The 243,930-nt window shown below is 44.8% G+C and overlaps 2 protein-coding genes across 6 annotated transcripts; one reads left to right on the forward strand and one right to left on the reverse strand.

The window, feature by feature from the left end:
• Positions 1-1,109: 1,109 nt before the first annotated feature.
• On the reverse strand, positions 1,110-23,599 carry RABL3 (RAB, member of RAS oncogene family like 3). Of its 4 annotated transcripts, XM_074983572.1 has the most exons (8): positions 23,536-23,599; positions 20,882-20,973; positions 18,238-18,367; positions 15,431-15,545; positions 13,809-13,959; positions 11,099-11,170; positions 5,526-5,564; positions 1,111-1,486 (listed from the first exon to the last, which is right to left on the reverse strand). In XM_074983572.1, the coding sequence occupies exons 1-8, from the start codon at positions 23,579-23,581 to the stop codon at positions 1,421-1,423; spliced, it is 711 nt and encodes a 236-aa protein (XP_074839673.1). In that variant the 5' UTR covers positions 23,582-23,599; the 3' UTR covers positions 1,111-1,420. The 4 variants fall into 4 exon arrangements, with proteins under 4 accessions (XP_074839675.1, XP_074839677.1, XP_074839673.1 ...); XM_074983574.1 differs by lacking the exon at positions 11,099-11,170 and having other exon boundaries at positions 1,110-1,486; XM_074983575.1 differs by lacking the exon at positions 23,536-23,599 and having other exon boundaries at positions 20,832-20,937.
• A 285-nt stretch (positions 23,600-23,884) lies between these two features.
• On the forward strand, positions 23,885-151,878 carry GTF2E1 (general transcription factor IIE subunit 1). Of its 2 annotated transcripts, XM_074983577.1 has the most exons (6): positions 23,955-23,993; positions 25,873-25,960; positions 48,485-48,962; positions 138,823-139,024; positions 144,755-144,996; positions 149,718-151,878. In XM_074983577.1, the coding sequence occupies exons 3-6, from the start codon at positions 48,515-48,517 to the stop codon at positions 150,146-150,148; spliced, it is 1,323 nt and encodes a 440-aa protein (XP_074839678.1). In that variant the 5' UTR covers positions 23,955-23,993; positions 25,873-25,960; positions 48,485-48,514; the 3' UTR covers positions 150,149-151,878. The 2 variants fall into 2 exon arrangements, with proteins under 2 accessions (XP_074839679.1, XP_074839678.1); XM_074983578.1 differs by lacking the exon at positions 25,873-25,960 and having other exon boundaries at positions 23,885-23,993.
• The last annotated feature ends 92,052 nt before the right edge of the window (positions 151,879-243,930 follow it).

Genomic DNA, 243,930 nt, shown 5'->3' on the forward strand with positions numbered 1-243,930 from the left:
TGTCATTCCTGCCTTGCTAAGAGCAAAAGGCAGCACTCAGTTACTCCTAATCAAGAGCCAGAGAAGAGCTGCTGGCAGATGCAATGTGGAATTTGCAGAACACAGCCTACTGTTTATTTTACACCAAGGTTTTACTTTCTTCTACCCTCCTTTTATTATTAATTGGTATTTATATTTAACACAAGCTCTTAGCCTCTGACCCAGGCTATGCCATTGTAAGAGTACAGTGAGGAAGAAGAAAGGAAAGCAGTTACTACTTGAGCTTTGGGATGCCCACTTAATTACCTCAAACACTTTTTCATTTCCTTGATACAAAATATATAGGACTATAGAACTTGGTGGTCGGACCAATGCTTTATTTTGTCTAGTGTTTTATCTCCAGTAATGACTAGAACGAGATACGTCATTCACAGGAATTATTTTTCCATAAGAAAATTTTCTTTCTAACCCCCAGAACTTCATGGTTAGATATCAACCCTGAAGCATATGGGTTTCTATCACTTACAAAATTTCTACCCACTCTATTCTAATTGTAGATATTTTTATGATCTATTTTTTGATCTTATCCATCAAGATGATGGTCTGAAACATAGCCTGTCACACTGACTTCCACATGCATACTGTGTAAAAATATACTTCTCTTCATGAATTTTAAGCTTCTTGCCTTTGAATGTAATTCAATGTCCCCTTCTTTTGCTATTATGAGAAAAAATAAATAGGAGTACCTGACCTACTTTCTCTGTCCTCTCTAAACTGAAATCGCCAACCTAAATAGTAATATAAACACCACTCTCTCTTTTCACAGGGAATTTTTTTTTTCAGACTTCTAATTATTTTCAGTACCTGTCTTGGAACAATCTCTATTTCTGTTAAGCACATTTTGAGATGAAGAGATGTAGAACTGTGTGTTCCAGCTGTCCTAGTGATTTATATGATGGCTTTCTAATGTTTTCCATTCTATTTCTTAAACAGTCTCATAGTTTGCTTGCTTGTTTTGCTTTATCTTAGTGTAAATGAGAAACTTATTCAGTGTTCCCTTTCTGCTAGAGGTACAATTAGTATAATTCATTGAAAAGTGTTCATGAATATTCCCAACCGGAGAAAAAAAGATACACATACATGTTGTGCATAATGTTTCCCACAGCAGTGTGGGAAACACTGAATTTATTGCACCAATTCAAAGAGATCCCATATTTCCATTAGGTTCCTAAGCTTAGGAGAGAGTGTGGACCCCAAAACAGATTTGGGGGCCTTCATCAGCACTGGTAGCTTCCACAGTCCTGTTGGCCAAAATTATTATTAAACTTTATTTTTCCTGGCCTGAGGATTGTTGCCCTTACGAGTCCAACACAGGAAGGAAAACGTTACTGCAAATGGAGAAAATTCATCTTCCATTAAGTCTCTGGACAGTGAGCAGTGTTCAGTCATAATGAAGGCTCTTCAGTGCACTTCCTCCATATCTTTTTCTATCAGAAAAGCCAGGAATCTGTGATATGAAAGATAAGTCACAATGTCAGACCACCAACAATTCCTCCTAGGCCACATTAATATCCATATTACTAAGCTGACAACACGACTTCTTTTCCCTCCTGAGTCAGGACAGACCAAGTGTTTCAGTATGCTCCTTAGTAGTGCCACCTTTTGAATGAAATGTAAAAGTGCAGTTCTATTCACTTGCCTGTAGTACAGTTCTTCTGGGTTTTTATGTTGAGTTCAGTGCGAGGACTATTGTCCTTGCTAAATTCCAAGTTGGCTTACTACGTTATTCTTTACTGAATCCCTCTGCAAATTCAAGTGTATTCAGGAGTCTTTATGTCCTTTACAAAACTGTTATATACTGTTATTGTGATCTTCTCAACAGCTGCGGTGTTCTGTGCCAGATATGGCTGCAGTTTTACAGCAATTAAGGAAACAGCCTTTATCAAGTTGCGAAGCTCTGTGAACTTCATCAGAATGAAAAAGCTGCATTTAGGCATTGGCACTCATTTTCTGCTGCACATGTGCAGATGCTGTTTATACTGCAAGGATCAGTGCTTACAAAGAAAGTCTATTCAAAACCACCAGACACTTCTTTGCTTAATGGGATTTCAAATAGATGTACATTGCTGAGTGCCTGCAAACACACAATCTCACAACTGAAAGAGGGTCCGTGGTTCCTTCATCCTGCCCTTGTGGCAGTATCTCTTGTAGCTGTCCATGAGATTATGGTTTAAGAGTCACCTCATCCCTCTGTCTACACATAGACAGAGCTGAGGTGCTCACCCAAGGAGACATATAACCTTTCTCACCTCTGTGACAGCAATCCTGGCCAGATAATTTGCTGTATAAAAGCAACACAGGAATATATAGTGGTGTCTAAGAAAAACAACAGAACTGGAAAAAGCAGTACAGTGCTAAACATGGTGGGAAGAGGAGAAGTAATTTAGACTTCACAATGAAATAGCCTGCAGAAGTAATCCTACAATGGTTGACTGAAGCCTGGCCTACACTAGAAAATTCGGTCAGTATTATTATGTTGCTCAGAGATATGAGAAATCCATACCCCCTGAGGGAGGCCATTAAAGTGACCTACCCCTAATGTAAACAGTGCTAAGCTGACTGGAGAACTGTCTCATTGACATAGCTAGTGCTTCTTGAGAAGATGGATTAGTTATCCCAATGAGTGAACCCCTCCTGTTGGCATAGGCAGCATATTCACTTAACTGCTACTGCCAAACAGCAATAACAGTGTAGCTATGCCACTGAAGCGTTCAAGTGGAGACAAGCTCAGAAATCTTCATAAAAATGTCAGTTCCCTGAAGAAATGCAAGACACAGGGTCTTCCAACACTAAAATGCTTCACAAACTTACAGTGATAGACAAAGTGGTTGTACAAGGATCATTTTGCCCATGACTAAAATGCAGCCAGCTCTGAAGTGAAACTAGGGAACTCTATACAACAGCTAAGAATAGCACAGCGAATTAAAATTGCAATGGGAAGCCAAAGAAGAGTTCAAATGTAACAGCACACCTGTGCTATCAATCTAACTTTTCCCAAAAGCACTAAAGAATCCTCAAAACTGAGGTCCACCTCACCTATGGTTATTATATCCTCATCAAAACACAGAAGAGCACCCCACCACTCCAGTGTTAGTTCACTATCAACCTGGGAGGCAGAATGCAAGGACCAGACTCAACAGCACATTTCCCAGAGTGTCCTCTTATGTTCTCTGGAAGCTTCCCACAAATACCAGGTAGGACATGACCACATTCAGAGATATGCCTGATGCTATGGCTGAAAGCTAAAGCAAGATGCCTCTGCTGAGGCACGATTTAAAAATAAAACAAAAACAAAAAACAATGTTTGCTTAGGGTTTGTTCTTCCATCCATGCCTTAGGAGAGTTTTACTGTGCACATTCCTTAAACCATGAGTGGGAAGAACGGATCCCACTACAAAATACCATGAACCATTTACTATATATGCAAGGAGCAGATAATTCCAAACATTAGAACTATGAGGTATACCAAAGCTCCTTGGTCCCTGTTTCATTTGTAGGTCTACAGCAGTGACACTGAAATATCAGTCATTCAAGAGCCAAATTAGCAAATCAGCAGTACCCAAAAGAGCCACAATAGTGTGAATTTAATTTTTTGTTTACTATTTATACACACACACTTGGTTATGCTGACCAAATACTACTGTATCAGTTTCACAGAGCATCCTGATTGGTTAATAATTAAATCACAGTGTTTTATATTATGTTCTGCAAAGAGCCATTTGTGACTCCTGAGCTTCAGTTTGAGTTTCCCTAGTCTATAGCTGGGTCCACACTCACCACCAGCTTCGAAGGGGAAATGTTAATGAGGGTGACGGGAGACTACGCAGCACTTCATTAGGCTAATTCTGCTGCATGGCAACTTTGAAGCTTCAAACTTCTAAGTGCCAGCATGTGTGCAGCCATGGGCACTTTGATATGCCCATGCTACTATGAAGTGCCTTGAAGAGAAAAGGCACTTTGAAGTGCCTGCGGCTACAGGCATGCTGACACTTCGAAGTTTGACACTTTGAAGTTGCTGCACAGGAGAATTAGCCTAATGCAGTGCTGAGTATTCACCACAGCACTTCATTAGTAATCTCCCATCACCCTGACTAACATGCCCCGTTCGAAGTTGGGGGCAAGTGTACACAAGCCCTATAAGATGTGTGTTGACATGTTTTAAGACTTCCTATTTACCTTCTGTGCCGTCATCATGGGAGCAGATCAGATAGTTGGCAGTACACTGAAAACTCTGTCTTTTGGCCATAAAGTAGTAGTTAATTCCTTGGTTAGCCACTAAAACTATCATATACAATAATGTAATACGGCATCAGGACTTCAAAACAAAACAAATAAAAACATGGTTCAGCACTAAGCTTTTATCTTCATGGAACACAGATTCTCTTTTACCAGAGGGGAAAAAACTTTCCAGGACTGAAATAGGAGAAAACCAACTTGATTTAAAAAAAAAAAAAAAAAATCAAATAAAAAAATTCTTGTTAAAAATTGAAATAATACAGTTTTGGCTTTCATTTTCACCCTTCCACTCTCTCTCAGAAAGGGAGAAAGCACAGCAACTGATTTTAATGTGCAAGTTTTATCTCTTACATTTGTCACTATAATGTGCAACCATTTTGCTAACGTGAGTGAATTAAGCCTCACTACACTTCCCTGACACAGGCCAGTCCTGGATTGTATTCCCAGCTCAACCCCTAGCCTACTAGGCAACAAGTCAGTCCACTAGGTGCTTTTGTTTCCCGAGCTGTAAAATGGGGATAATGATACTGCCCTGCCTTGTAAAGTGCTCTGAGATCTTTTGATAGAAAGTGCTATATAAAAACCAAGGTATTCTTAATGCCTCTCATTTTACAGATGGGAACACTGCAACACAGAGGTGAAATGACTTGTCCTAGGTGGGAGAGCCTAGGTCCCTGTTTCTATTTAGTGCTTTCAAAAATTCAATTAAATTTAGTGAGTTAAGCACTCAGGGTTCAATTGAGCTGGCATTATGCTGACACTTCTCTGTTAATTCCACCAACTTCAGCAGAAAGTATCATTTAAAAATGTACATCACTAGCCCTGGTTGTCAAGAAACATTTTTGATTTTGATTCAGAATGGTGCCACGTGATTCTGAAGACACCAGCCTGACACAACTGCTCAGCGATACTAACTGACCTCCTTTCATCTCAATTTCATCTGATTTCCAATAGAACCAATTTAAATGTCAATATTGGTAGTTATTTCATTGCTTATCATTTTATAGCCAAAACCACCAGGCTGTGGGTAAAGTTTGTAAAAACTGGCACCATCTCTTTTCCCCACGCATCCAACAGCTGTGCTGCAGTAAAATTAGTAATTCTACTACCAATAATCACTAGCATTTCAACCATAATCTCCAATGTCAGGGCAATCACGCACGTCTATTTTAAAGATCAAGGCCTTGTCAGTGAAGAAAATCCATAGGAAGCATTGCACAAAAAAGCACCACAGGGAAATAACTACTGACCTGATTACCGTCTCGTAACAAGTATCTCTTCTCTATAACCTGGGGGGTGCAATCAGAGAAAGAACTTAGCAGGTGCGGCATGTATATATCATCGTAACATGCTTAATGCTTTAAACAAGACTGAAGGGCATCAACAATTGGGATACTCCATTCTCAAATGACAAATCCTGACTCAAGATGGCCTGGGTTAGAGGCTGCTGTGGAACCAGTTCCCTCTCTGCACAGGCCAAGGAGTAGCTCATATTGCTTTATTGCAAATTCTTATTTCCAACCATCCTGCAAAGCGTTGGCCAAATTCTAATGTTCGCACAAGAAAGGGGATCTCCAGGATCTCGTTGCCTTCTCCATTCCCTCCACAGGGAGCACTACACGGCTTGACCAAAGTATTCCCACTTCCAATATGACTATTTTCAAATTCACCCAGGTGCTTTTTCTCTGGGGAAGATGGGTAAGAAATAAAGCATTTTGTTTTATAACACCAGAGCTGCGTCTACACGTGCACGCTACTTCGAAGTAGCGGCACTAACTTCGAAATAGCGCCCGTCACGTCTACACGCGTCGGGCGCTATTTCGAAGTTGAAATCGACGTTAGGCGGCGAGACGTCGAAGTCGCTAACCCCCTGAGGGGATGGGAATAGCGCCCTATTTCGACGTTCAACATCGAGGTAGGGACGTGTAGACGATCCGCGTCCCGCAACATCGAAATAGCGGGGTCCTCCATGGCGGCCATCAGCTGGGGGGTTGAGAGATACTCTCTCTCCAGCCCTTGCGGGGCTCTGTGGTCACCGTGGGCAGCAGCCCTTAGCCCAAGGCTTCTGGCTGCTGCTGCTGCAGCTGGGGGTCCGTGCTGCATATACAGGGTCTGCAACTAGTTGTTGGCTCTGTGTATCTTGCACTGTTTAATGAAAGTGTGTCTGGGAGGGGCCCTTTAAGGGAGCGACTTGCTGTTGAGTCCGCCCCGTGACCCTGTCTGCAGCTGTGCCTGGCTCCCTTATTTCGATGTGTGCTACTTTGGCGTGTAGATGTTCCCTCGCTGTGCCTATTTCGATGTTGGGCTGAGCAACGTCGAAGTTGAACATCGACGTTGCCAGCCCTGGAGGACGTGTAGACGTTATTCATCGAAATAGCCTATTTCGAAGTTGGGTGCACGTGTAGACGTAGCCCAGATTTGTTTTAACCAGGAATAGCAGTGTTGGGCTTCTACATTTGGTACTCATTAAAGTGCTGGCAAAGTGTGTTTCAAACCCATCAGCCTGTAAAGGGGTCGACAATGGCCATTTGCTAGTGAGTTATGACACTTTAAATTTTATTCCAGTTTCCACATTCTAAATGGATACCGGTACTTTTTTTGTGACGATACATACCAGTATGGCGTACCATCACCTTTTTACAGAGCTGGCTAGGAGCCAGAGCCCCCGAGCCCCACAGCAGTGTGGGGCTGGGTACCAGGGCCCCCTGCAGGGCTCAGAGCTGGAGCCCCTGCTGCCCTACTGCAGCCCCAGCCATGGGAATCCAGCAAGGGGGACAAAGGGAGAGGGGTGGCCAGGAGCTGTACCAGCTCCTTTTTTTTTTTTTTTAAATACAAAGGAGGATACTATGATCACCATTTCACAAAGAGTAACGGTTCTTAGAAAATTTCCCAGATTAAAGAATTACTAACTAATCTCCATATAGAGATTACATAATTATGACCACAGAAAAATGATCAAATTTCAAGACATGAATTGGATAGTAAATGAATGTGGGGGGAAAAACAGAAATGAACATTAAGGCTGGGAAAAAGTCACAGGCGGCTGAAGAGGAAGCTGTGAAAACCAAAAGATCATGAGTTTGCATGCTGGGGCAAAATCTCACCAAGAAGTGGAAGGAGTTTCAGCGACAGTGAACTGCTCGTACACATGGTCTATGATGCTAGCTTTTTCCCCAGTCTGACTGGTTAAAAAGTTATTGCATTTATTCATCGTTCTGTTTTCTAAGCACAAAGAGTATTTCTATATCTTTGCTGGAGGACTCCTGTGCTGCCCCAATATATATCATCTGCGCATCCAGCATTAAAGCCTCCATGCTTCCAGCTGAGAGCTGGACAAATTCCTTTCACAGCAAGCAACTACCATATCTTAATCAGTTGTAGAGTGACTTCAGAGCAATATCAGTTGCTCCCTTTTTCCACTTTAAAGACTACATATAGATTTATAGATTGTAAGGCCACAAGGAACCAATATCATCACCTCATCTGACTTACTGTACAGCATATGCCGTAGACCCTCCCCACCCCCAAAATATTTCGTAGATCAGATCTTTCAGGAAAACATCCAATCTTGATTTAAAATTTGTCAGCAGTGGAGAATCTACTGTGACCCTGTAAGTCATTCTAATGGTTAATTACCTTTAGTGTCACAGTTCGTTTCTGATCTGAAGGTGCCAACCTGCAACCTTAAGCCAGTGGATTGTTACACCTTTCTGTGCTACACTGAGCAGACAATTATCAAATATTCACTCCTCACATAAATACTTACAGACTCTCATCAAGTCACCCCTTAACCTTCTCTTTGTTAAGATAACTAACTCAAGTAAGACACGTTTTTTAATCCTTTAATCATTCTCACACCTCTTCTCTGAATTCTCTCTAACTTACCCACATCCTTCTGATGTTGTGGGTACCAAAGCTGAACACAGCACTCCAACTGCAACTGCGCCACAGTGAATTTCAGAGGAAAAATACTCTACCTACTCAGTCTTGAGATTTCTCCTTATTCAACCAAGGATTTGGCCACAGAATTGCACTGGGAGCTTATGTTAAGATCATTACCCACCATTACCATTTCAGAGTCTCCACATGTCAGAAAAGTGTCCTCCTCCTGTAATTGTGGCCAGTATTCTTTATTTCTAAATATATACATTTAAATTTAGCCACATTAAAATGCATACTGTTTGCTTACACTCAACTTACCAAGTCATATAGATCACTACGTACCAGTAACCTGCCTTCTTTGTTATTTACCTCTCCCCCAATATTTCCTGCTTCTACAGTAAACCTGGCTCAAGGAGCAAAGGCCAGAATCAGGCATCAAATTCAGAGCTACCACACAGACTCCAGCCCCAACACACTCATTCTGTTCATATGTGTGAATTTATAGAATTGGGGATGATTAGAGGTGCAAAACTACCCACAGTCAGGCATAGGGCAGAAGGAAACAACAGAACTTTTCCTATTTCGTTAACAACAAGAAGTCTTGTGGTACCTTACAGACTAACAGATATTTTGGAGCATAAGCTTTTGTGGGCAAAGACCCGCTTCATCAGATGCATGAGTGGGGGGTGCTTTCAGAGGGGTGTTTAAAGAGTGGGGTCCCAGTAAGAGGGAGTGTCAGAGCTGACAAGGTCTATTCAGCAAGGTGGAAATGGCCCAGTATCAATAGTACTTATAAAAAGAGGAAAAAACAAGTTAGATTGGACAGGGGGATGTGAGCCTTTGTCAGAGTCTAATGGAGAGATATTAATGCCCAGGGCAGAGAAGCTCTTTTTGTAAGCTGCGAGCCACTCCCAGTTTCTGTTTAATCCGTGGTTAATGGAGTCAAATTTCCAAATAAATTGCAGCTCAGAGATTTCTCTCTCCATTTGATTTTTGAAATTTCTTTGTTTCAGGCCTGTCACCCGTAAATCTGCCACTGAGTGTCCAGGGAGACTGAAGTGTTCACCCACAGACTTCTGTACATTACCATTCCTGGTGTCCGACTTATGTCCATTTATTCTTTTATTGAGAGACTGTCCAGTTTGACAAATGTAAATTGCAGTGGGGCATTGCTGGAACATGATGATATATATTATATTAGTAGATGTACAGGTAAAGGAGCCCCTGATGGGATTGATGTTAGGTCCTATGATGATATCACTGGTGTAGATATGTATCGGAGGAGTAGCCGTGTTAGTCTGGATCTGTAAACAGCAACGAAGGGTCCAGTGGCACCTTATAGACTAACAGAAAAGTTTTGAGCATGAGCTTTCATGAGCACAGACTGATGAAGTGAGTCTGTGCTCATGAAAGCTCATGCTCAAAACTTTTCTGTTAGTCTATAAGGTGCCACAGGACCCTTCATTGCTGGTGTAGATATGTGAGCAGAGTTGGCAGCAAGGACTGTTGAAGGGGCTGGTTCCAGGCCTACAGTCACTGGTTTGTGACCTGTAGTGACTGGTGAGGATTTGTTTAAGGTTGGCAGGCTGTCTGTGGGCGAGGACAGGCCTGCCTCCCCAGGTCTGAGAGAGCGAAAGATCGTTGTTCAGGATGGGTTGCAGATCACTGATGATGCATTGGAGAGGCCTTAGGTGGGGGCTGTATGTGATGGTCAGTGGTGTTCTCTTGTTTTCCTTGCAAGGCCTGTCTTGTAGCAGGTGGCTTCTGGGTACCCGTCTGGCTCTATCAATCTGTTTCCCTCACTTCCTTCGGTGGATACTGTAGTTTGAGGAAAGCTTGGTAAGGGTCTTGTAGATGTTTGTCTCTGTCTGATGGATCAGAGCAAATACGGTTGTACCTTAGTGCCTGGCTGTAAACAATGGATCGTGTAGTATGCCCTGGATAGAAGCCGGAGGTGTGTAGATAAGCATAGTGGTCCGTGGGTTTTTGGTATAGGGTGGTATTTATGTGACTGTAGCTTATCTGCACAGTAGTGTCCAGGAAGTGAATTTCTTGTGTGGACTGGTCCAGGCTAAGGTTGATGGTGGGGTGGAAACTGTTGATATCACTGTGGACCTCTTCAAGAGCCTCCTTCCCATGGGTCCAGATGATGAAGATGTCATCAATGTAGTGCAGGCAGAGGAGGGGCGCTAGGGGACAAGAACTGAGAAAGCGTTGTTCCAGGTCAGCCATAAAAATGTTGGCAGACTGTGGGGCCATGCGGGTGCCCATAGCAGTGCCACTGATTGGAAGGTATAATTTATCACCAAATCTGAAATAGTTGTGGGTGAGGACAAAGTCACAAAGCTCTGCCACCATTTGTGCCTCAGTCTCATCAGGGATAATGTTCCTAAACAGCTTGGAGTCCATCTTCATGTGGGATATTGGTGTAAAGGGCCTCTACATGCATCGTGGCTGGAATTATCTTCCTGTTCTGAGCTCTCCATACAACTCAGACAATAAAACTAAATAACGTCTTACACGATTTCTACTGTCAGTCTTCAGACTCATCTAAACCATGACTTAGTTAAGTTAAAGTAACAAACTCTTTGACAAGTCTGTAATGCAGACCAGTATTAAATGCTTTTCAGGGCAGGGACTATATTTGTTATGTGTGTGTATGGCACCTCCCACAACACCCATCCTTGGTCCCTGTTAGGGCTCCAAAGTGCTATTATAATACAAATAGTAAATAATAACAAACAAGAACAACAATAATTTAAAGGAGGTTAAGTCTGAGAACTACTCAAAGTCATTTTTGTTTGCAGTTCCACACAGAATTTGAACCTAGTGCTCAAGAAGTGGGAAGTGAGAGCAGGAGCCCAGCTATGTCATTACCTCTCAGCATACAGACAGGATTAATTACATAAAGCAAAACCAAACATAACTGAATTTGCATCACCTTATCAAAAAACCTGCTCAGCTTGACAGCATTGGATGAGCCTGCAGCCAGATAGCGGGGATTGGTGCAGTCCTAGAACACACAAAAGGCAACTCACATTTAGGAACCATGCTGCGCCACAATCATCAAGGAGCAGGAAAACTACTGAAAATAACTAGGTACTCAGCTCAACTCTTCATCTTAAACAGAATGTGCTAGATTTCTATAGAACGTAAAGATATGCAACAACAGGTGTCACTTTAAGAACTGATTACCTAATAAAACATAAACAGGTGAACATCAAGCCAAAACAGCTGAAATATTTGGTTTTGCTGCAGTTGTTAAACCAGGAGAGGGAGAACAAGGAAATCAGCAAGTCCACTTCCCAGAAACAGGCAGACACAACCAGTGAAACAAACACAGCAAACTCATACTGACTTCTGTTCCAAAGCCATTTGGCAGGACACAGAACGTGGGGGAAAAGCATCGCTGGCTGACTTCCAAATGGAAGAGGACAAAACCAATTGAGGGTAAAAAAAAAAAAAAAGCTTTTAATCTTTTAAACAGGGATCCACACACAAGATATGGCTTCATCCCACTCTCAAAACTGTGTGTTAAAAGGAACTTTAGAAGACCCACTACAAATACAAAATCAAAACTAAGCTACAGTAAACCCTCAGTTTTACAGACCTCAATTTAGCAGACTTCAGAAACAGAGGACATCCCACCATTCCTCCCGAAGTCCACTGGGGTCTAAATCCTCCCCCAGGTCGCCGCCAAAAAAAAAATAAAGGGGGAAGACTTACTGCCGCCACAGACTGCACCATGGTGGGAGAAGTGTGTGGCGGTGGCAGCAGCTCCTGCAGGTCAGGGGGTGGCTCCTCCAGCAGCGGGCAGTGATGCAGCTGCGCGTGGCAAGGTGCCATTAGCCACATGCAGCAGGTCCCTGAAGCGGCAAGGCACCTCCAGCTGCACATGGCAAGGCAGGTGCAGCCACTTGCAGCAGGATCTGAGCCAGGGCGGGGTCCAGGGCTTCCTGCAGTGGTGGATTTGGTGAGTGGCAGGGCTTTTTTATTATTTTATTTTATTTTTTTTGGTTTTGAGGTGTTTTGTGGTGGGCGAGGGAGCGGGACTGGGGCCGGGAGAGCTGGGGGAGCAGTAAACCCTCACACTTAATGGACTTTCAAGAATAATGGACACCCCTCCCTCCATTAGTCCATTAAATTAAAAGTTTACCATATTTAAAAAATGTTAGGTTGCTACTTGTTATAAAGGCACAATACCAGAAACCAGTGATTTCTTAATAGTACAGCAAAAGGAACCTTCAACAGCCATGGTTCCCAACCACTAGCAATGGGGCATCGAGCTCTAAACTGCTGATATTTCAGTCTGTCCTCCCTCCCCTTACGTTGAGTTCTATGCTAGGTCTCAGTGCATTACTGTTACCTCTTCCCATCTGACTGCATGTGCTCTTATGCCAAAACGTGGACTCCTGTGATCTAGGATTTAGGGCAGTTCAAGCTCTTCACAGGTTGAATGACACACAAATGAATGGGTGGTTGTGGACACAGCTGACGTCAGTCTGAAGTGCCCTGAGTAGTTTGTTAACCATTGGTCTACAAGCTGTGTTTTGGATGGATGAGGAACAATTCAGCTAAGAAAGTACCAAAGGTGCCTATAGAATCAGCAGAAACAAAGATGCCTTCATGTTGAGGAAATCTATGGGAAAGACTCTTTCCTGACACTGTCTGCAACTTCCAGAAGAAACAATCTGATGGAAATGAGAACAAATTGTTCTCAGACCAACTCATGATTCTCTCTCTCGTTAAAATGAAGAAATCAATAGGGCTGTTGAGAAAAATTAAAAAATCCAGATTCTCTGCACCAATACAATTGGAGTGCCTCAAGCCATGAAGTTTACTAACAAAGGAAGTCACTCTGGATGTTATCCTCTTCAAAACCCAAGAGGCTCAGGAAAGCAAATACATCAGAGCAGTTTTTATTCTATGTTAGAGAAGTAGGTCCTTCGTGCCAAATACAAGAAAAAATAATTCTTGATACGGATCAGCCCGGTAGGGTTGAAAAAATGAGTCACATCTCCCCAAAAATAAATACATCAGGCAGGAATTTTCTGTAGAGCCCTGAATCATCAGCTTTTAAAACATGTACTAGAATTTGACACTTGCTTGTTAAAAGTGTCAACAATTTTCTTTTAAAGACTATTTTTAAGTGAGCTGGGTGGTAAGGTAAAGCGCTGGCTTTACAGCCCTGAAGACACATTAAGACGTAAGTACAATCTCCCAAGCTGAAAACACAGTCTGAAAATTCCAATATTACATCTGGATTTCCCCAGGCTAAACTTCAGCCAACCATTATACATCTAGCCACCACTTTTTGGCAGCGGTATAGCTATACATTGGCATAATCTGTATTTGCTGAAAAGGAAAGTCAGTGAAAAAAACAAGAACTAGACTCAGGACTCCTGACTCTCAATCCCAAAAGCCCTAAGTCATCCTGCTGACTCCCCACAACCAGCTTCTTTCTTCTAGATCTACTGTTTCTCCACTGTGCATGCAAAGAGTATGGTTAGCCAACACTAAATGACCCCAGTGTAACAGAGCAGGCAGTCACCAGTAGTGTAGTTTCTGTAACTGGGATCTCACAGTTCTCTTTGCCTGAAAATCATCATGCCAGGTCAAAGAAAAACAAAACTTCTGGCAAAAATACTAACCAGATTGATCTCTTCTGCATTGAAATCCTCAGCCAGGAAAGCTGTTCTGGTCAAAACTTCATTGCGCTTAGGCTCTGGGATCTGGTCCAATTTGGTTCCTATCACCAGCAGTGGAATCTGGTTATCAGCAAACTGTTCGCGGTCATAGTCCCTGCACAGTGAAAAACAGAGTAATACAAACCTACATGAGAGTGACAACCCCTCAAGCGAGATAAAGGGTACCATACCTTCCCTTTTCAATCTAGATGGTGGGAGATTCTTGGATATTGTGTTCTGACAGCCAAAAATGGGCTGTTCTGCATTGTGAGGGAGGGTTTCTGCAGTTGAAACACACTGCTGGTTGGAGATTTAGAATGGAAGTATATATGAGACTAGCACCTGAAACATGCATGGGGGCTCCTGTTTGAAGAGGACAAGGTGGGAAGCAGCAGCTAAGAGATAAGCTGGATCACAATGCAAGAGCTGGAGAAGAGCAGGAAGGAAATGGAAACTGACAGGCTGATTGGGAACCACTGCATGTTTGAAATGGGGAGGAGGAGAAGAAAGGAACCAGCAGCTGGGTTGGGTCAGATCTCCAATCGGGAAAAGGAGAAGGCAGAACTAACTAGCAGGCTGACCATGTTAAAAAAAAATAAAAGGAAACAAAGTGAGAATAAGGTGGATGAAGTGTAGAATACTACTGCCCATACCCCAACAGTATCAGAAAAGAGGCTGCAGGGGTAGATGGACCGCTGGTTTTACCCAGTATGGCCACTCTCATATTTATACTATATAACTCACATCCTTAGAGAAACCCTGAGTTCCCATTTATTTCAGAACCAATGCAAAACTTCGCCCCATAGTTTTGAAACTCTCCACTTGTTTCAGCTCGCTTCATAGGCCTTTTCTCTGTTCCACAGTATAAATTGGTGGGAGACAAGCTTCTTTGCAACCACACCGAATATGGATTTTGGACAACACGCCTCCCTGTGTTTTTAAAAGAGCAGCTGTATAGCTGTCTGTGGTGTGCATGTTGTGGGGGGAGGGGAGAAGGAAACAGAACCCCAGCTATAAACACCCCCGACACACATGCTCATTCCATTGCTCCCATTCTCATGTGTGTGATTTTTCTAGGGCAAATACCCAATAAGATGGTGCAGCACTCACAAAAACACACTCAGTGAATACATTTCTTTAGCAAAGCCCCAAAAAATTCTGCTAAAGAAATCTGCAAGACTTACTGCTTCACTACTCCTCCCAGAAAAAAAGCAATCTAGGATACGGGCACATCCACATTTTCATGAAGACTCCTGACAAATTACTCTGAATGAAAGTCTTTGAGATAGAAGGAAATGTATCTGTTCCTACATGAACCTCAACAAACATAGAAGGAGCAATAGAGACATGGCTCCTCTGACCCCAGCGTATTACCAGAAAACCCAAGGATCTGGAAACAGTGGGAACTGCTTTGTAAATGGAACAGCAGTACCATTTCTTTCTCACAGTCCCACAGCTCTTCTCAAACTTCCGAAGTACATCCTAACCTAAGAATGCTGCACTTGGTCAAATTTGTGATAAAGAATGAAGAGAGATACACAACAGCTGGAGTCACGTCTCATGCTGTGTGCACACTGTACACTCACCCATTCGTCACTAGCACTCCAGTTGGAGCCACATCTCGGTTAAGTGTTTCTAATGACCATCGATACAAGTTCTGAGAGGACTTCTTGTTGGTTAAGTCATGAACTAATATTATGCCTAAACAGAGAAGACAGACAGACCATTTCTTAATAACATATCTTCCTAACCTCACAGACCACGAAACTCTGGAACTGACAGAGGCAAGAGCCTCACACGGAGTCAGGCTGAAAACATTAGCAAGTAGAAGTTGTTTCTACTACTTTAAATTGTCTTGTCATTATGGAGACCCAGTTAAATGTGCTATAACTAAATGTGACCCAGGCCCTCTGATTGGGCCGGGAAGGCCAAAGGAGACAGTTGCACAGGGGACCCAGCTCCAGCCACCACTGCTGTTACTTGAGTTCCCAGCTCTCCTCTTCAGCCCCGGACCCAGCCTGTTGTGAAAATTAATTAATTAATGTTTGTGAAGCACTCAGGATATGTGATATCAGCAATGAATGTCAAAAAAAAGGACACAATGAAATAACTGTTTTCAGAACAGAGTTTGACTAGCATGAAGTAAATAAGGCCTAAGGCTACATGAAGAACTGGGAGAAAAATGTAAAATACTGAACAGCTGTTCACTGTATAAGTGCTGTCTGTTCTATATACTGAATCAGCAAAGAGTCCTCTACAAAAAATAGTACTTGATCATGTTAAAAGACTATCATACTGGATTTGCACAAGTGGACTAAGTTAAGGTTGCACAGGCAATCTGAGTTCTGGCACTTCCTAACTTTGCAACCTTAAAACCAGTTTTGAATGTAGTTTTTGTGTATAATAATATACATGATTTCCTACTCCCAAAAATTCTCCATTCCTCCATAGAGTCAAAGAGCAGCCCAGACATGCCCTTCTGCTATTAAAGAGAGATGATTTATATATCACAAAAGGAAAAACCTCAATTTTTCATCATCATCTTCAGCAGCAGCAGTAAGGTCACAATCACATTTACACAATAAGCTTCCTTTTTGCCTCCTAAACTCCTAGAAACTCCTTTCCAATTCCAAACAGGCGTGGACTTTGGGGAGGGGAGGAGAGCGTGGAGGAGAATTTTCTCCAAAACAAAAGGTAAATTGGCTCAGCTGATTCAGAGTTATGGTAATCAGAAAATGATGAACTGGATTTTCCAGGCAGCTATAGTCACTTCATACAGCGAAAAGTGAAACATACCCTGTTGGATATGCTCCCAGGAGAAGAACCCATTCTACAGCAGGAGTCTGTTGTGCAGAAGAGACAGAAGTGGAAAAACCACCTTCTTCACCTGCTCTGCAACCCTCTTGTGCCAGTTTCCAAAATGGCTAGTACACAAATGCATAAATAACATTTCCTGTATTTAAAAAGTAAAATTCCTGGCCCTTTTCCTTGCCAAAATCCTTCAAATTATAAATCCAGTGGTAGGAAAAATTATAGTCCCAACAAATATCAACCTCTCACTCTGGAGTGCCTCATTCATTAGCCTAACAATCCAGACCACACAGTAAATGCACATACAGCTTCCATAATTATTTACAGACCACCAAAGACTGAAGTTTTCATAAAGGAGCCGATAGTTTGTCAACAGTGATGTTAAAAAAACCCCAGTCCTCTGTGGGACTTCAACATCCTTCAGCTGGAAAAGCCCAAAATTTTATTTCTTAATTTGCTTCTCTACAACATCTACAGTCTAACTTACATGGGTTGTCACATCCTGGATTTGATGTTGGAGTGGAAAAGCTGCATCCCTGCATCAACCCAATCTTAACTACAGAACTCTGGCAGGTACATAAGTTATAAATAAATAAGTATCCTCATGCAATTTTCCTCTAGGGAAGAGAAAAATAATGCTAAAAGTCAAACAGGACCGATGCTTATCACACCGCTTAACATGCTACTAACAGAACACAGATACCGTGATAAGAGATATAGAATAAGAACCCAAATAAAATAGCACATTTGAGACAAAATTTCCAAAAGTGGTCATTAATTTTGGTTGCCTCAATTTGCTAGCAAACACTCCTGCTTTGTTTTCAATGTCGTAAGTGAAGGGATACATTACATTAAACACTGTAGTATTGAAATTAGCATATTTCTTTCTTTCTACTTGATTTTAAAGGATGATGTTTTACGAATTAAAAGAATATAAATCAATCTTTCAAAGCTAGGATACCATTTTCGTAATGGTATAAACTATGAATTCCTACCTGCAGCGGGTTGAGAGAGTCACCTGTTAAAAGTTATTTTGCAGATGAAGTGAAAAAAGGCATGATGATAATCAGAGTTTTATGGAAAAATATCTCACTGTCTGCTAGGATTGGAAATACTTGTCAAATCATTTACACTTTTCTTGCCAACTAATAAAATTTTCCTAGCATAGATCCTGAACCAGTGAAGAGAAAGGAAAAATTAAGTTTCTGTGTGTTTATGAGGCCTGGAAGTGCAAAACATATCTTCATTACTGCATGCACAAACTGAGAAAACCCTAGTGAAGTTTCAAAGACTCCCTGTTGTGTTAGTCCTGGAACACTGGAAGGCCAGAACAGAGTGAGATGCTGGACTCTGCTAATTTGCATATTATTATTCAAAATGTTTTTCCAGCTCACAGCTGGCTCCACACAGATATGTTTGACATAAGACATCCATGAGTTTCTCCCTTATTTCTTTATTTTAAGTGTGGATATTATAATAAGATCAGAAAGACCTGGGTGAATTCTGACTCAAAACCAACAGTGATCTCTCACAACAAAAATTAATTGGAAGCAAAAATAAATTTACACTAAACATACTTTACCATTCACAGAGTTGTAAAACACTGCCCGTGTGCTTTTCACACTGCTAGCACTACCCACTGAACCGCCAATATCCCATAATTCGATATAATATGTCTTCTCTTCTGGGGTCCCTTCTTTGTAGTCATGAATCTGGAAAAGAAATCAACTAATAAATAAGCACAGTATGAACTGCAGAAGTATCAGAGGGGTAGCCAAGTTAGTCTGTATCTTCAAAAACAACAAGAAGTCCTGTGGCACACTATAGACTAACAGATATTTTGGAGCATAAGCTTTTGTGGGCAAAGACCCGCTTTGTCACATGCATGAGTGGGGCGGTGGGGGTGGAAGGTTTCAGAGGGGAGTTTAAAGAGGGAGTCTCAGTCAAGGGGAGGGCCAGAATCGACAAGGTCTGTTTAGTCATGGAGGATGTGGCCCACATTCTCCATGACTGAACAGACCTTGTCGATTCTGGCCCTCCCCTTGACTGAGACTCCCTCTTTAAACCCTTCTCTGAAATGCCCCCCACAACTGCAGAAGGTTAATTCACACAATGGTGACCTCAGCTGGAAGGGCAAAACTTCTGGAGTTGGAACCATAACTTTTAAATCAGAGTACTAAAGACATGTCCCAGCATCCTGTGAGGCTATAAGATCACACAAACTGCACGTGTCTGGGTCACATCAGAAGACCTGCAATTGACATTATGAGTGCTTCACAAAGTGGTCTTTCTGAGCTAGAAGAGGGCCTCTGTGCTTCAATGATACTGGTGACCCTAGAGCTTCACTGTGGTTCTTAGGGGCATTCTGCTGCTACAGCAGATGAAAAGATGAAGTTCTGGTCACTTACCATTGAAGGACATATGAGAGTAGTTGCAAGATTAAGATTAGCACTGATGTCCTGGCAAAAATCCAGGTATAGTTATTATGTTCTACCTCTCTAAATTCTCCCTGAAGAGTCAGCTGAATTCAGTAATCATCACTTTTCTTTCTGAAGTTCAATTTGTAGTTATGCTGTGCACTAGTAAACACAAATGCCATATTTCTTTTCCCAAAAAGTTGGAAACGTGCTTTGGGAGTCTTCAGAATGAAAGATGCTGTCCAGCCATAAAGACAGTATCATTACTAGCCAGAAGCAAAGCATGACACCTTGGAAAGGATGAAATGTTCCTTCACATGCCCAGTGTATGCTTCTCCCCATGCCATGTAGGTGGTATCTCATCACTGAAAACTTTGTCTTAATTTCTAGATTCCCCCAGCCATTAGCTTCTGCTCTCATCATCCTGCAAGAAAGGCATTTCACTAATATCCTCCTCATCAATGATCCGAGCAAAACATACTTACATGATATAAACAAATGAAATTAAATCCATTAATATTATGTTTGGCAGGAATTAAAGTGTGGAATTTAGCTCTATGTGGCAACTGATTGCCAGGAAATTCTAGAGTTTAATTTATCAATCCACTGATACTGAGTTCACCATGAAGTGAACAATAATAATAGTACAGCGATATCTACTGATGATGGCGATCGTTCGCTGCCAAATATGATCATTTTCCATGAGAACTGTGGATTCTCAAGTGGCTACTGTGGTTCAAGGATAGACCTTAAGTTCTACTGCAGCGAGGACAGATGATTCCAGGTACAGTAGGCTGTTGGCCATGACTGAAAGCCAGCCTCTCCTTCCTCCTGCATCTCGTCCTCCTTAGCTTGTTGGCAGGCAAGTTCAAAATGCAGGGGACCATCATGTATTACTTCTCTCCATTTTGAGCAACCCTGGATAAGTGTCTCTCAAGTGTCAATATCAATTTCCACTTCTTTAAGTTTTTCTTTCACAAGTCCTTTTTATGCTTCCGTTGGCTACTATGCTTTGGCACCCTTATTTCAGCAGAAAGGCCAAGACCTGTTTTGGGAAGCAATGATTTGGCACCTGGACATGACCAGTCCAGCAGAACTGCTGATGATGATCATTGCCTTGATACCGTTAGTCTTTGCTTCTTCCAGAACACTAATGTGGGTGCACCTGTCTTTCCATTTGATCTTCAAGATCCTGCAGAGGCAGAGTTCGCAATGCCTGTCAAGGACTTTCAAATGATGTCTGCATGTTGTTCACTGTTTCAGATCTATACAACAATGTTGGGAGAATAACGGCTTGATAAACAAGAAGCTTAGTGTCTGTTGATTTTTTTATAACAGACACGTATCTAGGATTCTTTAGATAGTGCCATTATAAAGCCCAACTTTTGGCACCAAACATGCTCAGAGTATACACTGAATATCTTCCTTCTGCGCTTTTTGTCCCAAAAGAATCCCAAAGTGATAAACAATTTATATGCATCATCACTGAAATCCAGTTGCATAGGAGGTAAATGGCAGATAGTTTATAGTAAGTAAGTGACAGAGGAAATTTTAACTAGAGATACCATGTAAACCCATTCCACTAAAAAACAGCCATGAAATCTTTTAGTACTTCAGTATATGTATTTAAGATATAATCTGAAAAACCCGCTCAACAGTAAACAAGTTAGACGCCTTGAAAGTATATTGTGGAGAAGTGAACCTGTAACTCCACAAAAAACTGCCCACGGTGTTAGAGATTAGAAGGTTAATTTCTCACATCTTTTGAAGCAGACACACTATGCATTGTAATTTCAGTGTTTCACCTACTCGGACATCCACTGAACAGCCCACAGTCCAAGATGGGTTTCCCAATACTTGGTTCTGGCACAACAGATGAACAAGTGAAGACTTCCCAACACCTGCAAAACAAACACAAATTGAAACTGCATAGTTGGCAATGCATGATCTCTACATTTGCCAAAGATACCCAAATAGAAGTCAGATTAAGATTCAAGAGCAGGGGCGGACAACTCGCAGTTCTTGAACCATGAAATGTTCCTCTTTGGACAATTAAATGCAGCTCCTCTTCAGAGCCACATTCTGGGAGTGCCACCCACCACTCTGTGAACATGCCCCTCTGCTTGGTGGGGGAAGCACATGGTGGCAGTGACTCTGGTGAACCCTCATCATCGAGCGGTGGCGGGGGGAGAGCTGAGGTTGCCTGTCTGTGGGTGAGGATGTCTGGGGGTGCTTGGTTCACAGGGATGGTATTGAGTCAAAGTGCTGGGGACGGGGGTGTCTGGCTCTGACAGAGAAGGAGGGCATTGAGCCACATATTATCTATTTATTTTTTTCTATCTGTCTTTTTATATATCAACCTATAGATAGAAAAAATAAATATATAATACGTGACTCTTTGCACTATATCCACCGCTATTTTGGCTCTTCCCTCCTAACTAGTTGGCCACCCCTGCTCAACATGGATGATAGCATAATCTGACTAAAATAATATTGGTAAACCCAGTAAAAAGGCTAGGCATTCAAATTCTAACACATCTTAACAACATAAAACAATGCACTTGGGTAGAAATAGTATTCATGCTAAATACAGCTTAAAGGTCAATGAACTAATTAGTAAAGTATAATGGCCTAGCTGTATTGTTAGACACAACATTTAACTCTATGATCCAGCATACAACAGCAGTAAAGAAAATATTGATGATAGGAATAGCATGGGTATCTCTACACTGGAGTGGAAGGTGAAATTTCCATTTCAGGCAGCTGTTTGAGCTTGTGCACTAAAACAGTCTTATAACTGCAGAGACATGGGCTGATGGATCCACTAGTTGCCTCAAGTACAAATGCGTTTGAAGCTCTAAGTATGTATCCAGGGTGGCTACAAAGCTATCCTGCTGCCCATACAGACTGTTTTACTGCTATTTTAAGAGTACAAGCTCCACAAGAGCTCTCACAGGTACCTGAACTAGAACTTACACCGCCAGCTCCATGATAGACACATGCTATAAATACTGAGGTTTGTAAAATGAAGGCTAATAGCATATCAGCTTTTGTAAAGAGGAATATGGAAGTCTGAGACTACTGTGCTACAGTGTTATAAGTAAGTTACATTTGGACCATAGTATCTAGTGAACCTTATTTGAAGAAAGATCTAACTGTATTGGAGACTGCAGCATTAGGCACCTAATATGAGAAAGGATTAGTGGACAATACATAGACAATGATAGTAGTAACACTGGGAGTGAAAATGGGGCAATGAAGAAGGGACCTGATTAAAAATTAAGCTTACTTTTACCTACAAATTTAAACCATGCTTATCATTCTTGATGTCTGACAACTCAACATAGGTCACCACTTAATCTACTTGAAGTTCCTGGACAAATAAGAACAAGTGGACACAAGTATAAGACAAAACAGAATTTTACGAGACAACGTTGAACAGGTGAAATGAATCTTCCATCAAAGGGTAGGAGTCAAAGAGTGAAAAATACAATGAAGCTAAAATTGTATGACTCTACGGACTATATAAAATTAAAAGCATAAACTGCTGCTTTAGCTCTTCATAGTGCTATTGTACTTCCTCATACTCTGGTTGATCCCATTATTTTTAAGTCACTCTCTTTAGCCTCTTGACTACTCTTGTTGCTTTTCTCTGAACTCCCACCAGTGGGTTTGTTGGGGTTTCTATTGCTTGGAAACGTTTCTCCTTCTCCAACTCAAAAAATTGTAAGTTATTCAATTACATTTTTGAGAGCCGTCCAACCAATCCAGAGATGCCAATGGCCAGTCCTGCTCTAAATGCAGTGGTATGTTTTGACACTAGACTAAGGAGGTTTTGCTTCTTAGAGCAGTTCTCATCTGCTACCCCAGGCCGACGGGTTTAGCCGACTGAGGCGGCTTTCGGCGGGAACAAGGGAGCTGTTCTGCAAGGAAGGCCCCATGAGAGCAGCCAGAGACCACGTAGGAAGGCCCACGGAGTCTCCATTGCTCAGCTCAATTCTCACCCGCTTTCATCTATATACGAAGCCCCCCTTGGGGCTGGAACTGCCCCGTGTCCCTGTACGGGCCAGAAGGAAACGCGTCGCGCCGGAGCCCAGCCCTGGCGGACGGCTCTAGCCCCTCTCACGCGCTGCTCTCAGAGAAGAGATCCGCGCAGGGCCACGGCTCGCAAGGAGCGGCGTCGCGCTCTGGGCACGACCCCGGCCCCTGTGCCAGGGCGGTGCCACAGCACCGCGGCGGGGGGGTTGCGTCAGAGCCTAAGCACGTGGCAGATCCGCGCACGAGGGCGGCAGCCGTGACTCGCACCACTGCGCAAGCTCGAGCCGGATGTCGCTAATGGGGGGGGAAGAACGAGTGATAGAACCATTGTGATGGGAAGGGGTCGTTTGGACACTGTCAACCGCTACAGGGCGCCAAGTGGGTGGCCCCTGGGTGGGGGAGAGGATGGAGAGGACATGACTCACCTGAGTCCCCCAGCACCAGCACCTTCACCCTGTCTAACGCAGCCATCTTACCCTGCCTAGCAACAGCTCCATGGCACCGCCCTCTCCCATATCAGCCAATCATAAGCCTTCCACGGACTACTCCCTCAATCCATTGGCTGTCCCTTCCCAGCCGCCCTGCTACCTGATTCGATTTCATTGGCAAACGTGAGTTAAGGCGGGACTCTTGCACCTCTTCCAAGAACGATTGGTAAGCCTCCTGTCAATCAATATCTCAACTGGGGATTGGGGGACCGGCTCCCTTTTCTCTCTTCCGATGATTGATAACGATATCTGCTCGTGTATACGTCACAGAACTGCGCGGACCCAGCGCAGTGGTGCCATAGATGTGCGCCGAGGGTTGTGTATGACGTGTCGTGACGTAGTTGCCGAAAGCACCGCCTGGAGACGGAGCCTAGTCTGGAGGTGCCGGCGGGCAGGTCAGTTCCGTGCCCTGGCGCGGTTGCTGCTGCCGCTGCTCTCCCTGCGCTGTACTCTAGCACCTCGGGCGGTTCGCTCTGAGATGCCGGGTCCTCCTCCTGGCAGTGACGGCTCGTTCTGGGGACCATCGTTCGCCGCGCCCCACTGACTCGCTGGGGGGAGCGGGGCCGGCACGTTTTTCGCCTGTTGAAGTCGGGCCGAGGCGCGTGGGAGCCAGGGCAGTTAAACGGCGGTGGGGCAGTCCCGCGAGATGCGCCACCTGCCTAGCACGAGGCTGTTCGTGTGCTCCGCGGGGCAGCGGGCTTCGGCCCAGTGGTTTCGCACGCCCCCGGCCGCGCCCCTTTGGGCCTGAATGATGTTCAGCCCGCCACGTGTCTGCTGCTGGGGAGCTGTGCTTTGCATCACGCTTCACCCCAGCTCGTGAATGTTTTGTTGAGGGACTGTTCATTTTGTTGACCTGGTTTTCGGCTTCCTATTCTGTGGTTACAACTTGTTCTTCTAGAAACGTTGCTGAGTAGTTTACCCAAAATTTAGGCATTCTGCCTTAATAATAACTCCCCCCCCCCCCCCCCCGATGAATCCTGTCTTGGGGGGGGAACCAGTGGTGGTGGGAAGGAACGCATAATCAGGATAGTGGAATCTTAGAAGGGGATCTAGGCTGGGCCACTGTAATGGTGACTCAAAAAATTCAGCTATTCAGTTTAGGAAAAACACTGCTAATACAGTTGGGCTTTGGCTACACTGTAGCTATAACTCATAATTTATGCAATTTTCTCAATGCAAATTGCTTAATTTTTTTTGAATTTGGTGCTATGCATATGGCACCAAAGTTTGAAATACGGGGCTATTTCAAAGTTTCTGCTACCCCTCAGACAAAGAAGAGTGCCAATACCAGAATACTGTGCTAAAAATAGTGTTGCTATTTTGAGCGTGGTGTTTAGCTGCTGAGTTGCTATTTTGGGATACATAGCCTTGTGGGAAAAATACTCAAACTACACATAATAGAAGGAAGGAATGCCATTGGAGACCAAAAGGCAGCTGTAGCAAATGAGATGTGAGTTTGCAGCATGATATTGCTGCAAAAATGTATATTTCAGATTCCAAATGACAGCACTTAATTTCCCAGCTTCCTTAGGAAACTATTCCTAGCCCACTTGCACTAGATGGTTCTTGTGGTTGATAATTCTCCCTCATGTAAGGAATGGTATTGAATTAAGACTAGTAGCATGTCTCTTTCAATTACTTGAGGTATTTCCCCCTGTTTGTGTTCAGACCTAATGTTCATAAGTTGTTACTAGTTCCCTTAGTTGTTTAGCTGCACTAAATATTAGAGGAGAGATCATTCCTCATAAAGGCTGGGTCTACATGGCACAGCTTTCCCAGCAGGCCCAGGCTAATGAGCAGCCTTGAAATTGCAAATGGCTGCTCATTAGCATGGTCCCACAGCTCATTAGCTAGCTGCGCAAGAGCTGAGCCTCAGTGGAGGGCGGCATATGTGTGCAGTCAAGAGCCGTGTGGACGTGCTCCTGCTGGAAAAAGGCCCCTCTGTTGCCAGACCCTTATTCAGGCATAAGGATCTGGTGACAGAGGGGTGTTTTGCCAGAAGGGGCATGTCTACACAGCCTCATGACTGCCAGCACCCCCTCTGCTGAGACCGAGCTCTCATGCAGCTAACCAAATGAGTCGCGGGACCATGCTAATGAGCAGCCATTTGCAATTTCAAGGCTACTCATTAGCCTGGGTCAACACAGCAGCTTTCCCAGCCCAAATAAATCTCTCTAGCCTATGGATTGCACTTGTTACTTTTCTCTGAACTCCCCTAAGTTGGCCAATTTCTTTCTGATAATGTGGTGCCAAATACCAAATTAATCATTCTAGGTCCAGTTGTATCTGAGATGTGAAGAAAAGGAGTTATCTACCTGTTTGTCAGAAGCTGGAGAAGGCGAAAGTCTTTTGGCCTCTGATGGTAAAATCGCAAGTCTTTAAAAGGATTCTGATATTTGTATAAGATATGTATTATTAAAATGGAAGCACCAGCTTGTTAACTTAATTGGAAGTAATTAATTTATTCCACTATGGTCCAACAAGTTATACTTCTGCTGGAGGAAGATTAGCTTCTGTTGTCATCTAATAGTGTAATTGTAAAAACAAGGAGTCTGGTGGCATCTTAAAGACTAGCAGTTTTATAACGGCATAATTTTGATATTCTTATAAAAAAACTAGGCAAATACAATTTAGATAAGGCTACTATAAGGTGGGTACATAACTGGCTGGATAACTGTACCTAGAGAGTAGTTCTTAATGGTTCTCAATCCTGCTGGAAAAGTATAAAAAGTCGGGTTCTACAGGGGTGTGTGTTAGGACCGGTTCTGTTCAATGTCTTCATCAATGATTTAGATATTGGCATGGAAAGTACGCTGATTAAGTTTGCAGATAATACCAAGTTGGGAGGGTTTGCGACTACTTTGGAGGATAGGGTCATAATTCAAAATGATCTGGATAAATTGGAGAAATGGTCTGAGGTAAACAGGATGAAGTTTAATAAGGACAAATTCAAAGTGCTCCACTTGGGAAGAAACAATCAGTTTCACACATACAGAATGGGGAGAGACTGTCTAGGAATGACTACAGCAGAAAGGGATCTAGGGATTATAGTGGACCACAAGCTAAATAGGAGTCAACAGTGTGATGCTGTTGCAAAAAAAGCAAACATGATTCTGGGATGCATTAACAGGTGTGTTGTGAACAAGACACAAGAAGTCATTCTTCCTCTCTACTCTGTGCTGGTTAGGCCTCAGCTGGAGTATTGTGTCCAGTTCTGGGCACCACACTTCAAAAAAGATGTGGAGAAACTAGAGAGGGTCCAGAAAAGAGCGACAAGAATGATTAAAGGTCTAGAGAATGTGACCTATGAAAAAAGGCTGAAAGAATTGGGCTTGTTTAGTTTGGAAAAGAGAAGATTGAGGGGAGACATGATAGCAGTTTTAGGTATCTAAAAGGGAGTCATAAGGAGGAAGGAGAAAACTTGTTCTTCTTGGCCTCTAAGGATAGAACAAGAGGCAACAGGCTTAAACTGCAGGAAGGGAGGTTTAGGTTGGACATTAGGAAAAAGTTCCTAACTGTCAGGGTGGTCAAACAGTGGAATAAATTGCCAAGGGAGGTTGTGGAATCTCCATGGCTGGAGATATTTAAGAACAGGTTAGATAGATGTTTGTCAGGGATGGTTTAGATAGTACTTGGTCCTGCCATTGGGGCAGGGGGCTGGACTCGATGGCCTCTCAAGGTCCCTTCCACAGTCCTAGTGTTCTATGATTCTATGATTACAGGCTAGCAGTTTTATCATGGCATAAGCTTTTGTGAGTTGCAACTCCCTTAATCAGATACATTAACTGAAATAATAAATTAATTAAGCATTAATTTACTGTTTTTGTGCGAACAGACTAACTCAGCTTCTTCTGAAACCTACGATCCTTTTAAGGCAGTGTAATTGTCAGTACCCCTGGATTCTTATACAGTTGTGCTATTCCTAGAAACATATTCACATACCGTATCAGACCATGTACTATGACAGTCTGTTCTCAGAGGCTCCCAATATCTGCTGCATGGGAAATAGTCAGTCCCAGCCCCAGTAATGCAGTCTAGTCAGTTGTAAAGTGCTGCCTTGACTGGAATACTAAACTAAGAATGAAGCTACCTGGGTCCTGCTCCTTGTTTCTACCACCAGCTCAGTACAGCCTTTAGCAATTCTTTCTCTCTCACTCTGCTTGTATTCATGTGTACTAAGGGGCATAATATTGTTTCTCTGTCTTTGTATTTTGAGTGTTTTGAGATTAGTGAAATGATGTGCTAAGCATCACTCTTACACAGGGTTGAGTTTGCATACATATTACTCTGACCTTGCTATTTTTAGTTTATATCCGGAAATGTGGGGATTTCATTACTTTTGTGTCATTTTACTGCCTCTGGCTCTGAATTTTAATTGCAAAATTGGTCAGATGTGTCTTAATTCTAATCATCATGTTAGGCTCTACCCATCTTTCTCAGCAAGTCCCACAGGCTGTCTACATACTGAAGTCAAAATATTATCTTTTATTTCTTCTAAAAATCATACCATTTAATGTAATTACAGAAATAGACAGGGAGATGGAGATTTGTGTTGTGGGTAATACACTGAGGCAACACATCTTGAGTACACATTTCTATTAATAGAATTTCCCCCCCCCCTGCTGTTCTGTGGAATCAGCATCTTCTTCCTCTTTTTACCCCACCTTGCAAAGGAGGATTTGAAAAATGGTCACATCAGCTCCAACTCTTCATCTATTGGAAGACTTAATGCTAGATTTCTCCAGGTTTGTCAAGCAAGAAGCCAGCAATCAAATCTAGGACTCTTGGATGTCTGCATGAGTACTGGACAACTTGGGTCACGGGGAATCTGCATTGTTATTTATGTAATGCCACAGAGACATCTAAAAGTCATGGTGCCTCACCTCTTGAGTTTTTGATCTGGATATATCAGATGCAGAAGGCAGGTTGTGAAAGATGGAGAGAGAATTAAAATAAACTAATGAGAGTCATACAGTGAGTCAGTCATAAGTTCTTAATATTTATAAGCAGGGACTGAAGTCTAGTGGTTAGGAAATAAAATGAAGTTGGGACTTGGAGTTCTCCCTTTTTTCCAGTGTCTTGCTTTGTGACTGGAAAAGTCACTTAATCTCTTTGCCTCCATTATTCCCCTTTGATCCCTCCTACATAGGAGCAGCATAAGCGTAAATGAATAAGACCACTAAGCTGAAGGTAAGGAATCAGTAGAACTTAAGTATTTTATCAACATCAGTAATGCACATTGAAATAAATGAGAAGTTACAGGTGTAGTCCTTAGACTTGAGTCCACCCTTTGCTTTTCATCATGTTGGGCTTTCTACATCGTCCATGCTTGCTTATCAGCTGCTATGTGACCGAAGGCCTCCCATTTCAAATTACATTTCTCTGTTACTGATAGCCATTCGAGGTCTACCTTCTTTTTTTTGCTGGATTTTCTGGCTTCCAACTGAAAGTCACAATCATTAGTCGACTGCAATCCATTTGTAGCACAGGCCCTAGCCATTGATGTCGTCTCTTACAAATGATATGAGATAGAGCACTCACTTTAGCTATTTTTCTGACCTAATCAGTTTTTGTTTTTTTTTTCTTCCCTCTGAGCTTGCATTCCATCATAAGTGCTCCTAATATTTTCTGCAAGCCTTTAACTTCTGATTATCTGTTCTCTTAAGTTGCCAGGTGCACTACTGCTGGTTGCTGTGGCTACAATGATGGCTGAGTAGACCTCAGTTTTAGATGTAAGAATACAGTATTAAGTTTTCCAAATGTTCCTAAGTTTACGGAAGGCTGTGTTCTCTCTGCCAGTCCTTATTCTTATTTCCTTAGAGCAGGTACCATCTTGGCTTTTTATGCTTCCAAGGTATTTGAACTGATCTACCCCCATTAGTTTTTCATTGTCAATTTTGATGTTTAAATCCATATCTCAAATTATCATGGTTTTATGTTTCTCTACATAGAATTGCAGTCAGTAACCCAATAAAAGTTGATGATTTGCCATTATTAAAATAAATATTTGCTTATCTCATTGAAAGATTGTTTTCCCTAGTGTTTAGCTTTAAAATCCTACTCTCCTCACGTTTGTTTTCACCATGGTAATTAAGGAAAGTTGTTTCACTTCGCTTCTTGAACAATATTATCTCTTAATCTCCTAAGAGTTTTACCAAGCAATGACTTATCTGAAGCTATTGTTTTTCTCCCTTCTTGTTTTTATTGGCAACCCCCCATTACTAAATCAACAGATGCATACAGTAAACTTCACCAGTAAGTAGGCAAGCATACAGTATTCATAAATGAGTACAGAACAGTTCCATGTTGCCATGCTTGTCATGAGAAGTCTTCATATTTCTTCACATGCATAATGAATTCAAACTCAGCTTACTGCTTCCATCGGGGTGGAAGCAGTTCTCAAGTTTACACACCAAGAGTCCTGCTCACTTGATTTTTAGCCTGTGATTGATTGATTTTTATTTATCTGGGGCTTTGGAAGTAAGAGGGATGGATGGACTACCCCTGTGAGTTGGATACATGTCCTTTCAAATAAGTGATAGTCTGCATCAAGTTGTTGAGAGCTATTACTAGGGTCTTTGTGGCATGTGAGCAAGGTGCCAGCTTCTCTTAAAGAAGAAATTCATTAGATGTTTCCTCACTGAAGTCTCTTGATACTCATATATTATCTAACATTACTTTATCTCAAATCACATATATTTAGGGCAACTTTGTGAAGAGAATAACCAGCCATATGTAGATTTCTTCACATTCTTGCCTATAGTCAGTTTGGTTTCAGCTTGTAGTATAATGTGAAAGTTGCATTGGTGGTCGTAGAAGAACCACTGTTTGTAATCATTTTAGATATGTCATTTGCAGCATTGTCAACTAATTTGCAGACCCCAGAGGGGGTTGAAAAGGTCTCCATTGAGTGATATTATATCTTGCTATTTATGTCTTCTCTTAAAGCGATACAGGACAATTGCCTTCTACCACACATGTTTTGTTCTGAAGAATTTTATCTATGTAGTTCTTTTGTTCCCCATTTTATTGAGATGGGGATTAGTGAGGAGAAGTGGTGGGTTACAATGTATTGTTTGTCTGAATTTTGTATTTCTATCTTTTGAAAGTGACCACTGTTGCACTGAAACAGCTCATCTAAGACTGTATTTACACTAAGTACTACAGTGTTGCTTGCCTTAGCAATTGAAGTGGTCCTCCCCACAGGGTGGTAGCTGGTACACAGAAGAATTCTTCCGTTAATCTAGCATGGTGTATATTTGAATGTAGGTTGTCTTAAGTATGTGTCTCAAGGGTGCGGATTTGGGGCATAGAGGAAAGTTAACTGGATGAGATTCAACCTGCACAAAAGTGTCTGCTGGGTAAGGGGTGGTCGTTACAGGAAATAGTGGAAAACGGGGTCCATTATTTTCAGTGCCTATAGTCTAGGGAAACTTGTTGGATCCCTATTGCTATCACCAGTTGAAGTAACAGGGATTGCCGTGTGCACCTAACTATACTAGCAGGAAGGTTGTGTTTATTTGGGCCTCTCTGAGTTGTCGGCTCTAAGTTTAAGATGCTGCATTTTAAATTTAAACGTTACTAGAGGCTGCACCTCAAAAACACTTTGAAATTGTATCTGGTACAGAATTCCACAGTCCACTATTTCAACAGGGTCTATGGAGAAAATGTCTTCTCTCTGTGCTCTTTAATAATCACAGGGCAATGTTTCTCAAACTGGTCATCCTGACCCAGAAAGCAATCGCAAGGCTATTGCAAGTCACATTATTGTGCTCCCTTCAGAGCTAGGCAGCTGGAGAGCCGTGGCTGTTGGCTAGACACCCACCTCTGTAGACAGTACCATTGCCAGTAGCAGTGCAGAAGTAAGGGTGGCAGGCTATTGGGGAAGGAAATTTATTTTTTGGGAGAGGTCATCACAGCCATAACTATTTTCATAGTGAGACCCACAAAAGAATTTTGAGACCTCTCTGTCATATGGTATGTCTACATAGCAATCAAAGACCTGTGGGTGGTCTGTGTTAGCTGATTCTGGCTGTGCTACAGGGATATAAAACAGCTGTATAGACATTTAGGGTCAAGCTGGAGCCTGGGCTCTTGAACAGTCCCCACCTTGAGGGGTGCCAAATAGGGTGAAGAGGCAGGTTCCAGAGCCCAGATTCCAGCACAGGCTCAGGTATCTGTAACGCAGTTTTTTGTGGCTTGGTAGCTTATGCCTGCTCTGGGTATTTAATTGCAGTTGTTGAAGGCTAGAAGTGATCCTAGAGCAGTTTGTCTATTCTGTATACTGTAAATCCTCGAGTTAAATGGGGGTTGCATTTCTGCAATCCCAGTGTAACTCGAATTTTTGTGCAAGTTGTGGGGAGATGGGAACTAGGCTGCAGCCTGGTTCCTGGCTCCTCTGGGCATGTAGGAGCTGGGAAACTGACTAGACCAGCAGGACTGGTCTGTTTCTTGGCTCCCAGAGTGGCGGGGAGCTGGGAACCACAGGGCAGCCTGGTTCCCGTATCCTTGCCACTTGCGGGACCCAGGAACCTGACCAGCTGGTCAGTGTCCTAGCTCCCACAAGTGGCAGGGAGCTGGGAATCAGATGGCAGCAGCCTGGCTTCTAGCTCCACTTGCAGAGAGAGGAAACTGAGCAGGGCAGCAGCCTTGGTCAGTTTCCTGGCTCCAGCCAGTGGAGGGGAGCTGGAACCAGGGACAGCCTAGCTCCCAGCTTTCCCTCTGCTCTTTGGAGTCAGGAAACTAACCAGGGCTGCTGCTCTATACAGTTTTCCACCTTTGCAAGCAGAAGGGAGCTGGGAGCCAGGTTGCACCTGGTTCCCAGCTCCCTGGCACTCGAGACCGGGAAAATGCTCATGTCAGGGATGGCAGCCTGACTTGCAACTGCTGCCCCAGACAGAAGCAGGAAACGGCTCCTGTCAGAGGCGGCAAGAGTCAGGCTCCTGTCCCTGACAGGAGCTGTTTCCCTGCTACCTGACTGGTGCCTGCTGCCCCGACAGGAGCAGTTTCCTGCTCCTGTCAGGGCTTGCAATTGCGTTAACTCCATGTATCTTGGGTTTACTGCATTACAGACCACCAGCGCAATAAACCCAACAATGGAAAAGAGACCCAAGTAAATGAGGCCCACAGGAGACTAGACCATCATGTGGTACAAGCAGAGACTAGGAGGGACTGAAGTACACCTTGAGGCTCCCCAAGGATAATGGACATTATTAGATGTTTATCTCTGTATGACTCCTTTGTCAGGGATGATCCAGGTGGTGTTCGGTCCTGCTGTGAGTGCAGAGGACTGGACTTGATGACCTTTTGAGATCCCTTCCAGTTCTAGAATTCTTTGAAAGCATACTGCAGAGATGTTGATTCAGATGGGAGGGGAGTGGTGGCAGGATATCATAGGTGAGGGGGTTTTTGTCCCTCAAACTCTGTTCTCTGTGTCCCCGAACAACCTATTCTTACTGACTTTTGGACATGTCACTAGACAGCAAAAGCATACCAGAGAGAAGTTGACAGGTGGCTGATTTATGTGAGCAGGCATTTGAAGTCAGAAGGCTTTTTGTTGGGGGTGGGGAGGAGGATTGTTTCTTTTGAAACTATAGACTTTGCTTTTGTTTGGGTGCTCAGCCCTGACATGCTTATTTAAAAGATGGTTTTTATAGCTATGTTATAGGGTGCCTAGAGCTTGAAAAATGCATAGTTAATTAATTTGAATAAATAGGGGCCTACAGCCAGAGTCTGCCTTTACATGAAGCCTTGATTTACAGTGACTTCAGGGTGGCCCCAGACAGGGTGGAGTGATTTAAATCAAACCAATTTCAGTTTAAGATTTAAATCATCATGCAGCAAACAATTCTAATAATATTTTTCATTTGTATTTTTAGTTATTTTCCTAATGAGAATCATTAGTTGGTAACTCATTAAACATTGATTTTTTGCAACTGCATATAGTCTTTACTTTAAATTTAGTGCTCCTTTTTACTAACCAAAAGAAGCATCATATTAGTACATTTTATTTGAGCAGTTAATAGAACTTAACTTACATTTAAGATTCTTAAATTTTACGTTTATTTTGATCCACTTCTTGTTTACTAGTTTTAAATACAAAACAACTTTTTATGCAAACAAACTTTTTTCTTATGTATCCAACTTTTAAGATACCTTTAAGTAAAGAAATAACATTCTTGTGTATTTGACTAAATTTGAATTTCCATCTAAACAGAGCTTGACACAATCACAAGAACAAAAAACGAGCTGATTTTATTAAACAAAGCAAATAGTATCTGTAATTAGGGAGATGAATTGATCTTTTCTGTTCAGTTTCTTTTATGTTTTCAGAGCTAACAAATCTCATTCTCTCATACTTAATTTTTATTTTTAGATTGGAAAAGAAAAATGTTTTCCCTCTTTTTTTCAACTCCTAATCTAGTTTCATAACTCTGAATGAAATAATAACTGAACTGGTTGAATAAACTGAAATGAAGAAATATTCTCTCTGCACCTGCGCAAGAGCGTATTCCTGTTAAAAAGTGGGTTAATACTTCAACAACTCTGGTTGGGGTTGCTTAACCAGTGACTTCCGCCAGTTCGGTTGGTTGGGTGTCTTTAAAACTTAGCATTAAACACATACTGCTTCATATTATTTTTATACATAAGTGATTGACGATATATATTAACACCTGAAACTATAATCTATCACAATTTCAAATTTAATTTTAAATCTGTTTATAAAAAAAAACTTCTATTCAGTTAAAATTTACAATCCAATTTTCACAAAATGAATCTATGCATTGTATATGTGGCAGGTTCCTCCAAAAGTAAAATTTAGCTCCACACAACTGTAAAATTCTCTTCAAAAATTCATTCTTGTTTGATATGTGCAACTTTTTTCCTTCTCTCTAAACAACTGTGGCACAGCCCAGTTTTAGGGATTGTTGAGCATTTTATTGTTACAAAATATTTTGCTTTCAGCCTGTCTACTTAAGGAGATTTGGTACCTGAAACCTTCAAAACTGTCACTCACCCCTGCCAAACGGAAAGTTGAAGGGGACTACCAATGTCACTTTTCACTAGAGAGGTGGTTCTCAGCGTGGTCCGAGAACCATCTTGCAGGTGGGTGGCGGGCTCAAGGCATGTCCACCCCCATCTTTAGAAAGCCTGTGCTGGCACTCCAACACTGCAGACCCTCACCCCATGTATGGAGTGACATTGCCAACTTCCTCCTCTGCATGTGTGTGTTGGGGGGGGGGGGCGGGGGGAGAGGGAAGTGGGTGTAAGGATCTGGCTCATAAGGGGAAGAAGTTGGTCCATGCACCACTGCTCCCTCTCCCTTGCTTGGGGGAATAGCAGCACAGGAAACTGCTTGCTGTAGATTTTCCGTACTGCTCCCATGGGCCAAAATTGTGGCCAACAAGAACATCCAGACCTCACACCTGAATCCTTTCCTGCTTCCCTCCTCCTTCACAGATGCTGCTTCTCCCCCCCCCGTCCCCCCCACACTCTGAACCACTCATTTTTGGCCCCCCCTCCCCAGAACTTAGAGAGTCCACAAAATCTGTTAGTCCTGGGACCCCAGAATAGTTAATATGGCTTGTGGGAAGCCTTGACCCACAGTTCTTCTGTGCCCCTTCCACTGTGGGCTTGTAGTGTGAGGGAAATGATTGTGTCTCAGTCAGAGGTCAAATCAGTAAAAGTTGGGGGAGTGGAGAGTTTTTCTTGCTTTTCACTTCTGTGTGGCCCCAACCCCCAAAAAGTTCCTCATCCCTGTCATAGACAGACAATGTTGAAACCTTTTGTTTTGGACATAAATTAATATTTTACGTTATTTAAAATGAAGTTTGGTAAGCTAGCATGATATATATAATGGGTGTGTCTACACTTGAATTTCTCTTTCAAAAGAGGTATGCAAATGAGGCAAACAAAAATGCAATTGAGGTATAATTTTGCATATTCAGCATCTCATTTGCATATTCTAATTTCAAAAGCTGCTTTCGAAAGAAGAAAGCCAGTGTAGATGCTGCTCTTTCTAAATTAAACCCATCTTCGAAATAATCCTTCTTCCCTTTATTTAATGGGAAGAAGGATTCTTTCGAAGATGGAGTTTACTTTCAAAAGAGCAGCGTCTGCATTGGCTTTCTTTTTTTTGAAAGAAGCTTTTTTGAAATTAGAATATGTAAATGAGGCACTGAATATGTAAATTTACACATTTACATTTTTTGATTTACCCCATTTGCATACCTCTTTCAAAAGAGGAATGCGAGTGTAGACACACCCAATAAGATCTAAACACTCTCCACCCCTACGTTGTAGCTCCATATTTATGGTTCTGTGTGTTTGTAGTCTAATGTGAATAACTTAATATGTAAGGTGTTTAGTGATAAAGTGAGTGCATTTTGTCATCATGGGTAGTTGGCTGTTGATCCAAGAAAAGGTTTATGTTCAGTAGGGTGGGCCAAAAAGTTTGAGAACCACTCCACCAGAGTATTATAATGAAATGTCTGTTGCTTCCACTCATCCTTCAGTAAGGAAAGTGGTAACCTATTTTTTATCTTGTTCAGAGAAGTGGCTTCTCAATGCTTAGAACACACAAGAGTCACAACTGCTAGCCAGGCACCCTGCCAACAGCAGCACAGTAGTAAGGGTGACTGTACCATACCATGCCACCCTTACTTCTGTGCTGCAGCTTTCAGAGCTACATAACTGGAGAGCGGTGACTGCTGGCTGAGGTCCCAGCTCTGAAGACAGAAGCATAGAAGTAAAGGTGGCAATACTGCATCCTCCCTGCAGTAACTGTCTCAACTGTCCCATAGTCCCCTTTAGGGTTAAGACCCCTTCAGTTACACCTTGGTGAAAGTACAGATTTAAGTGGCTGAAATAATGAAATTTGAAATCCTAAAAGCCTATTATCCATCCACCAAGATGTTCAGGTGAAGTACTGAGAGGAGCAGGAGCATAATTTTCAGCTATGGTAGAGAGATGAGGGAGGAACAGATACAATGGAGTTTGGAAGGGGATTGAAGAGAAGCAAAGCTGGAGTTGATTGGAGCAGAAAGTGAGCTGTCACTAAGAATAAAGGGGGGGCTGTGCATGTGTCAGGCTCTAACTCAGGGTTTTCTGGCTTGTCTGGGGCTGCAGAACATGTTATAAATGATTGCTAGCAAAATTCTAAGCAGTCTTCAGCTGATGGTGATTCAGCAGCTGCTGAGTCACAAGCAGGGCTTGGTTATTGCAGTGATGGCTCATTAGTGTGCTTAGATGAAGAATGTTGAAGGTTTTCCTGCTCCTAGGGGTGATCATGCTCCCTGTCAGTTGTGAAGAATGAGTTCTGGATACCATGCTTTGGGAGAGTAGAGGTTTGTCATGGTTATGACAATGCAGTCTTTCTCCTTCTGTTTCCTCCCCCTTCTTTACTTGTGGTCTGTCTGCTTCAGAAGTGGAAGGTGAGAGAGAATACTCACAGAAGTGAATGCCAACACAGGTAAAACTGTCTACAGATGGTGAATTATCCAAATTTAAATTGCTTCGGATTAGGAAAATACACCTGATCAATAGTACCAGGTTTACTAGGATGCAGTTATACTGGGTCCACTCTGAGAATGGGGGGCCCGTGATGACTTCAGGGGTGGTGGTCAGTGCTGCCTGTAAACTGAGTGCTTGTGTGGCCACCCAGGAGAGAGTCGGGGCCACCCTGCTGATTAGCAGAGTGCCCAGAGCTAGCAGCATGTGTTTGGACTGGTGGTGCATATCTGTACGTGCCTTTGTGTACATAAAAAAATTTATTCTGCCCGTGGATGGAAAATATTAGAGTGGTGGTGGGGTAGGGAGTGGACAGCTCCTCTGGCCATGGGGCAGTGATGGGGGTTATGAAGTGATGTATATCCTACTTAAGTCAATGAACATTCATCAGCTGAAAGCATTTTCTGACTGGAAAGAAGAGCCCTTCATGAGCAGGGCCAGATTAACTTCTTGTGGGCCTGGTGCTTGATGTATTTCTGAGTCCAGCTCTGGCTACTATGGTCGGGTGTCAAGGGATCCTCCTATCCTAGGGCTGCTTGAGGATTTAAAGGTCCTCCAGCTTGGGGCTGCAGCAGGTGATGGGAAGAGAGAGTCCAACGTTCAGATGTAGATTTATTTATTTTAAGTTTTTACATAACTTCACTCAGACATAAAGACAGGATACTATTGCAGTCTTTCGCCTTCTGTAAATAAGTTTACCTTACAATGCTGGTTATGAAAGTACCGTGTCTCAATCTCACTTACAGGTGACAGTATGAATAAGAAATGGGCAGCACTGTACTCCATAAATGTAACAACTAGTTTGTCTTAGTGATTTGCTAAGAAGCAGGACTGAATGAACTTGGAGGTTCTATAGCAGTGGTAGGCACCACGTGTGGCTCATTGGGGGTGCTCTTTGTGGCCCACAAGATGTTTTATTTACAGTTGCCCATGCACAAGGTTGCCAGATTCTGCTGGTTTTCATCCGCATCATTTTTTTTACCTACCAGTATTACAAAAGTGGCATACAAGTTTAAAGCGAGGACATGTGAAGTGAGGTATGTGCTGGTTGCATGTAACATTGACCATGGGAGCCATGTGCTCCTCTGCATCTAGTCAAAGTCTGATATGGTTTGGTTGGGACATCCCAGAAATTCTTGCTTATGCAATGCAGTTAGCAAAACCACCCTATCCTGGGAGATGGTCTTTAAGACCATCTTGTGGCCCACTGAAATGAAGGAGGGCCACTCATGCAGCCCACTCGCTAGTCTAGGTTGCCTCTCTCTGCTCTAAAGTTTTACATTGTTTTGTTTTTGAATGTAGTTACCTTACAAAAAAAATCTACATTTGTAAGTTACACTTTTAGGATAAGGAGATTGCTCTATGGTATTTGTATGAGGTCAACTGAAAAAGTGTTTGTTTCTTAAATTGTCCATATTTGTGATATAAATATAAAGTGAGCACTGTGTATTGCATTTAATGTTGTAATTAAAATGACTGTATTTGAAAATGTAGGAAAACATCAAAAATTATAATAAAATAAGTTGAAATTGTTTACCAGTGCAATTAATCACAATTAATTTTTGAAGCAAGCTAATTTGTTTTGAGTTGATTGCAAGTAATTGACAGACCATTTTCTATGAGTGGTGGGGATTATGTTCTCCAAGGTGCATTAATTTGCATTTATCAATGTTGAATTTCATCTTTTTTTTTTTTCTTCAGACACCCAATTTTGTGAGAGCCCTTTGTAACTCTTTAGACTCCCTTCAGAAATTCTGTGTGAATACCATCTGGTTTTGGTGACCTATTGCTATTTAATCTATCAATTAAACTTCATGTATTGACACGTCAATTTGGGACTGTTCCATAGATTTGTTACCTAAAAAGATGGCTGAGATATAGGAATCTCTCTCTCATCCTCTGCAGTGCAGACTGATGCAGTTAATTCATTTAGCTTCTCTGTGCTCGTCTTGTCTTCACTGAGAGCTCCTTCAGCATCTCAGTTGTTCATGGGCCCACTACATGGTTCATGGGCTTTCTGCATCTGATGTATTTTTAAAAAAAAAAAACAACTGCTGTTACCTTTGCTAGTTGCTCTTTAAATTCTTTTTTACTTGTCTGATTGTATTATATTTGACTTGCCAGTTCATGCAACTTTTTTATTTTTCTCAGTAGGATTTGACTTCCAGTTCTTAAAGGATGACTTTTTGTCCCTAGCAACCTCTCTTATTCTGTTTAGCCTTTTTTTATTTGGGCTATACAATTAAGTTGAGACTCTTTTATGGCGTTTCTTAAAAAAATCCTGTAGCTTGTCGGTATTTCACTCTTGTGATCCTTTCACATTCCATTTAACTAGCTTCCTCATTTTTGTGTGGTTCCCCTTCTTGAAGTTAAATGCTAATATGATTGCCATTAGCAAGCTGTACAGCTATTTGTACCTCTTGAACCGGATCCTATGCTTCCTGTTAGAGGCAATACTCAATTTAGTTCTTCCTTCATGGATTCCAGGACTAGCTGCTTCAAGAAGCAGTTATTAATGGTGTACAGAAGTTTTATCTCTGCATCATGTCCTTGGGTGACATATAATAAGTCACTATAGGTATAGATGAAATCCCCATTATTGAGTTTTCAGTCATTATAGCCCTTTTAATCTCAGTGTACTTTATAGTCACTGACACTATTTTGTTGTAGGTTCCTACTGCTGTACATTTATTGTTCAAGCATGGAAAGTATTAATAGAGATTCCATGGTACAGTTAGATGCATTTAAGATTCTTCTTATATTTCACTCTGGTTTCTTTCATGTATAATGCTACTTTCCCACCAGCACAGCCTACTATCATTCCTAAATGTTTTGTATTCTGGTATTAACATCCCATTGATGATTATTGTTTCACCAAGAGTCCATAACTCTTAGGCTATGTCTACACTAGCACAAACCTTTGAAATGGCCAATGGAAATGGCCATTCCGAAGTTTACTAGTGAAGCGCTGAAATACATATTCAGTGCCTCGTTAGAATGCTGGTAGCTGCGGCACTACAAAATTGATGTGGCTCGTCCATACGGGGCTCTCTTTCGAAAGGACCCCAGCAACTTTGAAATCCCCTTATTCCGATCTGCTGTTAGGAATAAGGGGATTTTGAAGTTGCCAGGGTCCTTTTGCAAAGGAGCCCTGTCTGGATGAGCCTTGTGGCGGCGAGCCGCATCAATTTCGAAGTGCCGCTGCTGCCAGCATTCTAATGAGGCACTGAATATGTATTTCAGTGCTTCATTGGTAAACTTTGAAATTGCCATTTGCATGGCCATTTTGAAGATTTGGGCTAGTGTAGACACAGCCTTATTGTAGCCAGTTTAGTATTTAGATTTTTAGCCTTTGTATGCAAGCACTTACAGAATTTTTCAGTTTTTGTCTTCCCTCATATGAGGTAATTGAATTGGAATCCTTTTATTTGACTTTTTTTTCCAATTTCTGTTAGTACTTCATCAGCGTCTACCTCCCTTTGTTGGTAGCATATAGAGTATCCCGGTAAGGAGTTGCTGGCTAAGGCATTTTTCTGTCCAGACTGCATCGTCTGTTGCCCCTGTCATTTTTTTCCCCCAGCCATGAACTGTGACCCTCTTTGTCTGCTAGCAGTCTGGTTCCATTTTGCTCTGGGGGGTGGTTATCTTTCCTGGATAGGCTTCCCTCTTCCCAAAAGATTCTTAATAAATCTGAAACCCTCCTTCATACACTCTTGTCTCATCCATACATTAAAGCTCTGCCCCTCTGCCTGTCTAATTGGTCTTGGTGGTGGAACTAGAAGCATTTCAGGGAATGCTATTGTGGAGCTTCTGGACTTTAATCTCCTACTTAGCAACCTAAGTTTGGCTTTTGGGACCCCTCTCATACTTTTCCCTATGTCTTTGGTACCTTCATGAACCACATCACACTCTCCTCCCCAGTATGGCACATAACCGTGTCCTAGCTATCTTGAGAGATCTGCAACCTTTGCACCTGGTAAGCAATTCGCTGTGTAGGTCTCTTGGTCATCACAAACCCAATTATCTCTTTCTGATTATCAGATCCCCCTTTACTGGTCTCTGTCTAATAACTGAGGTTCCTGTGACAGGTTCGATCAGAGGGGTACCCCAGGACTGTCGTATAGTATGCTGGTCATGCCACTGAGCCCACTTACTTGCCCTCTGGAACAACTTATCAGCCTGTCCTGCTGGACCAGAAGCTGGTCTCTCACAGCCAAGTTGCAGATTTGGGTTAACAGCCCCCCAGCAGAGCAACAGAGATGCCGAACCAGTTAAGCTCTGTGAGGGCTTGGAGTCATCATGGATAGTTCTTTGAAAACATCTGTGCAGCAGCAGTAAAAAATGCAAACAGGATGTTAGGAGCCATTAAAAAAGGGATAGTTTCCATCTTATCCTCTATCTTGTTGCCCTTGTATAAAACCATGATATGCCCACATCTTGAATACTCCATACAGTTGTGGTCAACTCATCTCACAAAAGATATATTGGCATTAGAAAAGGTTCAGAAACGGGCAGCTAAAATGATTAGGGGTTTAGAATGGGTCCCCTGTGAAGAGAGATTAAAGAGACTAGGACTTTCCATTTTAGAAAGAGAAGACTAAGGGGGGTGATATGATAGAGGTATATAAAAATATGACTGGTGTGGAGAAAGTGAACAAGGAAAAATTATTACTAGTTCCTATAGTATAAGAACTAGAGGACACCAAATGAAATTAATGGGCAGCAGGTTTAAAACGAATAAAAGGAAGCTGCTCTTCACACAACGCAGAGTCAACCTGTGGAACTCCTTGCCACAGGAGGCTGTGAAGGCTAGGACTATAGCAGTGTTAAAAAAAGAACTAGATAGATTTATGGAGGTTAGGTCCATTAATGGCTGTGAGTCAGGATGGGTAAGGAATGGTGTTCCTGGTGTCTCTTTGTCAGAAGCTGGAGATGGATGGCAGGAGAGCGATTGCTTGATCGTTACCTGTTCAGTCCACTCCCTCTGGGACACCTGGTATTGGCCACTATCGGCAAACAGGATACTGGGCTGGATGGACCTTTGGTCTGAACCAGTATGGCTGTTGTTTTGTTCTTATGCTGGACTGTGGATGTTGCTGCACCAGGGCTCAGTTTTACAAAGCCATTGACAGCTCCTAGGATAGGGGTCTGCAAACAAAATAGTGAAAAGAGGCATTTTTTCAAATTTGGTTACAAAATCAATACTTCAGGAGCAGTATGTGAATGTGAGACAGTCCTTAATAAATGACATCAAAGTTTTAAACTCCTTTTAGGACATATTCTGTCCCCATATTGCCAAAATAAGATATTTTTGCACGTAGGATCTAGGCCCCATCTACTTCACATGCTTTTAAAAATATTTGTAGAATTAGGGCTCTAAACATAATTGTATCTATAAACATGCTTACTACTCATGTAATAAGTGGTAGCAAATAGTGTTTTCCAAACAGTAGAAGATTCAGTTAGTTAGCAGAACTTGTTTTCTTGGAGCTGGTTGAAATCATTAAGAGCTGTTTGGTGCCAGGGTTATGGCTGTATAACCATATGGCCAGTTCTCCTATCGCAGCCTTTTTGACACCAGGGACTGGCTTGCTTTATTCTTAGTGTGTCAGGGAGACTTCAGTGTTCAATACTGGTCCATCAACTGGTCATTGAGATACTGTCCTATAAAACAAGACAACACAGAGTACATTTCCTTATGTACTGACAGTGAGGCTCTGCTGCATGTCTTGCAGGCATTTCCAGGGTGAGGGTCTCTGCTTCTCATACTCCCTCTTCCAGGCAGCAGCAGGAGGCCCAGTGGGGAGTTGCTGCTTTACAGAGCCAGCACATGCTGTGTCCAGAATGGGGTGTGGACAGGATGCTGCTGCACACCTGGAGAGTCCAGGGCTAAAATGGAGTGGCAGAGATGCTGCTAGCCTGGCTTGCATGGTTGCATGATGGGTCAGCATGCTGCTGCTGGAGACAGGGCAGAGTGACTAAGGGTAGAGGGATTCAGGAGGAGCCCAGCTTTGGGGGCAGGAAAATGAACCAGAGATGGGGGATGAGACACTCCAACTGATCTGTACCTGTCTGAAGCAGGACCCCGCGCCACGCTCTGCTTGAGCCCAGATGGCACAGCAGTAGGGCCAGCACGCTGCTACCACAACCACCCATCATTCTGCCACCCTGCCCAATCAAGCCCTGGCCAGCTCCACCCCCTGCTGACTTCTGACCTGGCCAGATTTGACAGGAGGGAGGAGGAAGAGTTGAGGGATGGCCAGGCTGGTGATAGCTGCTGTTGTTTCAGCAGTGGCAAGGAAGGGTCATTAGTGTCTGGAGCAGCACAGGAATCAGTGTCAGGAGCCACAAATGACTCGTTAAAGAGCCATAGGTTGCTGACCCCTGTCCTAGGAACACCACCCCCAAAAGGGACCAAAATCCCAAATAAATCTGTTTATGCTCATGTAAAAGTTTTTACATAGAAAAAGTTCAAATGTCAGCCTCCTTATTAATGAAAAAGAGAGATGCACAATGTCTGCTTGCCCCTATTCCTCTGGTAACACTGATTTCACTGGGCTTGCTAATAAACCTGAGTGATTTTCTTAAATATAAAGTAGGACTGCAAGTGAAAACAGACAGATCAAAGTAAGTTACTAACACAAAATAAACAAAATACATCAGTTAATCCTAGTACAGTAAAGCTATATCTACACTACAACAAAGTCGATTTTAAGGCACTGAACTCAATTTTACAATGTGACTGTTTTTCTTTGAAAATATCATTAGCTCAATTTTATGGAGTGCTAAGGTCGACTTTCTCTCCCCACCCCTCTGATGTGGCATAACACCAAATTTGAATTTACAAGATCAAATTAATGCTTGGGTAGAAACGGCATTGCTTTAAATAGGTTTTTATTGTCCTCCAGAGGTATCCCACAATGTCTCAAGTGTGTCTATTCTGGATGCTTTCCCCTGCACTGCTCTCCAGGTGTGCAGGAAGTAAGAAACAAAAAGCTCAGCAATCTGAATTCATTTTCTTCCTGGCTGGTATGATGATCACATCCAGCCATGACTTCTCAGGGTCGCAGAAGAGCCCCAGCATGGAGCAATCAGGGGAACCAGGGTCTCATTTCTGTGTGGGTGGATGAATTAGTACTGAGTAAACACCAGGGACACTCAGCAGCGCTGGGTAAAAATCAAGCGTCCCCACGCACCCACATGGCTGCTGGGCTGTGCGGATCATGCCTGCAGACAGTGTCATACCCTGTCCTGTGCGGGGTTTCAGCTCTTGAGGGCTTCTTCCTTGCACAGGATTTAGCAGGAGAGGCTGAGAAACTTGTTTTTTTCAGCTTCACATTTTACAGGGCTGCTCTTCTCCCACACCCTGCCCCTTCCCCCACAAAGCCACAGTGTGGTGGTCACTGCTGGGACTGTGCTTCATTATGTCCATTTTAGAAGAAAAGTGACTTCAAAAAATAACCTTATTACCACATGTTTCATCTGCTTTGGTCAGTTCTGGGAGCACCCTACCATTGCCATACAGCCAGACTCAGGAATCATTCAGATGGCAGCAGAATTGACTGGGGTGGGGGGAGACAACGGATGGATGGATGGACGAACATACTGTTGCCATATAGCCAGCCTGGCTCAAGAATCGTTGGGACGGCAGCAGAATTTGACTGGGAGGACATATGGAGTATGTGTGGCCTCTGGGAAGGCTTTCATTGTCTGCCTCTTTCCATAATGCAGACAATTCAAACAGTTTCTCTCGACTGTTGAAAAATGGCTGTTTAGTTTTCAATGGCAGGGCAGAATAAGGGCAATGCAGTTTGTGAAGATGACATCATGTTCCCACAACCACATATTTTTTTTTCTCCCCATAATGCACCAGCAAAAAACCTCAGAATGCAACAGGGTTGAAGGAACTGTGGGATAGGTGCCCACAATGCACTGTTGCAAGAGTTGAACTTAGATGATTTAGTGGGGATCTAGTGTTACAAAGTCAGCTTTAATAAATTTGACGTTATTTCGTAGGGTAGACGTAGCCTAAGAAACTTATTATGTGCAAATTCTTAGCCTAACAGTTTTTCTAATAATTTCTTTCGTAAGATGAGCAGGCGTTGAGCTTGGGCCCAGTCCGACCCCAGTCAGCCTTAGATGTTTCCAGCAGGTATCTTGGGTAGGAACTGTGGGTCTCCTAGCATCTAGCAACCATCCCTATTGTTTGGTTTCCCCCCTTATGTATCTCTTGCCTAAGCTGAGAATTTTTTGTATTCTGTTCACTTTTCTCACCTTGAGTGGAAAAATACAACCTGCCATGGGTTCCAGAATCAGATTGTCCCTATCTTTGTAGGACCAGTCAGTTTCCACATACAGGAAAAAATAAAATTATTTACATGCAGTTACCTTGAGTACTAAGCCATTACATTTTCCAATGTATCAGTAATGGCCCATATTAGCACATTTAGAATTATAAGCAGATCCACACTTCATATTTCTGTGATGATACATGCACAGAAACAGATTGTATACATTCAGCAGATTGTAATTTTAAAATGTCACATCATGCATTTAGCTAAAAACATCGTTTGAGTTATTCATATTCATAAGCCCACTTTCATAAAGCATGGGGTGGGGCATGATAGTCCCTTGCCTCTGTATCTGAGGATACCATGATATCGACTGAAAGAAGAGTCTCAACTACAGAATCATTTCCGTCTGCTCCACTGTGGTGTTCTCCTTACCTTTGCCTTTCCTCCTCAACTGCACCGAGGGTACATAAGAACGGCCATACTGGGTCAGACCAAAGGTCCATCTAGCCCGGTATCCTGTCTGCCGACAGTAGCCAATGCCAGGTGCCCCAGAGCAGGTGAACCAAAGACAATGATAGAACGATTTGTCTACTCCCATCCATCTCTCGCCTTTGACAGAAGGCTAGGCACCATACTTTACCCCTTGCTAATAGCCATCTATGGACATAACCTCCAAACATTTATTGAGCTCTTTTTTTTTAAACTTTGTTAGAGTCCTGGCCTTCACAGCGTCCTCTGGTAAGGAGTTCCACAGGCTGACTGTGCGCTTTGTGAAGAAAAACTTTCTTTTACTAGTTTTGAACCTGCTACCCATTAATTTCATTTGGTGTCCTCTAGTTCTTATATTATGGGAACAAGTAAATAACTTTTCTGTATTCACTTTCTCCACACCATTCGTGATTTTATATACCTCTACCATATCGCCCCTCAGTCTCCTTTTTTCTAGACTGAAAAGTCCCAGTCTCTCGAGCCTCTCCTCATATGGGACCCGTTCCAAACCCTTAATCATTTTAATTGCCCTTTTCTGAACCTTTTCTAACATCAATATATCTCTTTTGAGGTGAGGAGACCACATCTGCATGCAGTACTCAAGTTGTAGGCGTACCATAGTTTTATATAGGGGAAGTAAGGTATTCTTCGTCTTATTTTCTATCCTTTTTTTTAATTATTCGTAACATCCTATTTGCTTTACTGACTGCCACTGCACACTGCGTGGATGTTTTCAGAGAACTATCCACTATAATTCCAAGATCCCTTTCCTGATCTGTTGTAGCTAAATTTGCCCCCATCATATTGTATGTATAATTGGGGTTATTTTTCCCAATGTGCATTACCTTACACTTACCCACATTAAATTTCATTTGCCATTTTGCTGCCTAATCACTCAGTTTGCTGAGAACCATTCTACTATGTCCTGGAAAGTTTTGTCTTTGTACCTCTGTCTCCCTCAGTATGTGCAGTTCAGTCACTCTCTGGCCTTGAGCCTGTACTGTAACTTGCTTATGTTGACCACATACGTATACCATGTACCCATAAGGCAGCTAATCGTACATGCTGCATTCAGTGCAATAAATTGGGTAGCCCTCATACTGCTGCTAGACTCCTGCAGCTATTGGAGGGAGGGGAGGGAGAGGGTAAGAGCATACGTGTAGTGGCCTAAGTTTAAAGAATTTAGATGTTGGGGTCTCAGGCTCCATCTCTAAACTGCTTTCCTAGTTCCTTTGGTTGCTTATAAACTGGCTTTTTAACACATTCCCCCCACACTCCCCGCCACCCTCTTCTCCCTGCATAGTGCCACCCCTTGGTTTACAGATCCTAAAGAAATTAGTGATCAAAGCCTTGTTAAGAAGCTGTCAGTCTTGCCTCACAGGCCCTAGGTCAGGGCTGGGCAAAATACACTGTGGGGGCTAGATGCAGCCCGCCAAGCCACTGAATCTGACCTGTGAACGTAGCAGGGAGTGCCAGAAAGAATCCCTGCCTTCCCCGTCTCCCACCGACCGCCCTGCACGCTGCTCAGAAAATTGTCTGTGGGGGCCTTTTGTCTTTTGAGCAGTTGCAAGCCTGGGGAAGGAGAGAGAATATTCAGATGTTGCCCCTCCCCCAGCACAATCCAGTTGGCTGATTTCTGGCTGATGGGAGCTCCTGTTTTAAAGCAAAGGCAGCGTGCAAAGTAGCCCTCCCCCGCCCCTTAGCTCATAGCTGTTCATGGAGCAGAAAGTGCCTGCACAGCCATGGCAGGAGCCAGTGAGCCAAAGAAACTTGCTGGGCTGCGGGCCAGGAGTCGCCCAGATAAGCCTCCTAGCCCGAGCCTGCCTTTGGCAGCCTAGACCTGCTCTTCCCCCATACCCCACATAACCCAAACCCTCTGCCATCCCTTCTGTACCAATACACCCCTCCCAAACCCCTGCCTCAAGTCACAGCCACCTCCCTTCCAGCCCCTCCTCCCCGTGTAGCCCAGTCTTCTACCTCATGTGCCCTTCTTCACCCAACCTCCATCCCAGACCATACACCTCCTCCACTAATATGGAATAGTGTGGCTCTTGACAACTTTCCAAATTCTTAGAAGGGCCCCCATCAACAAGACCATAATATAAACTTCAGGTAGGTGCACAGGAAGTACATAAATAGACGATAAACTCACTCAAATATCTTATTTCTGTGTCTGGAAAGCTCCCTCATAAAACTCCCCAGTTGTCAAGCTGTCACTAACTTTTGTGTGATATCTCTCATTGTAGACTTTTGCTGCTTGCTTTGTGATTGTAAGTCTCAGCTGATCATGTAGCTCTGTAAGAGCTCAGAGGCAGCAGATATTAAATGTTTCAGCTTCATCAGAGCAGGTAGAGCTGAAATGTACTAGGTATTATGGTAGAAAAAATTACCCCACATCTTCACCATTTTGGTGTGAAAATGTGTTTTCTAATCGTGTGAAGTTAGTTGCATTTTTAATAGCTACAGTGTGTTGAGAGAAGGGGAAATGAAAAAAAGTTATCTTTAGTTGTCCTTCCTTTTAGGCTTTGATAATCTGGATCAAAGCTGTTTAAATGAGGAAAAATAATTTATAGTCCATTATCTTTTTCCTGCAGTATACATGAAGCTTCAGTGTCATACTTGATATGACTGACCCGGATGTTCTTACTGAGGTCCCAGCGGCTCTGAAGCGCCTTGCCAAGTATGTGGTGCGTGGTTTTTATGGCATTGAACATGCTTTGGCTCTGGACATCCTCATCCGGAATCCCTGTGTGAAGGAGGAGGACATGCTGGAGCTGCTGAAGTTTGATCGGAAGCAACTGCGTGCAGTTCTCAATACCCTCAAGGGCGACAAGTTCATCAAATGTAGGATGAGAGTGGAGACAGCTCCTGATGGCAAAACCACCAGGCACAACTATTACTTCATCAACTATCGCCTGCTGGTCAATGTGGTGAAGTACAAGCTGGACCACATGAGAAGGAGGATAGAGACAGATGAGAGAGACTCCACCAATCGTGCCTCCTTCAAATGCCCTGTTTGTTTCAGCACCTTCACAGACTTGGAGGCCAATCAGCTGTTTGATTCCATGACAGGTATAGTACAAATGTCAAATGCTTTTGTTCTTTCTTTCATCATTTAGGCTTCAGAATTTCAAGAAATTCACTAGTGATTGGTATTTCCTGTAAGATGAGTGTGTGGGCAGCCACCCAGGAGAGGTTCACATGCTGCCCAGCTGATTAGCAGAGTGCCTACAGCCTTGCACTGGGGCAACGTGTTTCAGTTGGTGTTGCACATTTGCACAAGTTTTGATTCACTTAATTTTTTTTCTGCATATATATGGGGAAAAAATACAAGGAACATTGGTACAGATTGCAGGTCCCAAAACCTCTTTGGTCTGACAGGACCATCCAAGGATGTTCTCAGACCATTGAGCTCCAGGGCCAGGAGCTTAGTAGGAGGAGACCTGGAGTCTGGGAACCTGGTGTCTGTTGCACTGCCAGCCTGGGCTCGGGTAGTCCAGGTGAACAGATGGGGAGAAGAGGGGAGAGGGTAGGCAGGGGATTTCCCCTGGTCTGGCAAATTCCTTCGTTCAGGACCAGTCACGTTCTGAGGGTGCGCGACCAGGAAGATCCATCCTGTAGTGAAAAATACTTAGGTGACTGTGTTCTCTTGGGTTATCCTTGAGCTGAGCACACTGTGCTTTAAGAGATGCTAATAGCTGAATGACATACAAACTGCAAGCTCTTATTTGCAATCAAGGATACCATGTTATTTCTTGAAGTAAGCAGAAATGTTAAATCCTCATTACACTGATCAAATTTCAGCTCGAGTAATTACGTAGTCGTCTTCCTTTTCTCTTACAGTTTTAATCGTACAAAACGTTCTTTGCCTCGTGGTCTCAACTGTTCTGTTGTGTTGCAGAACGTTATTAAAGAACGGTCATCTTTTGTCCAAATGGTTGGCTGTGTTTTGGTGAAGGATGGATGGATGAAGTGATAATTATATAGTTGTACAGTCCGACAGCAAAGTTCATAAGCATGTGTAAGGATGTTGGAGTAAAAGGCAGTATAGAAATGAAAACTCAGAATCACAATCAAATTCAAATGAGATTATCATCTTTGCTGGTAGTAAACATCCTTACAGCCCATGCTTCTCTTGCCTGTAAACAGTGTGGTTTACTGTTTGGTTCCATTTTTACCCCCAGTAGATCCTGTTAGGAAAGTTAAAAGAAATGTATTACTGTTTAAAGTCAAATAGTCATTAAAGAAAGATTTGTCCATGATAGAGGATAAGCACGATTTTTGTTTGGAGTTGTCCATGTGGTTCCATTGTTGTTGCACAAGTTAAAGGCTCTTTTAATTTTTCTTGGTTTAAATTTTTTTTGCTGGGGGGGGGGGGCAGTATCTTAGGACCTGTGGTCAAATGGCCCCAAATGTGGCTCATTAACAGACTCCTGTGTGCATGTGATACATGTCAAATTTCAAGGCACTCTGAATAAATGTAGCTTTTTAGAGTACTCAGAAGAGTGGAGCTTTAAATGGAAAGCTGGTCTTAACCTTAACAATAGAGGGGTTGTTGCCCCGCTGTAATATAGCTGGAGGTAGAGATGGAAATGGCAGGTTGTGTTTTATTTTATCTATCTCTCTTATAGAGGCCTCTAGGGAAAAAAATAAATCTTTTGTTCTCTGGGCTTTTAAAACCATATAATCTTCAAAAACATACTTTCTGCAGGCAAAGTGTTGCAAGGTTGTCAAAATCTAAGTAACTCAGCACCATCTCTTCAAGTGGATTTTTAAAATACTTAAGAGAAGCACTAGATATTAAATATCCACAAGTACATGCTTTTGTTCATGTGGGTCAGCCACACGCTCTATTTAAGAGAGTACAAGCTTCAGTGTTTTTTTTTTATTCAGCAGAGGGAGTCCCTCTGTTCTGTCTGGAGAGTGGCTGGAGAAGATGAATTTGTTAACAGTTACCAACATAGAAAGCATCCGATAGCTTTGTCTTTTGTAGCTCAGGTTAATTGAGTCTGGATGAGTGATGCATGTCTCTGATGTTTCTTCCCCCTTCTCATAGCTCAGTAATATTTATTAACCTGACATATTGTAACGTACAGTTGTCAGACTCAAGGTTAGTCTGAATGAACGATTACATGACTAGAAATTACAAGGGAGAGTGTTGTGGTGAAGGAGAGACTGAAGCTAGAGATCCCACAGTGAATTTTTAAACTTGTGTTAGACTCTGTTATTTACAGGACTCAATTGAAACACTGCGTTTTACTGAAAAACTAAACTGTGTCAGAGTATTTACCAGGTTAATATTTAAGCTTTATGTTGAAGGTTGAGAGAAAACAAATCCAGGATTCCAAGTGTTTTATGAAATATCTTTTCCTTTCTTTTTCTCCCCTTGTTAGCCTCCCCAGTCATATTCACGGGTATTTCTATGGTACTACATTGCTTTCTTTTTCTATTAGTGTTAGAAAAATGTGAAACATATTGTATTTATTATTGGCTTGGCTTTATGTTCTAGTAAAGAATGGGACATGCACCTATAGACTGGGCAATGGCTCATTTTAAAAATTACTTTGAACAAGACACTAAAGAAGGTAGTACAGACAGAGGGTAGCCATGCATTGGAAAGGGGCTGGAGTGGATGCACTGATAGGTTTCTCCCCTCACTCACTACGTTCTCCTGCTATATGGAATCAGAAGTAGTTATCCCTTTGCTCGCTGACGCTTTGCTCTAGGATTGGTAGTAGTAGTCTCCGTGCTATTTTGGCATTTGTCAGTTTCCTTCATGGTTGCAGAAACTTATTATTAATGTAATTTCTTTTTTGTCCACTTCACTGATTATGAAATTTAAACTGCATAAAGAAGATGTCTTTTTTTTTTTTTTTTTTTTTTTTAAATTAGTTGTCCTCTGCATGTTCTTGTGCTTAATACAGGTTGAACCTCTCTCGTCCGGCACCTTGGGACTTGACCAGTGCCAAATGAGAGAATTTGCCAGATGATGGGAGGGCAATATTTGCTATCACTTTACTAACACTTCCACTGCTTACTGGATCTTGGAATCATTTAGGGGTAACTTACAGCTAAATAACAGCACAGAACACTGAGTGCCAGGGCTGTGGCTGTAAACAAACGTAGCCACGCCCATGATAAGTGGTCACCCAGCTAGCTAAAATCATGCTGGACTATGGAGTTTGCCGGATGAGAGAGTTCCACATTAGAGAAGTTCAACTGGTAATAGTCCACTGTATAATACAATTAGTTTTTCTCTAACACCTTTCAAATTCCAGTTATTTTAAAGCACCTTGCATTGAGGTATGTCAATGGCTGTTGAACAGAGCTTTCTATGGACTGGAATGTCTTACTGAAGAAATATTTTGACAAAACTTCAGTTGTGCCATTAGTGTTTTGTATTTTAAAAATCCCATAATTTCTCTGGCTGCCCAGCTTCTGGCTCTCCCCCACCCCCCCTCAGAGTATTCTGAACATGTCTGCTGAAGGCCTCTTGTCTTTTTTCACTGATTTAGTCTTCCTACTTTCTCATTCAGACCATACACTAAATATGAATCTTATACACTGAGTAGAAATTACATGCTCTTACTTTCAGGGCTCTATGTAAATTGGCCTATCCTACACATTTCCTTATTTGTTTTATTAAGCCCACCCACCTGTTGCCCATTCTCATCTCTTCTCACTTTTGGTGGTATCTCTTGTTCATGTCTCTTCTTTTTGTTCCTAACCCCCTTCCAAAAAAAAAAAAACCTAAAAACCTTGTTCCATGAAGCCTTCAGGCTGTGAAGCGCCTTTTCCTTTGGTCTTTATAGTATTGCATCATAGCCCTAGACCACAAGATCTGTGGAGGAGGTATTGTGGCTATATTTTACCTACTCTACAGGACCATGTACATACTATATATCAATAATTTTTTAAAAAACTCCACAACCTCCAGCAGGTCTCAAAAAATCCATTTGTTTCCTTATCACTGGCATATAATTTTTTTTCCTAGAAAGGGCTCTAAGGCTTACTGTTCTGAAGAATTTCGGCGTCCGTTTTTAAGTTTTTCATGCAAAGATAGTTTTCTTAGGTGACATTAATGTAAACTAATGAAGTATTTCCTTCTTGAGTCTGCAGCCACAACTCTAGATTCTTTCACTGTTCAGAACTATGTCAGGTAGCAGTAAAATGAAACTGACCAGACTGCTCAGTGCTCTTTCAAGGCTTCTCAGAAATGAAATGGGTAATCGTGTCAATTTCGCTCTGCTTCAGCATGGCACACTCAAAGGCAACTACAGAAACTCAAACAGTAAGGCAGGCTCACACCTTCAACGGCAATGCTTAGAATGATTGATCAAGGGATGTGGTAGAGTGTCCATTACTTGAAGTCTTTAAAGTCAAGAGTGTATGTCTGTCTGAAAAATATACTTCAATTTAACCACAAATTACTGGGCATTCAGGAATTAGTCAGTCAGCACTGTTCAGAATGTCAAACAAGTTTGTCATAATTGTCCTTCTTGGCATTATAACTTATGAATTATTGGAGCTGTTGCCCCTAGAATCCTCACAGCCATCGTTTCATATTTTGATATGACATCTGTGGGATTACCCAGAATATGCTCTGGGCTGATGAACAGATGGGTCTGTTCTTCTTCAAGGGCCCCCATGGGTGCTCCACCCAGGTGCGTCAGCCCCATTAACCCATGGGTCGAAGTTTCTCGTGTAGCGCTGTCCCTCAGCCTCCTGCTCATGCACACAGAACTGAGGCATGAGAGCCTGTCACAGCTACTGCTCATGTGTGGGCAGGCTGTCACCTCGGTTCTCTGATCTCCGCTGGCTCCAGTCACAGATCTCCCTCTCATTCCCTCAGCCACCATAAGAACTGGGGTGGGGGGTAGAAAAGATTTTTGAACGATCAATTGTGCATCATTTAAGAAGAAAAGAGTAGACTATGTGGAAAGCCACTGACACGGCTTTTCTCCATCCGGCTTCAGCCGCTCTGCCGGCTCCATTACAAAGAGCAGCCAGTCTCATCACTCACTCATGCCCAGTTTCCTGGGCTTCAGGAAGTGTGCTGCTTGTGGCCTCTCCATCCCAATATCAGACAGGCACTCATTGTGCATATGGTGCCTGTGTCAGTGGCATAGAATCGAGAGCTGCTCACACTGCAAAAAGCTCTCTAAATGGTCCTGCAGAGGAAGAGAGCAACTGCTCTGTGTCTGGTTAATGGAGCAAGCTCTGACACCTACAGACCATATGAACTTCTCCTCCTGCTGCAGCTGTAGCCCGCGGGGGGGGGATGATAATTCAGAGAGCACTTCGGCTCAGAAGAGTCCTACTCGCTGGAGGCAGGAAAAGGTCTCATGCCTGTTGTGATCTATTTCCCTGAGTGTACTCAGGACCACTTCCAAACACTGCACTGCCATCTTCCCCACATCTGAAGAGGCAGCCTTGGGGTCCTTGCCAAGAAGGTGATGGAAGGAGAAGGCTCACCCCTCCTCACACAAAACAGTGAGGGTTTTTGATAATGCCACCATCGTGGCACAGCAGAAGAGACCAGTAGTTGACAAGCTCATACTGGCTTCTGCTTTTACCACTTCAACACCGGCAGGTGAACGCACTGACACAGTGGCACCAGGGAAGCACACTAAAAAGGTGGCACCGACTGCCCTCCTTTCAGTACTGATGGTTCAGGAGATTCTGGTACTGATGCCCCCCGCACATTTATGCCATACACAACAACTGAGTTATTTGTTGCTTCAGCTCCAGGCACACTCTTGCTGAGTGAGAGCTCTCTGCACAGTCCGAGGCGATCATTTCCACATGCCCAAGCCACAAATTTAATGGGGTCTTCAGATTCAGCGGAAGATATGCCAGCTCAGAAAATATCAAAGTGCTCTGAGCCTTTACAAACACAACAATGGCAGCATCAATGGGCTCCTCCATCGTTGCCACTCTGGTTATCCTAACTGGGACCTGGGGGTGGCATTCCAACATCAGCCTCTTCCACACCCGTTCTCCATACCTAGGGACAGACCACAACCCAACGGTATACGATCATCCATCAAGTCAGACTTCTCTGACATAGAACACTATGGCTCACAGTTTAAAGGGGAAAATCAATCAACCTCTCTTCCTTCTTCGCCATCCTTGATAACCTCAATAATTCAGCCTTCTACCTCAACCAATGACTCCAGAACTTTCCAGGACCCTTTTTAGAAGGGGCTGAGATACTTTCAACTTTGAAAGATATTAAACACAAACTGACATTGTCTATATGTCCGCACAGAATAGACTGACAATACCTATCAATGAAGCGCTGTTAGATACAGCCAGGATCCTCTGGAACACCCTGGCCTCTGTCACCGACGTCAAAGAGGCTGATGCACAAGTACTATGTAGACTCACAAGGCACAGAATTTTTCTTTTTGCATCCACCTTTAACTCTTTAATAGTCAATGCTGTGAACCAAAGGGGTGTACAGCATAATGCCAGAGTCAACCCTAGTGATAAAGACTGGAAAAGGCTGAATGCAATGGGGAAGAAGTTGTACTCCTCGACCAGCCTTCAGTTTCACATTGCCAATTATATAGCATTGCTAGCAAAATATACACATCGCATATTTGACCAGCTTCACACCTTTATTGACTCCATTCCAAACAATAAAACAGATTGATAGAAAGCCCTCGTGGTGGAAGGCTCTTTAATTGCAAAAACATCATTACAATCCACCTTAGACACAGCAGATCCTGCAGCTAGGTCTTCAGCATCTGCAGTAGTAGAGGCGAGTGTCCTGGCTTCAATTTTCCAGGCTTCCTAAGGAGGTCCAGGCCACGGCTGAGTATCTGCCCTTTGAGATGTCTTGTCACTTTGCAGAAAACACCACCGAGATGCTGCACTCTTTCAAAGACTCAGGTGTCACCTTGCATACTCTGGGTATCCAGATGGTCACTGCAAAGCATAACCACAGCAGACAATACAGTTACAAATATAAACCACGTTCATTTAATAAAAGACTATATGACAATAGACTATGTCAAAAACAGCCTAGAAAGAGACAGGCATCAAGCAAGCCCCAACCCAGCAGGCTCCAGCCTGCCAGTCACTTTTGAAGTTTTGGTCAAGAGTCGGCTGTCCCCCTCAAATCACAGGCTCCAGACAGAGCTGCACCCCATCTTCAGCTCAAAGCTAGCAACGTTCTACCCTGCATGCTGAAGCGTCACAACTGGTTTTGGAAATGGTACAAACTGGTTATGTGATTCCATTCATCTCCAATCCCAACCCTATTCCCCATCCCTGTCCCTTTTCAGGGACCTGTCTCATGAAATTGTGCTATTGCAAGAAGCACAATGCCTTCTACAGCTAGGGGGGATAGAAGAGGTACCTGTTGAACACAGGTGAAGGGGATTCCACTCCCAATATTTCCTTGCACAGAAGAAAACAGGGAGACCCATACTAGACCTAAAGAACCTGAACCAGCACGTATTTTGTCAAAGATTCAAGATGGTGACCCTAGTCACGATCATCCCTGTTCTACAAAATGGGGAATTGGCTGTCCACTCTTGGCCTCCAGGATGCATATGTTCATATAGCTATCCACCCATCGCACAGGAGATACCGCAAATTCGTCATAGCAAGTCAACACTATCAGTACAGAGTACTTCCCTTTGACCTATGTATGGCACCAAGGGTGTTTTTCAAAGGTCCTGGCAGTAGTCACCGCATGTTTAAGAGCAAAGGGAGCAACCGTCTTCCCCTTCCTAGATAACTGCCTAAGGGCTAATCCTTAACTCAAAGCAAGCAAGCAACAATGCTCACCAGAAATCTTATCTCTGATCTCAGTCTATGCGTAAACCTACCAAAGTGCACCGTCACGCCAACTCCCAGATTCAAAATTATAGGGGCAGTTTTGGACTGACAGAATGCTACAGCCTCTTCCTCCACACAGGCTGCAGACAATTCAGGATCTCCTAAACCAGCTGCAACTTTCTCCTACTGTCACTGCCAGGCAATGCCTATGCCTGCTGGGCTTCATGGCAGCAGCAATATTGGTCAAGCCACATGCACGCCTCCCGATGAGACCTGTGCAGGCCTGGTTCAGAGCAGTGCTCAGGCCCCACATACATCCACTGAACAAAACATTGAGCATCCCAGCCAAGGTCAGGGGCCTCCCTCACCTGGTGGATGCAACCCCACGATGTATGCTTAGAGATGCCATTCCAGAGGACCCCTTCACCTATCACAATAACAGGCGCCTTCCCTGCTGGGTGGGGGCTCTCATCTCGAAGACCAAGTAGTCTAGGGCACAGTGTCACCGAATGAGCAACTCAAACACGTCAATCTACTAGAACTGAGGGCAGTCCTCAATGCACACACACATTTTTCCTTGCAGATCTCCAACACACCAACACAGTCGGCGTACTGACAGACAACACAACAGCACTACATAAACAAGCAAGGCAGAGTATATTTGAAATAGCTTTGCTGGGAAGCAGTGCAACTTTGGGAAATACACATTGTGGGCGTCTATATTTTGGGCAAGAACAATTTTCTTGCAGACAACCTCAGTCACAATTTCCCTCTAGATCATGAATGGGAAATCAATAAGTCCACTGTCCACCACACCTTTGGCAATGGGGGGTTCCCAGCTGTAGATCTGTTTGCTGCAGCTGCCAACACACTCTGCCCCCACTTTTGCTCCAGACGTGGATTAGACTTCAGTTCACTGCGGGATGCATTCAGCATCACATGGAATGCACCTTTAGCATGTGCCTTACCACGGAGCTGTGTCATCCAGGGGTTTGTGGCCAAAGTAAAGTGGAATGGCGCTCGGGTCATACTCCTAGAAGCCAGCTGGCCCAGACAGACTTGTTTCTCTGAACTACTGCAGCTGTCCAGGCATTGCCTGCACTGTTTTCCTCCTGTACTGCTGCTCCTAACCTAGCAGAATGGGTCCATCTGTCACCCAGCCCTCGACTGCCTTCATCTCCATGCACGGTTCCTAGTTAACTAACAGAATTAGAGCTCTGTTGTCTGCTCGAGTTTCGCTCAGTTCTTGAAAACAGCAGGAGGCCTACAACGAACGAGACTTACTCACAAAAATGGCAGCGTTTCACAGCCTGGTGTTGCTCCCAATCACAACCCTGTGCAAACAGGCACAGGAATACTTACTTCCTATTTCACCTCCAACAGAGAAATATATCAAGAAGTACTATTAAGGTCTTTACCCATCCTTCCGTCAAATGGTTTCTGAAGGATCTTTGTAACACATATCCACCAATCAAGGAACTGACACTGGCAGGGGACCTCATCCTGGTCCTCAGAGCCCAACTTGGGAAACCATTTGAACCCTTGGCCACATGCTATCTACTGTATCTCTCCATGAAAGTAGCCTGCCTTCTGGCATAACCTCAGCACAGAGAGTAGGAGAGATCAGTGCACTCACATCTGAACCACCATATACAACCTTTTATAAAGACAAGGTGACCACAGTCCTACAAACTCACCCCAAATTCCTCTCGAAATTATGTACCTCGTTCCTTTGCAATAAACTGGTGTACTTACACATCTTCTTTCCCAAACCGCACACGAGCGATAGGAATAGACTCGTGCACACCCTCAGCATTTGCAGGTCACTGGCCTTTCACTTACTGAGAACTCAGTTCTTTTGGAAAACAACACAACTGTTTGTTTCCACTGCAGCAAGGTCCTGCGGCATGCCCATGTCTAAACAGAGAATCTCGAAATGGATCTCCAGCTGCATAAGACTTGCCTATATTAATGCACATAAGGAACCCCCAGTAGGCATTTGGGCATATTCCACATGTGTGGTGTCCTCTTCTATGGCCTACTTGTGAGGCGTATCCACTGAGGATATCTGCAGAGCAGCATGTGGCCTCGGCTCACACGTTCACACAACAATACGTCATACAAAAATACTCTTTCTCAGACTACATTTGGCCAATCTTTAGTGTCATCGGCTGATTACATGTGATCTGAAGGACCTGCTTCCTAACAACGACACTGCTGTATAATCACCTAATCGAGCACCCACAGTGACCCTCGAAGAAAGAGGTGAGGTTACTCACCCTATGTAGTAACTAGAGTTCTTAGACATGGTCGTCCTCATGGGTGCTCTGTCACTCACCCTCCTCCCCCTGCTTCAGATTTCTATCTCAACATCCAGATCAGAGAAGAACAGAAGTGGCAGCCTGTCTGCGCATGTGCAGTAGCTGTGATAGGCTCTCGTGCCGGAGCTCTGCATGAGCGAGCAGGTGGCTGAGGGACACTTCTATACAAAAATCTTGGACCTGTTGGAGCAGTGGGGCTGATGCACCTGGGTGGAGCTCCCACGAGGATGACCATCTCAAAGAACTACAGTTATTTCACAGGATGAGTAACCTCTCCTTCAGTTCTCCAAACTGGTGTGTCTTTTACACTGCTTCACTGTGAGAGCAAGCACTCCTGATTTGCTCAGACAGAGCCTCCAGTATGTAAATATTCCTGGTTATAGTATACGAGTGCTTTTGAATTCCTCTGTAGAGCAACACCAGCAAACTCCCAGTCTCAGACTTTCCGCAGAAATGGATGTCTTGTATTGCCCAAGAGAGAGCAGGCCAGTACAGGCTCATATAAAGTTTGTCATTTTTTTACTTAGAACAAGATGTGCATAAGTCCTATTGTCTCAAATAGTTTTACAGACACTTAAGTACAAACATACTGGTTTAGATAAAAACAGGTGTAATAATGGCAAAAGATTGATTTTTTTTTTTTTTTATTTTAAATGAATAAAAATAGTGAAGTAAAGTCAGAACTGATTACAAGAAAAAAAGGGTAGAACACAATTAATGCCTTACTTAACAAGCTAACTGAATTCAAAGCAGAGTCTCTCTCACCGCATGTTTCTGCAGTTTTAATGGTTGCCACCCCTTAAGTTAAGATCCTTTACTGGTTCAGATCTGTTTCCTTTGTTCGTCAGGTATTGTGGATGCCATGGGTAAAGAGAAAGGGGGACGATTTGTGACATTTTCTCTCCTTTCTTATAGTTCTTTCTAGTTTTCAAAATTCATCTCCATCAGAGGAACAGCACCCACGAGTGTATACGGCAGTACGGGGCAACCTGTGGCCCATCAGGGTGAGATGTTTTGTTTGCTGGTGCTCATGCAGGTTGCCAGATTCTGTTTTCTGTCCATGTTGGTTTTTTCCCTACAGGTATTGCTGAAGTGACACACATGTTAAACAAGTGCACGTGATTGCACACAATATTGCCCGTTGAAGCCTTGTGTGCCCTCTTTGTCCAAATTGCTGTTATGGTTCACTCGGCGCACCCCACAAATGCTTCACAAGTGCACTTAGCAAAGCAGCCCTGTTGTGGAGGACTAACTTGGTTAAGACATTCTTGTGGCCCACTGATAGGGAGAGCCACTCATGCAGCCTACTTGCTTGCCTAGGTTGCTTATTGCTGCTGTAGGGACTTGAGCCCCATGTTTTTTCTGGGGTAAGATGTAGATTTTTTCCCCCCCGCACTCCTCTTTTCTGCCAAAGAATGACCACTTAATTGGGTGATGGTTCATTCGATTTTTATTGATGCCTGACTGAAGAGTTGGCTGGCCCTTTGTCTCTGGGGAACTGATCTGTGATTACTCCCCAGCTTTGAAGCATGTTTTTCAGTAATGTGCAGTAAAATCTCATTATAACTTTACAGTCGGTGTTGCCATGCACATTTTGTCAAGCAAATTACAAGTTTTCAAATAAGAGCTCTCATAAGGACAGCCATGCTGGGTCAGATCAAAGGTCCATATAGACCAGTATTCTGTCTTCAGATAGTGACCAATGCCAGGTGCTTCAAAGGGAATGATCAGAGTAAGTAATCATCAAGTGAGCCATCCCCTGTCCACCCACTCATAAGACGTACTTCATAAAAAATATATCATCGCCCTGTAAAAGGGTTGAACATAGAGGTAAGATTGTCACACCATCTGGCTGGTATGTCTAATCTTCCTGGACAATGAAGCATCTGCTAATTTTTTGTGCCATGACCTACAGTGTTCATAGTATGTCTGTCAGGGTAACTCTGGCAATACAAGCACATGAAATACTTAACATGTACACTCCTTTCTTGGCTTCACAAATTGAAATACGCATCAGTGGAAAGACCTGCTTAACCCTTTTGTGAATATTGCTAAGCCACTGCTGCTTCACTTGAAAAGGTTGTTCCTGCAGCTTTCTTGATTTGTTGTTCTGCTGAATCACTGTTCTTTTGAAGGTGCATGCTTGGTAAAACCGTCTTCCAAGTGTGTCATCCTTTTAGAAATGGACATCTGTTCAGCTGTCAGATCAAGAACATGTTGAATTTTGTTACGTATCTTTCAGTATATTGCATTGTTAGATTCATATTTGTAAGATGGGAGGGGGTCTGTATGTATTCATATGTAAAATGTAAAGTGTAAGGTCTTTATTGATAGTTTATAATTTCCCATTGCTCATAACAATTTGAGATGCACAGAGGGGAAATGTTTAAGGAGTGAATGTCACTATACTGAAAATTAGACTTCTATGGTTTTGAACCTAAAGTTAGTTGCTAGAGGACCATGTGTCTCATAATGTAACCCCTCCCTGGGTAGCCATTTACACAACGTCGTGTTTATTTGCCTACCTCTGCCTCATTTCAGAATAGACAAGGGAAACACTGTCAAAAACAACTGCAAACAATCACAATTACTTGACGTTAAAAAGTAGTAGTATAACAGATGGGGATTGTTCTGACAAGGAAAAAGACTTTCAGTTTAACATTGAATTCGGAAAGCACACCTTGGGATCTGTTCACCATGGAGACATCTTCTTTAGCCAAGGTGTTTTTCCTGAAAGCTTTGAGATCCTGGTTTTGGGAAGCTAGCCCTCTCTGTAACAGAATGAGATGGGGGAAGAGATGTACTTTATTAGATAGGAAATGTAACTATTAAAGAGTATAGACTTTTGTTCATGTTACATTATTTTGTTTTCCATTGTAATCAGTTTCCATTGCTCTTTTTTGTTTCTAGTGGAATCTTTGTTCTTACATTAAGAGAAAAGCTGTGCATAAAAAACAATGGCTTAGGGTAAAATTCATGTAAAAACTGCTCCTTTGGGAGCAAAGCATCTGGAATTTTTATAGATCACTAGTGTCAGGGGCTGGGGAATATTTCCAGAGGACTAGGAACTGGAATGCACCTCTTCTTAATCTGTAAGACAAAGACAGGGCTGGCATAGCCCAAAAGATGGTGCTTGAGTAGCTGAAAGGGGATGGTGATAGTGAATTAACTAACACCCATTTAGCACAAGCAAGATTCCCACACTGGAAACAGAGAGGTAACAAGGTGACTTTCAGTCCTGGGTACCTGGAGAACTGTCACAAGTGTATCACTGCTGATGGGAGTGAAATCTTCATCATGTGGACACATGGGAGGGAGGCACTTGAATAATTACTGGAATTTCAACAATTTCCATTTTACCAATTTCAGTCTGGAACATTCTACACATGTGATCCACTTTCTGGAAACTGCAGTGCAAATAAGTGATGGTCACATAAATACACCCGATACCAAAAACTTGCTGACCGCTGTACTTACCTACATGCCTCCAGCTTTCGTCCATAATGCATCACGCAATCAGTTGTCTGCAGTGAAGCCCTAAGATACAATTGCATTTGCTCCTATCCCTCAGACAGGCAATTACCCAATGAAACAGTGGAGGACTGCTTGGGAGGCCTCTCCTGGGCTGGAGCACCTCTGTCCCACCGCAGATGGTTGTTTTTACAGCCAGGCTGGAGTGCCTCTGCTTGCAGTGCACCAGAGACCAGGGCTGTTCTAGCCTTGTTGGCAAGTTCGTGCCTGCAGCCCCACCACAGGCGTGAGGGCCCTCCAGCCTAGCTGTAGCAGCCCCTGTCCCTAGTCTGGGCCCAGTCCAACTCAGCTGGGCTGGAGAGGCCTCCCTAACCACTCCTCCCCCGGTTCCAACTGCCACAGACAGTGCTACTGCAGCACGGCTGGCATGTCCCTACCTGCAGCACTCCTGTGGGGCTGGAGCAATCCTCTGCCTGTGGCAGGTGGGGGCTGCTCTGGCCCATTCTAGTTAATCATAATCAGTAAGCTTCCTACATTTTAGGTGAGGCTTACTGGTTAAAATTTAATAGTCCTATTCAGAAAGCCCCTTGGGATAGTTCCCAGTGTATTGGTCATGCCACTAATGCTCACCTTGCTCTTTGAGACTCCTCACCACCCTTTCCTCATGGCCAGATCCACTGGCCTCCCCTAGACAAGGCACAGAACTGGGGTTACCACACCCCTGCAGAGCAATGCAGATGCTGATCCACTTCAGCTCTGGGAGGACTTGGTTCTCGGGTTAATTACCCTGAAAACCAACCTCCAAATGAGATCAAAAAATGCTGCAAATCCTTATTCTGTGAAAGTTTTACATAGAAAGAACTCGTAGGTTAGCTCTTTTTAATCAATGGCAGAGAGAAATGCACTGTGGTTGCTTCCACACAGGTAGGAATTATTTACACTGAGCTTGGTAATAAACAGATGTATTTGATTAAGTATAAAAGTAGGATTTAAGTGGTTGCAAGGAAAAATAGTCAGATCAAAGTAAATTTAAAATGCATAGTTAGTGCTAATCCACTAAAAAAAATTGTTACATGCAAATTCTTCCCTTAAACAGCTTTTGTTATTTTAGATAAAAGCTTCAAATGAGAGCTGATCTTTTACTCTGATTAGGGTCTACAATTTCTTCAGAGCTCCTTGTTTCCTAGTAGAGTGTGCCACACAGTGCCAAAGGCCAGCTGAAGACAGGGTTGATAAGTTCCTATTGCTTAAATAGACTGTTCCCCAGAATGTGAATCTTTTGTTTGGCATCTCCCCTTCCCATGGAAAAATACCAGGTTCAGAATGGATTCCTGTACCAGGTGGTATCATCACATATCTTCCTAGGACCAAGTGCCATTTGGACTTACAGGATAAAACAAGGCTGTTTACAGGTCGTTGAGCTGATCACTTAGTCATTAAGTCATTGTTGGTCTGAAGAAGTGGGTCTGTCCCATGAAAGCTCACCTAATAAACTATTTTGCTAGTCTTTAAAGTGCTTCTTGACTGCTTTTTGTTTTCTTAGTCATTAAGTTTCTGGAGCACAGATAATGGCTGTCATTAACACATTTAGAACTATAACACATCTGCACTTTATATTTCTGTATTCACATACAAGAATGATACATGGACAAAATAGGATATATAGAGCCAACAGATGGTAACTGTAAAATTGATATAAAAGTAGTCATATAGCACTTTAAAGACTAACAAAATAATTTATTAAGTGATGAACATTTGTGGGACAAACTCACTTCTTCAGATCGTGGCCTTACCAGAACAGACTCAATATATAAAGCACACAGATCCAAAAATTGTAACAGAGAGGAAGCCGTGCTAGTCTGTACACTATCAAAACAAAAAGCAGTCAAGTAGCACTTTAAAGACTAGCAAAATAGTTTATTAGGTGAGCTTTCGTGGGACAGACCCACTTCTTCAGACCATAGCCAAACCAGAAGAGACTCCTGGTCCTGGTCTGAAGAAGTGGGTCTGTCCCACGAGAGCTCACCTAATAAACTATTTTGCTAGTCTTTGAAGTGCTACTTGACTGCTTTTTGTTTTGATAGATCCAAAAATTGGTATCAAGGTTGCCAAATCAGAAGAGCAGAGAGGCTGGGGTGGAGAGTTAAGAGTAGGTCAAACATCTAAGTGTATAAGAGAGTTCTGATGATGGGTCAGGTTATTGCTGTCCCTGTTCAAATCACATGTTAATGTATCAAATTTGAATATGAATGTTAGTTCTGAGCATTTTCTCTGTAGACTGTTGTTAAAGTCTCTTTTTGGTAAAACACAAACTCTCGGGTCTTTAACAGAATGACCCGCTCCATTAAAGTGCTGGCTAACAGGTTTGTGTATTTGGAGATTTTTGATATCTGTCCATTCATTCATTGATGAAGAGTGTTTGCAGTCTGCCCAATATACATGGTGCGTGGGTGTTGCTGGCGCATGATGGCATATATGATGATAGTTGAGGAACAGGAGAATGTGCCTGTGATTCTGTAATTAATGTGGTTAGGTCCAGTGATGGTATCTCCAGAATAGATATGTGAACAAAGTTAGCAACGAGGCTTGTTGCAAGGAAAAGTTCCAGGATTAGTAGCATTGTGGTATAGCCTGTAGTTGCTAGTGAGAATCCTCATAAGGTTGGGAGGTTGTCTAGAGGAGAGAACGGGCCTGTCCCCTAAGACCTTCTTGAGTGTGGCATCGTGATTTAGGATAGGTTGTAGGTCTTTAATCATGCATAGCAGGGGTTTAAGTTGAGGGCTGTAGGTAATGACAAGTGGTGGTATGTTGTTGACTTTTTTTGGCCTGTCTTGGAGTAGTTGGTTTGTGGGTATTCATGTGGTCCTGTCAATTTTTTTTTTTTAAACTTCTCCTGATGGGTAATTCAGGTTTCTGAATGTTTGGTAGAGATCTTGTAGTATTCCGTCTCTGTCCATAAGACCAGAGCAGATGCAATTGTATGTCATGGCTTGACTGTAAACAATGTATCTTGTTATGTGTGCAGAATGGAAGCTAGAAGCATGTAGGTAAGTGTAGCAGTCAGTGGGTTTCCGGTAGAGAGTGGTATTGATGAGGCCACCAGTGATTTGCACTTTGGTGTCCAGGAAATGTATCTCTTGTGTGGAGTGGTCAAGACATAAGTTGATGGTGGGGTGCAGATTAACATCTCTGTGGAATTCTTCTGGAGTCTCTTAACTAAGGGTCCAAATGGTAAAGTGTTATTGATGTATCATAAGTAAAGGAGGGGTAATGGGATGAGACCTGAGGAATCATTGTTCCAAGTCATCCGTAAATATATTACCATATTGTGGGGCCATGTGGGTTCCCACAGCAGTGCCACTAATCTGGAGGTATAGGCTGTCCCCAAATCGGAAATAATTATGAGTGAGAACAAAGTTACAGAGGTCAGACACCAGATTAGCTGTGGTAACATCAGGGATGGTGTTCCTGATTGCTTGTAGTCCATCTTCATGTGGCACATTAGTGTAGAGATCCTCTATGTCCATGATGGCAAGAATGGTGTTGTCAGGAAGTTTTCTGATGTTTTGTAATTTCCTCAGGAAGTCAGTGGCATCTCTGAGACAGCTGGGAGTATTGGTGGCCTAGGGTTTGAAGAGGGCTTCTACATAGTCAGGGTGCCAATACCCAAAATGATAGGGTGTCCGGGACTTCCAGGTTTGTGGATTTTGGCAAGTAAATAAAATAATCCAGGGTGGGGTTCAGATGCTGTGTCCGAGAGAATAAGGTCCTGAGTAGCAGCAGATATTTTCTTTTGGAATTCGAAAGTGGAATCAGAGGAGAGAGGACCACAAAATGTAGTGTTGGAGAGTTTCTGGCTGCCTCGTGTTCATAGTCTAATTTATTCATTATGACAACAGTGCACCCCCTTTGTCAGCTAGTTTGATTATGTCTAGGTTATTTTTGAGGCTCTGGACAGTGTCGCATTCAGCATAGTTGAGATTGTGTCTCATTTGACAGATTGCAAACACTCTTCAACAAAGACTTAAGGGAAGTAGAACAGATATCAGAAATCTTCAAATACACAAACCTGTCAGCCAGCACTTTAAAGGAGTGGGCTATTGTGTTAAAGACCTCAGAGTTTGTTTTCAGAGCGGCTTCTCAGAATTAACATTCATTCAAATTCAACACATTAACGTGGTTTGAACAGGGACAGTAATTACATGACACATTATAAGGACTCTCTTACATACTTAGATGTTTTATCTAACTCTTAACTCCACCCCCGCATCCCTCTACTCTTCTGATTTCCCAACCTTGATAACCATTTTTTTGATTTGTCAACCTTGATAATAATTTTTGGAGCTCTGTGCTCTATATGTTGTCTCTCTTCTGGTATGGCTATGATCTGAAAAAGTGGGTCTATCCCACGAAAGCTCATCACCTAATAAATTATTTTGTTAGTCTTTAAAGTGCTACATAACTTCTGTTTTGTTTTGATAGAATACAGACTAATGCCTATTTCTCTGTCTCTATTAAATCCATATGTTACATGACCTGTTTGCATAAAGCATCTTCGAGTCCATGCATATTTATATTCATAAGCCAATTTTTGTAAGGCATGCGGGGAGGATCCACACTAACCATGTCAGCCATACGATCAAAGGCTTGTTCACCTGGATATTTACTAATGTGATATATGCCATCATGTGCCAGAAGTACCCCTCTGCCATATACATTGGACAAACTGGACTATCTCTGCACAACAGAATAATGGACGCAAATTCAGACATCAAGAATAGCATCTTACAAAAACCAGTGGGAGAGTATTTCAGTCTCCCTAGTCACACAGTTACAGGCTGAAAGCTGCTGTTCTAAAGCAAAAAATTCTTCAAGAATAGACTAGAAAGTAAAACTGCTGAGCTGGAATTCATATGTAAATTTGACATCATCTGAATGGGTCTGAATAGAACTGGGAATGGCTCCCATTACAATAAATAATTTTCCACTTTTAGTATTCTCACCTCTTACCCACATCTTCCTTGATTGAATTAGCTTGGATATAACACTCCCATCTCTGTATCCCTACTTATCTCTTTCTTTTTCTTTCACTGTGTGCATCCGATAAAGAGTGTGTTGTAATTCATGAAAGCTTATGCTATAATAAAATCAGTCATCTTCAAGTTGCCACTGAACTACTTTTTGTTCTCTGTCAGCACAGCCGTCATAATGTATGTTATAGTTCTTAGGCTCGGCTTACTGCATAAATTGTACATCCGATTGCTAGACACAATGTGTATCATGTTTAAAAAAAAAAAAAAAAAAAAGCAGTCATGTAGCACTTTAAAGACTAAAAAAAAATTGGTTTTTTGTTTTGTTAGGATGCAGACTCTCATGGCTACCTCTCTTTTGTATTCTCTGTGTTAATGACCAGGTGATTAGACGTGTTGGTCGTCTCTAGTAGCTGGAGTCAAGAATGGTAAAATACAGTGAGATTACTATGGAAATGTAACAAGCATCTACATTAATTCTTCATGCATACATTAAATATTCATTATAATATTGAGGAATAGGAAATAATTGGGGTTTACAGTAAAATGTTTCATGCTTTAACTATAGTCAGCTTCAGTTTAAGCTGCTTTTAAATCAGAAGAAAAGAGGAAGTCAGAACAAGTAATTATGGTCAGAAACTATTTTTAATGAACTCTGTGCACTGAGTTCTGGAATCCTAGAGTAGTCATGATATCTTACAATAAAACTGAGGCCCCAACTAAGGATGTTAACGGTTAACTAGTTAAACTTGTAAGCCACTGTCTAAAGGGATGGCAAACTGGTAGGGGTTGGAGCAGTCCCTGCCCTGTGCAGGTATGGAATTGCTCCAGCCCTGCAGGTCCATTGCAGGTGGGTGCACGCCAGTGGGGCTGGAGCAGTCCCCCTGCCACAGACAGGGACTGTTTTGCCTGGTCTGGAGTGCCCCCACCTACAGGGCATTTGGAGCTGTGGCTGCTGTGCCTGGTCTGAAGCTCTCAGACTAGGGCTGCTTCAGCTATGCTGGAGTTCCACCCCCACCCATGGCAGTGTTGTCGGCAGAGATGCTCCAACAGGGCCGGAGCAGCCTGGGTCCCCAATGTCCTTCAGGCAGGGGGCATTCCAGCCTGGCTGGAGCAGCCCCAGCCCCTGGCATGCAGTCCCCCCCATTTAATTGGTTAACCAGTATGTTAGCCAACCAATTGACCAGGATTTTACATCCCTATCCCTGATCTTCTTATCATTAAAGTTCCCTAACACTTTTCAGGGTGTTTATTCCTAACATACTGAACAGAATCCATTTTATATAATTATGATTTGCCACCTGCTGTTAGTCTGAATCGAATATGATTTTTGTGCACATCCTGTCCTAAAATGTTATATAATGTCTTTTTCACCCTAGAGGTGACTACAATTTCAGTGGTAAGTGATTATGTAACTTGAAAATGTTGCCAACTCTCATAATTTTTTTGCAAATCTTACAATTTTCTTTAAAGCCCAAGGTATTGCAGTCATGACTATATGAATGTCTTATTCGTTTTTTTTTTTTTAAATGAAAGCTAACTGTATAGCCCTCATGGTTGTGGAGAAAAGTTTGAAAACATTACTCAAGTGTACTTAAACACCAGAAGGCAAATTGGATTCCCACCCATATGCAGCAGATGTGCACATTTAAGAGATATGGGATGACAGGAAAAATGCTCTGTGTGTAATGTTTTCCTCCCCATTGCCTACTAATCACTTTTCTGAAGAATATATTTGGTTGTTAACACACAGTGAACATACTAGTCATTGCTTTTTTTAAAATGTCCTGGTACAATGTTGTCACAGAATAAAGTTGCAAATAAGAGATGTGTATTCTTGGCTAAGGAGTCATTGATGGCTGCGCAGTTGTGAGCATAAAAAGCTCTGTCCAGTTTGTTGCAAATGGCACCAGGTTTCACGAGCCATTAATGTCTCTAAGTTTGCTATAGAGTGAAGCGACACAAATTCTATATTTTCAGTTGCTAGAAATTAAAGAGAGAATGGATCTCTGTAGTTTACCTCCTACTGATATATGGTTGTCCATTAATACACATTTCCTAGAGTCTCATCCAGCTTTGCCCCCATGTTTTGTATGTCAAGACAAGACTGACCTCCACCACTTGGTGAAATTATCCCACAGTCTAATAGATCATACTGTCTGGAAGTCTGGTCTGTTTTACTAAGTGCTTCAGTTGCACTTTTGAAAAGTCTTTTTTGTCATTGTCCCTAACTGAATGATTACAATGAACATCGAGGAAAAAGTGTCCCTAGATATCTGAGTTTTAATAGTAAATGGATTTCAGGGGAGTTCTTTGAGTTCAAAACAACTGGGATGGTTGATGGGGTGCTGATGAGCATACGCTGAGTGGTTTGCAATGTCAGTGTATATTTCAAATATCTGCTGAAGCAAGAAAGAACCTTTTATGGTAGTGAGAAATTCATCTAATTGAGACTAGTTCAAATTAAATTGATTTTTTCCCCCCCCCCGAAGTCTGTTTAGTCCTGTAGTTCTGCAATCATGTGCTATGCCTGACACAATAAAAAGCTGAATGTTCGTTAGGGAGAATGGGGTGTATAGTGAGAAAGTAAAGAGAAAATGGTGGAAATCCCCTTTTGGACATAGGAATGCTTGCCTTGTTCTGCCGCAAGCCATGTGACTGAAGGGTTCCATAAGAGAATTCCTTTCATATGAGAGCTTAGGGGGTAGTGTGTGGTGTGGGACAAGTAGGATTCTTCATTGAAGAATCCAGAGACCAGCCTCCTTCAAAGGGAATAGCAGCTACCAACCAAGTTTAGACTTTGCTGTGTCTCAAGGATCTGGAAAATATGAAATGAATGAAAAATTTTGCTGATACCCCTTTTTTATACTTTTTTTTTAAACTTCCCAATTTTAACTACCAGGTTCAGTGTGCTATACTACAGAAATTTGTAAATAAATGCATCATCCATTCTGTTTGCTTCAGCAGGCCTGTTGTGAGATACCTGCTGTATGTGCAAATATTCCTGTAGTTTGTTTGCCGCAGACACATGCAAATGAATAATTACTTTTCCATACTCACTTCATGTAGGATCACTTCGGCTGTGTCTGCACCGCCCTGCAGTTCAGACTGGGGGGAGTGTGAATGGTACTGCACTCTAAAGTGCTATGCTGTAACTCCCTCTAATGGATCCTGCAGATACAAACTAAAAGGTTCCTACTTCACATTCCGATAGTCCTGAAGGATGCTTTGGTGCATGCGGCTATTTGAATCTCCAGTCTGAATTTTAGAGCACTGTAAATAAACCCTTAGATGACCAACAAAACAAATCAGCAGAAATGTAGCACTTTAAAGACTAACAAAATGATTAATTTGATGATGAGCTTACTTGAAAGTATGCGACCTTGTCCAGGTTCCTTGATTTGTTGAGAGGCGTCTGTTTTCTGCTTTACCTATTTATTTATTCCTTAACATGCTAAATATAGGGAATGAGAGAAGTATTAAAAGACTGCTGCTGATTGCTTCCCTCCAGAGGTTCTTTTCATTCCTAATCCTGGCTAATGAATATTGCTCCACTTTTTCCTAAAACATGTTTGTTTTCCTGATTTGATAATGGAAAGGAGCATTAAGGAAAGGAGGTAGTTCCACTGGTGTGTGGTTTTTTTTTATATACAGTTTCTGGAATCCAGATTTGCCTCTTACTTAAGTGATAGTTTCATCAAATTTGGTATTCCCTTTTCTCCTATTAGGCTACTAGAATATCCACTGCAGTAACTTTCCGTGCAGTAACTCCTTTTTTCTTTTTTTAAAGACTGAATCTAACTTTCTGTTCTTAATTTTTTTAAAAAGTGTTTTTATGAAAAAGGTGGGGGAGGGTTTTCTGTGAGTAATGAGGAAAGAAGTACATCGGTTTAAATGTTGATTCTTTTAAGGTCCCTCCAGTTAAGTGTCTTCCAATGTGTGAAGGAAGAAAATCTGCAGAACCATGCTGGCTGTGCCGATAAGAGAATTAATGACTGTAGTGGGGAAGGATCAGCTTTTTTTTGGCATGAAGTAACAGGCACACGCACACACAGTCTTCCTTAGAAACAAAAGACGGTGGGGGGGAAAAAAGGGAGGGGTCCTGAAGAAGGAAAGTGTCTGATTAGGAATCGCAAATGCAGGCTGATAATTATTTTAGGAGAAGATAAGTAAATAGCTCCCAGTTTCACTTAACTTCTGTTCTTCAGGGGAAGGTGACAATAGCATGAAACCCATTTGGTGAAGATTTACATTTCAAAAGGATTGATGCAGCTGTTAGTTCCTTCCCTGGCTGGTCTGGAAAGGCATTTCATCAGTACATAATATTCTAACTTTTAAATGATTAAAGGAATCTGGGTACAGGAAAAAAGTAGGCAGCTGCTTTGGCAAAACAAGCGAGATCTCAGTAATATGGAATAGTTGAAAGAAAACCATTCTGAATCTGCAAGTGTCTGTGCCTTGTTGCACACTGATACAGATTCTTCTTCCTACCTAGGCTGCTTGACAGTTGTATGTTGTCTCATTTTCTGCTTATTGCTGTGATCTAAGTGCACATAGTAGAATAAGAAAAGTTGAAGCTAGAGTTAAGTCTCACTTTTCCTTATTTCTTTTGCTATCATTGTGAAACTGTGGAAGCTAATGGGCTTAAATACAGGTTAGGAGAAAAGGTTAAATTAATCTGACCCTGCAAACACTCCTGCTAATCACATTTAGTTTCTCATCCAGGGGTCTGCAATCTGCAGTTCCAGAGCTGGAGTTCTTTGTGGCTCCCTACGCTATAATTCAAAGTTTAAAAAAACAAAACAAAACAAAAACAAACAGAAAAAAAAACCCTCCTGATTATTTTCAATAAACTGTGAACCTTTAAAAGCCCCAAAATAACCATCTGATATTTAAATAGCAGATAATATGTGATCTTAGAACATTGGATAACTCTCCTTAGCATCTTCCAGAGAGAGAAAAGGTTTGGGAGTGAAAATCAGGAAGACAGTGGAACAAATACAAACATAAAGTGTGAGGACATAGAATATGTAAAGTTTGTGAACATTGTGCAGTAAACGTGTATCACATTACAAATAATTGTGTATGCACTGTTCTTAAAATAGGGTTGCAAAAAGTATGTTTTTATGTTATTTGTTAAGGACCATCTCTTATTCACTTGCATGTGTCTCTTGAATTATTGACGTTTTTTACCAAATTGGAAAAAATGGCTCTTCTTGCTGTTTTGGTTGCCAGCTCCTGTTCTTTTCAGGAAGTATGTTTCAGGATTCAGGGTGGACGCTAGAGTCTCTCGCTGAGTGGGTTAGTGACATGTAAGATAGCTGCCAACAGGTAGGGCGACCATAACTCCCAGTCCCAAATACAGGACAGGGAGATATGGAGGAGAAGGGCAGCTCCTCCGTGCCCCAGGGAGCCGGGAAGGAGGCGGCAGCCCCTGAGGCTCAGGGAATGGGGGAGGAGTTGGGGACAGCCCAAATACAGGACAGTGAGTCCCTTTTAAAAAAGTCAGGACACATTTTGGCATCCCAAATATGGGACCGTCCTGCCCAATACAGGACAGATGGTTACCCTACCCACAGAGGGCACAGTCTCTCTCTTTTTTCTTTGGAGATGTTTGAACTAGTTTTGTTTTTGCTTCTAAATGTAATTGCAGTGAATTTGGTGCTGCTGAAAGTGTCTGAATTCACAGGCCTGAAAGGCAGAAGATGTAGGATTGTGTAGAGTGAGACCAGCATACAAATGAACATGAAGCACAGTGGTTATATGATATTTGATGCTTCAGGCAGAATTGGAGAGCTGACTGTCTGGTAAAGTGGATCCTTGAACGTTTTCACAAAGATCAGATGAACGCCAAAGAATTCTTTAAATGGGACCATATCAATTCAAAAAATCACATTTTCTGAAAAATAGCTGCTCTGTAATTATACTGATCCCATTTCTGCAAATGGCTCCTTTCAGTTAAGGTAAAATAGTTCTCTCTCTCCAGTTTTTCTTTGTGCATTTGGTACATGGTAGATTGCCATGCAAATTATTTATTTAAATGAAGTTACCAAAAAAGCTAAGGCTGACTATGCTTAAAGTACACTTAATTTTGGAGTAGCCCCATTGAACTCACTGGCACTTTTGGGTTTTTTCCTCTGGAAAACCGAAGTTATGCTGAAGTAAAATAATGACAGAGAGAGAGCCTTATTAGTCTGTATTCTATAAAAACATTATAATCAAGCCAGCCGAAAAAGGGGGTGCTGTTGTCGTCATGAATAAGTCAGACCAAGAGCAGGAGGCAGCCAACAACTGTCCAACACCACATCTTACAGATCTCTCTTGTTTGATTCCACTTTGGAATTCCAAAAGAAACTACACCATTTACTTAAGGAAAAAGCAGACAAGAAGCACTTTAAAGACTAACAAAATAATTTATGAGGTGATGAGCTTTCCCTATCACTAATGTACTAAGGAACTACCTGCTTCTACTCGGGACCGTATTCACTCAGACACACCATTTGAACCCTGCCCTGGATTATTCTATTTACTTCGCAAAATCTACAAACCTGGAAACCCCAGACGACGTATCGTTTCGGGTATTGGCACCCTGACTACCAGACTGTCCAGCTGTGTAGACTCCCTCCTCAAACCCTATGCAACCAACACTCCCAGCTGTCTCCGAGGTACCACTGACTTCCTGAGGAAATTGCAAAACATTGGAAAACTTCCTGACAACACCATCCTTGACACCATGGATATAGAGGCTCTGTACACTAATATGTCACATGAAGATGGACAACAAGTGATGGGGAATACCATCCCTGACATTTCCACAGCTAATCTGGCATCTGACCTCTGTAACTTTGTTCTCACCCACAATTATTTCCAATTTGGGGACAATTTATACCTCCAGATTAGCGACACTTGTGTGGGCACTCGCATGGCCCCACAATATGGTAGTACATTTATGGCTGACCTAGAACAACAATTCCTCAGCTCTTGTCCCCTATTACTCCTCCTTTACTTACGCTACGACGATGACTTTTTTATCATTTGTACCCATGGCAAAGAGACTCTAGAAGAATTCCACGGAGACATTAACAATCGGCACCCCACCATCAACTTATGCCCTGACCACTCAACACAAGAGAGAGATTTCCTAGACACTACAGTGCAAATCACTGGTGGCCTGATCAGCACCACTCTCTACTGGAAACCCACTGACTGCTACACTTACTATCATTTACAGTCAAAATCGCATCTGCTCTGATCCTATGAACAGAGACCAAAAACAACAAGCTCTCTCCCAAACATTCAGAAACCTGAATTACCCATCAGGAGAAGTAAAAAATACAAGTCGACCAGGACCAGGTGAATGCCCACAAATCAGCTACTCCAAGATAGGCCCTAAAAAGCCAGTAACATACCACCACTTGTCATTACCTACAGCCCCCAACTCAAACCCCTGCTATGCATGATTAAAGACCTACAACCTATCCTAAATCATGGTGCCACACTCCAGAAGGTCCTAGGTGACAGGGCCCATTCTCTCCTCTAGACAACCTCCCAACCTTATGAGGATTCTCACTAGCATCCACAGGCTATACCACAATGCTACTAATCCTGGAACTTTTCCTTGCAACAAGCCCTGTTGCCATCTTTGTCCACATATCTATTCTGGAAATACCATCACTGGACCTAATCGCATTAATTACAGAATCACGGGCACATCCTTCTGTTCCTCAGCTAACATCATATATGCCATCATGTGCCAGCAACGCCCACGCACCATGTATATTGGGCAGACTGCAAACACTCTTCAACAATGAATGAATGGACATAAAGCAGACATCAAAAATCTCCAAATACACAAACCTGTCAGCCAGCACTTTAATGGAGCGGGCCATTCTGTTAAAGATCCAAGAGTATGTGTTTTACGAAAAAGAGACTTTAACAACAGTCTACAGAGAGAATGCTCAGAACTAACATTCATATTCAAATTTGATACATTAACATGTGATTTGAACAGCGACAGCAATTACCTGACCCATCATCAGAACTCTCTTATACATTTGGATGTTTGACCTACTCTTAATTCCCCACCCCACTCCCGTCTCTCCACTCTTCTGATTTGTCAACCTTGATATCAATTTTTGGACCTCTGTGCTTTGTATATTGAGTCTGTTCTTGTATGGCTGTGAGCTGAAGAATTGGGTCTGTCCCACGAAAGCTTATCACCTGATAAATTGTTTTGTTGGTCTTTAAAGTGCTACATGACTGCCTCTCTTTCATTTTGTTTTGAAGTAAAATAGAAAATAAACTTACGTCATTGCTGTTATGGTCTGTAACCCTGATGTTCAAAATAAGGAGCACTTATTAAGTAATATAAGGTAAGAGAATGACACTCAGTGGGAAGTTTAGATTTCTCTTACTGTAGCTTTCTGTATTGTATACTTGAGTGATAGATTCTAAACCTAGTTAATTTATCAGAGACATAGCCGTGTTAGTCTGTGTGTTCAAGAACAGCAAGAAGTCCTGTGACACCTGTGCCACAGGACTTCTTGTTGTTCTAGTTAATTTAGCAAGTCATAAGGATTAGCTAAGCTAAACCTTTTTTCTGGCAATATCCAAACAGAAAACTTCTTGGGAATTTACTTCTCAAATCACACTTACACAGACTGAACCTCTGTCGTCCAGGACCCTCAGGAACTGACTGGTGCTGGATGTGAGAATTTGCCGAACTGCAGGTCAGTATTATCTAACAGCATTACCAACACTTCCTCTCCTTACTGGGCTGCTAAAAGACATTTAGGGGTAAATTAGAGCTACATAGTAGCACAAAATACTGAGAACAAGGACTGGTGGCTGTAAACCCTATGAGACCCTGGGAAACTTGGCGGTACCCAGAAGTGAACCTCTGTCTAATTAAAATCATGCCGGCCCACGGATGTTGCTAGATGAGAGAGTGCTAGATTAAAGAGGCTCAACATGTACTAAAAAGCGTAGAGTCTTGAAGAACGATGCATTACAAAATGAATTATTTAAGCTACTAACCAGATGATCCACTCAGCCATATCCACATAATTTTTCTTCCAATAAGCAATTTTTATTATGTTTCATCCTTGCAGCTAGACCCTGCATCTTCTTGCATGGCTTGTATTTGACTTGGTTTCCTTTTTTACCCAGGGAATGAATTTATTCTAAATATTCCCAATTAGGGTCTGTCTTTTGCCCAGAAACCATGATGTTTTTTCTGTGGCAAAAGCGTGGGGGAATATAGAAAGCTGTGGGGGTGTGCTGATAATGTCTTCCCTTTTTCTTTCCAACCTACTCCACCGTTTCTTTTCATGCTGCTTCCATTCTTTCCTATTTATCATTTCTGTCTTTAAGACAACGTCGTCTTAAGTAACTTTTCTGCTATGCTTGGCCAAGGTCCAGCACCACATAAGCACAGAACAAAAACAGTCCGATCCTGCTTGTCTCTTGTTTGCATGTTACTTTTTAGTCCAGCGGTGTCCAATAGGAATTCAAAGATTGCCACACTTGTGATTGGTGCCTTTGCATGTTCACCACATCCTCCTTCCCCTCGGTTCTAAAGTGTCCTCTTCCTTCCCAAGAGCCAGGTTCCCCCAGAGCCAGGCACCCCCAGTCCCCCCACCCAACACCATTATAGTTCAATGCTGGCAACTCACCAGAGACTGTGGGCTTGCCGCCACACGGTTCTCCCACTAAACAGTGAAGCACCTGCCCAGAGAGGTTGGACGGCACTTCCAGCATGCGGCTCTCAGGAGGAACTGTATTTAAAAGCTCCAAGAGCTGCATTTGTCCCAATGCAATGTCCTATACGCCACATGTGGTGAATGGCAAATGTATTGGACACCGCTGTTTTAATCTACCAAGAAACAGAAATTGAAAGCCAAGAACTTTGAGGAAGCAAGAGCTGGTAGTTAGGCTGGACAGCTTAGCGATATTAATTCATTTTATGAGACTGTAAGTATATGTGAAGCATGTCTGTGATGATATTTAGTTGTAACTGTTATTTTTAAATGAGAAATTTAGTGTTTTACTGATTTTTTTTTTTTTAAACTTAAACTCTAATTATTTTTTTCAAATAATAAGTTTTTTAATCTACCCCATTTTGGTAGCACTAAGACCAACATTTTCAAGCCGCAAATTTTTCTAAAGTTGGGGTCAGAAAGCCCTGTTCAGACATCTGAAAAAAATATATCTTGACAAACCTCCTTCCAACATAAACTGAGTCACATAATTCAGCGGGAACTGTGGGCACTCATCTCTGAAATGCAAGCCCTTTAATTTGGCTGCCTAATATATATTTGATAGCCTAACTATAGTCACCAGATTTGAAAATTTGGCTGAGGAATGCCTTCCATCCATCGTTGTTTGGCTTTACCTCCTGTAACAAAGATCTTGTCACTATGATTTGTGCCTTTGATATCTCCAGAGTAGACTACAGCACTTTGCTATAACAGGTGCTGAGAATGGTAAATGGAGTAACTTGCACAATATACTGAATCCTAACAGAGAGTAAGCCGTGCTAGTCTATACACTATCAAAACAAAAAGCACCAGACTATCCAGTTACGTGGACTCCCTCCTCAGATTAGTGGAACTGCTATGGGCACCCGCATGGCCCCACAATATGCTAATATATTTTTGGCTGACCTGGAACAACGATTCCTCAGCTCTCATCCCCTATTACCACTCCTCTACTTAAGATACATTGATGACATCTTTATGATTTGGACCCATGGTACAGAGGCTCTAGAAGAATTCCACAGAGACTTTAACAATCTACACCCCACCATTCACTTATGCCTCGATTACAACATGCAAGCGATACATTTCCTGGACACTACAGTACTAATCAAGGATGGCCTGATCAGTACCACACTGTACCGAAAACCTACTGATCGCTATACTTATCTACACCCTTCTAGTTTCCATCCTGCACACGTGACTAGATCCATTGTTTACAGTCAAGCTCTTAGGTACAATCGCATTTGCTCTGATCCTACTGACAGAGACCAAAAACTACAAGAACTTTACCAAATATTCATAAACCTGAATTACCCACCAGGAGAAGTAAAAAAACAAATTGACAGGGCCAGATGCAGACCCAGAGACCAGCTACTCCAAGATCGGCCCAAAAAAGCCAAGAACAGAACACCACTGGTCATCACCTACAGCCCCCAACTCAGACCACTGCAACGAATTATTAAAGACCTACAAGCTATTCTTAATCAGGATGCTACACTCCAGAAGGCCCTGGGTGACATGCCTGTTCTCTCCTACAGACAACCTCCCAACCTCATGAGGATCCTTACTAACAGCCACAGTCTATACCCCAGGAACACCAGTCCTGGAACCTTTCCCTGCAACAAAGCCCGCTGCCAGCTTTGTCCACATATCTTCTCTGGAAATACCATCACTGGACCTAACCAGGTTACTCCCAGAATCACAGGCACTTTCTCATGCTCCTCTACTAACATCATATGTGCCATCGTGTGCCAACAATGTCCAGATGCTTTGTATATTGGACAGACTTCTAACTCCCTTAAACAAAGGGTCAACGGGCACAAAACAGACATCAAAACACTCCATATCCACAAACCAGTTAGTCAACATTTTAATGGAATGGGGCATTCTGTCAATGACCTCAAGGTATGTGTGTTACTGAAGAGAAATTATCGCTCCGTTTTAGAAAGGGAAGTGGACGAGCTGACATTTATATTCAAATTCAGCACATTAACACATGGTTTAAATCATGATGGGAACTTTCTGAGTCACTATAGGGGCTCGTCTGCATACTTGGCTCAATCTAATTCTTGATCTTCCCCCCCCACCCCTCCACTCTCTGATTTGCTCACCTTGATTCTCTTTTTCTGATTTGTCCTTCTTGCCTTACTGTTTTTGGTTCTCTGTGTCTTAAATATTGAGTCTGTTCTGGTCTGGCTATGGTCTGAAGAAGTGGGTCTGTCCCACGAAAGCTCACCTAATAAACTATTTTGCTAGTCTTTAAAGTGCTACTTGACTGCTTTTTGTTTTTATGCTGAATCCTGATGCTCTTAAAAAGCAGGTCAGTGTGCTCCTTACTGCATCCTTGGCTTTTTTTTCCCCACGGAAGATCAAAGGCTTAGGTTCAATCTTCCAGGGTGCTGTTTCATGCATGCGCAAAACAGTGCGTTCTGGGATCAATGTCAAACCTGGAAGTCCTTGCGAGCTGCCAGGATTAAGGAATGTCGGTGGGTGTAGTGCTTCCATTGGCATTCTGCAGTGAGGACAGGGACCCATGTCGACGGCTGCAAAAATCAACTGTAGGTACACAATTTGCCAGTAAGTGTAGCTGTAGATTCAGTTTTCACTTAAATTTTAACTGAAGACATTGTCATTTTAAAAATATACTATAAAGTAAAGTAACTAAAACCAAAATTGGCACACACTGCTGTGTGCTCCTGAGAGGGAGGGGAAGGAAGTTTACTTGTCTCCTGGGACATATTTAACTTTGCTTGCTCTGAAACAAGCATTTATGGTACGAAACTTAAGTGCATATCATGGGAAGAGGGAGATGAACAGAAGGCACAAAGCACTGCATAAAACTTTTCTTGAAATCTCAGGAATTTGCCACAGATGATTTGGGTTTTTTCCTTCATAGGGTTTTAAAAGAATGTTGAGATTCTGCAGGCTTTGTCCACACAGCACCTGGAAAAATACTTCCCATATTGTGTAGAAAGACATGCACTAGCTCTGCTCTGACTAGCATGCTAAATTGGCATGATGGCTGCAGCAGCACTGGTGGCGGCTCAGGCTAGCTACCTGAGTACAAACTTTCCCAATGTCGTTGGTGTGTACTTGGGTGGTGACCCTTATCCACTGCAGCCACACTACTTGTTTTACTGTAATATCTGTGCTTACACTATAGCACTGGTTCCTAGCCTTTCCAGTAATATGGCGTACTTCAATGAAACACAAACTTCTATGGCACACCCATGTTTTTCAGCTGAATCAATTGGTCATAAACATTAAATTTACTATGAGTACAGTCTTATTAGACAGGTTTGCAACATAGTAGTGCATACAGTGAGCTAAACAAGGATTAAATGCATTAATGTTTCAAATCTACCACAGAATACACCATTTTACACAGCTTAGAACAGACACATTTTCAAAATCTGCTCAATGCCATGCTAGCGATGTTGAGTAAATGAGTAACCACTGAAAGAAGACTCCCCTCCCCATCAGCCTGTTGGAGCCAGGATGCAGCATTTAAACCATGTCCCAGCTCCATCAGTCTCCCACCCTTCATCCCTCCCATTAGCCACAGCAAGGAGTGGGGGCAAGCTCCCTGGCCACTCCTTTAGGCCGGCAAGCAGCACTTCAGCTGCCTCCCAGCATGAATGGGGTCCTGCAGAGTTGGCTCTAACAAAATTTCACAGCGCACTTGGACGGCTCTCATGGCATACTGGTTGAAAACATCTGTTATAGCATGTCTGTCTACTCCAGCTATTACTGAGAAATTCTCAAGCTGGTCTCACCAGAATAATTTTGCTGATCTTTTCTTTTAAGTTATCCATTTGAAATTCTTCTCTGTAACACTCGTATGTGCTATATGTTTAGGCTTGGCAAAATTAATTTTTCTTTTTTTCTGAATTAGATGACTATTATCCATGTTCAAAGCATTTTCCCAGTTTTTAATCAATTAAATTTTTCAGCAGCTCAGAATTGTGGGTTTTAAGCTTTTTTTTTTTTTTAAGTGATTTAAATTTCACAGTTTGTAGAACAGTATGGGGAATCAGATCATAAGGAGGATGAGACAGCATTTGTCATAGAATCATAGGGTTGGAAGAGACCTCAGGAGGTCATCAGGTCCAGCTCCCTTCTGAAAATAAGACCAATCCCAACTCAATCATCCCAGTCAGGGCTGTGTCAAGCTGGGACTTAGACTTGTAGGGAAGGAGATTCCACCACCTCCCTAGGTAACCAATTCCAGAGCTCTGCCACTCTTCTAGTGAAATAGATTTTCCTAATAGCCAACCTAGACCTCCTCCACAGCCACTTGAGATCATTGTTCCACATTCTATCAGTCACCACTCAGAACAGCCTCTCTCTGTCCTCTTTGGAGCCCCTGGTTCAGGTAGTTGAATGTTGCTGCCAAATCCCCCCTCGCTTTCCGGTCGACTAAATAAGCCCAAATCCCTCAGCCTCTCCTCATAAGTCATGTGCTCCAGCTCCCTAATCATTTCTGTTGCCCTCTGCTGGACTCTGTCCAGTGCATCCACATCCTTTCTGTAATAGGGGGCACAGAATTGAAACAGTACTAAAGATGTGGCCTCACCAGCCCAATTAAAGGGAAATAAACACTTCCCTAGATTTGCTGTCAGTACTCCTTTTAATGCATCCCAGTATGCTGTTAGCTTTCTTGGCTACAAGAGCACACTTTTGGCTCCTATCCAGCTTCTCATCCACTGTAATCCTCAGGGTTTTCTCTGCAGAATGCCTGCTTAATCAGTTGGTTCCCAGCCTGTAGCAGTGCTTGGGATTCCTTATTCCAGGTGCAGGACTCTTCACTTGTCCTTGTTGAATCCCATTAGATTTCTGTTGGTCCAGTCCTCCCCGGTCCTATCTTCACCCTTCAGCATATCAACCTCTCCTCCTAGTTTAGCGTCATCCACAAGTTTGCTGAGGGTGCAGTCCATCTTCTCATCCAGGTCATTAATAAAGAAGTTGAATAAAACCAGCCACAGAGCTGACCCTTGAGGTACTCTGTTTGAGACCAGCCACCAGTCAGATATAGATCCATTGATCACTACTCACTGAGCCTGATGATCTAGACAGCTCTCTGTCCATCTTACAGTCCATTTATTCAATCCATATGTCTTTAACTTGCTGGCAAGGATACTGTGGGAGATTTGATAAAGTCAATGCATATTACATCCACCGCCTTTTCCATATCCACAGAGCAAGTGACTTTGTCACAGAAGACAATCAGATTGGTCAGGCATGACTTGCCCTTGTGAATCCATGTTGACTATTACAGATCACTTTTCTTTCTTCCACGTGCTTTAAAATGGATTCCTTGAGGATTCCCTCCATGATTTTTCCAGGGACTGAGGTGAGGTTGTCTGGTCTATTTGCCTTTTTCCAATCATCTGTGAACTTCCCAGGTCACCATGATTTTTCACAGATAAAGGCCAATGGTTCTGCAATCACATCAGCTAACTCCCTCACCATCTTCTGATGCATTTGATCTGGCTCCATGGATTTGTGTATGTCCAGCTTTTCTGAATACTTCTCAACCAGTTCTTTCTCCACTGTGGACTGCCTACCTCCTTCCCATTCTGTGCTGGCTAGTGCAGCACTTTGGGAGCTGACCTGGTCTGTGAAGACCGAGGAAAAAAAAATATGTGGTACTTTGTTTTCTCCATATCATCTGTCAGTAGGTCATCTCCCTCGTTCAGCAAGGGTCCCACATCTTCCCTGACCAGCCTTTTATTGTTTATATGCCTGTACAGGCTGAATTTCTCTAGTCTGGCACCCTTGGGACCTGATTGTTGCTGAACCACAAGAGGTCAATATTGTCTAGTAGCATTAAATCTTTAAGCTATTAAATCATTAAACTAAAGTAAAATCTCTGCAGGCTGCATGGAAACTTTTCAAAGACACCATAATAGGGTCCCAACTTAAATGTATATCCCAAATTAAAAAACACAGTGAGAGACCCAAAAAAGAACCACTGTGGGTTAACAATCATGTAAAAGAAACAGTGAGAGATAAAAAGGCATCTTTCAAAAAGTAGACGTCAAATCCTAGTGAGGAAAATAGAAAGGAGCATAAACACTGCTAAATTAAGTGTAAAAATTGAGTTACAGACAGCCAAAAAGGAGTTTGAAGAGCAGCTAGCAAAAACTCAAAAAGCAATAACAATGTTTTAAAGTACATCAGAAGCAGGAAGCCAGCTAAACAACTAGTGGCCCCCTAGATGATCAAGATAAAAAAGGAGCACTCAAAGATGATAAAGTCATTGTCGAGAAACTAACTAAAATCATGCCAAACGATAGACGTTGCTGGACCAGCGCATCCTCAACTAGAGAGGTTTTTAGGGGCTGAACCTTTCTTCTTCCCTGTCACATTCCTTGCTTGCTGCAACTCCAGTTGTGCTGTGGTCTTCCTGATTAAACCCTTGTATGTTGGAGCAATATATTTCTACTCTTCCCTAGTCATCTTTCCAAGTTTCCACTTCTTGTAAGCTTCCTTTTTGCATTTAAGCTCATCACAGATTTTCTCTGTGAAGTCAGGCTAGTTTAGTGACACTTGATGTTGAGATTTAAAATGATAAAGGTTTATATCTGTTAAAATTCAAATTGTCAACATCTGATTTCAAAATATACAGAGCAAATATCCTCAAATAAAATTGTGTTCTCAAGCAGTGAGTGGGGGACTGCTCCTGTTAGTATGAGGCTTAACGGGTTAAACATCGATATCCCTAGCCCAAGCACTGGGTAGCTAAATGTAATGTAGACAAAGCATAAGGTTCATTGTCTAAGAAGCAGTTGATGTCTCTGATCTAATCTGTCTAGGGATTCTGCTTTCAAACCTCTTTTCCTGTACCAGCAATCTTTGAATTCCTTATTTGCACGGTCTTCTCCCAAAAGCATTGTTTTCTCCATATGTAAGTGAAGCAACAAAGTAACGCTGATACGGGTTAAAAAAAAAAAAGTCTGTCGGGATCAGTGTACAGTGGGAGCTCAGCCCTGCTCCTCCTCCCTCTATGCAGCAGGGGAGCACAGAGCGATGATGGGTGAGCCCTGCCTGCGCACCTGATGGGGAGGCAGGCAAAGTGCCTGTGCCACCACCCTGACTTCCTGCTCCCTGGAGGGGGATTGTGGGGGGGATAGGGATAGCTCAGTGGTTTGCATATTGGCCTTCTCAGCCCAGTGTTGTGAGTTTAATCCTTGAGGGGGGCATTAGGGATCTGGGACAAATAGATTAAAAAAAAAATTGTCAGGTGATTGGTCCTGCTGTGAGTGCAGGGGACTGGATGTGACCTCTTGAGATCCCTTCCAGCTCTGTGAGATAGGTATATGGCTCCCTTATCACGTGGAGCAGGGGGTTAGTCAGTGCCAGGGGATTTTGGCGTGGAGGGGAGCACAGCTGTGGGACTGCTGAGAGGGGTGGGGATTCAATGGGTTGCCTTGGCAGGCTGAGGCTCCCCACCTCCCCAGCTGGCTGGCTAGGGCTCCCTGTTCCCACTGTGGCTATTGACGGGCTGGGTCTCCCTGTCCCAGGCAGATGGGTCAGGCTCCCTGCCCCCCACACGGCTGCTTGCTGTCAGGGGTTCCCTCTCCCTGCTGGCCCCCTGGCAGCTGGGATTCCTTGCCCTCACTGTCCCCAGCCAGCTCCTCACTGGGGCTTGCCAGCTCCTGACCAGATCTTGTCTTGTCTTACTTTCTCCCTTGCACAAACACAGGTGGGTATGTCTTGTGCCCCCTGGCACAGACAGGTGGGGGCAGGGATGTCTCGTGTCCTCCCATTCCCTTATGGACAGATGGGGAGGTGCAGCCTGAGGGGACTGGGGTGTGTCACTTTTCCCTGCTGGAGGAAGGACATTGCTGGACCACAGAATCTGTGATCAGAGACATTCAAACTGCATTAAAGTCTGAGATATTTTTAGGTATTTAAAAAAAAAAAAAAAACTGTTTGGACCGAGAAATTTAAGACAAACTGTAACACTCTGCTTCTTTATTTATTAATGAAGCTGTTGTAAGCAGGACTGTTAATGAATTTAAAAAGTATCACTGGCATTCAGACTGTACATAGAGGTCAAAAGGTCACATTTCAGCAGTCCGCCTTAGAAAGGTTGCTGACCCCGGCCTGCATCCTATTTTCAGGTGACTTAAGCACTTACATACTTTTAAAAATTATACCCATGACCTTAGACAATCTACATGCTTCAGTCAGTAACATTTTTTATGGCTGTGTTACTCAAATTGAATTATGAAATTACTGTTTTAGCCAAGGGACAGATAAAGTGGAGTTACTTTATACTATGGCAATACAGCAAGTAATGAACCTGCCACTAACTTCTTCTCTTAGAACTTCACAATCAGTGGTTTACATGGGGAGCACAAACTGTTAGTTGAAGGTCAACATAGATAATGGATTTGTTTGTGTTTGTTAATTTGAAAGGTAATTTTTAGGCTTGCATAGAAGACATATCAGCTTTAATACTGTAACTTGAACATTTGTGCTGTTGCTTTATCAAAAATCTTTATACGTCATTTTGCCTTCACATCGGTCTGTCTGTTTTTCCTGGACCCTAAATGGAACCTTTATAGGCACTGAACACTTTCTCATGCAAAAGAAGGATATATGTATTCTTCTTGTGATTAGTGTTACCGTCTTATGATTTATTTTTCCGGATGTGGATCATGTAGACAACAGGCAGATACAGTTAGGATTAATAAAGTGCAGTTTAAATTATAGACTCTGTATTTTGAAACAAGTTGAAAGAAAGTCCTTGGACAATGCAAAAGATAGCATTAAATTTCAGTGTTCTTCTCCATTCTGTGGCAAAGATGGATCTCATAATATTTCTGCTTTTGCATTATACTGATGAGTGGCTGGCTTCTTGCCCATTTTCTCTTCAGAGATCTGTGTACAGTTTTGCAGCAAGTGGGGTACCAGTGGAGGTTTTTTGTTGGTCCTCATTAAGTGTGAATCTAAGGAACAATATGTTCCAGATCCACAGGCAGCTCATTTAATTTCAGAGTTAATTTTAATAGCTTTTTTCCCCAGACTGGCCAGTTCACAGTGAGATTAGCCTTCCATTATTTATGGGGAATCAAAAGTCTCTTAAAATGAAAGCTGAAAACACCAACCAAGAGAGGGTTTATAGCAGATCCTTGGGCTGTACAGATAGGGAAAGAATGAAAGGAATTTTGGTAAAATGAAGATTCAGAATAATAACTTCTCAGGAACATCTGGATGCATACATCCCAGTGAGCTTGATATATACATATATAGCCTCTTGTACAACTTGAATTGCACCTGTTAGGCACGTGAAAGGTTAGCTCTGAACCATACTTCATCTGTAGAACATTGTTTAACAAAGTAATAGTGTTCCAGCATATAGGTGTCAGAATTAAATTTACAGCATTAACTCTCTTCAGTGACTCTGTTGCTCTCTTTGGTACTCTTATTAATGTAGCCTTCTGTAACAGGGTCAAGCCAGCAGACCCCGGGGGAAGGGTGGAAGACAGCCCAGGACCCAGCCTGGACTAGGGGAAGAACACAGAGTTAATTAAGCTCCCAGGTGGAGGCAATAGGGTATGGCAGCAGGCGCTCTGGTGACAAGGACCAGCTGGGCTGACTGCGGGCAGATTTAAAAGGAGCCGAGACAAACAGAACTGGGGGAAGAAAGAGAGAGTTGGTGGAGGAGCGAGAAAGGGATGCCCTGAGGGAGATAAGAATCCAGAAGCAGTTTGGGAGGAGAGGGTATACCCACAAGAGAACCAGAGCTCCCCTTCCCCAGCCAGGCCAGCAGCTTTGGGCAGTGAGGGTGGAGGGAAGGAGTCCTGCCACCGCCCAGACCCTGCAGCCCAGAGGGAGGTTGGAAGGCCAAGGCAGGGGGATCCTTAATTGAGACGAAAGGGACACCGTGCCACATGTGGTGCCAGGGTGGGATAGTTTGCTGCCATGACACGCCTGCAGCAGCCCCATACAGAGAGGGTTACGCTACCCATGAAAGGGCATAGACAAGATAGAGGATGTGGTCAAGGCTCTTGCCCAAAACACAGCAGCCCAGCAGGAGGCTGCACATGTCCAGATGGCTGCCCAGCAAGAATCTATTCAGCTGCAACAGGAAACCAGTCAGCTGTTGGTGAGCCAAGTAGCTCAAGGCAAAGCCACCCTGGAGGAGAAGATTGACCATCTGAGGGCTCTGAGTGCTGAGGTGCAAGGCCAAGATGGGACATGACTCCAGTGAGCATGCAGGTATTTGCAAAAGATGATGGGGGAAGACGACGTGGAGGCATACCTCCTGGCGTTTGAGAGGACAGCCCAATAGGAGGATTGGCCCTGGGCCAAGATGCTAGCCCACTGGGCTCCATTTTTGTGTGGGGAGATCCAGAAGGTTTAACTTGACCAGGCTGAGGAGGCAGCCACAGATTATGCCCTGTTAAGGACAGAGATACTCATGAGGTCTGGAGTGACAACCGCAGTCTGAGCCCAGTGGTTCCATGACTGGAAGTACCAGGAAGGCAAGGCCCCACTGTCCCAGCTATTTGAACTCCTCCACTGGCCCTAGAAGTTGCTACGGCCTGTAGTCCCAAGGATATTGTAGAGACCCTTGTCTTAGACGGCTACATGAGGGGACTGCCACCCAACCTGTGAGGCTGGGCCAGCTGGAATGATCCCTCCTCCTATGACAAGATTATGGCCCTTGTGGAGAGGTAGATAATGGCCAAGGTCTTTCCCAGCCCCTTAGGGAAGGAGCCCAACAAAAGGAGAGGCGTTCATAAAGACCCAGGTGTCCAAAACCCCTGGCTGAGTGGAGTATGGGAGGAAGGAAACCAAGGAGCAGCCAGAGGCTATGAAAGGACTTGGGGGCCAAGAGAAGGAAGGGCAGAGGGCAAGGCCAATTAGCCCCCCAGGAAAGCAGGGAGGCGGAGTTGGTTATAGGTGCTATGCACGTGGGGAGCTGGGGCATACTGCAGCCCAGTGCCCTAATTTAGAGAAACCCATGTAGTGCGTTATATTGGAAGACAGCCAATATAATGCCAATATTTAAAAAAGGCTCCAGAGGAGACCCTGGCAATTATAGACCGATAAGTCTAACATCAGTACCAGGCAAATTAGTAGAAACACTAGTAAAGAATAAAATTGCAAGGCACGTAGAAGAGCACGAATTGTTGGGCAAAAGTCAGCATGGTTTCTGCAGAGGGAAGTCGTGTCTAACTAATCTATTAGAATTCTTTGAAGGGGTTAATAAACATGCGGACAAGGGGCACCCAGTGGACATAATATACCTAGATTTCCAGAAAGCCTTTGACACTGTCCCACACCAAAGGCTTTTATGTAAATTAGGCGGTCATGGGATAGGAGGAAAGATCCTTTCATGGATCGGGCATTGGTTAAAAGACAGAAAACAAAGGGTTGGAATAAATGGTAAATTTTCACAATGGAGGGGGGTAACTAGTGGTGTTCCCCAGGGGTCAGTCCTGGGACCGATCCTGTTCAACTTGTTCATCAATGATCTAGAAAATGAGGTAAGCAGTGAGGTGGCAAAGTTTGCAGATGACACCAAGTTGTTCAGGACACTCAAAACCAAAAGGGATTGTGAAGAACTACAAAAAGATCTCAGCAAACTGAGAGATTGGGCAGCAAAATGGCAAATGAAATTTAATGTGGGTAAGAGTAAGGTAATGCACATTGGAAAAAAGAACCCAAATTACACGTACAACATGATGGGGTCAAATTTAGCTATGACAGATCAGGAAAGGGATCTTGGAGTTATAGTGGATAGTTCTCTGAAGACATCCACGCAGTGTGCAGCGGCAGTTAGTAAAGCAAATAGGATGTTAGGAATTATTAAAAAAGGGATAGATAATAAGACAAAAGATATCATACTTCCCCTATATAAAACTATGGTACACCCACATCTTGAGTACTGTGTGCAGATGTGGTCTCCTCACCTCAAAAAAGAGATATTGGCATTAGAAAAGGTTCAGAAAAGGGCGACTAAGATGATTAGGGGTTTGGAACGGGTCCAATATGGGGAGAGGCTAGAGAGACTGGGACTTTGCAGTCTGGAAAAGAGGCGATTGAGGGGCGATATGATAGAGGTATATAAAATCATGAATGGTGTGGAGAAAGTGAATATAGAAAAATTACGTACCTTTTCCCATAATACAAGAACTAGGGGACACCAAATGAAATTGATGGGTAGTAGGTTCAAAACTAATAAAAGGAAATTTTTCTTCACACAGCTCACAGTCAACCTGTGGAACTCCTTGCCGGAGGAGGCTGTGAAGGCCAGGACTCTATTAGGGTTTAGAAAAGAGCTTGATAAATTTTTGCAGGTTAGGTCCATAAATGGCTATTAGCCAGGGGTAAAGTATGGTGCCCTAGCCTTCAGTACAAGGGCAGGAGATGGATGGCAGGAGATAAATCACTTGATCATTGTCTTCTGTTCTCCTTCTCTGGGGCACCTGGCATTGGCCACTGTCGGCAGACGGGATACTGGGCTGGATGGACCTTTGGTTTGACCCAGTATGGCCATTCTTATGTTCTTATGACTTCAGGGATCTCAGAAGCCCCTGCTCCCTCCTCAACCCAGTGGGCATTACAACAGCTCCCCATTGGTACACTCGGCCAGTTAAAACGAATGGCCGAGGGACCACAGCCCTGGGAGACTCAGGCAGCATAGTCATTCTAGTCTTGGGGAGAGTGATCGGGCAGGAGCAGTTGTCTGGGGCTAAGTGCACCGGCATAACCTGCATACATGGAGACCTCAACGGAGACCTGTCATACCCGTACAAATAGAAATCCAAGGGAGGATTAGAGAAGTGATTGCCAGAGTGGTCCCTCGGCTTCCCTCCCCTGTCGTCATAGGGAGGGACATTCCCAGGTTTAGTGACCTGCTCCAAGGGGACAATGCAAAGGGGGAAAGCCCTCTTCCAGTCTTTTTGGAGTTTGATCAAGACCTGTTCTCAGGAACTGGAAAGCCATGAAAAAACTAGATGGGAAAGGAGGGCAACCAAGAGGCTAGGAATGCATATAATGCCCCAGAATCTCAGAAAAACCTAGGCAGGACCCTGGGGCAAGCAGACCAGTAGGGGCATGACACAGGAAGCAAGTGAGCCTGAGGTTAGGCCCAACATATCAAGGCCACAGGGGAAGGGCTCTCTGGACTTCAGCAGATGGGACTCCTGCTTGAGAACTTTTGCCAGGATCAGGCAAATGACCTGTTATACCAGGTGTCAACAGGTTCTCTCTGTTTCAATTGTTGTATGGGCGTAATCCATGGGGAATCCTAGACCTTGCAAAGGAGGCCTGGGAGGAGCAACCAACCCATGGGTACCACATTGGTGGAGTACATGCTCCAAATGAAATACAGAATAATCCAAGTTACCCCCATTGTCCAGGAACACTTGGAGAAAGCTCAAGAAACCCAACAAACCTACTGTAATCATCGGGCGACTGTCCAAAAATTCCAGGTGGGAGATTGAGTAATGATGCTGGTCCTGACAGCTGAGAGCAAGCTCCTCACTCAATGGCAGGGTCCTTACAAAGTAGTTGAGATCTTAGAAGAAGTGGATTATAAAGTGCAGCATCCAGACCGCCATGAGACAGAGCAGATATACCACATGAACCTGTTGAAAGCTTGGCAGGACCAAGAGCTACAGGTTGGTGCGCTGGGGGAGACAGCACCCACAGAAAGCTCACAGAAGTTGGTAGAATGGCAGGAGGAAGTGCTCTGAATGTTCGCTCAACACTCTGATGTGTTTTCATCTGAGACTGGTAGGACCACTGCTGTTGAGCACCACGTGATCACAGAGCCTGGAGTGAGGGTGAACGTGAGGCCCTATCAAATCCTGGAGGCATGGCGCAAGGAAGTATGTAAGGAGGTGAAGAAAATGCTAAAGTTCTGCATTGTGGAAGAATCCCACAGTCAGTGGTCCAGCCCAGTTGTCGTAGTACCTAAGCTGAATGTCAGTATTCAGTTCCGCAAGGACTTTAGGAAACTAAACAAGGTGTCCAAGTTTGATGTATACCACATGCCCAGAGTAGCTGAGCTGATTGACCAACTTGGGAAGGCCCGGTACCTGTCCACCCTTGACTTGACAAAGAGGTACTGTTGGATTCCCCAGGCTAGGGAGGCTAGAGAGAAAATGGCCTATGTGACACCAGAGTACCATTCTTTCTTTTGGGCTACACAGGGCTCCTGCGACTTTCCAGAGGCTCATGGACAAATTGCTGCATCTTCATCACCAATATGTGGCTGCCTACTTAGATTTCGTCATCTATAGCGTGGATCGGGGGACACACCTACATAAGGTGGAGGCAGTGTTGGACATCCTAAAAGAGGTTGGACTCGCTGCAAATCCTACCAATGCTCAAGTTGACTGGCCCAGACCAGGTACTTGGGGTTCACCTGTGGGGAGGCATATGGTGAGACCCCAGCTGAACAAAGTCGAGGCAATGCAAAGTTGGCCCCAACCAGTCTGGAAGAAGCCAGTCCGAGCATTCCTGGGACTGGTAGGATTCTGTCGGCGGGTCATTCCCCATTTTGCCTCCCTGGTCCACCCTGCTGACTGAGCTAACAAAATCCTGTGGCTTGCATATGATGCACTGGGCCCCTGCAGTTGAAGGAGCCATCAACAATTTAAAGACTGGTCTCTGCAGCAGCCCTGTGCTCATAGCCCCTGACTTTGACAGAGGATTTGTGTTACAAGCTGATGCCTCCGAAGGTAGACTGGGCACTGTCCTGTCCCAAATGATTGGGGAAGAAGAGCATCCTGTCCTGTACCTCATCTGGAAACTCCTACTGAGGGAGTGAAATTGCACTATAGTGGAAAAGGAGTGCCTGGCAGTGAAGTGACCCATGGAGAGCCTGGGGTGTACTACCTGTTGGGATGGAAATTCACCCTGGTCACTGACAAAGCACCTCTGCAGTAGATGCACCAAAACAAGGACAGAAATACACGAGTAACCCGCTGGTTCCTATCCCTACAGCCCTTCCACTTCGTAGTGCAGCATAGAGCTGGGGTCTAGCATGGCAATGCAGATGGTCTGTCAAGAATACTCTACTTACTATCCCAAGTAGCCCACTCCCACAGTGTTGAGCAGAAGGAGGGAATGTGTCATAGGGTCAGGCCGACAGACCCCAGACGGAAGGGTGGAAGGCAGCCCAAAACCCAGCCTGGCTATGGGAAGAATTAATTAAGATCCCTGGTAGAGGCAATAGGGTGTTGCAGTAGGCACTCAATTAGCAAGGACCAGTTGAGCTGGCTTTCACAGAGACAAACAGAGCCTGAGGAAGAAAGAGAGGTGGTGGAGGAGACCGAGAGGGACATCCTAAGGGAGATAAGAAGCCAGAAGCAGTTTAGGAGGGCAGAGAGTTTCCCTCCCCAGCCTGGGCCAGCAGTGTTGGCAGTGAGGGTGGAGGGAAGGAGTCCAGCCACCACACAGACCCTGCAGCCTGGAGAAGGGTCGGGGAACTGAGGCAGAGGGATCCTGAAGTGAGACAAAAGGGGCACCTTGGTACATTTCCTTGACGTTGATTTTACAGTTCACAAAGTAACTACACCTCTGTTCACTTTCTGACCTCAGGAAGGCATCCCCTTTCAGATGTCAAGACATTTGTCATCGCCGTTCTTGGGGCAGGAACATCTGTTCTTATCCTTCTAGACTGCAGATTTAGACAGTAATTCATTATGATCACCTTGGAAAATCTGAATTTAGTTTAGCAAATGCCATCATTGTCTCTTCCAGTGGCAGATTTAATCAGCAGCCAGTCAACCTCTGTAAAGCAAAACACGCACTCAGAACGAGAGCGCTACAGAGGGAATACATTGAAATCAATATGCAGCTTGCCTACCAGGTATCCACCATCTTCTGATATTCTCAGTTCTTTGTTTAATGGCCACCTTCTGCCAGTTCAAATGAGTTTATGTAGTTTCCCCCAGCTGGGCTGGTGCCTATCAAGACTTGTTTACTTAGCTAAGGATTTGCATTAATTACACACCCCTTATGATTTTAATTCCTCCATGAAATTCCTGTAGCTCCCTTCTTGCTTTTAACCCTAACAGATGTATATGACACTTACCAGAGTGATGCAATGATCTTTGAATAGTCTGATGGTAAAGCTTAATTCACAGGTTGACCATTCTTGATAGTTTGCAGTGTTGTTCATTTCATGTTAAAAGGTCTTCTATGTGGAGACCCTATATGTTCTACCTTATGTTTAGCTTAGACACGCTGGAAACCTTCGTTTTAGAGCTCTAGAAGAGCTCCCCTAAAGCTCAAATATTTGTTCCTTCCACCAAAAGAAGTTGATCCTTTGTCCTTCAAGGCTCATGCATGGTTATGTGACTTGCCCTCAATCACTGCCTTGTTTGTCGTGTTTCATAAAAGAAATTGAAATCTTTACACCTGACAGCTAACAATATATAGAGGGATGGGGAAACCAAGCAAAAAAAGAAAAATCAAGTTTTCCAGTCCTCCAGAATTGCCTTGTTTACTGGGGTTCAGTGCTGCCATGTAAGCTTTTCAGTAGTAGTCAGCAATGTTATTGTCCCTTTTTCTGAGTTCCATCTGCTCAAGTCACTTCAGTTCTTAACAGTAAAGTTACTTTACTGGAAAGGTCTTTCTCCAGTGATAGATCAAATATAGAGTGTATTGGAGAGGGCTAATTTTATCTTGTAAATGTTATGTCAAACATTTACTTCCTAGCTTTTCTGTTCAAATAAAGAAGCCACTTATCTCTCTCTCTAGTTGTCTTTCCTACAGCCCGCCAGGGGAGGTGGGCCAATAGTCTCATCCCCTTTGAATAACAGAGGCACAGAAAAGTTAAGTGACTTGCTCATGGTAATACAAGAAGTTAATGACAGAACCAGGAATAGAACCCATGGTTCCCAGCTCCCAGTGAGCTGCTTTTGGGGAAAACCCAAAATGTTTTTTGAAATGGTTTCAGTGTATTGTTTCAGGCTATAAAACACCTAAACTGACTATGGTGTGAAATTATAAACATAGAGTGACATTTTCCAGCAGTTAATGCTGTTAATTTGAGAGTGAAAGTCAATCTGGGACACTAAGGCTGCATCTATACTACAGTCCCCTTTCAAAAGGATGGCTTTCGAAACAGAACATCGAAAACCGTTATTTCGAAAGGGGGCGGCCACACAGAAAAACAGACTGAAGGTGCAATCTGCTCTTTCGAAAGTTCCGGAGTGCAATTTTGAAAATGAGCGTCCACACTATGCAGGGCACTCTTTCGAAAGTACAGGTGCAGGAAGTCCCGTGGGCAGGGTCGCATGGTGGATGAGCCCTTCCGGGACTGTGGCCGGCCATCCCCTTAAAGGCCCCCCCCCATCCCATACATCAGCCTGCACACATCGAGGGCCAGCCACCTGTCCCCAGGCTCGCACACTGAGGATCAGAGGAGGCACGCCGGGCCCCCATGGAACCCAAGCAGCACCCCCATCCCCATCGAGGCCATGGCCAGTTCACTGGCTGTGGTCCTGGCTGCTGCACAGCAGTGACTACAGACAGGCAGCCAGCCTACTAGACACCCTCCCGGCAGTCATCCAGAGGGCGCAACATCCCCAGCCGGTCCCCCAGGGTATCCACCACCTGTGGAGCTTCCCCACAAGCAGTGACTGGTGGGATCGGCTGGTGCTGGACGACTGGGGCAACAACTGGTGGCTACAGAACTTCTGGATGACCAAGGGGACGTTCCTAGAGCTGTGCCACTGGCTCGCCCCAGCCCTCCAGCACCAGGACACACACATGAGGCCAGCGCTCCCGCTCCAGAAAAGGGTGGCCATTGCCCTCTGGAAACTGGCCACTCCAGACAGTCACTGATCCGTCAGCCATCAGTTCGGGGTTGGCAGGGCCACCGTTGGGCCGTCCTCAATGAGGTGGGCCAGGGGGTGGGGGGCACTCCAGCATGGGGCACCATCAAGGACCACAGGGCAGCCCCCACCAGGGATGGGACAGGGCCCCCAGGGAGGCCTGCCCTGCAGGGGACAGGGACGGTTGGGCATGCAGTGAAGACAGTCACATTGTAAATTGATCTAAGTGCCGTAAAATTGACTTTATGCTCCACCCCACCCCATGCTCATGAGTGCATCCTCCTCCCACTCCCTGCAGGTCATCTGGGCCATCAACAGGGTCCTCCTGCGGCAGCTGGTGCATGTGAGGGACCTGGATGATGCTTTGGGGCCCTGGACAGCACGCATATCACCATCCGGGCCTCAGAGCGCAGCGATGGGGCTTTCATAAACTGGAAGGGCTACCACTCCGTGGTCCTGCAGGCACTCGTCGACGCCAGCGGTCAGTTCCAGGACATCTGTGTAGGCTGGTCCGGCTGTGCCCATGGTGCCAGGGTGTTCCGGAACTCTGGGCTGGGCTGCCGCATGGCTGAGGGGACCTTCATCCCCCAGCAGGAGCTCCCCATTGGGGACACCACAATGCCACCCTGCATGGTGGTGGACGCAGCCTACCCCCTACAGGCCTGGCTCATGAGGCCATACACGGGACACACACAGCCCAGCCGGACGTTTTTAATGAGCGGCTGAACCGGGCCCGCAACACGGTGGAGCGGGCATTTGGCCGCTTGAAAGGGCTCTTCAGATGCCTCCTCATGAGGCTTGAAGTTGGCCTCCCCAAGTGTTCCGGCAGTGGTTGGGGCCTGCTGTGCCCTGCACAACCTTGTGGAGGCAAAGCATGAGCCATTCGTGCATGGGTGGGCTGTTGAGGCAGGGCGCGGGTATGAGCAGGCCCAGCAGGATGGGGTGCGGGTACAGGAGGCCCTGCGTCAGGCCTTTCAGTGGGAACCACAGTAACCACCCCACCCCCATTCACACCCCACCACCCCCATGCACACCCCAACACCCGCACACATGCACAGGGGACCCAGATGGAACCACAAAATAAACACTTTACTTAACTGATACTATGGCTTTGCTGCCTATGTACAGGGAGGGGTATCACAGAAAGTGGGGGGACTGGGGGAAACTATATACAGGGGTGTTGCGGCCCCAGGTGGTCACTCTCTGGGCCCTGGGAGGGCCGAAGGTCAGGGTGGAAGGCCCTATTTGTTTATGGGGGTTGAGGGACGGGATCCCCTTTGCCCACTTCCACCTCTTCCCCCCCGGGGTCTGGGTGGTCCATCGTGGCTGGGCTGGGGCAGGTGGCATGGAGAGGTAGGGGCGCTGCTGGGGAGGGGCCCCTGCGGGCTCCCTGGGGTCGGCATGGGAGGTGTGGGGGTTGGGGGGAATGGCCTCACCTTGGCCAGCCCTGTCCATCAACATATGGGCCAGCTGCATCAGGGCAGATGGGGCAGGTGGGTTGGGACAAGGGCAGAGAGGTTGGGCTCATGGGAAGAGGTTCGCTGCAGGGGGTGGGGTGGGCAGGAGATGTCCAGGGTGTGGAGGCTGACCGGGGAACTGGGGAGGTGGTTGAGGTCGGGGGTGGGGAGGCAGACCGTGGGACTCGGGAGGCAGGGGGGTGGCTGGGTGACAGGGGAATGAGGGATGGTGGGGTGGGGTGGGGGAGTGCCTTGCAATGGGGTGGCAGCTGGGTCTAAGTGGCCCACCACAGCCCGGGTCAGGGCATCCATGTTTGCCGCAACCCAGTCCCAGGCCTGCTGCTCCATGACAAGCCACTCCCACAGCACGCCAGTAAGGTCCTGCAAAGCTGCGGCATGGGTGATGTTCCCCGCCTCCTCGTCACCTCTCTGGTGGCGCCAGCAGATGGCCCAGCGGTGACTCCTCACGGTCCCTGCTCGGGATGACGGCGGCTGCTCCCCCTTGCCCTCCATGTTGGGGCTAGTCTGGCCACTGGCTGCAGGAGCTGTGGAGACAGAAGGGATGGGGGGAATGGGCCATTAGTTCCAGGTGCAGGTCCCCGTGTCCTGCCCCCCCGCCCCCCGGGTGCATGTCTCTGGGTGCCCCACAGGGGTACTGGGAATGCTTCTCCCCGCCACGCTGTTCCCCGCTCCCTCCAAGTCTGGGCAGCCCCTGATGCTGTCCCATTTCTGTGGTGCTGAGTGCTGCGCATCATCCCCCTGAGAGGCCAGGGAACATAGCTGTCCAGGGTCCACATGCACCTGGACTGATGGCCGTGTGGGATGCCTGTGGCCACGCCGGGTGGGACCTGACACTCCCTCCTTGGGCACTAGGGCTGGTGTGCACGCCACCTACCTAGGGGTCCCTCCAGGAAGGCAGGCGAGGCATGGTCAGACAGGGCCTGGTTGGACGGCCCAGATGGGAGGTTGATGATGAGGGCCCCGTTGCTTGAGCCCTCGTCATTTCTGGTGGGGTTCAGTGGCCGTGCTGTCCGCAGTCGCCTGGTTCTGGCGAACGACCCCAGGTGCTCCTCGCCCTCAGTCGCCGTCTCTGGCTCAGTGTCCCCGACGGACGTGTCAAGGAAGATGGGGGCGGGGGTCTGGCCTCCTTCAGCCTCAGCAGGTGGTGGAGCTCTTTGTAGTAGGGGCAGCTTGTGGGGGCTGCCCCCGACCACCCGGCTGCTTCCTGGGCACTGCATTACCCCTGCCACAGTTCTTTGACTTTTGACTGGACCTGGTCTGGTGTGCGGGTGGGGTGGTCACGGCCGAGCAGACCCTTTGCCAGCCGCTGGAAGGCGACTGCATTGCAGTGACGGACCCCTGTTTGTTGGAGGTCCTGGATCTTGGCCTCTGTCCAGGAGGGGGCTCAGCGCTTCGGGGCCTGGCCCGCCTACTGGGACGACTCCCCAGTGTCTTTGGAGGTGTCGGGGTGGTGTGGTGGCCCGGCTGGCTGTCACGGGGGCTCGTGAGCTGTAGAGCAGAGTGGCCTCACTCCTGGCTGCACGCTCTCAGCTTCCTGCCTGAGGGTTTCTGGGAGCCTGCGTCCTCTTAAGCGTGGCCAGACGCTAGAACCGTAGAGCTCCATCTGTGCTGTGTGTGGCACTGCCGCCTGCCAGCTGATCGCCGCCATGGAGGACTCCCTCTTTCTAGTGAGTGGGCTGCGGAGCATCTACACTTGCTCTCTTTCGAAATTAGCTTTCGAAGGAGGGCGCTCTTCCCATCCCAGGAACAGAGGACTGACTTCAAAAGAACGCGGGAGTTCTTTCAAAGTTACTTTCGAAAGGGTGCGGGGTGTGTGTGGATGCTGCGCGGGCTCTTTCAAAAGAGCTCGGTCTTCCGATCCTAATTTCAAATGTACTTGCTAGTGTAGACGCGGCCTAAGTTAACTATTATGAGTCTTTTGTTCCCACAGCCTTAGAGGGAAGTGAGAATTAGTGTGCATAGTACTTCTGTTTTTAAAATATGTTTTGGGACACTGACCCTGCCTGCTCACATACTTCATCTGGGCACTCATTTTAAGCACATAAAGTCTGATTTCAACATGGAGGTTTAGAGAACCTGTTAAGTGGTCGCGGTTAGAAAATTTAGAAAATTGGGCTCATAACATTTAGATCTATTTTGAATTTCAGATACTCGCAAGGCACAATCAATTCTGGTGTTTTTATTTTCATTTTAAAACACTCTTGGTTATTGTAGTGTAGTTTTATGAACTTTCACCCACTTTCCAAGACTTTGTATTCACAATCTGGGAAGCTATTAACCTAACATCTGAGCTTTACACACTAAGACTTTATCTACACAAGAGCATAAAGTCAATTTTAAGGCACTTAGATCAATTTTACAATGTGACTGTCTTCACTGCAAATACCGTTCGGTCAATTTTAAGGGGCAGTGAACTCAACTTTCTTGCACTGCCCCTCCCAGGCAGAGTAATGCCAAGTTCTAATTTAAAAGGTTGAATTAATGCTAGAGTGGAAACAGCATTACTTTAAATCAGTTTTGTTGCATTCCAGAGGAAGCCCAAAGACATCCCGCAATGCCCCAGAGATATCTGTTCTGGTTGCTTTCACCTCTGGTGCTCTCTAGGTGCACAGGAAGTAGGTAATAGGGAACCCATGTTCCTTCTGACCAGCGTAGACAGCATATCTCTGGAGTGGCTGTGTCTAGCCTTCATGAATGCTCAGGGTTCTAGTTCTGATCAGAGTTCTTAGGGTTGCAAAAGTGCCCCAGTATAGAACCATCAGGCGAGCCAGGATCTCATTTCTGTGTGGGGTGATGAATCAATGCTGAGCAAACTGTGAGCCAGCAAAAGAAATGCGGACATTTATGGGAATATTTCCCAGGGCGTGATGGAGAAAGTGTACACCAGGGACACTCAGTGGTGCTGGGTCAAAATCAAGGAGCTCAGGCAGAATTATCAGAATGTGACAGAAGCCAACAGGCCATCTGGGACATTTCCCAAAACATACTGTCAAGGATTCTTCCCCACTCTGGCACTCGCAGTGCAGAAAATGAGGTCCTGAAAAAATCTTTAAAACACCTTGCCTATACATGGGTTTTACTTTAAAACTTCCCCCAGGTAACAGATCCCCTGGACCCTGGAGTATATCTCTGTCACCACCTGAGTGGGAAAAGACCCCCGCAACCCAGGAAGACACACTCAGCAGTCTTCTTGTTGGGTACCCCAAGCTCTTAACCCCTCTTCAGGAGAGAGCTTAGACACAAGAACTGTAATTTAGTAGCTGACCTTTCAGTTTAAGGCATGCATGTCACAGACCTTTCTTATGACACAGGATCAGAGCAATTGCTTAAAAACAGTGATTTATTCAAAAAACAAGAGAAAAAGTAAACCATGGGCTGCACACAGAGAAGAATATTTCCCTGGGATTCAGCTTAAAATTTATAGAGGAAAAAATCTTGAATAACAACACAAAAAGGAAAAACAGAGCAGCCAGTCCAACAAATTCAAAGTAATCATAATCTGATTGTGTCTAACTATACATTTCCCTTTTACTTACACCTTGATAGCTGTTTTTGCAATGGTCAGGATATTTCTAATTTTGATTCCAAATTGCCTGGAAGACATCATCTTCCTCACCCCCCAGACTTTTCTGCTGTTATGGAAACAAAAAGTCCCCAAAAGCTGCAATTGTTCTCAGTTTAAACAAAGCTACTTCACTCCCATTGGCTCACCTGTAGTCAGGTTACATCAGGAGAGATTAACCCTTTCACTGCACTCATTTTTGACACATGATGCTTTTACGATCCGCTCAGTGCGATTCTTGGGAATGGTCACCAAGAATTGCATGGACTCATCAGGAGACCATACTTGGCTCTTCAGTGAGAGCAGCAAGGGTGAGCAGGAGACGGAGGCCAATGAGGAGGAAGATATCACCAGTCAGAAGCCGCCCAAGGAAGCTGATCGTGGCAGCCAGGAGCTCTTCCTCACCCTGAAGCCAGTCCCCTCATCAATGCCAGATGCTCCGGAGTCCATCCATGCTGGACAGCGCTCTTCAGTTTTTTTTTTAAACTGCTACAAGTAGGTTTCAGGAGGGATGAGGTGGATCTATACCCCTAGAACAGCTTGTTAATATTTATGGAGGGGGAAGGCTTATCCTTTTTGGAGATCTCCATAGAGGTCTCAGCCAGGTACTCTCATTTTTTTCACAAGGTTTTTGAGGAGGCCTCATTTATTCCATATTTCATGAGAGCACACCTTGCCACACCACGCCACCAGTAAGTAATCTGTCGTCATGGTACCACACATCATTCTGGCAAATTTTCCAGCCCTGTGCTCACACGCTGTGAGCATATTTTCTTTTTCATTGTGTTATTGTTAGGGGGCTGATGTTTCTTTTTGCACCCTGGAAGAAGCATGGGAAGTTTCATTTAAAATTTGTCTCTAACATTATCACACTGGTCCCTGGCCATTTAAATTTTCCAGGACTGCCCTACTGCATTCTGTGACTGGCGTGCTCTCTGTCTCCCTCATCCGTGTGCTCATCCGTGTGGTTGGTGGCCTCTCCTGGCCCTCTCTCCTCCCACCAAGCTGCTGGCGGGTTCCCTGGCTCCACCCACAACCACATGTATGTGAAGGATTTATGAGGAGCCACTGAGGAAGTTTTTTTCCGTGCTTTACATTTTACAGGGCTGCCCTGCCAGCCCACCATGCACCCAGCAGGCTCAACCCCTTCCACCCCCCACCCCATGTGGCTGCCAGTCTGTGCTTCCACACACCGGCATGTCCAGCTGTGTTTTCTTTGCTTTAAATGTCTCTTTCCCTGCACAGGAAAAAGTTGCCAAGAAAGCTTTTTTTCTGTGGTTTACATTTTACAGGCCTTTGTTTGAAACCACACCCCCACCCACCTCTAGCTGCCAGGATCTTACCATGTTCACAATAAAATAGTCTGAACAAGTTATAGCTTCTGTTCTGCAGAGGCTGATTTGTTGTCATCCTTAAGAACTAAAAATGGCCTTAGAAAACAAAAGTTGCAATGATTGTCAAACAGACATCCGTTCAGTGTATGGTCAGTGTGTTGTCACATTTAAATATTGTATTTAAATTTTGACCTTGACTGTCTTCAACATGTAGTGGGAGTGACAATTTCACTGTGATGCATCACAGGAAAAGAACAAAGCAAGACCTTATCCTGCAGCAGGTGCAAGAGGCCCAGAAGGAGCGAGCCCAAGTGCTTCTGATTGAAAATGAATTCAGTAGTGGTGGCAAAGCATGCCCCAATACAGGAAGCAGAACTCAGCAGAGCCGATGATGTCTGTCAAAGAACAGACTGACATCCTCTGGTCCATGCTGGAACTGAAGAGGGCCACCCCCCACACAACTCACAATTATGTGGCCTCCTCACCTCATTGCCCTACCTCCCCTCATTGGGGTCCCCAAACAGCAGATGGAGGACAAGGACAGTCTCGGGGTCCATCCCCAGCACCTCTGTACACTGCAAAAGGTTCGCATTCCCCCACACATGATGGCAGGATTACCTTTCTTTTTCCCACCCCTTAACCGTCACCCCCTTAAATTAAAAAAAAAAATGCTGTTGTGAGAACAGCAGTGTCAGTTATTGGTTCATGTGGGCTGGGGTACAATTGGAGGTGCTTTCGTAAAGGTCAGGCACACATTATTGTGGGGGGGGTGGTATCAAAGTAGTTAAATGCAGCAGATTCGTGTTGCTGTCTGCTCATTCATAAAGCTATTTTTCAAAGCCTCTCTGATTTTCATTGCTTCTATCTGTGGATTGATTATTGCCTTTGTGTCTGGCTGTTCATAAACACTGCCCAGGGCATCTGCCTCTGCCATCCAGGTTGGAATGAAATTTTTCCCCTTTGATTTGCAAATGTTATGGAAAATACAGGATGCTGAAACCACGTTAGGGATGTTGGCTTCACAAAGGTCCAAAGCAGTCAAAAGGCACCTGAATCTGGCTTTTAAACAGCCAAAGGCACGTTCCTCCACCATTCTGCATTTGCTCAGCATGTAGTTGAAGTGCTCTTTGCTGCAGTCCAGGGTAGCTTTGTATGGCTTCATGAGCTAAGGAAGCAGAGGGTAATCAGGGTCATCCACTATGACCCTGGGCATCTTCACATTGCCAATCTTGGTTTTTTCTGGTCTGGGAAGAAAGTCCCATCCTGGAGCTTTTTGTACAGAACAGAATTTCTAAAGATGCATATGTCATGCACCATTCCCAAGCATTCTGTGTACATGTTTGTGAAACAACCGTTATTCACCAACACCTGCAACACCATGGAGAAGTACCCCTTACAGTTTATATACTCTGAGGCCACGTGGTCCAGGACCAGGAAGCAGATGTGCATTCCATCTATCACCCCACCACAGCTAAGAAACCCCCTAGCAGCAAAGCAGTTTACTATGTCCTGCACATTTCCCATTGTCATGGTCTTTTGCAGCAGACAGGAATTGATTGTAGATCTGCCTACCCTGAATTGATTTCCCACTCTCTGGGCTGTTGGGTGTTGCATACTTCCACAGAGCAATTGCCACTTGCTAGTGCGTTGTCAAAGCAGGTCTCATTCTTGTATCGCAGCGCTTCAGGGCAGGGGGCAGCAAATCACAGACTTCCATGAGAGTGGCCTTGTGCATACAAAAGTTCTGCAGCTGATCATCCCAGACATCCAAAACAATAAGGTACCCCCCAGTGCGTGCTGGTTTCCTGTCTCCAGAACCAGTGCTCCACTGCATGCAATGCATCCAGGGTAGCCACCAGTTACTGTTCTCCAGTTCTTCAGTGTCATCCAAATTAAAGTCCACATCCACCTCATCCTCCCAGTGGCTTTATCTAATAAAATGCTGCATGTCACATTGTAGCCGTAACACACTGTACGGTGGTTGTAACCTGTTCAGGATCCATGCTAGCACTGTGCAGCAGCATGAGCTGGGACAGGCTTTGGGAAAATGGCCCTCAAAATGGGGCGAAATTCCTCGGTACATTTGTTTTCCAGTGGCAAGGGGAGGGTGAGGACATTGCACTCTGCGATAATATCAGACACTCACAAGCACTTGTAGCACATTTTTTCCCATAACACACCGGCACAAAAAAAAAAAGCCCCAGAATGCAATGGCACTGAAGGTACTGTGGAATAGGTACCCACAATGCACTCCTGACACAGTCGAACCTAGTTAAGGCAATGGAGACACGGTATGTAGACTTTCTGGACATGCGTGGACGCTTATCTTCAATTTTATGAAATCTACTGGTAAACAGTCAATGTCAATAAATTCAACTTTATTTCATAGTGTTAGATGTAGCCTGATTCACTGGCAGGCAGATATATTCATCTGAAAGAAATTTCCAAGTAGAGTAACTCCAAGCAGAACATTTAGAAGTAATCTAATCTTTTGGTGACAGAGGCCAGAGGTCACTCTGAGGCCCACATCACCAAGCACAAACGAAAAAGATAATTTTGTCTTCTGCTGTTACATAAATGTTAGAGAGCAAGTGAGATTCCAGCATGACTACTAGTTGGAAGTCTGAGAAACAAGCCGTGATAAATGCATTCTGTCTCAGTCAAAAGGCCTGATATAATCTCAGTTGCATCTCGCTGTCCACAATCCTCATTCTTCTCCAGGCAAATTACTAATATAAATATATATAAGTAGAGATTAAAGTGTTCCTCTGTTAGAGGTTTGTACCCTTTTAAAAAAGATTGATTTTTAAATTGATGTACTTAAGGACCAGAGAACCACTGGAGGGTTACTCAGTCAGGACATGATAATGCTCACAGTTAGATTAGTATCATTTAATGGTCATCATTATCAAATGCAGAACATACATGTCAAAACAGTACAGTATAGTTCTTTGGTCTTTGTCAAGGAATATACTGTTCTGGTTATCTTTTTCAGTACCCAGACTTTCAACTAGATTAATTGAAGGCTTAAAATTTAAAAAAAAAAAAAAAAAAGACACAAAAACAAACAAAAATTGCCCCCAACTTGTCAAATCTCCCAAAGGAGATTCAAAGCAGGGCAGTAATTGGTGAAACTGTCACTATTCCTTTTAGGGAGGGCAGTCTCATCCAGTAGTGATTAGCTAATGTTATGTCACTGCATCCTTCTAAAATCATTTGTTGTCCCTTGTGGAGAGAGTAACCTGATATAACATTTTGGATTGAAAGTCAAATAATCCTATATATCTATAAGGTATGGAAATGCATGAAACATAGATGTGACTCAAACCATATAAAAATGAGTTAATTTTTTTGAGTTGGTGGGAAGTTGTCAGAATTGAAGGGAATATCTTCATTTCCTAACAAAGTACTGTAAGTGTCATTTGTATTTCAAGCTCATAAGTACTGTTATATCACAGAACAAGTCATGCCAATGCTTTGTGATCTGCACTGGCTGCCTGTTAAACATGCTTTAAACCTGGAAAATTCTAAATGGTTTGGGAGCTGGTTACTTGAGAGGGTGAGTGATACTGCTTCATTTGATATCAGTAGAGAAACTTACACTGCACATATTGTGATTTTAGAGGCAAGGAGTTGTTGGAGGATATTCTCAATGTGGAAGACCTTTATTTTAGAATTTTTCCATCCTTATTTGGTGTTCCTAGTTACCCCATCCCAGTACAATAGTGAAATTACATGTGGTGAAACATAATAGGTATCTCATTTAAAATAAATTTTAAACTTATTTTTTTCTTCATAATCGCGACTTCTAAACTTTGTATCACTGCTGTCCTTTGCCCTCTCCAGTTTGTTCACATCTTTCCTAAAGTGCAGCACCCAAAAGTGGACACACTACTCCTGCTGAAACCTCGCCATCATCAAGCAGGATAATTATTTTCTGTGACTTACCCACAGTACTCTTTTTAACACACCCTAAAGTATTGGCTTGTAACACACATCATGTTGAATCTCATATCACTTGTGATCCACTATAACCCCTTGATCCTTTTCAGCAGTATTGTTGCTGAACCAGTTACTCTCCATTTCATATTTGCGCATTTGATTTTTTTTCCTTCTTAAGTGTAGTACTTTCTAGTTGGTCTTTATTGCATTTCATTTTTTTGCTATATGATCAGTTCTCCTGTTCATCAGTGTCATTTTGAACTCTAATCCTGGCTTCCCAGTGTTTGCAACCTTTCCTAGGTTAGTGTCATTGACAGATTTTATAAGTATACTCTCCCTTCTATTATTCACCTAGTTAATAAAATATTGTGTGATTCTAGACTCAGCACAGACTCCTAAAAGACCCAACTAGGTAAGTCCTCACATTTGAACAGTGAACCATTGATAACTACTCATTGAGTACAGTCTTTCAACCAGTTGTGGACCCACCTTGCAGTAATTCCATCTAGCCCACATTTCCCTAGTTTGTTTGTGGGTAAGTCATGTGAAACCGTGTCAAAAGCATGACTAAAATCAAGCTATGTCACATCTGCTGCTTAGAAAACTGAGTTTGTAACAAAAAGGCAGTTCAGTAGCAATTTAGAGACTAACAAAATAATTTATTAAGTGATGAGCTTCCGTGGGACAGACCCACTTCATAGCCGTACCGGAACAGACTCAATATTTAAGGCACAGAGAACTGCTCTTCTTCCTCGAGTGTCCCCGTGGGTGCTCCACGATAGGTGTCGGGCTCGCCCCGGCGCCGTAGGTCGGATCTTTTCAGCAGTTTCTGCCGGACCGCGCATGCGCCGGCGCGCGCCACTCCCTTGTGTGCTCCCGGCCGCGTGCGCGATCCGGTCCCCGCCAGTTCCTCTTTAACCGCCATCGGCTGCAGACGGAATCCGCTCAGGCTACGGCCAGAGTTAGCGTATTTAATGTTTTTAAAATGTTTAGAGCTTCTTTTTCAGTCTTTAGCTTAAGTTAGCTTGTTATTGTTTTAAAAAAAAAAAAAAAAAGAAGAGAGAGTAAAAAGTAAAGTTTTACAGCCTTAGTAGCGAGCGGAGCAGCGGAGGCCTGGGGACATAAGGCCACTAGGCCTCCTGCCGTGGCAGGCTGAGTCGGAGAGGGGAACAGGCACAGAGAAGGTACTAAGTACCCTATTAACAACTCAAAGACTCACCACAATGTCCTCTTCAGGATTCAAAAAGTGTGAGTCATGCCGCAAAGCGATGCCGGCCTCCGATGGGCACAGAAATGCTCCTTCTGCGCAAAGCTCACAGCCAGAGCAAGGAAGGACAGAGAGATGCTGCTAAAAATGCTGCTCTTTGACAAGGCCCTCCAGCCAGACACGCCGGAGCGGCCTCAGCAGGAGGGACCCGCAGGGGCCCATAAAAAGAAAGCTGCTTCCCAAACCCCATCAGCGCAAAAACGGAGGAAGCTTTCACCAACCCGATCCCTGCCGGCAGCCACAGCGAGCGGGACGGGTGGAGCTCATAGCCCCCAGCCGCAGTCACAGCTGAGCGGTGGCGGTGCAGAGACGCATGTGGCAGAGGCTGAGCCTCCGATAATCAAACAACCGCCCAGCACCGTGGGCAGGGCGGCGGCCAGGCAAGCGCCGGAACCGGCGGCACCGCAGCTAGTGGCACCGACCCCCGGGGAACCAGCGGTGCAGAGCTCGCAGGCACGCAGCCTGCAGGCACCGGGGGAGACCACCCGCGCGGCACCGCAGCGGAGCGTGCCGAGCGCGGTGCAGACAGCGGGGCCGAGATCCCTGACGCGGAAAGGGGCGGAGCCAGCCCCACAGGGGAGGGGAAAGGCAGCACAGAAAACCCGGCACCGCAGCCCTTCTCCAGACAGGGCTGCAGGGCTACTCGCTCTAAGCCCTCCACTTATGCTGCAGACTCCAACGAGGCGGCAGGGGTCACCTCCAGTATACCCTGAGCCCCCATCCCCGTTCCTACAGCCAGCATCACCATGGCTCGGACCACCATCGCCCTTCCTGGGCTTTGAACCCCTGGAGTACTGCCACAAATCAGTCTCTCCATTATCTCAATCACCCAGACGATCTCGCTCCCCCAGATGCAGGGGGTATGCGCCTCCAGAGTGGTCCAGGTCTCCATCTCCGGAACAGTGCCCGTGTTACCATGGTCGCCCCTATCACGCGGGGCATAGACACCATAGGCATACTCCCAGGGACAGATCCCCCCAGATGTTTCAATATCCCCAAGGGCGATCGCGGACGGGGATGGAAACACAGATATCTCAGGGGGAGTTGATTCTGGAACCCCGAGATTTTCCCTCGCGAGTATCTAGCGAGAGGATGTATCACCGTCAACAGGACCCAGAGGGGTCCAGAGAGGGCTTACCCTAGCAGTTCCTCGCTATCTTCCCCTGACGAGGCCACGGCCCCAGGGGACGTCCATCCTCCGGACGATCTCAAACAGTTCCAAGAGCTGTTTAAAAGGGTGGCCTTCACACAAGGCATCCAAACAGCAGAGGTGCAGGAGAAACACCATAAGCTCCTTAAAAACCTGAGACCTCCGGCCTCTTCCAAAATAGCTATTCCGCTGATGAAGCAATCATGGAGTCCGCCACCACAATATGGCAGACCCCTGCGTCCACTCCGCCTATAAACAAGAGAGCAGATAAGAAGTACTTCGTCCCAACTAAGGGCATGGAGTTCCTGTTCAGCCACCCGCAACCAAATTCTCTGGTGGTGGAATCGTCTCAACAGAGGTCGAAAACTTCTCAGTACAAGACAGGGGGAACGGACAAGATGCCAAGAAACTAGAGTTGTTCGGCAGAAAGGTCTACTCCTCCTCTACCCTACTGTTGAGAATGGCGAATTACACAGCACATCTAGCGAACCATAATTTTGACAACTACTCCAGGCTGACTTCCCTCATGGACTCGCTTCCAGAGGACACGAAGCCGGTGCTCAAGGCCATCGTGCAGGAAGGCTACGCAGCCTCGAGGACAGGAGTTCAGATCACCCTAGTCGTAGCGGATACGGCAGCACGCTCAACAGCTACGGCAGTGGTCATGAGCAGGGAGTCCTGGCTCCAGACATCGGGTATCCCGAGGGATCTGCAGGCAAAGATCGTTGATCTCCCCTTTGACACGCAGAAGCTGTTTGCAGTATCAACCACAGCGTCCCCAGTACCACAGGGGCTACAAGCAAGGGCGACATCAACAGCACCAACAGTACAGAACTCCCAGGCGACGTTCTCAACAGAGCCGTGTGTCCTCGGGGCAGGGCCAAAGGCCACAAGTTTAACACACAGATCGAGGGCTGCACTATCACTACCATCGCGCAATGTCATCCGAAGCTACTGTTCCACCATCGCCTCCGACCATTCTACGACCAGTGGCAAAAGATCACCACAGACAAATGGGTACTGGAAATCATAGCCACGGGTTACGCAATTCCCTTCCAGTCGCTCCCACCGCCATGACCTCCACCCAGACCCCACCTAAAGGACACCTCCCACGAAGCGAGACTCAAGCAGGAGGTAGGCCATCTTATGCTTATAGGGGCAGTGGAAAGAGTGCCAGAGCAACTCCAAGGGAAAGGGTTCTACTCAAGATACTTCCTCACAGAGAAAAAGACAGGAGGCTGGAGGCCCAGCCTAGATCTTCGAGGCCTCAACCGGTACTTGCGCAAGCAACACTTTTGGATGATCACAGTCGCCTCTATACTTACGGCACTGGAAGATGGAGATTGGTTTGCAGCCCTCGACTTACAAGACACGTATTTCCACATAACTTTTCACCCGGCTCACAGGCGTTTTCTCCGGGTTATGGTAGGCAAAGAACATTTTCAGTACAAGGTTCTGCCGTTCGGCCTCTCCTCGGCCCCCAGAGTCTTCACCAAGACCTTGGCAGTGGTGTCAGCCTACCTGCACAGACAGGGGGTGTTTATATTCCCATATCTGAAAAAAAAAAAAAACTGCCTACTGAAAGGGGCCTCGAAGGAGGAGGTACTTCGCATGATATGCGTCACAGCAGACACGTTCTCTTCACTGGGCCTGGTCATCAATCTGGCAAAATCAAAGATAGACCCCGCACAGGACATAGAGTTCATAGGGGCACGTATAAATTCCATCACAGCAAGGGTTTATCTACCAGATGTCCGCTTTTGCGCCATTGGTTCCCTCGTGCAAGTCATCACCTTCAGCCCTACGGTGCCAGTTCTGACATGCTTACAGCTGCTGGGCCACATGGCAGCAGCAACGTTTGTGGTGCAGAATGCCCGATTGCATAGGTGCAGCATGCAGCACTGGCTGGCGAGCGTCTACAAACCGGCATCACACACTGTCCACAGGGTGGTGTCGCCCACGACAGAGGTGCGCAGATCCCTGCAATGGTGGGTGAACCCCAAGAACATGCTAACAGGGGTGCCCTTTCACCAACCACAAATATCTGTTTTTCTCCCTACCGACGCCTCCCACATAGGGTGGGGAGCACATATGGGCGAAAAGGTGACACAAAGACTGTGGTCCTCCACGGAACAGTCACTGCACATAAATATACTGGAGCTCAGAGCAGTGTTCAACGCCTGCAAACACTTTCGAGACCATATACAAGGCAAGTAGTCGGGATCAGTACAGACAATACCTCCACCATGTTTTATATAAATCGGCAAGGAGGAGCTCAGTCCTGTACCTTATGTGCGGAAGCAGTCCGATTGTGGAACTGGTGCATCGCCAACAATATAACCTTGAAAGCCTCGTATTTACCAGGCGCTCACAATGCGAAGGCAGACCAGCTGAGCAGGCACTTTGCACTCACACACGAGTGGCAGATCTGTTCCGATCTGCTATGACTGATTTTTCATGCATGGGGATTTCCCCAGGTAGACCTGTTTGCCACTCAACACAACAAGAAGTGCCCACAATACTGCTCCAGGGCAGGACTGGGACGGGGGTCCCTGGGGGACGCATTCGCGATCTCGTGGAGGGGCCCCCTGCTCTACGCCTTTACTCCCACAGTGCTTATCCACAAAGTCTTGCAGAAAGCCAGGAGAGAGAGAGCCCGAATGATCCTAGTAGTCCCAACGTGGGATTGACAGCAATGGTTCCCCTTACTCCTGCGCATGTCGGACCGTCCACCGATGCCCCTCCTGGTGGCGCCGGATCTGCTCACGCAAGCCCAGGGGTCCATAGTGCATCCACACCCCCAAGGTCTGCGACTGCAAGCATGGTTAATCCATGGCTCAGCTCCCTAGAGAGCACGTGTACGGAGGGAGTGCAACAAGTCCTAGAAAGTAGCAGGAGGACTTCCACCAGGAAGCCCTATAAGCAAAAATGGACTCGATTCACTGCATGGTGTTCTACCAAGCAATTAGCCCCCCTTGCTGCGCCTATACCTGTAATACTAGAGTATTTACTGGACCTCAAGAGAGGCAGACTCTCCCTATCCTCGTTGAAGGTCCACCTTGCCGCTATATCGGCTTTCAGACATGAAGAGGAAGGGCACACGGTGTTTTGCCCATCTCATGGTTACCAGGTTCCTCAAAGGGCTGGTAAACCTATACCCCCCTCGGAAACCGCTTCGACCTTCGTGGAGCTTGGACCTGGTGCTTAATGCGCTAACGGGACCACCATTTGAACCCTTACCCACGGTTTCCCTCCGTCTCCTTATGATAAAGACGACCTTCCTTCTTGCAATCACGTCAGCTCGCAGGGTGAGCGAGCTTGCGGCAGTTATGGCAACGCCACCCTGCACAGTAATTTCCAAGGAGGCGGTAACCTTATGGCTGCATCCAGCCTTTGTTCCCAAAGTTTCTTCAGAGTTCATATTAACGAACCTATAGTTTTACCCTCGTTTATCCAAAGCCTCATAACTCCAACAAAGAGGCGCGCCTACACCTCCTGGACGTGAGGAGGGCGCTGGCTTTCTATACAGACAGGACTAAGTCCTTCCGGAAAACGGATAGACTCCTAGTCTCTCTCGCTCCCAAATCAAAAGGAGAAGGTCTCTCTTTGCAGAGAATCTCGAAGCACATCGTATCCTGCATAAAAATGTGCTACGAACTTACAAAGACTCCTTTACTGGCCCCGCCTAGGGCTCACTCCACTAGGGCGGTGGCGGCATCAACAGCCTTTTTGAAGGGCATTGCGCTAAAAGACATTTGCAGAGCGGCGACCTGGTCATCCTATGACACCTTCGCCAAACATTATGCCCTTCACAGAGTATTCCAAGAGGATACCCGTCTCTCGACAGTGGTCCTCTCAGGGAGAAGCTGCACATAAACCGATTACCCACCTCCTATCTTGGGTTACTGCTGGGTAGTCACCTATCGTGGAGTACCCACGGGGACACTCGAGGAAGAAAGAGAAGTTACTCACCATAGTAACGATGGTTCTTCGAGATGTGTCCCCGTGGGTGCTCCACCACCCGCCCATCCTCCCCACTTCGGATCTCTGTTTAATATTTTTCAGGAGCATCCGAGGCGGTTGGTCAAGGAACTGGCGGGGACCGGATCGCGCGCACGGCCGGGAGCGCGCAAGGGAGCGGCGCGCGCCGGCGCATGCGCGGTCCGGCAGAAACTGCTGAAAAGATCCGACCTGCGGCGCCGGGGTGAGCCCGACACCTATCGTGGAGCACCCACGGGGACACATCTTGAAGAACCATCGTTACTATGGTGAGTAACTTCTCTTTTTGTTTTGATAGTATACAGACTAGCACGGCTATCTCTCTGTAACTTAGTCTGGATTTGTCAAAAACAAATCATGCCGTGTTGGCTATTGCATATTGCCCAGTTATTGCTGATATTCACAAGATTGCATCAACTAATTCCTTAAGTAACCTACAATGAATTTCACTGAACCCTGCAGTCTGAATACATTTAATTTACCTGAATATTGTTTAATCTCTTTTTCCCCTGTCATGGCATATATTCCTTCCCCTTTGTTGTTACTATTCGGGCATATGTTCCTTCCCCTTTGTTGTTACTTTTCATTCTTAAGTATCCGGTCACCATTCACCTTTTTAATGACTGCATTAAACACCAGAGCCATCGCAGTGACATCTGTGGTTAGCTCTTCTTCCCTGCAAAAGTGTACATCCACTACTGTCTTCGTCTTTCTCCTGCTTGGGGTGTATTTATAGAAGCTTCTCTTATTGCATTCTGTGCATCTGGCCCTCATATTTCTGATTTTTGTCACTATCTATGATGGAGATTGGCGTGAAGCCAAGAGCTTGGCTTGGAAACTGAGGGTCTTCTAATCCAGTGACCATGCATCCTTTAATTCAGTCTAAACCATGAAGTGAACAAGAAGGATGGCTCTTGTATCCAGCCAAGTACAGTCTGTTCCAACTCAAGATGATTTCTTGGTCACTCATCTCTAAAATGCTAAGAGGTTTTGGAACAGAATGCATGAATCAACTTTGCTGTTGATTGTATATGGAACGCACTCAGATACTGCAGAGATGAATGGCAGTATGAAATTCCAAACCAGATGTCCTTGGTAGGATTTGATGAACTTCTGTAACAGTTGTAAAAACAAGCAGGTCTATAAGTGTATTTGATCAACATGCAGATTATTCAACCATTAACCAATTGCAAAGATGCATTTAAATGATCAAAATAATTTTTTCTATTGACATGCTGCATGGACCCAGTGTTAAAGATGGCAGGGAAAGGGCCGGTGTGTTCACATGTACAACTGCATGATTTCAGATTGGTACCCTCTCCCTCGACCTTCTAACTCTCCTAAACTGTTATGCATTGCCTGGGTTACCCAGAGAGTTGAAGGGCAAGTGGGACATTCTCTTTATATTTGCTGGAAGAAATTAATCAAAATATTTGCCATATGGAGAAGAAATAGGTTCTCTTTCTTATGATCCTGCATTTTTCCATCTGTTTCCCTTCTCTCATGCTCAGAGGACATGAAAATGTATTCTCTTGCCTTATCCCCCTGCTGCCAACCAGCACAAGAATGGATCCAAGGCAGTGGTACTGCTCCTGCTGTGCTCAGTGCACTAGAGGGAGCAGTGACTGGTTTAGAAATAAACTAATCTGAGAGCAGATGGCAAGGCAGATTATTGTACATCCTAGGGCAATGAGGATGATGAGCCAGCTAACTGCTGGTGTCTGTTGTTATTAATCAGGAAATGTTGTTGCACATGATAGATAAGTGAAGCCATTGCTCCACCTGGGAAAAAGGGAAGGCAGAGGAGGGGGGCAGCCTTATGTGACAAATTTTCAGTGATGCTGTTTCCTTTCCCAACGATGAGAGCAAATATCTGGTATGGAAAAGACAGATGAAAAACAAAACAAATTTATTCTCTTTTTTTGCTCACTTCTCTCAAGATCCCTTTCATACAGCTGCCGGGTGTACCCAATTTTTCGACACATGCTCAAAGGTGGATTCCTTAGTTTACCTCTTGGTTTTGTGGTTTGGCTTGGCTGCAGAGGTCATGATGCAATTAAAATTAAAATGCTTCTAAAGAGGTCTAGATTAAATTTAAAACCACCTTCAACCAGTAGGGGGAGCCCATAGTACTCGAATGTGTACGTTTTTATGTTTACTTGCCCTTGTGCTCTGAATCACTGAGCACTTCTAGTTTTCAAAGCACTTTCCAAGCCTTAATTCTTCACAGTACCTGGTGAGGAGAGTAGGTATTTTACTGTCTTTGTGAAGTGGGATTATTCTAAGGCCAAATCTACATGACAGTATTAACTTGACCCAAGTTACATTGTCTTATAGCCACCACAGTAATTTAAATTGCTTTTGCACATCCACACTATGTTTGTTCCTTGTGTCAGAGGTGTGCATCCTCACCAGGAGCACTTTCACGATGTAACGCTAACAGGTAACTGTCAGTGTGAGGCATTGTGGGGCAGCTTCTGAAAGGCAGCAGTAGTTGATTTAAGCAATGCCATATCTACACTAACACCGCATCGACTTAAATGCTTCTTGCAGAGGTGGAGTTAAGGTCATATTGTGGGTAATTTAGATCAGTGGAGATGCAGTTTAGTGTAGATGCTTAAAGTTAAGTTGATGTCAGCTGCCTTAGGTCGACCTAACTCTGTAATCTAGACCAGACCCTTGCTCAAATCCCTTCTGTCGGTGGCAGAGTTTATAACTTGGGAGTTTTAATGCTGAGCTCAGTCTGTTAAAGTACACTGCTTCATTGAATGGCACTGAAAAAGTAAGTGTGTTTTCTGAGGGCTTAACAAATGTTTGTAAGTGAACTAAATTTGGAATGGGACATTCATTTTCAGTTCCCAGTCAAAATCAGAATCAACAGTGAAATTAGGAAATCACTTAGTCCATTTAAAAGAAAAGAAGAGTTTAAACCTACTCAAATTTATATGCTAAACCATTTTCCTCTGTGTATTCAAACTTTTATTTTCCCTAGTAACAGAGAGACAGCCGTGCTCGTCTACATACTATAAAATGAAAAAGCATTCCAGTAGCACTTTAAAGACTGACAAAATAATTTATTAGGTGATGAGCTTTCATGGGAAAGACCCACTTCAGATTATAGCCATACCAGAACAGACTCAATATTTAAGACACAAAGAAACAAAAATAGTAATCAAGGTTGACAAATCAGAAAAATATTATCAAGGTGAGCAAATCAGAGAGCAGAGGGGCGGGGGAAGGGAGTCAAGAATTAGCTAAAGCAAAGTATGTAAAAGAGCCCCTATAATGATCTAGAAAATTGCCATCCTGGTTGAAACCATGTGTTAATGTGTCGAATTTGAATATAAAAGAGAGTTCAGCAGTCTCTCTTTCCAAACTGCTGTGAAAATTCCTCTTCAGTAAAGCAAAGACTTTGATTCGGGTCATTAACAGAATGGCCCACTCCACTGAAGTGCTGGCTGACAGGTTTGTGAATCAGGAGTGTTTTTATATCTGTTTTGTGCTCATTAATTCTTTGTCTAAGGGAGTTTGAAGTCTGTCCAATATACAAAGCATCTGGGCATTGTTGGCACATGATGGCATGTATAATGTTAGTTGAGGAACATGAGAATGTGCCCGTGATTCTGTGGATAACCTGGTTAGGTCCAGTGATGGTATATCCAGAATAGATATGTGGACAAAGTTGGCAACAGGCCTTTTTGCAAGGAAAAGTTCCAGGATTGGTGTTGCCTGTTCTCTCCAATCTCAAGCATATCCTGTCAGCATGCGCCAACTCTCACCTCTAAAGATACATGTTGACTGAGTGCATTTTGGGGGAGGCTTATATTCCTGCTTCCATTATACGTTCTGTTTTGGGAATAAAATAGAAGGCTTCAAACCCCAGAGATTGTCAAACCAGTTAAAACTACTTTGTGTCATCTGCTACCCCCTAACTTTGAGATGAAATACTGGGACCAAGGTTCCCTGTAAGTTGTGTGTTTTTGGGATCACTTAGGAGAGATTCAGATGCCTCCCAGCTGATTAATAGAGTGCCCACAGCTAGGTGTTATGTTTCTGTTAGTGTGCACATTCACACATACCTCTGTGCACATAAAAAATTATTTCACACATGGAAAAGATTAGAGGGAGTATTGACTGAGACCCCTTCTTCCCTATCTCTTCTGTTCACTTCTTTGCTTGAACACAGCTCTTCCTGTTACAATTAGTATGAAATGGTATTATAAATTTAAGTTGCTGGAAAGATGCTGCCGCTACCAAATAATCTGCCACTTCTGTCTGTTTTTAACAATGAAGTGAAAGCAGTTCTGTTGTTTGTTTAAAACCTCAGCTCTGACCTTTCCCATAACCAACTGAAAAAATAGAGAAAGAAGGAGATTAACTTAGAACAGGAACGTGTCTGAGTGGACTCTAGGGAGGCTGTTTCCATGGGTTCTTGAATTTACAAGTGCAAGGGAGATTTTTATTGCTTTGTTACACAGGTCCTTGTGCTGCAGTAATATCTCACTTGCCAGCCTTGCGAATGAGACAGAAGGTCACTAGCAGCAGCCATGACAGCAGCAACCTGGGGACCAGGAGCATTGTAAACATAATCCTCCTGGTTTTAATGTTTCCTTCTCTGCTGTTAACAACACCACGGATTATTAGAATGGAAATAATCAAAACATATAACTTGCATGTCACCCTAAGTGCCTGTTTCTCTTTGCATTCAGGTTAGGCTAGACTGTAAGACTAGTTTTGCCCATTCTCTTCCAACTTAGTTTTGCTTTAATTCTTATGTAATGACACAGTACTGAAGTATTTTTGATCTCCAACATTTAGGGTGAATGTTTAATTTTTAGAAAAAAAATCATTGATGTATTTTCAAGAGTTTCAGTTTCTTTTACACAGTCCCCTTTTTGACATTCAGCAACTTGGAATGAAGCAATTAATAAGGATGACACATTCATGGATCACTGTGGGAGGGAAGGCACTTTGGCTTGGCTGTTCCAACTTTAAAAGTAATTGGAAATAGGAGATTGGGAGAGATTATCTACACAGTTAACCACTCTTATAAGGCTGGTGATTTGGAAGGAAAAAAAAATCCTAAAGCCTCCATTTAAAAAATGACAGGCAACGGTCTTGGTAGAGGATTTAATACAGTTGGAAGCAAAGGTAAAGATATCCAGTAAGGGTTTCCATACTGAGAGAAGGTGGAATTCTCAGCATCTTTCCAGAAAAGGGAGCAGAGACCATAGTGCAGATCCAGACCATAATCATAATGGCTTCCTAGGAGTATTAAATTATATTACATACCCATGAAGTAGCTTTTTCCCTCCACTATAGCGAGATATCCAACTGGGTTTTCAGGAGGATACAATGGAGAGAGATGCTTGGAGGGAGGAGAATCACACTATCACACTTGTGTTTCTTGTGCTGCTCATGCTTCAAAGCAAGAGTATCTGATTGCCATCATTTTTAGGGAACGTGGTATTCTTGTCACAAGTCTGAGTATCGCAGCTCACTGGAAGGCTTGTTTGCTCCTTACTCCGTGTTGTATTGAATTATCCCTCCCAAACTCTTGCCTTTCCTTTGCATATAGGTGCATGCACTTCCCAGATTCAGCTGGGGATTTTTTGTGAGTGTCCTTGCAATTAATTGTTCTGCATCTATTGAAGACAGATGCAGAACAATGTACTTGTTCCAGTTTCTGATGAGAGAGTCAAAGGGGGATTAGGTTAGTCTTTCAACAAACCAGACTCTTTGCAAAAGAATAAATGGACACAAAGCAAATACCAAGAATGCTAACATACAAAAACCAGTAGAACATTTTAACCTCTCTGGACACGCAAACAGACTTCAAAGTTGCCATTCTCAAGAAAAAAACACCTTCAGAAACAGACTGCAATATAAAACAGCTGAGCTGGAATTCATATGCAAATTTGAGATAATCAGAATGGGTCTGAACAGAGACATGGAATGGCTCTCTCATAATACATAATTTTCTCTTCAGGTACTCACCTTTTCATCAGCATAAGAGGTGAGTCGCTTCCACTCTGATTTAAGTAGCACTGATGTTACACTCCCATCTCTGTATCTTATCTCACAAACGCTTATGCCCAGATAAATTTTGGTTCTTCTTTGAGTGATTGCTCACATCCATTCCAAGTCACCGGATGCTTTTTGCCCTACCCAGTCACGAGAGGGTTGGTGCAGTGCCCCCTGGAGTGGCACCGATATGACAACTGACATATGTACCCCCCACACACACATCCCGTGCCCTACTCAGTTCCTTCTCACTGTGCTGCCAGTTGTTGGAACTCTTGCTTTCTCTGTTCAGATCATTACCTAGTGGCCTATTGTAGTGTAAATAGTTATTGAAGAAGTGTAAATAGTTTTAGTATTGGATAGTTAGTCTTAGTGTTTTAACTAATAGCTGAGGTGAGGCTTTTTCCGTCCACCTTGTTGCTGAGGAATGCCTGGCTCTTCATGCTTTAAAACTTATTCAGAATGTGTCAAATGTATGCCCAAAAGTGACCCCCATTCAGCCTGTTTGATTTGCTTGGGGGGAAGGACACTGACATGATCACTGTTCAATTTGTAAGGCATTTAAGCCCAGAACTTTGAAAGATAGGTTCCAACATCTTCCAGTCCTCTTAATGGAGGCGGCTCTTAAGCCTCAAGAGTCTCCAGCAGAAGCAGAGAGTGGAGCCTCCTCAGTTCAAAGTCCACTGGCGCCATTGACCACGGTACCACCTAATGACTCTTGACACCATGAGTAGGTGCAGGCATCGGCGCCATAGGAGTCAAGCTCCAGTGCTGAAGAAGCGGAGGAGGCGTCGCTTGCCAAAGTCAAAGTGAGTTGACCTCAAGTCCAAGGCTCTGGCTCACACTGTCAAAGGGCAGGAGGTGCGTCCATTGAAGCCTGTGCGGAATGGGAGCCAGCAGGTGCTGGACTTGCCCTAAATCCAGAGGCATTTCAAGCAGCACAAGGACTTCAGATGACAGTCTGGGTCTTTCTCCATTTATGGAGCATAGGCGCCGTAGCCCTGGAAGAGAGCAACTGGAGCTCATGGATGTGACACCAGTGCCAACCCCTGTGCTCACATCAATGCCGTCATGGACCCCGTATCTGGTGCTGACCCAGTAGACTGTGGGCCAGTTTTAGGTGCTCTATGCACTGGCACGACCTTGGTGCACCCATTGGTGCTGACTCCAATACCCCCACTGTGATCATCTGCCTCTCAACTGGCATCAGAGTCAGACTTCTAATCGAGCTCCGGACAGAGCAGGAGTGCGAGAAGGTCACACCATAGCCGTCACAGGCACCATAGTTGTAGCTTGGATGATAGGGGTTGGCTGCCTGTTTTGCAAGCGACTCAACCGTGGCCCTTCTGGACCCTGTGGGGATTTCACGAGGTGCAAGGCCAGGCCATTGGAATGTCTTACAGTGCCAGGGGCCCCACAAATCCCACACTCAGCAACATCGGCGGCGCTGGCACCCCACCACTGGAACAAAGACAGGAAGTGGCTGCTATCATGGAGCCACCTGCATCTACCTTGTCAGCATTGACCTTGGCACTGTTGTCAGCACCATTGCAGCAGGACTGGACCCCTTTGGTGTGGACATCATCCGTAATTGTCCCGTTGGTGCCAATTGGACACGCAGCAGCCCAGGCACTGGCACTGACTGAAGTGCAAGGAGCAGTAATGGCACCATTTGTGCCACCTGTGGTGGGGTTTTCTGGCCAGCTGGTGTCTCTGTCAGCTCCTCCTACGGTGCCCCTTGGTTTGCCCATAATTTCCATTGGGAACCAAGTGCTTGAACAGGTCACTATTGCCCTTCCCCTCCAAATGGAGGTGCAAGGGCTACCGTCTTCTTTCTCCTCGGATGAGGCGGTGGTGGGCTCATTGGCTTCACCTGTATTGGAGGGTGGCAGGGCATTTCAACAACTCCTTCGGAGAGTGGCCCAAAACTTGGGGGTGAAAGCGGAGGAGGACTGGGATGAAATGGACCCTGTCACAGACATTTTGTTCTCTGGAGGCCCATTCATTCTATTTTCCAGAAGTGGGGGTATCCCCGGGTGGACCTGTTTGCCTCCTACTTCAGTGCAAAATGTGGGATGTTTTGCTCCTCCCACAATCAGAGCCTGGGGTCCTGGACAGACAACTTCAATGTCCCTGGTCGGGCAGGCTGATGTACATGTTCCCTCTGATTCTACTAGTTCACAGGGTTCTTTTCAAGATTTGCTCAGAAGGGGCGCTGATCATCTTGGCACCGGCATGGGCCCATCAGAACTGGTACTCAACCCTCCTGCACCTGTTGATCTGCAAGCCGACGACATTGCTGATCCGGCTGGACCTGCTGAGGCATCAAGAGGGGAGACGGCAACATCCCAATCTCCAGTCACTGCACCTCACAGCATGGATGTCCCATGGCTGAGAGATCAGGAGCTGGCCTGTTCGGATCCCATAAATGAATTATTGTTCAATAGTAGAAAACCCTCCACAAGGGTAATGTATTTGGCTAAGTGAAAAAGGTTTTCAGTGTGGGTGTCTCACAGAGGGCTTTCTCCCTTGCAAGCCCCCATCCCGTTGATTTTTAGATTACCTGTGTGATCTGTTACAGGAGAGCGTGTCCCTCTCCTCCCTTAGGGGTGCACTTAGCTGATATCTCAGCCTTTTACCCGAGTCATGGAATGTCTTCTGTGTTCTCAGACCCTGTAGTCAAAAGGTTTCTGAAATGTTTAGAACGACTCAAGCCCCAGGTTTGGCCACTTCTGTTCCCATGGGATTTCAGTTTGGTGTTAGCCAAGCTTATGGGGATCCCCTTTGAATCCCTGGCTACCTGCTCCCTGCTGTTTCTGAGTTACAAAACAGGATTTTTGGTGGCAATCACCTCAGCCAGGAGGGTATCTGAGTTGAGGGCACCTACATTGGACCCCTTGTACACAGAGTTTCACAAGGATAAGGTTAGGCTGAGACCTCACCCTGCGTTTTTCACCTGAGGTGGTCTCCGCATTTCATGTTAACCACGATATTTCCCTTCCGTTATTATATCCAAAGCCACATGCCTCCCCAAGGGAGCACTGTTTGCATACCTTCGATGTTAGAAGGGTGCTGACCTTCTATATGGATAAGACTAGGCCCTTTAGAAGAACGCAGCAACTCTTTGTGGCAGTTGCTGATAGCATGAAGGGCCTTCCAGTCTCTTCCTAACAGACTTGCTCCTGGATAGTGACATGCATCAAGGAGTGTTACAAGCTCATGGGATTTCCTCCCCCACCGGTTAGGGGGCACTGTACGAAAGCACAGGAGTGGTCTGTGGCATATTTGGCAAAGGCGCTTATCTAGGACATCCATAAGGCAGCCACCTGGCCTTCAATTCATACATTTGCAGTACATTATGCTTTGACACAGCACACGTGGGAAGACGCTGCGGTGGGCAGGGCTGTCCCACAGGCCATTCGGGGCTCTGACCCTACCTGCTAGGCACTGGTTTGGATTCACCCACTTTGGAATGGACGTGAACAATCACTCGAAGAAGAAAAGACAGTTAACTGTTTTGTAACTGGTGTTCTTTGAGATGTGTTGCTCATGTCCATTCCAAAACCTTCCCTCCTTCCCCACTGTTGGAGTAGCTGACAAGAAGGAACTGAGCAGGGAGGGAGGGAGTAGGTGTCAGGCAGTGCATATATTGTTACTACTCCAGGGGACACCGCACCAACGCTATAGCTACTGGCTAGGGAAAAAAGCTTCTGGCGACTGGGCATGCGCCAGCGCACACCCAGCTTCAAATGGATATGAGCAGTACATCTTAAAGACTGCCAGATACAGAACAGGTAACTGTCCTCCTTCTTCGAGAGGTCCCCGTGGGTGCTCCACAATAGGTGTCGGGCTCGCCCGGCGCTGCAGATCGGAAATCTTCCAGCAGTTTCTCCTGGATCGCGCATGCGCCGGCGCGCGCCGCCCTCCTGCTCGCCCCCGGCTGCATGCGCGATCCAGTCCCCGCCAGTTCCTTTTCAACCGCCATCGGCTGCAGACGGAATCTACTCAGACTAAGGCCAGAGTCAGATTAAATAGTGGTTTTTTTCTACGTGTCATTTGTTGTTTTTGGTTATTAAAAAAAAAAAAAAGAGAGAGAGAGAGAAAGAAAAGACAAAGAATATCAGCAAAAAAAAAAAAAGAAAAAGAGGGGAGCGGAGAAGAGAAGAGCGGACGTGAAGGCCATTTAGGCCGCCCGCTGCTCCGCAGGCCGGTGATCACTATTTGGGGTGGAAAGGCACGGATTAAGTGCTGAGTACCCTATTAACAGTAAAGGACTCACCGCAATGGCCTCTTCAGGTTTTAAAAAGCGTGAGTCATGCCATGAAGCTATGCCGGCCTCCGTGGGGCATAGCTAATGCATCCGATGCCTGGGGGAATCACAGGCTACCCAGAAGTGTTCTCACTGTGCTAAGCTCACAGCCAGGGCCAGGAAGGACAGAGCGATGAGGTGTAAAATGCTCTTGTTGATAAGGCTCTCCAGCTGGACTTGCTGGAGAAGCCTCACCCAGAAGGGCCCTCTGGGTTGCATAAGAGGAGGGCAGTTTTTTCTGACCCCCTCGGTGCAGAAACGGAGGAAACTCTCCCTGGCTCGATCCTTGCCGGCGTTTGCAGCGAGCAGGATGAGCGGAGCATGCAGCCCCCAGCCGCGTACTCAGGCAAGCGGCAGCGCGGCAGCGCACGTAGCAGAGGCTGAGCCTCCGGTTATACAACAGCCGGCACGTGCGGCGCCTAGAGCGTCAGCGAGGCAAGTGCCGGACCCGGCGGCACCGCCACAGGCGGCAGCGGCCCCCATGGCACCAACGGTGCAGGGGCGCCAGGCATGGAGGCTGCAGGCACCAGAGGAGGATACCCGCGTGGCACCACAGCTGACAGTGCCGAGCGCAGCGCTGACAGCGGAGCCGAGATCCCCGGCGCGGAAGGGGGTGGTGCCGGCCCCTCAGGGGAGGGACAAGGCAAAATCAAAAGCCCGGCACCGCAGTCCATCTCCGGACAGGGCTGCACTGCTGTTAGCACCAAGCCCTCCCCCTGTGATACACACACCACACCGAAGGCCTGTGTCTCCACCAGTCCATCCGGAACCTCTTTCTCCGTTCCTCCAACCAATGTCACCATGGCTTGGGCCACCTTCACCATTTCTGGGATTGGATCCCCTGGAGTACTATCACAAGCCAGTTTCACCTCTATCTGTGTCGTCGCGGAGGTCTTGCTCTCCCAGACATCGGGGGTACACACCCCGTGAGTGGTCTAGGTCTCCATCCCCGGACCCTTGCCCATGCTGCCATGGTTGTCCTTATCATGCTGGACACAGACACCCAGGGGCAGGCCCCCCCCCCCGGCCGCTCAGTACCCCCGTGGGCACTCCCAATCGGGGACGGAAACACAGTTGTCTCAAGGGGAGTTAATTTTAGAACCCCGAGACTTTGTCCTTCACAATCCTCCAGCGAGCAAGTGTATCATCGACCGCAGGAGCCCGAGGGTTCGAGGGAGGTTTACCCTAGTGGTTCCTCCTCATCCTCCCCAGATGAGGCCATGGCCCCCGGGGATGTCTCTCCGCTGGATGACCTTAAACAGTTTCAGGAGCTGTTTAAAAGGGTGGCTTTCACGCAAGACATTCAAACGGCAGAGGTGCAGGAAAAACATCACAAACTCCTGGAAAATTTGAGACCCCTGGCTTCGTCCAAAATTGCTATTCCGCTGGACGAAGCCATTCTGGAGTCAGCCATTACTATATGGCAGACTCCGGCCTCTGTTCCGCGTACGAACAAGAGAGCAGATAAGAAGTACTTCGTCCCGGCAAAGGGCATGGAGTTCCTCTTCAGTCACCCACAACCAAATTCTTTGGTGGTCGAGTCATCCCAGCAGAGGTCAAAGGCTTCTCAGTACAAATCGGGGGGATCAGACAAAGATGCTAAGAAGCTAGAGCTGTTTGGCAGGAAGGTATACTCCTCTTCTACCCTGCTATTGAGAATGGCAAATTATGGGCACACCTAGCAAACCATAATTTTGATAATTACTCCAGGCTTACTCCCCTCATGGATTCACTTCCGGAAGACAAAAAGCCGGTGTTAAAGGCGATTATTCAAGAGGGCTACGCAGCATCGCGGATGGGAGTCCAGATTGCCCTGGACGTGGCGGACATGGCAGCACGTTCAACGGCTACAGCAGTGGTCATGCGTAGAGAATCCTGGCCCCAGACGTCGGGTATCCCGAGGGACCTACAGGCGAAGATCGTGGACCTTCCCTTTGATACATAAAAGCTGTTTGCAGACTCAGCCGACTCGGTCCCTCACTCTAGTAAGGACTCGAGTGCTACACTTAGAACCTTGGGCATTTATACTCCCACAATACAGGGGGGAAAAATTTTATCCTCAGCAAAGACGCTACGCTTACAACCACAGCATGCTCAATATCAACGGGGCTACGGCCAAGGGCGCTATCAACAGCAGCAACAGTACAGAACTCCTAGGTGACGTTCTCAACAAAGCCGTACGCCCTCGGGTCAGGCCCAAAGGCAACAAGTTTGACGGGTATGTCTGGGGCTGCACTATCAATACCCTCGCTCAATGCCACTCTCATCTCATGTTCCATCATTGCCTCAGACCGTTCCACTCCCAATGGCAAAAGATCACCACAGACAAATGGGTGCTGGAGATCATAGCCACGGGTTACGCGATCCCCTTCCAGTCGCTTCCACCGACGAAGCCTCCCAGCAGGCCTCACCTCAGGGATGCTGCCACAAAGCGAGACTCAAGCAGAAGGTGAATCACCTTATGTTCATAGGGGAGGTGGAAAGAGTGCCGGAATAATTCCGGGGAAAGGTTTTTATTCACGCTACTTCCTACCAGAGAAGAAAACAGGAGACTGGAGGCCCATCTTAGATTTTCGGGGCCTCAACTGTTACTTGTGCAAGCAACGTTTTCAGATGATCACAGTTGCCTTGATACTCACAGCACTGGACGATGGAGACTGGGTTGCAGCACTCGACTTACGAGATGCTTACTTTCATATAACAATCCACCCGGCACACAGACGCTTCCTCCGCTTCACGGTCGGCCAGGAGCACTTCCAGCACAGGGTTCTTCCGTTCGGCCTCTCCTCGGCCCCCAGAGTCTTTGCCAAAACCCTGGCAGTGGTGTCAGCCTACCTGCACAACAGGGGGTGTTTATTTTTCCCATATCTGGGCGACTGCTTGCTAAAAGGGGCCTCGAAGGCAGAGGTCTCAGGCATGATACGTGTCACAGCGGACACGTTTTTCTTCGCTGGGCCTAGTCATCAACCTCGCAAAGTCAAAGTCCGAACCCACACAACGTATAGAGTTCATAGGGGCACACATAAACTCTATCACAGCAAGGGTGTACCTACCCGAAACCCACTTCCGCGTCATGAGTTTGCTGGTGCAAGTCATCACATACAGCCCCACGGTGCCGGTCTTAATGTGCTTACAGCTGCTGGGCCACATGGCGGCAGCGACGTTTGTGGTAGAGAATGCCAGGTTGCACTTGTGAAGCCTGCAGCATTGGCTGGCGAGCGTTTACAAACCGGCATCCCACACTGTCCACAGGGTGGTGTCGCCCACAACAGAGGTGCGCAGATCCCTGGCGTGGTGGGAAAACCCCGAGAATCTGCTAGTGGGGGTGCCTTTTCACCAACCACAAATTTCTATTTTTTCTTACTACCAACACCTCCCACATAGGATGGGGAGCGCACATCGGCGACAAGGTAACGCAAGGGCTATGGTCTGCTGCGGAACAGACACTGCACATAACCATGCTGGAGCTCAGAGCAGTGTTCAACGCCTGCAAACATTTTTGAGATTACCTACATGGCAAAGTAGTCGGGATTCAATACCGACAATACCTCCACTATGTTTTACATCAATCGACAAGGAGGAGCACGATCCCGTGCCCTGTGTGCGGAAGCAGTCCAATTGTAGAATTGGTGCATCGCCAACAGCATAACGTTGAAAGCCTCGTACTTGCTGGGCGCTCACACCGTGAAAGCAGATCAGCTGAGCAGGCGCTTCAAAATCACGCACGAATGGCAGATCCGCTCCGATCTGCTATGGCGCATTTTTTCGTACATGGGGGTTGCCCCAGATCGATCTGTTTGCCACAAGGTCTTGCACAAAGCCAGAAGGGAGAGAGCTCGCATGATACTCATAGTCCCGCTTGGGATCAGCAGCAATGGCTTCCCTTTCCTTTGCGCATGTTGGACCGCCCACCGCTCCCTCTACCGGTAGCGCCGGACTTACTCACGCAGGCTCAGGGGTCCTTAGTGCACCCACACCCTCAGGGTCTGCACCTAGAAGCATGGCTAGTCCATGGCTCAGCTCTTTAAAGAGCACGTGTACGGAGGGAGTACAACAAGTCCTGGAATGTAGCCGAAGGACCTCCACCAGGAGGACTTACAAGCAGAAATGGACTCGATTCACAGCCTGGTGTTCCGCCAAGCAGTTAGCTCCCCTTGACATTCCTATACCTGTAATACTAGAATACTTATTGGACCTCAAGAGAGGCGGGTTTTCTCTATCCTCACTAAAGGTCCACCTCGCCGCTATATCAGCCTTTCGGCATACAGAGGAAGGGCCCACAGTATTCGCCCATCCTATCGTTACCAGGTTCTTGAAGGGGCTTGTAAACCTGTACCCCCCTCGGAAACCGCTTCCACCATCATGGAATTTGGACTTGGTGCTCAGCACACTATCAGGTCCACCTTTTGAACAATTAGCCACAGTTCCCATATGTCTCCTTACGAAAAACAAAACAAAACAGCATTCCTCCTTGCAACTACGTCAGCCTGCAGGGTGAGTGAGCTCGCGGCAGTGATGGCAACGCCGCACTGCACAGTATTCTCAAAGGAGGCGGTAACCCTAAGGCTGCACCCAGCCTTTGTTCCAAAAGTCTCTTCGGAGTCCAATCTTAACGAGCCAATAGTTTTACTCTCTTTTTACCCAAAGCCTCACAGCTCCGGCAAGGAGGCACCCCTGCATCTCCTGGATGTGAGGAGGGCGTTGGCCTTCTACATAGACAGAACTAAGTCCTTCCGGAAAATGGACAGGCTCCTAGTCTCTCTCTCTCTCCCAGGTCAAAAGGACAAGGTCTCTCTTCACAGAGCATCGCTAAGCACATTGTGTCCTGTATAAAAATGTGTTACGAGCTTCAAAATGCTCCTTTGCTGGCCCTGCCCAGGGCTCACTCCACCAGGGCGGGGGCGCCGTCAACAGCCTTCTTCAAGGGCATAGCGTTAAAAGACATCTGTAGAGCGGCAACCTGGTCATCCTACGACACCTTCGCCAAGCATTATGCCCTGCCTCGGGTATCCGAAGAGGATACCCGTCTGTCGACAGCAGTCCTCTCAGGAGCAAGCTGCACATAAACCGATTACCCACCTCCTTACTTGGGTTACTGCTGGGTAGTCACCTATTGTGGAGCACCCACGGGGACCACTCGAAGAAGAAAGAGAAGTTACTCACCTGTGGTAACGATGGTTCTTCAAGATGTGTCCCCGTGGGTGCTCCACCACCCGCCCATCCTCCCAGCTTCGGATCTCTGTCTAGTGTTTTTCAGGAGCATCCGAGGCTGTTGGTCAAGGAACTGGCGGGGACTGGATGGCGCACGTGGCCGCGGGCACGCAGGGGGGCGGCGCGCGCCGGCGCAGGTGCGATCCAGGAGAAACTGCTGGAAGATTTCCGATCTGCGGCGCCGGGCGAGCCTGACACCTATTGTGGAGCACCCACGGGGACACATCTCAAAGAACCATCGTTACTACAGCTGAGTAACTTCTCTTTTTTTTTTTTTTTTGAGTACCGTCAGACTCCTGTGTTGTTTTTGCTGACATGGACTAAGATGGTTATTTCTCTTAAAATTTTACTCCAAATGGTCATTACTAGGTAAAGATTGGAGAGAAACTTAATGATGATAGCCACCTGGTCTAAAAGTGTTCATTTTTATTGCCTTATTTCAACCCACATAGTGTGGTCTTTTATTTTTTTTTTTTAACTCACCATGTAAAAAGTAAATTATGGACACCCCCCCACCCCAACCCATGACTGCCATCTCTATTGGCTGCGCTACGTTTCCCTGCATGGGAGAATATTTCTAAGGAAGGGAGGCCTCAATTTTTATGTTTTTGTCGCTTGGCCAAATCTAGTTCAGTTTGCAAAACTTCTGTCAAATGGACTGCTGTTTCTGATTGTTGACCTTATTTTTTTAATCCAGAAAAATGATATAATAAAGGTGAAGGTCAAGAAGGGGAGGTAGCCCCAAATGTAGAGAAATTGTGTCTATACAAGATGAACAAGGATTGAAATCTGTGCTTTTGATTTAACTAGGCAGCATGGGTGGGCTGGTCCACAGTCCATTCTACCTTCTGCTTGCATTCCTGGGGAAAGAACCTGCTTAATTTCACTCTGAATAAACAAAGGATAAAGACAGTTCTGGTGAAAGGTAGAAAGTAAAACCGTGTTGTTTCTTTCCTTTCCTTCATTTCTTTCCTTGAACACAACTCTTCTGTTACAATTGTAAATTTAAGCTGGAGAGGTGTGTACCTAAAACCCAGTCCCAGCATTAGCGGAGACCTTTTCTAATACAGTAAGGTCTTTTATATCTGGCAGCCATGGGACCGGGAAGTTGCCGGATATTCAAATACTCTGGATAATAGCAAGGTATACCTGGCAATGCATAACACTAAAGAAAAACAAGATTAGATATTAAGAAAAAAACAAAAATGTATGCAAAGTACTTCATTTACCAACAACAGCTGTATTGTATACGGTAAACTTACACTGTATTTATTTGTATTTACTCTTTTTACTTATGGAAAACTTAACTGAAATTCACTTATGATTAAAACGTTCCTTATTTGAGAGATCTGGATAATAGAATGCCGATATGAAAGAGTTTACTGCATAATGAATGAGGCTTTCATTCTGGATAACAGCTCCAGCCTAGTTTGTCCTGTACTCCTCTTACGCAGTCTTCCCCCTTGCCTTCTCTCCCAGCTGTGCCTAGTTCTTGAATGAGTGAGATTCTCTCTTTCTGTCCATTTTAAAGACAGCCTGTAACTACCTTTTAAATGTCTTCCTCTTTTATAATTCTGGCACCTTTCTGCAATTACCCATTTCTGTCCTCTGGACCCTCTCTTTCCACATGCTCCTGTTCTCTGCTCTGAGAGAAGGCTGTCGTTCGTACCAGCTTTTGCCTGTTTACTGCATCATATGGTCTGAATTTTCAGTGAAATTTCCAAAATTATGCTTGTTCTCATTCACCACGTCTACAAAAGCGTTCTGGGCCTGCCTAGTTCTAGAGCTCCACTCAAGTCATATAGTTGATTTGTCTTGATCTCACTTGACGCTGGATCTCCTACATGAAGGTTTTCAAGTGAAATACATCAGAAATAGAGATTAAGGAAAGGGCAACAACAAATTCATGACAGGCTGGTATGTAAGGAGAAGGGGAAAGGCTTCCTCATGAAAAGATACATTTAAAAGGCCTAGAATTAAGGAGTAAAAATAATAAGAAAAAAAGTGAATTGTAAAAAAACTAAAAGTATATACAAAAGCAACAAGAAGTCCTGTGGTACCTTATAGACTAACAGATATTGTGGAGCATAAGCTTTCATGGGCAAGGACCTGCTTCATCAGATGCATCTGAAAGCCACAGGACTTCTTGTTGTTTTTGAAGACACAGACTAACACTGCTACCTCTCTAATAAAAGTATATAGAAGTTTATAGTTCCTACTAACCCTATCCCAGTACAATACTGAGATTTCATGTGATGAAACATAACAGGTAGCTCCTTTAAAATGAATTTTAAAATACTTCTTATGTGACTAAGAACAGAATTCAGAGTTTTACTAGCAAATACGGAAGTGCTAACAGCCCTGGGGTTTCACAGGACAAACTGCTTGGTCAGGGAGAAATATCCTCCCATTACATACACATTTGAATGTACCCAGTTGTTGTTTTCTTAAAACTGCTTTCTGAAACATCTGGACAAGATGGATGGTCCATTGGTCTGATCTGGTGCATCAGGAAGAAAATGATATTAATACTGATCTATTCCATTACTGCAGGGAAACAGGATTATCAGGCCAGATGGCCCGTGATGAGTCTGTCTGGTATGGCAATTCTTAGTTTCTAAGTAACAGTTCACTAAAAAACGCTGAATGGTTCTCCTGAAGTTCCCACTAGTGAACGTTTGTTCTGAAAATTGAGGAAAAAGTAAACCAAAGAGCAGCATGTCTTGCTCTCCTTTTGGTCAGAACCTGCTGGGGAGTGGAGATTTTGTGCTTCGTTATAAGGAAATACATGACAATGAGCATGGATATATGTAAGTGTGTGATGGAGTGGGGGATTCCTGTGTGTGTGTGTGTGGCTCACAGAGGGTGTGGGGCTCCTGCTGAGGGTAACCCTAACAACCAGGTAACACCTTTGTACTGCAGACAAAGGAGGAGGTGGAGCCTGAGGGGTTTAAATTGGAACTGGGAGTTGGAAGCAGTTAGTCTGGGCTGAGGGAAAGAAAGACCAAGAAGGGGGCAAGGCCCCGGCTCTGGGGGCCCCTCGGGGCCTCCTCTCCCCAACATGAATTGGACTGGCTGTCTCTGCCTGCTGCACTGACTCCTCTGTACGATGCTGTGTCCTGTCGGCTAATAAACCCGCTGTTCTCCTGCTAAGTAAGAGACTCTCCTGCCTGCGGACAGGGTGCAAAGCTTGGGGGACCCCAGAACCCCATCACAAAGTGCAAGACGTTTAGTTAGCACCAGAGAAAGGAACCATCTTGAAATACTACTAAATAGAATATTAAAAACAAGCATCCTCTTGGGATTCATTGCCTGATTTTCTGAAGCATGCGACTTTCTGAAGTGCTGGTGTGGAAATACAGGCTTTGACATTGGCCTGTAAGCATATCAGATAAGTGCCTGGACACAACTTAAGACAAGTGTTTCACTTTCATTCTTTGAAATAGATGACTTACATGAAGATGAGCCTTTGAGTTGCATGCAAATCCTTTTGCATGCATCGCATTTCTTTTCTGAAACCTTTTGTTTAACTGGAGTTTACTGTAGTAAGGGAATTGTGCTTTAATTTTTTTATTTACCTACAATGTTCTCTGTTGTCTCAAGTGGCTTGGTGATGAAAGCTCATAGAGCTGGAAGTTCTAATAGCTGCATCAAGTAATAAGTAGTAAATCTCTTTAAATCAATATGCGCACAAACAGCTTGATCTAACGTATGAGCATAGGGCATAGAAATTATACATTGTAATCTTGGTTGAGTCATTGACTTTGTTTAGGCTTCAGCTAGTCACTTAACAGATCTTTTCCTCTTTCCTCTGCATATAACAGGAATACATATCTACTTTTATCATGCACATTGAGATCCTCTGTAAGGATGAAGTACTTTATATACACCAAATGTTTTTTATTATTTTAAGGATGCTTTAACAATAAGAACAAGAATTGTTGAGGCATCTGTTTGATGCTCTGTGATAGCGTGCACGAACTGGCTCATTAAAATCCACTCTGTGGCTTAATGTAGACCTTCTGTTTCCAGCACTGCCAGTCCCTAACCTTTATGGATGTGCAAGTTTCTGAAATTGAGAATACATGATGCATAAACATGTATTGGTTAAATGAAGTTTCATTCTGGATGTGGTGAGACACCGATTAACAGCCATTATAAATTACCATCTGGCTAATAATGCAGCCTGTCTGTCTGTCTGTCTCTTCTCTTGATATATTGTTGCCATTCTGAGAGCTGCAGACATGCTGGGAAGTTGTAGTTTTGCACCCTTAACAAGTGGTGGCTCCTGAACATGCCTCTGGTAGATTTTAGTCAAAAATAGGACGTGTGAATGTATGTCCTTAAATACAGTATCTGTTATTTATATTTCTAAATAATAGCAGTGTGGCAGTGGGGAAGGTTGGTGTGCACCAGCCCTTCACTACACTAGCTGGGTACATCTTGGCTTGCTTCCCAAATGAAATGTTTGGTTTCAGTTCTTATTGGGCAAATACATGTTGTGAATCAGTCGTATGATTGGGTAGTACCTGCTCTGGAGGAGCCCAGGGAATAATCTGAGTGTGCTGTGGGTCTGGTTTGTTTGCACTGGCATAGCTGTGGGGATGGGAGACAGGAAAAGGTAATTTATAATTGCTGTTAATCACTGCATTCACCCACCCCTTTGCAGGTGTGAACCAATGAAAATCAGGGAATTTCACACACTTTCCCCTGTTGGTTCTAGTGACAGTTCCTCATGGCAGGCACTGTGCTCTTGCCTACCTGATTTTGAACTAAATCCATGTTTTGCTTCTGAGCAACACCTTTTATGTCCCACTTTCATGGCACTATTTTCAGACGTCTCTAGGCTCCTCTGGGTTTACTCTGTCACTGTCTCTAACTTCTGCAATGTGTTGGTCTTAGTGAAATTCATTCTGTTTGAAGGTGAGAGAAATTTAAAACAAGTATTTTTAATTATTGCGATAGAAGTCTGGGCATTTTAGGTGAGATTGTTAAAGTGACTTCTTCAGGCTTTTAATTGCAAATATTCTCTAGATTCCAACCTTCATTGTACACATCCAAGTGTTTTATAACAGGACCTCTTTCAGTAACATGTGCATTGAAGTCACAGACAAGACTAATATAAAAATTCACATGCCTTTTCCATTTCATGTTTCAAGGGTTAATGCCATTATCAGCTTTGGGCAGTAGACAGTCCTTAAAAAACTTGTGATCCACTCAACCATGAAATCTGTTTCAGAAAAATTAAATGTGGCATTTGTATGGTGTATGTTAAATACTGTTCTCTGTAACTGTCCCTTTAAAATATGTGATGGAGTATTTGTAATGATGAGATTCTGATAAACTTGTTTATTTAAGAAAGGACGGGTCTTGCTTTTTGGGGGTTTTTGCTGGTGGTGGTGGTGATTGTTGTTGTTGTTGTTTGGTTTTGGGGGGAAGAAGTGAACCACGAATGCAAATGTATCTATGGTTATGGGATACCAGAAGGGGCATACAGGCTACAACAACATATATGGCAATAAAGACCTTATGCCCTCTGGACTGAAGCCTAAAATGCTCCGCATCTTGACCAATTATGATGCTTTTGTCTTAGAAAGTTGTTTATAGAGGGTCAGGAGTCTGGGTGATCCAGAGGGATATGTGAAATGCCTTGTGCCTATGAAACACATTGGATCAAGAGCTTCTTTAATGAGTCAGGAGGGAGATGCCCTTGATGATGTAGTAAATGGTCCTGGAAATCAGAGAGATGAAGGAACTTAATTGTAGGTAGTGCTGGTAGCATTGTATATAATTAAGGTTCCCTGACATTTCCCATTTTATGAGCCTGCTTTCACTTGCTAATAACTTTGTCAAACTGTAACCATTGGTCTAGAGGATTTTCACATTAGGTGTCTTCCTCAAACTGAATTGTTTTGGAAAATTACGGCCAAAAGAATTCCCCCATGGTCAAGAATAAGGCTAGGGGGAAATGCTTTGTTTTGCTTGTATAAATTGAAGTCCATGGTTGGGTTCCCCTGCTTTGGAGCAGGGACTTGAAAGCTGGCAGGGGGACAGCCTTTGTTATTGATGTACCTTTTGCTGTTCCTGTGACAGTCCAGATTTATAAGCCTTTGAAAAAATGCAGTTTGTACATGCTCAGCGGAGCCTTATTAGATTTGTTGCAGTTAAATTCGGTGAAGAGTCCATTCCCAATGGGCATGGATTGTCTGGACTGAGCAAGAATTACCTATTGAATAGTTACGTTTTAAGTGAATACTGTTCGTCGTGTATTCAGTGAGTCAGGGGTCCTGCTGGAAAAATGGTATGTGATCATGTAATTGATTTTTAACATAATATGTATGCAAAAGCAGGCTAAATAAAGGTTGCATGGGCAACTTTAATTCTGGCATTTCCTAACATCTGGGTACTTCACTTTGCAAACTTAATGCTGTTTTAATACAGATTTTTATGTAATACAACTATTGTTAACACAGTGCACGTGTTTATGTTCTGTGTGCTTAGTTTAATGTTTAGACTGAGTTGTAGACTCTTCCCTTTACTTAAGCTGCTTCCACAAAACTAGATCAGAGTAAGGGAATGTCAAAGTGGGGTGCTTATTTTTAAGCTGCCCCCGTTTCCACTTTCAATCTGCAATTCAAAGTCTGCACTTTGAAATTTGCATGGCCGCTATTATGCTAATGAGGTGCTGAATATGCACATCAGTGCCTCATTAGCCTGCTTCGAATTACCTCGTTACCACGCCCCCTCTGACCGGAGGGTTGAGTGTGGAAGCAGCCTCAGTCCCTAGTTCAGGCATCGGCAACTTGCGACTCCAGATGCTGCCACTGCCGACTCCTCCATGGCTCTCTACTGCACCTCCCTGACAAGAGGCATCCGGGCAAGGCCTGGCCACAGAGCTCACCTCAGGTGGGCACCCCACTCCTCTGACAGGTTGTGAACCCTGGGATGTGAAGGAAGTCTCGGGGGGTATGCACACAGCTCCCCAAGTGATAAACTCAGAGCTATGGGAGCGCTGTGCGCATGCGTCCCACCCCAGCACTTCAGGGGAGAAGCATGTGTCAGTGGTGGCAGCAGCTCCAGTGAGTCACCAGCACTGAATTACAGTGGGGGGAAGGGTTGGGAGTGCCTGGCTCAAGGGGGGCTTGGGTAATGCAGGGGAGGGGACTGGGGAGTTCCTGGATCTGGAGGAGGGGAGGGGAATTAGGCTAAAGTGGGGGGGGCAGAGTTGGGGGTGCCTGGCATTGGAGGAGGGGGGGAATTGAGTTAAAGTGGGGTGGCTGGGGAGTACTTTTTTTTTTAAAGGGGTACTTAATTTTTTTTTTTTTTTTAAAAAGGGGGTTGAGGAAAAGCTGGTGTGGAGGGTTGATGGGAACATTGCTCCTTCTTGGTGAAGTGCCTATGGCCAAGCGCAGCACTTTCCTTGTTCTCATTTGCTTTCCAACTCAGGGGTGAAAGTAACTTAAAATTTCTAACTGGTGCAAATCATCACGTGCGCTGTTCTTAACATAGGGGTTACCAAAGGGTCAGTTTGATGTTACTTATTAAGGACTGTCTCCTCTTCACATGCACTGCGGCTCTTGAAGTATTGATTTTGTAACCAAATTTGAAAAAAATGGCTCTTCTCGATATTTGGGTTGCAGATACCTGCCTTAATAGCCAGATTTCATTTGACCTAATATTCTGGCCTGTGCATTTCAGAACCTGACGTGCTGCAGAATCATAGTAGCTACATCTACACTTGCCCCCTCCTTTCAGAAGAGGCATGTTAATGAGGCAGTTTGGAAGATGCTAATGAGGAACTGACATGAATATGCAGCTGCTCATTGGCAAAATGGTAGCTGCACATGATTTGAAAATGCCGCATAATAATAACAGTAATAATGGAAAAACAAAGCAAAAGAGCTAGGCTCACGCCACCGGTGAGGATATCTGAGCATTTTGATTTGAACTACAGGATCTGAGTGGAAAAGCAAAACTGTGCCTTTGTTGGGATGATCAGGGGAGTGCTGTATGGTCCTAGTTTGCAATCTCTGACCGTAAAGTGACCACTGTTTGAAATTTGTCTGATGGGACAAGTTCTTGTGTGACAGTGTTGTAATTCATGTTTGTCAGAAAGTTGAGTCAAGTCTGTTGTGATGCAGTGTCTCAAGGCAGTGGTGTATATAGTAGTGATACAGTGATTTAGTGACCTTTTGACATCGCACAAGTGAGATATTCAACGTTTCCCAGACAGGTAGCACTTAAGACTAGCTGGTCAGTTCTGCTCCTGACAAGGGGTATTTCTTTTAAAGTGCTGCCTCGCCACAGAAACCTTAAACACAGTTGCAGGAAACATGTCACTTACATCATTCTCCAGATTTTTTATGTAATTCATTTATATTGACATTTATTTTTTGTTCCTTAAGAATCTTGGCGAAGTTGCAGTAAATCAGCTTAATTTTTAAATATTCTATTAAATTAGAGTTGCATAAACTCTGATTTTTTTAAAGGTGCTTTGAAATGAATATCCTGACTGTTTCTAATCTTTAAGAGATTGGAGGTTGTGAGTAAAAGTGTGAAAAGCCTGAGCCACCTCAGAAATGTATAATAGGGCTTTTTCTTTAGGGCTTGCAGTCAACCGCTGTTCAGTCAATAAATTCATATTATCTGAATTTTACTAATTATTCTAGACTTATGCAGGTTATTCTGTGAACTCAAGGGTACTGATGGCCTCAGATAAGGAATGTGAATGAGATCTAACTCTAACTTAAAAACATAACTGGACTGACAAATTATATAATATGCAGTTTATGCATGAGTGGTGGTGCATTTCATACCATGAAAAAATAAGTATAGTGCTTTATGCTTGAATTAAGAAAGGACTGGAGAAAACCACAGTTTTCCCACTCTCATGCAAGGTCTCTTGCCACCATGATCAATCCTCTTGCTTTCCTTTTGTAGATAACGTTAATGTCCTAAAGTAAGGGCTGAGGTATTTTTGTAAAATTTCAAAATGATTTTGACTTTGAGATGAAAAAGTTGACTTCTAATGAAAACATGTTGGGTTTTGTTTTATGGCTAGGAAAAGCTTGAGAGGGTAGAGAGCAATTTTAATGCAAAAAATGAAAACATTTTGGGTAGGCTGGGGTCAGCAACCCCCAGCATGGGTGCCAAGAGTGGCATATGAGCTGATTTTCATCCACGTGCAAAGCGGGAGCTCAGCCCTGCTCCGCCTTGCCCATGCAGCTGGGAGCACACTCAAAGCCGTACTCCCTGTGAATTAAAAAAAGCGCAGCTAATGCTACTAACCACAACCTGAACAGTAGAGCTCTGCATCTTCATTTATGTATTGACGAAGCTGTTTTTAGTAGGATTGTTAATTACTTTTAAAAGTATCACAGGCACTCAGTCCATACATAGTGGTCAAAAGGTGTAATATTGGCAATCTGCCTCGGAAAGTTTGCTGACCCCTGGTGTAGGCTATACATAAGACACTAATTTGTGTCTGCTTGAGTTGTAGTGTGAGGAGAGGCAGAGATCTGCCATTCCTGATTCACAATACAAAGAGAAAAAGTTCTCAAATTTAGATAAGCTTAAGAATTTAGAGACTCCTGTGAAGTGAAACATGTTGTACCTGCTGTAATAAACAGCACTTATTTTCAGAACATTGACTTGTGAAGAAACTAAGTATTATCTCCATTTTATATTTGGAGAATGATAAAGTGACTGGCCCCAAGTTCAAGCAGTAAATCTATGTTAGAAGCAACATAAGACCTCAGGAGTCCTAACTCTGAACGTTTGTGTATAACCTGTTCTACCACAGTGCCTCTGGGCAGGTCATCCACTCTTTTTCATGCACCACCGTGTTCCTGTCACCTGACTATATACCCCTATGGCTGATGTACAAAAATTTACACAGTCGTGACTTTAGGCAATTTCTGATGCAGTGTGGCATCTTGCCAGATAGTCTCACCCTACACCCTGCCTAAGTTTATCTCTTCAGAGTTGAGCCATAGGCTGAGTTTGTGTGTGGTATTCATGATCTAGCCATTGGTGTGCATATTCGTTGAAATGACATGATTTCCCTGCTGCCTTGTGAAGTCAACAAATGAGACTGCTGTTAAATAGAGTTCAAGCTTTCCATGAAGCTAGAGAGCCCTCAGGGACAGTGAGGTAGGCAGGTAAGTATTATTCCCAGTTCACAGATTGGGGAACAGTACAGGGGGTGGGGGGGTGAGGGGAGGGAATTACTTCCCTACAAAATGCTTTAATCTGGTGGGTTGGCAAAGGACGAAGGAGTAAGATGGTGTGGCTTCAGATCCGATTCTGGCACTGACTTTCCACATGACCTTGTGCAAATCATGTCCCTTCTCAGTGCCTCAGGTTCCCTGTTTGTGACAAGGAGTAATATTTCCCTTTTTCATAGGGCATTGTGAGACTACAGTGAATGTTTGCTATGTAAGGGCAAACTAAGGCAACCAATTTGCACTAGAGATACAGAGAAAAATCCAAAGCTTCAGTCCTCAAGCTAAGCAACACTTTCACCATCCAGGATTTGGCATGACCTGAATTTCGTACACATCACTGCAAGTGTAGCACGAGAATGTGTTTTGCTGCACCTGTAATGTTGAGCTGGATGATAAAGTTGAACTGTAAATGTGCTTTCCTAAAGTTCTTAAAGCAGATTGACAAGTAAAATGGAAAAGAAAATCCTCTACTGCAAAAGTATGGGTTGGTTTTTTTTAAGAAGACTTTGTTGCAGTTACCTTTTCACTTGGTTCATAGGTCATGGTGATCTATAAAGCAAGCTTAGTTAGAGTAAACTCAGATCATTCTTTGAGTTATACTTACCCCACATATCTAAATTGAAGAAAGCAGGTTTTGTCCTTTTCTTTAAAGTCAAGCAACTTAAAAGAACAGATTTTTAGAAAGAAGAATTGCCTTTCTTTGGAGACTACTGATGCCAGTTGAAAAGGGGAGGGAATAGGCTATTCCTTAGCAGAATGTGAGCATTAAAATGTTTTTCAGTAGCAGTACGGAATGAACCTGAGTAATTGTCCCTCCCCCCAAAATATTATTTTAGAGAGGGAGAAATACAAGTTCTTCAGACGCTGCAACCCCCGCAAAATGGGATATATTTGACCATCCCAAAATGTGTCTTGAAACTGATATTGCAGTGCCCTGAAAATGTGTGGCAAAGAGAAGCATGTGTAATTCTAAGATATGTCAGAATGGTGCAATTTGCTCTAAGGTTTCATAGAGAGAAAAAACCTACCCAGTTTTAAGCATCACTAGATGGCATCTGAAATCTCACTTTATGTGGTTAAAATAATAATAGGTACATTATGTGTGGGGAGAAAATTGTCCCAAGGGGAAAAGCTGTTTAGTTTCAGTATGTGAAAATACCAAAATACTTCTCTTTAAATGCTGCATGAAGACCTGGGCCTTTTAAGTTTCTCCTTGTGCTTAGCAGCTTCTCTTCTGTTTTAGGAACTTTCCGGTGTACTTTTTGTCAGAATGAAGTGGAAGAGGATGAGTCAGCAACACCCAAAAAGGATGCACGGACTCTAGTGGCCAGGTTTAATGAGCAAATTGAGCCCATCTATGCACTGCTACGGGAGACTGAAGACGTTAACTTGGCCTATGAAATTCTTGAGCCAGAACCCACAGAGATTCCTGCACTGAAACAGAGGTGAGAATGGGCACGAAGTCCTCTTCACTCACACTTCTTTCATATTGCATATTTTTCTGCCTTAATCATATCACTGCCCAAATCTTGATAACATGTTTGTCAGTGTCCTACATTGTTGATGCTGAACCAAATAGTCTTTACTCAAGAGATTTACGATCTACAATTGCCAGGAGACGAGGGCTGCAATCATTTTTCATAAAGCAGAGCAGACTGAAGTTGACCTTACTTCTTAATAAAAATATTTGTCTCATAGGAGGCTCTACAAAGTTGCTGCATAAGAGGCTGAGACCTCATGGTTTTCCTGTTACATGCAAGAACTGTTAAGAATAATATTTTCTGAGCATTAGGAAACCAAACTTCATCTTTCAGAAGATGTCTAACTATGCAAAAAGAGATGATGTTTAAATAACATATACAGATGTAATGTTCTGTCAGTTCCGCCAGCTGCAGTGAACTGAGGAGTGCCAGGCCTATTTTCAATTTAAAAGAAATAAAATACCCAGAAAAAGTAGTTATGGGAGAATCTGACCCCACCAACTATAATCCTGTTGCTTTTCCAGCTTCTTTTTTTAAATATGGACCTTTTTTCACATGCAGACTAAACTTGAAAGAGAGAATTTTTCATACTTAGATTTCTAGTTAACTTAATACCAAAATGCTTTGTTTGTCTCTGGTCCCTTATATCCAAGGATCTGAGATACCAACTAATATTCTCCATCTAACAGATGAAGAAACTGAGGTACAGAGAGAGGGGAAGTGACTTGTCCAAGATCACACTGTCCGATATAGTAGTAGAATTTTTGGCTCTCCTGGCTTAATCCTATGGCTTATTGTAGCAACATTTCCTCTAATTATTTTCTGTGCGTGTGCAGAATAAATGTTATGTGCACCAAGGCATGTGCAGATGTTCACCACCAATAGGCACAGATGTAAGGACTCTGCTTATCAGCTGGGTGGCACGTGAATCTCTCCTGGGCAAGTTGCCCAAGCTTACAGGGAACACTGATTATTAACCTTTGCTTGAAAACCAATTTCTATAGTTTAAGCACATTTCAGATTCCCAAATATGAGGAAAACTGTCCTTTGTCAGTCCTCCACATGGCTACATCATCTTTGTGACTGGCAAATTAACACTACAATTTCCTGTCACAGTCCCGTTAATAATGGTTAAATAACAGCAGGACCCATCTAGGTGGCTGTGAAATGCTTTAAAAGAAGACATTGTAAATGATTAATTACTGTGTACAATGACTTAAAATGTAAATAGGCAGCTTTTTAAGTGGTTACTTGAACACAACTAACTTCAACACATACTGTGATTTAGTTATTTATTAACCCTTATTCAAAGCAGATAATTGCAAAAAAGTGCTTCAGTTAAACTTTTAAAAAAGAATATCCTCTTCCCCCCCATATCTCCCATCACACGCATACCTGTGGGTTATTTACTCCATTTTACAGAGACTTGAGTTATTGGAATCACTGGGAAAGCTGATGTTTTTCTGAATCTCCTGCCTGTCCTGCTCACACAAGAGTGAACACCACCGTGTTTTCTGGAGAGCTTTAGCGCTCACTGTCTACAGTGTAAATTGTGTAACAATCTATACATCTCCATTGCGAGACTAGTCACATCATTTACTTAGATTTTTCTAAACAATCTTATGCAATATGTTTTGTAAATCCTCTACTAAGTGTGAATTTATCCCATGCATATTTCACAATAAGAATCTGCTTTGCCTCAACTAGCTCCAGTGGCTTTCTGAATGAGTTGAATATAATCTCCCCTCTGCTTTTTCTTGGTTAAAATACCAGGACTTTATGTAACGTAACATACCAGATTTCTTAGATTACAATATCAAAAGTCTTTACGTCCGTATACCTTTTCCTAGATGCTGTTAAAAATAATAGAATGAGAGGTTTATCTAATTTCCATTAATGCAAATCACAGATGTGTACTTAAATTACTATATGTATCTGCTGGACTCCAGAGCCTCAGTTTTTCCTTTACTTGTCTTTTCTTCAGTTTCTACAAACAGATGAGATGCAAAACTTGTGTTTGACTCAAGTAATTATAATCTGAGGCCTGCTTATTGGTTTATTTTAGCCATATTCTAGCCCTGATAAACATGTTTTGTGCCACCTTAAAGCTGGTTTATTCAGTTACACAGGAGAGACTTTCCATGTAAGGTGAAACACAGCATATCATCAGTGTAACCAGCTATGCTGCTGTCTCATCCTTGATCCCCAGCTTCATAATAGGCTAGCTCCTGGGACCTGTAGCAGCCAGGTGAGTTCAGCGTAACCCTAGCATGAGTCAGAGGACAAAACAGCCCTTGAATCGACAGAGATGGACAGCTTTTCCTCTAAGTGTTGCTCTCTGCCTTCTGCTCTGTTCCAAAACACTGTGTTGGCGCATCTGGCCCTTTGTCTCTGTTCAGAGGTGTTTACTCCATCTCTGCATCGCAGGAGCGCTGATCAAAAAGGCACTGCTACTTTGTAGCCAGAGGTAAATCCCCAGTTTCGTGGTCTCAAGGGGCTGCATGTTTCAGCTAACAGCATAATTGATGAGACTATTGTACAAACAAGGAAAGAACTGAGCCATTTACTTAGACATTGACCTTGTCAGGGGTCAAATGGAGACATAAACCCTGTTGGCTTTGGTCATGCTGGGGCATACCAAGGAGGTAAAATCACTCATTACTCCCTGTAAGTTAACTACATTGCAGGAGATGGTTTAATCTAGTTTACAGGAATAGGTATATTTTATTTCAGAACTGTTACTTTAAAACGTGTCTTGACCTCATGGGGTACATATATCACAAGTAAATGGAACTTCATAGGGAAAAGGAGGCTTTGAATTGAAAAGGCAATCCCTGGCCCTGCTGATCCCTTAAATGTCACTGCTGCAGGCCTGATGAGGTAGGCTCTTTTTGCCTTGTATATTGTAGGAAAGTAGATTACATGAAATTGTCAGGGAAGCTCTACAGTTACTGATCTTTATTGTGGGCGAAGGAGAATGGTGCTTTTCACAGTATACATGCCATTCTTTGAAAACTGAAAAGTATCACTATTTGAAGTAACACAAATGGAGAGAGGATCTCTGTGTGGTTCTTTAAATTGCACGTGTGATCTGCATGCATAAAATATTCTGTCCTGCTTGCTTAGAAAAACACAAGTCATTGATTCTGTGAATATGTATATGTTGCATAAACTGTAAACATACAAAAATACTGTGTCTATGTGGTTAGTAGTTCTTGGAAAACCTACCCAGATGTTGAAAGGTTAGATAGTTCTTGCACCTGACACTGCTCTGAGTGCATGATTATTTTACAGTGCAACAAATAAAGTGGTGGCGTATATGTGCAATTTCCCAGGACCAATGTTTAAATATCAGTATAGAATAGAATTAAGCTAACGAGCAGAGGATAAACCTTTGCTTAATAAAGAAACATTTGGTATCTGACACCTCTCTAATTACCATCCTCTTTGGGGAATCTTACTAAGAAGATCATGGCAGAACGCCTGGATCTTCTGTCAATACAGAATCATCCTGACGAGGTGTGTATAGAGACAGTTATCCTTGGTTGATCATGTGCTGTGCAAAAAGCAAGTCCTGCCTGTGTGTGTTTCTGATCTGTCAGCACACTTTGGTACCATTTACTATATAATATGCTCAAAATGCTTGAGAGATCTGGTAGGGGTGGATGGGTTCATTCTCCATTGGATCTGTTGACTCCTTTGAGCAGCGTTAGCCAAAGAGTTCATTTGTCTTGGTTTTCCCCAAGGTTCTTGGGGACTTTTCTGTGGCCTTTACTGCTCAATATGCACATAAGAGCTCAAGATCAGATAGCAAATGTAGTTTAGGCTCATTGCCATCAGTGGCAGAGGACATTCAGATCTATGTTCTCTTTAATCAGATCCAAATAGTGGCTTTTCCTGGCCCAGATAGGAACCCTGATGAGATTGATTTATTTGGATGTGGATCAATTGAGAAAATAAGCTGATGTTAAATTCGGATGAGCATCCCCCTTGCTATGCCACCCCTGGGCATTCACCCAGTTATGCCCAGTAACCATCAATACTGACCTTCAGTTTCCCAAGCCGACTCCCTTTTACTCAGTGTTAGGACAACAGCCTCACCAAACCTTGGTCATTGCATCACTCTATTGCTGAACAGAAATTCCCTCTCCCATCCCCCAGTGCCCTGACTAAAATAATCTTGTCTGACCTCCTGTATAACACAGGCCATTGAACTTCAACAGGTAGTTCTTGCAAGAACATTATCACTTGTGATCACATCTGGGACTTAAACTTTGTTTTCTGAGGTGGATTTGTCTAGTCACTCACACGTAAGCGCTATAAATAACAATCCCCACATCTGAGCATTGTAAGACTCCAATCCTGTCAACCTGCTTGAGACCTTAGTGCTTGGTGCACTAAACCCTGGTGCTTTAATTATTATTTAATACAAGATTCTGGTGTAACTGCAAATAATAGCTTTTCCTGCTAGGTACTGTTAAGGGTCATGTGGTATATTGATATAACTTTACTTTCAGGTTGTTCAAGTATGTAACCAGGTTGGCTGTTACGTGATCATTTTTGAAGATCTTAACAACCTCCTTGTGTCCTAATACCTCTCTCCTACAAGTCAGTGTCTAGTACTTTGATCCCTACATTCCTCAATTACAGCATCAGTCTAGAACAGTGCTCACCAACCAGTTGATCCTGGGGAGTCTGCCAGTCGATTACAATATCTGGTGGTGGAGCAGGACTGCTAATAAGGCAAGCTTCCTGCTCACCCTGGACCCATGCCACCAGCCCATTCCTAGAAGCAACCAGCATGGCCCTGTGTGTGTGTGGATCAAGGGTGTGAGAGGCTGGCAAGCACCATCCCCCATAGCTTTCATTGGTCAGGAACACGTAACTGTGGTCAAGGGGAACTGAAGGGCTGGTGCTGGCAGAGGGGGGCAATGCATGAGGCCACATATCTGCCACCCCACACCACCAGGGCCATAGAACTACATTGGTGCCTTCCAAGAGCAGTATGTGGCCATGGGAGGCAGGAGCCAGCTTTAGTCTCAATGTGCCACCAACCAGGAGCCTCTGGCCACAAGTCAATCCTCAGCCCCCTCCCATATCCATCACCCCCATACCCTCTCCTGTACCCTAAGGCCCAGCCCTGATCCCCTTCCAGACCCAGCACCCCATACTCCTTCCTGCACCCTGAACCCATTCCTATGCGTCAAGCACCTGTTGCAGCTCTGGAGACCCCTCAAAGCCAGCACCCTCTCCTGCACCCCAGTCTTCTGCCCTAGGCTCAGCCCAGGGCCCCTTCCCACACCGTGAATCCATCAACTTCAACCCAGAGCCCATACCACCTCCCAAGCTCCACACACCTGCCCCAGTCTGGTGGAAGCAAGTGAGAAGGTGAGAGAGAGTAAGTGAGGGAGAAAGGCAGTGTGGGTGGGGTGATGGAGTCAGTAGGGCAGGGCCTCTGGAAGGGGCAGGGTCCCCCTTAAATCCAGAAAGTGATCTTGGGAATGAAAAGGTTGTGGACCACAGGTCTAGAAGTTTGTGGTAACACTATTAAGAAATACGGCTGAGATTCTCTAAGTATATCATGGGAGATCCTGAATCCTCTGGGCTCATTTGGAAATTACAAGACATGTCTGTTATGCTTGAAAGGACTAATTCTGAATTGTACCTATTTTAAATCCCCTTGACTTTATATAGCAAGGAACGTGCTGCTGCTGCTGCAGGGGCAGCTGGCCTAGCAGGAGGACACCATCGGGAAGCGTGGACTACGAAAGGGCCGTCTTATGAGGACTTGTACACCCAGAATGTCGTCATCAGCATGGAAGACCAGGAGGATCTTAATCGGCCAACAAATGAAGGGAAGCCAGCCAGAGAGAGGCCAATTTGGCTGCGGGAAAGCACTGTGCAGGGGGCTTATGACCCTGATGAGATCAAAGATGGTAAGAAAGCTAAAAGGAGAGAAGTGCTGCATACTTTAAAGGCTGCTTTTAGTGTAAGGAGAACATTTTTGCCCCTTTGTATGTACAGCTGCTACTCCCAGCACTTAACTGTTATTCTGTTCTGTCTTTTGTCTGTCGTGTAGCCAAGCAGGTGTAACACAACAAGATTTACCAGGCATAGTACTGAAACTCATGTCAGTAAATCTGGGTGGCCCACAGCAGTGAGATTGTTGTTAAAATGTTAATTGTCCCTTAGCTTTTCCCAGAGCTTCAAAGATAGATGTTCTGTGCCACTATGATTTGTTTGGTTTTTGATAAAAGATCTTTCACCTCCTTCTGGAAAGCTTTTATCAAATGGGCATGGATGGAAAGTGAAACTCAAATTTTATATGTGCTCACCAGATCGGGTACTAGTGGACATGCTGTGTTCTTGTTCTCCCCTTCTGTAACCAGTTGTCTGTTGATTTTCAAGACTTGTGTTGTATGCAGAGAGCAATATATCAGAACCGCACATGCTCTTCCCCACATTCTCAAGGTCAGCCGTCACAATCTCCTTCCAACAATCTGGCCTGTTCGCTAAGTCGTAGAAATATGAACAGCAGTTAGGGTCATCATCTGTGAATCTGACTTCTAGCTTTCATATCAGGCAAAAATGTGGCAGGAACATTTGGGACTCCTACTAACAGACCCTGTCAGCACCAACTCTGAAGAACACACAGGTCAACCTGCACTCCTCAGTGTTCTAGGTTGACCTTTTCAATTTTTCCTTTGCCTTTTTCCGTTTTCAGCTGCCCAGAAAATTGTCCTCCCTCCCGCCATCTGACTTTGTGAGTCATACATTTGTGATCTCGTGGTTTCAATGTTGTAGTTCATTGTACATTGGAACAAAACCATGCATCCTGGAAAAGGTTTCTCTGGTATGGGATGCAACTGTTCACCATGAACACATTTTCCTAGTGTTCCAATCTTTGCCCTAGCTTCATGCTGAATAATGTACTTCAGCAGTCCCCAGATGTTTGAGGCTTGCTTCCACCATCTCCTATCCTTGCCTCTCTGTCCCCTGGAGCCAAAACCAAGAGCAAAGCTGCAGCTTGGGAGAGGAAGGGAAGGGAGTCATGGACAGAGGTAAGGGGACTGAGGCTGGGAACACAACTCAGGGTGGTCTAGGATCAGGGGTGGATCCACAGCCAAGTGGGAGTCCATGAGTGGAGATGTAGTCAGGCAATCATGGGTGCTGTCAGCCAAGCAAAGGATTGGGTGTGGACTTCTGCTGAGGCTGGACAGTGTGAGACACAGGGCTGGGAAGCAGAGCCCCAGCAAAACTGGGGGAAGGGAGGGATGGTCTGGCCTGCCACGTCCACCCAAACATCCCTCCACACCCCTTAAGTTAGTGTGCCTCACAGTTTGGGAACCTCTGGTCTTAATGCTCAAAGCCCTGCATGGGGATGGCCTTCACTTCCTGAGACCCACTTCCTCTCTCATCATGGCAATGAAACACCTGTTGACAGTAGCCTTCCATAATAACAGGAGACAGTCAAATAGGGATGCATCAGTGGAGAAGACAAGGCGTTTCACTATTAAGGCAATTTATGGGACAGTTGGGAATTATGGTGCTGTGCATGGTGTTGGAACGATGGCTAGATGGAACTGGACTAAAGGTCAGAGTTCAGGAAATGGAGATCATGTAGCATTAATGTGCAAGGGCAGAATCTAGTCAGCTCAATGCAAGTGATGATTCACATCAGAGTCTTTTGATGCTGTAAAAAAAGTTTGCCATAAGCAATGTGTCCTACTTCTTATCCCTTGTTTTTACATATGGCTCTTAAAAATCCACTCTTACTCTACTTTTTTTTTTCAGGATGCCTGGAGGTGTGTCAGTGTTGGGTGGACTCACAGTATTCTTATCAAATACAGAAATCTGCTAAGAGCTTTATTCAGAAAAGCCCCCTTTTTAATGGAATTTTGGTTTTGAGTCTCTGACGTGCAGACATCCTGCTTACCCAAACACTATCCAGCTATTGTACAGCAAATACTGCTTAACAAAGTGTCACCCCTTTCCCAGTATAGGAGATGCTACGTCAGTCCAGGCATGTGTGTGTCTGTCTTATCTGGCTCTCACTTGGGGCACTATAATCCCCTGAAAGTGAAATAAAATTAGGGAGAAAGTCCCTGATTGAAAACTAGCAGCCCTTTTATACACTGTTTACTTGTTGCATATGCAATCAAGGGGCTTCAATATTCCACTTGCTGTGCAGGATTAATTGTATTGAATAACACCATGTTCCTATAATAAACTTTTCCCTTCCTGTATGGCAGGTTTAACTTTAAAATTCCAAGACAACTTCTTAGAGAGGTAGCCATGTTTAGTCTGTATCTTCACAAAACAACGAAGACTAACAATATAATTTATTAGGTTTATTTATTAACTTTCATGGGACAGATCCCCTTCTTCAGATCCTCATCATCTAATAAATTATGTTGTTAGTCTTTAAAGTGCTATAGGGCTGCTTTTTTGTTTTGTGAAGATGCTTCTTGTTGTATTTGTGCATATTTTATCTAAATTAAAGGCCAAAGAGTGAAGCTAAACAATTTTATATTAACTTTATAAAAAATCTCAAAGAAAAACTGCCCCTGCTTTTCTCTTCTTAGTGATTTAAAAGCTTACATAGAGCCAAAATGGGCTTAGTTTAAGGTTATGGCCCCTTGAGATGTTCTGTGCTAATGGAAGAGCTTCCAGAATAGTTCTGGAACTATAATGCTCACTAGCAAACAGACCAATCCTGAAATACTGTTCTCCAAAAAATAGTTTGTGCCCATCCATTCCTCATTCCCCAAGTGTTCTCCCTCTTCTTGTTCATTGGTTTGTAACTGTGCCTTTGATACTCAGATACATCCTGGGATCCTTTCCACTGCTTGGCATGGCATCTCATTTGGCACACCACTGCCCTCTGTGCAAGGATGCAACTGGGGAAGTGGTTTTGCCAAATATCCCTGTTTCTATGTGCCAGCCCTCCCATCATCACCTTCGCTGTACTGAGACTTCCTGTAATTAATGCTCTTTGTCTGAATCCTTTCAGTTGCAGCTGGTTTTCTGAACAATGGAGTTGTTAGCCACACAGTTTTGGTATTTGGCAGCCCAGCTTCACAGCTTGCACATTACTTTCTAGTGCCCTTTCTTGAGGCCCCTACAATCTGGAGAAAAATGGTTATCCTTTATATCAAGGCAAAATTTTAAGTGTTTGCGCAGTAAACCTGCTCTGAAAGTCTAAACCACAGTGAGAATAGGTAGGACCCAGTTGCTGATGACAAATCACTTGCCTTCCTAGAAGGGTGGCTCTCACCTTTTTTGGGTTCATGTGTCAAAGTGTAGAAGTCAGAACATTCCTAGGATCCTCTGTGTTAACTGTTGAGAGGTCAATATAAGTGGGGGGGAAAAAACCTCACTAATAAGGAAGTAATACCTTACACTGAGTGTGGCTGGGAAAAGTAAAGCCAAGAGGCAGTTAATAACTGAACCCCCTTCAGTGACCTGCTTGGCTGCCTTGCTTTTCTGATACTGCCCCTCCCTCCACCGTTAGTTCCTTTTCTAGATACCTTTCTTTGTATTACGATAGAACCTGGGCGACACATCAGTTCCTGCCCCAGGGAGCTTAAGACAAGAGACAGCAGAGGTCAAGTTTTTATAAGCATCACAGTGAATTAAAGTTTTTTGAGGTGGGCTTTGAAGGTGGATATTGGAATAGCTTTGTGTATGTTTATGAAGAACTGCTCCTCAGCATGTGGGGAACCTGAGAGAAAGCACAAAGGGTTTGTTTGAAAGTGAATGAGTAGATCATGGTTTCCCAAACTGGGGGGGTGTATCCCCTGGGGGGAGCCTGAAGAAATTCCAGGGGGGCACGAGGCAACCCAACCCCCTTCAGTCATTCCCCCACCTGAAGAAAGAGCCGGCCTTTGCTGCCAGCTCTTAGCCCCTGCCATTTTATGTGGGTGACCCGGCGCAGCCACTATAAAAAGCAGGTAGCCAGCAAAGACCCGCGTGGAGTTGGCTCCTTTCTGCAATGAGAGTGATAGTGGGTTGTGGGGGAGGAGGGGGAGGAGGATGGGGTTAGATGGGGGGCTGGGGTGCCTGGCTTTGTGGGAGGACAGGGGAGGGGCTCAGGTGGGTGGCTTGCAGGGCTCGGGTGGCTGGCCAGTTTGCAGGACTCGTGGAGCTCAGAGGGCTGGCTCCAGCAGAGCAGGGCTTGGGCTGCTGGCCCCAGCAGTGTGGGGCTCGGGCAGCCAGTGGGCAGGTGGACAGTTGGCCCCAGCGGCTGGCAGGCTGCTGGCCTCAGCGGTGTGGGGCTCGGGCAGGCAGCTCTGGCAGCGCAGGTCTCAGGCGGGCGGGTGGGTGGCTGGTGGGGACAGCTCTAGAGGCTGGCATGGGGCTTAAGCAGCTGGCCAGCTGGGGCTGTACCAGGCAACCAAAAGGGGCCAAGAAAAAAATTGTGCTCATTTTAAATTTTAAATAACATTTTCATATCAAATTTTTCTGTTTATTTTAAATTACAAATTTTTTTTTTTTTTTGTTAAAAGGGGAGTTGGAGGATGGTGAAGAAGAGGTGGGGGGTGCTCTGACCCTCAGTAGCAGCTGCCGTCACCACTAGAACATGCTCCCTCCTTAATGGCCTGCTTGATGTATTGGTATGATAACTTGCCTAGCATTCGTTTTTGCTTTCTTGTAGGGGGTCAAGATATGGATACGTTTCAGGAGCGGGAAGAGGGCCGGGCAGCTCTGGATGATAACGAGGAGGTGATGCGCGCCCTGCTTATCCATGAGAAGAAAACTCCCTCCGTCTCTGCAGCGGGCGTGGGAGGGGCTGCTCCCTTAGCCAACACCAATGCCAGCGATTCTGAGAGTGATACTAGCGAATCAGAAGAGGAATCCCCACCCCGTCTGCCTGCTCCCACGGCTTCACTCTACGGGCTTGAGGATGAAGAGGAAGAGGAGGAGTTTGAAGTGGTGGCAGAGGACCCCACTGTCATGGTGGCCGGACGTCCGTTCTCTTACAGTCAAGTGAGCCAGCGGCCTGAGCTGGTGGCCCAAATGACACCGGAAGAGAAGGAGCTTTACATAGCCATGGGGCAGCGGATGTTTGAGGATATGTTTGATTAACCCTTCCCTCCAGCACAGCTTTTAAAGGTGAATTTTAACAGGAGGCTCCCTAGTGAAACAAAAGACTCATCTGCATCTTTCCCTTCCCTATACAGTCTGCCATGCATGGGCTTGGGACTTAAAACTGCTCGTTGACTGAAAGAAGTGCTGATCTCAGGCATCCTACACACCAGGCAGCCGGCGGGGGTAAGAGGGAGAATAAAACTGACTGGTGTGCCAAAAGGGAGAGAGTGAAGGTGGGTGGTGGAGCATGCACATTATTGTATGAGGTGAGAGCTTCAAGGTGAAACTCCACCTCACCTGCTGCTGCTTTAAGCCAACAGCCTCCTTTCTTTGATCTGGCCTTGCGTCTCAGTGCTACAGAAGAGGAATTGAAAGGCACAGTGAGGGCCTGCGTGTTGGATGCTGAGGCAGGCTGTTGATAAAGTTGCAATGTGGGTGTAGTTGGGCTGTAGTTCCAGACACAATGTGGCTGTCACTAACCCATTGCAGGTGACTGCTGTGCACAGAGATTTTTATTTCTAAACAGTCATGTAAGCAGAAACCATCTTTACCCCCTCTTCACCTCAGTCTTCTTACATTTGTCTAAACCTCTCGACAGAGTTTATACTCAGGATCCTCAGTGACATAAGTTGCTTGGTCTTAACCATATATTTTGACCAAGTCATATTTGAGATGATTGTCCAACATGGTTGGGTGTCTTGAGGTGGACAGCTGGTGATGATAGCTGAAACTGAGCTGTAAATGCAAGACTGCTTTCTGGATGAGAAAAGAATGGGAGACAAGCTCTGGAAAGTAAAGTAGCGTACAGATCTTTGGAGAATGCTCATTTGAAAGACTGGTTTTCAGTCTCCTGTGTTCAAAAATCAGGGACATTTGTCCTTTGTGAAAAGACAAGTCCATCTTTGCCCGTTTCCCTCTTCCGCAAGTCTGCCTGTTCGAATTTTTCAAATATGAGATCTAAAGATAAACATCTAACCAAGTGTCTTGATTTTCAAACGTACTGAGTGTGCTCATAGTACCTGTTGATCTCAGTGGAAGCTTTGGGTGCTCAGCACCTGAGGGATAGTTGTAACACGAGGCATCTAAATGTAAAAGTCTTGGCTTATTGTCAGTGTAATGAAACTCATTGAAGGAACTGAACTGGAAGAGTTCTCTGGCCTATTCAGAGATTACTTTCAGTATACTGTTACTAGCAGTCCTCTCACCTTACCTCCTTTAAGCCCCAATGTTATAGCCTGAGCTCACAATTGCCAGCCAGGCAATACCAGGACACCAGCATAGCTAGTTTTAATTTCACTAACACCCAAAGATTTGTACAATTTGAAAATTAATTATGCAGAGTTCTGAATTCTTATATTTAGCATGGCACTGTCTGTTCAAATAAAAACATTTTTACAGTGACTATAGCAATATCATATTTGTAATGATATCCTTAAATTTAAAAGTGTTGCTTTTTTAATAATTTTTTCTTATTTAGTGCTATGGCAAAACAAAGTGGTAAAAGGATTTTGCATTTAAAGGCTGTACCAAGTGCTGTTTAGTTTACATGACTGGTACAGATTTGTTAAGCATTTAAACTGTAAAGCTATTTTATACTGACTAGACTAGTCCTGTGATGTCTCCTTTGTGGTTTTATTTTCAGCATTTTGCTATTTTACCCCTTTTAAAAATAGTATGTTAACTTTGTTGTCATTTTTTAAAATAAATTAATAAAATGATGCTTCTGTCCTGGGTTGCGTTCTCAATCGATGACTTGTTCACCTAGGATTGTTTACTTGTTCCATGCTTCTGCTATGTTAAAATGCTATTTTAAAGGCTTCTAGATGCTTTCAAGCCATAACCGCACCTTCCATCTCATCACTGGTTCTTTCTTGGACACATCTCAGAATCCTTTGCACTGTTTTCCATCATGTTTCCTTGGAGTTAGGAGCCATGGGTGGTTCCTGGGTCACAAGGATATTATGATTAGCACTCCTATTCTTTTTCCCTTACATGTCTTCTTTGCTGAGAAGTGCATATTGCTAAATGTTGGCTGTCTTAAAGTTGTCTTGCTGCCCATTTAAAATGGCTAATATGGCATGGAAATGAGTCATGATACGTAATGGCTATCAAACCACAGATAGGCTGAATCATGACAAATAGTGGTCAGGTGAGGGAAGGGAGCTTTACGGACTTTAGGAAGATGCATATAAGATGACACAATAGTAGTGAGTGGCTATAAGTGGCCATTGGCTAGGAATGGTGGGACCAATCCAGTGAACACTATAGTTAACTCAGGTTCATAACTGACTGAGCTTCAGTGTTTTCAGGATCAGCTCCTAGATTTGATAAAGCTTTAGCAAAGGATCAGTGTTACCCACTGTTGCCTCAAGCAAATGGCGTACGAGAAAGTACAAAGGAATAGGCTGTGTGTGACACATTTTACCGTGGTTTATAGTTATTGTAGGAAAACTGTGGACTTTATCCGCGTATGATCTTAATGTCATTCAACAGGCTTCCCAAACTTAATCATAAATCTAACATCAGGGATCCATTCAAATGTCTGTAGGGGACTCCTGGCATTTCTCCTCCACCAGTGGTAATACACTGACATGCCAGTCTGCTGGGTGATGAGGTAGGTTTGTGAGCGGGTGTAAAGCCCCCTAACAACTGCTGGCCAGTTTCTCAGCCAGTTCAGAACTCATGAAAGGACGGCGATGCAGTTGTTGTCCTGTTGTGGCAAATGTTCTTTTGAGCAGGAGCAGTGAAGGCCAATGTCATTTTTTAAATGTGCTCTGTGAAGAGCAACTGTGCACATGTGCTATCCCAGAGAACTGGCACTGCAGCAATTGCTAAAAGTGAAGCACTGCCAAGTGTGACCCTGGAAATCACAAAGCAGATCGGGGCAAAGTCAGGAGTTGAGCCCATGAGTTCTGATGAAGGCCCCTAATAACTGGACTGTGTTGCCTGTGATAAGCAAAATCAAATTACTCTGTTTCCTGTGGTCTCTCTACAAAACCACCCTGCGCAACCATCTCTCAAAACTCCATTGCACTGAGTTTGCGCTCCTGACCTCAGCGTTCTCTAGTTTGCTTAGTAAATGCCAGGCCACCAGAAGAAAAAAAGCCTCTGTGTGTAGTCCAGGCGCTTTAGTACCTACACATCTGATATCCCTCTCTGCCATGTGTCTGCTATTCATTGTACTATATTAGAACATCTCAATGCCAGTAAGAAATGCAGGTCCCAGCTACCTCTGACTGGTAGAGCATTTGTCTTACCACAGTGAAGTGTGCAGCCTTCCTTAATTAAAATGAATTTGCCTCCTCAGACAGACTAATTGCCAGGCTGGCTGGTTATTTGGAGCAGGTGTACTATAACTTGAAAATAGAGGGGAGTTTGATTTGATTTTCACATAGATCTCAAGAAACAGGTGCCCAGAAACGTGTCTTTCCAACTTTTCTTTTACCTGTTACTCCCGTCTTCAAACAGACTCAGATTAAGCAGACTGGTGCTAGCAAAGCAGCAGGGGAGTTGAAGAGGCCCTGGAGAAGGAGCAGAAAAATAGAATTACCTCCACCCTGAATGATCTCAGAACCTTGACCATGATGCATTGGGGCTCTCGGCTGGCTGCTTAGAAGTTTGACAAGGTTTGGTGGGGAGGTGCATGTGGTGGGGGGAGCAGAAAGCTTAGCTCTCTGTTCTCTCCTGCTGAAGCCCTTTGCTGGGGGGGAGGTGACAGTGCACAGATGAAGCATAAACTAGGGAACTTCCATCAGTTACCTGGAAAGTTTACAGCTGGAAATGAGTCTGCAGAGGGATGCAGCTGAACTTAGGCAATGAGGCAAAGCACCCAGATGTTCTGCTATAGAAAATTAGTCCCAGAGGATTTCTGCAATTTTACCATGGCTCCAAATGCACATTTCTCCCAGGACTAGAAAACACTTCCTAAAACTGGTTCCAAGGATGAGAACTATGAGGCAGGACTCTGGACTGCTACCATCAACACTCTGCTGGATTTCCAGTCTGCTGCAACCCAAGTGAATGGAACTAAGGTTGTGATGGGTGCAGTCCTTAAAGGGGAGCAAGTACATCATGCTGCTCTGCAAAGAACCTGTTTAGGACTGACATTTTCAGACCCCTCCTGGCCGAAGTGGCTATGATTCTCCCACGGCAAGCTCAGAAGTATTCACCTAGGCATCAAACCCAAATTTTCTTAGTCTATTTAATCACCTCACCCAAAGAAACAAGAGCAGGAGCAACAGAACCACAGCATCCTGCTCAGATCTGTAACCCAGGTGCAAATTCAGTAGGGTGTCACCACAAAGGCAACCTCAGGCAAACAGTAAGAGGAGAAGCGATGTAACTCACAAGTTGGGTAGTAACTAAACCATAATTCCATCATATTACCATCTTTGTTTTAGAAGGTTCTTCACCTGTCCTCAGTTTCCAGCTACTCTTGCTTCTTCCGAAATGGGAAGAAGGGGCTTTAGAAGTGCAGGGGGTCCTTTTGAAAGGCCCCCATCTACATGGGCAGTGTGTGCATTTCAAAAGTGGCACCTTTGAAGCACAGGCAGCTGCCATTATGCTAATGAGGTGCTGCATATTCATGGTAATGCCTCAGCTGAAGTGGCTCATTACCATGCCCCCTCTGAAATGCAGGGGCTAGGATAGCTACAGCCTTACAGAAACAGTGAATTAAGCCTTCAAATTAAGATTGATATAATGCTGTTCCATACGTGTTCCACCTGCTTGGGGAAAGAAGCCACATCTTCCAAACACAGAAAAGAGCAGAGTTACTGTACCTCTGGGTTTTCCCGGATGTGATCTGTTTTCTGGGTAGTCTGCTCTCCACCACCTCCAAATACCCTCTCCCAGTAAAAACACACCCCTTCAGTACTCCCCATCCCACTTCACATACACACCACTAGCTGCCCCTTCCCCCCATATCACCTCCTAGTGCACACACTCCATATACTCCCATTCCAACACACACACATACACACACACACACTCTCTCACTCACTCTCCTGCCCCCAAATGGTGTTGGGAACTTGAAACATGGTAATCCTAAAAGACAGGAGTGTGTCAAATAGGAAATTGTTAAGGAAATTCTTTTCTGCTCTTGTACATTTTTCACCTGGGAATCCTACTCTTCAGCATCTCACATCCCAGCTGGTTGCTGTGGAAGTAGGGGCAATAAATATGGTTATTTATATTGTAAGCTAAAACTGTGAGCAGGGCAGGCAAATCTCATTCAGATAAAGCTATGAACGGACTCTTACTCTTCAGCTTTATTTTTATCTCACAATCTAAATCTACTCTTTCTAACCTGAAATATATCTGACACAACAACCATTGAAGTATTTATGAAGCTTTTCAAGTATCTTTGTGCTGTAACGTGTAAGCTAGGCCAGCAAGGTTACTAAACTATGCCAAACAGTGAAAACAGAACTTAGGTAGACTAGCAGGCTCCAGAGATTTGAGTAGGTTACAGAGCTTTTCATTGCTAGTTTGCCGAGTGAAAACCAAACTTGGTCCATAGTAGATCTATGGAAATATGGGATCCATATGATAAAGGACACATGGATTTAGTCATTTAAATTAACCAGTGATCCATATCTCATGTGTGGTGTTTTTCATATTTACTGCTATTGCAACAGTGCCTAAAAACCCTACCTGTAGACAAGGAACACGTTGTGCCGTACAGAACACAAAACAAGAGACTGAGCTGCTTAGCTAAAGTACAGATTGGAGAATTCTTAAATATGAAAGGAGGCTTCAGCTTAGCTTTTTTGGGGCAGAAGTCACAGTGGGCTGATGTGTCCCACTTGAGCTCACTTACTCTTCTTCCTGGTTCCTGAACTACAAAAAGACCTGATAGGATTTTTGTGCCTCTTGTATTTTATTCTGATCCCTTCCTAATAATCTGCCTTGCTGAATATATCATGATAACTTTCCTAATTGCTAACAAGATTTTTTTTTCAAGTGCAAATGAGACTGTGGAACCCTTCTAGGGAGACAGCTGCTCTCCCTCCCGTCACCATAACTACAATTACTTTGCCATAACAATGCTGCTTTGAAGGAAGATGTGCAAGGTTTGAACATCCATCGCTGCCACTAATGGTTTCTGTGGGGAAGACAAAGCTTAGCCCCTGGAGAAGGTAGGGAAGGAGGGGGTATTGGAGAGGGCTAGGATAAGAAGGAATGTCTACTTTAACATTGACTCTTGCTGAGAGAAGCTTCATTGTTGTACACACTTCCAGGCCATGTGTTCACATACAAGAATGATATGGGCACACAAATAGAAAATACAAATTCAGGAGATCAGTTTCTTGAATGATAGGCTGTTTGACCTGTTTTGCATAAAGCATATTTGAATTATCAATATTCAAAGTATATTTCCATAAAAACATGGGGGCACAGTGTCACAGATGGATGTAAATGACTCTCTGTGGGACACCCAATGATTGTTTCCATCCATAGAAGGTGGTCAATATCTGCCAAGATGAATGCAGTCCTGGTGCTGTGCCTCTAGGTAGCTATGATTTTCTTTTGGCTGAACTTCCTCTTTACGTTTCTAAAGATCTGTTGTCTTCAGGGCCAGTTGTCATTTTGTGCTGAGGAAGCGATGCAGCAAATGAGCGAGAAAAGCCACATACATGCCATGCTCTCTCTTCAGATAGGTAGTGTCTGTTTTCTTGTTTTTGTCAATTTTTTTCCTTAATTGAAAGTAAAAGTGAGTCAAACTGGAAAAAAAAAGTTTGTTCTTTGTGTCTGGGGGTGTGGAAAACTAACAATATCCAGGACTACAGTTTGACAGCAGAGGAACAGAGGAAACTGCTTTGCCACAAGCGTCTCAATAATCTTCCCTCAAGAGAGAAGGTCGGAGACGTGGGCCACATCTAGCGAGATTGCCTGTATCGAGAGCAATGCCCTTAAACTAGCTGCTCCTTTGAGAGAAGCCACTGTGGTAGGCTATAAACACTCTAACCCAACAATGGATTATGATTCCCTACTTGGCCTTGATTTTACAAACGGTCCAGAGCCCTGTACCCCTTATAGACTTTTAGTCATGGCAGTGTCCATTCTCGGTAAAGGGATTGTGGCTGATTGACAGAGAAAATAAAGGCTCTTCTACTAGTTCCAGTCACAAGAATTCTCTTAGCTCATGTGTTTTTGGACCTAGAGAAACAGGGATCTAGACTCGGTAGAGGGGGAAGCTACATAGTAAGTGTCTCTTGTTTTATTCAGGTCTTTTTTGTTACATTAATCGTTTTCCCTGCCCTTTGGGGCAAAAATTGCAGGATGCAACTGTGAGGGAGTGAAGGAATGAGGCCAGGAGCCTCAAGGCTTGAAGAAAGCCTCTGGGCCCAGCTAGCCTTGCCTGCCATGCTTTATCCACAACCAATCCCAGACTTGGAGGAAGGAGAAAAGGAAAGAGCCTGGCTTAGTTTGGGGCTCACTCGAAGGGAGACAGGAGCCTCCTTCAGCAGTCTTAGGACAAGAACCACAACTTGTCTACTCAGCATCAACAGGAACAAGTAAGCCCCAACCCTGTGCTGCTGGGAAAAGGGGAGAAACATACTGAGGCACCCCAACTCTTGTGTCCAGCAACCTTGAGGACTAGCTAGTGGTTCAGGAGCGCCACTAAGGGCTGATTGCCCCAGGCCTAGCCCCTTCTGCCCTTCACTCTTCTTCTTCCAGGGGTGTGGAGCTGGCCCCCACTCCCACCTTGCCTCTGGGAGCTTGTAGGGGCTGTGAGTCCCACTGGGAAAAATAACACCATGACAGCAATTAACAGGCCACTTGTCTTCAGCGTCATCACAGCTCTGCCTTATGGAGAGAGTACAGGGAGACATCGCGGCTTTTCTATATGTAGTTAATGAAAGATTGGAGACATTCCTCTCATCTCAACTAATAATTGGAGGTGGAAACAGAAAACACTCATCCTGGTGCACCACAGGAGCACTAGGAAGTGACCTCCCATAATGAAAGACTCATTTACTTGGACACAGATGTTTTTCTAGACTGATTTTGAGTTCTCTTGCATCAAAGACTATTACTTAGGTTTCCTGAGCTGGTTGTTTAACAATTGTAAATGAAGGCCACTCCAGCAGCCAGGATTCTACTTTAGCTGCTATTAGCCTTGAGCTGTTGTCAGGTAGAGGCTCAATCTGTGCTGAAACGAATGACAGGGACTTGTTTTCTCTCTCTCGGTGTGACTGTGTGCTGGAATGTTTGGCTGAATATGTGGCCGTGACACGCTGCCGTGTACGCGACCCATCAGCCGCTATCCAGCACCACAGGCAAAGCAACAACTTAAAAACATCCACAAATGACAGAGCTGAACAGTTCCAGGGCTTGGTAATGAGTCACAGTGACTAATCCTAGCACCTTCCTGCAGTGAACTAACCTTGTTACTGTTGAATACCAATCTGATGGCCCCTATATGATTTAAGTAGGAGAGTCCCAGTTCATTTCCTAGCAGAGAGGTATTCAGATCTCAGAAGCATATCGTACAAATGGCATCTGTCTCCCGCCTTGCTGGTAATCTCAGCCACAGGCAAAAGGGGCCATGGATACGGAATTCCTAGAGGTGGCCCCCTCTAGGGCAAAGGCCTCTTGACAGGTCAGGATGTGAATGAAGCTTGGAGTGTTTTACCTTTGGTGCCATCAGCATTTAGATACCCTATAATGATAGGTGCCTTACATGGCTGTGATGCATACGAGTTGTGTGGATGGGCAGTGGGCTTCCCAATTCAGAACCTCACCACAGCGTGAGATTCACTAGGAACAAACTGCAAATGCTAAACGTGAGGCAGGTTAAGTGTAACAAGCAGTCGGATTGTGCAGTGAGGCTGCAGTTCATGTGCACATACTACTTATGCCTGTCAGTGCCCAAAATTTGCAACACTTAGGGTAGCTCTTTTGTGCCTTTCTTGAACTGCGAATCAAACTGAAATGAGAACAGCGAGAGTTGGGTCCAAGCCAGATAACCAAGGGTGGAAATTCAAACCACAAGGAAAGTTGCGGCATTCTGGCTCTGATCACCTGTTGGTTGATATCTTGGGTTCGGATTTTTGCAAGGTGCATGACTGAGGAATAGCTCAGGCTTCTAGAGGTCATGAGCTATTTTCTGAGTGATGGCCACCTGTGAACAAAACAAATGCCTGGACACATTTTGGGGAAGAACTGAGTGACCCCTTTCATTTTGCTGCTCACTCCTTGTGTGTCTCAGCCTTGAAATAGTCTTCATCCTGCCCTCTGGAAATCTGTAATATTGAGCCCTGAATTACACAGGAGGGCTCCTTGAATTTCAGAACTGGAAAATGGTAAACAACAATGGGTTGTTCATTATGATTGCATCCTTTTGTCCTTCCAATAACTCCCAAAGTGTGCTAGCTTCAAGAGGGCCAGTATTTCCTTCTAGATGAAGATTTCCACAGGAATCCTGGTGGCTTTCCTCGTTGTTTCTCCTGAAAATTCCACAATATGCAGATCATTGCAACATGATCCACCTTCCAAATCAGCTACCATGTTCTGAAGGAAGTAAGCCCAATGCTTTGGCTGTTCTCCTGGTTCTAGTGCCTCAAGGCTCCTGGATGGAGTCTCTCAACAAATTCTTGGACCTGTGTCACCTGTGTAGCAATGAGCCCCGACGAGCTCCCTGCCAGGGTCCTGTGGTACCTTATTCTCCAGGATGTCCTCTGACAACATTTTTAACTAAAAAAGTATTTGAACCTGCTCCTTGAGGGAGGCTGTACGCTCCTGCTCTGGTGCTGTATGTCTATTTGAAGCAGGCTTCCTGAAAGATTGGGCTTTTGATAGTTGTTGGTCCTTTGGGGCGGTGATAAATTTTGGGGAGGTGACAAATCGTGGTTACAAACAATCCTAGAAACTGCTGGGCAAAAATATTATAAAAAGCAGAGTCTAATTCCATATTCCTTTTATAAAAGAGATGGGGGCCACAGCTGATGGGGGAAGGGGAAGCTCATTCGCGCTCAGCCATCCGTTCACTGGCTTCATCAGGAATACAAACAACGGCCATTAAATGCCCTTGAAGGAAGGTGACATCAGATGCATTGAAACACTTTGAAAAAATGAGCACTGCTGCCTCCTTTTGACCCTGCTACTTCCTTCTCTGGCTGGGAGCTAAACTGCAACAGCCACATCTGTTAACAATTGACTGATACTGTATTTAACCGGATTAAAATGCACCACAATAGCTCAGGCCCAATAACAAAGGAGACCTCACCTTGACTCAGACACACCGTGCCAGAATGTTATTGCCAAAGATGGTCAGAATCCATCAGTGCACATGTAGGAGACCATCATCCGGTTTGCCCAATTAACTGGAAGGTCTGGTGCAGGGAGCTATTACGGCACAAATAGAAAGCTTCCAGACAGTTAGAACAATTTCCCTTCCAGTTAGCATCTGTTTGTAGGCAGAACTGACCTACCTAGGAAACCCCAACTTGAACTTACAAATTCACTTAATTCCCTTATGAGCTTACTTGCAAGGATGGTCTGAGGAAACAGGACTCTGGTTACATTTGAGACCTACATTCATAAACCGTCACAGAGCATCTTGTCAGACACACATGCAAGTTACCTTGTGCACCTGATTATTTACTAGTATCCCCCAAGAGCTCAAAGCTCTCTAAGGTGGGTGGGCATCTATCCATCTATTTCATTTTACTCACTGATTCTTTGCTTGATTTTTATCAGCCCCCCAAGTACCAGAAGCAGAATTTAAGATGTCATATATGGAGTATCTGCCTTTGATCTGTCCGGACAAGGACTATAACCAATGTGAAGACTAATTCATTATTCCCAGCAGATTAGCTCAACTACTAGACTATTATAGGGTACTCATAAGGCTGGTAGGCCTGCTAATCACATCTAAAAATGACTCTGTTTTGTTTCTTGTGTGGCTGTGTGAGACCCACCATTCCGCTCCCTCTCCATGTGCATGCACCCTTCTTGTGAGCAGACAGGCACTGCATAGGGGATGGCAGCTGATGTAAAGTGGCATAGCTCCCCTTACTTCATCTGAGCTATGCTGATTAATGCTATCTGAAGCTATGCCTACAGATTTCTACAGCATCTTTTCTGCCAAAGCACTTTACGAACAACTTATATTGGAATCACATTCCCCTTCCCTGAAATGAATCTGTCTCTGATGTTTAACAGCAGCACTACACAAAAGCTTAGGCCAGAAAGGCCTAGATCCTTAGAGGTATTTACAAATCTAACCATCAGTGCAATTAGTGGGAGTTAAAAACATGAATACCTTTGCAGATCTGAGTTGTAAAGAAGAATATACTCTGCTGAAACCGCAGAGGAGAACACTGGGAGGCAGAATGTAACTCGCTTAGCTGCGATGGGCCAGGACATGATTATGCCAAGGGATACTCAGTGACTATTGAAGGAGATGTTCCCTCTGTTTTTTCTGTCTGTGTGCAGAACAAATTTTGATATGTGCACAGAGGCATGTTCATCTGTGCCCACCAATAGAAACACACACTGCCAGCTGCTGTGGGCACTTTGCTAATCAGCTGGGCAGCACCTGAATCTCTCCTGGATGGCTGACCATGTGCTCAGTGTTTTGGGAGCACAGGTCAGAGCCTCAATGATGTATCAGACCAGAAGGGTGATAGCTCTAGCAGCATCCCTAGCACTACTGTGCGGAAATGGCTGAATAGTGAAACAGAACAGCATTCCCTAGTGACCCGTTTCTAATGGACGGGAGCCCAGGTTGTGTTACATCAAGAATAACTGGCAAACAGGAAAGACCAGTAGCACTTTAAAGAGTAACAAAATAATTTATTAGGTGGTGAGCTTTCCTGAAGAAGTGGGTCTGTCCCACAAAAGCTTACCACTTAAATTGTTTTGTTATTCTTTTAAGTGCTACTGGACTGCTTTTTTTGTTTTGATAGTATATAGACTAGCACGGCTATCTCTCTGTTACTGTCAAACAGGAACCATCTGAGACAACCAACAGATTTCATACAGGCCACCCAACAGTCCACTGATGGTAACAGCTTCACTGGTTTCAAATGAGCGATGCTGCTGGTGCAAGGCTCTGCTGCTCAATTCTCAATCCTCTGATCTGCATGTTTCCCTTTGGATGTGCTCTTTCTTCGCTTTGTTGCATGTACATGTCTTGGAGACCAGGGAGATACCTCACATTAATCATATATGATTCTGCAGGGTCACTTCACAGCAGTTGGCATTTGCTTTAAAATATTCAGAAAAAAAGCAACTTTAAAAAAAATGTTTTCCAGTTCCTGTTTGTCACTCCCAGACATTGAGATTAGTGCTCCTCAGTGAGGGATTTGCTCACTTGAGCTGGAGGTAATGGTGGTAGAACCCACTGCTCCCATACTGGAAACCCTTGCTCTGTCTGTTGCTGAAAGTTACCTCTAGAATTGGTCTGTTCCCCTGAAAACTAAAGTCTGAGCACTCTAGGCAAAGCTAACACATTAATGGAGAATGTGCAGGTAATGAGCAAATGAAATCATCATTATCAGTATTATCTCACTGTAAGCCTAAATTAATATCATACACTGCTTAGGGAAGAAGCAAGAGTAATCATGCTAATCAAATTGGTGCTTAAAATAGTCCACCACAATCTGCATCATTCTGCTTAGACAGTGTTCCTGTCCCTTTGCTCAGTCACTTTTACAGTATAAAGTGAACACCCAGTTTTTGAAGCTAGCAGCATTATCAGTTTGGTCCAGGTCTTTTCTAACACATTTGCATTGCTTCTCTGGCTTTCTGAAGGTCATTGGTGGTGAGGTTTTAGTCCCAGAATCCCCAATGTAATGCAGCATCAGCTAAATGAAATTTTAATTATAACAGAACTAATACTTTTCACTTTATACTCCTCCTTCCAGCTGAGGACTGTTATGCACTTCATCATCCTTAATAGATTATTTTTATTGCTTGTGTAGAAATAGTGTGCTGGAAGCTTGACAGATATAACTACAGGGCCCCTGCTTTGCAGATCTGATCATCTAATTGTGCAATTTACACATTCACCCACTGCTGTTATTGATCTTGGAAAGAGATAAGTGTGAGGGGAAAGCAGGAAGTCAGTACATGGAGAAGTCTGAAGACCAGGACAAGGAGTTTCTTTCTGATGCAGTGGGTGAAAGGAGGTGAATGAGGAGTTGGATGGTAGCAAAGAAGCAAGGGAGCTAGAGGATTTTTTCTAGCAGTGTTCTGGATGGGATGAAAAGGGCGAGGTGGGGCTGTGAAGGCAGAAGGAAAGGAGCTCCATGAACAGAAGCATTTTAGAGTGGGAGTAGGTGAGGTCAGAAAATTGGAGAGGCTATTGGGAGGAAACGATGGCAGATGCCATCACTTCAATACAGAAATCAGCTTGGTCATGGCAGAGGAACATGGGCCTTAATCAAATCTCTCATCAATCCTGAGAAACAAGTGAGTGCTATGACCACCGTTTTACCAAACACGGGTACCACGCAATGACGTGACTTGCACAAGGTCACACACTGAGTCACTGATGCACCTGGTCAGTAAGTCCAGATGGCCTGATTCTATGCTCTTCCCTGCTCCCTCCTGCTCTAACCCCTGGCCTGCGCTGCCTTTCTATTAACGTGAGTTAAAATTAAATGCTTTCTTTGCAGCTCAGATTTGCAGACCAGGAGAGTGATCCACAGAGAGACTTAGGTACTGTGATCCTGAGCATTGGGGTGCCTAATTTTTAAACACTCAGAAAATCAATGGGCCATCCCTGCTAGACACCAAGCCTGAGTTAGGGTGTTTAGGCTTCCGGTATTAGGAAGAGTGAGGTGCCTGAGAATGTGATCGACAAAAAGCCAGCACCCTTAATGGGGACCCACCTAAACTAGCCAATAGCTGACAATGACCAGAGAGTTGTGTTGTAAGCCCCACTTCCTCATATGAAGATAGGCACCTCCCTTCTGCTCAGATGTCAGTCCCTACCCACTTACAATTCACAGACTCAGGGGAAATAAAAGCTCAGGTGAAGGAAATACTGGGGAGGTGGTGCATGATAAAGATCATCCCAGTGGAGAGGGTACTCAAGCCCTGTGTGTGAGTCCCCGGTGTAGGTTTCCAGTGCTCTTAAAGAAGAGATGGGATTTGACTGGATCTGTGCCACTTCTAGGTGAGTGTCCTTACCACTAGGCTATAGCAGCCTTTTAACTTGTCCTGGACCAATTGCTATTTAATCAAACACTTATTTTAAGTGAAACAATGGTGCCAGGAGGGTTTGAGAGAGACCTACACTGTGAGAGTATTCCATATCCCAGTGGGTAGGGTGTTCACCTGAGAAGTGGCTCCAGCTTATTCAAATTCCTTGCCTCACCTCAAACCACACCCCCCCCCAGCACAAACAAAGAATTTGAATCGGGGTCAGTGCCCCAAACACACGGTTAAAGAAGATATCTGCCCACCTCGCTCGTTTTGTGGTAGTTGAAGCTTCTTATGCCCGCTGACATGTAGGGCTGTAACGAAGGTCCTCCACTTCTTGTCTTTGGCCATTTCCTCCAGTGTGTCCCAGATGCAGTTTGCTCTCTTCATGTGTGCCTCAGCAGTACGCCGCCATGTCGTCTTGGGCCTCTGTTAGCCATTGGTCAGGTGAGATGCCACTAAGCCCTTGTATTAATATGAGATTTCAACTGCCAGGGCAGAGCTCACTAGTGACCAGGCTGAGAGCAGCTGAAAAGCAGCTAGGTTCTTTGGTTTGTGTTTGGTTTTGCACAGTAACAGGAGGAGTCAGTCAGGTTACCACTTAATCAATTTGTTTATTTATCTAACAAGTTAATCTCTTACTGTTACAATGTTGCTTTGTTTGTTTACCTAGCGAGTTAAGCTCTTGTGGTTACAATTGTTACAAGGTTTATACTTTGATTACAAATAGCTAGCATACACTCTGATTCATAGATCTATACTTGTTAAATTCGTAGATCTATACTTGTTGAATGTGCGCAAAAAGAAATAAAAAGTAAAATACCGAGCAGGTCTTATTCTTACCCCTGCATTACCAACGTGGCTTGGCCAGTTTTTCTCTCTCAATCCTTGGGAAGAAGTCCTTTGTCCTTTCTTTTTGCAGGAGTCGAGCATTCCCGGGGGCCTGGGGAGACCCCCACCCTCCTGTCTGGCAGGAAAGATAATTGGAACTCAAATAGGGGGTCTGCCAGACCCCTCTTTTATATCCATTGGGTCACGTAGGCTTCTTCCTTGGTTTAATTGAATTAAACTGTCTGATACTGGTTCTCACAGGGAGTTCAAGGGTGTAGTTCACACCTGTGAGGTAACAGAGGGTCCTGTGGCACCTTCTAGACTAACAGAAAAGTTTTGAGCATGAGCTTTCGTGAGCACAGACTCACTTCATCAGATGCATAAGGTGCCACAGGACCCTTCGTTGCTGTTACAGATCCAGACTAACACGGCTACCCCTCCGATACCTGTGAGGTAGACAATTGAGGGCATTTGTGTCTTAATGGGCCGGAGATTTTTTCCTCCTGTCTGGGACAAGTGTCCTGGCGAATCAACTGATGGTAATTAGCCAAGGGCAGTCCGAGGCCTGGCTGTTAATTAGGCCATTGTTCTTAGCTTTGCTCCAGAGCTTCAAAGACCATGGCTAAAATAAGCCCATCTGTGCTCTCGGGCATTCCAGGGCTGGGCTATTCCTTTTAACCCTTTCGTGCTCTGAAGCACCTAGGGAAGGCAAGATGGAGTAGAGCAAAAGCGGGGGGGGGTCTGTCTGGCTACAGCCTCCCACGCTTCCGTCATCCTTCAGGCATCCAGTCAAGTGCTATCTTTACAATGGTATCTGCCTCCCTTCTCGTTTTGTGGGAACTTGCCTACGGGCCTGGCCTAGTAGGCAGCCTCTAAGCACTCCTACCAGATTGGGCCCTCCCATAATATGCAGGCTGCCGAACACCTATCTTTCCTGATCACGGATCACTTGGGGACTGAGCTGAGAAAGAGGTGCCACGCTCATGCCCAGATGCTGAAACACCACTGTGCAGGAAACGTCTATTGTCTAAGGTTTGTGAGCTGCTGAGTGAGCTCAGGCACCTACAGAGTCATCCAGCAGTGAAGCGAGAGTTCTGTGCATCACAGTGGGGCCAAAAAACAGGACTGTGGCTCCTGAGTGCCCTTGTGCTTTGTGCCCCCTGTGATTTGTGTGGCTCCCAGAGGAGGTAAAATACAAAATGCAATAGCCCTTAGCAGCAGTTCCCAGAAGTGAGTAAAACCCTATGGAGAGTTACCTCTGTCCAGGAGCCCAACCTCTCTCCCTGCCACCTGGTCATGAGGACCTTGAGTACACAGGTGTGGACAATACAGCCTTCTCATGGTGCCAGATGGCCACGCTGGTCTGGAAAGGTCACCTATGAACTGCTGGAAAACTGCTCGTAAAGGCAAAGGCCGTGAAGCCGGCAAGTCACCCACTTCACTCTAGCCAAGGCATCCTAAACACAACCTGACCGGGCCTCTGATGAGTGTCTCAGGCCCAAGTCCTGATGTCAGCACCTAAGCTGTCAGCAGCAGCTGATGAGTCTGACATTATCAGATCTCTGAGCTTTTCAGGAAATTTTCCTCCTTTCTACCCCTCCTTAGCCTGGAGAGGAAGAAAGAGAAAGAGCAAGGCCATACTGTTTTGTGAGTATTATGTCTGGGTTGTTACAGCGCTGACCCTTAACATAGCTAACTCAGGTTTGGCTAGGCCTCATGAGCATTTCACTTCCTTCAAGGCTGGACAACCCACTCTGCCATTTACAGTGACTGTGTCTGGCTAGTTGGGAGGTGGAAGTGAGATGCCAAAGCAATTCTGTTCCATTCCCTACAGCTGCAACCTGGCACCCTGATATGGAGGAGAAATGGTGCTGTAGTCAGGCGTATGATACACAACAACAACATGAATTAAGCAGCTTTCATATCCCCTTCCCACACCTTTAAGATCAGTGATCAGACTTTGTTTACTGCCATCATCACTTTGCTAATGGTCACATGGCTGGCTAGCATCTGAGCCTACAGGGATCTGACACCACTCATGGTTCTGACTGGCGAGAAATGTGAGGCATAATGTAATCTTTTTTGACAGATGCTGAAATGGAAATAATTACACAGAGCAAGGGGATACTACTCAGGCAATAAATCTCTCTTACAGAAACACCTGCTCCCCATCCCTTAGCATATGGTTCTTCTTGCAAGGAGGTGGTAATTCCAGGATTGGCCAATGAGCAACTCAGTTTGGACTGAGGAAGATGGGCATAGACATTAATAAATAACCACTCCTTCATGCACCGAATGCCTCTTGGGACAGTCACCCACTATAATTCATTGTAAGACATTCAAGTCTTTCTTGATGTCACATGTTCCAGGGGCTTCTGTCTTCAGTATTTCTGTGCCCTAGGACAAGCAAGATCAAGTCCTGTACCTGTGTGGCACTTGCCAGCTGCTGTGTACACTGTGGATGAGCCTGTGCTGTTTGGAGAAGAGGGAATGACCAGCTCTTGCCATGACTTTCCAGTGGTTTTGTTTTGTGGACCACTTTGTAGCAAAAGATGCTCTCTAGAACCCGTCTTTCTTCCCAGCCCTACAAGGGTTTGGTTCCCAGTACATATTATTCTGTTCAACCACCAGAACAGATGGCACTGGACACTCAAAGATCACACGGTGTGATCTTCTTTATCATACGGTGCAAATGGGATGTTCTGAGTAAGAAACAATATTGAGCAATATTGAACATAATATAATGGAGAATTAAATGATAAAGATGAGGACGAAACAAGACTCTGTCTTGTAAAACTTGTCCTAGACAAGAATCAAATTTAGAAACACAGAAAGCTTGAAGTGAGCAGCCCAATATTGCAGACCAGCAGGTTTACACAGTTTGAAGAACTCGGACCAGTAGTAAACTTTGGCTTGTGGGCTGCACTCGGCTGCAGGGACATGCTGCCTGTTACTTCTTTCAGCTCCCAGTGGCTGGGAATGGCAAATTGCAGCCAGTGGGAGCTGTTGGGGGCTGTGCTCATGGATGGTCAATGTCAGCAAAATGTCTCGCAGCACACCAGAGGATTACCCTGATGGGCCACACATAGCCTGTGAGATGTGGGGTGCTGCCCTTATGGATACTCCCTTTGAAAGAGTAGGGTTGATATTGTTGGCCCCCTAGTAAAGAGTGCCTGAGGCCACCGGTACACATTGGTCCCCATGAGCTATGCCACACATTACCCAGAAGCAATCCCCTTGAGATCAACGGTGGCATGAACAGCAGTTACTGAACTGGTAAATCTTTTTTCTCAGGTGGGTTTGCCTGGGAAAATCCTGACAGCCTAGGGGTGAAATTTGTGTCATGACTATTGAAGGAAGTCTGAATGCCTCTCAAAGTAAAGCTCCTCCAGACCTCCATACATTATCCTCAAAGATGGTTTAGTAGAAAAGTTCAGTTGAACCCTTAAGAGTATTCCTGTAGCACCTGAAAGACTAATAATATTATTTATTAGGTGACGAGCTTACCTGGGGCAGACCCACTTCTTCTGTCCCATGAAAGCTCATCACCTAATAAATAATATTGTTAGTCTTTAAGATGCTACAGGACTGCTTTTTTATTTTGTAACAATACAGACTAACACAGCTACCTCTCTGAGACCATTCCTTAGAGTATGTTAAGGACGTTTGTTAACACTGACCTACACAAGTGGGACCAGCTCCTTCCCTACCTGATGTTCGCAGTGCAAGAGGTACCACAGGCCTCAACAGGTTCTCCCCAATTGAGTTGTTGTATGGCTGGCAACCCTAAGGGATACTTGATCTCCTGAAAGAAATATGGGAAGAGCAACCTTCCTGAAGTCAGAATGTAATCCAATATGTGGTACAAATGTGGAAGCAGCTGGCACAGGTCACCAGATTTGCCCAAGAGAATTTAGAATAGGCGCAAGAAACTTAGGTTCATCACTATAATAAAGGGGCACAAGAAAAGCTATATCAGACAGTTGATCAGGTCTTATTGCTATTACCCAGCTCTGAAAGCATGCTGTTGGCCAGATGGCAAGGCCCCAACAAGGTTATCTGAAGAGTCAGAAACATGGACTACGAGATTCATTGTCCAGATAAGAAAAAGAAAAAAAAAACCCCAAATCTTTCAAGTGAACCTGTTGAAACCCTGGAGAGCACAGGAGTCCTTGTTCATAGACCCCCCGCCAGAAGGCACCAGATGACCTGGGACCAGAAGTACAAAATCCAGCAGGTCCAGACGATGTTCCCACAACTGTAGGATTACCTCCATGACTATGCTGCAATCCAGACACCTGCTAGGGCATTTTAATGATCTGTTTCCTTGTGTCTAGGCCAACGCACGCTTGGTAGTCCCTCAAATTGAAAAAAGTCGATCAGCCAAACCCGAGCATAAGATCTACTGAGTACCTGAGAAGCTCCGCAATGCTATGGAACAAGAGGTTCGGGTGATGTTTGAACTGGGGGTAATTGAAGAATCCCAGAGCCTGTGGTGCAGTCCAGTAGCACTAGCACTGAAGCCCAATGGGACTATCCAGTTTTGCTTAGATTAGCGAGCCCTGAATGCTGTCTCCCACTTTAATGTGTACCCCACGCCCAATGTGGCCAAACTCTTGGATCAGCTGGGAAGAGCATGGATTTAGCACAAAGCTGTTGCCTATGCTCCAGCTGGAGTACAAGGGTTTAAGTCAAGTAAGTCATTGACAAATACCTCTCACAGAAGACTCCTCAGAGAAACAGCATTTGCCGTGCCACTAGGGCTCTAAGAATTTGTAACAATGCCCTTTGGACTACATGGGGCACCAGCCCCCTTCCAGAGGCTGATGGACCAGGTGCTATGTTGCAAACAATTTACAGCTGCCTATTTAGATGATATGATCATTTTCAGCGAAGGTTGGAACTCACATTTAACCCATTGGCCTCTGTTCTGCAGGCCCTGCAAACCGCAAGAAATGTAAGTTCAGCCTACAGGACTCAGGTATCTACCTGGTGGGAAATGGGGAAACTATAATGCCTTCAGAACAAAACAAGACCCCATACCGAAAACTAAAAAGCAGGTTTGGGCCATTTGGGAACTAGCTAGTTATAACTGAGGCTTCATTCCATATTTTGCAATGGTGGTAGTCCCTTTGACAGACCTAACCAAGTCCTCAGCACCAAAAAAGTGCCAGAGTGCCAGAAAGCATTTCAATGTATCAAAGATATTTTGGGATAATGGCCCATACTGTGTTGGCCTGACTTTACCTTGCCATTCATTTTACACATGGATACGTCAACCATAGGCTTGGGGCTGTACTCTCATAGCAATTTCAAGGAATGGAACAGTCAATCCTCTACTTGATCAAAAAATAGCCATGACAAGAAATCAGGCACTCCACCACAGAGAGGGAATGGCTAGCCCAGTGGTTTTCAACCAGTGTGCCATGCCACTCTGGGGTGCCATGTGAACTGTCCAAGTGTGCCATGAAATTTTATCCATTTCCCCTTGCTGTGGCTTTTTGCAAAGCCACCCTGCGGGGGAAAAATTGATGACCCCCACAACAGCTGGGGCTCAAGCAGCAAGGCTTGCAGAGTCCCAGCTGGCATGGGGTTGGTCAATTTACCCCCATGGTGGCTCTTTGCAGAGCCACCATGAGGTGAAATGCTGACCCCGCAGAAGTTCATTTGCACTGGGAGGGCCCAGGAGCCCCTTCCCCACTGTGACAAGTGGAGAGAAAGGGTTAAATGAACTTTAAATGCTGCATCCCAGCTCCAGCAGGCTGGCAGGGAGGGGTAATGCTTATGAACAATCAGCTAATCTGAAAAAAGTGGGTGTGCCATAGAACTGTTTGTCTCATTGAAGTGTGCCATGTTACTAAAAGGGTTGGGAACCACTAGTCTAACCATCCAGTGGGCAGTGGTGGCCCTGCGATACTAACTATTGGGATCACTGTTTTAGTTCATTATGGACTGTGCACCTTTGAAATGGCTGCAGGACATGAAGGACACAAACCCACAAATCACACATTGGTATTTAGCATTGCAACTGTACGCCTTCACAATGTCAGCATCACCCAGAACCACAACACGGGAACGGGAACAACTTCTCCCGTGCTGGAGCTGTGGACAATTTCAGGGAAATTTCCAACCAAACTTCGCTGGGGACTGGGAGGTGTGATGGGGTGGAGTAGGCCCCAAAGGGCTCCTGCTAAGACTTTTGTGGCCTTGCTCCCTCATCCAAATAAGTCCTCCCAGGAAGCTAAAGCAGAGGGCAAAGGAACTGGCCAATCAGGGGCCAGAAAGGCCTGTAAAAAGGAGCTGCAGCACCAGAACCAGCTCATTTTGGCTGGAGACTTCGCGAGGGAGAGGTCTACCTTGGAGAGCGCTGTGCGGGAAGCTGACCAGCACTGCAGACTGCAGGTAGAGCCTGATCTATGAGACCCACTATAGAAAGGGAGCTGAGATGGCCCCTGCTAGCAGTATACATCAGAAGTGGTTTCTAGCTCCACAGAATATGGTTCAGCTGTAGGCCTGAAGCTATGCAGACAATCGGGTTGATCTGGACTATGACTCAGCAGGGATGACGTGTTATATATAGACCGTGACATAGTTGAAGGCTACGTAGACAAAGACTTTTTTTTAACATTGTGGGGAGGGGAGCATAGACACCCACATCGCCCTCCCAGCTGGGGGCGCCTGCAAGAGGCATTACGTGAAGATAAGAGGAGAATAATACCTATTTCACAGTAGCATTGTGAGGTTTAGTTCACTGTGGAGCTGGTCCAACACCCACCAGAACTAATGGAAAGTCTTCTATCCATTTGAGAGACCAGCTCTTGGATCAAAGGCAGTAGAGAAATGCCGACTGTGACTGGTACGGAACGTGCCATGTCATGCTTGTTGGTAGAATTAGTTGATCCCTCGATTTATGTCTTTGGGGATACCCATTCTTCTGTGAGAGTCCATGTCTTGGGACATGCCTGTCCCGCAGCACCATGGCTAGCCAGCAAGGATTGCTTCAAGTTCAAGTTCCTCTTGTTAGGGTTTTCTGTCTCTCCAAGGAATTCCTGTAGCTTGGGTTTCTCCTGAGCCCACCTTTCGGGCTCAGTTTCTAGTCCCTTGCGGGGCTAATCTTTGAACCTCTCCGGGAGAGTGCTCTGACTCCCAGGCATCCTCTTCACGGTCTTTCTAGACGGTCCTTCAGTGTCTCCATAGAAACCCAGCATGTTCCCTGGGGTCCTTCCCTTCTTTCTGCCTTTTTCTGAGGATCTAGGGTTTCGGCACCTGAGGACTTCTGTGGAAGTGGATCAAAGCCCCTAACCTTTGCTCAAAAATTCTCTTTTCACTGATCCTTAATGCAGTAATTGAACTGTTTGCAGACACGAGACTGTACCCTGCCTCGCGCCCTACATTCATACCCTCTCTACAATTTAAGATTCTTTCCTCTGTTTGACTTCCAGTAACTCTCAAATCCCTCCAAATTTGCCACCTTTTGTAACTTTATTCCAAAATTACCACTGCCTTCTCTCTGCATTTCTCAGAACCATACTTCTCTGTACTGAATAATTGTATTAGATTAAGACTCCCTTTATTACAGTCAGCAACTGAGAAAAGTGCAGGTATGTAACGCCAGCAAGACTTAAATGCAGTTTTATCCCTTTTCTTGACAGGCTACTGGTCTGACATTGTTATGGCTCCACTGGGTTTGATCCAGCTCCTTTGGTTCATGGATCCATTTCCTGTCTGTCTCAGAATTTTCTCACCCTCCTACTTTATTTCCAGAAATATTTCCTGTTGTGTTTGGCTTTTCACCTCTTTCGTTTGCTCTGTGCTAGCTGTCCCAGGTCCAACCCTCCTTGCTCCATTGAAGGGCTAGATTTCCTGACTGTACTGACGTCTGTTCACAGGTGTGGATTTAGTGAGGAATTTGTGGGCTGAAATTTCCTGGAAAACATCCCTGTTGCCCCAGCTCACTGTTCCCCTTTTCAGTAGGGAAATAATGAGGTTTCTTGTATGTTATGTGATTTGCCATCTGGAGTGACTACCCCGACCCGTGTGAAATAGCCAGAGGACACAGAGTTGAAGCTGCACTTCTCAAACAAGGTACCCAAGGCACCTTACTTGAGTTTTCAAACAGGTGTCAGCCCTGCCACTTGCCCTTCTTTTCAAGGAGGGTATTATAAAAAATGCAACCCCAGAGCACCATTCACAGTGTGGTTCATTCAAACATATCTCCGTTTCTGAGGAAGGCTAGCAGTGTGTCAGCACCCTAACTCTTGCTCTTTCCCTGCCAGAGTTCTGATGGTGTGGCCAGAACACCTGTGGTTAATGTACAGAGTAAGTGGCTGCCATATGGATTCATAGGAGCTGATCTTGTGAGGCGTTGAGGCACTGTGGAGATGCAGTGAGTGCAGATAGCACCTGGCAGGAATGAGTCCTTAATAGTGAACGGTGGATTACCACCTTCAGGGTACTACTTGTCGTATCAGAAATGTGCATGTGTATTGTGTAAAGCTGCAGAACAACTATGGGCCAGATTCTGGTACTTTATTTATGCCGAGTAACATCTTATTACACCATGAGTAATCCCATTAAAGGGAAGTGGCACCATTTTACACTGGTTCAGAGCATCTACATTGGGGCTTTGAACCAGTATAGCTCTTTCAATATAGCCATATCAGCGTCAAACTCCCTCCTGGTAATAAGCTTGTGTGAGTGTGTGTGTTTCATTTCTAGCAGTAATTCTCTCCTCTGATTCCTTTCCTCTCTCACAGAGGCATTCTGGCAAGGATTTAATTTGTTCAAGAATTCTCAGAGCCAATTGCTCTGGCTTCGGTTTTCATGCTGGTCTGGAAGAAAGCCTTTTCCGTTGCCCTCATTAATTCCTCTTTTAATTGGATCAGAATGAAGGTGAAACAGCAGTATAACTTAATTGTCCTCTGTGCGCAATGCGGAGAGTAGTGATGGGGGCTGAAATGCCTTGGCAGTGATGGTGACCCTTGCCCCCTGCCTCAACACAACCAAAGCAATTCACTGTGCTTTCAGGAGAGGAAGTGATCTGCCCCTCGTCTGTAAACAATAAATAATCTAGCTAGCCCCTGGTCTTGAGGAAAAAAAACTCCAGCCAATTTGCCACAAGGCACAAGGGGTGGCCTATAACCTACATGGGCTACAGACATCCAAGAGGCTGATACACCACAGACAAGCTTAAGTCACAGCCAACGGCTCCCATCACCTCACCATTTGTTCCCTCTCTGCATCATTTACATTAGGGGTCCTAGACTGGAGCTGTCTGAGCCTGTTGGAGAAGTAGATAAAACCATGTTGTGCCTGGCAACGTAGTCCACATGAACACAGTGTTCAACAAGCACAGGCTGCAGTGAACATGTTCCTTAAGATGGGCCTTTAATCTTCATGAGTGTCCAAGTCTTGACTCATTAATTATCATAGCCTTGTATGAGGTAGGTAAGTATTGTTTTTACTCATGTTTCAAATGGGTAAACTGAGGCACACAAAAAATGTTTAGCAACTTGTTCAAGGTGCCTATCTGAGAAGGTCCTGGTGTAACACAGAGCAAGCTGCAAGTTACTTCCAGCTGACTCACTGAGTAATGTGTGGTTTCTGAAACTCCACCCTGCACTGGTTTTATCTACTTTTCTTTCCAGTAGCGTAAATCCATGTGTGCTACAGAGCTGTTCATGTGTGGCAGGCAAGTGAGGGGTAGATTGATGCCCCAGTTTGCTGAGTGAAGTAAGTGCTCATATAAATAAACGTTCTATGGGCATTTATGAGGAATTAAGGTAATTTTAATTTTTCTTTTAACTTAGTTAAACTACATTGTATTAAAGGCACTTTAGTTCTGAATAAGAGTGTCCATGCATGATATAAAGTGCTTAGTTATAACAAATTAAATTCACACCCTGAATTAACTCTTCTTCATGTCCTGGGATAAACAAGCCCTAGATGGTTCAGAGGGGAAGTGATGTTCCTGATGGCTATAGAGCAATGGGAGAAATTTGTCGGGGTAAATCTTTCATATAAGGACATGAGAATTTACTGTTTCCTCAAGTAGGTCTATTGACAGCACATTCCCCACAGCTGCAACCTCCTTTGATTTAATTTATTCAGTCTTCCACCAGTTGTAAGTGGGAGGTGAGTGGAACCATCAGCAGTGACATCCACCCACAAGAAGAAACATTTGGCAGGTTGAAAAATACCAGTTTAAAAGTTATGAAAGTTGCTTATTATTATGAGAGGGACACAGGGTCCATCAGCCCTTAAGTATCAGCCACTTGTATAGAAATAGGTGTAGGTATGGGCTAGGCATGAATCTATCTTATTCTTGGTCTAGATTCAGAATCTCTTCTGAAATCCGTGCTTCCGGATTTGGAGTTTTGGCTCAGTCCAGAGTAGAGACAGTGATCAAATGACAGCCTCAGATTACAAGCCCTGCTTAGTCCCCGAAGACCAGGAGTATTTGGCTCTGCGAATTGGGTTTGGCTCCTTCTGCTGGTTAGTGATCTACTTAGCATGTGGCTAGGAGGCATGTTACCAGAATTCATCGCTGAATTTGATCTGCTGGCTGGCTCATTAGCTTCCCTGGCCCAGCCTTGGTGTTCACTGGGGGAGCAGCATGCACACTGATCCATGGCCCCTGGGTAGTGAAGAGACCTAGACGGGGTGACCATATTTCCCTATAGTACACATCACATCTCATAGAACTGGAAGGGACCTCGGGAGGTCATCAAGTCCAGTCCCCTGCCCTCTTGGTAGGACCAAGCACCATTCCTGACAGATTTAAAAAAAATAAAATAAAAAAATCTGTTTGCTCCAGACCCTTGAAAGGCCCCCTCAAGAACTGAGCTCACAAACCGGCGTTTAGCAGGCCAATGCTCAAACCACTGACAGAGACACCTAATAAAATTGCTTGAATTCAAGGGAGTTCAGTGGCAATTAATCAGAATGATGCGGTATTCCCTCCACTCCCAAATGTGCTACTAAAAACTCCCAGGCCCAGCAGGAAAGAGTAGGCTATGGGAAGTGCTGGCCAAAGGAGGGGGGTTCAGGTATAGTTGGGGTCAACAGGTGAGGGGTGACACCAGGGTCATTCTCTGCCCTAGGCCTCACGTCTTCCCCACCCGTGGTCTGCCCCCTGCCCCACCTCTTTCCCCAACTGATGGTCCCTTCTGATCAAGCAGGGCAAGGGGTCCAGTGCAGGTAGTACAGGTCATGGCCGCCTACACCCACCAGCAGTGGTAGCCCCAACTCAGTTTATTTCCTCAGCCACATTGCTCTGCTTCCTGCTGGTGAATGCAGGGGCAGTCCAGCCCCTCCCCTGAGCTCTGCACTGAGAGAGCAGCATGAACTGGGTTGCATTGTTCCCCTTCCCCCAACACAGCCAGTGAGCATGGGAGCCGGAATGGACCCCTGCTAGTTGTCCCAGTGCCCAGAGACTCAGGGTCTGTTGGCCCCTTGGCCCTTCTGCTTATGGTTTTTTGGGAGGCTGCCCCCTCTTGCTACTCCCATGCATCACCTGTCAGGAGATTGTAGGGTTTGATTCTGAGGTTCTGAGTGGTTGGGAGACATAAGTCCCAGACTGATGTGATCTAAGGTCATTTAGGCTGTAAACTTTTCTCTACCTGGGTGTAGCCTGACTTCTATTTTTGGAGCAGAAGGCAACAAGAGCCTGCCAGCTCCATATGGCAGGCTGGGGGAAGCAGAGCCTCTTCCACCCTGATTCACCCCAGCAGGCCACCCAGCCTGTCTTGGTCATGGTGGGAGGGAAGCACAACCAAAAAATTGATTCAAAGTGGGGGAAGGCTCAGATCAAAAAGTTTGAAAACAGCTGCTCAGGGTGCCAGGAGGAGGTAGCTCAGAGTGTAGATAAAGGAAGGTCCGGGTGTGGGTGTCATGTCTTGCTGCCTCTGCAACTGGCCTGAGAGGTCTACTTGTTGGCCACTGCCTGCCCACATTCACCAGCTAGCCACAAACGGGAGGCTTCTGTGGCTGTGCTGACTGCCAGCTGACCAGCAGGAGAATCTAGATTTCCCACCTCACTAAGGCTATGTCTATACTAGACATAGAAGCCAACCGCTGATATGCAATTTTAGCTATGCCAATTGCATAGCTAAAATTGACTTATCAGCAGTCGACTACAATGGCTGTCTAAACGAAAGAAGGTTGACGGGAACTTCCTTAACTCTCACTACTTGCGAGGTGTTCCTGGGTCAACGTTGACCCGGAAAGCACCGTTTCATGCACATGTGAAACAAAACCACAGAAGATTGACCCTGAGCTGGTTAATCTTCTGTGGTAGTGCGGCTTTAGCCTGACAGTGTGCCTAGATATAGAGAAGACCACAGCTATCAGCATGTGGATGAGTGTAAGAGGCACCTTGAGGTTCTAGAATAAGTCTAACTGAAGGAGAGAATAAAAAAGGCTATTGAACTGAGGTCACAGAGAAAATGACAGCAGATAGATTTTTTTTTTTTTTTTTTTTTTTTTTTTTTAAGGACAATCAGGATAGATGGGTGATTACGGGATGTTGCTCCAGGTCACACAGATAAAGCAGATCAGGACTGGCTTTTACTGATAAGCAAGGCCTGCAAGGAAGCCAGGGTTTTGACGTGAGGGTTTTTAATTATGCTGATAATGGCTGGGATAACACAATTGTGAGGGGGAAATGTTTTTAAGATTTTGTTTCTCTCTGAGTGTTTGTTAACCCTTTCAAAGGGTGGAAAGTCAGAAGAATCCTACCATAGCAAGCATGCCAGCATCGTTTGAGAATTGTTCTTTCTGAAAGGAGCCCCTTCCCCATTTAGTTTCTACAACTATCCACAACTTTTCATCATTCTTAGATTTTTTTGCATGTGGGTTGTTAGATGTCATCATAATGTTGGAGAATCTTAAGTTGCCCAGATGAGTTTTAACTCAGGGGTTGCCAATCATTTTTTAATGGAGGCCACTCCAAGATTTCGGTAAGTGGTCAAGGGGCATACCTTTCTATTGAGGGCTGCGGGGTCTGGGATGGAGACTGGAGTGCAGGAGAGCCCGGGGAGGTCTGAGAGGGAGTTTGGGTGAAGAAGGGGGTGGTGCTCTGGGGCAGGGAACTGGGGTGCAGGGTCTGGGAGGGTGTCGGGGTGCAGGAGAGGAATCTGGCCTGGGGAGGGATGTAGGCATGGGTGCAGGGCCTGAGGGGGAGTTTTCACCTGGGGTGGGAGCAGGGCGCAGAGGGTTTGGGTGGTGACCTGGGGCATGGGATTGGGGTGCAGGGTCTGGGAGGAGGTATGGAGAGATTCTGATGTGGGGCAGCTGTGTCAGATGGTCTGGGAGGGAGCTGGGGTACAGGAGGGAATGGAGTGCCAGAGGCAGGTTCTGTCCAGGAGGTGCTTATCTAATCAGCTCCCAGCCAGCAGCACTCAGGAAGGCTTCCCTTCCAGCTAGCAGCCCTGGACCACTCAAAGCGGCTGGCTGTTCCCTGTGGCTCTCTGTGCTGTGTGCTGCCCCTGCCAACAGCAACATCTCTCAGCTCCTAGTGGCTGGAAACCAATAAGGGCTGAGAGATTTTGCTGCCAGTGGGGGCAGTGTGTGACTCACCCGTCCCACCCCAAGCACAGAGAGCCACAGGGAACAGCCCGCTGCTTTGAGTGGCTCTGCTCCATGCTGTGGGGCGGCCATGGGCCAGATGAGCTGGCTTGGTGAGCTGGACATGACCCACAGGCCAGCACTTGCCCGCCCCTACGTGATCTGAATGGGAGGCTGAGAGAGACAGGAAGTTTCATCTTTGGGCTTGATGGTTTATCCTGCGACCTTGAAGAGTCAGATTCTTGTTTCTGTGGGTTATTGGGTGTGCGTGGGTGGAGCTGGGGAGATGTGTCCGAGGGGCCTGTTCAGCTGTATGGTTCTGGCTGCCTTTGCTGAGGCAGGAAAGCTGAGCTGAAGAAAATGCAGGGGAAGCACCCAGCCACAGCAGTGCTATTATTGCAGACTTCAATGCAAGGGCTCCGATTACATCTTTAAATGGCCCAGAACTGTCTGTTAAATATTGTCAAATGGCATAAAGTTCTCAAGGAGATTTGGATTAAAGTAGTGGCTTTTGCCATATTTATTATAAATTGGTGATTTTGACCCTCTCCCGTTGGACTACGGTTTTCCCTATACTTTGCTGCGACAAATCACCCACCCTAACTCTGGTGTTTAGTGATACTGAGAAGGGATTGTCTGTGAGAAGATGTCTTGGTGTATTTTTATTCTAAATTAACTGTTCTAAGAATCCCAGAGGCCCAGGTCCCTTGAAAACAGAACATGTTTGGTACACTGGTACCTAACGACATATCCCTTCACATTGACTGTGCCTATCCCCTCACACTGCCTGTTTTTTTTTTTTCCCCTCCTATTTCTCATGCCATTTGTTCAGGATGTTTCTGTGGGGCTGTATCTCTTCAGCCTTTGGTCAGCATTCACATGTTCCACAGAAACACCCTAAGATTATGGCTCCACTGTTTCACTGCATCAGAGACAATCTTGGGAGGAAGTTTTTGGAAGCAGTTCAGCAATAGACCCAAAGGAGGAAAGATGAATAGGGAGTGCACTGGCTCTTTAACATGAGAACACTTTCGTTCCTGCTCCGTTAAAATGCCACCATTTATTGATAGCGCAGTAACCAAACATTCTATTATGGTTCTAAATAAGTAAAAAAAAAAAAAAAAAAAAAGGCACAATCAAAGAAGACGTGTTATGTTGCAGTTTACTACAACTGCCTTGGCCTGTTACCAGGTCACCCAGGTGTCAATTTTCAGTTTAGAGCATGGAGACTCGGGGGCAAATGGCCAAAAATCTCCAAGAAACTCAGGAATGCAAAATGTTCTAACTTCAAAATCTCTGGGTCAGGTCCATATGTTGTGCTTATAAGAGGCCCATGGGCTCATTTTCAAAGGGAAAGGGCGATACGCCACATTTACTGAGAAAGGACAATCCACTCTGTCGACAGAAAGCAGGCAGACTGCCTGGCCCTCTCTCAACAGATCAGCTGACCAGAAGCTCTACAAACAGGGCTGCCCGGTGAACTGGAAGTCGTGTCTGTGGATAAAAGGGCCCCGAATCATCTGCACTGCTCTTTTGTCGACAGAACGCTGTTGAGAGAGGTGTTATACCTGAACAGGGAGAGGTATAATGCTGCCAATGGGTGTGCTGGGTTTTAGTGACAAACTGTCTACAAAGTGCACTTTACTTGTGGACACAGGGGTTTTTCCTGACAAAAACTGAGTTTTTCCAGGAAAAGCCTCTCCTGTAGACATAGCCACTCTGTCTTGCCAGTTGATGTTATAGTTACCAGTCTGTTGTTCACTTTCAATTAGTTGATCAGGCTAAAGAAATACAAGGTTGGATCAGGACCAGGTTCCTTCAGCCCTGGCTGATATCCCAGTGGAAGTGGCAGACGAGCCCAAAGTCAGTGACATGGCAACCTCCTCTTGCAGCAACAGAGATGTAGCCATGTTAGTCTGTATCGTAACAAAACAAAGCAGCAGTCCTGTAGCATTTCAAAGATTAACAAAATAATTTATTAGGTGATTTTTCCATCACCTAATAAATTTATTTTGTTAGTCTTTAAAGTGCTGCAGGACTGCTGCTTTGTTTGTTGGAATACAGAGTAAGGACTACCTCTCTGTTACTGTATCTTAACAAAACAAAAATAGTTCTGTAGCACTTTATTCGGTGATGAGCTTTTGCAGGGCAGACCCACTTCTTCAGATCGGGAGATAAAAAATCTGGAAGGAGTGCTGTACTGGAAATTTCCAGTACATTTCCATTATTTCCAGGACAGCACGATCTCCAGCTCTTAAGAAGTGGGTTTGCCCTACCAAAGCTCATCACCTAATAAAGTGCTACAGGACTGCTTTTTTGTTTCCTCTGATAGCAGATTCCTTGGGATCAGTGGATTTTGCATCCTGTATGAGGGTGCTTATTTTCTGAAGTCTCTTATGGTTGTTTTTCTATTGTCTCCCACCATGCTGACTCTCATGGACGCTGTCTGTTCTTTAGAGTTGTCAGTGTGCCCATTTCTCACCCTTTTGTGCAATGCAGAAATAAGGATCTGTCCTTGTCCCTTCCTCAAACATCTGGTGACAGTCTTGCATGCATACATACATTGTCTCTATGCTAATGAACGCCCCTAGTTGTGTGAGTGACAATCAGCTTTTTGACGGAACATCAAGTTAGTTTTAGCAAACCTCACACTCTTTTCTACAATCTGAGTTCAACATCAGATGCAGGTAAACTTATATGTAGGACTAAAATAGAGTCTCACAGTACACGTAGGCTCCAGCCATGTGGAGCTGCCACAAGCATAGCCAAGAGCCAGAGAGTTATCTTAAAAGGGCAGGTAGGGATTCCTTCTTTTGTAGAGTACTCGCAGCTGTGCTAGCTCCTGAAGCCCTCTGCCCAGGGGGCAAGTTCTGAGGAGAGCTGGGTGAGGGTGTTGCAGGCACTGGAGGGGGCAGGGCAGAATGCACAGCATTCCACCTGCTCCTGAGGTTATGGAGAGGTCTGGGTGGTACGACTCCAGCTGGAATAATTGAGAGCAGTGCAGGGCTGAGTTCCGCCCTGGGGCTGCTTCTGCCACCAACAGGCCCAGGGGACCAGACGTTTGTCCTCCTGGCTCTGAGTTTTCAATGCATCTCAGAGTTTATTCTTGGTGAGAGGTGCCATAGATCAAGGCAGTCACATCTCAATATTTCACCTCAGGTGTCTAAAAGGGGCATCCCCTCTCAAGGGGCTATTTCCCTAGCCAGCACCTTTCTGGGTGGAGACCTGCGTCTCAATCTCTAACTGGCGTATGCCCAGGCTGTACAACTCCCTGCCTTCCAGGCTAGTCCCAGCACAGAGAGGTGCCTGAGCACAACCTAGGCGATGTCTACATGGCCCTTTAGCACGGCACTGCTGCCAGCAGCACGACGCTAATGATGACTCTAGAAGCTGCAAATGGAGGTCCACTTGCAAACTCATGTGGCTACTTAGCACAGCTGTGCGAGATTTCACTCGCAGCAGAGGATGCTGCTGGCAGTACAGAGGCCTTGTGGATGTGCCTTCGCCAGCTAACGGCCCCCTCTGTCCCTCAGGTATAAGGGTCTGGCAACAAAGCAGTGCTTTTGCCGGCAAAGGCACGTCCAAATGGCCTCTGTGCTGCTAGTAACCCGCTCTGCCGAGAGCAAAATCTCATGCGGCTATGCTAATTAGCTGCGAGAGTTTGTAAATGGACCTCAATTTTCAATTTCTGGAACCATCATTAGCATAGTGCTGCCATCAGCAGTGCTGTGCTAGAGGGCCATGTGGACAAGGCCCTAGTGGCTTTCTCTTCCTTGATGGTTAACAAGCATTCTACTTTACCCTACCTTGCTGAATGAATGCTCAACCTTAAGTCCATTTTCATACGGTTCCTGTTTGGGAAGTTAAACTGGGGTCACAAGCACTAAGATACCTAATTGTGCTGGGGAAACTTGAAGCATCTGGAACAGATTACCTGCAGCTGTGAAACTAGGTGCTAGATTTCTGACTGGATCAATTTTTAATTTAGTTTTAACTACTAAACTAATGAAGAGGTTTACTTCTAAATTCTCTGAAAATTGATTCTGTGCTTAAAGAGTAAGTGCTGTAATTCTGAGGAGGGCATACTGTATTTTTTCATATGCAGCAAAGAGATTGAATCCCTGCTTTAAATACAAAAATTAACTTGTAACATTAATTATGGAAAAGTATAACCCACATCAAGCAGAGAGATACATTAGTATAATCAACAAGAAGTCCTGTGGCACCTTATAGACTAACAGATATTTTGGAGCATAAGCTTTCGTGGGCAAAGACCTGCTTCATTTTTGCCCATGGAAGCTTACGCTCCCAAATTTGTTAGTCTATAAGGTGCCATAGGACTTGTTGTTTTTGAAGATACAGACTAACTTGGCTATCCCTCTGATACTTATTAGCATAGTCATTTCCTCGTGAGTAACATGCTGCCCAACCTTACGCTGTCAATACTCAGTGGTAGCATTGCCTGGTATTGTGGGATCATGTGATGAAATACCCTCCTGTAACACAGGTCCACAAAGGAACATAACTGAACACATTTTGCACAGTCTCGGAAGCAGGAATTTTTGAAAGGCAAGAAGTCTTCTTGTGACAGTCTGACAATTTCCTGCAATCTCCTGAATAAACTTTACTGAATTAAGTTAAGCCTCATTGAATTAGGTCTAATACCTTTGGGGTACATTGTATTCGCAACACAATTGTTTATCTGCGATGGTAGCACTGTACGTACTTTCCTAGTAGGCAGTGGGATGCTAATGTTCCTCCTCCAGCAGCTTTTTTTAAGCCACCACCTGGAGATAGGCAAATATACCAGTTCAAATTGGATTTTTCAGGGACTGCAGGCAAAGACAGATTTTCTGTTTGTTTGTTTATTTTTGTATTTTTTTGATAAACAGCTGGGTTTTATACTGGCTCATGGCCTTCTTCCTGATCCAGCAAATGGACAGGGCCCCTGCTCCACAGAAAAGCCCCAGTCCTTAGGGTAGGGCTGGGAGGACTGGGCCTAATTAGGCCTCAAAAGACTGGATGCTCCTTGAGAGCTGAAGCTGTAATGAACTTGTAATTACAAGGCGCCCTCAGGAGTGGGGAGTAGAAGTACAGCTCTTGTCAGAATCCGTATTAGGAAGGACCCTGGTAAGCTTACTAGCATGCATATGTTCTTGTTTTGTTTTGTTTTTTCTTGCTCTGTAATATGTAATGCTTTTGCCTGGAGAATAAAATAGGCTTGCATAGGATGTGCTGTGTGGTACCTTACAACTGTAGCTTGGCATGAGTGTTATCCCAAAAACCAGCCTTGGGAGCGGCTGCTGCAGGCTCACTCCAGCTAGACCACCATAAATGTGAAGCAAGGTGGTTTGGTCCTACTTCAGACTAGCCTGCATTTGTACTTGTTCGTCCCCAGGCTCCACTATGGAGAAACAGGTGAATCTTGAACAGAAGTAGAGAGCTTACTTTGAATACTATGCATAGTTTTGTTGTCCACAATTAAAGAAGGATATTGCTAAACTGAATAGGATTAAGTGAAAAGGCATGAAAATGATTAAGTGGCTAGAAAACTTGCCTTTTAGGGATAAATTCATGAAGCTCAGACTATGTAGCTTATCAAAGAGAAGATTAAGGGTGACTTAGTTACACATAAGGAAAAATGTTTAAAAATGGGCTCTTCCATACAGCATAGACTGGTATAATGCAGCCTGGCTGGCAGATGAAGCTAAATGAATTCAGTTTGGAAATAAGGCGTACAATTTTAATGGTGACAGTAATTGCCCACTGGAGCAATTTCATCAAGAGTCATGTGAAATCTCTGAATATGACACTTCTCAAATCAAGATTGGCTGTTTTTCTAAAATGACCTGCTCTAGGAATTATTTTAAGGAAGGTCTGTGGCTTTTGCTATACAAGAGGTCAGACTAGATGATTCCAATGAGCTCTTCTGGCCTTGGACTCCAGGAGCAAAGGCAGGCCTTCCACAGAAGGCCCATACACCAACACTAGCTAGATTATATGGAGGGACAAAGGGGAAGCGGCTGCTACACAATTTGCAGCTAGAAAAGAAGTAGAGTGGGGTGACTGTAGCTCTGAGGTTGACTGAGGCAAGTCCTGGTGGGTTTTATAAAACTGGATGGCAATTTGGATTTGTATTCCACATTGAATGAGAAGCAGTTGGACTACTCTGAGCATGGGATGGGGCGGGGGGTCATGCTTCTTGGCATGTGTGAGGGGGTGTTCACGGCGCATGGATCTTACCTGTGGTTCGTGTGGACTTGAGAGGCGAATTAACATACCTGCCAGAACCTGTATGAGAGAAAGCCAGGCTTCTGTGACGATGAAGCCGAGCTAGGAGGGTCTAGCTGAGTGATCAGAAAGCCAGGAAGTTTGTAGTACAGAGGTTGTAGAGACAATCTTCAGTCACTTTTTGCTGGGGAGGGGTGGGTTGAAAGGCGACAAGCACTCCGTAGCAGCAGTGAGGCGTCTGAGGGAGTAAACCTTGGCTGTGGGCTGCAGTGTCAATGGAACCAACAGCAGAAATAGGGGCTGAGTACTCCCACAAGCCAGCAAAAAGCTTGTATTGAAACCTCCTGTGGCAAAGCGTGTGAGGATCACAGAGACTGAAGACCCATTGTAAAGTCATTGTCTGTAGCTTGGCTGGCCTCTCTGCTACCCCAGAAGAGGTGGACTAAAGCCTGACCTAGCTGGAGGGCCAAGTTATGGGAAGATAGAACACCACTGTGAGAAAGCAGCGATAGCCAGTGGGTGCCATATGGGAAAACTGGCACTCGGCTGTGCCTGGCCACCAGGAGAGTGCTTCTGCAGTGAATGAACCCCCTGGAGAGGATGCACAAGAAAGTGGGAGGCAGCTGTCCATGCTTGTGGCTGTTTGGAGAGTGGGGAATTTAGGGCACATCTGGCAATCATTTGCATAAACATGCTCATGTCGCATGCATGTACTTTGACATAACTTATCTGAATGCCATTGTATAAGTGCCTTGTCAAAAATGAACCTCTGAGCACCTGGAGGTTGTAGGTTCATTTCTTCCTGGCTGGGTCTACACGTGCCCCTTCCTTTCGAAAGGGGCATGTCAAAGAGCAGGTTCAAATATCCTAATGAGGCGCTGCAATGACTATGCAGCGCCTCATTAGCATAATGGTGGCTGATCACCAGATAGGAAGAAGGACTTTCGAAAACTGGGGGGGGAGTCCTTTCAGAAGGGCCCATCTCCACGGGTGGGGCGCGATTCGAAAAAAACCGCACTTTTGAATCACTGTGGCTGCCATTATGCTAATGAGGAACTGCATATTCATTGCAGTGCCTCATTAGCATATTTTGAACCCACTCATTAACATGCCCCTTTTGAAAGGAAGGGGCACGTGTAGATGCAGCCTCTCTGTTGCTTCTACACCAGCTATTTCTCCCATTTCTTGACTGGCCTCTGCAGCTGAGATTCGGCACGATTCCCCTGTCTGCACCTCACACGCTGAGCAGCTGAGCCCTTAATTTAGGGTTTTTTTTTTGTTTTTTTTCAGTGCCATTCATGGGTAATGAAAAGGTCTCTTTGCACAGGTGCAGATAAATGTTTCAGCCGTTTGGTCATAATTTCTTCACTGGCCTAACATATCACTTGGTATTACAATGGCTTCTCCTTGAATCCAGTGAGTACTAGAAACGATGGGGTGGCAAAGAGCAGAAATGAAATAAGTGAAATCTGAAGGTTTTAACTAATGTTTAAGCAGCGTTTCAGGCCAACAGAAAACGCCAAGAAACGCATACTTTAGCCCAAGCATGTCAAACATGCAGCCCCCACGACTACATGGTTATAAAGTACCTAAGTGCGGCCCCTGGCTGCCTGTGCCTCATTAGTGGAGCCTTTGTTTGCTTAGGATGGGTCTGCTCCACACTGCCTGGTCTGGCGCTTATAAAGGCTCCCAGGGGGACTGGGGCCCTGGTACTCGGTGCTCCAATGCCCCAACCATGTGCTCCCATCCGCCCGCCAACCATGGCCCCCCTGCTGCTGGCCGGATTGCTGCCATTCACCCTCTGCCCTTTTCCGGTCATAGTCTCTCACACCAGGCCACTGGTGCCCATCCAGCTTGAGAGAGACCCACTCCCCACCGACGGCGCAGCAGGTAGGAGCCCAGGGCACTGGGGCAGCAGATTTGTCGGGGCGGGGGGGAGGGCAGCTGCCTGGCTTCTGGGGGGGCAGTGAAGGAGCAGGCCCTACAAAGTGACTCCTGCCCCCTGGCACCACTCTGTGTTCCAGCCTCCATCTGCTTCGTGTTGCAAGATTCCCACACCCACGTGCTCGGCTTGGGTGGGTGACAGCAGCGGGGAGAGAACAGGCGGGGCTGGGCAGGGTGTCACCAGCAGGGGCTCTCACAGACACTCAGCCCTGCCCATTGACACAGTCAATCCTGCTGTGTGCCAGCTGCAGCGGGGCGCTACCCGGCGCTGGGCGAGGGGCTCGAGTCCTGTCCCGTGCTGGCCACAGCGGGCAGACAAGCACAGTCTGGGCACTGGGGGTGTGAGGTTTGCTAGGATGGCAGAGGTGGCATGGGCTGACTGTGCTCAGGCTGCCGCAGGACAGCAGGAGAGGGGGATTGGCTGGATGTCAGGGGGAGTCTGGCTGCCGTGGAACAATATTGTGGGGGCAGGGTACAGAGTAGGTGCAAATGCTCTGGCTGCAGCAGAACAGCAGGGAAGGAACAAGCTGGGTGTGGCTGCAGAGGGATGGGGGAGCACAGGCTGGGTGTGGCTTCTCTGGCCATGAGGAAGGTAGGGGTGGCATGGCAGGGCCCCGGCTTGCTGGGTGTGTCCTCAGGAGTTTGTCCCCCCTCTGCAGATGCCTGTTCGGAGGTAGGTTTTATGCCCTGGAGCAGTGGTTTTCAACTGGAGTACCGCAAGAAATGTCTCAGCGTGCCACGGAAATATCATCAGTTTCCCCTCCCCCCAGCTCTTTGCAGAGCCAAGGGGGCGGGGCATTGATGAAATGTCACACTTAGATGATCCTGCACTAGCTGGGGGCTCAAGCAGCAAGGCTACCTGAGTCCCAGCTGATGCATCAATTTCCCTCCCACAGCCCCTTTGCAAAGCCTCCCTGAGGGGAAACTGACCAACCCCATGCCAGCTGGGACTCAGGCAGCCTTGCTGCTTGAGTCCCCAGCTGGTGCTGGGTGGGGTCAATCCTCCCCCCGCCCCACTCTGCAAAGCGGGGGAAAATTGACCAACTCTGGGACGGGTGGGGGCTCAAGCAGCAAGGATGCCTGAGTTGCAGCTGGCATGGGGTTGGTCAATTTTCCCTCAGGGAGGCTTTGCAAAGGGGCTGGGGGAGGGAAATTGACAACCTGTGCTAGCAGTGGTGCTGCATATTAAGTATGCAATTCTCAATTAAAATGATTGTATTCAAACAAGACCTGAAAGATATTATAAAACATACCTAGAACATAATCTATAATAATAAATCATTATTAATTTCTGATAGAAATACATTTTCTTTGGTGACCCTGAAAGCTACCATTTTTGGTTTGTGTGGCCTTAGGCAGGCTTTGAGTTTGAGATGCCTTTTTTAGATTGATTCTTCCTTGCTTGTTCTGTATCATACTGTTGAGAAAAATAAGAGTCTTAAAGACATTAGGGATCTATAAAGGGACTTAAAGGATGTTTGCTCATTTCTGTGGCACCTAGATAACCCCCAAGTTTTGATCCTCCATGTCTTCCAGTGAGGAATACTGGGAATATCTTTTCTTCAGAATATGTCTCTCAGATTGAAGTGCTTCTAGGATCACACAGCTTTTCTCCCTACAAATTACATATAGGTGCATAAGGAGCTGGCCATCCTGTTCTCTAATGTGATTGGGTGAGTATAACTAGGGTTACCATATTTGCCCTTTCAATAAAGAGGACACTCCTGAGAGGGAGTCTGTCTGTATCTACCAACTCATGTTACATTAATGTGCTCTATATACTGTAACACATTAATATGTTAGTTCATAAATACTGATAGAGGTACACTCCCTCTCAGGGGTGTCCTCTTTTTAACATGGTAACCCTATTATAACAGACAACAACTAATGTCGTCTCTTGTGTTTTAGTTGCAAGGACATTGATCAAAAAGCATTTAAGATAATTTTCTTCCGAGTTTAGTGACCCGGAAATAAGTAATGCCTTTTCAGACACAGAGTGCCACTCTTCCTTCCTTTTTTCCCATGTGATCCTTCCTAAATAGGTTACAATCATTGATTTGTTTTTTTATTTTAAACATTCCAGTCATGGGCAGCATCCCACCAGGTTTCACTTATACCAGCCGGATCAAAATTGTGCTCATAAATGAGCAATTCCAATGTCTCCTGTTTGTTAACCAGGCTCCTAGCATTGGTGTGTAGGCAGGTACAGATCTTTTTCCTCTTCAGTGGGTTCCTTGGTTCATTTTGTTCTCAACGTCCCAACTTTGTGCTAACTGCACATTCCTATCTGCCCGCTTTACCTTCTCCTTCTGTTATTAGATGAGTATCCTTCTGACTGCTCTAGCCAGCTTGTTCCTAAGGGCATTAGTCCCTCTCTTACTGGGGTGGAGCCCATCCAAACTGTTCACCCCTCCTGTGTACAGAGAAGGTGAACTAATGTTCCACAAAATCTCAACTCTCTACCCTATGCCACTTATCTAGCTGGTGGGTCACTTCCAGAATTTTCTGCTTTCTGTCTTCCTTCACAGGAAGGATCTCAGAAAAGATCTCTTGAATATTCTTCTTCAGAACATTTTTAGGTCCTTAGAGTCCTCTTTTCTCTGCAAGATACCTCATGACCCAGTGTCATTAGTGCCATATGAATATTTCCAACTTCAAAAGCCTGTACAATCTATGAGTGATGTCTTGTCTTGTGTCTCGGCTCTAGGAAGGCAGCACATTGTCCTGTCCTCAGTCTGTCCCTTGCAGAATGTGTGTTTATTTGGTTTTGTTGGTTTTGTTTTTAATTCTTCTGAGTATTGAATCTGAGTAAGGATTGTCTGTCCTCCTTGGATGGCTGGAGAAATGGAGATTTTTTTTTTCTTACAGGTTGGTCTGAGCTGTTACCTTTTGTCATATCACATACTTCCCTCTGTTGCCTTGGACCAGCTGGATCCTGAGAGCTATCTTCCGCAGTCCACACTGAAGACCCAGTGTTGATTGGAAACTTTATTTTCCTTCCTGATTGATTCTTCATATTTTATAATCTTAAGGTGCGTCTGCACTGCCTGTGTTACAGCACTGTGATGTGGACAGTGTAGTCACTCTTTATCGCCCAGGAAGAACTCCCCTAGGGACTAACAAAAAAACCCACAAACCCAGCGAGGCAACGTTGTAACTGTCTATACTGGCGCTTTTTCAGCACTAAAACTTTTATCCCTCAGAGGTGGTTTCATTTTCACGCCCCTGAACAAATAAAGATTTTATAGCTGCAAGCGGCTCTGCCTACAGTGCCGCTTGGAAACATCATTGTTGTCTCTTTGCCTATGTCTCTTAACATCTCTCTCCACCCAAGTATGTCGCCCCTCGCAACTATTTAAAACAGTGTCTGTGTTATTGAACTTACTAAAGCATTTTAGGATACAGATGCCATGAAAGAGTCCATGCAAAGTAAAGCTGAATGGAGATAGTGCTGCAGTAAAGACGATTCCACCATATCTCTGGTGGCTTTTTCTATTGACAAACAGTTCAGAGCTTTATAAATAGTTTATGTAACACTTCATCTCACTATTTCCTGTTGCATTTTAAACCCATTTGTATATGTTATGCATGTTAACAGGAGGTGATATGAACTTGGTAAATTGCAGGGCCATTGTTCTTACATGATTTATCTTTGATCACTTCACCTGCTCTTTACTCACTAATTTGCCTCCCAGGGGACTTGCGCTAACTTTCCTCATTTCTAAGCATCTTCTCTCCAGGAACTACATCTCTCACATCCATATCTATCCAGGACACATACTGTCATTGGCAGTGTAATGCGTAATCGTTTTCAATAGCACATACGTGGCGTGAAACCCTGCATTCTGAGAGTGTGGAAATTAACTGGTTACTTACACTTTGCACGCCCCTCATTCTATCTTCTACCACTGGTATGCTCTATTGTTCTGTATGGTTCAGCGGTGAGAGGCCCTGAAGACGTTTTGCTCATCTGCATGGCAGTTAATCTTGTACCAGCTCATTGTGCCTTCTGTTGATATCCCATGTAATTATTTAATGGCTTCAGCTGCATTTTCAGTTTTCTGGATAGGGGCTATTTCATGTCCCCCTCCACCCTCATGGCTTTTTTAGTCTTTTTCTAATTTTCTATGTTGTTCCCCTTCCTCTCTTCCTAGCCTGAGTCTGTGTGTGCTCTGCAGTTCTGTTCTAGTTCATTTTCAATTATTCTCTTTTGTTCACAGTAATGCTTCATAGAACGCTTGACGTGAAGGTGGTCGTCTCACACTTTTGGTTTCAAAACACTAAATCAATCTCTCTCTCTCTCTCTCTCACACACACACACACACACACACACACACACACACACACACACACACACACACACACACACACACACACACACACAGAGTCTCTCTCTCTCTCTCTGATTCTCTCTCTTTCTGCTATGTTTGTTCAAGAACTTCTCTTAAACCCTAAGAGCTATGACCATGCAATTTGGTATGCAGGTTCCTCTTACCCAACTTAAACCAAGGCTGGGTCTGGGGGAATGTGGGGTGACCAGTTGGAAGCCAGGGTTAGCCCGCAGAGTGCTGTCCCCCACCCCCAAACAGGCTGCAGGATGGGGAGGCCACTACCCCAAGCAAAGACCCTGCTGAAGCAGCTGCAGGTGTGGGGCACAGCAGCAGGCTGGGGGCTGCCCCAAAGTACTTTGTCCCTCCAGACAGGCTGCAGGCAGGGTGGAGGTGGGGGGCAGCTGGAGGCTGGGGCACATCTGAAGAGCCCCAGACCCAACCAACAAGCACACAGGCCTGGATCCCTCCCTCCCTTCCAGGAGGAGTTGCTGGCTGGGAAGTGGAGTCCTGGCCTCCTGGGAGGAGCTGCTGCCAGAAGACGCACCAGCCTCACTGCCAGGGGTGGCCCTGGTAACCACCACCACCTCCCAGTCTTGTGTCCTGAGACCCCTGCTCTAACTTCTGCACCTCCCACATACCCTAATTCTGTACTCCCACACCCTGGCTTGAGCCCCCACCAGCTTGAGCCCTAAGCCCCTCTTCAGCCCTGAACCCACATTCCAGCCTTCATTTTTCTCCATTTTTGAAAAATACTATCATTGGGGGGGAAAAGCATGTACATTTTTCATTTAGTTTCAAAAAATTACTTCAGTTAAAGAGGCAAGCAATGCCAGGTACATCTGCTAGTTTATGTATAAATTTGGTTCCTTTTCATTCTGCTGTATTTAGCTTTTGGAATCGGGGGGGGACTCTTGAGGGGGTGTGTGTGTGTGTGTGCACGCGCGCGCACATATTGTTTGTCTGTCGTGCAGCAGCTGCGTCCATGTACTGCAATTATTGTTCAGTTTTCTGTGAGAACCATGGAATTTTTTTTTCTTTTTCTTCCTTTGTTTCAACCCTATTACCTGCCTAAGGGCCATTCCTTCCCTCCCTGTTGTGCCTTTAATCCACATAGCTATTGTGTTGAGCACAGAGATGTAGCTGTCAGGCTGTCTGAAACTGTTCTGCAGAAATACCCTAAGTTTATTGCTCCACTGTTATCTTCTGCAAGCTAGGTAGTGTTGTTAGCTCTAAGTCTCCATTATGTCTGACTAATCTTGTTTTCTATTTGAGTGAATTCAGCTGGCTTATAGTGAGGTAGGACCAATGTCACTGGCTGTTGCTAGACATGACCCAGTCAAGCATCAGAGTGGTAGACATGTTAGTCTGTATCTTTGAGAACAACAAGAAGGCCTGTGGCACCTTATAGACTAAATGATATTTTGGAGCACAAGCTTTCATGGGCAAAGACCCATTTCATCAAATGCATGAGTGAGTGTGTGGGAGGGGTTTCCAGAGGGGTATTTAAAGAATGAGGTCCCAGTAAAAGGGAGGGCCAGAGCTGACAAGGTCGATTCAGCAAGGTGGAAATGGCCCATTATCAGTAGTACGTATCAAAAGAGGAAAATCCAATCCAGATCAGAGGGGGGATGTGGCCCATTGTCAGAGCCTAATGGGGAGATATTAACACCCAGGGCAGAGAAGCTGCTTTTGTAAGGGGCGAGCCACTCCCAGTCTCTCTTTAATCCTTGGTTGATGGAGTCAAATTTGCAAATTGCAGCTCAGAGATTTCTCTCTCCATTCGATTTTTGAATTTTTTTTTTGTTTTAGGACTGCTACTTTTAAATCTGTTACTGAGTGTCCAGGGAGATTGAAGTGCTCTCCCACATTTCTGTACATTACCATTCCTGATATCTGATTTATGTCCATTTATTCTTTTCTGTAGAGAATGTCCAGTTTGGCCAATGTAGATTGTAGTGGGACATTGCTGGCATATATTATATTAGTAGATGTGCAGGTAAAGGAGCCCCTGATGGTGTGGTTGATGTTAGGTCATGTGATGATATCACTGGTGTAGGTATGTAAGCAGAGTTGGCAGTGAGGTTTGTTGCACGGATTGGTTCCACGTTTAGAGTTACTGTGTTGTGATCTATAGTTGCTGGTGAAAATTTGTTTAAGGTTGGCAGGCTGTCTGTGGGCGAGGACAGGACTGCCTCCCAAGGTCTATGAGAGTGAAGGATCATTGTGGATGGGTTGCAGATCACTGATGATGCATTGTAGAGGCCTTAGGCGGGGGCTGTATGTGATGGTCAGTGGTGTTCTCTTGTTTTCCTTGCGAGGCCTGTCTTGTAGAGCAGGTGGCTTCTGGGGACCCACCTGGCTCTGTCAATCTGTTTCCTCACTTCCTTAGGTGGGTATTGTAGTTTGAGGAAAGCTTGGTAAAGGTCTTGTAGATGTTTGTCTCTGTCTCGTGGATCAGAGCAAACATGGTTGTACCTTAGTGCCTGGCAGTAAACAATGGATTGTGTAGTATGCCCTGGATGGAAGCAGGAGGTGTGTAGATAAGCACAGCAGTCCGTGGGTTTTCGGTATAGGATGTCGCTTATCTGCACACTAGTGTCCAGGAAGAGAATTTCTTGTGTGGACTGGTCCAGGCTAAGGTTAATGGTGGGGTGGAAACTGCTGAAATCACGGTGGAACTGTGCAAGAGCCTCCTTCCCGTGGGTCCAGATGATGATGATGTCATCAATGTAGCGCAGGTAGAGGAGGGGCGTGAGGGGATGAGAACCGAGAAAGCGTTGTTCCAGGTCAGCCATAGAAGTGTTGGCAGACTGTGGGGCCATGCGGGTGCCCATAGCAGTGCCACTGAGCTGAAGGTATAATTTGTCCTCAAATCTGAAATAGTTGTGGATGAGGACAAAGTCACAAAGCTCCACCACCATTTGTGCCTCAGTCTCATCGGGGATAATGTTCCTAACAGCTTGGAGCCCATCTTCATGTGGGATATTGGTGTGAAGGGCCTCTACATCCATGGTGGCCAGGATGGTGTTATCAGGAAGGTCACTAAAGGATTGTAGTTTCCTGAGGAGGTCGGTGTTATCTTGAAGAAAGCTGCGAGTGCTGGTGGCATAGGGTCTAAGTAGAGTCCACATATCCAGACAATCCTGTGGTTAGGGTGCCAATGTCTGAGATGATGGGGCGTCTGGGATTCCCAGGTTTATGGATCTTGGGTAGCAGATAGAATAAACTTGGTTTGGGTTCAAGGGGTGTGTCCGTGTAAATTTGTTCCTGTGTTTTTATAGGGAGGGTCTTAAGCAGACGCTGTAGTTTCTTTGTGTATTCCTTAGTGGGATCCTGGGCTTTCTCACCCTCAGCACAGCCAATGCATCTCCCTTCTGAGTACCTGCACCTCTTGTGTGGTTGAGATCAGCTATGGGCTGTCTGTACCGCCAGCTGTGATAACTGCTGGCACTCTAGCCTGGTAAGTAGGCCACTAGACTAGGAAACAGGAGATATTAGTGTCCTGCTGGGTGACCTTGCAGCAATTGCTTCTCCTCTCGGTGCCTCATTTTCCTCATCTATAAAATGGGGAGAATGCTACTGACCTCCTTCATAAAATGCTTTGAAATCTATTGATGAAAAGTCCTGTATACAGAACTAAATATTAGTATTATTGACTGTGCATCCCTTTGCCTTGAGTCCTGTTCGTACTGTGGAGTCTGAATATTTTTATAGGGCTACCACTTTTTGGGGAACTGCTGCTGCCCTGTAACAGAAGACTAGGAAAGCTGCTGCAGAGGCAGTGTGTTTTTAAACCCAGTATTGAAAATATTCGCGGCCTGATAGTAACCAGCACTATCTTTATGTTCTACAACAAATAATGCTATCCCCAGATGTTCAACATCACAAGTCACATCTCAACAAAATCACAAGATTGGCATAAAAATTAAGAGATTTTAAAAAATAATGAATTTTGGATACTTTAATTTGCCTTCTTCCTTTTCCATCAGTTTACATTTGGGTCTTGTTTACAAGCATCTCTCCACAACCATAATGTCTAGAATCTTACTTTAAAATAATGAAAGCTGAGGCAGTCCTGTAATCATATGACTCCAAAACCTGAGGGTTTACAAAGAACATTAAATGTCAATAGCTGGCAACACTGCTCATTGTCTGCTATAAATTCTTGGCCAGGCTCTCTCTGGAGAGGGATGTTGAGCTCAGACTACAAAGAGCTAAAGGCTATGCTTTTCCTTAAAGTGCTGAGTCTCCCTGCTTTTTACTGCTTTCGTAGCTCACAAGGAGAGCCAGAAGGAACTCCAGGATCATTCCACCCCAAGCCTGCCCTTAGTAAAGGCAAGGTTATGAAATGAAGTCAGAAGTGCTTGATATACACAATGGCAATGCTCGTATGTCACACGACAAGCAGAGGTCCTAGGGCAGGAGTGGGCAATAACTTTTTTATGGGGGGGGGTGACACCTAGCATTTGATAAGTGATCCAGGGCCACTCTTCCATGATGTTAGGAGGTGAGGGAGCTGAGATGGAGGTTGGGTGCAGAAGGGAGCATGGGATAGGGGACTGGAGTACAGGCAGGGCTGTGATGTCCGAGAGGCAGTTTCAGTGAAGGAGGCCATTGTAACCTGAGGCAGGAGACTGGGGTGCAGGGGCTTGGGTTGTGACCAGAGCAGGAGAGGGTTGTGATCTGGGGCAGGGGATTGGGGTGCAGGGTCTGGAAGGGCATATAGGTACAGTGCGGGGGGAGAGGGTTTGGGTTATGTGGGGCGGGGGGCAGAGGGTTGGGAGGAGAGAGGGACAGGGGTGCCAGAGGCAGGGTCTGGCTGGAGAACTTAACTGAGTGACTCCTGCCCAGCAGCCCTGCAAGTTTCTTAGCCAGGTTCCTTGTTTGCCGAGCCATGGCAGTGGCCATGTACATCTGGGAATAGGTATGAATTTGAGGGGAGGGATGCTTTGCACATTACCTGTGCTTCAAACAGGCAGCTCCTATTGGCCCAAAAAAAAGCCAACGGTATTAAGCTGATGACTGGGGCAGCACAAGTAGTCTCTCACCCAGGGCTCACAACTGTTGAAAAACAGAGCCCTGAGGCCGCTTTCCTGAGCAGCATTCAGGGGCAGGGCAGTCAGGGAGCCTGCCTCAGGCTCCCTGCACCAGCCACAGACTGATACAGTGGCTTGGTGGGCTGGATTTGGCCCACGGGCTGGATTTCGCACATCCCTGTCCTAGAATCTTTCATTCATGAAAGGTATTGTGCGGGGGGCGGGGGGGCGTGTGCAGGATAGGGACAAAGGGACATATTGGTGCAGGAAAAGGAGATATTGAAAGGCAGCTGCTGTAATTTATGCCCTGCTCTTTATGCCCTTAGTCTATGGGCTGTGGAAAGCAGAGAATAACCATAGAATGATGACACGTGCAATCTACAGGGAGCCATATCTGTGGGGGGCACAAATTATACTTGTAACAAACACCCATTAGCTGAGAGAAACTGAGGCCCGGGGACTAACCCTTTACATGCCTTTTGATGATAGAATGATCCTACAAGCTCAAAGCAGGTGCAATGGCAAACCCTAACAGGCTTCTCAAATGAGAGGAGATCCTTGCATCCTCCCGCTGTTACTCGCACACATTTCTTTATCCTTTTCACACTACAGGGACACACACACCTTTACACAATCCCAAGGGCTCAAGTCATGACCCTGTTAATTTAAACTCCCACATGGTTGGTCTGGCAGTTCTGCAGCTATGAAGTATCTGTACCACTGAAAAAGCCTTACACAGTAATATTCTTATTCTCTATTTATTTACAATTAACAGGAAAGCCCAATACATGCTAAGCACACAGTATTATGCTCACCAGTCCAGATAGAGGCAGGCAGACTTTCCCTGCTGGGACAGACAAAGGCAGTCTCTGGATGCTGGTTGGTCTGGCAGTTCTGGTCTTGAGGGCAAGCCTTCCTCAGGTCCTTCCCTTAAGGTGTTCTTTTTCCCTTCCTTCATTCTTCCTCCTTCCCTGCTGTTTTCTTTCTTGAACTCCAATTTAAGCATTGAAAGTAGAGTCCTGCTTAGCTCTACCTTGACCAATTATTTTAGTATAGTTTTACTTTCCAATCATAATCCACTGCAACAGAACTACCTAACCAATCATAACCCACACCTTAACTGATTTACACCTAACAAAATTAAATTATACAGCAGACAGAAGCAATTACAAATCAGACAGAGATCATACAGAAAACAGTAGAAAAGTGAAGACAATAATCACAGAATGGGGATTCCACAACCTCAGCTATTGGTAAGTAGGTTCTTGCCAGATTAAATGCTATTAACTATTCCCTGACTGAATAGGCCTTGTCCGCTCTGGCCCTCCCCTTTACTGAAACTCCATCTTTAAATCCTCCTCTGGAACGCTCCACTCATGCATCTGACGAAGCAGGTCTTTGCCCATGAAAGCTTATGCTCCAAAATATGTTAGTCTACAAGGTGCCACAGGACTTCTTATTGTTATTAACTAAGTTTTTTCTTTACCCACCTGCGATCTGTTTTCTTTTTATCTGGTGACAGTGTTTGGCATTAGGATGTGGTCTCCCTCTTAACAGCCTGATGTGACATTATTGTAGTGAGATTTAGATGAAATGTGAGCATGTGACATGTAGCTTTACAGTTAATGGCTACTGCTCCTCATTCTGGCTGTAGAGGAAGACAGGTGTTTCCATGTAGCTATAGAAAAACCATATTGGTTATACTGTTACACCTCCATGGAGAGAGCTCCCATCTATAAACAACCAAGGTACGTGCAGCATTAGACTACATTCAGGGGCGTGTGACGTAACTCTAGTTGTACTAGTGTTGATAGAAGGATAATTAATTTTGCCCCTTGACAACCTATAACTCTTATCTCCTTTGATGTTAGTCCCTTGACTTCCTCTGTGGCTCTATTGTATGTGGATGCACTCTGTGCCTTCCCTTGATTATCAGCCAGGGTGGAGAAATCTCTCCATTTGATTCTCTACTCTCTTCTCCAGACCACTTCTGACAATTCTGTGCTTCCTGAAGAGTAGGCAGCTCTTGGGTTTGGAGGGGTCTCTGTTCTGAAGGACCTGGCCAGGAAGTTGACTCCATCACCACTATACTTTTTTGGTTTCACTGTTGATATTCTATGTCAGGCCATCGAGGTTCTAAACCCCATCTCTGTGGCTGAGTCTCTCTCTTACTGATGTTGGAAAAACCCCTTGATCTTCTGTGTCTTGGTTTCTCCATCTACGAGCTTGAGAGTGAGCCTTGTCTCCTGCCCAGAGGTGGTGATGGGAATATAATCACATGTTGTCCTGTTATGTTATGAAGAAATTGAAATATTTAACACATACTTTGCAGTGAGATGAAGAATAATACTGGTTGAACCATGGTAATCTGGAACCCTTGGGACCTGACTGAGAATCTGCCAAACAGTGGGAGGTCAATGCTGCCTAGTAGCACTACCAACACTTTCACTGCTTACTGGACCCTTAGACTATGTCTACATGGCACTCCACCCAGCACCGCTGCCGGCAGAGCCATGCAAAATGAGCTTCTCAGGATTGCAAATGACGTACCATTTGCATACTCCCGAAGCTCATTACCATAGGCCTGCGAGAATTCAGGGGTGGCTGAAGGGGGTGCCAGCACCACAGAGGCCGTGTGTACGTGCCTCTGTCAGCTAAACCCCCCACTGTTGCTAGTCCCTTATGGTAATGAGCTTCGGGAGTATGCAAATGGCACATCATTTGCAATCCCGAGAAGCTCATTTTACATAGCTCTGCCGGCAGTGGTGCTGGTTGGAGCGCCATGTAGACCCACGCTTAGAAGACATTTAGGTATGTTTACACTGCAAAGTTATTTTGAAATAATGGCCACTATTCTGGAGGTAGTACTTCTAGGCCCTGTAATCCAAAATAGGCTCTATTGTATGTGGATGCACTATAGTTCAGAATAGAACAAACCAGCCATCATGTAGCACTTTAAAGACTAACAAAAAATGATTTATTAAGTGATGAGCTTCTGTGGGACAGACCCACTTCTTCAAATCTATAGAATTTCCAGTCCAGACCCAGTTATATAACACAGAGGTCCAAAAAAACCCCCAAAATTCCAATAAAAACTGACAAATCAAATACATAGAACTGAAGGAGGGGGTGAGAGGATTTTATTGCAAGTTTTTGGACCTCTGTGCTATATAACCGTGTCTGGACTGGAAATTCTATAGATCTGAAGAAGTGGGGCTGTCCCTTGGAAGCTCATCACCTAATAAGTCTTTTCACTAGTCTTTAAAGTGCTACATGGCTGCTTTTTTGTTTTGTTAGAATACAGACTAACACAGTTACCTGTCTGGTACTATTTCAGAATAAGTTTTGCTTATTTTGGGGCTTCCCTGTAGTGCAGATGTATTACTCCAGAATAGTTTTATTTTAGAATAATAATTTTAGAATAAATTATTCCAAAATAACTCTGTTGTGTAGACATACCCTTGGGATAAATTACAGATAAATAGCAGCCCTGACCACTGAGAGCTGGGACTGGTGACTGGAAACAGACTTTATGGGACATTGGTTATACCCATGATAATTTGTTGAGTGGCTAACTAAAGTTATGCCAGATTAAAGATGTTATCAGATGAGAGAGTGCCAAACTAGAAAACTTCAACCTGTAACACGAAGCTTAATAGAATAATAGAGTAACACAAACTAGGAAAAGTCCAACGCACAATCAGGACCCGTTACAGAACACACAGATAACTTTAATATATATTAACTGAACTTTAATAAAGTAGAGTTGAGTACTAAGGAACAAACTGAAATATCAGAACCACAGTCACATTTGGGAATTCCAGGAAGACATGTAACATTCCCAATGATTAGAAAAGGGCAAATATTATGAAACAGTTCATTTTAAGAACAGAAAGTGTGTATCTAGAACCATCAGGAAAGGGAATTAGATCACACAGGTGAATGGCAGTAATTTGGTAATACATATAACAGAAATACTTAATTTCTAAACACTTCTATGAAATTAAGGGGATAAGTAGCAGGCAATAGATATTTGCCAAAAATAAATGAGAGAAAATTGTCTTTGATAGGCTAAAAAGCTTAGTGGATAAAACCTGTGAAAGAGAAGCTTTTGACAGTTTCCTGAGATCACCTGAAAACATGAGATCCAAACACCTGAGCTGAAGGATCAGACCCATGAGTACAGGGCAGTAGCAGTCATAAACATTTATATATATCATGTCACTTGGGGAGGACAGAGTCATACTCTTAGCATAGTATCACAAGAATGTAATGTGGACCATCTTTCCTGGAAGGCTGTGTGCCTATGTGGATGGGACTTGGACTGATCATAGCAGAGAGAGAAGGTTTCTATAGCAAGTTTTAAATAAATTAACATTGTATAGTTGCGGGGAGCAATTTCAAAAACCTCCTGAAGACAATAGGCTGATTTGTTTTCCATCCCTTAAATAGATTTACCTCAGGGCAGGAACCCTTTGTTTAGTCTCCCCATCCCCATCGAAAAATACTCGATTCAAGATGGAACAGTGGCATCCAGGAGCCCAGGGCCATTTTAAATTGCTGGGTCTAGGGGCAGCTGCCCCCTTTAGCCCCCAGTTGGCGGGCCTGGAAGGGTCTAGCTGAGAGACCAGGAGAGTTATCCCAGGGTCTTGTTCTGCTCTTAGTCCCCCATATGAAGCTTCTGAGCCCTGCGTGATATGATAACTTCAGGACTGGACCACTGGCAGCAATGTGGAACTGACTTTGTATTGAATTCTGCTCGGACCAGTGGTGATAGTGTGGCAGCACATTGCTACCCTGGGCAAGCCCCCTTCTGAAATTTAGCTATGTGGACTGGGTGATGTGGATTACTTTGAGCTGGAGCAAGTGGGGAGAAGAGCCACATTCTGACTATCCCACCATCTGACTGGACCCAAGGAATAAGTTGCATCATGGGCACACTCTGCATAAATCAAATTTTGCGTAAACTAGTGGTGGTGGGGACTGGGGAGATCCCCAGAATTCCCCTGGCTCAGGGAGGGGGCAGCTGGAGGCTCTCCGGAGCTCTGCTGCTCCCTGACTTTCCCCAGCAGCAGCGCTCCACTGAACTTCCAGTGGCCCGCTTCCCCTGGCTGGGAGAAGCGACATGGTTGCTGGCTCCAGTTGCTAGCTTCCCCCAGATGGGGGAAGAGGGAGCAGTCATGCGCCCCCCTCCCCCCTGCAGCTTCTCCTAGCTGTGGGGCACACAGCTGCTTGCGGCACAGTTTCTCCCAGTTGACTGCATGCTGGGCTCCTGGAGAAACTAGCTGGGGAGCCCAGCATGCAGATGGCTGCTTTAATGCGAGTTAAGTGTAAATCAAATCATGTTTCTTGAGGGTTTATAGTACAATCACATTTTGTTCCATGGCCTTTATTAAAAATCTTGATCCTGAAATACTTTTTCAGAGTTAAACAGTAGTGAAGATAACTAAAAAAGTGACGAACTTCAAAAGTAAATCAGACAATGGAAAAGAGACATGTTTTCTGTGACGGATGGAAGAACAAGGAGCAATGGACTCAGGTATAGTGGGGGAGGTCTAGGCTGGATACTAGCAAAACTATTTGCCTAGGAACAGAGGAGTAGCTGTGTTAGTCTGTATTCTAACCAAACAAAACAGCAGTCATGTAGCACTTTAAAGACTAACAAAATGCTCATCACCGAATAAATCATTTTGTTCATCTTTAAACGGCTACATGACTGCTCTTTTGTTTTATTTCACTAGGAGGTGATGAAGCAGTGGAATGCGTTGCCTAGAGAGATGGTGGAATCTCCATCCCAAGAACATCTTAAGTTCTGGCTTCACAAAGTCCTGGTGGGGATGATTTAGTTATGGTTGGCCCTACCTTGGACAGGAGGCTGGACTCGATGACCTCCTGAGGTCTCTTCCAGCTGTAGGATTCTTTTATTCTGAGATGTGCAAATATATGAAGAGTCAGGGAAGCTATTGGAGGCTATCCCAGACAGCAGGAGAGGAAGCCAGTGATGTGTGGTGGTGAGGAAGGAAGAGAATAAGACGGTTTTACAAGTAACCAGGTTATAAAAAAAGAAGCCATTTTAAATTTGATTGTGAAACCTTCATTTTTAATTCTTTTGGAATACATTTCTCATCATATTAGTTGCAAGAAAACCTGCACATGAACAGAATGTAAACTGAGCTCTTAGCAGCACTGGCTTGAATCTGCAGATATCTCATGTGGAGCTGCTTCAGGCTGTCTTAATGGGCTCTTGACTTGGAGGAGGTGTACAACCCACTGGTGTGTTACAAGTCCACCTCCGTGCAGAGGATATGAGTCTTTTACACTTGCAAGAAAAAGAGCTAAGAAAGCGCAAATTAGTATTTACTCTTAAAATGCTGTAAGAAGTCAAGTGAAAGCAAAAGAAATCCATGGTTGCTGATGAAATGGACCTTCAGTACACAGTGAGGTGTATTGTTAATTATTTGCTTTAGGCTTCCTTGTGCTCAGAAATGAGAAAAGATGCAATCGCTTTCATGTGTCTCCTGTTTTGACTTAAGTGTTTAGATAGAAGACAATAAATCTTAATGTTCCTGTAATATAGCTCTCTTTTGGTATTTGAATTTATTACCTAGAATTTCTTTTATCAAGAGCCCCCACTTCCACCCAAGATTTATTTTTTCTTGTTTTAATAGATTCATGGAAACAACAGTAGAAATGAGCAATAGTACAGCCTGCTAGTGGGACTAAAACAAACCTTCCAGCAATGATTGATCTATATGGGAACTGTAACTATTACACACCAGCACAAGAGCTATTGCCAACATGACTTCTTCAAAATGTTCAACACTGAAATCGCAGCATGTTGGCAGCTAATGCATTCCAGATAAAATGTCTGCTCCCAGAAATCAGCGCTGCGCTTCCACTTACCTTCCCCCTACTTTGCTCTAGACAAACTGGATTGAAATCACAGAAGGCCAACAGAAACTATTAGGCTGTGGCCACACTAGCCCCTCCTTTCGGAGGCAGCATCGTAATGAGGCACTTTAGCAGATGCTAATGAGGTGCGCCATGAATATGCAGTGCTTCATTAGCATAATGGCAGCCACGTGAGCTTTCAAAGTGCTACTTTCAAAACACATGCCACCTGTGTAGCTGGGGGCCTTTCAAAATGACTCCCTGATTTCAAAAGCCCCTTGTTCCTCAAACCAAATTAGAAGGCCCCTGGCTACACAGGTGGCATGCATTTCACAAGTGGCACTTTTGAAGTGCACGTGGCTGCCATTATGCTAATGAGATGCTGCATATTCATGGTAGCACCTCATAAGCATCTCCTGAAGTGTCTGATTACCACGCCCCCACCAAAAGGAGGGGCTAGTGTGGCCACAGCCTTAGAGAGATTAAACCATCGGCTCACTAGAAAGGTGTAAAAGAGCCAGATATGCACAACACACTGAAGCGTGGGCAAACAGTGATTTGGGGCCTGTTTTTGTAGTCCGCACGCAAGAAAATGCCTTGTAACTTCAATGTAAGTTTTCACAGTAAGTGATTTCAGGATGAGATCCTAAGAGGGAATTGCATAACTGGGTACAAGCATTTGAGGACATAAACACACGGGAGGGAGAGGCATTATTTAGATAGGATCTCATAAGGGGAAATGGGATGAAATTAAGAGCCTCCAAATAAGGTATTTTAATTTTTTTTCTGAACTGCCTGCCAAAGGTGGTGGACTTCTGAATCAGTGAATTATAGAGATACTAATCTTTAGAGAGTTACGTTGAAGCTACATTTTTTGTAATATGTGACAAATTCTGACATGTCCACTCCCAAATTACAACACTTTTCATTAGAAACGTGAGGAACCACTCTTTTAAAAGTACACAAAATAAAAAAGCAGTCATGTAGTACTTTAATGACTAACAAAATAACATATTTATTGTTTGTATGTTTTATATATATTTTTGTTGGTCTTTAAAGTGCTACATGACTGTCTTTTTTTTTTTTTTTTCGTTCCGTGAAGATACCAACTAACACAGCTACCTCGCTGTGACTATTCACCATGCAAAGCACTACATTTAGCCATTTGGAATGGAAAGCCATCAACTACATGAAAAACTCGCACAGATTCAGACTTTTTTTATTTTATTAGTCTTTAAAGTGCTATGTGACTGCTTTTTTTTGACAATGTGGACTAACAGGGCTACCCCTCTGTGACTATTAAAAGCACGTGCACAATTTTTCTCCTCATCCCTTCAGCCACGATCCTGGGTTACCTGAAACTCATTTGTTCTCATTAGCATCTTGTCACTTGCATAGCGTAAAACATTCTTTAAAGAAGGCTACAGCTACATTACACGATAAATTCAAATTTAAGGCTGTTAGCTCGATATTACCATGACTGTCTTCACTGTAAATACCATTTGCTCAATTGAGGGATCACTGATATTGATATAATATCATTGGAACCTGCTGGGTGTAGTGTCAAGTTCGAATTTGAAAGTTTGAATAAAGGCCAGTGTGGAAGCACGACATCTTAAACTCAAATTTATTAGCCTCCGGAGGTGTCCCGTATGTAACCCACAATGCCCCTCAGTGTTCTGCTCTGGCCGCTGCTCTCCAAGTGCATGGGAATTAGGTAACAGGAAGACCATGAATTTCAGAGCGGGACCATGTTTGTATAAGAGCCTGAGAAATAGCTTTCTTTCTTTGCTATTAGTGCTGTGAGCACATCTACTCATTACAAATAGCCCCAGCACGGAGTTCCTGGCTCTGTCTCTACACTTGGTATTTTTTTCTGCACTGCCTGGTGCCAGTCATTACCCTGCCGCACCACGTGGCAGCAAAGCTGTTGTGGGGGGTCGTGCGTGCATAAGAGGCCAAGAAATTTCTTCTCAGCAGTTTACATTTGCGTCTGCCTCCCTCCCTCCCTCCCCTAAAGGTGCTCTGCAGTTGGGGTCTTTCCTGCGCTCAGCCACATCACATGGCTAGCCCCTGACTCAATAAAGGGACATGCCAGTCGTTTGGTGCTGACCATACTGCCAGGTGGCACCATGTCCTGGTTTGCATGTAGTTAGGGCTCCCAGGGTGGGAAAGATTTTCAGGGGCTTGCAGCCATGCAGAGTGTGGGGGGGGACTCTCCCCCAGCAGCTAAGATTTTTGGGGGCTTTCAGCCATCCAGGGGAACTGCATCAATTGGCCCACCATCAAAAATATTTTCGGGGCCTTTCTGCAGCCGGAGGGAAGTGTCCCCACCAGCTGCAAATTGCGGGGACTTGCAGCTGCCTGGGGGACTACTTCAACTGGCCTGCCACTGAAATCCCTGCCCCTCAGCGGCTAAGATTTTCGGGGCCTGTCTGCCACCAGGGGGAACGGTTCAAGTGGCCCTTGAGCCATGGACCCTGCAGCCCACAGCTAAAAAAGACTTTTGGGGACCATATCAACTGGCCATGCAACTTCCCAAATACTAAACCAACCCTCAATGGCAATGAAATTTGGCGAGTGCCATCCCTCAGGTTGGCAGTGTCTGTGTAGTGAAGAGGGAAGACAAAAATCTTTTTTCATTGCCTTTGCTACCCACTTTCTTCTAACTTTGGACCCCTCCATGCAGGGAAGAGTGGGTGGAGGGCCACTTGAGAACACACACTGTGCAAAGAAGCTGTATAGTGAACTGGGAACCCAAAATCCCTCCCCTCAGCAACTTTTTTTTTTCAAAAACTTCACTATCTACTCTTTCTTCATACTTTTCATTGTTCCTGTGTTGTTTTCAGGAATCAGATATAACCAAGGGAGTGGGGACAGTCAGTGGAGGACCAGTTGAGAAGACACACATGATGTTTTTTTCATAAAGTGTTTCACAATTCAGTTACAGCTACTGTTTTAAAAAGCAATTCAGTTATAGAGGAAATATTTCTGTGCATTTGGCAATCTTTGCTGGTGCACTGGTTTTCCTTCCTTTCACCTGGAAAAATGAATGTTTGTTTACCATGGGAGAGGGATGATGTCAAATATCATCAAAAATACCCCGAATGCTATAGGGATGAGGGAACTGTGGGACAGGTTCCCACAATGCACTCCTGCAATAGTCAATGTTTGCTGATTGAGTGTGGCAGCAATAAGTCGACTTTATGAGGAGCATGTGGGGAGGTGAGGATAGTCATGTTCAAATTTATAAAATCCAGCATTACAAAATCAATATTAATAAATTTGGTTTTATCTCATAGTGTAGACGTGGCCAAAGATAGCAGAAGCATGTTTTAATTGGTAAGAATGGTGGCAGGCAACTTGAGTGCTATGCCTGCTTCTGCCTTAGCTTTGGTTTAGGATTTTATGTAAATCATCTCACCCCTCAGCACAACGGCATCGCCCGTTTTGAGCAAACAAACGATACCTACTTCATGGAGTGGTCATATGTTCTAACCCATTTGTGAATTTCCATCTTACCCATGTTTCAAGATTCAAAGAGCACAAATGCAGTTGTTCAGACCATTTCTGCTCCCCCTCACAAACATTCCTCTGTGCCTGCCTGGTTATCAATCCTCTGTTCTAGATTCACAGGTTTGATGTGGGACAGGCATGTCCTTGCCATGTCCCCTATCTTTAAATTATCAGAGGGATAGCCTTGTCAGTCTGGATCTGTAACAGCAACAAAGAGTCCTATGGCACCTTATAGACTAACAGAAAAGTTTTGAGCATGAGCTTTCGTGAGCAAAGACTCACTTCATCAGATCCAGCATCTGATGAAGTCAGTCTGTGCTCACGAAAGCTCATGCTCAAAACTTTTCTGTTAGTTTATAAGGTGCCACAGGACCCTTTGTTGCTGTTACCTTTAAATTGTGTTTTCCCACTATCAACAGTTATGTTTTGCCTTTGCCTCTCTATCTCATTTTATCCAACAAGCTTGGAATATGCTAGAGAATAAGGAGGGTGCGTGACTTCTCTGCTGTCACTCTGCCGCTGCTCACCTATGATCTGAGCAATTCATAGGGCAATCAGGAGAGTGGAGAGAAACAGAAAAGAAGGCAAGACAGAGGCAAGGACAGGGGAACTAACGGTTTCTATGACTACAAAATATGCCAGACTGTGGCATGGTTTTGATCTGAGTGCATCATGGTAAACGGCATTACAATAAATCAAAGTGAAGAGCCTTCTTCTGATAATAGTAATCCTAAGAGAAATTTTTGAACCAGCTGTGAAAGCATTTTTATTGCACAATCTGATTTTAATTGTGTGTGCGTGTGTGTGTGTGTGTATGTGTAGGTGGCAGAAAATTGGGTCTTTAAACTTTAAATTTCAAGGTGAGAGGAGGGAGTTACAATACAAGTTTGAAAAACACTTGGTATCACAATACTGTCATCTGTTACTAATTGTTTCCCAGACCATTGTGGCAAAGCTTTCTAACTCCCACCTACTAACTTCCCTTACAGTTCTTAGATGCCTGGAGTCACGCTTTATTTATGTGTTATTTATTCTTGCATAAACAGAGATAAAGGCCAAGGTAAAATGACTGCCTTGTTTTTGGCAGGATTTTACTTCAGGTTAGTTACCATGTGTTAACTTCAGTTAAGAGCACTTTTTCTTTTAAATTGTAAAGAAAAGGCCAAAGACCTAGATTTACAAGAATATTCTAGTCTTTAAACCCCAGCCTTTGACACCTAAAACTGGGCTTAGGTGGCTAAGTCCAAGTTGTAGACTTAGCCGTGAATCACAAAACTCCTGCTCAGCCTCGCAGGGACTCAATCTCACTGAAACTCTAAAATACAGAGAAGATAGACATTAGATATGCATGCTGGACCTGATCTGGTAGGCTTGTTCAGAGGCTTCCTAATTGGTTGTGCCTCCTTGGTTTTCCATCAAGAAAATAAATATATCTTTGTGGTGGATTTTTGCCATTACATTTCCTGAAACAGTTCTGCTCACTGACATTGAAGCAGAAACTGTAGCAAGACCCCTTCTGGCTATCTCTAGCAGAATTAGTTTTCCCAGGGAAATTTTATCTGACCCTGAACTTAGTTTCATACTGCAGCTATTCAACAATTTATGGAAGTTATGAAAGGTGGGACAAATGAAAACTGCCCTTTATCACTCAGAAACAATGTTTTGGTGGAAAGATTCAATGTCACCCTAAAATATATGTAAATATATTTTCACTGTCCTCTGCCTGTAGTCCAGTCAGGAAGACAGACAATTCCACATTCCTTCCTCGGGTAGGCTTGATCTATTCATTGCCTCCAAAACAGATTTTAAGAATATATTTTCAGCACATATACATAACACCTTATACCCAACCTATCCATCTATGACTCCATGATATTCCTGATCAGCATGTCACTGGTTTACACATTGTGATTCTGTGTGGAATACAGGTGACCATTCATAATATAACTGATACCCATACTGCAAGATACAGTAAACTTTCATATCTGGCATTCTATCATCCACAATAACCAGCATTTAACCATAAGTACATTTTAGTTAAGTTTTCCATAAGCACAGTTTAGTGAAAGTAAATACAAATAGATACAGCAAATGCAGTGTAAGTTCACACTGTACAATACTACTGTTGTGGGTAAATTAAGGACTCTGCATACATTTTTGTTTGTTTCTTAATATCTAATCTTGTTTGTCTACCTCTCTATTACCCAGAATATTTGAATATCCAGCAACCTGGGGCTGCTGGATATGAAAGAGTTTACTGTAACTTAGGTAAATGTAGTTCTCTTTACTCTAGAAGCCTCTGACCTTTACTTGGAAGATCTAGTCTGAAAGGCTACAACTCCCATGATGCTTTGGGAAAAGAGAAAACTGCTTCCTTCCAGGAGCGTTGAGTGCAGAGAGAGCAGGTGGTGGACTCTGTTTTGGAGAGAGTAGCCAAATTGTTGGTGTGGAGTTCTGTCCAGACTACGAGCTGCTGCTGAGGACCTGAAGGGGCTTTGATGGAGCAGAGAGCTTCGGAGGCACTTGATGGTGTTCCCTCCAGGGCACAGGCGATTGCTGTGCCTAGGGCTGACTGAGAGGGGTCTGCGTTGAAGAAACAGTGAGTAACAGTTGTTGGGAAAGTGCTTGCAAAGGAAGCAGCACAGCAGACAGGCTGAAGAGTGGCAGGTTAATCTGCCACGTGAGCCAGCACCTAGAGCTGGTGATGGTTGGTGGGGCCGGGTTCAGTTTCTGAGGGTTTCTGCAGCTTGCTGCCCTGGCTCAGCTCACACACAGAACCTGCCCAGTGCTGTCTTCGCGCCAGGTGCAGGTCTTCAGGGTCCCACACAAGCAGGTGTCTGAGATTCTGAAATCCCAATGACTGTTACACTCTGGGGGGTGGGAGAGGGAGTGCCAGTTAATTTTCATTTAGTGTTGTAGACTTTATTGGTTAATTGATTTTACTCAACTCCACTCTGCGCATTTAAATTAGGGTTGATATTTAATCTTAAATCTGTTTAAATCCTATTCCTTTAGTTAAGTAAAGGTGTATTCATTCTAATTTAAGTACATTGGATGTATATGATTTATAATTGGTATTTTTGAGTTAGTGCCATGCTATAGATTAGTATTAGAATGGAGTTATTCATGGAGGATTCCAGGGCACACCACTGAGTGAGTACAGGAGTCAGTCAGGTGGAGGCACTGGTAGTTGTGAATTCCTTTAGGCATAAGGGACTGCAGAAGAAGGCTGGATGAGGATTTTCACCTATCCAGCATCCCCACAGGGATACTCAAGATCTCTTTTAGTATCAAGAAATTCAGGCACCTATTCACACTGGTCAACGTTGACTGCTCCTGAGTAACCCAGAGAGGAAAGGGGTGTTAGGTAAGCTATGCCATGTATCAGTGGAAAAATTATGATTTGCCAAACATGATGATTTTGTTTATGTTCGTATCACCTTTGCAGTGTGGGTTATAAATGTATGGTAGATCTGTATCTCAAATCTGTGATGTGTTTCTGGGTGACTCTTCCCAGATTGGCACCAGCATGAGGTAATCAGTTTGATGGGCAATCAGCTTTACAGTGAAACCACTGAAGTAAACCAGGGGCTTCACTAAAAAGTCAGAGGGACATGGGAGAATATGCTGGTGAACAGGGAACTCCCATGTGCTGTAAGTTTGGGACAAAGGAAGTGCAATCCTCGTGCCAAAGACTATAAGGCGGCAACTGCATCCTCTCCGTTTTATTTTCAATTCTGCTTCTTATCTCTAGAGCAACTTCTCTACAAACTGAAGCTCTGAATAAAGGAGTGAATGACTCATTTAAGCTTTGTCTGCCATTTCATACGATGTTTCAAGCCAGCAAATTCATCCCTACTGCTAAGAACTGATATGTGGACCCTGAAGTCTTATGTAGCTGACAGATTTGTTAATTTATCAATTTTCCCTTCAAACCTTAATTTTAGATACGAAAGGGTGGGTTGGCAGTATATTTTGTACTAATATTGATCTGGTAATGTGACTGGCTTTGGGGATCAGAACATTTTGTATAGAGAGCAGAGTTTTAAATTAACTTCTCACTTTCCTGGACCAATGTGCTGAGTGGGAGCCAGAGAACTGGAATGCAATAAAGGGGGCTGTATGTGTTTTATTATCAGCTCCTTGATAACCAGTGTGGAGGAATCGGGAGCGCAAGTTGTGACTGGTTAGTGACTCTCTCTTCAGAGTTAACTGCTGTTTCTGGGAGAACCTGTTCCCCATTTTGCAGCTTGCCCTGACCTTAGTATTTTCAGTGTGAGCTGCCCTTGGCAATCCCGAATCGCACATAATATCTTACAAGATAACTCTGGGTTACATATTATGACAATAATGTTTTTAGGGGTAGTGTGTGTGTCAGGCCTGGTAGAAGTTACAGTATAGTGGGCTCTTTTGCACTATACATTCAGGACCTCTAAGAATCACAGGCTCCCCCTCCTTTATCACCTCAAACATAAATTAGCTGTTTTCCCTTTTAAGACCCAAATAACTCTGCTTCCAGTTTCTTATTATTTTGACATATTTTAATGTCTTGGGCTGATGTTTTGTCTACCAGACGAATGGATTGTGAAGTTGAATGCAGTTTAAATTGAAGAAGTGAAATGTCATTAAAGCCTGTGGATTGCTCTATCCATGTGGATGAGCTTCTTCCAGGCTAGCTCCCCAAATTCCCTGTGCCACTGGTGCTCCATTAATAACAGTTCCTCATACAACTCCAGTAACAGTCTTCTCTGACGCCAGTTTTACTGATCATGGTACATGCCTCAGGCTGATTTTTTTTTTTTTTTTTGAAAGTTTCATAGGGCTTTAGCTGCTTCCAAGAATCATGCTACTAAAAAGGGTTCTTTTGTCCATGATAAGAAATTCTTACAAATGTAAAATTAGGTGCTCCAGCGCCTCCATGGTTTGGGGGAAAGACCTGAAATCTGACAGAGGGCCATGCTGTTCTCTCAGTCAGCCTTTTGAAATCTGCCCAAAGTTGCCCATTTAAGAGTCTCTGAAAATCGCAGTTTGTGCATGCTCAGTAAAGACTTGTTAGAAGTTAGCAGCTAAATTCTCCAGAGATTCCATCTGTACTGAGCATGCTCCAGGAAGGGGCTGTAGGGACTGAGCATGACTTTTTCCCTACCATAATTCCTCCTGCTAATCAGGGACCCTTATGTTGCTGAGTACAGGAACTGAGAGCAAAGAGACTGTCCCTGGAGCTCTCTAAGATTCCTCTGCTGACCTTCTGCTGGAGAATGAGGAAGCATCATCACTGGAATGCAGTGGGGTGAGGAACAATGGGAAGGAGGCAGAAACAAGCTGCAGTGACCTATAAAGGAATAAGGGGGGCAGAGGGAGACTGTGGTGGGTGGTAGGGAAGAAGAAGGGACACAATCTAAATTTTGGTTAAAAGGGGGCCCAGGAAAAAGATCTCTTTCCAGTGGGGTGCCTGTCTCTGGATGGGGAAGAAAGGGAAGTATAGGATTCTCAGCCTGGGACATGACTTGCACAGGGGAGAGCCAGTCACAGCCAGGTTTGTAGGGATGCACTCAGGGAAGGAAACACTGGGCTGCGTGAAGTCCAGGCCTTTGGTGCCAGGGCAGGGTGCAGCCTGGAAAGCACAGGGCAAGCCCCCTACTTTGCAGGCCCCTAGTAGCTGCACTGCCTGTGGGAAACACTGGCATCTAGGCTTCACCCTCCACTCTCAGCAGAGCCCTGGGGGTGTCGGGCAGGCAGATGCATAGGGAAGTCCTATGGCCTCCCCCTCCAGCCCTCAGTGCCGCACTTCAGTATTGGCTCCCTCATTAGATGGAGATGCAGGCACCATAGTCAGATAGACTCCATGCTGCTGTTGCTGGTATGAAGTGGCTGCTGGGTGGGTGCCCACTCAGAACTGGCCAAGAGGATGGTCTGGGCCCCTTGTCATCTCTCCTCTTCCCTCTGCCCCACCTTGTACACGTTGGAAGTAGGGAGCAGAGGTGGGCTGTGGGGGTGAGTACATGGTATGGAACATCGGGGGCGGGGGAAGGGATGTGCTGCAGGGGTGGGTGCATGGTAGAGAACATGAGATACGAAGGGGAACATGAAATGAAGAATCTAGCTAATAAAGCAGAGAATCCCCAGGAATCTGGAAATGAACCCATGATCCCTGAATTTCAACATGCTGCTGCTGCTGCTGCTGCCAGAAAATACTCATGAAACCCAGTGGCAAAGTGCATGTCTCATTCCACTCTTGTAGCTGATCTACATGGAGGACAACAGCATGCTGCAGCTACCAGTTACTACATTCCCTTAAGTGGTAGATGTTTGTGCGATGGATCTGAAGGACCCTACTCTGCTGATAACCGATTTATGGTCAGCATTGCTCCTTATGGTAGAACTGATGCTTTTTCAGTTTTGCTTTTTAAAAATCTAGGAAATTACATTAAAAGAACGTTCAGGCTGAAAAGTAAAACACTCAAAAGTTAAATGCCACAATTAAGGTTGATTGAATTCCATTCTCCCTTTCTATGTGTGGTAAAATACTGTTAGGTCACAGGGCACCACCTCATACAGTGCACAGGATGAATATTGTTCGGGGATGAATCAAGGCCTTGGAATGAAGGAGATTGGATTCACCAGGGTTTCTGCCTCATTTTTTACAGAAGTTGGAAGGTATGTGGTGAATGAGGCAGGAGGAGAAAAGCTGGCGTTGTGGTTTAGGCCAGGGGTGAGCAAACTTTTTACATCTGGCCCCACTTTTCAGCCTTGCAGTTAGCTGGGGGCCCTCCAACCTTGCTGCTTCATGGGAGTGTTGTCTGCACAAATTTCTCTTCCCTTCCACAATCAGGGACATACACACCTTCACCCAATCTGTAGGGTTCAAGGCATGACCCTGTTAATTTAAACTCCCACCCTTACCCAATTCCTAGGGCTCAGGGCATAATTCCCTGTGGGTATGCAGGATCAGTGCCACTGAAAAAGCCTTACACAGTAATATTCTTATTCTGTATTTATTTACAATTGCCAAGAAAGCAGAATACATGCTAAGCACACAGTATCATGCTCACTAATCCTGATAAGGCAGGCAGACTTCCCCTGTTGGGACAGACAAAGTCACTCTCTGGATGCTGATTGCTGCACCTCAGGGTCTTGGGGGTTTTGGGAAGTGAGTCCTCCTTAAGGTGTTCCTTCTTCCATCTTTCTTGCTTGATGTTCTTTCCTTTCCTTCCTGCTTGATGTTCTGTTCTTCCTCTTTTTTCCTTCTTGGACCCCAGTTTAAGTAGTGAAACTTGACTCCTGCTTAGCTATACCTTGACCAATTATTTTAGTATAATTTTACTAACCAGTCGTAACCTATTGTAACAGAATTACCTAACCAATCATAACCTACCACCTTAACTGATTTACACCTAACAAAATTAATTATATAGCAGACGGGAGCAATTACAAACCACACAGAGAATATACAGAAAACAGTAGAAAAGTGAAGACAATCATCATAGAATAGTGATTCCACAGCCTCAGCTGTTGATAAGTCATTGCCTGCCAGATGAAATGCTGTTAACTAAGCGTTCTTTACCCTGTTGTACTGAAATGTAGATGGAATGTGAGTATGTGACTTGTAGCTGCACAGCTAATGGCTGCTGCTCTTTAGTTTGGCTGCAGATGAGCTGTAGGCCTCTCAATATGGCTAGAGAAACCATATTGGTAATACAGGAGGACCATAGGAAGGGATGCAGGGCGTGCGAGCCTCTGGAAGAGGGTGCTGGGTGGCTCCAGGGGGTGCCCTGAAGGGGAAGCAGTGCTTGGTGCAGGGCCCAGGAGGGTACCAAGGGGGGAACTCACCAGCTGCTCCTGCCACTTGACTCAGGGCCTCTGTGCACTCTGATTGACCCAGCAGTGGGGGAAGGATTCCCTTGGCGACGGCAGCAGTGGAGGTCGTGTGGGAGAAAGCAGGGCTGACAAGTCAGCGGAAGCTGCGGGGCTAGGGGAGAGCCCATTGTGCTGTTCCCCCCCCTTATAAAATGGCACCCCCCCCACTCTGCACACTCCTCGTTTAGCCAGTTGAGTGACACTGTGCATAAATGGATTTTTATCTATGGTTGTCCCATAGAGGTCCTTTGTGATTATGGGCAAGTGTGAGCCGATGCCCAGGTGCCAGCTAAGGGTCTGGTGGGGCAAAGGGGGTGATGCCACACCAGCAGCTACGCTAAACAGCCAGGGCAGGCTGGGTTCTTTGGTTTGTGTTTAGTTCAGGTACAGCAGCAAGAGGAAAATTACACTTACAGAGGCTTTAACAGTTGCTTTTTATTTATACAAAGATAGAAACAATTTAACTAAGACAAATGATTAAAATACAAGTTAGTACTTGTGGTTTTTAAAGGGGATACAACACAATTTAACTTAAGAAAAGTTTTAGACAAACCAGCTAGCTTAAACTAATACAATTAATGTGTACACAAGAAAGGCACGTTGCAGGTGTGATTTTCACCACTGCCTCTTAGACCTGGTGGAACCAGAGTCTTTCCCTCAATTCCTATAGGAAAGAAGTGTAATACAGATGTAATTCTTACCCCTGCCGCCTAGATCCAGTGTGACCCAGAATCTTTCTCTCAATACCTCGGGAAGAACTAGATACGAACCAGGTGTCCCCAGTCTCAGGAGTTAATGCCAGACCTGGCCAGCAGGTGTAGGTGATTGAAACTCAAAGGGGGATGGGCTGCCAAACCCCTTTATACCCCTTTTGTCACATAGGCTTCTTCCTGGTCTCAAGTGGCCAATCGGGAGGAATGTGTTTTGAACCGCAGGTTTCCCAGGGAAGGTGCAAGGCTCAATTTGCACCTGTGAACTGTGGACAATTGGGCACCTTTGGAGGTGATGGGCGGGGGTTCCCCATTCTTCCTGGGGAAGTGATCAGGCGTGTCAGTTACCGAGATCAGCCAGAAGGGCGGCCATTAGCTAGCCCATTCACTGTCTGGTTTTTGTGTATAGTAGAGAGGCTGGGTGAGACAGCACACCTGCGTTCCCAGGACATCAAAGGCTACCTGTCTCCCTTGCTTGTTTCTCTCTATGTCTCTCAAAGTGCGGGGGGAAGAAGAAAAGGCCAAATGGGGGGTTCATGTCTGGCTACAGCAAGTCTCCTAAATCAACCTGTTCCCTGGTGGCCACTAATTGTGTGTTTCTAATTTTCTGGGCGCTCAACTGTGCGGGGATAATTTACAGAAATCCTGAACTGTCATTACTGGTACTAAAATCTATAGGAGCTGTTCTCTGAACATGTTAAATACTCAATATTCCATCATTGGTATTGTATCTATCTAGTCAGTAAACACCATCTATCCATTCTGCACGCTGAAATGAGGCAGTGTCCTCAGGAAAAAATCAGACTCGTAGGGTTAGAAGGGACCACAACCATCTATTCCCCTGCCAAGATTCAAAATCATATGTGACCATTTAATTAGACACAATTAATAGGCACGAGAAGGCTGAATTAAGAATACACAGGTGATGTTAATTTCTAGAATTTCCTAACTTTCAGGTGTTTGGCTTTGCAACTAAAATGTTCTTTTAACATAGGTATTATAATGTGATTTTATACTTATATTAACATGGTAATTTGTAGGATTGTCAAATTATTACAAATAATCACAGTTAATGGTAAGATTAAAAAAGTCGTCATTGATCTCAGTTTTGATCTCAGTTTTAATAGAATACCAGATTAAATTTATTGTAAGTATTTTGGATGTTTTCTACATTTTCAAATATATTGACTTCAGTTACAGCCCAGAATATACCCTGTGTACACATCCTATGCACTGTTGTAATCTTCCAAAAGATGTGGTGAGAAAACTTTGCTTTCAATACATTATAGTTTAAGTCACCAGACCTGTTAACTTGCTAAACCAATACTTTGCTCGCTGCTGTCCTAATTAATTAATATATTTTGAATAACAGCTCCAGAACAGGCCTCCTTGAGAAGAGCTGTACCTAACTGATGGGCTGAGAACTAAGGGGCTATTAGGCAGATGATACAAAAGGCACGGCAAGGATCTGGGAGGGGAGAAGTAGATTGGGAAACAGCAGCTCTCACACTTGGAGCAGAGGAACTATTCCCTTGTTGTGCTTGTACAGGTGTACAGTGCTAAGGCCAGAAAAGACAGCAGAGTCATGGCTCTGCTTCCCCATGTAGGCCAGAGACAGGGTGGAGCAATAGCAGGGGGTCACACCTCATGCCTTCCATGGAATCAGAGGGGACACAGTATTTCTTGGTCAGTGCATATCCACAAACCTAAACATGGGCCTCTCAACACACCAGTAAATAGTGTCATAGGGGTAGCTGCATTAGTCTGTAGCTTCACAAATAACACGCAGTCCTGTAGTGAGACCAATATATTTATTAGGCCACGAGCTTTCGTAGGTAAGATCCACTTCAGATGAATCACTTCAATCATCTGAAGAAGTGGGTCTTACCCTCGAAAGCTCATGACCTAATACATCTGTTAGTCTCTAAGGTGCTACAGGAGTGCTTGTTGTTTGTGAACACCCCAGTAAAGTAAGGGATACTATCCCTATTATACCAATGGGGAAAACTGAAGCCCAAAGTGACAGTTACTTATGAAAAGTTCCATAGCAAAACTATGACTGAGCTAGAAATAGCTTCAAGATAATGCAGCCTCTCTTGTTTTCTGGATGTATATCCACATGTAATATAGTTTTATGACTGAGCATTCATTACTATTTTATGTTGTCTGTTGGCAGGTCAATGAAAATTAGTAAAATGATCTTTCTGCAATATGACACTAAGGGATTGTAAACATGTTTTAGGTTAAAGGGTGATTTCAATGTGGTAATGGAAAGTTAGAATTAAAAGGCCTTGACTGCCTCTTGTTACCTCATGTTTAATTGTTCCCAGGAGCCTAAAGTCTTTCAAGAGCAACCAGAGGTCAATTTAATGTAGCTGCCTTGGATGAGGTAAAGGAACAACTGGGCCAAATATTGGCACCCCCATTTTCCATGGATTATCTTGTTAGGTAGGATCCTGCCACAGTTCAGCAAAGGAGTTGGTCTGAGGGGGACATAGTTGCTAGCTAATGACTCTGGAGTGGAGGCTGTGTGAATTAATGCTGGGAAGGAAGTTAGAACAGAGTAGCTACTTCAGATTTATGACTGGATTCATTAAAAGCTACTTCTGTGAGAGGTGATCTTTTATGCACAATTCACAGCCAATTAATAAAAATGGGTCAATTCGACTGTCAAATGCAACAACATATATCCAGAGTTCCTGTTTTTATTTATTTATGAATGAAACATTAAAGTATATACAGGGAAAACATTGACTTGCATATGCAAAGCAGATGCAGAAATTTAATTGAGGATATTGTGGGACATTTCATTCAACTTGCATCAGTTAGTCACCCATTTTTCCATCCACTTATTAGAGAGGACAATACAAAGGTTTCTGTCATAGGTGGACCTTGTCATTACAGAGTGCCTTTCATCACAAAACAGCCCTTACAAATTATACATACAGAGCAATCACTTCACCTCTGACTGAAATGCAGCCACCTCTGAGGTTGGAAGGTAGCCGCCATATTACGCAGCATAGCAATGAGCAGAGGGGAAATTTAGGACATTTAACCTAACTCTTTTCATATAAATAGAAGTGTCTTTTAAACTGTACCCCTGGAGAGCAGAAAGGAATTTTGAATTTTGTTGTTGTTGTTGTTTAGATCATCCCAAAACAGAATTCCATGCTCACGTGGGAGTGAGTCAGAGTATGTCTACACAGCAGAGTTATTTTGAAATAACAGCCACTATTTTGAAGTAAATTTGCTAGTGTCTACACAATGCAACTGCTACTTTCAAAATAATTTTGAAATAGTGGTTGGCTTATTTTGAAATAGGTAAACATTCTACAAGGAATATCATCTATTTCAAAATAGTTATTTCGACATAGGGGCTGTGTAGACAGGGAATAGAGCCTATTTCAAAATAGGCCATAGTGCATCCAGTGACTCTGTTTTGAAATAGGCTCTATTTTGTGTAGACACTCTATTTTAAAAGAGCTAATGGATATTTTGAAACACGTTTAGGCTGCGTCTACACTAGCAAGTTCTTCTGAAATATTTTTTGAAAGAAGGAGTTCGTTCAAAATATCCAGTGGCACGTCTGCGCACAAAAAGCATTCTTTCGAAATTAAATTGAACGAATGTGGTGTTCCTTTCAAAAGCCCTTTTCCACTCCCATTTCAGGAAGAGCAACTTCTTTCAAAAGCTTCTTTTGAAAGAAAATGTGTGTAGATGCTCCAGAGTCCTTTTTTCGAAAGAGCATTCCTTATGGCACCTAACTTTTCAATTTTCTGGTTCATTCTTTTGAAAGTGTAGGGGCTGTGTGGATGCTCTCTTTTGAAAGAACAGTTTAATCTTTCAACCCACTTTTTCATGTGTGGACATGCTCTTTCAAAAGGAGTTATTTCAGAAGAGCTCTTCCAGAAGGGCTTCTCTTGAAAGATTGCTGTAATGTAGGCACGTGCCTCCTTCTTTCATCTCCCATATAATCAAATACATGCAATTGCAGAGATAAAAGCAAGAAATTGTACCTGTAGGAAACATAGACGCTAACTTCAGCAACGCATCAGCTATTTGCAGTATGATATGCTGGGAGCTGATGTTAGCCATGGAGAAGAAGTGTTGTACACAGGCGAGAAATGTCATGAAATGAAATCTGAAAAGATAGTATTATAAATAATAATCTAGATAATTGTCCCAACGGCCACACCTGTGCGATAAATTTCATTTTCTTACTCTAAGGTTACAGGATTGTAACTCTGAAGCTGATGAGGACGGCTGGGTTAATGTGAAGCAGTGGAAATAGCTTCAAGTTAAGGGTTTGTTCTGAATATCACAAAGGCACCAGGATCATGTGGCTTTGCTGTCTGTTGCCATCCAGTGTTTAAGTTCTACGCTAATTTGACTTTGAGTTACTGTAGCGATACATAATATGGATGTAAGGCCATGTGAAGAGTCCTGGGCCACTGTGATATCAGAGACAACTCAACCAATTGCCACTCTTACTGTCCAGTTCATTTGCATGCAACAACTTCATCTCTACAGTGTCCATACAATGAATAGTTGATTATTTGGTCTACAACAGGGGCTCTTGGCTACTAGTAATATCTAAATTTACGTAGTACTTCTCATTCCAGAGGTGTATTACAGATTGCATGAAGGAATCCTGTCATTCACCACTGATGGACAGCTTCCTCAGCGCCTTTAGCAATTTAAAAGTGCACAGATCTACTATTGTTATGCAGCAATCTACAGGAGGGGGCACCAAAAATCCTACTAACCGAAATTACAGGAACGTTTTTAGGTGGGAAAGATGTAACTTTGAAGCAGGTCAGGTTAGAACGCTTTCTGAACACAAGTAGTCAATGAAGTCCCAAGAGATCTTTTATATCCTGCAGCGGTAAGTGAGGACTTTTATTTTATGTCTCGTCTGCAAGATGACACCAGACAGAACAGTGTACAACTGCCCTGCGAGAGGATCTTGTGTACAGTGCAATCCTGAGTGGAAAGCATTTCTCTGTGATATCACCTAATTTCCTTCCAGCACCACAGTGCCATTTGGTGCCACAGAGGGGTCTGTACTAACTCAAGGTAACAGCGCTCCCTCGTGAGTCACCCACCGCACTTCAGGAAGCATAAAATAGTCCAGACCCCCAGCCAGAATACCTTGACCCTTTGAATAAATTATCAGCTAAAAGTATCAGTTAAACACCTGAGCCTTCAAACCTTCCAGTCTGTGAAACAAACATTGAAATGTGAAAAATATCTGAGATGTGGAGTTTTGTTACATCGTGTTTCCCAATTGACACAGTGGTTTTGAAGTGTGAAACCTGCAATAATGGCTGTTTTCTCACTGTATAAATGCAGCTTTCTGAAAAAAAGAGAGCCAGAGAAACAACTTCCCTCACATACAAGAATAATAATTAGGATTAATCAAAGTTAATTCATGTGATTAACTCAAAACATTAATCACAGTTTTAATCCCTGTTTCTCCATTTTCAAATATGTGGACTTCAATTCCAATACAGAATACAAAGTATACACTACTCACTTTTTATTTTATTACAAATATTTACACAGTAAAAATGATAAACCAAGAAATAGTATTTTTCAATTTTCCTCATACATGTACTGAACTGTAATGCAGTCTCTACACTGAAAGTGCAACTTACAAATATGGATTTTTGTTACATATTTGCACTCAAAACTAAAACAGTAGCACCTACAAGTCCACTCAGTCCTACTTCTTGTTCAGCCAATTGCTAAGACAAACAAGTTTGTTTACATTTACAGGCAATAATGCTGATGGCTTCTTATTTACAATATCACCTTAAAGTGAGAAAAGGCATTCACGTGCACTTTTATAGCCAGCATTGCAAGGTATTTACGTTCGAGATATACTAAACATTCATATGCCTCTTCACGCTTCTGCCACCATTTCAGAGGATGTGCTTACATGCTAATGACACTCACTAAAAATAAAGCATTAATTACATGCTAATGACACTCACTAAAAATAAAGCATTAATTATATTTTCACTAAGGCTTATAGTCATTAGGACTAGACAAACTGCAAGATCTTTATGGAAGAGTAAGCAGTGGGTTAACCTAACTGATTTGGGGACCTAGAAGAATCCTCTGTGTGCCCTCAGCCTATCATACACAGAGAGGGATTTTGCAGATTTTTTTGAAAGCTCAGTGTGAGTGGGTGGAGACAGCTCACTGTTCCCACCATGGGCACTGTGGTTGCTCTGGGGCTGGAGCAACGATGGGGAAAATTAGTGGGTGCTCTGTACCCAATGGTATCAAGCTCCTCCCTCTGTCCCTCTCTCCCCAGCACCTCCCACCAGCCACAACAGTTATTTTGCAACATGCAGAGGCTCTGGGAAGGGGATGAATGAGGATGCAGCATTTGGTGGAAAGTGTGGAAAGAGGTAGGATGGGGTGGAGTCTCAGGGCAAGGGTTTAGGGGAGGTGTGTAGTGGAGGTGGGGCCTGGGGAAGAGTCAGGGGGTCAAGCACCACCTGGCTAGAGTAGAATGTGTTGACTCTATGGCCCCTGCTCGTACTGTCTTTTTTTTTTCCCAAGGAAACACTGGGTACCAGCTTTCTCAGTGGGTTCTCTTAGGGAAACAACAGTTAGTTCCTAGACACTTCAACCCCCTTGGTTGAAGGATCCACCTTACCCAGATTTCTAGAGCTCTGGCATCTATAGTTCCTCTCATGATGAATACCAAAATGGCTTTCTGCTTCTGTTTATATTTCTCAAATCTGTTGTCTATGTTTCAAGAGCCAGGAGGTATTTCTGGGAGGTCCAGCTTCCATCTCCTGCTGTGATTAAGTGGTCTTCTCCCCATTGCTAGTCTGAGGGCTTTGCTTATCTTCTATGTAAATGCACTTCCATAGTTTTAGACCTTGCCTTGCTCAATTTACACTGGAGACGGAATCAAGCAGGTGAAATAACAGTCCTTGATCTGGGACAGGCTGGATTTACACATTGACTAAACATTTTAAGAATAGATTTGCAGCATATGCCTATAATTCTACATACAGTGCACACACGTAACATCATGCAATAATATCAGCGGCCAGCTCATTACCTTTATTTTTGACAACTCGTGTGACATTCAGATACAGGTTATGACAACAAGTTTAAGTAGCCCTAAGTAATGTAGTGTATAGCGAGCCCTATCAGATGAGGGGCTTTCTGGGTCTCAGCGTGCCAGCTCTCCCAGCAGGTTCTGTGAGAGAGGATTATCAGGTAAACACATTTTCCCTTCTGAAGTAGTTGTTGTTTTGGTTTTTTTAAATAAAAATTATTTGCCCTCATCCTAACAAAGTAGCAGCAAAAGAGTACTGTTAGTAGTTGTATAGAGCCAGTGAGAGAGACCTCTTCATAATTTCTAGCATGTTAAAGGAGCTTGGGAGTTCCTTGTTTGTTGATGGCGTGCTTAAGATTATGGGCCTCCCCTTACTAGGAGTTGAGGGGGGGGGGGGTCATGATTCAGAACCAGGTGAGCAGAGCCAACTGCTACAGCACAGATGTTCCTTTCTCCTGCTGCTGTATACTCATTTAGATTTTGGAAGGCCGGTAGCTCTTATTTTATGGATTATGACAAGGATTTTCTTCTGGCAGTGGCCATTTCCAGTCATTTAATTATCTTGAGGGAGGCAGCTCTTGGGTTCAGAGTAGCAGGGGTAAAGGTGTAAGTCCCTGTGGGATCTTTGTATATAAAAGAAAAATAGAATAGATGGCAATCAAAAGGGTTTGTCAGGAATGTCAGGGAGATGTAGCTGTGCAAATAGCAAAGGCTGAAGTTCAGGAGCCTCTTTTGAACCTGGAATGATGTACACAGAAGATAATAAAGAACTGCAGCTCAGTGTTTGGCAGGTTCAGGAGTCGCACCATCTTCAGCCCTTGGAGAAATAGCCATTAATGGAGAAAGTCTGCACAAAGCACAGGCTTAACATAAAACTGTGGGCTCCAACTGTACACTATGTTAATCTTATTTATTATCACAGCACATAAAAGTCCAGGTCATAAACCAGGGCCCTGTTGTACAAGGTGCTGCACAAATACAGAATGACATTTATTACCTCCAAAGAGCTTACAGTCTAATGGTAAGACATGAAATAATCGGTGGGTACAGGTAACAGAATACACATCAACAATGATACAGTATTGGTCAGCATGGTAGGCAGTGGGCTCAGAACTCCAGCAGTCTAACAGGTATCAAGGATTTTCAGGCCACTATAGCAAAAGGGAGTCTTGAGAGGGGATTTGAAAGAGAATGATGCAATGGCTTTGTGGATATTTATGAGGAACTCCTTCCAGATGCGAGGGGCAGAACAGGTGAAAGCATGAAAGTGGATGCTTGAAAATTTAATAAGTGGGTGATAGAAGGAGTTACCATGGGCCAGTCAGAACTAAGAGTCCACTTCTTAATACTGAATGAGAGATGACAGGTAGTGTCAGGATAATGAAATGAAGACAAATACGTTATGTTTGACACACTAGAGAAGGGGAAGCCATTGGAGGGCTGTAAAGAGAGGGGAGACCTGGTCCAAGCAAAGGAGCAGGCAGTGATCTTTGCAGCAGCATACGGAATGGCTCTAATGAGGACAAGATTGCATTTGTCAGGATCTTACAGTAAGAAGAGTAAAAATCCTCAGTAATATCCAATACAGTGCTTGTAGTATATTTCAATGAGACTTCAAAGACCCAGTTCCTTCCAAGACTACTAAACCGACTACAGCCTAAACATCCCAATTATCTGATATACCCAAGGAGCACAAATAAAATTCCTGAGTGAGATATATGGAGAGGATTTGGGAAATCATACAGATATCTGTAAAAATCAGATTCCTGGCATGGAGAAATATCTTTTTGGGAGTCTTTTGGACTGACTTCATGATTATTGCAACCATTTGTGCAAGGTAGTCTTTAGTACGTACAGGTTAAACCTCTCTTGTCTGGCACCCTTGGGACCTGACTGATGCCAAACAAGAGACTTTGCCAGACCATGGGAGGTCAATATTGTTTAGCAGTATTACCAACACTTCCACTGCTTACTGGGCTCTTAGAAGACATTTAGGGGTAAATTACAGCAAATAGCACAGAACACTGAGAGCCAGGTCTGGTGCCTGTAAGCAAACTTTATGGAACCACAGGAAGCTTGGCCACAAGTGGTCATCTGGCTAACTAAAATCATGCCAGATTACAGATTTTGCCGGACAAGAGAGTACCGGACTAGAGAGGTTCAACCTGTGTATAGATTGTGTACAGTATTACATAGGGAGAACAAAGAAGAAACAGAAGTGTACAGATAAAACAAAATACTCATGTCCTCCTCCACTTTGTTCTCAGCCATTCAGAAAAAACTCTTTCTTTTTAACATCTGTGGGATGTTTTTTATATATGCTGAACCGCTGCTACTTTCACTGTGCATGCAGTTGCATCCCCCAGACAGCAATTCATTTCCTTTTTTGGTCTGCAGATGACAATGAGTTTGATCATTCCTTTAACAATTAAACCATAGAGGAGATCTCCTGTGCATGTCTCCTAGTCCCTCATTTGCAATGGAGAAATCAGCTGCCCTCTTGGATGGCACTGGCTCTTCCTCTGGTCTCCATTGAGTACCCCCCACAAAATTGAGAACCTACTGCTGAGAAGGAGTCAAGAGTGAGAGTGGGGGTATGAAGACTACTACCATTCTCTTTCCCTATACTAAGCCCTTCAGAAAAGCCAGCAAAAAGTTAATGTGAATTTTTTCTGCAACCCCTCCTCAAAAAGTAAATCCCAGTAGAATCACAGTGTAGGCCCAGAATGGGGGAACATCATATCATCTAATCCAGTGGCCCCCTGACTATGGGGTGTGCTACCCTAGGTGGTCACAGAGGAATGTTGGGGAGGGGGCACAGCAGGACCAGACCATCTCCCTGGGGCAGGGTGGGAATGTCACTCTGCCCCGGTTCTGCTCTGACCCCATTCCTAAGTGCCTGGGCACTAAGTCTAGTTACTTGCAGAGACTGTCCTCTGACACTGGGGGGACGGTGGTAAGAAGTAAAGCAGCTGCCGCTGGAGCCTGGGGGACCACCCAGACAGCTTTGATAAGAGATTCTGGTGGCTTTCCCTCCCCTGTCCTGCCCAGATTTTTAGGATGATGGATGCAAACCGGGTAATGTGTGGAGCGTGATGCAAAAAGTCTGGAACTTTTGATCTAGTCTGACAACCTGCACGTTCTAGGCCACAGATACTTGCTCACTAACTCCTATAATACACCCCTACCTCTGACTAGGTTACTGAAGCCTTCAAATAATGATTTAAAGATGCCAAGTTACACTCAACCATTCACACTAATTTACACCTGCAAGTGACGCACGTCTCATGCTACAGAAAAAGGTGAAGCCTCCACCCTAAAGCAGGGTCTCTACCAGTCTGACGGGGGGAAAGTTCCCTCTCAACCACAAATATAGTGAGCAGCTGGACCCTGGGCATTTTGGTAAGACACAAGATGAAGGTACCTAGAGAAAAGAATTCTCTGTAATAACACAGAGCCTTCCTCATCTACAGGTTGACCCTCCCAAAACCAGCATTCTCTCATCTGAAACAGCTGTGGTCTGGTAGGACCACAGACGTTACTAGACCAGAGACCCCCAGTTTGGAGGTCAGTGGAGGAGCCCAGCAGGGCTTGTGTCCCTGCCCAGAGGTGACAGCTAGCTAGAGCCAGCCTGCTTGCAGCCAGGGTTGTTTTGGCAGCCTGGCTGGGGCCAGAGTTGGCTGCCAGGGCCAGGGGCCATGCTGGTAGCCCAGTAGCCAAAGCTGGCACCCATGGAGTGGACCCAATCCTTAGGACCAAGCTAGAGAGCTTCTTAAATTTTGCAAACTGTTCATGCCCCTCAAAGGGAACAGTTCTGTCACACCGCTGTGCAAGAAAGGTAAAAGAGGTATGGATGTGCAGGTTTGTACCATTCAAGCATCTCCTCTCACTGGGGTAATCCTTAGATAGCTGATTAAGTGGGTTTTCCACCGTTCTCTGGCAACAAACCAATGCCCAGCAGTGGCTGCAATCTGGTCCAGTATACCAGCATAGTCCAAAGAGATTTAAATTCCCAGAGTGAGGAGAAACAGTGGGGAGGAAGCACTATAGGCCGGAGGTAGCCAACCTCTGGCTCTGGAGCCACCTGTGGCTCTTCAGAAATTAATATGTGGTTCCTTCCATAGGTACTAACTATGAGGATGGAGCTACAGGCACCAACTTTCCAATGTGCTAGGGGTGCTTGTTGCCCCAGGCCCTTCCCCCACTCTATCCTTTATGGTCTAGATCCATAGTGTCCAACATACTAACCAATAGCAGCTGTTTGGCCGGCTGAGCATGGCTAGTTGGCCTGAAGAATAAATATATTTTCAGAATAAGGCAGCTAGTTCTCTATACCAGGAGCCACTCTAGCGGTCACTGCTTCAGAACTGGTTGGATGCCAGGGTAGGTCTAGGTGGTGCTTGGTCTTGTCATGAGCGCAAGGAACGGGACTTGATGACCTCTTGTGGCTCTTCCCAGTTCTATGCTTCTGCAATTCCCCAAGTCCTGCCCCTTCCTGCCCTTACCTCTGAGCCTGCCACATTCTCTCCCTTCCCGCCTTCTCTAGAACCTCCTGCACGCTGCGAAACAGCTGATCGCAGTGGGGAGGAGGCACAGGGAGTGGGAGGGGAATGCTGATTGGCAGTAGGTGGGAGCTGATGGGGGCTGCTGACGTATTACTGTGGCTCTTTGGCAATGTACACTAGTAAATTCTGGCTCCTTCTCATGCTCAGGTTGACCACCCTGCTATAGGAAATTAGCTACCTTTTCCCACAGGACTATGTAACAAAATAAAAAGTTGTAATGCAGCTAGCATATCCCCCAGAGGATTTCCCTGATGGAACCGTTTATTAGAGCACATTTAGTGTTCCAGGGGAGACAACAGTAATGTATTTATAGGTCAATAGGTATGTAACTGAAGATCATCTAGACTCATAAAGATGAAGAAGAATTAAATGCTTTTAAGGAGGGAAGCATTGAAATACTGAGGTTGCACTCCATCCCCCTTTCTCTTCCCTTTTCCTTCCTGCTATCCATCTTTCTGTGTCTGGATCTTTACATCAATGTAAGCAAATCATGCAGCTGCTGCTTCACCCCCATCCAGTGCCACCCTAAACAGTTTGTATAAACGTGTACAAATTTACAGTCTACTGTTTTTTCATGAGTCTGTTGGTACGTAATGGACTTCATGTAAAGTATTAACTGCATCAAGAAAAAGGAGCTGGGATGTGAAGTTCTATCAACTCCACAAACTCCATTTTTAGTTCACAGGAGTCACAGAGCTAGTTTGAATTAATGGAAATGTTTACAGTAAACCCTCAAGTTATACAGGGGTTGCATTCCTGCAACCCCCATGTAACTCAAATTTTCACGCAAGTCAAGGGGAAACAGGAACTAAGCTGCAGCCTGGTTCCCAGCTCTCCTGGGCTTGCAGGAACCAGGAAATTGACCAAGGCTGGCTCTCATGAGTTTCCTGGCTCCCATGAGCTGGTCAGTTTCCAGGTCCTGAAAACAGCCAAGGGCTGCCAACCAGGCAGCAGTCTGGTTCCCAGCTCTCCTCCCCTTGCAGAGCCAGTCAGTTACCCTAGTCAGTTTCCCAGCTGTGCAAGGGGAAGGGAACTTGGAACCAGAGACAGCCTGGTTCACAGCTCCCTGCCATTCTGGACACTGGGAAACCACTCCTGTCAGGGGCAGCAGCCAAGTTTCTCCTGTTGGGGTGGCAGTCGCATTAACCTGAGACTTGAGAGTTTACTGTACGCTGTTTACTGTAATCCTGTAATTTAATCTGAAAGGTCAATTGAAGGACTGTTGAATAATACTTTATTTCTGGTTAAAAGGAAGCTGGAGGTCTGTTCTAGGGGTTGAGGAACCTCTCTTCTCCCACAAAAAGGTATAGTTTGGATCAAATTGATTCTCTATAGGATGAATACAAACTGTATTTTTAATTTGAATTTTCCCCTCCTCATGCTCCCCTTTCCACAGTATCTTGTAAGAGGAATATGAACTCAGTTGAAGCTTCAAACTTACAATAATGAGTGAGTTGGAAAGTAGTCCAAAAAGAGATGCTCAGCCCTAGTGGAGACCTTCATAAACAAAGATTCATAAAGCTGAATGGTAAATTATCAATGTTTCTGAATGGTAAATTAATTTAGTCAGTCCTAAAATGCACTATCCTATAGTCTGAGCTCACTGCTTTTGTGAGTCTAAAATCTGTCAGAATTCTGGAAGGGCGTCATCCCTCATGCTATCTTTCAGTCATATCCTTCTTGAGATGTGGTGATAGCTGGTCCTCTCTGCTCAGAGCAGCAACTTTTATTAAGTACAATCTTTGTCTCCTTGGGACATGTACTTAACCAGAAAGTTCTAGGCCGATACCCCAGTCGTGATAGTCCCAAAGCTGTGCAGAAAGCCTGCTGCTCCCTGGGGGTGAGCCACTAGTTGAGAGTAATTCAAATTTTACAGTCTCAGATGGCTGTCTAGATTAGAGTAGGTAAAAATTTTGGATGCATAATTTTGTCAAAAAGGTGCTCCTACGTCAGCAGAAACTATTCACAAACTTGTGCTGAACCTGTCAAGGCGTTTCAATGAAACCAAAAAGTTGAAATAAAAAATTAATTTTGACACAAAACATTTTGTTTAGAATTTTTTTTTAGGCATGTTTCACGGAAGCAACAACAAGGATTCATGAACTGGCTGAAGGAGGGTATGGGCATTCCTGGAATGTATTGGCTGTAGTTTCAAATTCGTTGAAATTTGAAAAATGCTTTCATTATTTGCTTGGCTTTAGCTTCTTTATAATATCATTCAACAAGCGTCAAACCTCTTTCCTGAGCTGGGAAGTTACTAGGCATACATTTCAACAGGCCACCCTTAGGCAAGTTTAGACCTGTGTTCAGCACATAATACAAACTGGAAAGCACAGTCAATGCAAACACTTCCCATTCAGATTCCTTGCTAACAAAATAGTAACAGAGCAGTAGACCTGTTAATATTCTAACAACAAAAAAAAAAAGCAGTTATGTAGCACTTTAAAGACTAATAAAATAATTTATTAGGTAATGAGCTTTCATGGGGCACACCCACTTCTTCAGATCTGGAGAAGTGGGTCTGTCCCATGAAAACTCATCACCTAATAAATGATTTTATTAGTCTTTAAAGTGCTACATGACTCCTTTTTTTTGTCTTGCTAACAGAGCTGGTCCTTTGGCTCAAGTGGCAGAGGGCCAAGCTTTTATAATAAATATTTCTATTTCCCATTCAGAAAGAAGCAAGGTAATGTATTTGAATTACGTATGAATGATGAAGTAGTTTCTATTTCAATTAATTAATAACTAAAGAAGATATTAAACGATATCTTATAGGGTAAACATTTTTAAATCAGCAGGCCTGGACAGCTTTACACCTACGAGTCCCACAAAAAGTTGGCTGGGGAGATCTCTGGCCCACTAATATTCATTTTTAATACATATTGGAACAATGGGGAAATTCCAGGAGACAAGAAAAGTGCTAATGTGCCAATATTCAAAAAGGTGAGGAGGATGACGAGAGTAACTTTAAGCCAATTACCCTGACATCCTAGGCCAAAAACCCAAAAAGCCGTTTTGGGAGTCAATTGATAAAAAAAAAAAAAAAGATGAGACTACAATTAATGCCAATTAACATGTTTTTACAGAAAATGTGTCTTGTCAAACTTGATTTCAATATCTGATGAACATACAAATTTGGTCGACACAGGCAATAACAAAGATGTAATGTACTTAGATTTTTTGAAGGCATTTGACTTGGTACCACATGACATTCTGAATAAAATATCAGCACTATACAACACCAGTGAAGCACACATTAAAATGGATTAAGAACTGGCTCACTGCCACATCCGAAATTGTAAATGTCAGTGGGGAATACCTATTGAGTGGGGGTGTTTGCAGTGGAGCTTTACAGGGATTGGTCCTGGGCTTGACACTCGACATTTTCATCAATGATCTGGATGTAAATATAAAGTGACTGCTGATAAATCCTGCAGATGGCACACAAACTGGAAAATGGTAAATAATGATCAGGACAGAAGAGTTAAATAAGGCACCAATCCTGTAACTGCATTGGCCCTGGGCAGAAAGCCCAGCACTGAATTACATTGACTCCAATTACATACAGATGCAAGGGTCCATCTGTGCAGGTGTAGTTGAAGGACAGACCTTTAAGTCATTTGCTACTAGGAAAACCAGGTTTCCCTTGAGGCTGACCTTTTGCTACTGATTTAGTGTGCAACTGGTTACGGAATGAAGAGTGATATGATTCACTGAAAACTGCCAATTTAAGAACCAAAGCCATCTTATAACAATCAGTGACATTTAAAAAGAGAGAAACCTTATTTTACACCTCTAAATATCTTATATTTAATGGAGTAAGACCATCAGGTATTAGAAGACACTTTCTGCAGAAGAGTATCAAGTTATATCTTAAGGCATGCACTCCAAAGGTTTACATTACTAAAGACAAGCTAGAAAAGTCCTCCACAGGCAAGCTAAACAAAATAAAATTTGGTAAGTGCATTGAGTATCAGTCAGTGTAACATTACATGTAGCAACACTTATTGTGTTGTAATAATATATTTTCAAGGTTTATTTTACGTTACTTGGGAAGAGTTTATGCAAAACTGAAAAAGCCATTCTTATACAGGAATAAGTGTGTCCATATAGGATGGGTTATTCAAAATATACCAGTACTATATTGGTATAACTGTTAACACTTTTCCATGTAGAAAACATCATAGTCTTTTATTGCATTATGCCTCTGCCTACTTCACTAAAGCTACATCTACACGGGGATGCTATATCGAAATAGCTTATTTCGATGTAGTGAAATCAAAATAAACTATTTCGATGAATAGTGTCTACACGTCCTCCAGGGCTGGTGCCGTCGACGTTCAACGTCAACGTTGGGCAGCACTACATCGAAGTAGGCACTGCAGGGGAGCGTCTACACACCAAAGCGGCCCACATCGAAATAAGGGTGGCAGGAACAGCTGCAGACAGGGTCACAGGGTGGACTAGCACTTCCGGGGCAACAGCAAGCCGCTCCCTTAAAGGGCCCCTCCCAGACACACTTGCACTAAACAGCGCAAGGTCCACAGAGCCGACAACTGGTTGCAGACCCTGTGCATGCAGCATGGATCCCCAGCTGCAGCAGCAGCAGCCAGAAGCCCTGGGCTAAGGGCTGCTGCACACGGTGACCATAGAGCCCCGCAGGGGCTGGAGAGAGCGTCTCTCAACCCCTCAGCTGATGGGCGCCATGGCGGACCCCGCTATTTCGATGTTGCGGGACGCGGATGGTCTACACGTGCTCTACTTCGACGTTCAACGTTGAAGTAGGGTGCTATTCCCATCTCCTGTTGGGGATAGCGACTTCGATGTCTCGCTGCCTTATGTCGATTTGAACTTCGAAATAGCGCTCGCCACGTGTAGACGTGGCGGGCGCTATTTCGAAGTTGGCATGGCTACTTCAAAGTAGCCAGCTTGTGTAGACACGGCTTAAGGGGTGTAAGGGAGACGAGGTACCTTTGAGTGATCTGAACTGCTGCACTCCTTGAGTGGTTCTTTACTTGTCTGGTCCTCATTATATACTGAGCTCGCACCTGTGGCTGACAGTATCTGTAAGTACGTGATACTGGCCACACCCAGTAAACTGCCTCAACACGTGGGCTAAAGCAGGTGAGGGTAACCGGCCATGTGGAAACTGATGAGGATCTAGGGATTGTCCTCCCAGTCATACAAAGATGGTTCTAGTAGCCAAGGTAGAAGAGACCATATCTTGGTTCAATGGCTTAAAAAGCAGTGCAGTGACATATTGCAGAAGGCGAAAGGATAGATGGGGCGCTAGAGAAGTCATGGCTATCCACTGCAGCAAAAGAAACCTGCAGTTCTAAAGGCCTTTGTGCCACTGGGCCTACCTTCAGCAGCCAAGAGAATGGGATAGTCCCAGTGCAGTGACTCTCCCATTTTAATAACCTCATGCACAAGTCATGCATACGCATCTCTCTTCAAAAGTCCTGTGGTGGTGATTACTGGCAGTTGTGGCCACAATCCTGCATGGAGGTGCCCTGGGATATTGGTCACCCATCCCTAACTCAAGGGTAGCAGGGAAATTTGGCAACGTTGTGGATGACATAGCTATCCTTATTAGGATTGCACTGCTTTCTGTTTGTAAGGGATGAGGGTCTAGAAAATGTGCATCAAACATTACCTGTCCAAAGTAAATCCAGCCACCTTACTGAAGCTGGCAGATCATCCTCAGCATGGTTGAGAATGAAAGATAACTAGAGATTGCTGTTTGGACCATCTGGATTATGATAGACAAAGACGATACTTCTTGATTTGAAAGAACAGCTGTCCTTTAAAAGAGCTTGCTTAGTATGACATTGCCACTGCAGTGGTCAGCAAAACCAGGTTAGCAGATGAGGGTTATACCTTCTTTTGGAAGGGAAAAGAACCACATAAAGATAGAATCCAGGGAGTGGGAACTACTGTCAAGTCCAAATTCCTGTGAAGTCTTAAAAGACGATCCAATATGTCATCAATGAAAGACTTGTGAAATTCTGGATGCCACCGAACTGTGATTTGCTATCATCATCAAACCATATGCACCCTTCTTAACAATCCCTGATGAGGCTAAGTAAAGATTCTACTCTGATTTCGACTTTCTCATCAAGCCAACAACACAAAGTGACAAACTAGTCATCCTAGGAGATTTCAGTGTAAGAGTAGGCAAAGAAAACCACTATCAAGGTGGCATTGGAAAAAGATGGCATTGGAAAAATGACAGAAAATGGTCTCTTATTTCAAAGCAATTGCAAAGAATATAGCATAATAATTACACGGTTATTTTTAGAGACACAAATATAAAATTATATGGATGAACCCCAGATCCAAACTATGGTACCTAACAGATTACGTCATTGGCCAACAATGTGACAGAATGGATGTCAGGACCATTCATAGAACAGAATTTTGGACAGATCATTGAAGGATTGGGTCAGCACTGCATCTACACATTGTTTCCACATGCCTGAAAGCCCCAAAACAATTAATATGTCACTTGATATTGCTAAACTAGGTCATGTAGCCCATTGAGACAAGCAACAAGGGCACTAGCAGTCAACTTTGGTGATACTCTTTCTCAAAGGACGAATTCAGAGATACAGTACAAAAAACTGAAACTGATGTTCTCAAGTGGAAGAAAAAGGGTAACTGTGACAACTTTGATGAAATGATGAGGAAATCACAGTACTCATACAAGAAAAAAAAATGAGGCTTCCCAAATCTGGCAAAATAATATTCAGTCCACTTTAGAGATGGATTCAAACACCTACAAAGCAAGGCACAAAGACAACTGTACTTAATACAAGAAAAATCATGCAAGAAGGTAGCAGAAGACACTCAAATGTATGTGGAAACAATTGAAACAAAGAAGTTCTTTGACTCTTTGAAGCTAGTATGCGGACTTTCCAAGGTGGACACAGGTTCCCTTATGATGGCTGATGGTGGGACAGCCATCAAAGACGAATATGACCTGGAATAGAGAGAGAGAGGCTGAGCATTTCAGCCAACTACTGAACAGACCAGCCTCAGCTGAAACAAGTGCTATTAATCAGACACCACAAAAGTCTATTTGGCACCACCCTGACTCATCACCTTCACCTGAAGAAATAGAAATGGACATCAGTATGATGAGCTCAGGAAATTCCTCAGGCAGGGATAGAATACCCACAGAAATATATAAATCTACCAGTCCAAAGGTAGTAAAAGCTTGTGTTGCCTCTAATTTTTTCCATCCCTGTGTGGGTATTTTCCATCCATATGGGGAATTATTTTTATATGCACCAAAACGTGTGAATGTGCACCACCTATAGCAACATACAACCTAGCTGTGGGAACTCTGCTATTCGACTGGGTGGCATTTGAATTTCTCCTGAGCAGTCACACAAGCGCAAAACTTAACAGCTGTAAGAGGATTTTTGGCCCCTTACTAAGTGGGAGTTTTTGGTTGGTTAGCTCCCAGTATCACAAGGAAGAGGAAGGACTTACAGGCCCCAGGAATAGTGGGAAGAGAATGGACCCTGATTGACAGGATGGGCAGGCCAGTGAGGGAGTGAGGAGTCAGTTAAATGTCTTAGGTCAGACTGAATGGGGCCAAGCTAAGGACACCACATGGGAGGGTCTGAGCTCAGCTGGGAGCAGAGCCTTGCCAGCCAGAGAGAGCCAGAGACATACCCCAGCAAGAGATCCATGGTGGGGCAGAGCTGCAGACAAAGATCCTGAAACACAGCACAGAGGGCAGAGCCTGAGCCATAGTGCAGAGGGAAGATCCACACGGGGACTGTGGCTGCAGCCACTGGGCCAGAAGGGCCAGAGGAGCAGCCCAGGAGCTAGCAGCAGCACAGCAAAGAGAGGAGCTGCAACTGGGTGTGGTGAGCAGCAGGGGAGAGTGGGGGGATGCTAGGTAGAGGCCCAGCACAGGACACTTCCACCATCCAAGAGGCCTTCCAGAACAGACTGGGGAGAAGGGCTAGGGAGAAGGGCCCTGCCATTCAGAGGAAGTGTCTGCCTGCAGCATCCCTGAGCAGAGGCAGACCCTGAGAAGGATACCTGGGCCTGGCAATGAACAGACTGTGACCTGCCCTGATAACCCAGAGACACCGCTTGTGAGATTTCTGTGCCATAGAACAGAATAGTGTGTTTCCATTAACTTTTCCAATGTTCCTTATTCTGTTTTTTTTTTAATGTTGTTTAAGAACTTGTATTTGCGTTGAACTGTACGTAATCATCAGTGGGTCAGGGAAGTGTTAAATGAGAAGAGAGAATCCCAGAGTGGGGACACTCTAGCCCTTGCCCTAGTGATCACAACAAGTTTGGGGGTTGAGCTCCAAGCAATCCTGGGCCCAGCCTTGTTGGGAGTCAGATGACCTTTGCCACACAGGAGAGTGGAAGGGGAGCCCTTGGGCTCAGGGAGGCCTCTGGGCAAAGGAAATGGGAGCGGAGACTCAGATCCTTTTCCTGACCCATTTCACCAGGGTAGCGTATTAGCCAGAAAAGTTCCCCACAATAGCTGGACTATTCCCCTGCTTACACAGGCAACACTGCTGACAGCACCCCAGAATATCCTTACCAACATCTGGGACAACAAAGAAATGCCACAAGATTTCAAAGACGCCATAATTATTCCTTTACTAGTGATGTACCCAGCATTTAACTGAAGTAATTTTTTGAAAATAAATGAAACGTACATGGTTTTTTTCCTATGATAGTATTTTTTAAAAATGAAGAAAAATAAAGGCTGGATGGACTGAGGGTGCAGAGGAGAAGGGGCAGGTGGCTTAGGGCAGAGGGACAGTGAGGGCTCTAGGTGTGCAGGTGCAGAAGTCAAGGCAGGTGGGAGGGTGCAGAAGTTAGGGCAACGGGTCTCAGGACAGGATGGTGGGAGGTATAAAACAAAATACAAATCTGTTTAGCATCGTGATTGACCTGACCAAAGCATTTGATACGGTCAATAGAGAAGGATTATGGATGTTCCTCAGCAAACATGGTTACCAGCCAAAACAAGTAAAAATCATTCATTTATTTCTTGAAGGGACTCAAGGTTAAGTGCTTTTTAATGTAGATCTCACTGACTCCTTTCCCATTTCAAATGGAGACAAACAAGGCTGTGTCATTCCCCATAGTGTTCATCCTCTTCTTCACCTGAGTTCTCAACCATGCTACAAACAGACTCAACAGAGGCATATGCATCATATGCAGATATGATGGCTTGCCAATGACTTTGTCTGCTTGATGTGCTGACATGCATGCACATCACCCACTGGACTTCAGTCACTGCAGAATCCACAAAAAGTGCATACGAACACTTCATAGTTGAACTGATGGACTATACACACTCAACTAAAGAGGCCAGATGCAGGGCCTTGTTTATCCACTTTTCCTCCTCTCCATCAGTGCACCATCTGTCACAATGCCATTTTTGCATGGCCTCCCTGAACGATTTTGCCAAATCACCATAGCCACGAAAAGTGAATCAACACAAGCTCCTCTCAAATGTATATTTATTTTGAATAAAACTTGTCCGATGTGTTGATATAACTCATCTTTTCTCCACCATCTCCTTTCTGGAGCTTGGTGGGGATTTTCTTAGGGGAAAGTTATGGTGCTTGTGCACCTGCCCACTGGGGAGGGGAAGCCCTGGGGGGTCTCTCTCCCTCCTTTGGCTAGCTGTTGGCCCAGGCACTCAGCTCTTCCTGGCTTCCTGGTGCGTGCCGAGGTCCTGCTGCTGTGTGCCTGGCTGGCTGCTGGTGTAACAGGCAGGAGGCATCCACTGTTTTTTGGTTTTTCTTTTCAATTAAGGGTGGGAGGGATAGCTCAATGGTTAGAGTGTTGGCCTTCTAAACCCAAGGTTGCAAGCTCAATCTTTGAGGGGTCTTTCATGGTCCTGGGGCAGGTTAGATTAAAAAAAATCTATCAGGGATGGCAATGAGTGCAGGTGATTGGACTCAATGACCTCTCATGGTCCCTTCCAGGTCTATGAGATTATGTATCCTTCCACTGCTTCCCCCACTATTTGTTAGATATTTTCTGAAACCATGTTGTTAAGTACCTTAGGGGCAGGAATCTCATGTACTTTTAGTTGTCTTCTTAGGTACCTACCACACTTTGGGTACTTAATAATATATAATAAGAGCTCATAGCCAAATGTTAGTACAGTATGATACCTCATGGTCTTCCTCTAAAAAACAATTTTGCCAGTGTCTCAATGATGTGTCCTCACTTCTTTGCCTCTAGCATTTCTGAAAGGTTTTTTCCTCACTTCTCTCTTCCTTCTACTTCTTGCATGTCTTTTTTCACTGAATCACTCTATTTCACCTTTTGTGTTTTCCTTTAAGTTCTTGGACTAGTAGGCTGCAAAGCTAAATACACTAAGGCTGTATATAGAATCAGTCCGGCTGCTAGCAACACGATGCAAATCAGGGTTCACAAAATTGAAAATGGCTTGTCATTTGCATATTCACAGCAGAAAACAAGCAGCACAGTCATGGTTTTGCTGGCAAAACCCCCTTCTGTCACAAGCTCCTTATCCCTGATTTTTTTCAGGGATAAGGGGCTAGGCAAGGGGGTGGGGGGCGGTTGCTGGCAGGATCATGCTTGTTTTCTGCTGTGAATGTGCAAATGAGTTATGTGAATATGCAAATGAGCTGCCATTTGCAATTTCTTGAACCCTCGTTTGCATCATGTTGCTGGCAGCCGGACTGAGTCTAGACACAGCCTGATAGAATTAGATTTTCTTCCTCCATCATCATGTGACATAAAACAGTCTTATTCTTCACGTTACAGTAATCTCTTCCTCATTCTAATGAGTTCATTCTTCATTTCTTCTTCATTTACTTTATAATTTGTTATCCATCTCTCTCCCTCTTTGCATTTGGCTCAGACCAATGTAATATCACTGGACCATGGTATTTAGTGAATAGCATCTATCAAGTTCTGATTAAAATCTTCTTTCTCTGAAATTCTTCATTGAGATCTTCAGATTTGCTTACCAAGTGTAATCTTCTCTTTAACTTTTGCCTTACATCATTAGCCTTATGAAGTATATTTTTATTCATAAAGTTTTATTTCTTCTTCCGGCTTTGGAGTTTTTTTAAACTCTTTACATCTCAGAATCATCAGCCTTCCCAGTTTCATCAGCCTCACTTTACTTGGTGTCTCCATTATCACTGTTCAGACCCTTAACGTGGACAGCGTAACCTAACAGTCAGAGCCCAAACTAGCATTGGGGTAGTGGTCAGGAGTCAGACACCACAACAAGGATTAAATGAGTCAGAGTGGTACCAGAAGTCAAACCAGAGACAGAACCAGAACTCAAGCTATGGGTCAAAGCCAGAGTCAGTGAACATTCAGAGGGTCAAGCCAGAGTCAGAAGTCAAGGGCCAAGAAGCCAGTATCAATAACAGGTGTTAGGATGAGTGAGAAGGAACAAGGAAGAAAGTGAGGGGAAAAGAACAGGAAGTGGCAACCAAGCAAGGAGGCAGGAAAAGGTCAAGTCAACAGCAAACCTAACAACTAGTTGCTCAGACAAGGGATGTAGCAAGAACAGGGAACTTTATGCTAAGAGGTGTCCAAGATGTAAAACAGAAGGGATTTATTAACAAATCAACTCAGTGGTTTAACACACATGAATAGGCGTTAAGCCCAGTTCCAAATCTAAGTTACTTAGTCTGTTATAGGAAACCAGCAAATGCCAGACAGGGGCTACGTCTACACATGCCCCAAACTTCGAAATGACCACGCAAATGGCCATTTCAAAGTTTACTAATGAAGCGCTGAAATGCATATTCAGCGCTTCATTAGCATGCGGGCGGCAGCGGCGCTTCGAAATTGACGCGCCTTGCCGCCGCGCGTCGCGTCCAGGTGGGGCTCCTTTTCGAAAGGACCCCGCCTACTTCGAAGTCCCCTTATTCCCATGAGCTCAAGGGAATAAGGGGGCTTCGAAGTAGGTGGCATCCTTTCAAAAAGGAGCCCCATCTGGACGCGCCGCGCGGCGGCAAGGCGCGTCAATTTCGAAGCGCCGCTGCCGCCCGCATGCTAATGAAGCGCTGAATATGCATTTCAGCGCTTCATTAGTAAACTTCGAAATGGCCATTTGTGTGGCCATTTCGAACTTTGGGGCACGTGTAGACACGGCCCCGATCAGCAAACCAGGAACTTTGAGAGATCATGCCACCAAATGATCAAGTCATGACCTGAGAGGAACTGGAGCAGTTCAGTGACAGGGACAGATAAGTATCTTCTTTTGATGTTATTGCAAATGATCACAGGCTGACTCTGGGGTGGACAGCCTCTGATACCCCTTGCTGAACCCCAAAAGTGACTGCTGGAGAGGGACATAACGGGGGCAACAGCCATATGACTGCCCCCCCTTGTGATTCTTCCCTGCACCGCACCTCGTCTGGAGGAGGGCTATTTCTCGGAGGGTATGGGGCCTGGGACAACCCAGGCCCCACCTTCATTCCATCCCTTTCTCCAAACTCTGCCCCTGCTCCATTCCCTCCCCACATTTGCTTTTACCCCATTCCACCTCTTTCCTCCATGCCACCTTCCTGAACGATGCAGTCTCGGGGACTAGTGGGGTGCCTGGCACCGACAGTAGGGGTTGACCCCCCAAACACTCACCAAACAGGAAGTGAATTGGCCTGGCCCAAGCTCACTCCTTTCCCTGAGTACCCAGCCCTGCCACTCAAATTCCCACCACCAGAGAGTGTGGGGAGCAGTTCCACCCCTTCTTGCATGCACCCTTCCCCAAGTGATGCAGCTGGAAGCCAGGGGAGCAGAGCAGGTTGGGGCTGGGTTGCTCCATTCCTGTCACTGGTGAGCATGGGGGCTGGCCTGACTCCTACTGTGTCAGGCTGTCTGCTAGTCCCCCAGAAAGCCTTGCACCTCATGAGGCCAGGGGTGGTTGCTCCAAATTGCCCAATGGATGGGACTGCACTGCACAATGACTGCTGGCCTCTTGCCCATCCCCCACCCAAAGTATTTGTGGGGCAAGTGCTCCATGTCCCACGATGAGTTGCCCCTGCCAAGACTTTACATAATCTCCTGTTGCCAGGCAGATATTTCCCAAGGTCAGGTGACCTTTCCCAACTTTGGCACGGTTACTAGGAAGCGCTCTTCTAAACTCATTCAATTAAAAAAGTGCCAATTAAGCACCAAGAAGGTGAGGCAATGTGGAGGGTAGAAACAAAACAGAAATGGGGACTAATTCCTAAAGCCGCTTTCTAAAGCTTGGTCTCCTGAATAACCAGGCCTCAGTGGGGACCTGTCCACTGCTTCTACTACAGGGTGATTTGGGGGTTGTACCCAAAGACCAAGGAGCCAACCTATGGGGGGGGTGGAAATCAATGATATTATCTCCTGCTTCCAAGCTTCTCAAGGTCCATTGTGGGGGAAGGGCCTGCTTGTCCTACAGGATCTGCCACTGCAGGTGGAGTTGTAAAGTGGGAAAGAATGAGGTTGAACACAAACTTGGGATCTTTTGGTCATGGTGCTTTGGGTCAGACCCACACTGAGCTTGGGCCTGATCTTCTCCTGTGGTTTGGCTTACAGTTTTGTAGGGAACATGGATATCACACATCCTGTTCCTCCATGGTAAAATTAGATTTTTTCCCATCTCCAGTGCTCTTGCTGGGAGAGGAAGTGCCACACCCCATCTATCTCTATGGGTTTGATAGGGCAAAGTGTCCTTGAGTCTGAAAGGTGAACCTGGGGCGAGTGCTGAATGTAGATTGGAACTTGCCCCATTCCATTTAACATGTATGAAGTCTGGCGTCTATCCTGATAGATGGGCCCAGAAAGGCCTCCAAGCTGCTGGAAGGGTTTACATGTGCCTGCTCCTCCTTTAATTTATTGCTGACGCCAAAACTGGTGGAGGAACATGACATCGTTCCAGGTGGTATTTGCGAACAAGCACCTAAATTGTGACATAGGAAGGTTTTAACAAAACTAATGTAAACTTTATGTGGGTCGTAAGAAATAGTGGGGTACACTTGTAGGAAAGAAGCCCAATTTGTTCGCAGTGGGTGGTTGAAATCCAGAAGTGCAGAAGCCTATACTAGAGCCTTGGCAGTAAGGAAGCTCAGTAGCACCCCACCTCAACCTGATCTGTGTTGTATTCCTGGGGAGTGGACCAGAAACAAGAGTCTGCATTGGTAAAACTTACTGCAGGTAGGGATGTAAAATGTTAATATGTAACGATTAAGGAGCAGTCCAAGCCCCACTGGCCAGAATGACCCCTGCCCCAGCCACTTCAGGCTGGCCTTCTAGAGCTACGCTAGCCCCAGGCCAGCAGGAATGGGCCTGAGTGCACTGGTTGACCACCCCCACCGCCCTGACTTATCTGCCCAGGCCAGCCACCTCCAGGCCCGTAGGGCACTGGAGTTCCAGCAGTATCCATAGTTGGCTCAGGGGTTCAACAACAAATCCCAGAAGAGACTAAGGGCCTGAGAAAATTATCAAGGCTTGTAACTGAGGGCAGTAAATAGCTGGAGGTCAGGGTCATGGTCAGGAGTCATGCCAAATAACAGAGCTAGAGTTATAAGCCAGGCCAAGGGGCAAACCAGAGTCAGAGATGTGCCATGGATCAAAAAAATAGCGTCAATAACTGGAGTGAAGGCAAGGGAACAAGAACAAGGTGAGGTTACAGGAACAAGGAGCAGAGACCATGCAAGCAGGCTGGAACTTCAGCTCCAGGATCTGGTCAGCAGCAGACCTAGCAACGAGTTACTCAGGCAAGGGGAATGGCATGGAGAGACACATTTAGGCTAAGAGAAGTCCAGTCAGCAGTCTGCTGCTAGTCAGCTGATTCTATTGAGTCAGCAGGTCTTTAGCATATTTGTGGGTTTAGATCTGCTCTTGTAGCAAGGTGGTACAGATAATAAAGTTTTTGCTCAGCAATCTAGGTTTAAGACCAGACTGTAATTGGCTGTCATTGATTCAGCCTTCACTGTAACCAAGAAAGAAAGGTTACTCACCGTAGTAACGGTGGTTCTTCGAGATGTGTCCCCATGGGTGCTCCACATTAGGTGTCGGGCTTGCCCGGCGCCGTAGATCGGATCTTCCAAGCAGTTTCTGCCGGACCGTGCATGTACCAGTGCGCGCCGCTCCCTTGCGCGCTCCTGGCCACGTGCGCGATCCGGTCCCCACCAGTTCCTTGACCAACCGCCTCGGATGCTCCTGCAAAACACTAAACAGAGATCCGAAGCGGGGAGGATGGGCGGGTAGTGGAGCACCCACGGGGACACATCTCGAAGAACCACCGTTACTACAGTGAGTAACCTTTCTTTCTTCTTCGAGTGTCCCCGTGGGTGCTCCACATTAGGTGACTACCCAGCAGTAACCCGAGATAGGAGATGGGTAATCGGATTATGTGCAGCTTGTCCCCGAGAGGACCGCTGTTGAGAGACGGGTATCCTCTTGGAATACTCTGTGAAGGGCATAATGTTTGGCGAAGGTGTCATAGGATGACCAGGTCGCCGCTCTGCAAATGTCTTTTAGCACAACGCCCTTGAAAAACGCTGTTGATGCCGCCACCGCCCTAGTGGAATAAGCCCTGGGCGTGGCCAGTAAAGGAGTCTTTTTGAGTTCGTAGCACATTTTTATACAGGATACGATGTGCTTCGAGATTCTCTGCGAAGAGAGACCTTCTCCTTTCGATTTGGGAGCGAGAGAGACTAGGAGTCTATCCGTTTTCCGGAAGGACTTGGTCCTGTCTATATAGAAGGCTAGCGCCCTCCTCACGTCCAGGAGGTGTAGGCGCGCCTCTTTGTTAGAGTTATGAGGCTTTGGATAAAACGAGGGTAAAACAATAGGTTCGTTAATATGAAACTCAGAAGAAACTTTAGGAACAAAGGCTGGATGCAGCCGTATGGTTACCGCCTCCTTGGAAAAAACAGTGCAGGGTGGCGTTGCCATAACTGCCGCAAGCTCGCTCACCCTGCGAGCTGACGTGATTGCGAGAAGGAAGGTCGTCTTTATCGTAAGGAGGCGGAGGGAAACCATGGCCAAAGGCTCGAACGGTGGTCCCGTTAGCGCATTAAGCACCAGGTCCAAGTTCCACGAAGGTGGAAGCGGTTTCCGAGGGGGGTATAGGTTTACCAACCCTTTGAGGAACCTGGTAACCATGGGATGGACGAACACCGTGTGCCCTTCCTCTTCGTGTCTGAACGCCGAAATGGCGGCAAGGTGGACCTGTCACGAGGATAGTGAGAGTACTCCTCTCTTGAGGTCCAGTAAATACTCTAATATTACAGGTATAGGCACCGAAAGGGGGGCTAGCTGTTTGGTAGAACACCATGCCGTGAAGCGAGTCCATTTCTGCTTGTAGGTCTTCCTGGTGGAAGTCCTCCTGCTACTTTCTAGGACTTGTTGCACTTCCTCCGTACATGCGCTCTCTAGGGAGCTGAGCCATGGATTAACCATGCTTGTAGTCGCAGGCCTTGGGGGTGCGGATGCACTATGGACCCCTAGGCTTGCGTGAGCAGATCCGGCGCCACTGGAAGGGGCATCGGTGGACAGTCCGACATGCGCAGGAGTAGGGGGAACCATTGCTGTCAATCCCACGTTGGGACTATCAGGATCATTCGGGCTCCTTCCCTCCTGGCTTTCTGCAAGACTTTGTGGATCAGCACTGTGGGAGGAAAAGCGTAAAGCAGGGGGCCCCTCCACGAGATCGCGAATGCGTCCCCCAGGGACCCCCGTCCCAGTCCTGCCCTGGAGCAGAATCGTGGGCACTTCTTGTTGTGTTGAGTGGCAAACAGGTCTATCTGGGGAAAGCCCCATGCGTGAAAAATCGGTCGTAGCAGATCGGGACGGATCTGCCACTCGTGCGTGAGTGCGAAACGCCTGCTCAGCTGGTCTGCCTTCACATTGTGAGCGCCTGGTAAGTACGAGGCTTTCAAGGTTATATTGTTGGCGATGCACCAGTTCCACAACCGGACTGCTTCCGCACATAAGGCACGGGACCGAACTCCTCCTTGCCGATTTATATAAAACATGGTGGAGGTATTGTCTGTACTGATCCCGACTACTTTGCCTTGTATATGGTC

Source organism: Carettochelys insculpta, chromosome 1, assembly GCF_033958435.1.
Source record: "Carettochelys insculpta isolate YL-2023 chromosome 1, ASM3395843v1, whole genome shotgun sequence".
NCBI classification, from domain to species: domain Eukaryota; kingdom Metazoa; phylum Chordata; order Testudines; family Carettochelyidae; genus Carettochelys; species Carettochelys insculpta.

Excerpts from the sequence above, each read along its gene's own strand:
- RABL3 (XM_074983572.1), bottom strand. The coding sequence starts at position 23,581 with ATGGCTGCGTTAGACAGGGTGAAGGTGCTGGTGCTGGGGGACTCAG. Across the intron at positions 20,974-23,535 it reads GCTGGTGCTGGGGGACTCAG|GTGTTGGGAAGTCTTCACTT; the intron begins GTGAGTCATGTC and ends TTTGTTTTGCAG. Across the intron at positions 18,368-20,881 it reads GCTGTTCAGTGGATGTCCGA|ATTCATGACTACAAAGAAGG; the intron begins GTAGGTGAAACA and ends TTTCTTTTCCAG.
- GTF2E1 (XM_074983578.1), top strand. The coding sequence starts at position 48,515 with ATGACTGACCCGGATGTTCTTACTGAGGTCCCAGCGGCTCTGAAGCGC. Across the intron at positions 139,025-144,754 it reads ATTCCTGCACTGAAACAGAG|CAAGGAACGTGCTGCTGCTG; the intron begins GTGAGAATGGGC and ends GACTTTATATAG. Across the intron at positions 144,997-149,717 it reads CCCTGATGAGATCAAAGATG|GGGGTCAAGATATGGATACG; the intron begins GTAAGAAAGCTA and ends GCTTTCTTGTAG.